The sequence below is a fragment of the Festucalex cinctus genome, chromosome 5 (assembly GCF_051991245.1).
Source record: "Festucalex cinctus isolate MCC-2025b chromosome 5, RoL_Fcin_1.0, whole genome shotgun sequence".
In the NCBI taxonomy this organism is placed as follows: domain Eukaryota; kingdom Metazoa; phylum Chordata; class Actinopteri; order Syngnathiformes; family Syngnathidae; genus Festucalex; species Festucalex cinctus.
Window position 1 is genome coordinate 20,347,694 of NC_135415.1, and position 210,097 is coordinate 20,557,790.

Sequence of the window (210,097 nt, forward strand, 5' to 3'; positions counted from 1 at the left end):
TTAAATATGCCATAAGATACTTTTTTTTTTAACTAATTTTACTAATTAGTTATTACTAATTAGTAATATTCAGTAAATATTCACTCGACTTATTTTCACATTGTAGAGATGGCGTGTGGAACAGTTTACTAACAATGAACATACATACAAGTACATAAAAACAAACTTGCATATGTGTCAAAAATGTATGACAAATATAAAAAATGAAGTACATAGATACAAATAAATGTTTTTTTTCATAAATATTATCTATGGTTATTAAATTAGATATTTTAAACGTATGTTCTCTATGAAAACTGTTACTCAATTGTTCAAATAATTATTATACGTTTTCAAGACGCCAATAGTTCAAAGAATTAAAACAGACGCTCCAAAATTCGTGACAAAAACAATCATTTTAAACTAATCTTTGATGTCACTGTGAAATGCTAGCAGCACCTTTGATGTGGCTTGATTTTTGCTGTCTAGGGGCGGGTAGGGGAATCACAGCTCCGCCTTCGATTAGCTAGCCTGGCCGACTTGCTGTTGCTGAGCAGCACCAGGCAGCAGGCAGCGTCCGAAGGGGATAGAAGGCAGTCCGGAGGTGAGGAGCAGGAGACCAAAACGTTCATTTGACAGTTTTTGAGGCTAAAGGGAATACATGCTGATTTAAGAAGCGTGAATACGGACTTGTACGTAGTTAGTGTCGGGCTGGGAGGGACAGCTAGCTGGATCTGCCCGCCGCGCTGTTCTCTAACCTCCCCCCGGCCCCGGTCAGCGGGTCGGAACTTAGCCCGCCGCCCCCTTCTGCTCGTTCCCCCGCTTCATTCCGAGCATGGCGGCGCTCCTCCGGGCCAGGGCCATTTACGACTTCAACTCGGAGAACCCCGGCGAGGTGTCGGTGCGCGAGAACGAGATAGTAAGTTTGTACAGCGAGAAGGACATCGAGGGATGGCTGGAGGGAACGAATAGTAAAGGCGAGAGGGGGCTGTTCCCCGCGTCCTACGTGGAGATTCTGCGGGGGGACAACAACAAGACGTCCGGGGACACGCAAACCGAGTCCCGCTACGCTAACGTGCCATCCACGGAGAGGGCGGATAATGCCTTCCCGCCCCCTTCGCAGCAACAGATCAACCAGCAGCCCAGCCAGGGTAGCGACGATGACTGGGACGACGACTGGGATGACAGCTCCACTGCGGCGGACGAGCCGGGCACCACGGGAGGCCGGTACCGGGACTTTGAGGGCAACGGGGCGTCCACCTACAGGGTGTCCACATCCTCCATGGCGAGAGGACAGCACCCCAAGAGCTCGGCGACAGTCAGCCGAAACCTGAACCGGTTCTCCACTTTTGTCAAATCCGGAGGTGAGGCCTTCGTTCTGGGCGAGGCGGCGGGTTTCGTGAAGGACGGGGATAAGATCTGCGTGGTGATGGGCCAGCACGGTCCAGAGTGGCAGGAGAACCCGTACCCGTTCACCTGCGCCATCGACGACCCCACCAAGCAGACCAAGTTCAAAGGGATGAAGAGCTACATGTCGTATAAACTGACGCCCACGCACACCCAGGAGCAGGTGAACCGGCGCTACAAGCACTTCGACTGGCTGTACGCCCGCCTGGTGGAGAAGTTCCCCGTCATCTCGGTGCCCCACATCCCCGAGAAGCAGGCCACGGGTCGCTTCGAGGAGGACTTCATCAGCAAGAGGCGGAAGGGCCTCATCTGGTGGATGAACCACATGACCAGCCACCCGGTGCTGGCGCGCTGCGACGTCTTCCAGCACTTCCTCACCTGCAGCACGGACGAGAAAGCCTGGAAGATGGGCAAGAGGAAGGCGGAGAAGGACGAGATGGTCGGCGCCAACTTCTTCCTCACCATCAGCACGCCGGCGGCGCCGCTCGACTTCCAGGAGGTGGAGAGCAAGATCGACGGCTTCAAGGCCTTCACCAAGAGGATGGACGACAGCGCCCTGCAGCTCAACGCCACCGCCGGCGAATTTGCACGCAAGCAGATGAGCGGTTTCCGGAAGGAGTACCACAAGATGGGCGTGTCCTTCAAGGTCCTCAGCCAGGCCTTCGAGATGGACCAGCAGGTCTACTCGGCCGGACTCAACCAAGCCATCTCCTTCACGGGCGACGCCTTTGAATCCATCGGGGATTACTTCGCTGAGCAACCCAACAAGGATCTGGACCCTATCATGGACCTGTTAGCTCTTTATCAGGGACACCTGGCCAACTACCCGGACATCATCCACGTCCAGAAAGGTAACACATCACATTAGCTGCCCATCCATTTTCTATACAGCTCATCTGCTTAAAAGCTGCACTTTGTAACAATTTGCCCAAAATACCTTGACAATAGCCTTTTTATTTGACCATTTATGACTGAAGCATTTTTTTATTAGTAGACTAAAACCTTAGCTATTCATAATGGGAACTCCTGCAAGCCTGTGACCAATAGCTTTCAGACCGGATTCGGGTTCAATTTCCTGCCCTCTGTCTGCGGATGTGACGTCATGTGCTCCTTGTGTACGTGAAGAAGGGAAAAAGTGCAGTTTCATTTTTCGGCCACAGGTGGCAGTTGAAATTCAATTTTCTGCCTTTAGTAGCTTTATGGTGGAGCTGAAGATGACAAAACATAGTAACATTCACAAATATAAATACTGGCTCCTGCTGCTGTGCATGCTTTGGCCTCATGGGGCAGCGTAGTGCAGTGGCACATTAAAATAAAAACGGTAGAAGAAAGTCGACTCGAGATTGAATTTCATTAATATTTACTCATTTGTCTCATAGTGAAGAATATCTACTATTGCTATAAGTGTAATGCTAAAGCGTTTGTGTGAGTTTCACTCCATAACATTGTACTTTATGAAAACATACAATTATGAAATTTAAGATGTCTCAACTCTTCTTAGATCTTCAGTATGGCACTATATAAATCATTTTTCGCAGAGGATAAAGAATATATGACTAATGTCCATATTTATTGGTGCGCTGTTCATACTGCAACATGGATACTATTTAGCGTTAGCATTAAGGTAGCAGGCTGAATGGCTAAGTTATGCCCCCCCCCCCCAAAAAAAAAAAATGTAAATTGTAATTCTCTTAATTGGGTCTTTAGTTTTACTGTAAACATCAGACGGGAGTGACATTAAATAGATAAAGCCTCTTTTTGAAGAATTGTTCACTATTTGCCAAAGTTTGTAAGTTCCCAGCAACACATGTTAATGTAACTTAATGCGTTCCAATTAGGGATAGACCGATAATCGGCCCCGGCCGATATTTGGCATTTTGACAAATATCGGCATCGGCCATGTTTTGAATCTGAAGGCCGATAAAGCTCACTGAGCAGGGGATACTTGCGAACGTAGCGAATTTGGGGTTTTCATCAGGATTTGTAAGATGTTCGCAGTCAGTTTTTATTTGTCGTAAACACATTTGGAACATATTCACACAATTTTTCACCGCAAAAATCTTTTTGAAACGTTTTTACGAACCCTAACAAAAACCCCAAATGAGCTACATTCACATGAATTTGTTACTCAGTGAGAAATTATATATAGTTTGAAAGAATTCCCCCCCCCTCCCCATTTTACTGCAAATGAATATCGGCTTGAAATATCGGTTATCGGCCAACTTGACTACAAATAATCTGTATCGGTATCGGCCTTGAAAAAACCATATCGGTCTATCACTAGTTCCAATCATTGCCACAGAAAGTCGGTCGAGGTCAACATCCCACAAGAAGCGAACCCCCGATTGTTCTCACGATGCGGTCGTCTCCTGAGAGGCAACATTGTTCGGCGGTGACACAATGACACACAGTTGACGCATTTGTCGAGCAGGATGTAAGCGGCGCTTCTTGCAATAAAGCCACAATTGCTTCCTTCTGAGAGGATAGGAAGGCTTTACTTATAAACACCCTCCAATCAAGTACATGGCCGGCGTGGTTAATGTGCTGCAGCATATTTACTTCTTGCAGCGTTCGCTGCTGAGGACCATGGAGAAAGCACCGTGTCGAACACGGAAACCAAGACGAGATAAGAGGATAATGCGAATTAATCCTTGTGATGCCATGTTGCATCCAGGCCTCACTAAATATAAATACCACCACTGGATGAGCCATTAATAATTCATGCCCGAAGCTCCGACGGTGTCCACGTTCAATACCTTGAGCTTTCAACAGCTGCTACAATTCTGGTCTTGGAATGCCATCTTTGTCGAACACTCCAACTTGTAAACAGGATTACATAGAGCTCAGACCTTCAACAACGTAACTACATAAAAACTCAAGTTTTTGGCATCTGGTATCTATATTTGTTAAGTGGTCGAGATGATGATGAATATAGTGGGGAAGCTATGCAAAAAAAAAAAAAGTTAAGAATTTGAGAAGAAGGTAAACACTTTTTCACGTCATGTAAGTTTACCAAAAATGGTCATGCACGAACCTCCAACATTCCAAAGTAAGATTGTTGACTGTCCGATTTGACACTGGGCCCATTGACTCCATAATAAACAGCTCTAAGTGCCTTTCATTCACGAGTCAGCTGACCTGAACAGGTGACTCAGTCCTCCGTGTTGACTGCTGTGACATCATGTCCAATATCCTCGAGCTCATCATGACTCGATAGCTAGCAAATAAAAGTGACAGCCACAGGATATAACCAAAATGATCTTTGCTGCTTCTTGCTTATAAGCTAATGTTTTTCCAGCATGTTTATTCATCTTAAGTGCTATTTATTCTACGAGCACATGAGCTTCCTGGCAGTGATCCGTGCAGTTTTTTTTTTGTTTTTGTTTTTTAATACATAGAATAACATTGACATTTACCACACACGTAGTCACAAACGGAAATGAAAGCCACACCAGACATTAGTGTTTGGCAACCTTTGTAGCAAAAAAAAACAAAAAAACAAAAAAAACACACACACAGTCGAGTGAGTTGACCCATTGGACATCACTATTGATCTCGACATCTGCAGGGACTCCATTAGCCATTAGCCTGAGCATAGTTGGCTTGCTCATGATGCGAGTCAATATTCAGCTTTTGGAAACCTGTTGAGTGTTATGTCATTTATTTTCAACACCCTACCATTTGTTTAGAAATAAAATTAGAATTGGGTCCTCCTTGGACCTTGCATGTGTAAATCCAGCTCAAATTTAAATCCTGCAAACTGTTATGAATCTACTTTAAAGTTAGTTAAAGCTACTGAACACAGACAATTGAATCTTGAATCACCACTGCCACCTGTGCCCGAAAAATGCATTTTCCCTTCTTCATGTACACAATGCACATGTCACATCACATCCATTATGAACAGCTAAGGTGTTAATCTACCAATTAAAAAAAATGTTTCAGTCATAAATGGTCAAATAAAAAGGCTATTGTAAAGATATTTTTGGGAAAATTGTTACAGAGTGCATCATTACACAAAAAATAACGCTTTGCCTATTTATAAACCTCAAAAGTGATAATGAGATTGAAGGTCGGAATTATAGTAGACCAACCTGAAACAACATTAAAATGGGGTCAGATAGAATGTCCTCACTTACATTTGGTTATTTTACTGATGAGCAAAATCACACAAGTGAGAAACAATCTGGTCGGCAACCGTCAATGGATAAGCGTGGCGACGAGATAGGGATTGTTGCTCACGTCGCACGCTCGACTCGCTGAGTATTATGTAAGCAGGGATTACGTAAAATCGGCCCGGCGGGGCTCGGTGCCACCTGCGCCTAACCACCCTCTGGGGAGGGATCTCCTCGGAGGCATTTGGTGGGCCATACAGTCAAATTCAAAATCGATTTTCCATAACATGTCCACTTGAAGTTGTGATTGTTTGATATATTGTCAAAGCTTTTTCCTTGCAAACAGTTCTTCCTGTTTAGAGCATTAGAGGACTTTGAAAGCACGGGAGGTAAAGTGCGCACCTTTGAGGTTTGAAGTATTTCAGGCTGTGGACAGCTGTGTTTGTTTACGCTCTTATTGTTGCTCCTCTCGGACTTCAGTTCACTTCAGTCGGAGATGGTTAATCAATAGCACTTTTTGTCTTGGTGCTCTGTCCAGTGTGAAAACAGTCCACATTGATGTAATGGCTTAGTAAATTAGTAATGTTCCGTTTATGTGTGTGGCTTATTATTGGCCAGTTTGGATACATTTTCTCATGCTATTCAAGGAGAATGTTTCAACAGTGAGCGTCCCCTGGGAGACCATGTAATGGCTGGGGTCTTATCAGCAAACTCATTTAAGCAAGAAGCCCGACTAAAAATGGCCATTTAAACAATCACTTCAGATTTTTTTGTAGTCAACACTATGTTGACAGATGAATTTATGACATCATTTTTTTAACCTGCTATTTGCATAAATATTTGCCTTTAAACTCTTCCTATAAGGTTACTACAGTATGAATAGCTGCTGGGGGAAAAAAAATTGAATCTTTCTACATTCACCAGTTCTAAAAATAAAGAAGGAACATCTTAATTTGCTTTCTGTGACTTCTATTTTTATTTTTATTTTTTTTTCGGGACATCTTCCTGTATTGACTGCTAAGTTGGGCCAACAGGATGGCTTACATACAGCAATGTGTGTGTTTTAAAGGAAGTGGCTCCACTTTGGTTTCAGTGTGAAAATGTGGGGTTGCGAAGCATCATCATGTCTCAATCTGCTCGTCATGCATGTGCAAATGCTCCCACTAGTGTGGAAAAAGTTTTCTTTGCGTTTGATTTCGTAGTGATTGAGCGCATTATTCAAAATGAAGCATGTTGCAGGGGCGGTGCTAATGTTTTTCCCTCGAAATAGCCACTGACCTTAGCAGGCGGAGATTTCCTTAAATGGCGCTTTTGCAATCCTTAATCGTGTCTGTGTACATAAAGTTGGACGCTAACTTGTAGACTCTAGCAGCAAAGAAAAGAAAGTGCATGTTAGGTTAGTGAGGAACACTGGTTAAAAAGTAAGAATCTGCGAGCTGTTTTCCCCTCATGACTTCCTCTCTCAGACCGCAACAATAAATACCACATTTTGCCATCCCTCTAATAAACGCAATGCATCAATTAGTTATCCATTCAAGACAAATAAATGCCATCTTATTTAAAACCTGTTGCTAACCAAAACAGCAGCACCCACCAAAGCATGTAAACACTCCCTTAGATAATTCAAAGCCTCTGTCACACACATCCAGCTGTTTTCTAGAGAGCCCATCTGCAGTTGAGTAAATAAATGAAGACCTCCCCCATCTGTAGTATATAAATACTGTTTGCAATTTGTAATCAAGTAAATAAATCCTATTTTTGTACAGACACCTCCTGATGGATACCTCCTCATTTGTAGTTGACAAAAAACAAAGTGATTTTCTAAAAAATAAAGACCTCCTCCATTTTTAGTTAATGAAATATATGCTTGTTTTAGTACAAATAAAGGCCACCCACATCTGCAGTTGAGTAAATAAATGCTTTGTACAAGTACAGACATTGCATTTGCAGTAGTAAATAAATGTCATTCAGTAAAAATAAAAGCCTCCCTCAATTACAATTGAATGAATGTTGTTTTGTACAAATAACATTCTGCCATTTACAGTTAAGTAAATAAATATAATTTTGTAAAGATAAAGACCTCCATCATTTACAGTGACATGAATGCAGTTTCTGTACGAATAAAGACCTCCCATCTGCAGTTAAATAAATAAATGCCATTTTGTAAAAATAAATAAATAAATGAATAAATTGTCAAAATAAATACCTCCCTCCTTTTGCCATTGAATAAATAACTGCATTTTTGTACAAATGATGACTTCCCCCAAAGGATGCCTTCCCCCAAAGGATGCCTTCCCCATCTGCAGTTGCCGCATGTACTATAGGTGGAACTATGGTAACACCATGAGTTTAGTCTTGATAGCCATTTTTCTATGTTTTGTTTTTGTGCGAGCAGGCGCCCTGACCAAGGTGAAGGAGAGCCAGCGTCACGTGGAAGAGGGCAAGATGGAGGCGGCGCAGGCGGAGGGCATCACCGAGCGCTGCAACATCATCTCGTGCGCCACGCTGGCCGAGATCCAGCACTTCCACCAGATCCGCGTGCGCGACTTCCGGGCGCAGATGCAACACTTCCTGACGCAGCAGATGGCCTTCTTCCACAAGATCACGGCCACGCTGGAGGAGGCGCTGCGCAAGTACGACGCTGCGTAGGACCCACATGCGCGACGCCGCGACATAAAGTTTTTGACTGAAAAAGCCGGACGGTGGTGCCGCCGCTCGGTGGGACTTCCAAGGGGGGCAAATCCAAGGCTGGGAGGACCAATGTGTTTAGTTCGCACAGGGGTGTCCAAAGTACAGTACAGTAGGACATTTGAGGCCTGTCGTCCATTTTTTGGCAGTATAAACTAACGTGACATTAACAAAAATAACATGGGGATGTTGTTGGGGCTCGAAAAAAGTGAGGGTGCAACAACACCACTGACTACTACTACTACTAAGGATGAACAATTTTTAAATGAATCTCTGGGACACCCCTGATTTAATGCAACTTTTAGGCATTCTGTTGAAATAATCAGCTTCGGTTTGGCCACAGAAGTCATCAGGATGAAATTAGACACTTTTTCCAGCCTTATTTTTTAACAGACTACTGCAGCTAACCCAAACAAACGTGTTTACATGTCCTCTCGCTGTGCCTTCTCCTTTTGTCACTAAAGCTTTATATACTGTACATGTTGAAAGTGTTTGTGAATTTGTTTTTACTGAAGTATTTCGCTGAAAACAGCACAGCCGCGTTTGAATGAATATCAGGATATTTTATTTGCAGGTGTATCGCAATATTAAAAAAAAAAAAAAAGAATATCAGTAGTTCCATTCAAAAAGTGAAACTCATATCAATTCACTACACACGGTGAAATATTTTATAATTTTAAAGGGATACATTGAACCATTTTCAGCAGTGAAAAGTTAATATTTTGTTCAGAATGATTTTGATAACTTCATTATTTTTCATATGCAATTAATACCTTTAAAAGTAGTTTTCTACTTGCTGTCGACTGATGATGGCATCACCTGTGCTGAGGAAGTAGCTAACGACCAATCATGGTTCACCTGTTTTCTGGGGTTGGTCAGCAAACTGAGCCATGATTGGTCGTTACCTACTTCCTCAGCGCAGGTGATGTCATCATCAGTCGACAGCAAGTAGAAAAACTGCTTTTTAAAAGTATTAATTGTACATGAAAAATAATGAAGTTACCACATTAATTATAGACGAAATATTAACTTTTTACTGCTGGAAACAGCTCAATGAGTCAAGTATCCCTTTAAGCTTTTATTATTTTTTTGATGAGTATGGCATAGTTAACGCTAAACCCAAATTTACCGTCTAAAAAAATAGCGTTAAATTAAAAAAAACAAAAACACGATTATTATAGAAAATAGGTAGTAACTGATGTTTCACAAATCTATGATAAATTAGTCACTTTTTTAAAAACTACTGAAATAAACATACTTTTCTATCATATTCTAATTTAGGGATTTTCCATCTTTGAAAAAAAAAAAGAAGTCAAAGGGGTCCAACGAACATTTTCAAGAAATAAATAATTCCTGAACAAAACATGTACTCAGTTTGTTTCTATTATATTTAAGTAACTTGAAATCTATACATCCTACCATTTTCTGAAGTGCGTGTCCTCATTTTGATCATAGGGGAGCCGCAGCCAATCCCAGCAGGGATTGTCCACCCTGGACTGGTGGTCAGCCAATCACAGGGCACCTTTTATACAACAATCATTCACTCTCACACTTGACAATTTGGAGTCTTGACATACATGTTTATGCAAGTTGGGAAGCAAAAGTACTGTTACTTTAAAATAATTATGACTCAGGCAGTAAGTTTGAAGCCTTTTTTTTTTTTTTTGTTCACTATTTGCCAAACTGTTGCCCAAAGTTTGCCCACCACTGGCTTACAGTGTTGTGAATTAGCGGCGTCGACAGCAAAAGCGCTGCAGGGGTGGGACGCTCGCCTCTGTGCAGCGTCAGTGTTTTCTTACCCGACCCTCAGATGTGCTGACGATGGCCGAGTGGGACATGTGGGTCGTGTTATGTGGAGTGGGGGCGGACTGATGACATGTGGCGGACAGGAAGACGTCACTAACAGCTGTGGGGAGATTTTTTTTTCTTCTTCTTTTTTATCAGCTATCGTTGCTATGGCTGTAAATAAACATTCCAGCTATGAAGGGAAACACAGATTATTGATGAATCTCATTATAATTATTGCCAATATAGCCTACAGCTATTTTCACTGAAATGAATTTATCAATCATTGAAATGAATGGAAATGCCAACACTCAAATCATCTTTCTTTATTGAAATAAATGGAAATGCCATTAATATGTTCCAGCTGCCACCCCCAAAAAAATAGCCAACAAAAATGTTTTTGAGAAATAGTACTTTATACTTAAACATACAGTAACATCATAATTAAATAGAATTACAGTAAACAGTTTTTGAATTGAAATGACCATGTGCTGTTATATCGTTTGCCTGTATATGTTGCCGCAACATAGATGCTATTTAGCGTTAGCATTGACATAGCAGTCTGAGACTATGTGGTTGTTAGCGGAAACCAAGGTGAAAATTTTCTTCACACTAATATATTCTATGTGCCCGCACTAGTCGGAATGGTATTTTAATTCATGTTTCCTTTGTGGAATAAGAATTTAGCAGATTAATTACTCCATTTTAATCCATCAGAGAGCTAACATTTTGACATTACACCGCCCTCTGTTGTGGACTGAAATCGATGCCTTCGGGCTTGCATTTCTCACTTGTTAGCTAGATTTCGTCTCGAAAAACAGTGATATTTGTTTACCATTATTCTCTAGCTCATGTGGCTTTTTTTTTTTTCCCCCAAGTTTGTGCTGACCCATTACTTCAACGTTTTTTTGTTTTGTTTTGTTTTTGTTTTTGTTTTTTTAAATAATGAATCATACTTTTTAATTCCCGGTATATCCTGTCAGGTGGAGGCTGGAACTGGCAATCCTTGACTTCCCTTTCCTGCCCCCTTTATTTTCTCCGCAAGTCTTTTCATTGTGTATATAAAGTGAACAAGATGCGTACATGCTGGCCGAGGCCTCTTGTTTCTCCTATGTATGCTGCCAACACCTTAGGAAATGGGTGTTCTTGTTTTGGGGCCTCTCGAGCTCCCGCAGGGCTTGGAGACGTTTGCTTGAGAAACGCAGTGCATGCTGGGACATTTGCTCTCACTTTTGTGACCTGTGTTTTGTGCACAGGTCGTGGTTATTTTGAGTGTTTTATGTAATATATTCTCAGTGAATCATTATTCAAGTACATTTTTTTCATTTGCTGTATTATATTGAAGTGAAGTGTTCATTTTCAAACTACACGTGTTATTTTGGCTTACAATTGTTTAAATCTACTTTGTAGGACTAAATCCTCTACCTCGTTTTTTATTATTCTGATTCTTCTTACCTGTGAATGAGTGTAAATGGTTGTTTTTTTTTTTTGTCTACATGTGCAATTGGCTGGCAATCAATCCAGGGTCCCACCTAAAGTCAATTGGGATAGACTCCAGCTCCTCAGACCTCCACGACCCTAACAAGGATGGATGGAAAAGTCATGATATAAAATGTTGACAGTTTCAACTCCATACAGTGTCATCTACAACCGCACAAATCAGCAGCAGCAGCAAACTTGTGATTCCGAATGAATCAGACATGTGAAGACACCGCCACAAATAGCTGTTACGGCAACACGCGTCACAACACAAGCATACACGTTACAGAAGTACAAAGACCTTTTCAACTTGACTCATCTCTCACTGCTGACTTTTTCCATGTTGTTGCTGTCAGACAATGTTATTTTACAAGTAGTGCTCAGCCGTTGAGGCCAAATGAGGGCTGGCTTATTTGCAGTAGACAAGGCTTCCCCTCAAAAAAAAATTTTTTTTAATTTTTTTATTTTTATTTTTTTGTAAGTAAGACACGAAATAGGATGTTTCATGTGTGTATTATTAACAGAGATATTAAGACACCTTGGAACGCTGTTAGCAGCACAGTGGACAAGTGGCTAGCTGTGGCTAAGTTTTGAGTGGTTGTCATCACCAAGATCCACTGAGAGGAAGAGTGGGCTAACTCAATTTTTGCCATTTTTAGGTTAAGTGCAGAAATGTATAGAGAAAATGCTAAGGTTTAGTTCCAATCTGGGAGAAAGCGGTAGCCTAAATTACTTTTCAGTCACTTTTCTGTATTCATCCCGTGTAACAACTGAGACAAGCCTCTTTTCCAAGATGGCCGTACCTATTAAACCAGATTTCTCATTCAAAAACATGCTAGGTTCAGTTCAGTGGAGAAGAAAATAAGGTAAATGCAGGAATGGTATGTATAAATCAAGGTTTAGTTCCGGTTTTTAAACAGTAGGTGGCATCCTTTACAGTTACTTTCCCCAATTATCATCGAAAGAGTTGGATAACTCTTTTCCAAGATGGCCGCACCCATGGAACCTGGCCTCACTTTCCATAAACACATCCCAAAATGAGGTTCAGAGATTGAGTGAAGAAGAAAGTAATATTTATCATCTTTCATAGTGTTGGTAGATTTGATGGCTGTTATAAATGACCCAGTTTTTATGGCAGCCATAAATCTTGAAATCACCTTCTTGCAAAATGACTAAAATGGAGTTAGCCCACTGTAGTTCTCGGTGGCTCATAAATGCTCTGTGCCAACTGGCAACCAGTCCAGGGTGTAGCCCGTTTCTTGTCCAAAAGTCAACTGGGAAAGTCTCCAGAGCAGACAATATAAGAAATGGATGGATATGGATGTCTGCCATTTCAATGGCTGGCACTCAGAAGCAGAACAGTAGCTAATCAGTGTCACCACATTACTTCCGCGCTCCTTCCCCAAGAAAAACACCAGAATGGCAACAAACGCCCTCGTAATTTCTTCTCTGCGCCTTACTCAATCACAGCCCACTTATCCTGTCACACACTAGCAGGCTGCCACGGCTATATGTCATTATTGACTTCCCCCCTGTGTGCACTCCGGGACACCAGGAAATTCCCTGAGGGTCACCACAAAATATTTCATCCCGCTTATTCCGCCGTGTCATGTTGCTATCCTGCGGCCGGAAGTGACAACACTTTCTCCTGTGTAAGAAATGGTTTGTTTTGGGATGGCCGTGCCACATTTCAAGTGGAGGTGCGATTGTGGGAAAGCACCAAAATATGTTTAGCAAGCTTAGGGAAATGTTTTTCTCCATTTTGTGACCAGGCCCGCAGACATAACAACATATTCTGAGAACTGCAGCTAAGTTAGCTTAGTTTAGCTTAACATACAGTACATGTCCCCACAGACATATGAAAATAAATAAAAACGTACATTATCACCCGGTGCTGCTGTTTTGACAGGAAACAGGCTTCAAATGGGCTCATCAATTTCAGTCTACTAAATTTGGATGAACCATTCTGACGAGATCTGTTTTCAATCAATGGCAGACGACTTGATGTCATGACGTGTCCTGCGATCTAAATAGAAAAAGTAGTTACTTTGCAATGTGTCAACTGCATTGCAGTCAGTAATGATGACAAGCAGTTCATAGAAATGATCACTTTCATTATATGGCTGTAGTGCTGTTTACTGCCTGTAGGGTGCAGCAGTGAGTAAAATTTGACAACACGCATAGATGTAGCAAATTTCTCAATCACTTTTACGTTACATGTATGTGGAACAAACAAAACTAATAAACAAAATACAGTAGGAGACCCTATTTTTTAGATAAAAACAAATAACTGCATTATCTTGTGTTGTTGGCATCCATGGACTTGAAAATAACTAATACTTTAACTTAGTTACTTTGAAAAGCAAGTAATCGGTAATTTGAGTTACTTTTAAAGTCAAGTAATCAGTAGAGTTACTTTTTCAAAGTGTCTGTGGCAACACTGGTAACCAACCCGTCCACAAGAAAACCAAAGATGGTCTTTAGAATTGGTAGTTTCCCAATGCAGGTGTTGATGTCCATTCCTGCAAGTGTAAGCATAGCATCGAGTCACACTAATGCAAGAGTGCAAGTGGCCATTGAGCTTATCTGCTGTTGTTTGATGGCCAGATGACAACCAGCTTGCAATCGGCGGTGGCGAGGCTAGTGTGGGAGGTGTTGGAAACAGACCAAGTATTGTCATTGCTGTCAACATCGGACTATTACTGCCATGAAATGACCTCTTCAAGGACTTGACACTGCATCTTTGCACATCTGCTCTTAAAGCTGATTAAACAATTTTAAAAACAACCACTTTCTTTCTTGTATTACTGTATTTCCCCTTTCCAAGTGTAAATGACCTTATCCTCTCCATCCGTGGCCTCACACAAGCAGGAAGTGAGATTAGACAAACACGTGGGCCTTGGTCAGCGCACTCCCATGAGATCATACACCAACCTCAGCACTACCGCATGTCGCATGATGCAACGACAACACCCTACTCTGAAAACACTTTTATTTTAGCACAGAATGTCTACTGACGCATAAATACAAGACTTATGGTTTGATGAAATTATATAACCAACTTGAAGCCTTTTTTGGAAGAATATTTAATAATTTGCAAGTCACAAAAACGCAAAAAGAACACGTAACTTGGGTCATTCATATCTCAAAGCAACAGTAATTTTATATAAATAGAAATGGAATGAAATAAGATTGTTGCCAAACCTATTGTTTGGGAATACAATTCTGTCTTTGTGCAATGTTTCATGTTTGGATTCCTGTGAGTTGTTTTTGTTTTGGATTACAGGCAATGCATCATGGGAAGGTTGTCCTGTCCTGTACCTGGCAGAAGCTTCAGGAATGTTGGAGCACTGTGCGCTCTGCAGTGCTGCTTTTGTTTTTACAGCCCTCACACAGGAAGCTCTCTCTCTTTCTCTGGTGGGGGCCTCATTCATGTCGTCTAACAAAACGCTGACTGTCCCCCCCACCCAAATAAGCTTCCACCTCTTTGGCTAATCTCCAAGATATACACAACACACAACATTTTCAAGTTGTTTGCTTTCTTTCTTTTATTTTGCATCTTTGTGGGCCACTTTAGCTACATTCTCCCAGGCTATAGTTTCGATCACGAAGCTTCAGAAAATAAATAAAAAAAATAAAAAAATAAAAAAATCACTTTTGGAATGTCAGTCTGGTTCTGTTTTCTATAGAGTTCAGCGAGGGCAAGCGTAAAGCCGAGTCGTTGCCAACTTGCACACAAATGGCATTTGTTTTTAATAATTTAAATTAAAGCCAATCCTTATGGACGAGCAGTACACAACCTACATGGACCTTAACGTTGATTTGTAGCAGTGATGAACTATACGGCAGATCGAAATGAAGCCACTTAGCACTGAATCAGTGCCTTTTTGTCTATGTTTACAGCGCTCCAGGTGCATGCTGCCCTCGGCATTGCCGTGTTACATTCTGTATGCTTCTGCAGTATTTTACGTGCCTTGATTGGCTCTTAGGAGCAAACTTAACAGCTTCTAATGGTGTATTTAAGAGGGCGGTGAGAGAAGGGGGCCTCTTAGGAAGTGAAATGGCACAAGTGTTGAGGTTGAAGAAGTCCAATAACGCATCAGTGTGAAACCTCATTAAAGCTAGTAAGCTAAAAGCACTCCATGTTGTCTTGTGTTGGTGCGCGCCCACAATTACCAAGCCTTAAATTAGAGGTCTTTCGACACTAACAGTACGAACTGCTCCACAGTAGAGCTGTTTTGACTGCTGGATTGTGGCCCTCTCAAATAGGATAGCTACTAAAGCAAACTGGAAGACAGTGTTGGAAATTCATAAGTCATTGTCATGTATACAAAAGGTCAAAAAGTCAGGCTGTTAAAAACTGACATGTAGACGGACAGATTTTCTTCTCTTGCCTCGGTTCGGGACATTTGGTTTTCCAAAAGGAAATGGAATGTGTAGAATAGAATGTGATGAACATCCGGTCAAAGCACATTATTGGATATTTTGGCAACAAAATATGAAGCTTCACTTCACCCTGCCGCCTCGTGGTCCAGCTGGTATGAATAGTTTAAGACTAGCAGCAATCGGAATTGCCAAAGCTAGTGAGCCCAACTGCTGCTCTCATCCACAAGCAGTTTATTTGTGTGCGCTCTGACCTGCATAGACATACGAAATCTGCGTCGTCTTGTTGGCCAGACATTTCGCTGCTCCGCTGTGCATCATACAGGCGAGTTAAAAGTCCTCCGAAAATTGGTCGACTGGAAGACAAAATGCCTAAAAACAAATGATTAGCAGTTAGCCGACGTAAAGCTTTAAACATGGATGTGGATTTTTAATGCTGCTCAAAAATCGAATTGCTTCAATTCCTAGTCGAAACCAAAACAAAAAAACAAAAACATTGAACCCTGAATGAGATAAAACAGGGAGGCAAAAAAAAAAAAAAAAGTATCAAATATTAAAACTGCATTCAGCATTAAAGGCTAATATTATCATTCGTGAGTAGCACTGGGGTGTGCTGAGCAGATGCCATGCAGTGAGTGGCAAATGGGTATAATTAAATTGTCTTTGGTAACAATACTTGGCAAAGTAAAGTGAGACTTAATAACAGTAATTGCAAAGAATCGGTTTCTGACCTTTTGTTGTAATATGTCATTTTAGTACAAAGAGTAGTGATCCCCAGCAGGGTATCAAGTCCTTGTAATAAGAGCGATCCTAAAAGCTACCAAGGCAGAATTATGGGAGACATTAAAACCTGTTGAGGAGACAATACAATAATTTAAAGCGGTTTAATAAAAATTTGATATAAATAAAATATGGCATTTGTACATCATGTAGGTTACATCATTTAGCAATTAGAATACTGTACACTGGGTAAAGGATTCTAATCAATTCAGTATAAAATAATATATTGTTTCCAGTGATTATTCAGTACCTTCCATTGACAGCAGTTTTTCTTTAAAACATCCCAAATCATAAATACTATGATACTTTTCAGTCCATTTTCTTGGACTCGCAATGAGCCCTGATGACAACAAATGTGAATGTGGCATTTCAATCAGAAAAAGAAAGCAAGCACTATAGAATTTAACTTTAAAAATTGCATTTGTGGTTCACACATGCAAGTAGTCGTAACATGATGCAGTAAAATGTGTGTTAAATGAAAAGTCTTGACTTTTTCAGCAATGATCAGGCCTATACATAGAATTTCAGTTCAGAGCACTTGCAACACATAAAATTAAAATAAATGGGGGGGGGGGGGGGGGGGGGGGGGTCACACCTGAGTTTATAAAATAACTAATCACTAGACCATTTGATTTAGAAAATCATGTAGTGAAAATGGACAGCTCCTGCATCATAGTCAGAAATTCCCAGTGTTCAACTGTTCATGCACCAAACTTACTTAACAACAGCACCCTCTGCTGGTCTTAACAGGTGCAGAGGCGGGACCATTAAACAAACAGCAGCAGGATGGACTAATAAAACAATGGTGGTTGGATTTTTCCTAATGGCTGTCTCCAAGTTTCCCAGAGGCAGCCAACACTATCTCATTCTTGTACTACAGACTGCCACGTAATGCGATAAGAGGTGGTCTTTAAAAAAAAAAAAAAAAAAAAAAAGTTCTTACCCAAGGTCAGATTTGACACTCCCCTTAAAAGCACAAACTACACTAGACAATTTTCCACAAGATTTCACATCTTTTGTCTGAGGAGGACATAATCTTTCAGTGTTTAACCAACTTCAAAAATCAGTGTCACTATCTTGACATATTCATAATAGACAAATAGTCTTGGATGATATTGCTTAACTCACTCAGTGGCATTGATGGCTACAGATGTCAGAAATCCATTTAATTGGGCTGGCAGTGAATGAATGAATCAAAACAGGGCTTGTCTGGAACCCCTAGTTTGCTCTCAAATATTCATCTTACCAAAACATTTTGGACAATTCTATGCATCCAACTGTTTGCCCTCAAACCCAATACTGATTCCTCTGAAGAGAGGGAGTTCCAGTGTGGATGGTTTGTGAAAATGCAGTGGGAGAATCCCTGCTCCACGAGCTGACAAGAATATTGGAATCGACGGTGTTATAATTGTACGGTCGCTCGTTCCGTACCAGTAAGTGACTGAGAGCGGGGCTACCTGTGCCGGTGGGGCTCAATGGGGTGACAGTGACAGTAGGAACGGTGGTGCTCCTCTGGGTCTGGCCCTGGTATGATGGGCTGCTGGGAAGACCGGGCTCCTTTGGCGTGTCGGTCCTCTGCTTCCGTCGCCGGTGGTGTCGAAGGTAAACAACGAGCACCACGAAAATGATCACGAGCAGCAGCAGAGCGAGTAGCGGTAAGATAACCAGAAGAGGGTTGGAGCTTTTTTGCGGGTAGGATTCCACACGAACGGGCGTGTTGATGAAGGGAAAATGATCGGTTCCTGTGGTCGGTTTACCAAGAGTTGTGCTGAAAATGCTTGTTCGATTGGACTTCCCCCAGCGGCTGCGTCCTTTGAACCTTTGTTGGTTTTTGCTTGGCTGCTGGGTGTAAATGACAGCTGTGGAGCGCTCTGGGTAAGTGGCTGCATTTCTTGCAGTTTGGATTGTTGTCTGAGAGGGAGATGATGTTGTGGCCACAGGATTTTTTGTGGTTGGAACATCCGCGGGATCATATGGCACAATAGTAAAATGGAACTCCCCTTTAGCAGGTTGGATGTTATCAGCTTTCAGTAAAAACACCAGTGAGTCGCTTAACTCTTGAACTCCTGTCATGTTGGCATTCAACTGCAAGGCGACTTTTTCTTGCATAACATCCTGGAAAGTGAAAGAATCAAGTGGTTCAGATTTCCTCAACCTTTTAGTCTTTGGCCGAACCACTTTTCCGTAATTGGGGTGTGACACAATTTTAAACACAGGGTCGCAGCTACAAATATCAGCCAGTTTAGAAGCATCAAGGGAAGCAGAGTTCAGTTTTACAGCAATCCCGCTGGGTGCCTTAACACTTTTGCCAACTTGGATCAGAGGCGTGACGGTGACATTTAGCACTTGTGCGCTCAGATTGGCCTCAGAAGTGAAGGCTGTGAACTCGAAGCTGTCTTCCGCAGACGTGAGATTGGTCATGTGGTAAGCAAGGCGTCCTGCCTGTACAACTTCCTGATCAAACTGTGATACCTCTTGAGTGTCCAATAGAAGTTTTCCAAACTTTGGTTGCCTTGAAATCTGGTAGTGAATTGTGGCGTTCCTGCCATTCGTCTTGGCCGCAAGCTTGTCTTGTGTTAGAAAAACTGCGGTGCTACCTTGCTCGAGTGTCAGTCCTGTGTGGTTGACCAGAGAGATGGTGATCTTTGTCACATCGAGGTTGAAGAGTTTGTAAATTGGCTTATGGTGGCCATCCGTCACACTGAAGTAAAACACGCCTGAGGTAGGGCTGCCATCTTGGATAAAATAAACACTCCCATTATTGATCTGGGCTTGGGTGAAGGCCCCAATCGATTCATTCAGTTGTCCGTCAAGCGCTAGGTATCCATTGTTGGGCTTGCTAATCACAGAGAAGACAATATCATCAGGGGGATTGTCTAAGTCTTCCACACTGAGGTTGTCTGGCTTAATGGCTACAGCATCTCCTTGTACCACAGTCAGACTGGGTGCTTTAGTTTTCAACACAGGTGGCTGGTCATTCACAGCAGAGATCGTAATGTTGAAAGACTCTTCGATAACATCAATGTCATCGACAGGCCTTTGAGCCGTTTTGCCCTTTGGGTTCACCCATGCGCTGAAGGCGAATGAGTCGTGAGCTGTCTCAGAGTTGTCGTGCTTGTAGGTAATACCGTATTTGTTGATGATGAATTGAGAGAAATTGGGTTTCTCCTTGGTGAGGTTTCGTTCGCCGACGACAATGACGCCGTGCCGTGGCAAAGACGTCACCTGGAACCACACTTCATTGGCGCTCCGCTGAGGCGTTGGCAGCTTAGACATCAGGTTCGTTGCGTCAAGCTTGAACTCGTCAATAATGACGCTTTCTCCTTCCATTACTTGAGCACCTGGTATAAAGGAAACTTGATGTTATTTGAAGGTTTGAAACTTAAATTTGCTGTAAAATGAAAATAAATATGTTGTCTAAATTTGACACACCACAGAGAAGTGTTAACAACTTAGCCAAATTTGAATAGAATTTGCATAGAACATATTATTGTCAAGAATCTTTGGGGGAGTTTAAACATGTAGAATGTATTCACTGAATTCACATTATAGATTAATTCTAAGGGCTATGATGTTGTTACCTGTGTTTGCCAAAAGGACTGTGTTATGTTCCGGTCCTGTATTCTCATAGGAGATATCAATCTTGAAGGTCAGGCTCTCCAGAGACGAAGGCGGTGAAGCCACAGATAAGGTCAATGAGTCCATGGCTTCCCAGCCCACTGACTCAATAGGGGTTTGGATGTACATGACCTCTTTCCGATCCACCTGATGCACAATCACAAAGAATGCATTACAAAGTCTGAATTTGTCTTGCTCAGAAGCTAGCTGCTGTTCTCTACCCACCATATCTTGCGTGAACGTTGAAATGTCAACTGAGACGTTTCCAGACTGCTTCCTCACCAGACGCCCCAGTTTAGGATGTCGGATTACACTGAATGTAATTGTGCGGTTCAAAGCACTGCTGACATCATTGGTTACTACTTGCAATTCCTCGTTTGAAATTGCCGTTGAAGACCCTGAACAAAGGAAAATTATTTGCAGTTACTGCATTGTTTTTCTCACAAATTAATGATCATGAAGCATTTGTTGTGGTGTCCATCACATTCTGCTATGCAGTTCGCCTGTAATGAGAATTCTACTAAAAGCCATTTGTACTTGTAAGACAAAATAATGCAGACAGTCTTTTTTTTTAATAGCATGGTATAAATGCAATGTGAGATTTGATGAAAAACGGACTCACTGAGATCCTTCTACTTGGGAGGGTACTAATGAGACATGCTAATAATATGAATGCTACACCGAAGAGGCAAGAGAATAGATCAATTCTCGTAAGCAGCAGTATCCTCTTCTGTCTTGGTGTTGGTACATACAGACACTTCAATGGAAACATTGTGAAGCCATTATGAGTCCATAATGAGGCATATGCAAACATTTAGTGAAGAGGGAATTTACCCAATTCCAACCCAAGACATTTGAGGAGTGTGAGAAAGATGAAAACACATTGATCGCTCTGCATCGTGAGAAGAATTCCTTGTACCAAATCATCACACCATCAAGCTCCCCTTCAATTGTCTGCTAAATCTCTGATCTTGTTTGCAAAAACTTTGTTTCCTCAGACGAGACACTGTAAAGCTCTTCAAATACCCACTCTGGGAAGAAGCAGCAAGGCGTGCCAACTGGCTATTTGCTACCCTCATCATATCCTTTTCCTCCAAACTCGCAATCCAGACGGCTGGAAATCCCAAGAAAGCTTGCAGACAGTCAGCAGCCTATTTTTAGCTCGACTGTATGAAAATAGCATAGCTACCATTAAACATTATTAATAGCAGCTCTGATTAATTGGGTTTTGACCTCACATCAGTTGGTGATAAATTATTTAGCAGAAGAGAAATCAGTATGAACAGATGATTGCACAGTGAGTAGAATACAGTAGAAGTACTAAAAATTTGTCCTGTCTTGGTTATTAAAGGGCAGATGAATTATATATAGAGGCATGACGATGAAATACAAGCTTAACTCCATGGTTTGATTTACCTGGAAAAACCTTCAGGGGGCGATTTTGCGCCAAATTGAGGACCAAGGCTCTTGCAGTAATACTAAAGATCTGTCTGGGAGTAAAATTTACACCATCATTGACTTGGAAGTTCAATCCTCCAGACATTGCACCTGGAAGAAACCAAATTCCAACATGAAATCATTAAGGAAATTATATGTAGTTCATGCAAATTGTGATGTTTTTTTTTTTTTTTCAATTACACCATTTATTTTCAGAAATAGAGTACCGGTATTATTATCAAGCACTATAAAAGTTGTGTTAATTTACAGGAATATAAACTACATTTGACCTTGAAAACAGTTTAATTTTGACTGCAAATGTATCACATGGGCTGTGTTTACATCAGCAGCGCCCTCTAGGAGATGCAGGAGGAACAACAGCTACTTCTTGCTGCTTCCCAGCCGACTAAGAAATGACTTTTACCTTTATGCACAAACAGCAGCTGTCCCTGGTCTATGTGGGCCTGGGTGAAGTTGAGCACAGCTGTCATTGGGGTACTCTTTAGAGCCAGGTGTCCGTTGCTGGGAGGGGTCACCATGAAGTGGAGCTCCTCCGGGGGAGTGTCAAGGTCCTGCGCCCTCAAGTCTTCCAGGCTGATCTCTGTCACTGAGGACACCCAAACCTTAAAACAAAGACAGACAAAAATGAGTGTAAATAAAAAAAAAAAAAAAAACAGTCAGCTTTCAAAAAGACAGGCTTAAACTGTTTACTATTTTCTCAGTTGAAGTGCTTAAAATCTCCACAAAATACCACAAACCTGTGGATAAGTGCACCTTTGAATGTTAAGTGATTACAATTTTGTAGCTTACAATATGTTAATTTTGATTGTGATACAATACTCTCTTACAGAATAGGATATATAGTAAATACCAATTACCAGTATCACAATATTACAAAACAGCTGCAATAACACAGCTGAAGGCCCATTGGAGGCATCTCATCTGTGCCCTTTACTTCATCATGACGCACAATGGACACGGAATGCTGCGGATGTTCAGCTCCAAGGCTATTTTCCCACACTGTTCTTTTTATCTCCTTTAGCTTTTTTCCACTGCACATCATCCAATGATGCAGAACTGATTAAAAAAAAAAAAAAAAAAAAAAAAAAAAAAAGTCCCCTACACTAAGCACGAAAGGACAGCATGAATGAGCGGTGGAAATGTGTCAACATTTCCAAACATATTAACATGCATATTTTAGATGGGGAGGAATTTACTGTAAAATGTTTATGATAATAATCTGATTAAAAAAATAGTTTAAATGATTTTACTGTTCACAAAAAGTTATCAGATAAAATAAGTCATTTTGATCATGTATGTTTGCTGTCCACCTTGTCGATACTTTAAGAAACATTCTTTTTAGCGACAAAGCATCATTTAGTCTTTCTTCAGTAGAGAATGAAATGGTGGTGTTTCAGAAAAATACACTTATATTTACCAAATTTCATCATGTTATGTGTCAAGATTTACATGTCCATTGTGTCATAATGAAACATTAATTGATTTTAAAAAAACAACAACAAAAAAACACTTCCAGAAATTTGAAATAGCCAACTTGCTCAGTAAATCATATTCAAGGTCCAGCATCCTGTGCTGTTTAAATACTGCCATTAGACAAAAATGTCCACGCCGTCTACAAGCTTACATATTTGACAGTTTGCATGTGCATTGTCTGCTTTCAGTTAATTTATATTAAGAAAAATCAAATAAATGTCTCAAAGCTACCTTATAGTAATGTTGACTTGAACGTGAATAGTTGTTTGTATATATGTGCCCTGCGATTGGCTGGCGGGTATACCCTGCCCAAAGTCATGTGGGACCCTAATGAGGACTAGCGCTATTGTTAAAAAAAAGAAAGAAAAAAAAAGAGATATACCGGTAGATAGATTAGACAGACAGACAGACAGATAGACAGATAATCAATTGTATTAATAGTAAGTTGTCGGGTTACACCATCTAATAAAGTAAATGCCACCCTTTGAGAGAATAGGATATCCTGTATGAATTCAGACTGTAAGCACACATTCAAGGACAGTGAAAATCCAAAAGCCTCATGAAGATGTGCAAGTTTAATTCCAAGGCAAAACTAGCGAGCTGTGCAAAGAGTTGACAACAAAGAATGAGCTCCTACTTGCTGTGCCAGAGCAGCTATTGCGTAACGCCGCCACGAACACAGGTCGTAATTCCCACAGGCAGTTGTGCAGTGAAGATCCAAACTATGACAGTGCTTCGCTTTTGTTGTTGCCAGTGTCAGTTATGGCTCGGTAGAGCTTACAAGGAGCGATGTACAAAGCACGGAATGGATGTCACCTTGTTCTAAATAAAGGTGAATGTGAGGACTCATCGTGTCATTCTTGCAAATAAGTGGAAGATGACTAAAATGTGTATACAGTATTTTCTTTGTTATTGTTTCCCCAATCCCTACCCCTCTCTCTATTCCAAAGACTCGGAAGAAATGGTGTTCATCTACAGGCTTTGACTTAGTGGAGAAGAAATTATAGGCTTTGCGCCCATGTGTCACTTGGCTCTGTGAGTAAACTGCTTTTACTGGAACAAAAGCACGGGGTCCTTTATCAGTTAGCACCTGTAAGCCACCCACATGGGACCCTCACACTTCCCATCAGCACCACCACAGAACGCCCCCTCCATATGTGCATCACTCCGGAGGGAATGGCAAGCACCTCGAGCACTCCCCCCGCTTAGCAGCCAGTCTCAGCGGGGATCAGTCTGACGAGCGGCATCAGCGCTGAGTCACCAAATTCAAAGACACACAAGATCAATTTGCACAGTTTCCTATAGACCTCACGTCAAATCTCAGGATCTCGATGGGGTTCCAAAAGATCACCAGGCTTTAGCGGTGGAGCTGACAGCAGCCCTGTCAACGCTTTCTTAACAATTTTCATCCGCTTATATAGAATACATGACGAGATTACACTTGTTCAGGTTTCGAAGCAGTACTGTACATCCTGAGTCACAGCCAAACGCAGACATCTTTTATTGTTCTACTGTAAAGTACAATTAGCTCCCCCACAGTGTTTAAAGGATGTAATGATGTATACAGGCTAAAGACTTGCTCCCAGCTAACTTTTAACGAGTTAAAAATGCAACGTAATAAATGTGATATAGAACTACATACCCTAAAACACACAAAGTATAGAGATGCATCTTAATAGATTACAGGGAACTATAGAAGATAAACGAAAATAGAAAGGAAAAGTTCAATAATTAAAAAAATCCTTTTTACCTTGTTCGTAGTGAATCCATAATAATTTCTCTTATCGAATTTTGCACGTTTTTCAAAAGCAAATTCATTCAGATACCCCCTGTGTATAACTACTAGCTCGACGTGTTTATTGCTGTGAATGACATGGTTGGAAACCAAGTGTTTATTTTCAGTTTGGGCAAATATATATTAGATTGTAATTTTAAACCAAACCTCTCTATTTTTAAAATATTTTATTTCTACAACACTATTTCATTGTCCAAACTAATACTATGAACAATTCACATTAAAGTACAAGACAGCCACCTTGTGGACAGCAAACTGTTAAGCACATCTGTTCACACTGCAGAGTATGCAATGATCCATCACTTCTATAGTGCTTTCCCGAATTAGGGTCATAGGTGAGCTGGAACCTATCCCAGCGGACCTTGGGCGACAGACAAGCTACACGTTGTACTGGTCACCAGCCAATCACAGGATGGATAAACGACCATTCATATTTACATTGTCACCTACAGACAATTCAGTCTTCAATTACTCTAAGAAACAATTATTATTATTTTTTTGGAATGTGGGAGGAAGCCAGGGTACACGGAGGAGAAACTACATAAGCAAGGTGAGAACAAAAGGAAGGCCTGAGCCAAGATTTGAACCCAGGACATCTTAATTTAGATTGGTCACTTCTCAATACAGAATGTTTAGAATCTCTTTAAAAAAAAAAACAACAACACATTTTTAAAAATTGGTACCATTACAACCACTTCTTCTTTTTTCTCTTTTTTTTTTTTTACTGTGTGAGCACACCTCAGCATCCTTCTTGCAACAATACACACATGAAAAGTCAAGTCAAGTCATGTTTAAAACGTTTAAAATATAGAGCAGCAGTGTAGACTCACCCTGAGGACCCTGTTGGCGGTGATAACAGGGGGCTCATCGTTGACAGCTGTAACTTGGACGAACAGCGTGCGAGCCTCACTCTGCTTCCTCAGGCCTGTGTCGTTGGCAACCACTGTGAAGTTGTCTGCTAACGTTTCGCTGCTGTCGTGGACGTAGTAGATGAATTCATGCTCCACCTGGTAAAAATGTGGAAATCATTAAGATGAATGTTTAGCAGATACAGAAGAAATACATTAAAATAATTAGTCATGTTACGAGAGTAAATGGAACTCGAAAATATTATGTTTGGTTTCTTACAATGTACAACATATCTTGGAACCTTAGCCGACCTCCAATTTGTTCAGATTTAAAATATTTATTCTCCCACAGGAAATAATGAACATTTAATTAATAATTCTTCACTCTAATGCTGGCGATGGGATAACTGCGAGAATCTAGAAATCTTCCATAGCTACAGTCATATTTAGTCACTCCTTTAGATGTTGACCGAGCTCAATTCTAACAGTTTTCATGTGACTTTAATGAAGTGTTTTCCCAGAAATGTAAACTTTTTATCCCATTAAAATTTGCAGTAAATTTGCAGTAGTCTGCGATTGGCTGGCAACCAGTCCAGGGTGTACCCCGCCTACTGGCCAGAGCCAACTGAGATAGGCGCCAGCACCCCCGTGACCCTTGTGTGGAATAAGCGGTCAAGAAAATGGATGGATGGATGGATGGATTTGCAGTAGTTGCTTGAGTGTCTGTGAAGTATCATACCTGCCTCCTGCTGAAAGTTGTCAAGGGCACACCGGGGTGTCGGGAGTGCTCGATGTGGCCGTGACGTGGGGGCTCGGTCACATTAAACAGGAAGTTAATTCCAGAAAAGTGTCGGTTATTGACTTCAAGTATGTCCTTTGTCAGGGCCTTATAGCCACCCTCTTCCACGGTGAAGTTGGAGACTTGAAGTGGGATGAGGCGGGGTATGACATCGACTGACACGCTAATGTTACCTACGTCGGTGACGCCATTGGTGGCCTCCAGGGTGAAGGTGTCGTTGACTTTGTCAGGCTCTACCTGCACGTACTGGATGTTTCCGCTGTTAATGTCCTTTTGGGTAAACGTCTTGACAGGAGACTCCTTGCTTCCGACGTGACGTTCGTCGGCTTCCACAAAATGTCGGAGAAAGCCATGATAGGGACCCATCTTGACTGTGAACACAATCTCAGATGGCACACTGTCCTCATGTGTGACCTGTGTATCAGTTAGAAACACTGTGTGGTTATATTTTCGACAACAAAGACAACAACAAAAGACAAACCTGGCAACGTCTCTCCCACTAACCTCAAGTTTAGTATCGTCAATCTTGACAGTTTTTCCTTCCTCCACCAGTAGATTGTTGTGATGCTGCACAATGGGTGGCCTTTGATGACTTTCCAGGTAAACCTTCACGTTGATCTTCGCTATAAGGTGGATGTCGTTAGCCGTTACTGTCAAGTTGAAATGGTCTGCCAGATGTTTGCTGTCATCATGTCGATAAGAGATTAATCCGTTCTTGAGCTCAGACAGTGTGAATGATTCCACCACTATTTCATCTCGATAAAGTCCTCCATACTTGGGTTTTTCACGCAACTTGAATGCAACTTCTTGGTCATCTCTAATATCCAGATTTGATGTGATGGTAAAATTATTGGTGGTAAATGTAACTGACTGTCCCTTCTGAACCAGTAAACCAGTGTTATGAACAACTTTCAAAAAAGGGTCCTGTGCACTGATGTCTAAAAGACTTGACACAAAGTTTTTTCCATCAGAAACAAAGAGCACAAACCTGCCGACGCTTGCGCCTTTGTGAATGAATAAAACTTTCTTTTCTTCTAAATCCCTTTGCCGAAACTCAAATAGTCGATGATTCGTGTCATTCGCCAGCACCAAATCTCCCATGGGAATTCCACGACGGATGTAAATCAATTGGCCGTCATCAAAATCAGAGTCTGGATCATGGTAACGCAAATCTTCAACGGTGAGCAGCCTCTGTCCCTCTCTTACTACATGGAAAACTTTATCAATGACACGTACTGGTTTTTGATCATTGATCAGTTGAATGGATATGTTGAACGTTCCTTCTTCTGACCCAATTTCATCATCCGCGATGAAAGCTTTGAAACCTTGAGTGGTAGAGACAATGAAAGTGAACTCATCCTGACTTGTTTCACCATCATCATGAACATACATGATCCGGTCCTCTGCGAGATCTTGATTGCTGAAGGTTAAGATGTTTTTATAGCTCGAGTTTGAATTAGACTGAGTAATACGAGCAAGGCTTCCATGTTTGGGACTACTTATCACAGTGTAGTACATATCCTGAGTAAGCAACGTTTCTGCAAAGAGCTCGTTTTTTGTTATCAGCTTACTTTCCCCCTCCTGAAGAACCAGTCCAGCATTCCTGATGAAAACATTATTAACATCAGCTTTAATTGAAAACTGAAAATCATAGTTCTGGGACTGAGCATGTTTGGAGAACAGGTGAAACTTGAATCTGTCATGTGTGTCCTCATGAGGCCGGTCAACGAGTTCATAGCGTACTTTTAGATCGGTGACATCTCTTTGGCTAAAGGTTGAGTTCTTTGTCAAAACTGTAGTTTCCAGTAGCAGTTTTCCTTTCTTTGGTGTGGTAAGAACCCTAAAATAAAGATCCTCCTCAGAAACAATCACACCCTTGGCTGCAGCAAACAGATACTCTGAGTTAAGTGTCATTTTCCTAACCTTATCCAAATTCATAATTACATTCCTCACCAAGTTGTACCTCACCCAATTCACGGTGATTGGGAAAACTAATTCTGCGGTTGCCCTTGCAGCCACAATGACTTTACACTTAATGTAATCAGTGGCATTGTATGTCTGAATCTCGCGGTATGTGCTAACATACCTCAAGCGTCCCCCTTTTTCAAGAAGCCTTTGGGAAAACGAGTCAGTGGGCCTCCATTCACCACTTGAGTGAAGTCTCTGGAGCTCTCCATACTGCGGCTGTTCAATGACATCATAGCGGATGTCAATCACTTGTTTGACAGCGTTGGTTTCTACAGACAATTGTTGTGAACCAATTGCAGCTATTTCTCCTTGATTGACATTCAGACCTGTGTTGTTAGCAATTTTATACTCAAGTGCTACAGCCATCAACCTTAAAACTACCGTGTTACTAACCTTCTCCCCATCACTGACTCTAAGCACTATCCTTGAGTTTCTAATCCCTGTGTGAACATAATACACTCTCAATTCTTGCAAGTCTGAGTGAGAGAATGAGGTCACCGCTGTTCCAGGATTGTTTTCAATTTCCAAATACCCTGCATCTGCATTCAGGTTCCCGAGCACAGTAAAAACAAGATTGTTATAGTTGCTGTCAATGTCTGTGGCCTTCAGAACATCTGCATTGAGTCGTTTTTTGGAGTTTTCCACCAAGACAAACAGATTGCCTTCAGGGAGACTCAATTCAGGCGCATCATTAGTGGGTGTTACTGTAATGTTGAAGCGGTACAATTTGCTAGCCCTGAGATAATCCGGAACTTCTTTCCGACTGCTGGATGCTATTGAAAACATAAAGAAGTCATCTGGCTCTTCAGAGCCTCCATGGATATACATTACTCGTTCATGCCAAAGGTCCAACATGCTGAAGGTATTCTGAGGTTGGTCCTGATCAACATCAAGCCTGATCTGACCACGCACTGGTTGATCTTGAATTTGGAACACAATTTGAGACTGACGAATACCAAGCGTCTTGAAATCCAAGAGCACCTTGATGTGTTTGGCCTCAAGAGATGCTCGGCCACCTTCTTCAACTATCAGGGGTTTTACTTGCACGAAATTAGAGCCATACCGTCTGTCCAAACCCCTTGCAAGTGTTGACATGTGCAGTGATGGTGTTGGGGTCACCAAGAAAAACAGTGATTCCGGGGCACTTGTTGGACTGGTAGTGGCCAATGGCACTTGTTCTTTCTCAGGTTCACAGCCAACTGAGATATCCTTTGTGACGACTGCGTTGGCAAGCCCCATCTTCCCTCCGCTCACTTGAATATTCTTCATACATCCTTTGAAGGAGCCTCCACGCATTCGTTTTCCTGACACGGACATCAACTCAGCCTTTCTGACTTCCGATCTAGTGCTGTCATCGATGCCGCCAATAAAAACGTAGCCTTTAAACTGCAGCCCCTTGGAGCGAGAGCTAATACTACTTTTCACCATTTCCCCATCAACAGTTAATTCAAGCGTTTTAGAATTTAAGCGCATCTTCATGTCATGCCATTTCCTGTCATTGATAATTGTGAGTGAACGTAGCTCCGTTTTGCTACCACCTTTTCCAACGATAGCCACGAGCAAGCCTTCTTGAATCTCCAGTGCCACAAAGTCCCCCTCTTTGGCAGAGCTGTACAGGATTATGCCTTCTCTGGCTGAAGTATGCACAACACACTCGAACGTTGCTTCTTGTTGGACATTCCAAGAGGGAAGCGAAACGTAGGCCCTGGAGCTAAAGAAGCTAATGGGGTCATCTTCTGTGGCAAAAAACTGGGGACTACAACCTAGCGACACCTCATGGACAGTCTTGAATCCAGTGTACGGCCTCAGCGATGACAGCAAGTCATGTTCATTGAAGACGACATCCTCCATGCAGCCTCGAAAGCCAATTAGGTCTCTGGGGAGGTAAAGTCTGTCAAGGCCAACTGAACCTCCTACATAGATACCATCCAGGATGTTGAGAACATGATGGGGGCCAGGGATCTTTGCACTTGTGTGAGAGTTTTTGTTTACTGTCAGAGTGACATTGTGCTTGAAATGGTTGACCTCCACCGAATGCCAGGCAAGGTCATTAAGCTGTGTGCCTTTCTCGGATCGCAGTAGTTGCTCCCCAGATCCCAAGTCTAGTTTCAGCTGGGGAAAAGAAAGACATATTTTGTTACGAGACAGTCAGACACACATTATTTGAGGTCTCATGTTAAAGGGTGGCAACTGTTGTTATACGGGTGGAATTTGTCTGAGATTCCAAACAGGAAAAGCATAATTACCCCCTTGCCTTGAGCCATACCCCGAGTGCATCATGTCACCTTCTCAAACTAATTCTGATGACATGCTTGTCAAGGCTTGCTGCTGAGTCCCTGCTAATCGAGCGCAGGCTTCCAGGGAGAGACGCTCAAGCCTGACTCACAATTGTTCACTTGTGCCACTGAACACAACAATTATTTGGTGGCCTTAGCCTGTTGAAGGAAGAAGGGATGAGCAGGCCATCCCCATGCTCACTAAACAAGAGTCATGAAACAGTGTGATTCACTTTGTGCTCTTAACACAATTGGAAGATTGGTCACAGCAGTTGCTTGAGTATACGACAATGAATTTCTCAGGACTTTTAACTTGGAATATGTAAATTAAATGTTTCCTTCAGCACATACTGTGCAGTATGTTCACCCTGCATGCAGATTTAACCTGGCAGAGCTGCTTAGAGTGAGCATAGGAAGAATTAGAAATTTCCAAACGTATTTGACTCCTAAATCCTTCCAGCAATACGCACAGGTTCTAAAAATAGACCATTTTATGTCACACTTTACAATTAATTTTCTTAGCATGGAATTCACTTCCATCCAAATTCAATTGAAATCGTACAAATCGTAATATATCCAGAATTACTGGGCGAAATAGCAGGTAAAATTCAAATAACCACGTGTGAAACCGGTAGTGGTTTCTAGAATGTGTAATATGTGTGGCCCAACTGGGTGGCATTGCTGTGATGCCCCAAAATTGTTTGTGCTATTGGAGGGGTCTCAAACAGGGCGCCATTCATGCTAGGACGGCCACTGTGTGGAAACAAAAAATAAAAAATAAACTGGAATGGATTACTTTTATTTAAAAAAAGAAAAGAAAAAAAAAAGCTTTCCTACAGTGATTTTTAAATCCTAACAAAGTTGTTAAATCCCAATGTTCATTATGATTATAACAAACACCGTAGAAACACAGACCAGACAGCCTTCAGAATGCGCAGCTGTGACATGAAGGGACTGGTATGGGGCTGGCACTCAGCCCACATCACGCAGACTTGTCTGCTTGTGTTACCGGGTCGAGAGACTGACACTGTCAGTAGAGCTGGAGTCATCGCTTCGGGTCAGTCAGCGATCATGCGAGCACGACTTTTTGTAGGCATGCATGTGTGTGCTCATGTAATGTATGCTTGAGCACATGTGCTCATGGATGGGGGGCCATGGATGTACCCACCTGCAGGCGACCGGCATTGAGCTCTAGTAGAATATAGTCGCTCTGGCCGGTGGCAAGAAACAGCAGGCCATTGGTACTGGAAGTTCGGAAGCGAATGCGGAGCTTGTTATGGTCGGACGACTCTGTTGCCTTCAGCTGGACAAAGCCATCGCCATAAAAGGACGCTGGGAAAAATAGCAGAAAGGGCAGTGAAGCACATTTGTTTAAAAAAAAAAAAAAAAAAAGAAAAAGAAATGGACAAAATATTTCTCACATATAACTCATCTATTTTGCTGAATTTCACAATAACCAATCATGGTCATAACATGTCATTGTGAAGAAAAAACAAGGGCGTAAATACAGAAAACCAACAGTAAGTAAAAGTATTGTGTCCTAAATATAGCACACATCTGACATTTAGATATAAAAGCACCAGGCTAATTAGCATTCTGGTTGTCCTTACAAGAGTAACGTGCACGCACGTGCGCACAAACATTTCAGAGCACATTACATTTCTTTCCAGAGGGTCTTAAAGTAACCTTAACTTTCCTTGACCTTAAGCAAGTTTTTGCCTGAAAATATGTAACATTATATAGAGTTGCTTTTCATGCACAAAAGGAAAGCATGCTGACAGTGTACATCATAAATTTGCTTTACTATGCATCTCTGTTGGACCAGCTGTAATTTTTGTACCATAATAATTCACACTCAAGTGCAATAACAGCACAGTCGTGAATTCAAATGAAATATTGCATTTAAAAAGAAACACACTTAGTTTGAAAGAAAGTGGCTTTTAAATTTCAGCATGCCTTGTGAATTTAGAAGGTATTTCATTCACATGTACAAATGGAAGGTTCTGAATGAGCCAGGCAAGTTCAGACACATCTCTCCCTGATGGAGACCTTCAACCTGAACATGAAAGGTTCCCACATCCTCACATTTTCTGAGGTCACAAGTTCTTGCAACGGCATACAAACAAGGACAGATCCATCTGTTTCTTCTAGCTCACTTCCCTGCCATTTCACATCAGCCTATAATCTGGACTAATGTGCTCTCAAGCTGTCCCATCCAAGCCTTCATGTCCAGGCACCAGGAGCATGCTTTGCAATCAACTCCCACACACATAGTTCGAAGATCCACAAACAAATTATTTGCTTCTGTAGTCATATATCCCGTTTCTTCTTCCCACTGATGCAATGGTAAAGATAGAGTAGAAATTAATGGCAGTTAACGGTTTCTTATCTTTTTGTCCTTCAAGGCAAATTAGCACAACAAACCACTAAACCGTGTTAATTAAACCTACAGCCATCACAGTATACAGTGGAGGATTCTAGGATTTATAATGGGAGTTTTAACACAGTGGTTCTCAATCTTTTTACACCAAACACCAGCGGGAAAAAACAAACAAAAAAAAACTACTTGCCGGAGTGCTCCAAGTTCTGCCATAATGAACAACATTAAAATACAGTTGCGTCGTGTGTAGGGGTGTGAATTGCCTAGTACCTGACGATTCGATTCGTATCACGATTCACAGGTCACGATTCGATTCGATACCGATTAATCCCGATACGAATGGTCACGATTCGATACCGATTAATCCCGATACGAATTTATAAGTCGATTGTTGCGATTTTTTTTCATTCATATTTAGAAAATACTAATCAGTAAGCTTTTAGAGTGTAAGATTTATATGAAAATGTATTATTTATTTATCTGAAATTTCAGTCTTATAGAGGTTGTAATCTGTTTCATGTTTGAACAGCATTAAAATAAAAATATTAAGGCTTAATGTGCCGTTCATATAACATTCTTCCATGCTCAAGGTGTGAATCCTAAAAATAAAAAAATTAAAAAAATAAAAAATAAAAAAAAAAATCGATTCTGCCGATTATTGAATCGATTCGAGAATCGCGCGATGTAGTATCGCGATATATCGCCGAATCGATTTTTTTTTTTTTGACACCCCTAGTCGTGTGTATGTACGTAATCGTCTTTTTTTCTAGTTTTGTATTATTTGTGTCAAATGAAGACAGACATAACAGATGGACAGACAGGTTAAGTGGCTGGGTTTCCTCGTAAGATCCATGAAGAAGCAAGAAAAACCTCACAGTGTAAATGTGGGCTGCTTGACATTATGGGTACTAGCTTAGTTTGCTCATGCAAACTAGGTTAGACTGTTCAGCCTTGGTGGAAGTGTTTGCTCCACTGAGTGCATTCTAGTTTCTTCGGTATTGTTCCCATTTGTGGTGACGTTTAATTAGCAGTTATTACCTGACTGTCCTAGATTTAAACTCTGTCAGTCAGATGCAAATGACATAGTGTCCATTAGGGAATCATTAAACGAAGCCAAATATAAACAGAATTATTTGGCATAGACAGAAAGTGCACTTACTGTTCATCCCTTTCAGTGGATAGAATGGAAAAAACTGTGTGACATTTTGCCCTTTTACTGTACTGACAAGGATGGACATGCACGTTCAGATGCATTTTGGTGTGACTACGATGACGTTTAATATGTCTGACTGAATGTCAGGCTCGCTTAAAAACACAGGTCTGCCCTCAAAATGCACTTGAATGTGCAGAGCTGCGTTCTTAGAGAGTGGTGGCAACTTGCAAGACACCAATAATGGTTGTTTCTGTTGGAAGAGACTGGTGTCAGCCGTTTTGTGACAAAAACTATTGAATCATGGACATTTTGGGAACAATGGCAATAAGAGAGAAGGAAATTGCTACTACAAGTAAAAAGAAGGATGTTCTGTCAGCACAGCACACAACAAACCCTATCTAATTAGAGAGGCAAGATCAGAGCTTGTCACTGCTTGTGTGCCAAAGTTTATCCAACAAATCGGCAATGCAACTTGACTCAAGTGTCTCTTTTTGTTTGTCAAAGCCTTACATGGGGAACTGGCTTCTTACAGAATACTCTCGTAATCTGTATGGGCATAAAGGGAAGCAATGGGGATTATCAGGAACAAAAAGCTCGCAAGATTTGGAGATGTATCAAAACAAAATGGTGCCGATATTTTGGGCATGATGTGTGACATCAGCATATCACGTGAATCATCGTGTGAGGGCTATATAAATAAATTTGACTTGATTTGTTTTACATTGTTATTTTATATTTACAGCCCACAAATAATTTTCATTCATATACAGTATTTACATATTTATGAATTAAGTAGTCCATTACAGTAGGTACACTAGGGTGCCTTTCAAGTAAACAAAGGATTCAGAAAAATGTTAGGAAAAAAAAATGTCAGTTGCCCATTGCCAATTTGTCACATAAATTGTGTCCACTATTGTTGCTATTTTCAATGCATGATGGAGTGAGTGAGTCACAGTGAAATGATTCCTGATTATCCCCAATGGCAGAGCCAGGATGAGTGAAGCTCACTGAATTTGAATGACAAATGCCCAGCTCAAGCAGATGAGGCTAATGAATTCATATGAGCGTAACAATGTATATCGCCATAAAAATAACACACATGCACAGCCTTTTCCCTTGGGAAAGGAGGCTGGAATAACTACTTGAGTGTGTTATTGTCGTCACCAGACTGTTCTTCATGTGCAATCAAGTGTGCTTTGCTGCACTGCATAAAAGTTTCATACCAATCACTGACACGTGATGCTGTTAATACACAGTTGAAAAAATAATAATTAAAAAAGAAGACCGCAATGCCCAATTTACACGGACGTGTCCATGATATAAAAAGAAAGTATTATTTTTGATGCAGCTTTTTATTTGGATGTCAATAGGCAGTATTGCACAGGTGTCCTAATGAAATGGTCGGTTGGACAGTATGAGAAATCGCATTGCGCTGTAATATTAGTGACTTAAAACTACACTACTGTAATAAAATAATTTTCAGCATTATTATTAGGAATATGTCACTTGAAATAACAGCTAGCAACAGCTAACGCCACTTTTGACCTTTTTAGGTATTTGTTGGTAGTGTAGCCTTACCTCTACTTTCGAACACTGAATGAATGTAAACAAAACGTTGAACCAAAAGAGCACTGTACAGTAAATATGCAGCAAGAGAAATTATCCTGGTTTGTGATTAGTTTTAAAGCCCAGTTACCTCCCGACGCTAACTCGACCAGGAGCGACCACCAAAGCAGCCCGCAGAGCCACAGCAGTAACTTCTTCGGGGCTCTTTTCCCAAAGGAGAACATCTTCCTTCGCTAAGTCGACATTTCACAAACTCGCACAAGGCGGTTCTCTGTCTTCTTTGGATGTGTAGTCCGACACGGCTTAACAGTTTGGCTGGGTTCTGTGCGAGAAAACAGCAGCAAAGTGTGGACCACCGAGCCCACCAAGCACTGGCTCGAGACAGACGAGAGAAACTCCGCCTCGTGAGCGCGCGGCGAGTGCTCTCGCGAACGCGCTTTCCAAAATAACAGCACAAAAAGACACGCGTGGCGAGGGGGTGATTTATTTTTGTATTTTATTTTACGATTTTAAATAACAAGCCGTGGGTTTTATATAACATTAGTAATAAAAGTACAGCGGAATTACTTGAATTCTTTGGTTGTTGAGGCACGTTTTGCCGGCTGGCCACCTGTTGCCAGGCGGAGTTCACTGGGCTCAATCACATGTGCCCCTTAGCCAATGAAAAAATGGTATATGTAACCACGCCCATTTTGCTATTTGAACGTAAAGACTGAAGAAAACAAACAAACAAACAAAATAAACAAGAAGTCACACAAGCGCTAATGAAATTTCCCACTGAGGCAAAACATTAACTTAATAATACATACATACACACACACATATATATATATATATATATATATATATATATATATATATATATATATAAAATAAAATTAATACATTATTACATTATATATTAGTATTGTTTATTTATATATGCAAAATTCACAATTTATATGAAAAATAAACACTGCAGCACTTGTCAATGATCATCCAGCCATCAATTTTACGGCCCACATAGTCATGATTAGCCTACTTCATACAAAAATAATAACCATTACATCATTTTTATTCCATCATTACACAAACTTTGATGTAATATCCAGACATGATAATTATTGTATTTTGCAGACTAAATTAAACTCCACAAGCTCGCCCGAATTAGAAGCATATAAAAATGTTTCAAAGCTTTACAAGCCTAGGTGGAAGGATTTTTGGTTTTCATTCAATGTTTCAACTTCTGGCTCAATAAATATTGAAAATAAAGTACGTCCATCCATCATCGGAACCGCTTATCCTTAAAAGGGTCATAATAGAACAATATTTGAACCAGCCTGTAATAGTAAGGCACAGATAGACAAACTACTGATATGTATAAGTAAAAGAGTAACACAAGCATATTTACCGTAATTACATTTAAAATTAGACCATAATGTACTTTTATCGACAGTATTTTAATTAAAACAAACTCATAATTCAACACGAATAAATTATTTGAAATGTATTGAAATCATGATTGGTGAAATATGAAGCCACACATGTTGAGCTGTCATATAAATATTTTAAAAAATATTTGAAAAGCCAGGGAAATTATTATCATTATTTTTTTAAAGGAGAGGTCATCTGACTCCTATAAGTTTCGTGTACTCGTGTTTAATACAACTGTAGATGGTGTGATAGAAGCGTCGCTCGGCCTCCATGAGTTCAGTGACCATCTCCATGTGGTCGATAGCGGGCAACAAGTAGAGCGACGCCTTCACGGATAGAGAGGTGAGGAGCTCAGAGAACTTGGCGGAAGCTTCCGCTGGAGTCATGATGTCCCTGATACCGTGGATCAAAGTAAATGGTGGCACTCTGGAAAAGGGAGAAAGAAGCTTTACAAAAAGTGCTGTCACCACAATGCGATACGACATATTAGCTGCTGCTCAGCATCACCTGCTCAGTTTTTCCTGGTCGAACGTCCCCAACAAGTGCGTGGGTGAGTAGTACGGGAAGTTCTGCACTCCATTCATGGCTTTATGCATGGATGAGACATATTCCACTCCTCGCTTCTGCTCGTGCTCGTAGTGTTCCATGATGTCATACACGCCACTAAGACCTGTTGAAAAATGTCAGCCATAATTTGCATAAATGACATATTTTTCTACATTGGAAATAATGGTAAATACTTAAGTGACGATCTCACCTTTCCTAACTTCAAGTGTAAAAAGAGATATTACACATATTATATGAATAACTTACCTAACGGTCAAATATGTATTCTTGCAAGGGACATTTTATCATTAAATAAGTTTTTAATGGCTTGTTTACTAGGGTTGAACTGAAAGTTCAAGCGGTAAGGAAAACTAATGGATGTTGACATTGGTTCTTTCAGTAAATTTTGTTTGTAACAGAAACACGATTCTGTTAGGAAATATATACTTACCGATGACTCCTTTAATCATCGATGCAAGATGCTGCTGTTTGCTCGCTTCGATGAAAAGCTCTTCCTTTGCATCGATGAGAAACAGCGTGGTCAGTGCACAAAGATGTGCACCCGCCGAATGGCCGATTAAAACAATGTTGTCCTGCGAAAGACAAACAGTTAAAAGTGGCTTATACTTCTCCACTGCGTGAATGTAATGTAGATTATATACAAGACACGATAAAAGCTTCTTTTTTTTTCCAACAGAATTAATAAGGCTCCTGCTTTTAAAAGCAAAGTTTAGAGACATTAATTATGCTAAAAGCCACTGAAAAGTACCATTCCAATTTGCAGGCACAAGTTGATTTGCTTTGACAGTGGATGGGTGAGTCACAACTGTATAACTAATAGAGTTTGATGAGACCACAAATGGGGAGTCCCTTGAGACATCATTAAACAACCACGATGGCTGCTGATGCGAATAAGCAATAAATTTTGTATTGCTGCATTGTAGTCCGTCTTGTAGTTTGTCTGCAGAGCACATGATGCCATTTCCTTTGGAACATTTTGTGGAAGCTTGTAAAAGATTGATGAAACAGTCATTTACCAACTTCAGCACTGGGTGGCGCAAAAGTGCTTATTGTGCTTTCATCCAATGATGTATGAGAAAATCCAGTATTCGTTCCTACAGATACATTATGGCGGTCTGACTATTCATATCCATAGAAGAAGGAAGTACTAATACTGTAGCTGCTTTTCGTGAAGATTAAAATCATTGACCTCAATTTTCTTACTTGGTCAAAGTTGAACTGTGAGCCACTCTCCTGAGCCCAAATCAGGCAGTCTGCAATATCCTGTACCATCCCTAAAACATTCATCTGGCAATTAGAAGAAATCTGCGGTCAGTAACATTGATTCAGTCTTAGAGAGTGGAGAAAGGTTTAGGGTCCTGACCTTTGGATAAGTAGTGTAATCAGGACAGATGACAGTTGCATTGAGTTTTTTGGTCAGCTGTCGGGCCAGCAGACAATAAGTGTATCGTTCTCCGGAGCACCAAGCACCGCCATAGACAAATACCACCAGGGGCGGTGGCGCTGCCTTATCTTCAGACAACCGGGGAGGGTGGTACAGGTCAAGCTTGTTCCCACGGCGACCGAATGTGATACCCTTTAAAGTAAGATTAATAAAGAAGCATTTCCTAGTTACCAAAAAAGGTCAAGAAGAATATTTATAAATATTTTACAAAAATATATTCCATCACAAGACCTATGCTCACAATATGTTGGTCTTTTAGTGACTCTGCAGACTAAAAAGAAGTCAGCAGGTTCTGGAGCATCCTCCATTTGGGCTCCAGTATTCAGGAAAGCCCTACCCGTAGATATTAGGGCAGCAACCTCTGTAGAAAGGCTGTGATGGATGTTTTTCCTTCATCGTCACCCAGAGGAAGTGTGCCTCATACCGTTAGCATTACAGTAATTTTTTAAAAGAATGTTTTCAAAAACAACACAAAGTATAGAAAACACACCTTTTCATAATACATTCTGTTCTTGTCATTCTCGTACCATGACTTCAGCTCTAAGTAAAGTCTCCCATATTGCAAGCATTTTAGTGACTCCAACACAGCTCTTGCAATACGGTAAATTCGCCTGGTGGAGACACAAAGTGTCAGGTAAGAAGTAATCAAACTTTGTGTTTCTTCAGAGCAAAGATACCCGTTTTAAAGTTACCTCGGTTTTACAGCTTCTAGGTATTTTTTATAGCCTGGTGTGGTGGGCCAGCCAAACATCAACTGGACGGCCAGAGAGATGGAATACGGAAGACCCACGAACATGGCGCCCACAGCCACTGGCAACCACAAGTGGTAATTGAACCCTGACCTTGAAAAGAAAACGTAATTTTAAGTCATCATAATGTCTGATACAACAAGAACAAAACTTTTTTTTTTCTTTTTTCTTTTTTTTTTTAACTGTCAATCTCCACATACGTACAGCATCATATTTGATTGGACTCTGAAGCATGGCACACACTAATCGAACCAATTTTGGCAATTTTTTCGTCTCTTCTGGCCAGTGGTATCAAGTTCAACCTGACTGGAATATAATATAAATTCAAATAACAGTACGAGTCTGCTTGTCTCGGTATTCTTACATTTAACCACTTGCTAAAGTAGCAACACAACTTCCCTGCTTCCCATGATATAAATATATTATAATTAAATGCGTCGTATCACATTATTTTAAGAAGAGGAAGTGTATGCTAAAGTAGGTCAACAATCCTGTATCGAGGCGTAACGTTGCGAATTTCCCCTTATTCTCACATCACCGGCAAATGGTCAAAAGTACAGTGAAACAAAACAAAACGACAACGTACATTGATAGTTACAAGAGGAGTCCCAGTCGACTTCTGAATGAACGTGAAAGTGACGGATTTTGTATAATTATCGCTATCTTTGTCGGTCAAAGGACATCCAGGTACTGTACGGCACTGACATAAACAAAGATAATATTACACGACGATAGTACAACACTTCCGGGTTTAACAATAAATATACCATCCCGAATTTCTAAAAACTGACGGCACCGTTCGTGTCATGTAGTTTTAGCTATCTGTTAATTACCGTTTAGTTATTAAAAGCCAATGAACTCATATTTGTGATTGAAAATTAATAATCATTATTCTCGTTTCAGTGTGAGGGGATTATTATCTTGTTCCCAATGTATTTGATTCGGTAATAACCCGGAAGTTCCGGACATTTCTATAAGGTAGCCTTACGTTTGCCATATTTGAAACGCTACGGTTTTGTTTTCTGTCAAATTACACGCGGTTCCTGGCAATTGACACAAAAAAATAAATAAAATAAAATAAAATAAAAATACTGTTGACGTCGTTATAAATTTAAAACAAAAAAAGGCTGCAGGGGAGCACTTTGTCCAGCAGAGGGCGAGAGAAGACGGTAGTTTACCTGGCCCGCAATAATTTAGCAAGTTATGGCCTTCCCCTAACACTGTACATTTGGCATAACAAAAGGAAAATAAATAGGGGTTCAAGGTGTGAAAATAAAGAATGTTGACTTCAGAATGGGGTTCGCACTTTGTTTAATGTGTGTTGAGAACATGCTGGCAAGTTGTCATTCAAAAGTCAATGTACCTGGGTCACATTTCTTTGACCCCCTCAAATTAGATTAACAAATTACTCTCTATAACTCCAGCATTCATAATGTGTTTCTGGTCTGCTTTCATTGGCCTTGTAACATGGAACCTCTCCGTGCAAATTCACAAAACACTGTACCAATACAAAGGTTATTATGTTTGGCCCCTTGGAGCGAAGCCTCCAAACCTGAGTGGGTGTGTGGTTGCTCCTCCATCTGCCACGATGTGGGGAGTCCCAGGTGCTTTTTTTCAAATGCCACAATAGAAATGAAGCCGCCATGTATACATATTGTGCAAAGTCAGGCTTTCGACTGACAGCCTAGAAGCCGAGTCAGCCCCTTTTCAATTCAGCGGTAAGATTTCACAACAGTTGCCCCGTGCTTGTTTAGGAATGGTATGATCCTTAGCGGAATTATTGTATTCACAGTGGTGCTAAGATAATAACCGTGAACAAACCTACATTGTGTGTCAGTACACGGGGAGCCCTTGAAACATGTAATGGTGGAAAACATGGGCTCAATTAAATAACAGTTCACTGAAGTGAGGAATAATAATAATTGGGGTGATGGTGGCATAAATTAGTCACTGACGGGAAATCTTGGCCTCCTTACACTTAAAATTGACATTCTCAAGGAATCTAAGAACTTAATTTGACATAACTAGAAATGCTAGTAGTACTGGTTGTGACTGTATAAATATTGTATATATACATGTGAATGTGAATGGTTCTTTGTCTACAAAGCATAGCTATGTGCCCTGTGATTGGCTGGCGACCAGTCCAGGGTGTACCCCATCCTCTTGTCCAAAATCAGGCTCCAGCTCACCTGTGACCCTAATGAAGTGATTACGAAAATGAATGAACAGATTAAACAGTTTTATTAGTCAGCTTCTGCCGTTTCTTGGGGAATCCTGTCAGGATGTCGGCCGGCGTGACCTCCCCCTCACCAGCTGGTGAGTCACCGTGGGCGTTGAACAGAAGCTTCCAATGAAGGTGTGTAAAAGATTGTTCAGATGCGGATCAAGACATCATAAGGAGTGCCAATAGCAAAGAGTTGAGTCATGTATAAATATTTGCAGTAGAAATGTAATTCGAATTTATTTGTGAGTAATACAGCTCCTAATATCATATCAGGCCTTCCTATGTGGCGCACTCCTGCACGGTCAGTGAGAACAGGATAAGTGGCAGAGAAAATGACATGTAGAAATGTGGCTTAAATACAATTGTTTTCCAACTCATCCTGATGATGCCTGATCATGTGTGGTTACAATTTGTGCACATTGGTCTGTTTACTTCCTCCTGTAAACCCCTACTCTGACCCACTCCCCCAAGTAGTTAACTGACGCATGGCACCTAGCCAAGACTTAGAAATGAACCAACTCGAGCAGGGTAGCAGTGTAAAGCGGCTGTCAGTGGGCCCAGGAGCTCCAGGATACAGAGCCATCTTTTCACGCGAGCTTCACAAACACACGCCAGGCCCAGAGAGGACCTCCCTTTGATTCTGCCGGGGATACCATGGAAACTGGCAATGACCGCAAAGCCCAGTTTCTAGGCATCCCAATGCCCAGAATCACACCCAGATGGGGGAGTTCTGAGGGTAGTGCGGTTTTTTGCCCCCCTCCCCCCCATGGGGGCCCTGTGATTGATTCCAGTGATAAAGTGATGCCATTGAGATGACATGTACTGCATGAATACCAACAAGCCAGTGAGGATGTTCAAGCATGTGGGAGAGGAGGGAATAATGCAGATAAGCGAGTTGGTGGGAAAACGGAGCAAGCAAATACTGTAAATAATGGCTAGCACACGTGCACGGTGTCTCTCGCTGCAACACTTATACGCCAGTGACTTTTAATTGTGGCTCAGTGGATGAGTTTATTTCTGTGTGTGTGCATGTATTTAATATGTAGATTTAATATTTATAGATATGTTTTTGTATAAATATGAAATTGATTAGTTAGCAAGTCCGCCTCTCAGTTCTGAGGACTCGGGTTCGAGTCCAGGCTCCGGTCTTCCTGGGTGGAGTTTGCATGTTCTCCCCGTGCCTGCGTGGGTCTTCTCCGGGTACTCCGGTCTCCTCCCACATTCCAACGACCTGCATGGCAGGTTAATTGGGCGCTCCGAATTGTCCCTAGGTGTGCTTGTGAGTGTAGATGGTTGTTCGTCTCTGTGTGCCCTGCGATTGGCTGGCAACCGGTCCAGGGTGTACCCCGCCTACTACCCAGAGCCAGCTGAGATAGGCTCCAGCACCCCCCGCGACCCTTCTGAGGAAAAAGTCGTTAAGAAAATGGATGGATCGATGGATGAAATTAATCATATTGATTTATGAGGTTTTGATCCCTGCGATTGGCTGACAACCAGTCCAGGGTGTCCCTCGCCTACTGCCCAAAGCCAGCTGAGATAGGCTCCAGCACCTCCTGCAACCCTTGTGAGGAATAAGCGGTCAAGAAAATTGATGGATGGAAGGTTTTGACCCGACGCCAGCGAAGTTGTACTTTATTTATTTATTTTGTCTTCAAAGAACGTAATGTGGTGGCGACCTATTGCACCCTCTACTGACCAGCCGCCACTGACGTCTTTATTTAGTCCGAGCGTCAAGTTGCAGTGCGTCATGTTTGTTTCTAGTGAGTCAACAGAAACTTCAGTCCAATGGATTGCCCTCTTTCAAAATAAAAAGACATTTACTGATGCATGATGAGCAGCTGTATCACAATGTAAACATACTCTCCATGCATAAAAACCTTATTTACCACCAAGAGAGCTCAAAGGTGAAGGTGCACTTGTCATCAGCTTGTTGCATCTTTTGCTCGGACCCCCTACCCCATTGGAAGAGGCTAATGTGACAGTGTATTAATAGAATAAAAGTGACGCTTCTTCTTTGGGTATTACGTGTCCACGATCACAATCATGACCCCTTACCTAAGCAGACCATGTTTCTTGGCGCTTTCTTTCCTTACTGACTCTGACATAAAGGAACAAGTTGGTATTCCTGGGACAACTATAAATATTCAACACAAGGGGCCTCCCTGTAGGGGAGCCACGCTGGAAATATTCTTGAATCATGGCATGCAATGTTTCGCCAGTTCGTCCATGAAAATACATAATGAGAAAGGACACCTCACCTTGGACTTTCTTTCTCTCTTTGTTCATTCACTTTGAGGCCAAGGCTGACCACATGCATTATAAGCAGACTTTTACAGACATGAGACTTTTCTAACATCTTTTCGCTATCTCTGTGCAGCAGCTGCAAACCATCCCACAACAAATGTTTGGACCCAACTTGTCTCTCTACTTCGTTTAATATCCGTCTGGAAATCAGGTCCTGCAGCACTGAATCGTACGTAACATTAACATCTAACTAATGGCAGATAAGGGAAACATCTGATTTATGTCACTCTTTGCTGAGGCAGCAGGATTGGTAATCTCATAAATCCATCAAAGTGATAGAAATGTGGTGAGTCAGGAATATTGTTTATTTGGTTGTTACTAACATAACTATGATCTTCATTTTTCAAAAATCATTTCCAGTTCAATACATTTTGTAGAAACTTTATTTAGACATACATTGTTATTTATGTCGCAACGCATTCAGTGCGTAGTGACGTAGAATGCCGTTGTTTCTCTGCCGAGCAATGTGAAACTGTCAAGAAAGCAAGGTGAAAGCCTCCGTTACGTTCCTAAAGGGACGATCAAAATTATTGAATGAGTCTGTTGAATGACGAGAGCACTGCGTGGGGGAGCGTGACTCTCCGGATCGCACGGTTTCTTTTGGAACGTGACGAGGTTTACCTTGCTTTCTTGTTCAGCGTTTCACATTGCTCGGCAGAGAACCGCCCCCATTCTACGTCACTACGCACTGAATGCGTTGCGACGTAAATAACAATGGCGGAATACGCGCAAATAATGTTTCTACAAAATGTATTAAAATGTAAATTATGTTTGAAAAATGAATCTCGTAGTTATGTTAGGAACAAACAAATAATACAGAGCAAACTTGTCCTGACAGCTGGGGTTCCTTTTAAATCTGAAGGGATGTAGCTAGTAATGCTAAAAGTCTCTAGGAAAATGGCAAGCTTCTTTAAAAAAAAATGTAGGCCTCAATTGGGAGTTAAATTATTGAATTTAGTTTATGTTATTATTATAATTATGTTTTATGTAATATAATTATGTTTTATGTAATTAATTATTTATGTTCAAGAACTCACTTTTTCTTTGGATGGAGTTTTGAAACCTACATTGTAAAAAAAACAGCAAAAAAAAAAAATCGCTATTCTCAGCATTAGGAACAATACCGCCCTTTCAGGTTTTTTATTCTTCCATTTTGAAGCATTTTGGTACAGCCGCACCAATGAGGTCACGTGAAAACTGAGCACATTGTGCAGAAAGTTGGAGGTACAGGGACCATTGTTTAGTTTTCTGTGACGGTCTAGCACAACTTGGTAATTAAGAGCTTGTTTTGCTAATGTACGTTGTCTCAGATGATCACATGTTGTGTGACCAGTACGTTTTGTGACATACCTTAACAACAACACAATCCATTGGGTTGAGAAAAGGAATTCAAACACCACATGCACACATCTGTCCCTCACATGGCTCTGTAAAACAAACTGAATCTATTTTTTTAAGGCATGGCACGCTCCCCACCACTGCTGCAGTAAAATGGCATCGGCATAGCCTGCAAATTCAGCACCTTTTGTTTTCTTTGCAGCTCTGAGCGTGCAGTGTTAACAGCTAACATTCTTTCCACAGTTTAGCCGTATCAAATGCTCTCTATCTAGCATACATAAAGGTTCTTTCTTTCTTTTTTTAATTGTGGCAAGCTAATGTATTTGTAGATTTTCACAGGAAAATGTGTGTATAATTCCAGCACAAATAATGGTTAAACCTTCACCTAACTATTCTGGCTCGGCCTGTGTGCTGACTGGGGCTGGACCCAACTCTGCCTTTGTCCACTGCCTGGATTCTTAACAACACACCATGGCAACAAACACCTTTGTGAAGAGAACATGAGTGATCACGACTCCTGCACTGTACACTTTGATATACACTGTGAAGGCAAACAATGGGAGACACTTCGGTTATGGCTCCTATGACATTTACCAGTAGGTGCAAGGTGCAGTTTTGTTCTTATTTTCAAGGAGCTGGTGGAACTGGTTTGACAAAAAGTCATTGGGGGTGAGAAAGAGGCGTGGCCAAGCGTGAACAGGTGTGCCATTGGGTGTAAAGCTCAGGTGACATGCGGGAAGTCTATCGGTATCTGGTTGACATAACAGTAAAGTAGTAGTAGTAGTGGCTAGTTCAGTGATGGGCAACTTAGTAAATGCTCAAGGGGGGGTCCTCAATTTTGTTTTTTGTTTTTTTAGTATTTTTTTTTTTCCTGTTTTTCTGAATATTTTTTTTCTGTTTTACTGAATATTTTTTTTCTGTCATAAAAAATAAATAAATAATCCGAAAAACAGGAAAAAAATAAAAAATATTATTCCAAAAAACAGGGGGAAAAAATTATTCCAAAAAACAGTAAACAATTTTTTTTCCAAAAAAACAGTAAGCAAAAATGTTTCCAAAAAAACAGAGCACCAACTTCTGTTTGTCAGAGTAAATTTTTTTTGGACCTCTGAACTCCAAATGACTTGTTACAGACCACTAACCTGTATATATGACTGGATGGCCGATTTTCATACACGCCAGTGCAAGCCGTTTATACTAACTGCCTACGAGCTGCATATGTCTCATCTGTATGTAAACCATATAGATTATACAGTAGTCTGCTTGCGAAGTGGGACTAACAAGATGGCTGCCCTGTGACTTTAACGGCTTGCACCAGCGTGTATAGGCTACCGGCTACCCAGTTATATATACAGCTCAGTGGTCTGAAACATGTCACAATTTCTATTTTTTTTTTTTTTAATAATGTTTTCCCCCTGTTTTTCAGAGTCCCGTGCCCGTGCTTTGCCCCCAAACTCAGCCATCTTGCGTTTATAAATAATCTTTAAACTATTATGACACATGCCTCGAATTATCTGTCTGCATCTGAACGGAGATTAACACAATACCGCATAAGAATGTTGCAAAACCTTTAAAAACACAGATAACTACTTGATCCAGCTCATTATGACACATGTTCTGGAGTTTTCCTCACAGCTTTGGAATGTCATCCAGGGAAATAAACACGTTTACACAAGACCACACAGAGGACCATTGTACAGTAATATCATAATCCCGCCACACCTCATCCGACTGTATACTAATCTTACTTGTAAATATTGCTACCTTATTTAACAACATGACCAGATCAAAATAATAGAAATATATATATTTTTTTGTTAGTGTGTGATGGCAGTGCACAAAAAAGTGTCAGTGATGGTTTGGAGGAAAGGTGTTATGATAACCATAGAGAGTATTGCGATATAGTGCTCGTCTTCTAAAAGGAGTTGAGATACAAGCATATAAATGATACAGATACGCAAGTTGAGTACAAAAAAGGTCAAATGGCTCAATCAGTTATGAGTGTCTCATAGTGGTCATTTTGTGTGTGAGAGAGAATAATCAGGCTCGGTTTAATTCACATTTGATAGGTATGAGATCAAATGCTTCTAATTACCTTGCCGCCTACCAGTTCAGTGTGACCTCCTTCCCCTTCATCGCATCCATCTCTTGTCACCCTGGTCCCCCGCCTTCTTTTCATCCCATCTAAATCAATGGCATAAAAATGTCTTGCATCCTCTTTATTTTCTAGTTTCCGTTTGGAGGTCGTGATGGGCTTGGTGTGACAGCACATCTGAGGTCACATACCTGATCCCAGAAGGTTGAGTAGCATCATGAACCATGCGGAGAGCAGGGCTGGACTGGCGATCTGGCATAGAGGGCAGATGCCCGGTGGGTAGACATATTTTGGGGCTAATACTGTGCTATTTAATTAGTATTTTCCTTTATTTGACCCCAAGAGAGGGAGAAGACCATTAATCAATTTACAATATAAACAGCAAACTGAACCAGTCTAAGTCAAAATGCCAGGGCTGATTTTTTGGTGCCAGTCCAACGGAGAGCATGCGAGAGAGTGCCGTGGTCTTAAAAAACAACAACAACAACAATAGCTATGCAGGCTTAATTGAGGCGAGAATTGTTACATTTACAAAAGAAAGAAAGAAAAAAAAATTACAAGGGAGAAAATAATGGAACACTGCAAAACTCGTTAGTACAGTATAACATCCCAGAGGTGTTGTTTTTTCCCCCGCAGGAATTTGCACTCAGGGGACTGACACAGAGTGTATTTTATTTGAAAGACTTCAATCCATTTTCTAAAAGCCTCATGGGAAGTGAGAACTGGCGGCGTGTCATGTCACAGGTGTCAAATGCAGGGACATTCAGAGGAAATGCAGATCAGATAGCGAGTAAGGGGCTGGACAAACCGCTGTCGTTTCACATTATGAGCAAGGCAGGAAATGAAACATGCACTCACAACATCCGAACATTAGGTACACTTGCACAAAAAAAAAAAAAAAAAGGTACACCTGCACAATCTAATGATCATGCATAATTGATATGTTTTATATATTTTTTTATGCCTAACTGGAGATTTTATGCTCAATCCTGACACATGTAAAGCCAGAATTTGAATTTGGGATTCTTGTTAGGATTGCACATTAGTGATTAGTACATCTGCCTTACAGTTCTGAGGTTCAAGGTTCAAATCTGGTCTTTACTTGGGGGCTTTCTCAGGGTACTGTGGCTACCACATTCCAAAAAATGTGCTTGCTTGATTGAAGAAAAAAACAAAAAAAAATTGCAGGGTTGTTTCATGAAAAAGATCTTCCAATGAAAAATGTGCTTTGTTCAATCACCTCACTGAACTCAGGGAGTCACTAAAAAAGGATTCTGATGGTAATCTTGTTATTTCCTCTGCTGAAACTACTTGGCGTGCTTTTTGTGTACCGTATTCCTCGTCGAGCGTGTTCCTCGCTGCACACCTGTCTCTTGTCAGGGAAGACACATCTGTTTCCCCGCCATAGTCCCTCATTACATGAATACCCCCGAGGTCACGTAACATACTTTGTAATAGGATACAAATCAACATTACACATACCGCTCCATGGTCCGATTTTTTTTTTCTTTTTTGTTTTGTTTTGTGTTGTTATGTTTTGTGGGCCTGTATTGTGGCGGGCGGGGGGCTGGTGATTTGTTTTTAAACTATGTAAAGGACTTTGAGTTGCATTTTTTGTACGATAAGCGCTACATAAATAAAGATTGATTGATTCATTGATTCATTGATTGATTTGAGTCTCATAAAATGTACTTCCTTCATTTTGTGTCATTTTTTTCCCCGTTGAATTTAGTGTGCAGTACTGTATGTGATTTTGGCGTATGTGTGTAAAATATGTTTACATGTTTTCATCCACATCACATTGAAGTACAGTATTTGATAAAACAATTCATTGATCATGTATATTCTATTCGTCATCATAAGAATTTTTTTTTACGTGTTTCTAAAATTTCTGTCCACCCTCTCATTATGGGGTAATGGCTCATTTAAATAATAATAATAATGTAAAAAAAAAAGAAAAAAAGATATTATGTTTACCAGTATTTGTCTTTCTTCAGTGGATACTGAAACAGTGGCTTGCAGAATAGATATGAAAACGTATGTTTACGAAATTTTCATGTCCACTATGTCCTATTGTAACATGAATTGATATTGAAAAAATAAAAACTTTCAGAGATTCAAGTTGAACAGTGCACAATCAGCTTGCAGAATGACTCGCATTCCAAAAACATGCATACTAAGTTGAAGGTTCATTAAATAATTTTCTATCAGTGTAAATGTGAGTGTAAACGGATGTTTTATTCATACCGGGTTTTTTTTGCAACCAGTCCAATCCAAAATCATTCAGGATACGCTCCAACTCACCCACAACAAGGGCTACAGTATATAAAATTGATGGGTAGCAATATCATGTATGTGGTCTCTCCAGAGAACACAATACTTTTTCATTTGACACAATTCTACAAGTCGACAAAGTGAGCCATAATTACAACCTGGATTCATTTATAAAACTATTTTAAATATGTGTAATTGTATCCTAAAGGCACAAGAGGCATTTTCACCCCCACGTGTGTTGAATTAGTCAAAGAGTGATCCAGTTTCTTAAAACAAAACATTGCGGAGGCAGTTAAATATACTTCTGTCCGCCATGACCTTACATTATATTTACCCTGGCCACTCATTGTTAATTATATGTCCACTGTAAGCATAACAGTTCTCAGAGTTTGGACTTCATGTCATTCCAGCATTTTTCTTTAAATGACGCAGGCATGGCATTCCGTTATCCACTTTCTGTCAGTCCGCCAAAATTACACTCAGTCGCTTGTGTGTGTGTGTGTGTGTGTGTGTGTGTGTGTGTGTGTGTGTGTGCTCAACATTGACTCAAGCAATGTAAACGGTTCACTCGGACCGTTGATATTTGTGGACGAGATCCACTGACTTAAACTTGAGTCCAAAGAGATTAAAGTGGTGCCATGGTGGAGATTCAAGTCCTTAATGATTTAAATGTCACATAGATGGAAGTGATGACTCGTATCAGGGTCCATTTATTGTAAAGTCTCCTGGAGGGCAAAAAGTCACTTCATGAAAAAAAGAATGCAACCATCACATTTTTAAAAGGTAATATATTGCTAGCATTTGTCGGTTCAGCAATAAGGGCCTTTTTTATGACATACTGTAATGTATACAATATTTTTAGAACATCCATTGATTAGCCCCTAAAACCAGGAAGCTGTTGTTCACCAAACTGAATATAATATTCAAATTCCTGCTTACATAATGTGTCAAAGAAGGGTGCCAATGGCTGACAGTGATAGGTGACATGTGCATACACATGGCCTAGGATCACCTTCAACATCTATCTATCTATCTATCTATCTATCTATCTATCTATCTATCTATCTATCTATCTATCTATCTATCTATCTATCTATCTATCTATCTATCTATCTATCTATCTATCTATCTATCTATCTATCTATCTATCTAGCCATGCATGTTGATTCACATCTGAATACTGTAAACAGAGTTACTGCAGACTCACTGACATCTGATTGGTGAGAAATGGTGGGATGTGTAAGAGGTGACTTGAGTTTGTGTCACTCTGTTTGTGTTAGTGTGTGCATGCAATGGCAAGGGCACTTTGACTTTGTGTGGACTAGCTCGCTCCCTCTTCCCTTAACCTTATGTAATATTCTAATTAATTTAGATGGTGAACTTTGGGCTTTTGTTCTCCGTAAGATTTTTTTTTGTTTTGTTTTTCTCCTTTAAGATATAATCATAAAAATATAATGAATCTATATACAGTGTTCCCTCCAATTTTGCTGGTCATACATTCCCTAAGCACCACCCCCACCCCTCTACACGATAAATGAATTTCCAAGAAGTAAAGGTGGACTTCTTGACTTTTTTTTTCTCATTTTAGTTTTGCAGGGAAGTTAAAAGTCTATTAAGCAAAACAAAAAAAAACAAAAACAAAAAAAAAGTGTGATTGGGGGTTTTTCAAAATGATGTGACGGAGCGGATGATGCGAGTGTGTCTTGCAGATGGCTGAACACGTTAACGAGTGATGGGAACTTCCTTCTGCAGCCAAACCTTTTGGTCCCGCGGCAAATTCTGGGGTGCTGGGATGAGAACATTCCCTTCCGCTGCCGATATTCCCTTCATTATTATATAAGCATGAAAATAATGCCACGTGTGTTGGGAAGGCAGCACAACTTGTTACTGCTGCACTCAGCATAATTAAGTCGATGGAAGCAAACTGTACGGGCATTTATCAAGTGTATCCTTATTATCACTTTTTTTTTCTTTTTCTTTTTTTTAAATAAACCACTCATGTGCTTGTGAGCGTGGATGGTTGTTCGTCTCTGTGTGCCCTGCGATTGGCTGGCGACCAGTCCAGGGTGTCCCCTGCCTACCGCCCAGAGCTAGTTGAGATAGGCGTCAGCACCCCCTGCGACCCTTGTGAGGTATAAGCGGTCAAGAAAATGGATGGATGATGGATGGATAGTTTTATTGCTTCATAGTGAGCCAGGTTCTACAAAATACGGTTTCTTGCCCTGCCAATAATTGGCTACTACAAAATACAAATATAAATTCAATATTTGACATGAAATGCCAAACAAACAAACACCACCGACTTTTCTGGGGCCAAGCTCATTTAAGATAGACACATGCAAAGTGTGCTGTGGTCTGAGGAGTCCACATTTCTATTTGAATTTAGAAATCACAACGTCCATGATTTCCCAGAGCCCAAAAAAGAACAGGACCATTCTGGATTGTTACCAGCACTAAGTTCTAAAATTCAGTATCTGTAACCTGTAGAACCAACCCCTGTTTTTCAGGGGAAATGCATATTGGATGTTTATCAGCTTTTTTTTTATTTTTTTTATTTTTTAAACAATTTACTTTCTTTGGGAAAAATCACATGGTCACACTGCCTTATAGTGAGACGTGCCACCCATTTTAAACCAATCACCAAACATGATCCCTAATACTTGCACAGTAGTTTAATGCATATGAAGACATTTGTAGGTTGATAAAATGAGTTAAAAATGTTTGTAAGGCAGTCTCAGCAGGAAAAGACAAGAAAATTTGATGTCTGAGCTGTATTTAAACCCAAAGGGAGTGTATGTAGTATATTTCTTCCATCAAACACTTATTATCCAACGCTTTTGAGGTTGCTCCTTTACGAGCATAAGATGGATCCTATGTAATTACTGTTAAATGTGTCTCTGACTCATTACGGCGCTGCCGTTCAGTGGCATGAGTGTGAGTTGCACAAAGAGGAAGGACATAAATCATGGGAAAACCAAAAAAGGCCACCAAAATACCAAGGATAAAAGGTTGGCATATTGTGCAAAAAAAGCAAAACAAAACCTCAAAGAGCAAAGACAACAATACAAAAAGTGATGGATGATGGAAATGACACCAGAAATCACAAATCTAGTCAAAAATACCAAATTGGACCTACAAAGATAGATAGAAAGATCTGTAGAACAGAGAAAAGCAAAAAAAATAATAAAATAAAAAATAAAATAAAAAAAGTACGCACACTCATGGATACACGTGAAAACTACTCGGAATCGTCAGACATCTCCTTTCTGCCACAGCTGCACCATACTATAAACCAGCTGATTGGTAAATTGAAGGCAGGTGCGCGCATCAGGGACACTCCGCCCACTTACGCTCTCCAAGTTGAAGGAAACACAAAATACAAACTCAATTCATCTAGTGTCTGTGTGTATGCCTTGGCCAACAGAGGGCGGTATAATGTTTACACAAGGAAGACTCTCTTCTATGAGAAGCGTCAGTAATATTAGTCGTTCTTCCCAGAGGATAAAGAATATATGCCTATACGCGTTATTGTATCTTCTATGTGTATTGCTTCACTGTCAAAGTGTTATTTATGTTATTTCATTTTGTGCTAGCATTACGCTAGCTCACTGTTTTTATTTTAAGTTTTGTGGTTTGCTTAACACAACATGTAGTTCTCTTAAGCCGTTTAGTTTTAAAATAAACTTCACCTGGGATAAACAATAAACAGCTTGAAGCAAGAATTTGACTTCTTTTTGAAGAATTGTTCACCTGCTAAACTGCTGCTTGTTGTGAAGCTCTTAACTAAAATTTTTGCTCATAACCCAAGGCAAAAAATATATATATGGCTGAGCAACGCTTGTAAATCAAATTGCAACTGTATATGGAGTTTTGGCATAACATAAACGTTTCAAATACATTTCCATTGAAATGGCTCGCTGTTTGTGCAGGTTGTGGTTGCTCTTTCAAGTTTCTCATGTGCACTACAACCAAGGAATGTTTATAACCTTTACTTGACATTGTTGCCGTGGTGCCGGTACGCCATTTTGACTCGCCGTGAAGGCGGTAACTCCACATGTGGCGTAAAAAGTTGCGGTTATTTTCACAACAGAACAAAAATGGATCAAAATATAGCACACTTTTTGCGATGAAAACATTTTCACTTACATGATATCACTTCTATTCAACATGAGTATTTAATGGCATCATTTAGCCTATTGTTAATTGTTAAATTGTTATAACAATGTACGTGAACTAAGGGGGACACTATGAGGGAAACCAGCAGTCTAGACAACAGTTTCAATCTTGCAACAGTTACGTTTCAACATCACGTAGTTTTGAAATGGCTCATTTTTCTTTTTCAACATCTTGATGAGAATCAGGGCACGGTTTAAAACACTGAGTCATAAAAGTAGAACTATAAAGGAGTACTCAGGCGTTGCAAACAGAATAAAGTCAGAGTTTTGCGGGTATACAGTCGGAATGTTGTGAAAATGAAGTTGTAAAAATCACAAGAACAAATGTATTTTTTCAAGAGTTAAGTGTAAGGAAAATGTCTTACTCTTACCAAAAAAAAAAAAAAAAAGTCAGAACATTATAAGGAAGTAGTTATGATTTTTTTTTGGTGGAAAAAGTTGTAATATCACAAGACCAAAGATACTATGTGATTAAAATTGTAAGATTGTGATTAAAACCCTCATAACTTCACAAGAGTAAAATTGTAATATTACAAGAACAGTCATGATTTTTCACAATACAAAATTGTGATGAAAGAAAAAGTCCTTTTATGAGAATAAAGTCATGATATGATGACAAAAATCTGAAAAAGTTAAAACAAGGATTAAAATACGTGAGAATTAAATCATACAAATCACTAAAAAAAAAAAAAAAAAAAAAAAATCACTTGGGGAGAATACCTGTATAAAATAGGACGGTGTGGCTCAGTGGTAGAGTGGTTGTCTCCCAACACCGAAGTTGCCACTGTGACAATGTCGAAGTATCCTTGAGCAAGGCACTGAACCGCCAGTTTCTCCTGATGTTGCATCATCAGTAGGTGAATGAGTAATCCAACGTAAATTTTTTTTTTTTTTTGTTGATTTTTCAAAAACAAACAAAAAAAACAAAAAAAAAAAAAAAAAAAAATCAAAAAAAAAAAAAAAAAAAAAAAAAAAAAAAAAAAAAAAAAAAAAAAAAAAAAAAAAAAAAAAGAGTAATCCAACGTAAAGTGCTTTGAGGGGAAAAAGGTGCAAAAGCGAAGCGCTATATAAATCAAGTACCATTTACCATAATATGATCCATCTCAGTCAGCTTCTTTTCTTCATAATTTCGGCATTTACTAAATTGAATTCTCACTTAATTCTCGTAACATTGCAACTTTATCTCCTTATGACACGAGGAAACTGCAGCACAAGTTCATATTTTATGGTCATGTCATCTCACTAAAAAAGTCATTAAGAATAAGGTCATACAAAATCTCCCTAAAGCCACTTGAGTTGTGCCAACGGTCTACAATCCACTCTGTAGTATGTGCGTGGTTATGTGCGTGCGAGTGTGTGTATGTGTGTGTTGGCATCGCAGACAGAGGTGGCAGCTGCAGGCTCATGTGTTCCCCAGCTGTCCTTTGGCGGCCTTACAGCTCAGAGTGTCCAAAACGTACATGTTGCCACTCCTCTGCCCTGTCTCTATATGGCCTCATCCTCACACTGGGGTGCATTTGATGCGCAAGTGCAACGTATTTATTGGATTCTAGATGCTATATGATAGATGCTATTAGATGCTACAAACATCACTTTACATATTTATACTTGTGTATATCAAACGAACGCCCAATCAGGAAGTAACTCATCATGAGCACTTTCCCACCGACGTGACACAAAGTGCCTTTTGTTTGGCCCGGTGTCACACATTCATTGGCTAATATTCAAAGAGAGCTTGGGGTCACGGTACAGGAATTAGGGTCATCCCTAAAGGCATGTTGGGGGAAATTGAGGAGGAAGGGGGTCAGGGTTGAGGTTGGCAAGGGGCTGATGGGAGGTTGCCCACAGCGAGGTGAGTCAATGTGTACATGGCAGAAAATTGTTTGAATGCTGGTACGGAAGCGTAGAGCTGCCAATGTGGAGACATTTTTGGCTGGTCAGGCTGTTCGAAAATACTCGCAAATATGTTCGAACGTATTGAAATATGTTCAAACATATTCGCAAATATGTTCGAACATACTCGCAAATATGTTCGAACGTATTGAAATATGTGCGAACATACTCGCGAATATGCTCGAACATACTCGTAAATATGTTCGAATATAGTCGCAAATACATTCGAACGTACTTGCAAATACATTCGAACATACTCGCAAATACATTTGACATGCTCGCAAATATGTTTGAACATACTCGCAAATATGTTCGAACGTACATGTAGGCTACATGCTACAAAGTTAGCATACCGTCCCATAATGCCACGGGGTATTTGCAAGCGTAATACCCCATTGCATTATGGGGCAAAAAATGATGAACATGTGCAGCAGACATAATAAATCGTAAAAGTTACGAATAAACACTTTTTTGTGTACTTAATTTTCTAATGAATTGGTAATGTGGCCCAAATGTCTAAAAAATTTGGTTTTGTTTTCACTCGTGCATGCGCAAATAATACCCCGTGGCATTATGGGAAGGTATGCTAACTTTGTAGCATGTAGGCTACATGTACGTTCGAACATATTTGTGAGTATGTTCAAACATATTTGCGAGTATGTTCGAGCATATTTGCGAATATGTTCGAACGTATTTGCGACTATTCCAACATATTTGCGAGTATGTTCAAACATATTTCAATATTATTCAATATTATATCAATTAAAATTGTGACTGACACAGGACAGCAATCTTGGGTGGGGGTGGGTCAGTGGTGGTTGGCCTCTCCTAATGTGGGTTAAAGCACGCTTAGCACACAACATGTAGCATGGCTTGGCAGAGTAAAAGTCACCTGGATGTTTACTGTCCAGGTTAGGGACCGACCACAATTTACATTTTCAGAATGAACAATGTCAATGGTGACTTGACTGTTAATTTGAGCCTCTGAAACACGCAAATTGCAGTTGGTCCCTAACTTCTACTTGCTACGGGCTGGCTGAATACATCCTCCTTATCGAGCCACACTTTCATCTTCACTGTAGGATGGAAACTAATCTTTGGCAAATCCTCCGTGGCTGTACTGCTTTTGAAGAAGTGCTTCTTTGCTGTAAGCCATAATTCCACTTTAGATGTCCGCCGTGGGACGCAATAATTCCTCGTGAGTTCTTTGTTGTCACTGGCAGCCATTTTATTCTATGCGTGGTTATAAGCACGTGATACGTCACGATGATCACACAACTGTCCAAACATGGCCGATACTGTATTTAATGTAAAAGTATTCATAAAAAGTACTATTAAATCATAATCACTCAACATCATTAGACATTTTATTCTGGGAAGTGTTGAAATTAAGCATTTCACAGAAAAGCTGGTCAGTTTGCAATAAACCTTACGTTGCTTTAAACCGAGCTACTGTAACCATGAGTCATTATTCCTAGAAGTTCCGCCAAGATTGCTGAAGAATTGCTAGAGAGCACTGACATATAACCCTATGGTGACGACAACAGAGATATGTTTCATATTTTATTTCCACATTCCGGATATTTGTCAACCATAATCCCGCCAGAATCAACACGTTCTTGTCAACGGAGCGTTGACAAATCAATTGTAGCCATGCGACAGTGAGGGAAGTGACTGAAAGATGTGGAATGCGGAGAATGTCTGAACACGCTGACATGCCTGTCGCTGATTTGAATAACACGCACTAGTAACCAACACGCACGCACACAGAAGGAAATCTCCATGTCACTGAACCGTAGTAACCCTCAGTTAAGGTGAGGCCACATCTCGCAGCCAATCACAATGGCCCAAAAATCAGGCAGCATGTTCTGAGCCAATCACGTCCTTTGTGATTTTTTTCCCCTCTCCGTCTTCCTCCTCTGCTCTCTTTCAGGTTTTGCGGCTCCTTTTCATTCTTTATGAAATACGCTTTCACAAGCCCCGCGGGCGGAAGTTAGGTTACCGTTGGTGGTGTGTGTCGCTCACTCGTCTTTTGTTCTTGTATCTCTTCTAAGCTGCGCTGCCACGCCCTTATGTGGCGCTCATTCATTTGCTCAGTGCACAATAGTCTGGGGCAGATCCCCGTGTCAACCATCCCATGTGCTCGACACTGCGTCACCAGTGGCGGCCATTTATGACCACCTCAGAACTTGAAAAAAAAGTTGTCCCATGCAGGCGTGCCGGGATGTATACTTAGATGCCGCATGAGTGTAATTTGAGGTGAGAATGCCGACATCTGCGGACGACGGTTGCATAATCCGCGTCAAGCTAAGACGGGACTGTGTCTGTTTGGTGCTCAACTCGCATTCCCACAGAATCCCATAACGCGGCGTCAAGACTCAGGTGGTCCGTTCCCATACATGGGCGAGATGGAAAGGTTGAGAGATCAGCTCCTCAAAACATTCCTTGTTTGATTTGGAGACCGTCTTTTTGCGGGAACGTATCAGAAAACGCTTTATGGAGTGTATGTTTTTCATCCCAAACAAAGGTGGTGATGGGAAAGGGGAGTTTGTTTTGAGTTTGTTTGAATTGACAGCAGGTAGCATGGTGTACTTGTGATTAGCACTTCTGTCTCACAGTTTCAAGGTTCTGGGTCTGAATAAATATTCTCTTGCGTGGGTTTCTCGGGGTAATGTGGCTTTCTCCCTCATTCCTAAAACGTGAATGTTAGGTTCATTGAACACTTTCAAATGCCCATAAGTATGAAGTGTTGTTTGTCTATGTGCCCTGTGATTGGCTGGCGATCACTTAAGCAGCACTGAAGATAGCTAATTGGAAACTTAGTTGAAAAAAAGGACTAGTGGCTAACTGACCCAAGATTCTTTTTCAGAGCCAAAGTCAATTATTGTCGCTATAGTCCCATGCTAAATGCTTTGCTAAATGATACGTCAAGTAGAACATTTCCGATTGTTCTAGGACACAGGAAAGCGCCTGCTGACTGTAGCCATGAAGTAAAAACTGTAAATAATAAAACAGTTGCAGCTTTTCCCGTATCTCATCAAGATAAGTGGGAGAAGCAGTCCAAATGCAACACCCTAAACATCTGTTCCACTTCTCCGCCTGTCGCTTATCTCACGTTTGGTTGTTGTTCTTTTGTATCACGGGAAATTGATGCGTCTTCCTCATGAAACGTTTTCTACAGCTTTAATCAGAAACAAAGAACAATGTGTATAATGTCAATGAAGCCGAACTACGTAAGATCAGGAGACAATTTCCGTGTTTTTCATTGGTGGCTAATCTAATGACTCATAGCTAATTTCTTCTTCTTTTTTTTTGGTTGTGTTTCACAAACCTTTGTTGGACACCTGCTTGTTGCTGCATGCTCCAAATCAGCCGACTGCTAGGCATGTTTTCACAGATGTTTTGCGGGCATTATGTCACTTATAGGATGTCTTTGCCAACTATGAACACTGAATCATGAAAACTAATGAAACCACACGGTATGATTTATTGATGATAAGTGCAATTAAACCATTTTAAAAAGTTTTCGAAGTAAATAGCCTGACTGCAAATGAGGCGTATTGAGTGGTGGCTTCTAGTAGTCAGGCCTTAATTCGTACAATTTTCTATTTGTAAGATGCTTCTCGTCATTAGCATTGTGGTATGCTAGCGAGAGCATATCGCAGTTGACTTCAACACCTATGGACAATTTATTTAGTGTCTTTTGGAATGTAGTAGGAAGAAACGTAAGAAATGTAAACAACTGAGAGTTTACTGGTCATCGACATTAAATATTCCGACGCCACTTAAAATCAGATAATCTTTAACACAATACAGAGCACGTATTTTGCTAGTACACAGTGGCGCCCGATTCATCACGCCATAAGTCGCATGACTTACATACGTTACATGACTTACAGACATCACGACTTATGTACATGGGTGACATACATTGCATGATGTGACATCTAAGGACTTCTGCATATGTCACTTTGTAACTCATGCAACATATTTAAGTCTTACATATGTAAGTCATGATGTGTGAATGTCATGTGACATATGTCACATGACGTATGTTTGTGTCATGCGACATGTGTCATGGGACATTTAATTTATGTCACACAAGCAACGTTAGGTAGGCAATGTTAAATCATGTAAAATCCAATCCAATTTATTTCTATAGCACATTTTATAAACAAGTGTTTCCAAAGTGGTGCACATTGAGAGCCGCACACTAATATACACATAACATCTAGTAAAACCAGCTATGAAATATAAAAAAACAGTCAATAAAATATTACAATACAATAAGTAAAATAAAAAATAAATGCATTAAAAATAAACAAACACATGTATAAATAGATCGATAAATAAAAAAATACAAATAAATAAATAAATAAATAAATAAATAAATAAATAAATAAATAAATAAATAAACACTGAAAAGACCACAAGGACCACACAATTCATGTAAAATATGTAGGTCATGTATATATTATTCATGATATACCGGTGCATAAGTGACATATGCAAGTCATGGAACATATATCAGTCAGGTCACATGAGCTTGTAGAATCACTTTCCCCCCCACCGCTTATTTTATGATGGTGATGCTGTTTCCATTATATCCCGCAGGAAAATTTGTTTCCAAATATGAACAAATTGGCATTTGTCCATTGCTGCTGTCCCTATAAAAGTCATCATCAGTCATTCATCCACCTCGCTGTCTTGCTCATGCACAACCGCAGAACATGTGTTGGCATTAAAAGATTAACAGTAAATCCTCCACTGTACTCCTGATGAGGGATGACGTTTGCTTTGAGGTGGGATCTGCCCTCCGCTGACACGCCACTCTGTTTTTGATCTCCACATCTTATGAATCCGCTCATGTGACTTTGCAGGTCAAATCCCTTCTACTGTATAGATCCGATGGGAAAGCCGCACAGCACAGCGCTCGCTCGCTTGACCTGAATTCACATCATTCAAATGCCGCTCGGCCATGTTTACAAAAACATCGGCAGTTTCGCGCCGGCGTAAGTTTAATTTACCGTATTTGGTGACAGAAAGTAGACTAGTCTTTAGACCAGGTGACACCAGGTCAAAGTTGTTCAATTCATTAAGCTACAAAAACAACTACATTCATTTATCCTAATGTTCTTATTTCTAACTGTGACTTTAAGCTAATTTTAAGCCGCGTGGCCGCCGAAACACGCGGCTTATTCAAATTGAAGTAAGAATTACTGTAAATGAATGCGACAGCTTTTTTTCTCCCTCTTCCCAGCTTTCTTTGCATTCCTCATGTTTGTTCCCATGAGAAAGTACCAGCCTTCTCTTCAGCGACCCCCCACCCAAAAAAGCAGCGAGAGAGCAAAATGATAATGCTGCAGCCAGCATCTTTTAGTGTCCCTGCATGTGTGTGTGAGTATGGTATCCACAGTTGCGTGTATGTGTGTGTGTGTGTGTGTGCCTCTTTGAATAAAGCATTGTTTCATTTACCGAGGTGGTGGTCAAATATCTTTCTTTGAGTGGTAATCTTATCTTTCATAATTGACTTATTTCGGAAAGTCAACCGGAAGTGACACAGCAGGTAAACCCTAGTTCAATTATGTATTTTTTAAATTATGTAATTATTATAGAATTAAGGTAAAGTTCAGGAAGTTTACTGTTTAGTTTGATCTGATTGTGAAGAACGGAAGCATTGGAGAATTATACAACTTTTGTTGTGTGCAATGTTCCCTCTAATTTTCCGTGTGACTGTGCATTCACCTAAACTTCTTGAGCATTCCATGGATTACGGTGAGCGACATCCACGGACTTACATACAGACTCACAAGGCCACTCATATCACCATAGCGAGAAGTGAAGCCACCGGTAGCCATCTTACGTTGCCACCCACTCAGCCGACCAAACTTGAAAATATCTGTTTTCCGCAGCGTTTTCATGTTAATTTACTGTCTCCGCAGTGAAATGTCGCCGTGCGTGGCGTATGGTTGTACCAATAAGACTGCAAGAAGCGCTACATGCACATTTCATTGTTATCAAATTAATGCATATATACATTTTCTCTTATAAGCTATATCTGTGAGGGCTATTCAAAGATTTGTCCGCATCCTGTTGTCAGAACCATGAACAATGAAATGAACGCAAAGGTCATCATGACAAAATTGGCTGTAAAATGTAAACCCAACTGAGTCCATTTATATACAGTAAGCTCTTGACAACATCAGAAATGCACATGGCAGCCAAACCAGTATTACACCTGTCCAAAACCTGAGATCAGAAATTACATGATGTATGAATGTTACAAAAAAAATTCAAACCACTTGTTGTACATCATGTGTCAGACGATTAGATTCAGCCCTAGTTTGTTACTTGTTTTTAATCACGTTATTTTAAGCATAATTAAGTCTCAAAACAATTTTTATAAATGTGCGCCCACATTGTCCACTCAAAAATTTTTCTGAAACGTTTCTGAAACGTGTGAAAGGCCTCATTGAAGAGGCTCGTAAACTCGATCAATCAATCAATCAATCAATCAATCAATCAATCAATCAATCAATCAATCAATCAATCAATCAATCAATCACTCAACGACACCCATATTTGGACTTCCTGAATGGCGCTGTTGCGTATCGCTGCAGTCTCGTCAGTGCTGAGTGTGAGTGTTTGTATCATGTATGCATGCTTCAAACTGCCGTAGAACAACTGTGAGTGCACCCAAACTGCTATTAAAACTGTAAGTGAAGTGGGAATGGTGTCCTGTTGTGTGCGTGGTGCGCGCGCCGGCTGGCGTCACCGTAGTGACGTAATGCTCACAGCACGACATGGCTGTTCCCCTTGCATTTAAGCTTTTTTGTCACATTTTACTTTCCCACTCCATTAACCACACGTACTATATCAAGTTTGAAATTTGTTTATAGGAAGATAATTTTAAAAATACAAACAGTAAATACAGCTGCAGGTTAGGATTATTTTTTCTACTGCGCTGCAAGACATTTGCTGAGCGCTGAGGTGGTGAGAGCACTGCGCAATTGCGCACGCGCGCAGCTTCGAGGGAACATTGGTTGTGTGGTCCATAATTTGTCAAACTGATGCTGTGTGAGAATCGTATGAATGGATTGATTATAGGATATTTCATTCAACTCTCCAACAAACAGATTGCATTGACACAAGTGATTCAGCATGGGAAATTGAGATGGAGCTGAATCTGAAAATGTCCCCATATCCGTCCTACAAATAAAAAGCTGAGATTGTAGGACTGGTGTCCCTTTATGCCAAAACGACATTTCTCACCAAACGAATGGGTGTTGTCCACATGACTGGATAGTTGGCACAATCCAAGAGAACCGAGCAGGCTGCTTGGAACCACTGAGCGGTCCGGATGAGTAGGAGTCCAAGCATTCACCAAACTTGACCTTTTGCTTTCCTTTGTGTGCAGATAAAGCGGCTGTGTTTACATGCTGGGAGAGTCACCTTTAATTCTATTGTAATAACTCAGATCGAATTAACAGATTTGTACGTCGTTAAGAGGCAAATTGTATTCATGATGAGCAAGAGGGAGGCATGAAAAGGGCTACTGCAGTTTAGTGGAGTCTGTGGAGTAATATACTTGAGTGTCCACAATTAAAGTGCGACAAGAGGGAGATTTAACATTCTCATTGGCAGCATTCCATACTTAAATGTTACAAAGACCCTGCAGAGATAAATCCCCAGTGAATAAGGAAATTCATTTCAACTTCATTCTGAGTCTATATACATCATATATAATAACAGATTTTAAATTACTGTGCTCAGCCGCAGATTCGTGTTGTAAAAGTAGGCCATCGCATTAATATTTTAATCTTTAAAGCAGCACAAACCTAATATTTGTTCAATCAAACGTAAACCTCTTAAAAATATTATGATTTGTAATCTGTTGTCGTGTGCATTGTTATGGCTAGTGCTGAAAATTTTAATTTTTGTATTGTTGAAATGAACAGTTCAAAGACAGTAATTCTAAAATAATACGTTTTAAATAGCGGTGACTACAAACTAAGTATTTTGAAAGTAACTTGCCTAACACTTTATTTCCATAGGGGGTCTAAAAATCAACATGTTGGTTGCCTACTGACTGCCTATAGGACCTGTTTGAGTTCAAGTGGCATCCATGAAAACAAAAGGAATGTTACACGACAACATTGACGTCAAGTTGTGTTTGAATGTCACTCACAGTCACGCGTGTAACATAAGCCCGTCACCCCCACCCCCCAAAAAACAAACAAGCCTTTAAACGCAAGGCCGGACCTCCTGGCATGCGCTCCACTCAATTATTGCTTCATAATAATAGTCACACGTGGTGCTGTTCTGTGCTCCCGTTGCGTCACAGCGTCACCGTGAGACATTACTGTCACAGTGAGCAAGGATATTACATTGGATATGATGATGAGGTGTCACAAGAACACTGTTTCCAGTAAACAGTATGAGTGAGGGGTGACTTTGTACATTATGGCACAATTTTTCATTTGCGCCTGGTGTTGGAGTTACGCAAGAGCTGTCTCCATTTTTTGTGAATCGAGTAAAATTATCATTATTATTATCATTATTGGCGGCACAGTGGATGACTGGTTAGCACGTCGCCTCCCAGTTCTGAGGACTCCGGTTCGAGTCCAGGCTTCGGCCATTCCTGGGTGGAGTTTGCATGTTCTCCCCGTGCCTGCGTGGGTCTTCTCCGGGTACTCCGGTCTCCTCCCACATTCCACAGACATGCATGGCAGGTTAATTGGGCGCTCCAAAATTGTCCCTAGGTGTGCTTGTGAGTGTGGATGGTTGTTCGTCTCTGTGTGCCCTGCGATTGGCTGGCAACCAGTTCAGGGTGTCCCCCGCCTACTGCCCAGAGCCAGCTGAGATAGGCGCCAGCACCCCCCGCGACCCTTGTGAGGAATAAGCGGTCAACAAAATGGATGGATGGATTATCATTATTATTATTATTATTATTATTATTATTATTATTATTATTACTATTATTATTATTATTATTATTATTACTATTATTATCATTATTATAATTCTAATAATAATAATAATAATTATTATTATTATTACTATTATTATTATTATTATTATTATTATTATTATTATTATTATTATTATTATTATTATATTATTATTATTATATTATTATTATTATTAGCATTTCTTTTTCTAAATTAAAGCTAAAAATGTAACGTTTACTGACTTTTACCTTATTTTCCTTTCAATGTTATAGAGTTATGTAGCTCGTAACTGAGTGATAATACACATAAAAATATGGAAGAGGATTAGGGCCCAGTAAAGAGGGAAAAAAAAGTTTGGCAGGATTCTCACTTTATTTTCAGAATTCTCCCTTTAAAGTCAGAATTTTGATTTGAATCTCAGAGTTCTGACTTTATTCTGAGAATAAAATCGGAATTCTGAGATTCAAGTCAGAACTCTGACTTTAAAGTGAGAATAATAGTAGCACTAATAAAGTGAGAATTGTGACTTTAAAGTGAGAATTCTGAGAATAAAGTGAGAATTCTGACTTTAAATCTCAGAATTCTGACTTTAAAGTCAGAATTCTCATTTTAGAATTCTAACTTTAAAGTGAGAATTCTCACTTTAAAGTCAGAATTCTGACTTTATTCCTAGAATTCTGCCTTTAAAGTGTGAATTCTGACTTTATTTTCAGAATTCTCACTTTAAAGTCAGAATACTGACTTTATTCTCAGAATTCTGACAAACATTCAACATATTAATTGAGTGATAGGGACGGATCTTTGACTAATTTTCCCAGGGTTGGAACTCTGTCGTAAATCAAGGACCTGCTGTAATTTTTGGCCTTGAGGAAAGCTGAGTAGATATTGCTATCAATGTGTTGTTGACTGCCAAGCTCCCTCAAGACATCATTATCAGCATTGTAGACTTACTGGTATGTCTTTCCTCATGCCAAGCCAGTCAGCCTACGCACATGTAAATAAAAACAATGCATCAGCCTGCTAAAACTTGACTAGTGCAAAACCTGACATCTTCAGTTTTTTACATCATAACTCGATTTGGTGGTGTATTTTCTCAAATAAAAGCTTTCCCCTTTCTCACCTTGAGTTTCCTAGAAAATCTGCTGGAGCCTTTTACTTGGAAAGCCAGACAATCCATGTGACCTGAGCGCTTTCAACTCTGGCCAGGATCGGCCCTTTTGGCATACCAGAAGCGCTCAGGTCGGTGCTGGGAGGTTGTCGCGACAGAGCGGAGTTTCCACTGCGTCTGTTGTCACGTTATTAACTATTTGGGGACGCTGCTCCGAGTGGCTTCTCACCGACATGGACGACTTCCATCAATGTGTGCATCACTGTTGACATCATGTGACCCAGGCGGGAGCTTGTGAGATACTCGGGCAAATGTGTCAATATCTGCCTAGCATGTGCAGCTACTATGCTAACAGCTAATAGGCCTAAAAGGAAGTCTATTGAAATAATATTAATCATATAACTTAACAAAAATATAAATACAACACTTTTGTTTTCGCTCCCATTTTTATGAGATGAACTCAAAGATCTAAAACATCACATACATATCACAATTTCTCTCAATTATTGTTCACAACCAGTCTAAATCTGATAGTGAGCACTTCTCCTTTCCCAAGATAATCAATCCCACCACACAGGTGTGAAATATCAAGGTGCTGTTTAGACACCATGATTAGTGCACAGGTGTGCCTTCAGACTGCCCACAATAAAAGGCCATTCTGCAGTTTTGTTTTATTTGGGGGAGGGGGGGGGTTGTTCTGGGGATTCAGAAAAACAGTCACTACTGCACTTTCAGAGTGGCCCTTTATTGTGGTAGTCTAAGGCACACCTGTGCACTAATCATGGTGTCTAACCCGCATCTTGGTATGGCACACCTGTGAGGTAGGATGGATTATCTCGGCAAAGGAGAAGTGCTCACTATCACAGATTTAGACTTGTTTGTGAACACTAATTGAGAAAACTGGTGATAGTGTGTATGTGGAAGAAATTTGAGGTCATCTCATAAAAAATTGAGCAAAAACAGAAGTGTTGCGTTTATATTTTTTGTTGAGTATACATTTTCTGTGCAATACTGTATATGAGATCATAAGCAAGACGTTGCTCAAGAAAAACGCCTTTATGAATCACACTGGATTTCTGAAATTATTCTACTCCCATATACTCTTCTCAGAAAGTAAAAAATGGGACAGTACTGCGCATTTGGTAGACGTAATCGAAGGTGTGCCCAGTTGGTAAATCAGCCTCAACATACAAATTTGTAAATTTGCGCCCCATTTTGCACATAAATAAATTGGTTCTATGTGAATTTGTGAGTCAATTATTTCAGTATAAATACTTTTTTTCTCCTTCGGTGAGATTTTTGGAATATACAGTACAATATGTACTTTGGCTCAGTTGGGAATACTAGTTCAGTGATTGAACTTTTAGCACTGTAGTTTGTTTCTAGTCTGCTATCTTTGTAAAGACGTGTTTGGATACATCTTATCTCTTCCACTTCTTCTAAATAGATAGTGCAGGTGTACCTTACATTATATCCAGTAAGTGTTGTTCTAAAAACTACATTATCTCATTTCAGTTACGCAAAAGAACTGCAGGATCTGTGATACTTGGCCCAAAATCCCTTCGGATCATCTGCTTTTCCGCTTGAGGTGATTTGTGGTAACAGTATGGATGCACCTCCTCTTTCCCGGTTGAGTGGGAAAATAATCAAGAGAACTGTAACATGATATCAGGAATACTTGGTTCCCAAAATTGGGGCATTGACGGTACAGGAGTTGTGGCCGAGCCTTCATGTTCCGTTCTTGAGGTGACTGACGTGTCTGTGTACACTTCCACCATGTCCAAGCCGACATTCTCATACATGTGCGCCAGTGTCACCAAAAACAACCCACAAACCAAATTGATTATACTGTATTTGCTGTCTGCAGGGTTTAGACTAGAAACACACTCGTGCATGGGGTCACTAGAGTAGTAGAACAAAAGTCGGCCAAACACAGCTGCATGGCAATAACGTTGAAGATCATAGAAAATAGAATTTATTTCAGTAGTTCAATTCAAAAACGTAAATTTGTATATTAGATTCCTAAAACACACAATCGTCGCTGTCCTTTTTTTTTTTTTTTTTCAAATACATTTTTATGATTATTGGATTTTCGGAATGCATACATCCTAAAAACGTAAAAAAAATAAAAATAAATAGACGTGTTTTTCGCAGGATAGTGACTAGATGGTAATTTCCGACAATTATGATGATTATACTTTAGAGCTAATAAGAAATTTACGGTATTGCTCAATAAATTACAATAACAAACAATCAACATGGGTCCGACATATTTAATGAATCCCTTTATTGAATATGAGTTTACTGGAATAAATGCACTTTTTGACAATATTGAAATTTATTGTGTGGATTCTCGTACTCCAAATGTTGCACTCTTGTATGTAACTTTGACATACTAGCACTATATGGGGGCAGTGAACTCAACATAACTCACTTCACAATACAAATATTTTGGCAAATAGAAAAAAAAAAATCTTCAAAAAAAGGCTTCACGCTGTTTAATGCCATTCCCAGGTTTACTATTCTTTCGCCTTTATTTCACTAGCTTAATAATAACGCTAAAAAATAATGTGAAACGCATAATGGTGCGGACATTCAATACACTCCCAGTCATCTATTCTTTATCCTCTGAGAGGAGCTGAGATATCCATTTGTCTGTTTTTTACTGCCCCAGGTGGCCAAAGCGGGTTACAGCACAAGGGCAACTGAACTGATACAAAGTCTAACAAAAACGGTTTCATTATTTTATAACAATAATAAAGAGTGCTATCTTTTGCATTAAAAAAAAATCAAAATTGCTAATTTTCTTGTTTTTGGGGGAAACTCGAACAGATTATTTGCATTCCTGTTCATTTCAATGGGGAACGATGATTTGAGATGCATGTTATTTAAGGTACGAGCATGGTTACAGAACGATTTGAACTCGTGTCACAAGGCATGAAGAGACTGAGGAAGTGAAGAGAGTTTGAAATAAATAAATAAATAAATAAATAAACAGTGTATGTTGACCTAGCTTGACACAGTGAAACTGCTTCAGAAAATCACAACAAGACGCATGCCACGTTGCAACGGACATACATCCAAGTGGGTCAAAATGTCTGTCCGAAAAAGAAAAAAAAAAAGTGTGAGGCATATGAAAGTTCCATTTAAAATGCAGTCAGTGACTCAAGAGTCTGTGCGGTGTGGCGCACGCGAGAGAGGCAGATGGGACTATGAAATCACCAAAGCAACGAGGCACAACATCAAACCTCCTTGTCCTCGCTCACACGGTTTGAGGTTGCTCCAGCTTGTGCCGCTTGGTGAAAATGGGTCACATTGCTGCAGTGAGTGGTGAGGATAAAGACAGCCTTAATAATAGCAATTGCGGTCTATGTGCAGGGTATCCCTAAATTCTGGACACGAAGGGCAGCAGTGTGGAGTCGGTGCATTGAGTTCATGTAAATCTTGCAAAATGCATCACAAATGCATCACAAATTGAAGTTATATTTCATTTGAATAAACTGGTTTTCCCCCTTCAAAATAGTGGTAGCGGACCCACACTATTCATATAACGACTGGCTCGCAAATTGTGAAAATATTTGTATAATTGACAGCCATTATAAATGCACTAGCAATAAACTATGCCTTTTTTTTTTTTTTTTTAGCTCTAACCCCAAAAATGCTTGGGAAAAAAACAACAACACAAGGATAAAGCTCAAATAAGTTTTCTACGAACAATGAAAAAAGAAAACAAAAACAAATGAAAAAAATACTTAAAATATTTTGAAAAATGTTGAAAAAAATCTGCTAATAGGTGAATCCAAGGGTGCAAAACTCTGAATATAAATAAAATAAATAAATAAATAAAAATTACAATTCCATTTAACACTCATCCTTACTAACATTACAACTTTTCATGTTTTAATAAAGCAAAAATAGTATTGTCTTGTTTATTTTAATATAATAATAACTATCAATAACAATCAAAGAGTATAGAAAGACTTGCATTTTATAAAGTGTAATTACTGTACGGTCCTTGAGTTAACATTATCGTGCTCATAGCTCAAAACACTCGGATCTCAAATCATCTTTCCTTATTGAAATGAATGGAAATGTCATTCATCTGTTCCAGCCCGCAGCAAATAAAACAAGAAATTTGTGGGGGGTTTTAATGATCAAAATATCTTCATACTTCATTAAAAATCAAGAGTAATAACATGATAAAATGCAGGGTTCAAATTCGTCATAACCATGACTTGCATGTGCTTATCATCAAAATAATAGCAATTAGGGGGTGTTAAAAAAAATCGATTCGGCAATATATCGCGATAGTACATCGCACAATTCTCGAATCGATTCAATAGGCGGCCGAATCGATTTTTAAATTTTATTAATTTTTAAATCCATTTTTGATGGGAAAATATTCACCAAAACGTCTTAGGGTTCACACCTTAAACATGGAAGAATGTTATATTAATGAAACATTATGCCTAAATATTTTATTTTAATGCTGTTCAAACATGAAATAGATTGCAACCTTTATAAGATTGAAGTTTCAGATAAATAAATGATACATTTTCATACAAATCTTACACTGTACAAATTTACTGATTAGGATTTTCTAAACTTAAAAAAAAAAAAAAATCGCAACAATCGACCTATAAATTTGTATCGGGATTAATCGGTATCGAATCGAATCGTGACCTATGAATCGTGATACGAATCGAATCGTCGGGTACAAGGCAATTCACACCCCTAATAGCAATTATTATTATTGTACTAGTGCTGCTGTAATATTTCCCCACACATTCAAATCTGTCCAGAACAGAGAAAGAATAGCACAAATAAAGCAATTTTTGGTAACCTAATATATTAAATATTTGCACAAGGTAAATAGAAGCAGAAATGGACATCTGTTGACACACATAGTGTTGCACAATGTAAAACAGGTCACCGGACAGTGTTGTTAAAGCGGCGGGGGAAAAAAGAATTTTCATGATCTTGTTATTCTGAAAGATGTTACAAGCATGCAGGAATGTTGTTAATTACCATGCAAACACTGACAAGTCCATCACAGTGCTCTCTCTGTATATGGATATGTATGTTTGTGTGTGCGTGTGTGTGCTGAATTACTGTCGTGGCTACACAAGAGCAAACTTGCAAGCCAACAAAAATCACTTCAAAGTAAAGACGGTGGGAGTTGGTTTGTAAGTACAAAGCTGATTTTGATTTCAGTCCGGACATGTTGGAACTTGGGATGTTTGATAACACTCAACCAAGCACAGATACCAAGTACAGATACCACTAGTACTTTTGATACATAAAATTTCACCCCCAAAAACAATGAAGATAATTTTAATCCAATATAGCATTGTTACTTAAAAAAAAAATCATGGCAATGTTCTTCTGTGCTGTGTTTTCTTCTTTCAGCTTAATATGCATGTTGGATTTGTTGAATACTAAATTGTCCATAGATGTGAAGTGTCAACTGGTGTGTGCTCTGTGATTGATTGACAACTACTCAAGTGCCTGTGCCTGTGCCCCCCCATCCAACAACTGGGATAGGCTCCAGTACATCTACAACCATGTCAGATGTTTGTCATCATTAAAAACAGCAGCTGGCTAAATATTGCTTTACCTTGCTTGGCCACTTTTGTGTAAAAAGATGTAAATAGATGGAACATGTCAGGTAAATTTACATTAGAGGTCATTTCCTTTGATTTGGCATTGAGGATAATTTAATGGAAAAATATATTCAACTGTAAATGTAATCATAAGCAGACATTCATGCAAAATGTATATAGCTCTCCTTGTCCACATGCAAGGCCAAGATTGACGGTTCTATTTTTTATTTTTTTTTCCTTCTTTGGAGCAGCTGCATTTCTGAAGCTTGCGCTCATTCATCTGATTTTGACTCAACTGAAACAAACTTTTGAAGTTCCATAACATATATATATATATATATATATATATATAATAAAAAAAAATACTGACAAACATCCAAAACTGCAACTCCCCCCCCCCCCCCAAAAAAAAAAATTAAAAAATAAAAAATGATATTTTTCCAACCGTAATCATACAAAAAGAAGCTCAAGAGGAGGCAAACTAATAGAAATAACAGGCAAATTTGTTTTATTTCCAAAAGGTTATTTACATTATGTACATCAACACACCCCACAGAACATACAGTAACACTCTGCACAAAACAGTCATGTGCAATGAGATTGGGATCTCTTCCAAATGTACAGTGTATCAGTAATCTCATTCAGCAGCAGGAAGGCACACTTGTTGGTCACAAACACTCCACGCATACAATTACTGCATCTAGGAAGCCATTCAACACTAATACGGGATGTGCTATGATAAATAACATTGGTCTTGCAGTGCTTCAATTTTGTTTTCCATAAATTAAAAAAAAACGCATTTAAAATATACAGTACAGAGACTACAATAGCTGGTCTATTTCCACTGACAGATATTCTATCTCACTTAAAAGGAACATTCCGTAACTCGAGTGATCTTTTAAAGACCGCCTTGACCTCAGTCCAGCCTGGCTTCTCAACTTTCCAGGAACCAACCATTCAGGTGCACTTTAAAATGTCCGACACCTCAAACCCCTCCCACTGTGCGCTGATCTTTCCTCCTTCCTCCTCCGTTTGAAAAAAGTGCTCAGGTAAAGCGAAGGCTGTGCTTCACGCTTTAGCCATGTTGGGTCCCCGTGGTCGTGGTGCATCAAATTGTCAGGGCTTTACATGGGCACCCTGGAGATGTAGAAAAATAAATAAATAAAATAAAATGAGTTGAGTGCAATAGGCCAATGTATTTCAGGGTTATTCACGATGCGATGAAAAAGAGTAGCTAAAATGCACTTAAACGTTTTGCATAATAAATGTACAGTAAAAGCTAGCAAACCAAGTGAAATTATAAGCTATGATGGTACAATGAAAAGCTAAGCTAAAAACTATGGTGGTAGAGCCATCCATCAATTTTCTGTATGCTAGCAAAGGAGCAAAAAATAAAAAAGGTTAATGCCCAGGTGACAAAAGAACGTAAATATGCTGACAAAGAAAAAAAAAACATATACAAGTAATACCGGCAAAATAAGAGGAAGAAGCAGGAGCTAAGCTATAAAACCTGGTTTTAAAAGTTCGGGAAGGCGCCTCATTGGTTTCTTACCTTTTTCTTGGTTTGTCACGACACTTGACAAACGTTAGCGATTCACCGGGAGAGATTTCTGTTTTCAACGGGTCTTGGACACAGAAGGTAAACCTGACAAACAAGAATTCATTAGCAAACATTTAACATCAATTGTGTGTTCACCACTTATCTATCACCACTCACTTCTTCTGCGTTTCTCCTGCTTTCACGCGAATCCGTCGGATTTCCAGCACAGGCTTGGAAGGTTTGGCATTCCAGGCAAAGAAGCTCTTCCTGATGTTCTTCCACACAGAGTACAAGGACTCGCCGTCCGCTTCCCAGCTCAGGTGGATCCTCAGCAAGTCGCCGATGTCGTGCTCGGTGAACACCAAGAAGGTGTTGGTCATGTTCAGGCCGATGGAGTCGTCGTGCCTATACGAGGAAAAACACAATTAGACCAGGTCGGCTACAGAGCATCGCGGTTTTGAGGTACTTTAAACGTGCTACTCACACGGCAACAAAGATGTCTTCCGTGTCACTGTGTGCACCGATCAACTTGACGTGGAAGGTTGGGTCTGCGTTGTCCGCCTGCTTTCTGTTGAACACGTGCATCTTCATCTGGTAGTGGTAACCTTTAAGATATTGCAAGTGGGTTAATGATTCAACAAGCCATTCATGTGCAATCACGAGACTTTAGGTTAATAATAACAAGACGCAATAAAGTGGGGGTGCGGTTTCTCTCTCTCAGGGTTTTGATGGAAACTTTTTGAGAAAGATTCTACTCCTTAAATCAGTCGATTTGGGTAAAAACGGGAAGCAGAAGCTGTACTGGTAAAAGAAAAATAATCTTGGAAAAAGAAGAAGCTAGGAAAATGGAGGCAAATTTAACGTGGCAAAACAAGCCGAAGCAAATCTGGTAATTGAATTAAAAGGAATGCTGGCAAAAGAAGTAAAAGCCAAGTTGTCATAAGAAAAACAAAAATTGAAACAATGATGACAAAGGAAGATGATGCCAAGCTGGCAAAAAAATAAATAAAAAATAAAAACTAGGCTAACCTGGCTATAGAAGGATTAGAAGTAATGCTAAGTTGCCAAAAGGGATAGATAGATAAATAAATACATTACATTAATTTATTAAATAAATAAAAATCTATACTTAAGAAAAAAACATTTGAAGCAATGGCGGCAAAACACGTGTCCTGGGAAAAGTGCTAGCTAAAATGTTAAATGCAAGCCAAAGAAGTAAAAGTTGAAAAATTAAGCAATCGCTGGCAAATTAGTCAAATCAATGCTGACAAAAGTAGAAGTATATAAGGGGGGGGGGGGGGGGGGGGTTGGAATTAGAAGCAATACTGGTGAAAGAAGTCAAAGCTAATTTGCAAAAGAAAATAAAGTGGAAGCAACGCTGGCAAAAGTCCTTGGAAAAGTGCTAGCCAAAATGCTAAGTTGAAATGCTAGCCAAAGAAGTAAGGCTAAGTTGAAAAAAGAAAATGAAAGCACTGCTGGCAAAATTAGTCAATGCTGGCAACAGAAGTATAAGATATGACAAAAAATGAAGACAAAGAAAATAAAACAAAAACAAAAAACATAACTTAAGCTATGCTGGCAAAATGAGCCCAATCTATGCTGGCAGAAAAACAAGTTGAAGCAATGGTGACAAAATATGTGGAAGTACAAGTAAACTGGGAATAGTAGAAGAATGCTAGCAAAGCCAAGTTGACAAAAGAAAGTTGAAACAATGCTGGCAGAAGAATTAATTTGCAAGTATGCTTTTACCTTTTTGCCAGGAAATTTGTACTTCTATTTATTTACAGCTTTACAGCCAATAGAAGTCAAAGTAATGCTGGCTTTCTGTTTGAACCAGATGCAATAAGGTTACAAGTGTAATATCCAAAGTTGGCGACTCACCTCCAAAGGGAGTGTCCGCACGCGTCTTCAGGTACATTTTGCTGTTTCGTCTCTTGCGCATCTTACGGGCCTCGTATCCGATGTTGTTGCAGCGGTTCTTGCGGCAGCTCAGGCAGATGCCCTTCTTGAAGCGGGCCGGGTCGGTGCACTGGTACGCGAAGCTCACGTGGTCCCGGTTCATCAGCGAGTCCACAAAAAGGTGCACTGCTCGCTCGTGTTCGCATTTCATCACCTCCATGAAGTCTGGAGGAGGGCGGAGTTATTGAAAGCGAATCCCCGAGGGAGTCGAGATGGTCGAGTCGGACGACTTACTTCCGGCCACGGCCAGCACGTCGCCCAGTGAGCACCCGGGTTGGACTTCGCCTCCGTTAGGGTAGATGTCCACGTCCCCGATTGGCTGCTGGATCCCGATGCTCACGCCTAAGGCTTCCCGGTTGTACGTGTGGAGGACGTCCACAAAGTCGGCGTCGTCCGGAGAAAGCCGCTTCTCCTCTTCTACACCCTCAAACATCGGCCCTGCTGGGTCTAAACCTAATCAAAACAACACATTAAACTGATTAGTTTGTCACTCACGTTTGACAAATGCGTCGGGAAAACATCGATGGATAACATACCCGTGATTCTCCCGACGGTTCCTCGCACATGCGTTCCCGCGTAGCCCGCTACATGAGCCCCTAAGCTGTAGCCAATCAGGTGCACCTTCTCCAAAGGTAAATGCAGCTCATCCTGTTAAGAATTTTTTTTTAAAAATGACATCAGCAGCTGCTCCAACGAACAAATGCTGGTTGTTAGCCAGCCACGCTCAGTTCACTTGGACAAGGCCTTCTTCCACGCTACGCCGCCTTTGCCATCTGTCTCAGCGGAAGACTCTTTGTCCGGCTTTACAGCATGGAAGCTGCCCAAAATCTCTTTCTGGCTTGGCATTTTGGGGACTGATCCTATTTTAATATGGTACCAGAGAAGCATTTTACTCAGCCAGTATGAGCTCTAATTTCAGAGTGGTGATGTGATGGAACTTCAATACAGAATACAGCCATCTGTCTGTTTTCTATACATTTCCTTCATTAGTGACACCTGAAGCTGATTTTAGACGAGAGACAGGCTCGTGGTTAAGCAACTTTACTGTCAAAAAAAAAATATTTTAGGTCAAATTAACAAAATAACGCCTGGAGCTGAAAAACATTTTATTTTGAGCATTGTGATAAATAAAAACAAGTGTCTTTGTGTTAGTCTAATGTGCTGAGGGCCAAAGAGCTAATTGTTAAAGGTTTCTTTCCAACCCAAATACATTTTTAGATTTTTCGGCTTTTCTGTTAAATTTCTGACATTTTTGGCAATTGTATAGACATATGGTAATTTATCTGCCGCTCCCTCCTTTTTGGGATATTTTTCCCTGCCTTTTTGACAGCAATTTTATAACTTTCTTGGCAATTTTGTGGACATTTCATGGTAATTTTCAGGACATTTTACAGTTACTTTTTGAATATTTTTTTAAAATAACTTTACTCACTTTTTGCATATATTTTATGGTAATGTTCAGGTTTTCTTTTTTTTTTGTTGACATTTTACAGTTACTTTTTAAACATTAAAAAATAACTACTCGCTTTCTGCAATTTTGCGTACATTTTATGGTAATTTTCAGGGTTTCTATTTTATGCCTTTTTTGTTCAATTTTTTGTCATTTTCGGCAATTTCATGGAAATTTTATGCTTTTCCTCTTAAAATTTTTTAACATTTTATGGTCACTTTTTGGACATTTTTAGGCATTCTACAAAAAAAAAAAACTTTCATCTACCTTTCCTTTTTTTTAATGACAACTTAAAAATTCGGACTGACATTTTTTTGAATACTTAATGATTCATTTAATCTAAATCATTAATTCATTTGAAGATGTTTTTTTTTTTTTTTTATTTTATTTTTTTTATAAAAGCGATCCACAGGGGAGGGATTAAAGGGCCAGATGTGGTTCCAGAGCTGCAGGTTGCAGACCCCTGCTCTACACTGGTCACCATCTTATTTCAGTTTCAGATCATCAGGTGACTTTTAGCCAGCTTTCAGATCCACGTATTTGGTGTTTCATTAATTTCCAAGCCTCACACAGATCTGTGTGAGGCCTTCAGGGGCATTCCAGTTTCAGTTCATCGGGTGAGATTTTGCAAGCTTCCAGTTCCACATATTTGGGAGTTTCTCTAAGGAAAAAATACCTGAAGCCAGTCGAGCATGACGGCAATGTCCCTGCCGACACCGTGCGTGTAGTTGACGGCGTCTGGGTACAGCTGCTGGGCCATGGAGATCCAGTCCACCACGACCACATTGGCCTCGCTCTCCCGCTTCATGACAGCGGCCACGAGCTTGTGCATCCAGCTCTCGAACATACCACTCATCTAGACGAGAAAATGCACACCGTCGTTAATTCACCGCTATTTAAAATCAGTCAGACAAAAAATAAATACATGTTTAACGTACTGTCCAGCCGTGGATGATGAAGATTGTTTTGGCTGTGGCGTTGAAACCACACCGCTGCAGACATTCCTTGTTTCCGGCATTCAGGTAGCAGCCCTCCTGGTCCAGATCCAAACTCTTCCTCATGTTGTACTTGACGGTGATGTCCATGGGGACATCCTCGGTTGCTGACTCATCGCCACCTAAGAGGGAGCTCAAAGTTAATGCGTGCACAGCCTCTCAAAACTCAGCCGGTCACACTCCTTGGAAAGTTACCGACACCCTAATAGCAAATACACTAAATACACACAAAATGTGGACATCTTGTACATTGGGAAAATTGCAAGACAATTTTAAAGGACTGTAAGAAAGCCTCAAGCACCAGTTTCAACAATGGACATGAAAAAATGGTGGACATCTCCATTATGACAAGATGTATGAAACGCCTCACATGCTTGAAATTGAACAGAAAGTCAGCCATTTGGGTCAAAATTTCCACAACTCCTACAAGGGAAATCACCCAAATGAGCCCCAATTGGAATTTGGTGTAATGGACTGAAAGGTGACAAGCATGATGTCCAAAAGTTGAATAATCATTTCAAGGATTCTCAGAAACAAGTTCACAAAATTTGCTACACATACTGTATCTGTCATCACAGGACACACACAAAAGAAATTCTCCAGGATCTGCTCTAATTCACCAAATCTGAAACTAACACCATCAGATAAGTTTGCAGTCAAACGGTGAAAACTATGTTCAAAAACTGTGCCCTATTCTATGTGGCACCAACTTGAAAGAAGTTCCTAATAAATATGTGGTGTTCACAATCTCTATACCTGTATACCAAATTGAACATAAAGTAAATCCGGTAGAATTTAATCTTATTTGGGTGGAAAGAAGTTGAAAGTTGGATGGTCATATAAAAGATTAGCCACAAAAAAAAAAAAAAGGGGGTGCAAGGGCCCATTTTCTTGTAGCATTCATTTGGCCGTCTGGATCAGCTATGTCGTGTATGTTTCTCACGCATTGCTCTAAAGCCACTTGGATGACATAAAATCATATTTCTTGGAGTTCATGCCTTCCACACAGCTGCAGCAGCAGCACAGCCATATTTTTGCATAATTACACATCATTATGCCCCTCACATTTCTATGGAAATACAAAAACTCTGACTATCCATGCAAATGCATTGAAATAACTGTGGTGCAACTATCACAGCATTAGCTTGACTATAAAATTGTATGTGTATTTGTTGGATAAACTGCTTTGAATTGGAGTTTGGACCAATGAACTCGACAGCCCTGCCGCTGGAAACGGGCCACAAAAAGAGCCGAATGAGTTCGGCGTAAAACGTGGATTCAGCAGGACATCTTTATTTCCTCCTCAGTGTGTCAAACGTGGCGTGTCCTCATTGCACTTGTCCCGAAAAGGACACGTCGCTTTTTAAGCAATGAGAATTAATCAATTCTCGTTTTTTTTCTCTTTCACTCAATCCGCTACACTTGCTACGTTTCTAATTAACTATTCGTCCTAGCTTAGAATAACACAAAGGCGGAACGAGCCGTTTGAAACACTTACTGGTCATATTTGTAAATATACAATACTCGCACAAATTGATAAATGAATGGGGGGTGATAGAAAAAGTGCATTTCTTACCATTTTGTCCGTGCGTAAAGGCAGCAGCGCACAGCAGAAGCATCCACAGCAAATGAATTTTAGTATTCATTTGGAAATAGCTTATTTTGGTTTGTTTAATTAAAAAGCGTCTTTGTATGGTGGCGGCGTGACAAAAGAGCACGTAAAGCCGGCCGTGCTGCGTCTTGGTGGGTCAGTCGGTGGTGGTTCGGTACGGTTCGGTGCACCCTCACTCCCGTGACCAGCACAAAAATTGGATGAACTGGCATAAGGGCGCTCATTAGAGTTTTAAATAGTTTCCTCCAGGCTTCAGTCATCTGATCATGGGCTGATATCCCGTGCATCTGATTGGTCAAGCCCCCGTTTGGTTACGTCTGGGGCGTGGCTTACGTGAATGAAGACGTCGTAGTAAGACGTGTTTCTCAGAGGTAGGCGTGTGCAACCATAAAAACACACAAACACACACGCAGAAAGAGAAAACGTGCTGTGCTACAATGAAGGTCATCTATTTGTTGCCTAATTCAAACACTGTGTACTGTAAAATGAACACATATCTGGGGTAAAAGGAGGTGTAGTATCATGCTTTTAACATGAAACCCTAATGGTAACTACTACAATAGCAGCCTGCACTTTCACTGCAATCTCTTAAATGGTTCATATGGAGGGAAGGAGACTGGGTGGTGGTGGTGGTAGTGCTGGGGGCACCCTGGGGCACCATCCCCCATGAAAGCGCCCCCCCATCCACCATCCTTCTTCTTTCTTTGCTTGGCTCTCCTCCAAACCACCAGCTTAGTTCACTCTCAATTGATGAGAGCTACAATAACAATAGAACTGTGTGTGTGTGGGGGGGGGGGGGGGGGGGGGGTGCGTGTGTGTGTATGTGTATGTAGGCATGATCGGTCACCAGCAGGCAAGTGTCACCTGCCACCATGGCGGTCCACTGCTCTTAATACAGCCTAATTGTTAGTCCAATTGTAGTGGGCCAATTGAAAATGATCATTTTGGCTACATGATTTGGTCCAAAATCATTGAACAATTATCTCTACATCATTGTGTAGTGGTTGACTTTAATGCAGCTGGTATGAAGTCATTTCACCCTCATTGCCCAATTTGCCCCGTTTGTAGAAATTGGATAGTTGTGATGTTCAAGTTTGAATATTCATGTAATCCTACTGTAATTTGAATGAATAAAGAAAAAAGGTAAACAACTGTGTGTGATAATGTTTATATTAACATCCCATATTGTTGTTCCTGCACCTCACTTCTTTTCCAGACCTAGTTCCAAAATCGTGTTTGTGGTTGTGATGAGATTATTATCTTTTTTTTAATTGGGATACATTTTGATCAACATAAGAGAGAAAATAGTGCCACTTGCTGCATAAAGGAGTATAGCGATTTCTGTAGGCAAAAGAAGAGGCTTGTAAAAGTGATGCTGATAAAAGAAGAGGTCGCAGCTATGCTGCTAGGAAAAGAAGAGGGAGTCAAAAATGAAGAACACATACTGTAGAGGTTATGCTGGCGAAAGAAGTGGTAAAAGTTGACAAAATAAGCAGAAGATATGGTATAGGCAAATAAGGAAGAAAACTGGCAAAAAAAAAGTGTGAGAAATTAAGCTGGATGAAAAAGAAAGTAGTAAAAGCCATGCTGGTAAAACAGAAGAAGGGATGCTGGCAAAAGAAAAAGTAGAAGCTGTGCTAGCAAAAGAAGCAATGGATGGATGATGGCAAAAGAAGTAGAAGCTATACTGGCGAAAGAAGTACAATTTGACACTATGCTGGCAAAAGACGAGGAAATTGAGATCCTTTGCTGGCAAAAGACACAAGTGATCCTGGCTGAGAAGAAGTACTGTAGAAGTGATGCTGGCAAAAGAAGTGGAAGAGGAAGTTGTGCTGGCAAAAGAAGGAGAAGAAAACAATCCATCGTTTTGTCAGTTGACATCGTTCTGTTTATCAACTTTGCTCATTTGTAAAACTTGATAGGATGCATTGTAATGAGATTAAACGTCTTCTTTCCAGACAGTGGATTCCAAAATAATATGCCCTATTTACACATGGGTCAAGTGTGAGTATATTAATAGAACTTACAGCTTGTGAAATGATAGCAGAGTGAACACGCTACTGTATCTCTGCAGAAGGTTGACATGAGGATGAGGTTATGCAATGTAATTCGGCGTGACATTAGAGCCACTCAACACTCTTACAGTGAAAACAAATGGAAGAAGCACATGTGTAGACATTCTCTTCCCCTTGTACGTCATGTCACTCAATTGGAAACGTCTCACAATGTTCTATAGAAAACTCCTTTGGGGTCCGATGAACTGATGATGTCAGACTTGCATTTGCATCAAGTTGAAATGCTTTTGTTATTTTTTCCGTCCGCCAACTGGCTATTCTGAGTCCTTACTGTGTTCAGTGTCGAGGTCTGGTAAGACGTTAAGATTCAGGCTCAGAAGGGGAAAAGTGAATCAAAGCATAATTAAAGCACCTGTCTCCACTTGTGCATGCTACGAGAAATATGACAAAAAGCCATAGACATACAGTAAATGAAGTGCATTTACATATATAGAAAGGATACTTCAACAGCATTCAGTCAGAGCCAGGATTTGAACCATTGACCCTTCAGTCACTGAAAGATATGTTTATGCACAGTTAGCATTTTACTGTGTAATACGTATTTCATTTTCTTGTTACCAACCACCTGTATGCAGTAACCTGAACAATAGGTAAACAAGCTATTATCCTTACCTTCTGATTTCAAAAGTAGTTATCCATCAATTTGTTGTGTATTGTATATGCAACAATCTGACGAGGTGATTAAACATTTCTATGGCTTTACAGTCATAACATTCATAACAGCTGTCTGAGTGAAACCACAACAACGTGGCTTGACTGTGACAAAAAATAGTTTGCGCTACAGATCAGTGATTCTTAAATTGTGGGACACTGGCTCCCTCTAGTGGTATAGGAAAGAATTGCTGCCTAATTACAGTTCAGTTGTATTTCACTTTTAAACTTTTACCGTACTAGTCATCCATCCATTTTTGAATGAGCTAGAGCATTATTCAGCTGATGTTAGGTAAAAGGCAAGGATATTATATTATATATTATATTATGTCATGCTCTTTTATATTAAATTATTATTAACTTATTTTAAAATGCTGCGAGTGGGTGGCAACCAGTTAAGGGTGAACCCCGACTACTGCCCGAAGCCAGCTGGGATAGGCTCCAGCACCCCCGCGAACCTTGTGAGGACCAAGCGGTTAAGAAAATGGATGGATGGATATTTTAAAATGACTATTCTTCTCCTCCTTTTTATTTTAACTTTCTTTTAGTGTATTCTGTGATTTTTATGAAAAATACATCTACTGAATAAAGTACATTATTATATTATATTATATTATATTATATTATATTATATTATATTATATTATATTATATTATATTATATTATATTATATTATATTATAATGTTCAGAAAATTGATGTATTACATTACATTACATTACATTACATTACATTACAGTAGGCTTTTACAATATGTCCTGTTTGTCCCATCTCATGTTGACGACGGCCGGCTGCTTGTGGCTTCATTGCAATGACAACACCGCCATCCTGTGTCCAGATGAGCGATAAGCCGAGCGGTGACACAGCAGGAGGCGGACGGAGGGAGGGCAGCAGCAGCAGCAGCAGCAGCAGCACCCACCGGATCCTTCATGAGGGAAGAGGCCAGGGACAGGCAGGCAGCCCCGGCTTCTCCTTCTCTTCACTAATATATTTCCCGTTTCGCGTTTGCGAGTCAGGCCCGAGCTTGGGGCTGCATTCGGCTTCGTAGGATGTCGCGTCATGAAGGTATGAAACACGGCGCCGAATGAGCGAGCAAGGTCGGCGTTTGTCAGAAACGTTGACGGGAGGCGGGGGGGAAGCACCACCGGCTAAGCGAAGCTAACCAAGAATGTCTTACTAGTCGTCGTTGGGGCTAATATTAGCATCGTGGACGCGTGATGACTAACCAGTAAACATGACTGTTGACGAGTTTGATGGTTAAATAATGGCGGAAGTGCGTGTTTTAATCATAACTGCAGCCGTAGACGACGCTGTCAAATAGGCGGAAGAAGCCCAGAGAACGTCTGCTAAGTAGGGCTAACGCGCTATAGTTAGCATGGCGGCTAACAGAAGCCAGGCTGCGGGTTGGTTATGGTTACCAAACTGGGCAGAGGTGGGGGGGAGAGTGCCGAGCACAAGCAGCTGCGAGTGGGGACGAGTCTGCTCCGCTTTGCCGCTTTCGCTTTAGAGCTGAGCCGCCTTCCTACTCTTAAAGTTGGCCATTAATATTAACCTTCAGCTTGAAGAGCTAACGTGTGACAAAATAATCAGCAGAAGCATGTCCTTGCGGCCAACCTTGCCCGGGCTTCAAAAAGTCCGCCTTTAATATTTAGACCAGGCCGCCAAACACGATGAAGGGGACTCGGTTTAGATGATAAAAAGTTGAATTGAAAATCATGACTTGGTTAATAGCAACCCGTTCAAGTCGTTAAAAGGCTGCTTAATCGGGCCCTAACGACGTGTACACTGTTTTCATTCATTCTAGGACATTGACAGTTCAGGTAAACTTAAGTTACAAACATAGTAATGTGCGTTATTTTAACTACTGTCAACCAGTCCAGGGTGTCCCCCGCCTACTGCCCAAAGCCAGGTGAGATAGGCTCCAGCACCCCCCCCCCCGTGACCCTTGTGAGGAATAAGCGGTCAAGAAGATGGATGGATGGATGAAGTAGTATACTGTAGCAATGGTTCATTCAAGACTGAAAGTGCATGACAGCCCATAATCACGCCCTTGATTTAAGACTGTTTCTCTGCTTTCATCATCAGAGTTATTTTATTTATCTCATAAATAAACAATAAAAAGTACATGAATAGAAAGCAGGCTTTTGTCTCGGAGTCTATGAATGATTTGCTCTGGAAAAACTGACCCTGTTTTCCTTCCACGTTTGTGTCCTCAGGCGTGAGCTGCGATGCGTGTTTGAAAGGCAACTTCCGAGGCCGACGCTACAAATGTTTAATCTGCTACGACTACGACCTGTGCGCGTCGTGCTACGAGAGCGGCGCCACCACCACCAGACACACCACTGAGCACCCCATGCAGTGTATATTGACACGGGTCGACTTTGGTGAGTACTGCTGGCGCGCCGCTCAAAAACTAATAAGCCAGTTGGTCCTGAATTTAGTGATTATTTATTCACAAGCTTATGGATGATGCGACAGTATCGTGAGTGTGTCTTGTTGGACTAGATTGATGTCTCTAAGCGGTCCTTTCATGTCTTCTGCCTGGTTTGGTGTCTTTTCAGAAAATCAAAGCTCTTTTTGAACACAAATAGGGTACTCGAGTACACTTTAAATGAGAAGTGTTTTTTTTTTTTTTTTCCTCTCACAGGTTACTGTAGTGTCTTAATAAAAGGACTCTGTGGTCTCAAAAGTAACAATTATGTCACACTTAACATTTACTTGTAAACCCGTGTTACTTAGTTTTGGCAGGGGTATTCTGTCTAATGCAAATAAGCCACTGCTCACCACGTCTATTGTAGAGCTAGGTTGGGCTTTGGGGTAGGTTTCGTTACCATGACAACCGGCTTAGTGCTAAAGAGTTGAGACAAATTGCCTAACAAGCCTACGAGCAGCCAAGATTCAATTGTGTTTTCATGGGCAAAGGCAGCACTTCATTTCCTAGCCACCATATTGTTAGCCTAAATAGCTCAATTGGCCATGTCATTTTTAACCTACTGTCACAATTTGAATTTAAAAATATACTGATATGCTTAACATTTTGTTTCTACATTCTTTATGAAAATTCTCAGTCATGCAGGCCTTTGTAATCCACAAGGGTCCAATCCAGGCCATTGAACTGTTTTCTTCTTCTTTTTTCCTAACCTGGAATAGCAAAATGGAAACAAATACATACTAACAAATTGAGTCAATTCAATCACACATAAACAATGAAAATAATTAGGTAAGTATATTAAAAAAAATACACTACAACAGCCAGACTTTCATGTTAACTTCAAAGAGAATGTTCTGGAGGTATGAAGCAATTCCAAGAGTTTGAATTCCAAGCTGATATGTTACCTTTTAGTTATGCCACCATTCTGCTTTTCAGGGACAAATGCTTCATTTGTCATTGAGGTCAGATCAATTTTATAACAGCAAGCCATGACAAAATTCAGTTTGGAACGGTACTAAGCCCACTTTGGTAGATTTAGTCTGCAATCAAGTTTGGTGATTTTGTTCGCATCTGAATGAATAAACAAACGATTCTAGTATTTCATTCACTGAAAACAGAGCAAAACCTGCATGTGTGAACGCTCCTAAATGTGTTACCTTCATTTTTATCTAGATTACGGCTGCTTGATTATGGAAAATAATAATAATAATAATCACAATTATTTTTTAGCAATATTGAAGTCATTGCTTGTTCGATTGTTAAACGTTTATTTTTTGGTACAAAACAAAAACATGAAGCATTTAAAAATGTTAAGAATAATTAAAAAAAATAGAAACACCAGAATTATAGAAGTTCCTTTTGGATCTAACGGAATTTATTTATTTACTTATTTATTCACTTATTGACTTACTTGTTTGTATGTATAATGATATACATTTATAATACTTTATTTATTTATTTATTTATGTTGGCAAAAACTTGCAGCTTGTGCACTCTGCAGTAGGACAATCATTTATTTTTGGTACAAAACAAGAATGTCTTTACACATTTAAAAATATTAAGACAAATAAAAAAAATAGAAACATATTTATGTCAGTTCCTTTTGGACCAAACAAATGTATAATGATATACATTTATAATAATATGTATGTATTTATTTATTTATTTATTTATTTATTTATTTATGTTGGCAAAACCGGAAGTTGGAGTACAGCATGGGCAACGCGCAGTAGGACAATCATTTATTTTTTTGGTACAAAACAAGAAAATGTATAGACGTAAAAAACAAATTAAAAATATTAAGACAAATATAATTATTTGAAACACTATAATTATGCAAGTTCTTTTTGGATGAAACAATTTTTAAAAATGAAATAAAAGGTGAACATGTATACATTTAAACTACTCAAAAATTAGTGTGTGTGTGTGTGTGTGTGTGTATATATATATATATATATATACAGTACGATTATGCTGGTTTTGTAATTGTGGCGTGTAATCATTGAAATTGTAATTGAATTTTGATTAATTCTACAGCCCTAATGCAGATAGGAAGGCACTGCAGTGATGGATTTTTCCCAGATTAGTTCAACAACATACAATAAAAAGTTAGCAATTTTGCGTTTTGTAAATGGAGTTAAATGAGACTCTGCCCAAAAATTGTCTGGAATAGACTCCAGCACACCTGCCAATGAATGTCTAATAAATGTTTAATAACTCTCTCCTTTCTCACCTGTTTAATAATCAACACTTGGCTTTGCAGTTCACCCCACTGAACGGACACTTGCTCCAGCCCCGTAACGTGTCGTCCTGTCTTCTCTGCCTGCAGACTTGTATTACGGCGGAGAAGCGTTCTCGGTGGAGCAGCCGCAGGCCTTCACGTGCCCCTACTGCGGCCGGATGGGCTACACCGAGATGTCCCTGCAGGAGCACGTGGCCGCCGAACACACGGAGACCTCCACAGAAGTGGTACGTGGCTCTCCGGATGCCTTTCGCGGAGTGTAACCAACGTCGTTTGGCAAACGTGGCTTTTCGTCGTCTTGCAGATCTGCCCCATATGCGCAGCGCTGCCCGGCGGAGACCCCAATCATGTGACGGACGATTTTGCTGCTCATCTCACACTTGAACACAGAGCACCCAGGGACTTGATATCCTTTGTTTCCCCCTCACCATTAGGGGTGGAACCTCTGTGTATCTCACGATACGATACGTTATGCTATACAAGGCTCGCAATAACGATTAACGTTATGACAATACCGCAATTATCGATGTATTGGTCAGGTAATAAATCCACGATCATCTACGATAAAACTACTCAAGACATAAACTGATGTTTTTGTCAATGATAATATACTTTCTTTTTGTACCATCACTGAAACATAATATTAAAACTGGTGGCTTCTTCACAGTGAGTACATTAGTGTATACAATGTTTTGTGTAATATTGCAAAAGTAGATAAGTAATAAAAATACTTAAATATGAAATCTATTTAAATCAATATTAATATTCCTCAGAAATTGTGTGCTTCAAAAAGTCGAAACATAAAATATGTTTTGAAATACTAAAATTGAACATATACACATTTTTCATAGAAACATGCAAAGCTGAATCATTTGCTGGACAGAAAAAATGTCTTACACAAGTAAAAGTAAGCACATGAGTCTTCTTCGCCTTAAGACTTTCGTACATTTCCCCGCCACTCTTATGAGGCGCTCCCCCTAGTGGCCTGTCAAGTAATTGCTCAATAAGTGATGAACAATAGGGCCGTTATAGTGGCTGTATATTAACTACAAAAGTCGCGATACTTGGCAAGGTTATTAATAGTCTATAGGGAGAAAAAGTATCACGATTCATCGCGATATCGATATATTGTCACACTCCTACTCACCATCGTGTGCCTCTTTGCTTTATTTATGTGTCATGCTACAGCTGTTGTAGGGTCTAAACGATGTATCAAACAGCTTGAATAATTTGATTCTAAAAAAACAACAACAACAAAAATCATTAAATCGTTTCACGCTTGGACAATATAATACCTGCAACTCACATGGACTTATTGTTGTTTAACAGTGCCAAATGAATTGAGAAAATGGCATCTGTTTCTCATGATTGAAATTCAGCGTTGCTCACTTGCTATTATCCTCATTGGCTCGAATGAGACATGGCTGCGTATCAGTTTGAAGGCTCGGCTCGTCTGCATCTGCTTTGCGTGTGGCGGCTCCACCCTGGGGACCGCATCCTGGCGGTCTGTTTATAGAAGCACTTTGAATTCGACGCGGCGGCGGAGCGGAGGGGAAAAACGCTGTTGTGGAGAAGCGTCCAAAAGAACAAGCCGAGCGACTGTGTTGCTCTGTGCAAATAAGCATGCAAGTTTGTGTTTGACTGAATCTGATGCACACGTTAAAGTGTATCGTTAAGACTGGAGGTTCACTGCATTGTTCAAGTCAAACATTTCGATATTTAATGAGTGGCTTAGTTTGGATATGCATCATTGCAGCATAACGAGAAAAAAACTGCATGAATTTGGACAGTGCCTGGATGGGTTAAAAAAAAAAGAAAGTTCATTTGATTTTATTAGAGGATGGAGCTGCATTTATCACACCACCTGAAAACAACGATTTAAATGTTTTAAAGGTGTCACATTGGGGTAGCTTTGTTAAAAGAAAAAAAAAAAAAGTCAATTTGCTTGCACTGTTTTTCCCTCCTATATATATTGCCGAGGTATTGGATCGGGACTGCATTTTGCAGTAGATTTTCAAAAACCCGGATGACTTCGTCTCGGACTCGGGTGCCAAACAAAGTGATTGGGACATCGCTAAATATCATATATGAGCTTTCAGGCTTCATTTTTAATGTATTCATTTTGGTATTGCTGTACATCTGGAACCACAGAAGAAGGAAGGTCAGTTGTTTGAAAATGTAGTTTACCTCATTACAAAATACCTGGTGGCTTTTTTTTTTGTCTTGCACTTGACAAATACACCACATATTTAAAAAAAAAAAAAAAGACTGATAAAAACTAAAATAAAACGAAGCATTTAAAAAAAAAAAAAATACAAACTAACAAACCCACTCTAAAAACTATTAATTAGGGCTGAGTGATATGGTCAAAAAATAAAATCTAAATTTTTTTCGGTCACCCAGGATGATTACGATTTTAATCTTTTAAATCTAATAAACACAACAAATGTTTATTTAAAGGTGTCATTTATTTTAAAAATAATTCCTATGCAAAATGTTCAGACAATAATAATGTATACTGATTGTAAACCAGTTTTAACATAAACTTATTAACATTCATAGTTTGTGCTTAATTGGCGCACGTCATGTAAAGCAGCCATCCAGCAAAAACTCACAATAACATCTGGATGTAACAGAACATAAGAACAACAGCTTTTATTAATTCATAAGACAAAATTCAATTTCACAATTTAGCAAATTTTTGCTGATTCGATTTTAAAAATAATTGAATTCATTTGATTTATTGCCAGCCCTATTTAAAACTAAGTAAATTTAAAAAACAAAAGTCAAAATTGGAAAAAAAAGAAGAAAAAAAACTTATTAAAAATCCCAAACTTGTATAACCCTGCTCTTCATTGACATTGAACGCTTACTCAACTAATCGCTAATCACGATTTCTCATCTCCCAATCAACCAACTTAGAGGACTTTTGATTTTCATTTGTTTCTTCTGATGCCTAATCAACATTTTACACTTTGCAGCATCCCCTCTGGTAATTGATAAAAATCCGTTTCCACGCTTCCTTAACTGCGCCATTCACGACGAGTCGAGTGGCGTGCGGCACGTGAGGCGGATGTTCCATCCCGGGCGCGGTTTGGGTGGCCCCCGCGCCCGCAGGTCCAACATGCACTTCACCAGCAACACCACCGGGGCGCTCTCCACCAGTCAGAACTCCTCTCAAATCTCCAATTACAGCCGAGAGGCCATGGACCCCATCGCAGGTGAGTCACCAACCGAATCACCGTGTCGTTTATTGCGACGCTAGCGGGGACCATTTTGAGCCCCGTTGGCTCCAGCTGCGCCGTAATGAGGATGATGGGACTCTTCGCCACCCGCTGGGTATTGTGGAGCTGCCACTTCAAATGCAGTAGCGGAGGGACACGATGTTTGTACGTCCTTCAACTCGTTCGCGGGCAGCCATTTTAGAACATTTTGACATTTGCATGAGTCACAGGATATTTTCGTCAATAATTATATATACAGCAAATCTAGCAAATAAAAGAATAGACTCTCCTTCCACTAGGGCTCTGCAATTCATAAAAACAATTTTGTTTCAATTATTACACTCCACAATTACAAAATCAGCATAATTGTTAAAAACAGATTATTAATACTTATTTTTGAGTTGTTTAGATTTATACATTTCACTTTTTTTATTTTAAGATGACTAATTTAATAATTTTTCTTTCATCCGAAAGGAACTTGCATAATTAGTGTTTCAAATAATTTTATTTTCACTGTTTTTTTTTTTTAATTTTAAGATAACTAATTTGATATTTTTTCTTTCATCCAAAAAGCACTTGCATAATTATAGTGTTTCAAATAATTTTATTTTCACTTTTTTTAATTTTTTTTATTTTAAGATAATTTAATATTTTTTCTTTTATCTAAAAGGAACTTGTATAATTACAGTGTTTCAAATAATTTTATTTTCACTTTTTTTTTTTAAGATAACTAATTTGTTAATTTTTCTTTCATCTAAAAGGCACTCGCATAATTAGTGTTTCAAATAATTTTATTTTCACTTTTTTTTTTTTAAGATAACTAATTTGATAATTTTTCTTTCATCTAAAAGGCACTCGCATAATTAGTGTTTCAAATAATTTTATTTTCACTTTTTTATTATTTTAAGATAACTAATTGAATGATTTTTCTTTCATCCAAAAATAACTTGCATAATTATGTTTCAAATAATTTTATTTTCACTTTTTTTTTTAAAGATAACTAATTTAATATTTTTCCCCATCAATTGTTGTCCATTTCAACGAAATGATTGCGGTTCCCAGCAGAGCTCTTATCGCAGCTGTCGGGCGTGCGGCGCTCGGCGGGCGGCCAGCTGAGCTCGGGCCCGTCGGCCTCGCAGCTCCAGCAGCTTCAGATGCAGCTCCAGCTGGAGCGGCAGCAGGCGCAGGCGGCGCGCCAGCAGCTGGAGACGGCGCGCAACGCCACGCGCGGCGGGCGCGCCAACGCCATCCTCAACGCCAACTCGGCCGCCGCCAACAACCCCAACCTGAGCGCCAACCACAACAGCAACCCCGCGACCAACGCCGGCCCTTCGGAGAGCCCCGCCCAGCACACGGCGCACAGCTCGCACTTTCTTCTCAGCAGGTCAGATTCGCTTTTAACAAATGTGGAGTTGGGACGGTGGGTTTAAAAAAAATAAAATAAAATCCGCTGGCGGAAATGGACTTCTTTTGTATTAAAAAAAAAACAATGGGAAAAAAACTAACTAAAGTTGCTTTTTTTTTTTTTTTTTTTTTTTTTTTTTTGTGGGGGGAAGTGACTCCGGCCAATTTTCTTGGTATTTTGTTTTAAATGTTTTTTTTTTTTTTGTTGTTGTTGTTGTTTTTTTCTTAAACTTCTTTTTTTTTCATCCATCCATCCATTTTCTGAACCTTTTGCTCCTCACACGGGTCGCTGACTTTTTTTCAACTAGTTTTTATTTATTTTTGCTAAAAATTTTCGACTGATGGGGGAAAAAAAATGTGTTCAACCCCATGTGTTTATCTTTTTTTTTCTTTTAAACTAATAAACTTCTTTTTTTTTTTTACTAGTTTTTTTAAACTTGTGGGAAAATGTTCATCCCGAAATTTATTATTTTTATTTTACTAAAGAACTTTTTTTTTTTTTTTTATTAACTGGTGTTATATGTGCTTCTGTAAAATTCATTCACTGTGTAAACCCATCCAAATGACAAGAATTTTTGTATGTATTTATTTATTTTATTTCCCCCCCGACACTATCCGCCAGCAGGCTGAGCGAAGCGCGCATATCGGAGGCGGAGCGTCAGGCATGCGAGGCGCAGTGGGCGGACAGGAGCCTGTTCGTGACGGAGCTGCTGCTGTCCACGCTTCTGGCCGACCACCACCACCTCCACGACGACGACGTCGCCGACCACCGCCGCCGCCGCCGCCGTCCCGGCTCGCTGCGCAACTCGACCGACTTCCAGTCCATGGGCTGCGTGGAGGTGATGACGCTGGACGTGGCGCTGGAGAACCTCAACCTCAAAGAGAGCAGCGCCGCCCCCGCCCCCCCTGCCAAGAAAGAGCCCCCCGCCCCGTCCCTTTGATGGATTATCCCCCCCCCCCCTTTTTTTTTGGTTCTTTTTACTGATTTTGTCATTTCAGCCCCCCTCCCTCCCATGTCCGTGTGTACGTGAAACACGAGTTAAGACGAGTGAATGTGAGAGAGAACTCTATAAATCTATTGTTTAAAAAAAAAAAAAAAAAAAAAGCAAAACAAATCTATATGAAAGCTGATAATCACTTAACTCACATGCTGGCCTCGAAAAGGTCAAAAAAAAACAACTGCTGTTACAAAGCTAATACGCATGATCAAGCTTCGTGTGCACACTGATTGACAGCCGCACCCGTGTCCCCGTCTTCAACGTGTCACCTGACTTTCTAATGACTGGACACACTACAAGACTTTCTATGAAACACAACCATTCACTCGGACCTTTTTTTTGTGTGTGTGCGTGCGGTCTCCACGCATCGTAAATGCAAAGAGGACGTGGAAGGAAGTGAAGGGAAAAGTATACACTGTTTAATTCCCCCACCCCCGCTAATTTCTCTCCCAGCTCAGACGGATGCGTGTCAGGCCTCATGAAGAAGACGTGCAATGTATGAACTTGCAGGCTCAGTCGACCTTTCGGTGTGGACCACAATAAACATGTTTTGGATGGAAATCAACTAACAAAATACTTCTGCTGTCGCACTCTCACTCTCTGGATGTGTGTACATAACATGGTGGTGTATCTCAGCGCAACATGTAACGGAATCTTCAAGTTCCACTTACGATGACTCAATTTCCCAGAAGGCTTTGCACTTTAATGGCTCACATGTGATGCAAATAGGTCTTACATAAGCAAAATGGTGGTGGACAGACTGGACACAAACAATATGAGCTCCAAAAGTTAGGATAGTGTATTAAAAGAAAAGAAAAGAAAAAAAAAAGATGTGTGGGCAGATGCTATAAATCATCGCCTGCGTCCAAGTTTCATTTCCCACATGAATTCTGACTCATGAAAACACAACTTTAGAGATAAAAAAAGAAAGAAAATGCAAGGAAAAAGTAAGCGTATCGTATATATCTGTCATATAACTTCCAGTGCAATTTGTCATAAGTGACATTCAAATCCGTTGTGAGCTTCCTTCCATGAAAAATCCATTAACGGGTTGATTCAAGTTCAGTTTCAGGAGAAACTTTTGAGAAATGGCTGAATAAGTCATTACATTATATGGAATTTTTTTTTTTTTTTTACTTTTGCTCGTTTTACATTGAGTTTCTACGTTTTTTTAGTACAAGTTTTTCAGAAAATTCAGACTTATTAAATTACTTCTCTATTAAAATATTCACATTACTTTGATCTATTATGGCGTTATTGTCATAAAGTTACAACTTGTCGCACCATTCTTGTCAAGTTGATTTTGTTAGTGATATTGCAACTGATAATTGGTAAAATTACAACTACTAAATTAAAAAAAAAAAACACATTACAATTTTGTACTAAAAAGAAATTGGGTTTTATTATTTTTACAAGATTTCTTCACAATATTGTATTACGACTATTTCTGTAATACTGCATGCATTTATGCCCACGTTATGACTTATTCCTCCATTTGCAATTTTTGTCCCATAACGACTTTTTTTTTTTTTTTTTACATCTTGTAAAAGTTGCGTAGGACGTTTCCCACTAAATTATTACATTTCTCTCAATTTTACTATTTATTTCCTTTTAAGACTTCCGCTTAATCCCACCTCCCATGTAAGAAAAAAAAATATATATATATATCCTACTTTTTTTTTTCTTTTTTTTTTGAGGGGGCGAACTACCTTGGCACAAACCTCCAAAATTATGAACCGTCTTCAAGCAAGATGCCAGAGCCCTCATTAAAATACACAAAAAATAAATCAATAAATACTGATCAAATGCTCAATCTAAGGACTCGAAAATTGTCCAGGGTGTACTGTGATGTGTAACAAAATGGAAGCGTTGCTTGAAGTCACGAAAAAAAGACAACACAGTAAAATGTAAGTGTTCTTTGTAATTTTAATTCCCATAATTTAGTTTAAATGCAGACATTGTTTTTCCTCACTAAAATCTTAAATAAGGACATTACAGTACGACAGAAGCAAATCAGAGTAAGATTTTGTTGAAGCAGGCTACAGTTTCCTTTTTTGTTTGTTTGTTAAATCCATACATTAGACGTGATGCAGCGAGCAGACAGGAAGTAGCGCTAAACATTCAAAAAACGACACTGAGCTGGAAAAGCCCACAGGCCGGCCGAAGGTTGGGACCACCACGTTCTACCACGAGAATGCACACACACGTCAAATCACGCTCAAACTGGCAGCTCCACGCACAGACACTAGGGGGGAGGGGCTACCACGGCGGGGTGGGCGGGGCAACGCAGCGACGTCGACGTTTTCGAGCAGGCAGAAGAAGAAAGAAAGAAATGGCACATTCCGCTCTCTGCTAGATGCTCGACTACGACAGTACGGTGTGAGGTCAACAGACGCTTCCTGTAATCACACCGGGGAAATGTCGCCTTCTACTGGCGATGTGCAGACAGTACATCATACGAGATGACCACTGATTTATTTGTACCGAGCAAAGTTATCACTTTGATTCGTAAGTTAATGCGGTTACTTGCTTGGGCAGTGAACACTCGGACCTGAATACTAGAAATTTTGAAAGCGAACAGATTTGTGTGTAAAACATGACTCGAAATATTGGAGAAAATAAAAGTTTTTGCAAAAAAAATCCAGAACACACGCCAAAAAAAAGAAAGAAAAAAAAAGTGGCACGATGAAACCAAGTTTCGTCACGTCATACACATTCGTTGTAAATATTGGTGAACTTGGACTTTGAAATAGTGAGAATAAAATCAGAGAAAAATAGACTCCAAAGATCCACATGCCGCTGAACTGTATTTTTGGCAAGGTGAGACAAAACCACTCAGTATACAAAATATTCGAAATCGAAATTTTCATTTTTGAAAAACTATTCTGAACGCAGGAAAAAACAAACAAACAAACGTTTGAAATCAATCGCTTCCACGATCCAGTCTCAATTATTATTATTTTTTGCCATTTTTAAAAATGATCAACTGTTCAAGTTTACCAATAAGAATGAAAAAAAATCCACAAATAAAAACAAAAACGCAGAAACAATTCATCACCGTCACTACATAATCCATTTTTTTCTGTTTAGCTGATTACATAACAAAATATTGCAATACAGTATTTGAATCCTAAAATTTCATGAAAAATACAAATTATGGTGCAATGAGATGACACAGTTGGGCATCAGTGGATCCCTAAGTTGTCAGTACCTTGCAGTAGCTTATTATTTTTTTTCACATTTTGTATTTGATTTTGTGTGTATATCCTGGAATTAGAATTAAAACAAAATAATTTATTGCTTAAAATGTATCCGTTACAGATGGGGGCCACTTTTTTTCTTTTTTTTTTCAGATAATGGAGAAAATTAAGAGACCATTCGAAAAAAAAATATTGGTTGTTCTGATTTTGCTATTTGTAAATAAATGTTTGACTAAAATTATTATTTTTTTGTTTGACTCTATAAACTACTCAAAACACAATTCACAAATTCCAAATACAAATGTAGTCATTTAGAGCATTTTAATTAAGGGAAACAAAATGAAATATATCACAAAAGGTCGGGTGTTTTTGCTATTCAGTCTTTGCATTTATGACTTTTACAGCATCTTTTTTTGCACTAAATATGTTATACTTATTTTCAGTATAATTTGTACAGCCTTTTAATGTTTACAATGGCAAATGTTCAATTTTAAGGACGAACAATCTAAAAATCAACGTGAAGTGTATTCTATCCGAGTGTTCACTGTAACAGACTTTCTCGCAAGATGCGTTTCACGAGTCACCATTTATCGGAACGCACACACTGCCACTAGGGGCCGATGTTTACTGTCACTTTTTTAAGACTTTTGAGGGCTGACATTGCTTGGACAAAGACAACATGATGCTGATGGGAGTCACCAACAAAAAACGAAAAAAAGAGGGGGTGGGGTTACTAGCATGTTATCAGCCCACGCTAGCTGGTGGCTTACAATCACCCTTTTACAGATGCTAACCAATTCCGACCACGCGTCTCTGACAATTCATTGTTCCATTATTGCTGTATTTGAGCCCCCCACGCTCCCTCGCGCGCGCACACATACACACGAACATGAGCTACCCCCAGCAAAATGTGTCATACACACTGTACAGTTAAACTTCTACCCATATCGTGTAATTTTGCCAAATCGCCTCGCCATTTAGTTCTATTATTGCTGTATTTTGAGCCCCTACACCCACCAAATGAGTAACCCCCGGTCAAAAATATTCCACCCACTGTCCAGTTGCTCTTTTATCGTCATGTACACATTCTTACTCTCTATATTTGGCCCACCGGCTACGCGGCTATGCTAACAAAATGGCCGCGGGCCTGCGCAATTTCCCCAAGTAGGAGGGAAACAAAATTACAAAGCATGTCGTCGTCGTCCACAAAATCCGAACACAAACATGGGAAGTTCCGTTTGAAACTATCGACAGCCGACGCACGTTCCCAGTTAAAATATTGTAGAAAAATATATCGTTTTGATGAAAGCTCTCTAGTTAAAACTCTTTTAGTTTGTAGTGGCGCGGGGATGGTTAGCGCTCGCTGCTGCAGCTACAAAAATAACACACAAACATTTCTTCTTTCTCGTTAGACACTTCTGGTTCGTGTGAAAACGCTCATTGGCATTGTGAGGCAAGTTGACTTTTTCTTCTTTTTTTTCCCCAGTCATGATATGGATACTAACAAAGAGTGTTAGGGCCAAATGGACAAAATCAAAACAAAATAAAGCAAAACAAACCATGACGAAATTAGGATTAAATCTGTATGCTATGCTGTATTTTCAAGGTAAAATAAGAGTTACAATTAAAATCTCTGATTTTCGATATAAAAAAAAAAGAAAGTATATTTTCGAAATGACAGTAATAAAATCACAAGAATAAAGTTGTATATTTTGAGGAAAAAGTAGTGTATTGAGATTGAAGTTGTATTACAAAAGAAATTAATGTGGATATTTGAGATAAAAAGCTACTGGACAAAGGGTTTTCAAATGGTTCAATTCAAGTTGTATTATTTTCAATATTAGTCAAATAAAAAACATGAAAAAAAGTTGTACTATATAGTTTTTAGATTAGATGGAATATTACAAGCACCAAGTTGTGTATTTTTATATTTAAAAACAATTGTAATATAACGACAATAAAATTGAATATTTAAGATAAAATATGTTCAAAATTTTGGGATTTATACTATCACAATAAACTTTTTTTCCCTAAAAAATAGGACACATAAAGTATATATACAAGTATATAACTTTACTTTCAAAGTCTTATATTTTTTAGACTAATGTTGCTTATTAACAATGCTTTTAAGTCATAATTATACAAAAGTAAAGTTGTGTACTTTTATTTGTCGTAGTTCTCTAAATTATGTATATCATATTCTATTTTCCCTTTTAGACTAGTGTCTATATATTACAAAAATATCCAACTCTATTCTTGTAAAATTATGACTTTAATCTTATGGCGTGATGATGTTTTTCATTTTGGTATGGGCCTAACACTCGTTGCTAGTTTACAATGTAAACACCACAGGACGTAATTCTTGAGCACGAAGGAAACACAGCGTGTTACAAAAGGCAAGTGGCTAACACATAAGCATATAGATTTGTTCATGTTTAGACATAAAATAGGAAAAGAGAAGAAGAAAATAAACACCACAAGCAACTTGATTTTGTTCAGATAAATTCAAACAAAATAAGATGAATGCTTTTGTTCATCTGCAGGTCACATGACCCAGTCGAAAAGCTGGTGATGATCAGTACTGGTGACGTCATTCTACTTGTCATAACAGCAGGTTTTGGAGGAGCTACACACGTGATAAGATACAGTAAGCTCTGCATATTAATATTCCTATGAATAATAATACTGTACTATCGTTTTGATATGACACGTTGAGGCTTCTCTTTTGAGCACATTTGTCACGTGACACCAAACAAAGAAAACAAAAAAAACAAAAAAACGAGAGAAAAAGGCAGATATGAGCATTTCTGTAGTGTTTTGGCTTCTGGCTGCACCTTCCACCTTTTGAAAAGTCGACATGGTGATGAAAATAGTTGACTTTGGCACGGTGAATCTCAAAAGAATCACCTTTTTTTCTCTATTCTTCAAATACAGCCGCCTAGCAGCTAACAGGTCCTCTTCTTCTTTTGATTCGATTGGAAGTTGGCAACCAGCGAAGTGGCGCACTACAGCCACCTATCAAGCTGCCCTGATATTACGCCAAGGAGCCAATTTTCTCCTTGTTTCTGATAAGATAGATTTCTCATAAAAATAGCGTGATGAAACATACTCTGAATATGACATGATGAAAAGGTGCGGAGAATAACCCATTTCCCGAACATTTTAAAAAAATACAACAAAACATGATTCAAACTCCCGCCCACCTCTTTCCCCTTCAAACTCTTGAAGGTCAGTATTTACAGTACAGATTTACGGTAGAGTACATCAATTAAAAATCCATACAAACAGACACACGCAAAAAAAAAATCAACTCTGCAGTGAATCATGTTTTTTTTTTTTTGTATGGTATCGTGATCAAAAATAAAGAAGCAGTCTGATCAGCCCTCCACCGTCATCATCATAACCTCCACTTGTAGCTGGCTAACATGAGATGGGTTGGTTGAGCACACAAAATCCCGTTTACTGATATGATTAATATGTACAGTTGTTTTGTTGGAGTAATAATTGCTTCAACCCCGTTTTGTATTTTTTTGGGGGATGCGCAAATTTGAGCTTGTTATGTACAGTACTGTAGATTGCGAACCAACCCTCCTCAAAGCCTTTTTTTTTCTCTCCCCTGCTTCCTTTACCTCCACCAAACCAGCAAGCGAGCAACACTCTGGCCATTCCTCTCGGACCCTCGGGTCCTCCTCCGCGGCGGCGACGGCGTCTCTCCGCTCACACGTAGGGCAGGATGCCGTACACGAAGACGGCCATGACGGCGGCGCTGAACAGGCCGGCCACCGGCACGGTGACGAACCACGCCAGGAAGATGTTCCTGAAGAGGCGCCAGTCCACCGCCTTCTTGGAGCGGATCCAGCCCACGGCCACCACCGAGCCCACCTGCGGGACGGGACGAGGTGAGAGAAAACGCGGTCAGCCGTCACGGTATGGAACGAGCAAAGACACTGCAGAGGATTGCAGGCCGCTTTTTACTCTCATAGTTATCTAGTCAACTTTAATTATACATGCATTTAATTTTATACTTAAAGAATTTTAGATTACAGTATATTTGATTAAATTACATATAATTAGAATATTCCTTTATTATTTATATATTAATTATTCCCTCTTAATTCAAATATTTAATGAGATTTTTTAGACTGAATGAAAGTCAATTTCATGCTCCAATTTAAATACTGTATATGCCAAAATTGTATTAACATTTTTCTTTATATAAAAGTACAGTGTATATTAGGTATGGAAATGTATCAATACATTTTGAATTATTTATAGATTTTTTTTTTAAAATCCGGATTACTCTGGAAGCCTGTTTCCACCAGTATTAAAAAAGAAAGTTAAAAAAAAAAAAAAAAAAATGAATGGTGACTTTTACAAAATACTAAGTTGTAATTATTATTATAGCCGGACCGAGTAATTGATTTCTTTTAAAAAAAAAAAAAAAAAAAAAAAGACACTGACATTCAAACAATCCATACTTCAATTAAAATTGGCCCATTCTCCCCCCAATTTTTATACCCGTTGTAAAGTTAAACATACTAAAAGGGCAAATTTTTGTAAAACAAATAGTCAAATGTGTCTGCAATACATATCTGTATTGTTATAACCATTAGGAGAACAAAGGACATTTTAATCGTCAATAGGGGTGTTAAAAAAAAATCGATTCGGCGATATATCGCGATACTACATTCTCGATTCTCGAATCGATTCAATAATCGGCAGAATCGATTTTTTTTTATTTTTTTATTTTTTTTTTAGGATTCACACCTTGAGCATGGAAGAATGTTATATGAACGGAACATTAAGCCTTAATATTTTATTTTAATGCTGTTCAAACATGAAACAGATTACAACCTCTATAAGACTGAAATTTCAGATAAATAAATAATACATTTTCATATAAATCTTACACTCTACAAGCTTACTGATTAGTATTTTCTAAATTTGAATGAAAAAAAATCGCAACAATCGACTTATAAATTCGTATCGGGATTAATCGGCATCGAATCGAATCGTGACCTGTGAATCGTGATACGAATCGAATCTTCAGGTACTAGGCAATTCACACCCCTAATCGTCAATATATGTTTTTTGTTTTTTTTAATTAATCATCTGATTAACTGGTTATCAGAATTATATTCTACCAACTATCAAAATCCGCAACTGCCTAAAAAAATAATCCACGTTAGTCTTGCCCTCATCATAAGATGCAAAGCAGTTATGATTTGGCATCTCATTATGATAACACGTTTTTTTTGTGTGTGTGTGTTAGGAAAGGCATCCAGTTATTTATTAAAAAAACGAAAAAACAAAAGGGGCCGTTTCTTCTTCTACATGTTAAAAAAAAAATAGTATTTTGTTAATTGAATTGCCTCTAAAATTGAATATCGTTCAATTATGATTTATTTCCTGCAAATATATTTATATAATATCATGACAATTTTATTAAATAAGTTCTCTTGTTTTTTTCTATATGTTGAATAAGATGTAATAAACAGAATTAAAAATGCAAATGAACTCTCTTATTTCACTCTCAGATTTAATACATCTCTATTATTTTAATCTATAATAATTGAAATGATTTTTAATTTAATTACCAATTGACCTCATGAAATCAATATCTATGTATGCAAATATTTTATGAAATGTATTTTCAACAACAAATATTTGTACTTTTCTTTGTAAATTCATTAATTATTAGATTAAAACAAAAGTACAAAAACAGCCTGCATCCAAACTTCAATTTTCATCCATATGCTTGTTAGTTTGGGCAAGCTGGTTAAATCATTTGTCAACATGTTGTAAAAATGTAAACGTGGAAGCCTGAAATCAGCATTTCTGTTGTATCAAATTCAATGATTTCTTCCTTTTTTATTAATATTTTTATTATGAAGTTGAATTGTGTAAACACCAAGCAGCTCATGTCAGACTTCCATTGAGACAACCTCCACTCACCTTTTTTTCCCCGCCGTCACACAACCAAAGGAGTCAAATTTACAATTGAAAGAGGTCATGTGACCAGAATGTGCAATGACCGCGCGTGTGATCACAAGACAAGTAGGGTGTGTTTTTGTTTCCTGGCACGCCGTTTCTGCGTTTCAGATCAACGCGTGCTGTCAGTGCGTGTTGATGCAATCACAGAGGCCAAACAAGATGTGTTTTCATTTGAAGCACGCGGCGACGGAGCGTCAACTCTCCGTGACCTCGGCGCCGCTGACAGCCTGCCGGCGGTCATTGCACATCATCACAGCGCCGAGCAGCTCGGGGCCTCTCATCAATCTTGGGCCACCTGGGGAACGGCCACTCAAGCTGTCAACACTGCGCGGAACTATTCCTTAAATAACGTTTAATTGCATGACAAAGAAATGAGTCAGTATATCCGTCCCTCTTTTCAGTCCGACAACTTGAGTGGGTTCCCCACACACAATCATTGATTCAATCAAATCACAGTAATACAACTCTAAACATCAGAAGAGTGAAGCATTTTGCCAGAAGTGTGTAAGGAGTGAGACAGGAATGTTAATGTGAGGCAGGTGGTGATGTTGATGAATCGTCATATTAGTGCTCAATTAAATACCAGATTTGACGTTTGTGCAGTTTCCACCGCCCATCTAAATTTTTACAAAAACGTCCACTTTTAACAATGTAGCTCAGCAAGAATTTGAAAAACATGCAAGCTTTCACCCCGGTTGGTATTTGTCACATTGTTTTTCATGTATTTGATGTGTTATATCAATGAAACTTTTTTTAACACTAGGAAGCTAAAATCTTCAGTAGATTGTCATAACATGTAGATGTTCAAAATGGCACCATGTGGTAATTTATAAATTATTGCAGTTGGGAGTGGGAGATTTATACCATGTTTCTTTATAAAATGCCCATTTTTGTCCCATTGACTCCCATTATAATTCATCCTTTTTGATATACTGTAAACTATTGTCATACTTCAAAGGCAGAGCTAATTTTGGGCTCAAATGTAAATAAATGTAAATGTAAAAAAATATATATATCAGCTCCATATAACATGGCTGACTATTTTTTGCTGCAGTTCACATTTACTACTGCATGTTTAGCACAATCTGTCTTTATCCACATCACAAGGAAAAACTGCACAAAGGAGCAAAACGGTAACTGTGGAGCTATGATTGGCGACTGTCATCTACGTGCGACGCCGAGCTCTGTTTCAGCGCAGCTTCACGACCAGAGGCTGGGATACCTTGCAGTGGGTGGAGCTTATTGGGATGCCCACATTTGATGCAACAAGCACTGTTAGCGCACTCATTACTTCAATGCAAAATCCGCTGTGAAGACAGATGAGGAGAGAGAGAGCGAGAGGGAGAGACAAAAATGGAGAGAGAAGGGAGAAGTAAAAAAAAAAGTGGAAAACAAGTTGTGACAGGTGGGCAGGGTGGGGTATGCAAAGGGAAAGGGGGGGGGGGGGGGGGGGGTGCTTTTTGGTGGTAGGGGGAGGGTCTGCTTCGCAGCCAAGCACGGGAGGGTGGAGGGCCCACACGCCAAACCATGCGAGTGCTGACAAGGAGAAATGGAAAAGAGGAATGAGACAGGATGAGGAACCATGCTGTTTGGGAAGGGGGCGGAGGGGTCATCAAGGATGACCCGAGGTGTCCTGTATGCTCCGGTCTGGATCAGACATTCCTGTAAAGAGGCGGAGGAGAGGGGCCGCACGCACTTCTTTAAGGGGGCTGCCAGAATCCAGCTGCACACACTCCTGAATCTGAATCAATACTGAATCTGACAAGAGTTCAGCAAATGACTCTTAAAATGGTTCAAGCCCAATTTAGATTTATTTTTATTTTTTTTAAACCTCACAAACATAAATTCCATAATCCGATTACAGGGAGTCATTTTGAACCTCTTGTGCTCAAAAATTCATCATATGATCAAGAAATTGGATCATAAGTTGCATTTTTTGAATTCTAACCATTGTTATTTATGATGTCAAGTAAGCACAACTCGCAAGAACTACATTCTGAGACTCAAAGGATTACGTTTGTGATTTGTATGTTTTGCTACATGGATCATCATCAGATGTATTTTATGTTCTTTCTTTATCTCTGGGTGACAGTTACTGTATTCCGAAACCCCGTATCTCACTGGGCGGCAAAGGCTTACGGTTGCGCACTGAGTGAATGTTGTTGTTGTTTTTTTTTTGGGGTTCGTTCAAGGTTCTAAAGAAATTCCCAAACAGTTAAAAAATTGACAGTGAAAATGGAAGTTTTTGTGAATGTTAAAATGTTAAAAAAAAAGAAAAAAAGTGACGAGTACTGGTTAGCCCCTTTGACAACATGAGTAGCAAACGTGTCTCTTCTAAAAATAGCTCAGAATCAAAACAGAAAAGAATTAACATTTATTTAAACTTAACATGGTACATGTTTCTTCTGTACCAAATATTTTACATTTTATTTAAAAATAAAATCTTCAATGGAAAAATGCTGTTTTTATTGACTTTTATTTTCAAAAAAGATCATTGAGAATGTTGAAATAATATTAGATGCATTCTGGGATGTGAATCACATTTTGGAATGGATTGCGTTCAACCTTGGGAGCTTCCACCTCCGCTGAGGTATTTTGGCCTGATCTTGTGTGCTTTTGAGCCGAATGACCGCTGGCCCAAGAGGAAGTGCGTGCGTGCCCTCAGCCCCCCCGGACAAATCCTGCAGAAGGACAAAGGGTTGAGTCAAGGGGCCGGCGAGGGGGGCCCGCCGGGTTGCCATACCTTGCAGTGTGTGGTACTGACAGGGATTCCGATATTGGAAGCCAACACGACTGTGAGTGCGGACGCCAGTTCAATAGTGAATCCACTGTGGAGGGGGGAGGGAGGAGGAGGAGCAAAGAAACATTTTTCATTGAAATGCCCACAGCGCCTGGGGTAGCGCTGGTGTTGAGGGGGGGGCTGCCGATGGCACCGTCTGACCACATTCCAAACAAGCACACTTAACACAGCAAGTCACGCAGTTGCTATTTAAATGATACTCAGCACGTACACAGGCAATAACAGAAAATGTGATTTGTTTAGCTCGCCCTCTCTCATGCGCACATCTACGGTTACATGAGGTGGGACTCATGTGTTTCCATTCTGTGCTGTGTGAAACGTGGAAAAAAAAAAAATCCGGACATCCAATTTCACTTGATTAGTCTGAAAATGAACATTTCCAACAAATAATGTAACTGTTCATCAATGCTGTATCTACTAGTTTCCATCCATAGAATGGAATAATAGCGTTGTGTTAAAATAAACAGGCCCAGATTTTACTCTCAATACATACGAATAACTGTGATTGGCTGGCAACCAGTCCAGGGTGCCCCCCGCCTACTGCCCAGAGCCAGCTGAGATAGGCTCCAGCACCCCCCTTGTGAGGAATCAAGAAAATGGATGGATGGATGGATGGACATACGAATAAATGCAGAAGAGACCATCATTTGTTAAATAGCTGTACATTTTACGACATTTTTGATATTTTTCTAATCGCTCTCTCATCCAGTCAGCTGGTATAGATTCCAGTTTACCCGTAACGTAAGTGCTTCACAAAATGACAGTGATGGATGAGCTTATGTCACTTCTGTTCAAAACATGATTTCGCTTCCACACAAACTCGGAACTTTCTGGACTGCGCTAACTATTGTCCGAATCTAGTTCTGGAGTGATATATCAAGGTTGAAAGATGATTATGATTTGGTAATATTTCTTTTGGGAGGTCCTGAATCCTTTGGGAAAGGGTCTACATAAAGCAATACTTTTTAATTAGAACACTTGACTTCCACAGAAGTAGAATTGGAGGTAGAACTCGAAGGTCCCGGAAATTGAGGCGAAAACGTGGCTTTCGTAAACTATTCCAAAGAGTGCCTCAGTCTGAAGACAATCACGTCTCTGTGGCTTTCACACTTGGACATCAAATATGCTGTCTTCAATGGAAGAAGAGGACCATGACAAATCCCGTGACATCTTCCTTAGTTATCTATCCTCTCACGTCTTCTCGATACTCACAGCAAACAAACAGTCATTGGGCCAAACACAAACAGCTCATATTGAGCCTGCTGTGAACCCGAGGCGACTATTTAGGATGTAGTTCAAGTTTCTCCAGATGTTCCACCGCTGCACGGCATTGACACACTGACCTTCTGAAGGGAAAGAGACAGCCCGCTGTACTACAAAGTAAATAAATAAAATAAAGGCGATACATGTTTTGCTTTATTTATGGCCAAGGTTATTTAATTTTAGTTAACTAAAACTAACGAAAAAGCTAAAACTAAAAAAAAAAAAAAAAAAAAAAGTAAATGAAATAAAATAAAAACAAAAATGCTTTTTAAAAAACCAAAAACTAACTGATACTATATTTTATGTTTACAAAACTAACTAAAACTAACAAATTATCGCAAAAATGTCCTTCATTTTCGTCTTTGGTAATTATTTTAATGCATGAGCCTTTGGGGATTATTTTAAATGTGATATTAAGTAGATTTATTTTTATATTAACCGGAATAAAGAGGTTTGAAGATGTGTCACATGGAAGTGACATCATCTAGCAGCAAAAAAAAAAAAAACTACAACTAATACTGAAACTAACTACAACTAAACCAAAACTAAGCATTTATTAAATAACTAAAACTAATAAATACTAACAGAACCACCCTGAAAACGAATTAAAACCAACTACATTTAAAAAACAAAACTCAAAACAAAAACAAAATAACTAAAATGAAAAATTCCAAAACTATAATAACCCTGTTTATGGCACAGCAAAATCGTTCCACCGCTTGTCGTCCAACTGTAAGAGTGCGCGTTCTCACTGCCGTGCGTTTGTTTCTCCCAGTGGCTGGCTGGCAAAGCCACGTGGGAGCGGCAACAGTTGCTGACAAGGAAGAAAATAAATGTTTCCGTCTATTAAACTCTTTATAAAGCCGCAATGTGCATCTCCAGTGTCGGCGCAAACAAATGTGAAACCGCATAATGGAGGCACAACCAGTCAAGCACATTAACACACTGGCCTGCGCTGGCTCCCACACAGCCAGGCATGGAAACAGACAGAGGAGGAAGGAGCTCCTTTTGAACAACCGACCAGAGCAAATTTGTCTTTGAGCGCTGGCAAGAGGCTGTGACGGTGATGGAAAAGAGGGGGGGAGATTAGCGGAAGAAAAGGAAGGAAGGAAAGAAGGTGCCAAAGAAAGAGGAGATGTGGAGGAAGAGGAGAAAACGATGAGGCCGTGAGAATGACGGGGAAGGATCGAGATTTAGACGCGAGACACGAGGGAAACAAAGCAAGACAAACCGATGAGGATGGGAAGGGGGAACCGGGAAGAAGGGAAGAAGAAAGGAAGAACAATTAAGAGGTTTAATGGACGGGGCATGATGGAATGAAGAAAAGTGGGAAGCACAAAAGGACGAGTCAGACTGGCGTCCCCTCGTCTGGTACGTGGATTGACGCCAGCGTTCCCACTGCGGCGACCCCCTCCACCTCCACTTGTACACCTCACTTCACCCAGAAGGCCAAACTACTTTCTGCAGCCTCTCGTGATGCTCCGGCACACGTCAAAGAAGAATCCTTGAACATTGATTGCTATTACTCGAAAAATCTGTCTGTTCAAAGAAATGTCCTTCATGGATAAAAGGGGGAAATCAAGTGACTCATTCATTTTAAAATGAATTTATAAAGGCAGAAAGAACATTTTTCACAGCAAAACCGAAATTTAGCATTAGATTAGGCCTCAAAGGTGACTTGAGTTACGCCATTGTGTTGCTGTGACCTGTCCTGGCTCGCCATCTTCCTATCTGAACTCTGTATCATATCTAGTTGAAATGTTAAGACCATTGGGTCACACATTGACACAAGTGCTAGACTAAGAAAGCTCCCCCTTGGCCAAGACAGTATAAGAGCAGAAACCATTTTGGATGGATTAGACCTTCTTCCGCACCCAACAGATCTTAATGGCATTCAGTAAATACATCAACTGGCAATGTGCCTTCTTGTGGTTGTTGTTATTAGTCTAACGAGCAGAGAAGAAGAAAAAGTCCACAAGAGAAGATTCCAAAAGGTGTGTACCAGATCATGCGCAAGTTTTCAGATAAAGTCATGTGTTCGAGGAAATATTTGGCCGGATCCAAACTGTCAGATAAGCTACAGTATTTGTGCAGATTGTATCTGTTCACGTAAGTGGTGTGCTCTGATAAGTTTGCTTGGATTCTGTTAAAAACAAAAACAGGGTGTGTGAGAATTGTCAGATACGTTGAAAGAAATATGTGGGTTCATCCGAACTGTTTAGATGAGCTGGACTATGTGTACAAATAAATATTTGCGCAGTCCGTATCTGTTCCGGTGAACAGTGTGCTTCAGTATGTATTTTGTATTTGTTCGGATTCGTATCTGCTAACCCACACCCCAAAGTAGGGTGCAAATGCATTCAAAAAGATAATTGACGTGAGCATGACTGGACCACTAGAGGCACCACTATCTTGAAAAATGGAAAATTACGGGCATATATCTTAAAAGCCGTCTAAAAAGTAGCAAAGTGAAGTATATGCTTATGTAAAAGCTGACATGAGGAAGTTAAATTTGTGCTGGGCCACAATTAGTGATCACAAAATGGTGGACCATCTTAAAATGGTGGGAGATAATGCCCAATGTATCCCTAGAAGAAAAAAATAGAGTAATAAAGGAGGGGAGGGCAAGAAAACAACATGGACCTGAATTAGCTGCATCCATTGCTGGTTTCTGCCAAGTGGTTGAAATCTTCCACAATGTTTGTCCCCATTTGCGTCACGGGTGAACTGGCACCGATTCCAACTGACTTTGGAGCGAAAGGTACATCCTGGACTGTTCGCCAGCCAATCATAGGGCACCCATAGACAAACCATTTAGACTCATATATACACCAAATGAAAAATTAGAGTTGTCAATGAAACTAATAGGAATGCTGTACTTTGTTTTCAGATTGATACAGTATAAGTTACTCACTCTTGAACACTCACCAATATGGATACCAAGTACTGATACCACTAGTACTTATTTTGCTAGAATAGGTGGCTGGTATCAGCATCCTTCATGAGTACCAATGCCTTGAAATACCTGGCATCGTACTCACCCATGCGTAGAAACCAACATGCTTGCTTTCAGAATGTGGGAAGAAGCCCAAAAAACAAAAAACAAAACATGCACGAGAAGGTCGAAGCTGAGATTTGGAATCGCAAACCTCACAACCTCATCTACTATACTTAATAGTGAGTTAGCGACTGACTACACAGCAGTCCATCAAATCACACGACACATATTTCTCAAGTGTACAACAATAAATCAATATTAGTTTCATGTATTAAAAAAACAATGAAAGACAAAATATTAATCTCTCACAAAAGCACAGGCATGAGAAGAATTCTCAACATTTACGATACAGGAGACTCAAAGCTACTGGACAGGAATGTTCCTGGGGCAGGCGCGCATAATTTACACACAAGCACAAACATGAACAACAATGAGGAAAATGGCGAAGCAGGCATCGATCGGGAGGCCGCAGGAACACACGGTCAAGGGTGCGCGCCGACCACTGTTTAGGTCTCAGGACTGAGGACAGATTGAGCCCTTGGGCTTTATGTGTTGCAGCCTTCTGATATATTCATGATGGTTATGTAACAAGTGGAAGAACCGAAGAACAAGAGGCATGTCGCTCCCGCTTCGTTCTCTGTTTGAAGGCCAAACTAATATTGCAGACTTTAGAGTCCATTCAGAAAATTAGTGCAGCTTCATTAGTAGACACTTGGAAATGCACTCAGTGGAAATTAGTCATCCCATTGAAAAAAGGCTAAAGGTGTTTTTAAATTAAAATCTTGAAGGTAAAATGGAGTCATTTCCTTTCCAGCGGCAGCAATTAGTGTCTATTTAGTGATTACTCATACTGAATTCAACTTTCATCTTATAATGAAGACTTTTACATGGTCATAGTCATGGTTCTCTTTGACCAGAAGGACTCTTGATGTAATGATCTCAAAAGCCAAAACTAAAGCCTGCAGTAGTTTCCACAAAGCATTCAATAAAAGGGTCCTCTGTTTAGGACATCACACAAATCTGTGCACCGTCGTCTAACATTAATCTACGTCAATGCAGTCACAATGTTAGGAAATATGCAATTGCCATAATTAAATGAAAAACAGCATATATGTATTTTACCACTAACAGCAGTAAAGTCATGTAAATAATCTTCATGGAAAAATATCCTAGGCCATACATAAATAAATAAAACAATCAAATGACAAACAGTAAGTTCAGCCATCCAACATGTCTTCCCACACATGCTGACCAACTCCTCCCCCACGTGCGTCCTCTCTCACCTTGAAGGTGTGATGGGAGTCAGGTCCTTCCCCATGGTTTGGATGACCCGGCGGCCCCACACCCACAGGCCAGCGCAGATGCCCACGCCGCCGTAAAACAGCAACCAGATGGGAGTGGTGGCGTCCTGCATCACACCACCCTGGTCGTAGATCATCCACAGCGCCACCAACGGTCCGATGGCGTTACTGCACAGGGGGGAGGTTTAGAAGAGTGACGACTTTGGAGTTATAATGTGACAACAAAAATAAAATATATATTTATTTATTTATGCATGTATATATATTTTGTTTATTTTTTGTATTTAATTTTTTAATTATGTTTTTTTTATATCCATTTAATTTTCACTTTTAGTCATTTATTTATTTTTAATTTTGGCAGTTTCGGTCTTCCACATATTGGTACCTGACGTCGTTGCCCCCATGGGCGAAGGAGCCGAAACAGGCGGTGAGAATCTGCAGGAAGTGGAAAAGCAGAAACACCTCCGACTTGTCCTTCTCCTCGTGATCCTCCTCGGCCAGGTCGTCTAGAGGCATCGGTGCGGATCCCCCTTCCTCCTCCACCCCCTCGAGCTCGGTAGCTAGCTTCATCTCCACGCCGCCCTCTTCCGCCTCGATCTCCGCCTCGGCCACGGCGTTGCAGTAGGACGAGTAGCTGTCGTAGCGTATACGCTTCTTGGAGTAGGACACGCTGTTGCTGCGGCCGCCGCCGCCCTCCCCGACCAGCTTCTCGCTGTCGTCGCGAGACTCCGTGCGCATGAGGGGCTGCACGGGCATCCCGCAGATGGCCGCCGTGTAGCAGGTGTAGCTGTTGTTGCGACGCAGCAGGCGGTAGTTGTTGTCGGGAGGGCCGGCGCCGGCGGCAGGGCGCTCGTTGTCGTCCATCCGGCCCAGGTGGATTTTGTGCAGCAGGTCTTTATACAGACCCGAGTCCTTGTGCACCGTGTGGTACACTTGGCCGTCACTGCGCATGTGGCCGTCGAAGCTAAAGCTGCCATTAGAGACCGGCGATTTGAGGCAGCCGTTGGTCATTGAGTGGGTGCGGCCTGCACGATAAAACAGGAAGTGGTACCACATTTATTTCATGCAGTTCGAAACGGCCACATACAGAAAAAGAGAAGGATACAAGGGCTACTTGGGCCTACAATGCAGGTCAACAGCCCTGACCGTGTCAATTATCAAAACTTCCAACTTCAATGATCAAATTATCAACACATACTCAAGGCATGACAAAAAGGTTCAGGGTGACAAGACAAAAAAGGTTTGGAACCACTAATGGTGCACATTATTTAAAGAGGAAGTCAACCTTAAACATTTCTTGACAATATGTTATATGTGACATGACTAGCCTAAACATGACATTCTGATTAATATTACATTTTTGGAATTTTTATCCATCTTAGGAGGCGGCCATTTTGCCACTTGCTGTCGACTGAAGATGACGTCACAGTTGCCTGTTTTCTGAAGCGGAGCTGTGATTGGTTGTTACCTGAGACCTGAGCAACTGTTATGTCATTTTCAGTCAACAGCAAGTGGCAAAATGGCCGACTTCTGTCAGACTGTGATATCATTTTCACTCGACAGCAAATGGCAAAATGGCCGCCTTCTGTTAGACTGTGATGTCATTTTCGCCCGACAGCAAGTCAAATCAAGTCATCAATATTTGTATAGCGCTTTCAAACAGCCTTAGCTGTCACAAAGCGCTTTGCAGAAACACAAGTGGCAAAATGGCCGCCTTCTGTTTTGCTAATTCCTGTCGAGTGAAAATGACATCACAGTTGCTCTGGTCTCAGGTAACAACCAACCACAGCTGAGTGTCAGAAAAAAGGTGAGCTATGATTGGTCGTTGCCTGAGCCCTGAGCAACTGTGATGTCATCTTCAGCCGACAGCAAGTGACAAAATGGCCACCCCCTGAGATGGATAAGCTGGATTTTGCTGCTTAGCTCATATTCCGCCAACGCAAAATTAACCAGAATACTGTATTTAGACTAGTGGGGCTACATAAACCATATTATTATGATAATGAACATAAAGGCTGTACCATAATATCTGCCGTTTGGCATGACAGTGCCTCCGTTGGTCAAGTTGGTGAGTTCGCTGTTGGACGTGCGTGCGTTCCTCTCGCTGCTGCCCCCAGTCAGCGGCAGCACAGCCTCGTCTGTGCCCTTGGCCCCGGGCAGCTCCTTAAAGACAGGACTCTCCTCCTCCTCCTCAGGGATCTTGTCCAGGCTCTCGTCGGAGATCCTGGACAAAGCCTGCTCCTTCTTTAGACGACCTGGAGAAAGAGATGTGATGGACGCTTCATGTAAAGGAGAGCACCCTGGACAGAACAATAGTTAAACCCTAGTAGTGATTTAAGGCCATTCCCCAGTCTGGTGTGTGACATTCTCAAAAAAAATGATTGCTTAGGCAATAATTGAGACCTTATACGTCAAAACGTGACGCAGCACATTTGCCTCCGTTTCTTTGGGAAGCGAAGTGAAAAAGCTAAAACCTAAGACACAATACATATCCTATAATTTAATAAGGTCTCACTTACAGCATAGAATTGTTGTGAGAGTCACACACGTGACGAGAGAATGGCCCCAATAACAACCAGAAAGGGAATTGAAAAACATATGGAGCGTGCTTCCCGCTGAAAAAAAAGAACAGTACACAAGTTGAGCCATCAGCTGGTTCCAAGCCAACTAATTCCAGCAAACCACCCCGTCGAGTTCAAAAACAACACTCAATCCAAACACAACCTGGTTCCAGCCTTTCCCCACTTCATTTTAGGCGGATGTAGTAATGACCCGATTAACGTCACCTATAATCCTTACAGGCATTCAGGTCGCAATGTGTTTGGATGCTTGGCCTCGTGTGCAGGGTTAAAGGTGAGTCGTTAATTCTGAATTGGGTGAAATATTCACTTGATGTGCAAGTTCTGCTCTGTGGCTCAATTACAGACGCGTCTGAATAAATTAGAATGTTGTACAAAAGTTTATTTACTGTATTTCAGTAGCTCAATCCCAATAAGTGAAGCCTATGTTAATCATTTTGATTGTGAAATACTGCTCTGTGTGTGTTGAAGACATACTGTATAAGCAAAATAAACACTTTCAGGAGGCTTTGGCAAGTATCCGACGAGTCGACGGCGTGTTCTGTACACCTACTTGCTATTTTCCTCTTCATCCAGGGACAGACGAAGATCCAGACTAGACCTGCGCACACCAGCGCTCCTGCCAAGGTGATGAGAAAGATGGCCCACACTGGCAGCATCTCTATGCCCAGCACTGTAACCAGTGAGCACACGCCACAGTCATGAGGTAAAAACACGGTGTCAACATACGACTACCTTCGTCTACCAATGCTTTCGTCACACCCGCAGTTGGAATTTTGAGCGAGCGGATTAAGCGTCGTATGCCTGACGTGATAATTTGATCGTACGATGGTGTCAGTCTACACGCAGATCTTACGTGGCGCTCCAGTGTACATGATGGAGAAGGTGTTGATCCCAATGGTGGTGGCGTAAAAGAGCGGCAGCGCTCGCAAGCCATTGGGGACAGAATCTTCCTGAAGAGATAAAGACAAGCACATTTTCAGATAAGAGGATATGATTTGTGTCATGTGGTCATAGATTATAGATGGAAGACAAAGTGGAAGGAATTTGAGGAAACATGACGTAGGGAGTCATATGCTGCATTTCTACAGTACAGTACTGACTCAACATGCGTGGTGGGTTTTTTACTTCCACATACAGTAGTACCGTGGCAAAATGCTAACAAACAACCAGTGATGAGAATGAGGGTCTCCTCTATATAATGTACTTCTCAACATGTGCCTGTTGGCTGAGGTAAGGAGGCAACTCATTCAACAAGAAAAAGGGCAGATTGTGGAGTCTAATAAGACTGCAGTGTTAAGAATTAAGGCATAGTAAAAAGACTTAGGTAACTTGATTTGTGAGTTTATTGTTGCCATAGATTAAGGAACGGATAGCAACACAGGAAGATACAATATGACAATATTCACAGGCATACATTCTATTAGCAAATCAATTATACCAGGAGTCTGCAACCTGCCGCTCTGGAGCCAGATGTGGCTCTTTAGTCTCTCTCCTGTGGCTCCCTGTGAATCTCTCAAAAAAAAAATTGTAGAAACTAATTTATTTTTTACATTTTTATTTTTTACAATACGTTTAATATTCTTTAAGTTAATTAATGATCAAATATAATTAATTATTCAAAAAATGTCAGTCCTAATTTCAAGTCAGAAAAAGAGAGCCGAAGTTTGACAAAAAAACTAAAAAAAAAAAAAAATTAAAAATATATAAATAAAAAAAACTAACAATAGCCATAAAATAATCTCAAAAAGAAGAAGAGTAAAAGCAGAAAATTGATTGCAAAAACAGCAGAAAAATTAAAAAAAAATAGCCATAAAATGTACAAAAAAAGAGGCAGAAAACTACCTAACTATGCCCATAAAATTGCTAAAAATTTCAGACATTTGAAAAGTCTAAAAAAAAAAATATAAATAAATAAAGAAAAAAGTATGAAAAATTATATATGAAGAATTACACACAAAAAATAAATAATAATTCAAAAACAGAAGACAAACGGTAGAAGAAAATGTTTCTGTTATGGTGCAGCTCTAATTAGCTCTTTGTCCCTCAGTACATTAGACTAACACTAACACACTGTATTGTTCATCACAATGTTCAAATGTTGTGCAGCTCCAGATAGATTTTTGGTTACTTATTTGGCCTAAAATGGTTCTTTTTGACAGTAAAGGTTGTTGACCCCTATATTATACCATACCATTGGCATTGACATCTCACAACCCTCATGATATCAAAACAGAGCCGAGTGACGAGCCCCAATCCCTGTCAACTACGCCGTTGGCACCACCATAGCAACACCAGCGGAATGCCCCCCACCCCCTCCCCACCCCGCCTCTGCTGACTCAGATCAGCTGATGAGAAGCTTCTCCGATGTCAGACTTGTTTAGCAAATAGTTGTCTGATATCGCTGCCAGTCTGACCCTTTCAGCCTCCTGCTATTGTAACACAGAGCCGCTGTTCTGCTGCCAGCCTGCCTGTCACACCACGTGAGTCGGGCGTCGCGTGTACATTCAATTTCTGACCTCTAATTTAATGATCAAAGGAGATACAAGAGGCTGTATCATAATGTCGATCCATGTTTCCGCCAAATGATAAAATCAGATCGCCCGGTAAAGTTAGGAATGTCATCACATCATACTGGTGTGACACGTTAAATCTGACAGTAAATTCAATGAAGCAAAGGAAAGCAAAGCAGTACAGGTGGAATTCAGGCTCCCTACGCAACAAACAAACTGGTTTAGAAATTGTGATAACAGGCCATGACGTCAAACATGCACTGACGACTTTTGCAAAACATGTTTGCTCTTATAATCAGAGAAAGGATGACGCTCAACAAGTTAAATATCAGCATTAAATATTAACACTCAAATAATCCCTTCTACCATGCTGAAACACAGACGAGCTCATCCTGCGTTTGACCCGCCGATGCAGTCAGTCTGATTGAACCAATCGCCATGTGAGTCATTCATCGTTGCGATCACGCAGTCGTGACCTTACAATGAGCCGCCACACGTTTTCCTTCCTCGCCTGCCAGAGATTGCCTGTTACATAATGCGAGATGCGCTGGTGTTGCCAAAGCAAATGGATTTTTATCTGCAAGTTTGTGTTTGTGGCGGTGAACGTGAGTGCCTGTATGTCTACATTTATATATTTAGACACTAAGTCGGGGTGACAGTTAAAAAAAGATCTTAAACCACACACGTTCCGATTTGATTGGCCACACTTTTCTAGAAATAATAGCTTCTCACCAAAGACGATTTCACGAAACTGTCAAAAACGATTTCTCAAATTGTTGGTGACAAACCCAATTTAAAAGCTAATATGTTGAAATTGGTTTTGTTAAAATATGATTCCTTATGTTTTGTGTTTCGGTTGTTGAAACTGCTGTTTTAGCACACTTGAAAACCACAATGCTCTCCAGTGGGAGAACTGTTTGTAGCATTGTCTCTAGATGTACAATAAAAGTTGTACAACACAACAACCAGATTCCAATAATAACATTAGTTTTTATGAAAATGTTCCTAGAACAGCTGAGAGAGATTTACAATCCATGTTGTAGATCAAGCCAAAATGTATTAATAGGGTTGAGATCAGAGCTTTTTATGTTCTTCCACAGCAAACTCATCCAAGAATGCCTTTGTGGACCTTCAATTGTGCACTGGCACCATCATACTGGAACCTCCCCAAACTGTTCCCACAAAGTCAAAAGCACATAAAGGACCTTACTAAGGTAAAACAAAGGGAAACAGACCAACCCCATGATTGCTTCTTTAGTTGATTAAGAGGTGTGTATTAATTCCAACAACCCACCTTGTTGAGGATGGTATTTCTGATAAGGAGGAAGAGGATTCCAGACATGAGTCCAGACAGTAAGGGAGAGATGAACCACGACGACACTGCACACAGAAGGAAGTGATCAGAATAGAAACGCGTATCCAAAAGTAGCAATTGAAACATGCTTTTTACATCAAATGGACTTGTATTCATCGTTCTGTTCAGCCCACATGAACTCGGGTCAACTCATTATGCATGTTCCCCACGCCTAAACCACGTGGGGGAGGTAACTCTAGCAACTCGCTTGGCTGATAGTCAATAGAAAGAAAAAACAACTTTGCAGTGGAGCATTTCACAACAACTAAGATAATTCTAAGAGGCTTTATATTACCAATCTTCACCAACTGAATCCACTGGACGCCTTTGGTGCCTATGGCAACCATGGAGAAGCCGATAGTAGCGCCCACAATGCAGTGGGTTCCGGAAATGGGCAGTTTGAGGAAGGAGGCGATGAGCTGCCACACTGCCGAGCCTGTAAAGAATTAAATGAAATGTAAAGCATTAAAAAAAAGGGATGAGGTGAGCAGATTCAATGAAAACAGCAGGGGGCCCAGAATTTAACCCTGCGGAACACCATACGTTCATTATATATGTAAATTCATATTCATCCGAACGCTTTCTTTTTTGCTAGGCATAGTATGGAAGAATTAAAATTAGGGCTGTGCAATTAATCAAAATTCAATTACAATTTCAATTATTACACTCCACAATTACAAAATCAACATAATTGTAAAAAACAAAAACTAAAAAAAGATTTATAATAATTTTCAGTTGTTTAAATTTATACATTTGCACCTTTTTAAAATAACTAATTTAATAAATTTTGTTTCATCCAAAAGGAACTTGCATAATTATAGTGTTTCAAAGAGTTTTATTTGCATTAAATATTTGTTTGTTTTTTACGTTTACATGTTTTGTACCAACAAATAAATGATTGTCCTACTGCACAATGCACATGCTGCTCTCCGACTTCAAGTTTTTGCCAACATTAATAAATAAATAAATATATATTATTATAAATTCTGTCCAAAAGAAACGTAACATAAATATAGTGTTTCTATTTTATTTTATTTTATTTATTTTTTTTAAATCGGTCTTAATATTTTCAAATGCTTAAACAAAATGATTATTTTATTGGTACAAAACAATAAAATAATCATTTGAATAATCGTGATTTCAATTACTGTCAAAATAATCGTGATTATTATTTCTTCCATAATCGAGCAGCCCTAATTACAATGATAAAGAGATCACACGACGTACCATCACAAAAGTCGCAACTCAGTCAACTACTGAGCGCACCAAATTCCCTGCAGCACAGATATGCCAAGCAATGTAACGCGATGATGACCTGCAGCCAATGATGGCCAAGCGGGATCATCACCAATCATGTGATCATGAGTCATCCTGAGTGTGGGTGTCTTCACCTCTGCCGAACCACTGAGACTGACTCACCGAACCACTGGGCTTTGATCGAACCCTGGTTAAGAAGCACTGCTCAAGCCGTTTCCTGATTTGTGGCCACAAATATGTTCCTTGTGGTCTAGCGACTTAGCTCAGTCATTCTGGGTCGGCTATACAGTACAGTTAAAAGGTTTTTGTTTTGTTTTTTGGGTGTGGTGGAGGTTGCTTTCTGTCATAAAAATAAGCTAATTTCTTCAGTCATTGACCCCAAATTCTTGAATGGTGAAGTCCGTTCAACTCATTTCTGATAATGTCATCAAAAGTAACTTACCGACCATGGCGCTGACCTCGCCCGCCATGAGCACCGGCACCGTGTCGTTGTACAGGTTGACGTCGATGATGCCTTTACGGATGGTCTCGCCCACTTTGGCCCCCAGCAACATGGAGCCCAGTGTCTCAAAAATGGAGGCGAGGATGCAGGCCTGCTTCAGCGTGACCACGCCGGACCCAACCGCCGTCCCGAACGAGTTGGCCACGTCGTTGGCGCCCACCGAAAAGGCCAAAATGAAGGCGATGATGAAGCCGAAAATGACCATCCACAGATACGAATCCAGATCCATTTTGATTTGCTTTCACCCGTACACAAGAAGAGAACCAAATCTTAAATACTCTAAAAAGTGAAAGTGCTCCGCACGTGTTATCGGGTGCTTGATAGGCCCGCTCCTTTTCTTCGTCCCCTGGTCGGAAAGAGGTGGAGGGGTGGAGCACAACTGTTAACTAAGCTTTTGGAGGTGAGTCCAAAGATTGGAGACTAGTGATGGTGGGTGCAGAAAGCATTCCATAGTTTAATGTGAGACAGCCTGTCCGCACGTTCCCTCACCTGCAAGAGAAAGGAGAGACAGATGAGAGGAATGAACCAGGACTTACTTTTTAACAGCTTCAACTGCTTCTGACAGCAATCCCTTATGACTGATTTAGAAATGTCTGGATGGTACGGATAATGGCTGGATGGACTGTTGGGTTGATTACTATGTCAGAAGATTCAGACTAGAGCTTGTTATGATCCTGTTTACATTGATCAGTTTAATGGACATTTACTTCAACAGGTATGAGTTAATCTGGCTGCCTTTAAAATGGGTGCCTTCTCTCAGACCTTGATGTCATTTTCGCTCGACACCAAGTGGCAAAATGGCCGCCTTCTCTTTTGCCACTTGCTGTCGAGTGAAAATGACATCGCAGTTGCTCAGATATTACATTTTTGGAATAGGAGATATGTAGCAAAAATCCAGCCATTTTTGTCCATCTCAGGGGGCGGCCATTTTGCCACTTGCTGGCGACTGAAGATGACATCACAGTTGCCTGTTTTCTGAAGATGAGCTGTGGTTGGTTGTTGGTGAGCAACTGTGATGTCATTTTCACTCGACAGCAAGTGGCAAAATGGCCGCCTTCTGTTGGACTGTGATGTCATTTTCACTCGACAGCAAGTGGCAAAATGGCCGCCTTCTGCTTTGCCACTTACTGTCGAGTAAAAATGACATCACAATCGCTCAGGTCTCACGTAACAACCAATCACAGCTCAGCTGAAAACAGGCAACTGTGATGTCATCTTCATACGACAGCAAGTGGCAAAATGGCCGCCCTGAGATGGATATAAACAGCTGGATTTTGCTGCATAAACTCATATTCCACAAATGTAATATTAATCAGTGTCATGTTTAGACTAGTGAGGTCACATTAGTCAAGAAATGTTTAACGGTGACTGTCACTTTAAAATTCTCTATTCAAAACCTAGTGAATTACAATGCCAATCCTAGTATCGAAATAGCAGATGCTGATAATGATTCTGAAGCTGATGTAAAATTAGAAGCATAAACATAATGTTGCTTTAATGAGGAGGCCAATGCACCATTGCCTTCTACGGTTGTGTCAATTGTTCACAGGGTGCGTTCCATGTAAACAAGTCGATTAGCTCAGCACGCGCTGTGCTCATTGCGAGTGGGGGGCAAGCAGTTACCCTCTTCCTCACAGGAGAGCTCCATCTGGAAAGACTGAGGTCACACACTATTCTCTATCCCCCATTGGACCACTGCGCACACACATAAAAGCCTAAGTGGCTTTGATTGGGTCCGGGTGAAAACCACATTGGATCAATATGTGCCATCTTATTCTTGACGGCTATTTAATTCCTGAGTTAAATCAAAATCTGAAGCGTTTAATTCCTCCTTCTGTGCATAGGATTGTATAAAGCGTACTCAGGGTTGGCTGTCAAATGTCTAAAAAGGCTGTAAATTAAACTGACGGCTATTATTATTACCTTTCCCACACAAATGGATCAACAGAAAGGACTTGTCAACACACCGGGCTGTAAGATGCGATAAACGACAATCTTGTCCGCCAAGATGATTACCACTAAAGCACATCAGGTTAATAATTTACAACCAGGTAAATTCAGCTCCCTTGAGAAGGTTACAACACTTCCTGTTAAATTAGGGTGAAGGACGGAATGCTGTTGCTCCCACCGGGCAAGGAAATGCCAGACTTATGCAGCATTGCAATCTTTATTGGATCATGCCGACCTGTGCATTCTGACTACACCTGACCACTTGAACATGACTGCTTTTTATGCTTCCTGTCTCCATGTGCCTGAAGCTCCTGGGGCACATTTCTTTGTATCTATCTGTTTGACCTTGTTTTTCATGCTAGCAGCTACATTCTGCAGCTTATCATTGCTGGAAATTGCATTAGGGTGGTGTGAAGGCCTCTGAAGCCGATGTGATTGATTTTTGGAAATTATATCATTTACATTGATGAAGGTTTGTGCTTGACCATGCATTGTGACCATTTTGAAGAACAGTAACACAAAAACATCAACCAGTAAACATTACGACACATAAATCAGAGAAAATAGAATTATCGTAGCAACATGACAAGTGGTCACCATCTTTGTGAAATTTATCAAAAGCATGGAATGAGCACATCAAAGGCCTCTAAAATCCTCCATAACAAACAAATTCATGAAAAAATTAACAATTGATGACTGACGTAAACAACCTATTCAAGTCATCAATATTCGATTGGTGCCATTTAACTCAAGTTTTAAGGGCAATTTTGACGTGTGGATTAGGAGAACCCCTCAGAATTTCAATCAGATGACCTTGTTGGCTGATCATTTCAACGAAACTTGTCAAATTAGAGAAGGGCTTTTCCCAAGTAGCAGATGGAACAAAGGAGTCAAGGAGATACTGTATATTGAGGTAAAAAAAAAAATCAGGTTATACTGCTTCACTCTAATTTGAAGAGGTTTTCCAGCCAGATGTCACACAAAAACTTTCCACAAAAAAGCCTCTCATAAAATACTCCATTTCTACAAAACAAGTCATCTGATTTTCAAAATTCTTCAGATTGAAGGAGCATACAGATCATACGTGTGAGTGATTTCATATCACGTTGTGCGTCAAAGAAATATTTGTGCAGATCCAAACTGTTCCGATAAGCTGCAGTATTTCTGTGGCTCTGTATCTGTTCAGGTAAGATGTGTGCTCAGAAATGTACAGTATTTGTTCGGATCTGATAAGAGTAGAAACTATTTAGGACAAATTTGATCTGCCAAGACTTTTACAATGTGCCGACAAACTCTATTCATTGTTCACACACTAAATGCTGCGTTATATTAATATTCTCCTCTTATTAATAAACCCACTTTGACTGAGATTCAACATTTCCTCGCTTCTGCATAATCAGAGGAAATAAGTATGAGGCCCATCTTCTAACCGCCTGTATCAGGGTTACAGGATAAAGTCAATATATTCAGCAAAATCCAAATAACTTGCCTTGAGCGCAGTAAGTGGCACATTTGCCAACTTAATTTGTGGAGTGTGTGGTTAAAAATGTGTTTATGCTTCTAAACACCTGAAATATTGAACTAAATGGTATAATGGGCCTCTCACATGCTTAAAAAGCAACTAGAATGAGCACAATTTGGTGAAGGTTGTAATTATGTAAGCTTGTGTCACTCAAAATTAGTTGAACATACAAAGTAACTTGAAGATTAATACATTTCTTACCTCTGTAGACATTATTAAGCCTATGAAAAAGATGTGCTCCGTGTCTATGTTTGTTCGATTAACTTAATATTACATATAATACTTAATATTTGAATATCTTGAGCCGAATTTGGGATATGGGCAGCTGTACATTTAATAATACAACTTATTAAAAAAGTAAAATATAAAAAAATCATGAATACTTGACTGTTTAGTGATTCCATGTTGCACAGTATGTTTCTGAATCTTGAAGACTTTCAAGGTACTTAAATGTATTGAGTTGCACTTGTAAATACACATTGAACCTTCATCATATTCAAAGAAACTTCAGAAAACTCAAGGTCAAGTTGCGTGACTTGATAACTCATTGGAAACTCAAAGCTGTTTGAATGCAATTTAATTAAAAATATAATCCAATCTTATGCTAGCAGAATCAAGGCCATTCTTTTATTTAGCGGGGACCTTATAACGAGTCTTGTCATAAAATGCTTGAAAAGTATCATCGGCCAGAGCAAAATAACACAAACAGAAATTCAAAGTCACCAGCATGGATAACTGTGACGTGTGTATTAAGAATGAACTGAAATATGAAATACGAACTTTGACAGTTAAATTCTAATAATATGCACTCACTGGCAAAATCATAGAGCACAGATTTATAGTAATACATAAATACATGCATGGTGGTATTTAAACAGATCTCAGTATGATGCAGTACAGTGCTGTATACTACAACCACAATAAGAAAGATCCTGTTAAATGAATATGTCTCCAACAATGTCCGTCAACACTCAATATCATTTCCTGCACAACCACTGTCCGAGGTGCTGATGCTGACAAAATTCATGTTTACCCAACACAAACTTCCCTATTAGGGTGCGGCAGCTGTTCAAAAACGCAAAGCTGATTATCCTACCATCATTGGCCACTGCCTGGTGTTGCTAAAATATCCGCCGTGCATCATTTAATCATGTGCAGACTTCATAGTCAGTTGCCGAAAATCCACTTCTGTTTGTGAGTCAATGTTTGTATATTGCAAGACATGAGGAACAACAAGCCAGCGGTGCAATTTGTTGACGAGACGTTCCGTCCTGAAAACCTGAATAAAAACCACTTGAAAGTGAGCTCTTGAGAATTATTTTTAGCAGAGACAATTTCGTCCTAGAGGTCAAAGGAGACACAGTCACATAAATAAACCCGTCAAAAGATGATTTGAGCTTGCTGTTCATCCACTTTCTACAGAAGCAGAGATGGGAAAAGGCTCAAAGTTTGAAAAATCAAGCTGCAACTCTGCTTTCAGATGACAGCCGGTTAGGAACTGCCAAGACTCGCAACAAGACTCCAAAAAGGCTCCAAACCAGCTTCATTTGCACAGTGCGTGTAGCATTACCGAAAATAATGTCCTGACCCCAGACCAGCACATCGAGCTACAACGTCAGCCTCTGGAATCGCGCGCTGTGCGAACAATGCCGTCCCTCCTCTCACTGTTTGCAGCACAATACTCATTAATCTGCCTGAGATGCCACTGCAGCACCGCCACTACGGCTGGCGCGAAACACCCGTGTCACGAGCTCGGGCCCGCATTGACGCGCGGCGGCATAGTCCACGCGGGCATCGACTCCCCTTCCTCAACTATGGCCGGACGCTGAAAGGACCAGAAGTGCACGAGATAATGACTCACGGCATCGCTGTGATACACCCGACATCCGAGGGCACCGCAACAGATGGCTGACTGAGTTACGACAGGGATGCGGTGCAACGAGAATGAGAGGAATCCTGAAAGTCAACTCCACTCACCTTCATGTGTACTCATATCTGTGGAGAAAGTGGGTGAAGACAGTTCAGCGACAGTGGGTGGAGGTTGGTAGGGAGTAAGCTGATAAAACAAACCCCAAAAAGGAGGCAGAGCGTGTGACTGACAGCGGAGGAGATGTGGTGAGAGAGCAGCTGATGACAGGACTGAATGGAGGCAGGATAGATCGGAAGAGGCAGAGTGAGACTTGAGCAGGTTGTGGCGTTGTTGCAGGAGAGAGAGTGAGAGAGAATCAGAAGCGAGGCGAGTCTAGACAGCCTTTCCGAAGGATAATCTCCACGTTAGGAACACACGCCGGCCAATGAGTGGCTGTCGGTGTGCAGAGAGGGTGGACGTGAGAGGAGGAGCTAGCCAATGAGGGTGGAATAGTGCAAACATGCCAGGTGATTTTCTATCTGGATGGCGAGAAGCGCTTGCTTGATCAAGGACATTGAAAGCCACAACTTGTCATTCTAAAAATAAAAAGTGGATCACTATGATGGCAGCAACATTGCGGATCCGTTAAATTCTGCAACTGAACTGGGAATAATAATAGTCCATTTGATTGTGCAGAACTGAGTGTTCATGAACTAATTCACTGCCAGCCCAGGAAAAATGGATCTTTGACGTCTATAGCCGTCAATGGCAGTGAATGAGATTATAATCATGCATTATTCAGCTTGAATTGAAGGAAATTGTTGAAAAATGTTACCAAAACACCTTTAACCAAAATGCAATAGTCTTCTTTGAAACATCACAATGTACCGTCTTTCCACAGATTAAATATGTTATTCTGTTTAATACTGCGTTAGTGGAATATGAGTTAAGCAGCAAAATACAGCTGTTTTACCCATCTCTGGAGACAGCCATTTTACCAATTGTTGTCGACCGAGCTGTGATTGGTCATTGCCTGAGCCCTGAGCAACTGTGATGTCATCTTCAGTCGACAGCAAGTGGCAAAATGGCCGCCCCCCGGAGATGGATAAAAACTGTTGCATTTTGCTTCACAACTCGTATTTCACAATGTAATAATAATCAGAATGTCATGTTTAGACTGGTGAGGTCACATACAGGACTGTCTCAGAAAATTAGAATATTGTGATAAAGTCCTTTATTTTCTGTAATAATGTAATTTAAAAAACAAAAACAAAAATGTCATACATTCTGGATTCGTTACAAATCAACTGAAATATTGCAAGCCTTTTATTATTTTAATATTGCTGATTATGGCATACAGCTCAAAATATTATTGTCAAGATATGTTTAAGGTTGAATTCCAATTTAAATCACGAAACTCGAATAATTTGATTGCCAAAACGAAACAAAAAAAGTCGAAGCTAAATCTCTGCCTTGAAGCTTTGCAGTGAACACAGATGGCAATGTGTCTAATGCAGACCAGAAAGTGTGTCTATGATTTTAACAGCACAAGTTATCTATGTTCGCAAATGTATTCTAATACCACCATCCACTGGTCAAGAATAGCCACAGCCCCCTTTAAGTTGCTTTATTTAACAAAAGGTTTAGTTCTTTTTTTTTTTTTTTTACAGTAATTTTAACAACAAACATCATCATTAAAACAAAAGCTCCTTGAAGGAGGTGATGATGTTGACGTTGCGCCATGTGGTGACATTGTCTTGGTTACACGGCCTCATTGCGCACGACCGCACGCCATCTCAACCACAATTGTTCCTTTCAATCACACATTGGGAACACACATTGGGAACAGTGTGCCTCTATGTCGCTCCGTCTTGTCGACCCAGCGGGACCTGAGTCACAGCAGGGTCGTCATTCTCCAGACAAAAAGCAGAGTCCGGTTCGCTAATGCTTAACAATAATGTGAGAGGAATACTTCACTGCCTCTGCAAGAGCCTGGGCATGATTAACTAAGCAGTCAAAGGTGTTTGTTTTTTTCCCCTTTCCAGACCACAACTCTGTAATATTTTATAATGCATGACAGATTTAAATCCATCTAATCAAATGATTTATCCCTCACTGATCCTTCCGCAACTTCCACATAACGTCATCCCAATTCATCCATATAATCAAACCCAAATGTTACTTACATACATGACTGATGCAAAGGTATTTGTATGAGGTCCAGTCTCCTCCTGCTTCTCTCATTGATTTTGTGCAGTATGTCTGAGAGTTGTGAGCCGGCGTTCCCGTGGCTCCTCTCCCTCTCGGTGCCCCAACTGGCCCTGCCTGCTCCAAAGCCTTTCTGCGTCAGATGCACCTGCTGACTGACTCTGTGCTCCGCAGCGGGGGGGCGCTGTCGCCTACAAGCCAAGTGTACGCACGCAAACACACATTCTGTGCAGTGTTATGATCAGTCAGGCTCCCTGTGCAGGAGGAGGGGTGGTGGTGTTCAAGAATGACAACAACAGCATGCATGACTGCAATGAGCATGTCTGTTTCAACACCACCTCCAAAACCTCCACAGACAAACACACACAAAAATGCACACTAACTCTCATTTGGTCTCACCACAGCCACTTGACTTTGCCCAAACATTTTATTGACAACTCCTGTTTTTCCTCTGTATAAAAGTGCAACAACGGGATTTTGTGCCTGGTAGCGTGCTAACATAAGCAAGCACAAGGATGCAATTGACCAACTGAAAGTTTCACATAGAGATGACAACATTTTCAAATATGTGTTCAAACAGACTTCAAAGAATGTTGCAATATGCATACCTTGATATAAATAAAGTTCACTGTTGCATATAGGTGACGTGAATGAGTTTTTGGCAAGTAATGCGGGTGAAGAATACTGTAGTAGTGCAGTAAATGTACAATTTGCTGAAGAGGCAGTTACGCAATTGCTGTTTTGACTGTGACCTACTCATAAGTGCCCGTACTTAACATTTTGCACGCTAAGATTAGATCGAAATGATAACACCAATTTATTTTTTTTTAAATCCTCGAACTCCAAGAATTCCTTTGTCAGGTAAACGAATGGTCAAAACAACATTGATTTCAGCTACAAGACAGTAGGCTTCTTTATGGAGGTGAAATGCTCAACAGTACCACTATCAAGTCCATTAAGAAACGCATAAGAAAGCTATCCCGTCTCCTACATTAAACCAGAGTTTGGTTCATGGCAGACTATTATCTCGCTGCTACCTTGTCATCACTCTGCAGCACAACCCTTCATTTTATTTGACACTTCTAACTAGACTAAGTGCAATTTCTGGAGAAATTGCGTGGGAATGTTGAATGCTAATTGCTGATTGCTAAGATTTGAATGCATGTGGAATGCTTATGAAGTAAATTGGGAGAATAATTATGTAATTATAACCTTTGCCAACGAGCAGTATCAGACACCTGGTAAATTAAATTGTGCAAATACTGTAAGTAATGTGGAATCACACGATATATACCCCAGGAGGTGTGAGTTTTTGGAGCTAGTTGAAATTTGAACAACGTAAATTGTATTATGTGGGATTTGTTACGCGGCAAAAAAGTGTGGAGGATAAAAATCACAATAACATACGTGGGAATGCTTCAGCATTCCCACAACTAGACTAAGTGCAATTTCTGGAGAAATTGTGTGGGAATGCTGAAAGCCAATAGCTGAATGCTTATGAGGTAAATTCAAAGATAAATTATGTGAAAATTACAGTTTTAATTGAAGTTGAAAGACAAATGAATAAAAAGAACTGAGCATTATCACAGAGCTGGTAATGATGATCAGTTGTATGTATGGACGTGGGCGTTGAAAGTGTGAATTGGAAAAAGTTCAATGTCAGTACCATTGAATATGAATGGGGAAAAGTTGATATTTAACGTCAAATTGTGCGAGTACTGTAAGTAATGTGGAATCAGATGATATATATATACCCGTATATATATATGCGTGAATTTTTGAAGCAAGTTGAAATTTGAACGGTGTAAATCGGAAAGTATTATGTGAGAGTTGTTTTTTGGCAAAAAAGTGAGGAGAATAAAATCTGAATAACATATGTGGGATGCTTTCAGCATTCCCACAACAAGGGATTTAACATTAACGGCAATATTGTGATATCACAATATTAAAATTGTCAAATTATCGTCATCAGCATCACAATATTAAAAACAGCATGTTAATTAAAAAAGTGAGGTTGTATTCCATTTGTGAAATTCTAGCACCCGCTGGTGGTTAGTTTATTAGTGCAGTTCAATTTTTAATTGGGAATGTTTTGGCCTTTTCAGAATTTATGAGGACTGATAGCATTTTGTAAGTGTCTATTTGAAGAAAGGGTCAATGTGTTGCATCAGTTACAAACACAAATGGAAGACAAACATAAAAAAAAGTGAAAGTTTGGACTGATTTCTATGTGGCCCATAGTAAGTGTCACGTTCTAAACAATGGAACAGCGCCGGCAGCCTTAGCAACCAACAGGGTCGCCAACCACGTTACAACAGCAAACAATCAACTCGGCTCCACAGTGCTGAGTAAGTTATGTTAAAATAGTGTTTTAAGGTCAGCTCTCTTTGGTTTCACTCGCCTGTTCCCAAATGGCAAAGTGACTTCTCACTTTGGACTCTTTTACGTAACACCACTGTGTGTTTGTTTGTTTGTTTGTTTGTTTGTTTGTTTTGAGAGGAGGCTTCAAAGAGCATCCAAAATAAGATGATGCACAAGGTAGGCTACAGTGTAACCTCGAAAGTGGAACACATTAATCTATTGTAGGGGAAATGATTTGTCCAACTGTTTGGATTTTGAATAGGGTGACCACTGACCAGACATCTTGGTGTAAAGCAGTGTTTCTCAATTCCGGTCCTTGGGCCCCCCTAGCCAGCCTGTTTTCCATGCCTCCCAATTCCCAATGCAGCTGATTCCAATGACAGCTAATCAGCCAGCTCTGGAGAAGGCTGATAACGATCCTCACCTGCGTTGCAATTGGGAGACATGGAAAACAGGCTGGCTAGGGGGGCCTGAGGACCGGAATTGAGAAACACTGGTGTAAAGTGAGACAATCCCGTTTTGAACTTTGTGTCCCGAGTTCCGGGCATATTTTGTCCCATGTTTATGCATGTTTTTTTTTCAGGGTTAGGGTTCAAGTTTATTTAAGGCACTAAAATCAGAATAGCCGCATGTTAACTGAAGTTGCAGGGGCAAGGGGATACAATATTTTTTTTCTGTGTGTGTGTGTGTGTGTGTGTGTGTGTGTGTTAACTATAGTAAGTTCCTCAACACCTGGATCGAGCAAAGAAAGGTTGGATAATGGTGAGTTCATTGACCTGTCTAGTGCTGTTGAACTGTCAACCAAGATAGCGAAAGTAATAACACAACCACCAGCCACCACATTGGCAAGCAATTAAATTTGTTCCACGTAGTTCCTGGTGAGAATTACTGTCCCAGTTTTTAATTTTGAAAATATGGTCACCCTCATTTAAAATCATTTTTCTACTGGATATAATGAAGAAGAAGAAAAAAGGATAAAAACTTTGGGTCAAACTGTTGCCATCATAACACCTGAAAGGCAGGGTTTAAATACATACTATTCTGAGTTTTAGTTTTGATGACAAATGAACAACGTGCCATCCAGATGGGAAGATTACTGTTTGGATATGAAGCTGCCTCACACAACACAGACGAACACAAAGTAAAAATAATAAACGTGGAGTCAAGTTTGTTGACATACAAAACATGCTGAGGACAATTGCTTGCGAGATATGTAAAGGCCATGCTAGATCATCATTTCAAACTCTGGATTTTTGAGCAGCTTTAGAGACATATTTTTCCTAAATATTTAGCTTAGATTTGGGTCTGAATTGTGAATCCAGTGCAGCCTTTGGCTTAGTTTGACGTACATTTTGTTAAAGCATCAACACAGACACACATTCATAAAAACAGTTCTGTAGACTAATTCTTATCCTCTGACAACAATCTTCAGGTATTGACCAACACTGCAGGCCCCTTCTTTCCATAAAACAACTGGCACAATTCATACCATACCTCCCAATAATTCAGTCTTCTTGAAAAAGTCCAGTTTTTAATCTTGTTCTCTCTCCTGCCTCCATGTTCTCGTATGTCGGCGTCATCTTACCCTGCAAGTTCTTTTCTGCTTTCCTCGCCTCTATCGCCACAGTCCAGTAACGCTTCTCTTCCAAGAATCGGCAGCGGTACCAACTGGAAAGCTTCACGCCTTCACCCCCCTATCCTCCTTGCTACCCCCTGAGTAGGTTGTGTGTGCAACAGAGAAATGTTAATCTGGCTCTAGGCTCACAAGTACAGCAGCGCCTTGGAAGTTCAACATACCAACGTGGTTCTGCAGAGCCGAGACCGGTAATCTAGGATCGACAAGGCTGGGCATGAGCATGTGTTAGTGGGGAAAAGTGGCCTGTATATCGAGTGGGTCATCAAAGACGAGGTGCAACGTTGAAAAATGACATTTCATAGCAAAGCTCTGGGGATTGAGTGAGTCCCTTCCAGCTTGTTCCTCCTTCCACACAACTGCCAAATGACTTCATGAGATGTGATTCCGAAATACCTTTAACAAATGTTAACGTATGACTGTCATGTTACAAAACCCAAGCAACTGAAATGTGATTCGTGTGAGCAGAGAGTCTCGCTGGTGACTTTGAAATAAACATGGCAAAGTTAGAGCGATTCTTCCAAGAATAAGTCAAACATACAAAGCATTACTAGGTGTCTTGGTTCTAATTTTCCTTAGAATGCCGACCATATTTTAGGTACAAAGAACCTTGCAGTCACCTCATCCATGGATAGTATCTGTTATGTCAATAATACAAATGTCACCTACAAACAATTACATAAAAATCGTCCTGTGATTGTTCCTTTCAGTAATGTAAATTGTAGGAGTATTTAAAAGACAGTTGATTTGCGTGGATTTGCATATTAGTGGGATTTTTTTTCTCTTTTTTCCTCACAACATGCTTTTAAATATTTTGTATGTTCGTTCCCCCCCCCAATTTCCCCCATTTTTTTGTGGAAGGCATATACATTGAATGTTTGTCACAATTTTTTGAGGATTGTTTTGGCATTGAAAAAAGTAATGTTTTCAATGCATTTCAAACACCATCAATTATACACAGAACTTTGCAATTGAGCTATATACATATATATAAATAACTTAATCAATCATAAAATAAAACTGTTCCCAGGTTTCTAATTAAAACAAACCCAAGTATGTTTTCAACTCCTACTGCAGCATGGTGCAATGTGAATAAAGCTTCCCATTACCACATTGAGCAGCAGTGGAGCTGTTTTGAGACAAGGACTAGAATATTACTTTGGATGTAAAAAAAATAAAAAATAAATAAAAAATAAAAATAAAATTTAAAAAAAAAAAACAATTGCAAAGCACCCTAAGACCCCATTAAGACTGTATTTTCTCTTGTGGATGCAGCACTTCATCATGTGGCTGCTGAATTACACTTGTCAATTGTTGTACATATATATACATGCACCACATGGAAAGAATCCACAATACCCCCAGGGGACGTCACAAACGGGCCAAAACTTTATTTACTTAGAAATTTACTTGGTCTGCATGCACTTCATTGCCGCAAATATTTGTATTCAAAAAGTAAAAAATAAATAAATATATATATATATATATATATATATATGATTTGTATTTATTTGCTATGTTATAATGACTAGTGATAAAGTATATATGCTTTGCCAGATCTGAGAGGAAACGCATACTTACATACACTGCCACATGTAGCATATTCTTAGTACCTTCGAGAGGCATTCGTGACATCTGATGTCTGCATCTACATAGTAGACAGACAGTCATAAGAGTAAGTGAGAGAGAGAGAGAGAGAGAGAGAGAGAGAGAGAGAGATAGAGAGAGAGAAGGTTCCCTGCTAAGCCGGATCTATTGGCCTGTGCCCTCCTGCTCCTAATCCTGGCTTTCAGCACATGACCCAGCTAACAGTATTAGGGGGGCGCTTTGATTAGGCCTGCTGCCGTGAGCACAGAGTGGCAGAAAAGGCTGGGAGAGGGCACCCGAGGTCCTGCACAATGCAGCAATGGCTTCCTTCTGCTCAGACGTGGACGCACTGCCCGTATTAACTGCATTTAAATTTGCCGCGCAAGGGCTTCTCACGGCCGTTTAAGCACGAGGCCGGCCGGATTAGGCCCGCCAGTCAGTCAGTCAGCGGATTAGCGGCACACTGTTATTTTAAGGTAGAAACGAATTGTAATGCTCAGAAACGTGCAGCTAGCATTAGCCAAACTGAACATTTTGAGCCACACATTTTACGATGGTTCACACTGGCATTTTTTCTTATTGAAAAGCATTGTTTAATTTCAAGCAGCAGCATTTACGCAAGATATAATTTCTTGTGATATAAAAAATTGGGACCAAGATAATAATTTCAAACATTTTTTTCACCATCAAAGGTATGGTTAAAAGGATTTGTTTTGGTCTGTCCGGGCAGAGACTGAATGTTTTCCTTCCAGCAAAGCTACAGAGGCAAGCAACAATCAATGGCATATGCAAATTTTGCTGTGCGAACCCACACTGCTGATTGGTGGGCTGGTTTCACGCTCATTTCTGGTTGGCTGCTTCCTCGGGCCACGGAGGCAAGCTATTATCAGTGGCATATGCAAAATTCGCTGCGCGAACGCCCACTCCTGATTGGTGGACTGTTAACGCAGATATTTTAAAGAGTTTGCGTCCTGTGTCTTGTCTGTATATGCAAATTTGGCTGTGCGAACGCGCGTTCCTGATTGGTGGGTTGCTTTCACGCTCGTTCATGGTTGGCTGATACCTCGAGCGTCAATTTTGAATGTTGTGTTTACAAACAGGAACGGAAAAACTTCGGACCATGTCTTTAAAGTAGTGATAGACCGATATGGTTTTTTCAAGGCCGATACCGATACAGATTATTTGTAGTCAAGTCGGCCGATAACCGATATTTCAAGCCGATATTCATTTGCAGTAAAATGGGGAGGGGGGGAATTCTTTCAAACTATATATAATTTCTCACTGAGTAACAAATTCATGTGAATGCAGCTCATTTGGGGTTTTTGTTAGGGTTCGTAAAAACGTTTCAAAAAGATTTTTGCGGTGAAAAATTGTGTGAATATGTTCCAAATGTGTTTACGACAAATAAAAACTGACTGCGAACATCTTACAAATCCTGATGAAAGCCCCAAATTCGCTACGTTCGCAAGTATCCCCTGCTCAGTGAGCTTTATCGGCCTTCAGATTCAAAACATGGCCGATGCCGATATTTGTCAAAATGCCAAATAGGGGCCGATTATCGGTCTATCCCTACTTTAAAGTGACCTATAAATTGTACAACTCAATTGAAACAGCTTTTATTTGTCCTTTCTAGCGTAAGCCCTTAAGCTTTTATGCTTTTGACTGCTATTTTGAAACCGTTCATAATTGCCTCCACCTTGCCAAAGGCCTAACCGAGTTCTGACTGAAGAACAGCAGCTCCAAAGCACGATGCTGCCATCATACTTTACTCTAAAGGTGTTTGGTGATAAGCAGTGTTGGGTTTGTTCCAAACACACCTTTTGGAATTAAAACCAAATTGTGCAACATTGGATTCTTCAGACCATAACACATTTTCCCATGTGTTTGGGAAACTTGATTCCTGTCCAATGAAACAAAGGATGACATTTTGGAACACTGCCATATCCTAGTTATAAGAGGGTGTTCCCACAATATTTCAGTTGTTTATTTTTACTTCTCGAAAATTATTTCTCTTAAGTCCATTTTTTGATACTGGTATATAAATGTTTTTGTTTTTTTTATGGGATCAGTGGTTTGAAGATTTTATAACCACTATACATTGAGCTGAAATGAATTAAACCATACCAAAGTCCATTTGCTCTTGAACATGGTCTGGCTGATGGTCTGTACTAATACTGGCTTCAAATCACATGTGAGTGCGACATGGACCAAAGACACAGACCAGTGTTAAAATGACAGCAGGGTGTGGATGACAAAATAAGACCAGTTCTTGTCAAGAAGATCCTACAGTTTCTCACATGACATCTTAAAACCTGGACATGTTCAGACTTGTATAAAATTTGTTGTTGAATCTGGATGAAACATGGTTGAATGGAGCAGATGCTGACCAGGGTAGACAAAGAATACTCTTTAAATTGATGTATAACTATAACTATCTATAACTGCTTCAAACATCAAAGCGTATGTAGGAATGGAATAATGTTTATTTGTTGTGATTGTATTGTATTGTATTGGTGTTAATGTTTTATGTTATGTTATGGTTGTTTTTTTGTGTTTCTGTAAAGCGCTATGTGACAGCTCAGGCTGTAAAGCGCTATATAAATAAACTTGAGTTGAGTTAAGTTGAGTTGATTTGAGAGGCTTGCATGCTGATATCTCATTTATATTCACTATGATTTCAAATCGGAGACTTTCTCCCGCTCTAATGTGTATTAAAAACTGTGGCCAGGAAGTTGGCCATGAAACTCAACAATTAGTCTTTCATAGTGACACTATCAGTGTTGCACAATCACGCACGAATCCTCCAAAGAATGCACTCATAATCCTCACAGGAAACAAAACAAACAACAAGCAACCAAATCCTCAGTTGTTGCCATCTCGACACATCCGCACATTGACAGGAAAATAACAGTATTTGATTTCATTTAGTGCTAATGTGTAAACATTTTGTCGACGGGCTTGAAGCTGAAGCCTCCTCAGCATTAGCGGTTGCGGTCGTTTACCCTAAAGCAGTGGCACCATAATAATAACGTGTGAAACATTATGAAGATGTCATCAGCTGTTCAGCACGGAGGGAATCCTGGAGAACTTGCACGACATTCAATCCTGCTCCCTCACTTCGCCCGAGAATAGCCCCGTCACATTTGAAGAAAACCGGTTTGCTCTTGCATGTTCTGTTACATCTCGGCTTCTAACAGAAAACAACTTGGCTAGAAGTGTATTTTCTGGGCTGTGTTCTAAATTGATTCTGATATCTATATTTAGAGTATCATCAAATATAAAAAGGTCAAATTAGGTAAATTAACTGCATTATTTGAGCAGAATGAGCATGAGGAAACAGTTAATAGTCTACTAATCATACTCATAGCTCAGTATGAATATTCTTATTAATTCTTTAGTAATAGAGAATTGGCCAATAATAGAATCAGCTACAGTATTTAGAGCTTAATCACATGATTCAGCACTGGCATATGATCACAAGCTTTCTCAGCATGGCACCAGTAAGCAGACAAAAACAAAGTTTACTTGCAAGCTGGGTGCTTTTCTAACTGTATTTTCTATCAACAACAATACGAACCCAAAGAAGAATCACTAAGACACGACAGACAGACAGTGTAAGATCAACGGATGTGTTTTATGGTCCCTTGTGCCTCGTAAAACAGCATCTTGCTTGAATTTGATCATATCTTTATGGCACTATTACAAGTTGCAGAATTGCGTACCAAAACAGAAGTTAACAGTTTAACGATTGTTCTTCGGTGTTTCAATCACTTCGTGTGTACCTTTACGGCGTTTAGGAGAAAATGCAAGTTGTACTCCATGTTGCATGAGAAATGGATATGATTAAGTACAGATCATGTAGGGACATAATATGACGCTATATGTAACAGATATTCTGTAACATGCGTGTGATGGGATTATGAGGATGTGTGGTCAGTTTAACTGTTTAAATCAGGGGATGACTGAAGTGAGCTCAAATTCTGATTTGTTTGCTGAGCTTATGTTAAAATTCAACTTGTGTGCATACGACATATCTTCATTCCTCCCTTATCTTGAGCCATGTGCAATAAATTGACTAGTGAAGCCATTGGTCTACCATGCTAATCCCCATCCTCCAAGGTTGCCTCTTGCTGAATTTTACCAGACAAACTGCCCCACCTTCCAACCCCGCCACTGCCTGAGGTGTCGCATGTCTGTCGCTTGCGTTCGTTGCTAAAGACGTCGGCGGCAGGAATGATTTGGCTGGAAATAGCAGCGTGACATGAGCACTGACCAGCGATCCAGCTGCTCATCCTTACATGGAGCCCTGTCCTGGCCCTACAGTCAAATTCGGTTTGGACCAGTACCGACGTGACAGTGTGAACCAAAGGAGGCAGGCAACACAACACAACACAACGGCACATTTGTTTTGCGCAAGAGCAGCTAGTTCAAAATGGACGCGACAAACCTGAGTTATTGACTCGAGAGTGATCACACAAGCCCAGTTAAGAAACAATGAAAAGAAAATACATTTTTAGGCACCCAATGGAAAACTGGTCTACTCTGCAAATTAAGACTAGCATACTCCCAGATTCTGAGTTTTGACGGGGAACAATTTTCCGAATTTGTTTGACATTGTTTTTTCTGTATGCACTCACAGAAATATTTAAGCCGAACTTTTAAGATGTATGATTTACGGTAATTTTTTTAACATAACCAATTCATCAGCCTAATCGAGCCTATTTATTTGAAATGCATAATCCTCAGGGTAATGTATTTAGTATTAATAAAGTATTACTTTTTTTTTTTATGTTTTTGGGATGTCTGCATTCAGTTGCATCCCAAAAACATGAAAAATGAAAATATAAAAAATTGAAAAAAAAAAAAAAAGAACGTGTTTTGCAGCGACGATGTGCTATTTATCGTGTATAGGTAACCTGATTATTATACAATTTAAACAATATAGGTTATGCATTTTAAATAAATACTCATTATTATTAATTTTTACTATACTTTATTAATACTAAATACATAAACCTGAGGATTAGATATTTAAAATAAATTTGTTTTATTAGACTAATGAAGATGTATTATATAAGATTTATTTGGTTAGTTTGTGTTAAAATTCTCTAAAAAGAAAGAAAGCAAGAAAGAAAAGTAAATGGGAATTTGTTGTGTAAAAAAAATTCCATAAACCTTAAGTTAGGCTTAAATATTTCTGTGTGGTGTGAACGCAATCGTGAAGACTTTCCAAAAAAAGACAACTCATAAAGTGGAAAATGGTAGTACATTACTTATCTGACTGTACACCAAGAATAATGGTTCCCATCTTAGACTTGCTACTTTTTTCCCCCCAAACACTCAAAATGACCCGAGGCCCAAGCGGTGAAATCATGACTCATTTGTGTCAACCAAGCCCTGGGCGCTCCCGAACAAATATATTTTAGAGGAAAGAGTTTTTTGGGGGGGGTCCTCACTGTATTCCACACATGAAAGTGACTCACAGTTTAGCAGTGGGGCTTGTCATTAGCATGGCTAACACCACATCGGCAAACAAATGAGATGCTCTATGTGAGTGTGCTTTATGCGGACCGTGCAACTCCCAGAAGGTCAACACTAAACAATGCAAACGCCCTCCAGGACCCAGTCAAGAGGGTGAAACTGAGCCAAAGACACAACGGGAAAATATTCTTTACTGTCTACTTTTTAGTAGAAGACATTTTCTATCTAAATGAATACAATATAACAAGAAAGGAACACAAACAGGAAGCCTACCGTCGCCAGCATGACAACACACATACTTAAATGATTATTACCGTATTGTATTATGTATCCAGAGAGAAAGAGACTCACACATTTGAATCAACAAGCAAGAAAAATGACAGCGGTAGTAGAAACAACAGTGGTAATAATTGTAAACTGGCCACTTAAAAGGTTTACTGGAAGCAACAGCATGCAAAAACCACAAATATTTAACAGACTTAGAAGCCCATTGGATCCAATTTAAGGCTGAGGCAAAGATAAACATGGGCTTTTAAACAACTGATTTGCTAAAATGGTTTTTGATTAAATTTGACTCTGGCCCTGAAGTCACTGAAATGAAAAATCACCAAAGCTGCGAGTTATCACTATTTGTTTTCAGCCTCTTTCTGTCACCAGTCACAGCTTGCGCCTTTTTTGATGCGCCGGCAAGCATCTCAAGATGGTCTAGTGGTCTACCATATGAAAACGTGACTTTTCCAAACGTCTGCATAGCGGAGTTCGTCAAAAGCGCTCTCACCACATATTAAGGGCAAGAAAGGTTTATGGCAGCCAGAACAAAGGAACGCTGTAGTACATATGCACAGGCATACATTATATCAACATACACATAGCATGACCTTTCCACCAACGCTGTCATGTGATGTTGTCATCGCGATGACAGTCAACGACATAACAGCGTGATTGTGCTCCGAGGACGAGGTGGGACGACCAGTGAAGCAGACTGTTCTGTGACACTGCCAGACACGAGCAACAAGAAGCCCGCCAGCATCCCGCAGTATTGTCATGGAAACCAAAACAGAAATCCACTGCCTTTTCTATAGATCTCCTTTCTTTCCTGTTCTAAATGTGTCAGCCTGTAAGACGAAGGTCATCCATATTTGCCTCGCGGTAAGAACAGCAAAAGCTCGACATATACAGCAACTGGTCCAAAAAAAAACACCAATACACAAGGTCATACCATAACCTTTTCTAGCTAGAAGATGTTGCTTAAAAATGAATACAAATGTCTGATCCTTAAGTGCCCTTCGTGACGTCCCCATGAGAATCACTCAGTCATCATGAAAATTTTGGGTAAAATTTGGATAAAACGAGTCATTCTGATCATGTATATTCTACTGTCACAATCCTAATGAATGTTTTGCATGTACCTGAAACTGCTGTTTACACTGTCATCACAAGGAAATTGTGCCTTCAAAAAAACTGACGTTTTCAGTGATATTACGACCAGCATTTTGTCTTTCTTCAATGAAAACAGTGGATCGAATAAATATTCAAACTTATGTTTCATAACTGTCATCATATGATGTGTGTAATGAAGCTTGATATTGTCAAGCTTAACATGTCTACTCAGCCTTGTTAAATGTCAATAGCTATAAAAACGATTCAGCAACTGGAAAAACAGGTACACGTCAAACTGTACGCGCTCAGCTTGCTAACTAAATCGCCTACTTTGTACAACAAAGAATTTTAATGGAAAATCTCAACTTTTGGGAGTTGTAATGGGGATGTAAAGGGATCATATTTTGATATTGACTACTGGAAAATATTCACTGCAGAGAAGTCAGAAAGCAACAAATCAGGGCAAGGCGAAAGTATCCGTTTCACGATTAGAGGAAAGGAGTTACAGGTCTGACAGGACAAACAAGATTTATCAGAGCAAGAAATAAACAGAAGACAACCATTTTCAAGTGCAGAAGTTGAAATGTCTGACACTTGTCATTTCAAGTTCAGTTGCTCTGTTCGTGACATGGTTTGTTTGGTCAAGTCAAGTGTGAATGCATCAAACAAAAAGTGGATTTTGGTCCACTTGCAAGTCAAGTTAAGTATGAACAGCTTAGAGGCATTTTGTGACATCCCAGTCGGACTGCTGCTATCAAATATTTTCAGACCAGAGTGCCCATTATCCCATTGATTAATCTCATCATCATCAGCCCCGCAGTGAGGCATTTTGTCTCCTTTTTCGTTGGTGCTACTGCTAGTATAAATGGCAATTGTTTTTCTTTGTTCAGTACAGAGCGAGCAGCCATTAGTCTATAGGCTATGTTACGACACAGAACGCTTTGCAAAGTAAACAACAATGGTGGTGATTGTACAAATAAAGTTCCTACAAAATGTATTACACTGGAAATTATTTATGAAAACTGACTCGACAAATAAATCACATGGTGCAAACTTGTCATTACAGTGTGCGTACGAAATTGTCGTTGGCTTTTTGTTAGCTGACGTTAGCAGCAGGCTATTAACCAGCTAAACACATTAACCAGTCTGCGTGTTGAATGAGCCATAGTAAATCATTCATGAATGTTTTTGTTTTGTGTTTATTTTTGTTCAATAAAGTGATTGAAAGTGCACGGGTTGGCTTAACCACTTTTGGGGATGCTATGACACTAATTAGTGGTGGTTGGCTATTTCAAATTACCATGTTTACAGTACCTTGTGTCTGTAATCATTGTTTTGCTATCATGTAAGCCAGCTCTGCTTTTTAGTGGACATATTTAAACTTTAACTTCATTTTAAGTGCAAAATAATCCTGAACTTTGGACATTCTCGGTCTTTTACGGTTCCCATCTGGCTTTCTGGTTCTGAGAAACCTAAGAAATCCATTATTACGTTCAGTACTTTAAGTGAACAGACAATGAGCCGCAACGTTGGAAAGTTCCTCTAATGTTTTAGTATGCAAGTGTACTTGAGAAAGCTCACCTCCATGAAAACTGGTCTGACTCTGCATTCTCAGTGTTGCGTTGAACATGAAAACATTACACAATGTACTCTCTGCACCCGACCGCCCCTAATGCAAATTAATTCTTTGTCAACACTCCATTAACAGCCCTAACACATAACTACCAAAAATGAAAAAACTGCTAATTGCTCTCTGTTGTGTTGCTGGGTCCAATGGTGAAACTCATTGACGTGTTCTCAGCTGAAGCTTAGCGAGAAAGTTTCAAGCTTTTTTTTTGTCTTCACAAAAAGGTCACAGAAGATTCACGTACAAATCAAATCAGTCTAATACCTCTATGTGAACCATGTGATCCCACTCGATTGCTATTTTGAATAAGGCTCATCAAAAAGGAGGGCAACATGCACTTCTATTTAGTTTTAGTCGAAGGGTCCGAAAAAAGGAATTGCTTCAACATTACTACATATCTCGTCATGCATGAAATGCTGCAATGACCGCGTGTGAAGTCATCTACATGTATTGCAAAGATAATTATACTCATGTTGCGTGTAAAACTGGTTCTGACCACTCTAATAATAAATTCAGGATTCCAAATAGACTATTTTAGATTCACAACGGAGGGTGCTGCATGCAAAGTACTGATACAGAGGAACTTAGCTCATACATACTATCTACATTTATTTATGTATTAGCTTTAACATATGCAGGATTTCTATACTTGAGCACATGTACATACATTTTGTATGCGCAATGAATGACTCATTGCAGTGGCATATTTGGTAGATGAGTGGTCGGGTCGGCTCATATGGAAACAACACTAATGATTAATTGCCTTGTCCACCAGTAGGCCACAAGTTTGCTTGTTACAAATAAAATCACATACGTTAGACTTATTCGAAGGAATGTTGTTTAAATGTGTCACATTTTGCTAACCTGTTGCTATATGAAGTCTTTGACGATGCTATTCAGCGAGCTGTTAGGCCACATTATATATCACACCAGGCCTTACAGACTTTTTTTTTTTTTTTGGCTTGACATGACTGGAAGCAAAATGTGTCCTTATCTCACTCTAACTCTTTCGTCCTAATGAGCTGCGAAGGAGTGTGAAAGCTTGTGTCCGTTTTTTTCTCCTTCCCAAGTTCCCAGTCTGAACACACGTTCAGGACTCGGGAGTCATGCTTTTTGGGAGGCGCCGCCCACTATACAGAACACTGTGGCTCAGACTACTGCCTTTGTTACGGTCACTCTTAAAATATTGCTTGAAAAAAATTAAAATAAAAACACAAAATTAAAAAAAAAAAAACATTACATTGTGTCATGAAAAAGTTTCTGTTCCTTTGTTCTTTGTCCTTGTGACCATTAAAGCTACTGAACGCAGAAAATTTAATTGTGAATCATTACTGCCACTCGTGGCCAAAAAATGAAACTGCATTTTCCCTTCTTCACATACACAATGCACACATGACATCACAAGTCGAAAGTAAAAAATGTATAAACCAAACCAAACATCGACAGACAGAATGCGGGAAATTCAAACCCGAATCCTGTCTGAAAACGATTGGTCAGAGGATTGCAGGAATTCCCATTATGAACAGCTAAGGTGTTAATCTACTAATTAAAAAAATTTCCGGTTGGTTAAATTGTTAAATAAAAAGGCTATTGTAAATATATTTTAGGGTAAATTGTTACAAGATGCAACAACAATAGCCAGTCTTTTTCAGTTGATACTGATCAACTTAAAAAGTTGTGACCTGCCCCGATTTCTGATCACTAAAGTGTCTCTAAAGGGATACTTTACTTACTTAGCCATTTTGGGCAGTCAAAAATTAATATTTTGCCTATAATAAATTTGATATTTTCATTATTTTTCATGTACAATTATTACCTTTAAAAACACATTTAACAACTTGCTGTCGACTGAAAATGACATCACAAGGGCTCACGTAACCAATCACAGCTCAGCTTGAGAATGTCACATGACCAAACCTAGAAAACAGGGGAGCTGTGATTGGTTATCTGAGCCCTTGTGATGTCATTTTCAGTCGACAACAAGTTGCAAAATGTGTTTTTAAAGGTACCATTTCTACGTGAAAAATAATTAAAGTATCAAATTAATTATAGACAAAATAGTAACATTTTATTGCTATAATGGGCTAAATAAGTGAAGTATCTCTTTAAGTTCTTACCAACTGTAAATTGTTAAAATCAAGGTGCTTACAATGCCTGAAGTTGAATGTGTCTAAACTCACAATTCATAATTGACCAAAAAAGAGAAACATACGACTGTAATGTTCTACTTCAATCCAAAGCTCCGGCGAAATCACCATCACTTGTTACCAAAGAATACATATTTTAACATTTGACAGCAAACAACTTACACTTATAATGCTTCGATTTATAAGTTATAGATTGAGTTCTATACTGTATTTACATACCAAGAGTTTAACTCCATATGGATTTACGTCACACAGATACTTCACTAAATGGCCTGCAGTTAATAAAGGCTATTTGATGGCTGTAACATATTGTGTTGTAGCTGAAGAGTAACAGAAAAATCCATGCATGAGCGCACACAGGCTTAGAAAGCATCTGGGCAACGACAAACTCGTCACCTGTGCGCACAAAAAGAGGATCTGCTCAACAAACATGGCTGAAAAGGTGCGGGGAGATGTAAATACATTCATTATGACTTAACTGCTGTTGAAGAGATTGATGTTTTGCAGGAAATAAAATGGAAGGGGGAGCAGCATATTCCTCATCTTCATCATATCAAACTCACTCACACCGCTCTTTGCATCGCATAAAGCAGGTGTGTTTATGTGTGTGTCCACATAAGTGTTTATAAAGACAGAAGTCATTCATCTACCTATCTTATCAGAACATGATTTCATGCCGTTTTAAAACATTTATGGCTTGGCAAGAAACAACAATCTGTGTCTTGCAGTTCTGTAAAAGTTTCTGAGTGGCCTAAAATATTTCTTTCTTTTCAGACACACCTTTTTCGATAGGTACAAACAACAGAAAACCCATTGGTGCCCTTTCTTGCGCTCTTATCATTAGGTGATGATTAATTATTAACTCACAAACTCCATACTGACCACGACTTCCCCCTTCTGTTGCAAAACTGTTTTTTTGTTTGCGTGCGTATTACAAATAATATGATTTCACTCCATTTCATTTGATCAAAACATCATTATGAAGTGTTCAGTTGTGTTTGAAATTATGCAAATAAAGAAAAATCTTATTGATGACCAACATAAGGTGTACCTGGAAATGTTCAATTTCATTTCAGTCAGTAGCCAGCTAAATACAGTACGTGACTACTTTGATTGTTCATCACAATAAGATCTAGCGCCATACAATAGTCCTGCTATAAATAGACTATAATATTTCTGCATTTTGTGATTTTCATGCTGCTGTACGACGGATTGTGATGCAGGGTGTTCCTGCTATTCTTTCCACCTCCTGAATACTCACTCCTTTTGTGTGGTGGAAAATCTATCATGTTGACAATGGGATTGGCTCCCTCTTTGGTAGGAGGAACATAATGAGTGTCTGGCTTCTCACAGCAACAGGGACTCCATTAAAAAAAAATAGGGAACACACTCACAGAGGTGCGTGATGTGTACACATATTTTTAACGAGTGGAATTTAGATGTAACACGTTTTGCTCTGACAAACTAACCAATCAAATGAAGAACATCTAGAGGCAGCATCAGAAACTGTACACTCAAGCAAATATGATGTGCGATAATAACTTCAACATGTGCTATGTATCAGTCATGATCTCACTCTTATGCTGCCCACCTGTGGTGCTGTTAGAAAACTAACAGGGATTTTTAAATGTTGATGATAATGTGGTCTGGTCCTCTGAAGCAAATTTGAAAAGCGTACACGAAATGCTAATAATATGCCAAACTTGTCTGGTACAATTTAGTGAGGTAGGAATGATGAATGCTTAAAAGACTCCAAGTCAATGTTAACAACTTTAATTTAAGTAGATCAGTACACTAACTTTCAGATTGCCTTAATTTTAGTAAGCCTAACCTATAAGACTAAAACATTTATGTACAGCATAAAACGTGATATTGTTTGTAATATATATATATATATATATATATATATATATATTTCTTTGTTTAAAAAATAATAATGAAAGGGAAGACCACCTTGAAAAAAATAGCATATGAAATCGCAATATTATATTATATTCGCAATGTGATTACTTTTGAGAATTGTTCAGCCATAGTGTTTAAGTGAAAAAGAGGGTGACTATTGGTCTGCCATAGTGCACACTGCGCCTGCGCAATGTCGACTCTCCCCATCGCCGAACACTCGTGCGGCTCCAATAGAGTGAAATTAATTCGCGTGATTAACAGTAAAACGAACAGGCGTTCCCCGAAAAAATCAAAGCAGCCGAGCGTTCGCCCTCGCTTGGAGCGTCCAATTCCCACATTAGTCCCAACCAGCAGCCGGTCCAAGTCCCCGCAGCCGGCGTTTGTGTCTAAAATGTGCGGTATTGTGGGCGCACACTGGGTTTGGGAAGTCCCGCACGTGCAGCGGTGGCGTGCTTGACTTGCTACGGGACGAGCGTACAAATACGAGATAGAACATCTCGAAATGCAACGCGAACGTGTCATAGCGTGGAGGAAAAAAAGCTGCGTGACTTGGAGCCACGGCTACTGATTTGTACTACACGCGTACACACACAGCCCAGGGCCCCGTTCCTCCTTGAACGCAACGCGGACACACAACAAGCTAGCTCCTAATAAAAGAAACAGCCCTCCTAGCAACAATGGAGGGTTAAAGGTAAACTCGGACAAGGTACTTACCAACAGAACAGCACAAAACCTCGAAGCTTGAGGAATTCAACGCCGCGTCTGGCCTCTCTACGCCGTCCTTATGTTTACCCCTATGGAGGTTCCGGTGAAAAAAAACGTCACAAGATTCCAGCGGTCGGCCTGTCGGGTCGGTCGCCCAATACCCCCGCCCCGCTCCTGTCTCGGGTGAGTGATGTCTGTTTGCCCCTTTCACTCGGAGTCTCTCTCACGCCACCATGTTGCCAACGCCGCGTATGTCTCCTGGCTCCGTGCTTCGTCTCTCATCCGGGCGTTCAGAGGATTTGAGCCGAGCACACTCGGGATGACAGCTTTGGGATGGATGGAGGAAGGGGGGGGGGGGTGGGGGGGGGGGTCGAGCTACAGAGGTGGAGAGCGAGTGAGTGGTCATTCTGCTCTAGTGCACAACAATTACGAACAAAATGACTGTTATACCTTTTTATAAATGCACATTCAAATTATAGTGGTGAGTTGAATCAGATTCGCGGGGGAAAGAGAGAGAGAAAAAAAACTGTTTTTATTTTCTAGCAATGCGGAGGCTGCAGCATATTGCCACCCAGTTGGTCAATAATGATAATGATAATAATGATGGTGTTTCATCCTGCTAAATTTGCCGCGCAGCCATTATAGTAGCAGACGTGCGCAGGGGCTTCTTGCGTTATGTAACAAGTGCAAGCGTCCAACAACAGTGCGTGTGCGAGGGGAGGGGGCTGCTTATGGTTAGCAGGCAGTTAAAGATAACTTGATAACAAGACGGATTCAACATGTGCTTATGAAATTTAAAATGCATGAGAGGACAATTTAGAGTTGCACTATACATATTTGACATATTTGAATTTATGAGGGTAACAAGGCATAAAATAATTTGAAAATCTAATACTGTCAATTTTATTTATTTAATTTAATATTACTTTTTCAGCCAGTCACATTAATGACCCTGTACAATTATTTCAACAATTTGTTTCTGACATGTAGCTCACACTGTAGACATTTGAGCACATACTTCCAGGTCAAGTGAAACTGAATGGGAGAAGGACAAGCACATTAAAAAAACAAAAAAACAAAAACAATTGATGAACGTAAGACAGTATGGTTTATAAGGGGGTAAAACACAAAGTGATTTTAAAAATACATTTTAACGTGTCCAATTCCCAATCAACCCTTGTGAGGAATAAGCGGTCAAGAAAATGGATGGATGGATGGAATTCCCAATCAATTCAACTGAAGAATTAACTCCCACCCTTCAACTGTATAAAGACAGTGTCTTGTTGAGACATGCATGACTTTGTTCCATTCAGAAGTTGGGTGGAACAAATTACTGGCTGAGTATTCACCCACGCCTGTTGGGTCGGCGTGTTCCACACTGGATTTAAAGAGACATCTAATTTGTCCAACGTGCCGGGGCTATGGCCAAAACATGTGGCCCAAAACAGATCCTAATGTTGAATTGTACTGAATATAAAATTAGTACGATTAGTTAAAAGACTAGGATTTGAATTAAGCCATTACAGTATGTAACATTTCTATTTTTAACAGATATCGTGGAAATAAACTTTGATCTGTTTGTATTCAAATATATACAATAAGCATTAAATACATAAACTATCTGAATATTTAAAATAATACTGAATGTTCATGTTCTGATTTTTAAAATAATAATAATAATAAACTGCTATGTTTTTTATCAGTAGCTTGGTATTCTGTCCAACTCTGCCCTCTAATAACACAAAATGTCACAAAGAAGCAAACAGCTGGAATTGTGTATCCATTTGAATCATAACACTCCATTATTTTGACATGTTCTTTGTTGTTGTTGTTCTTTCTTCTCAGCACTACAAGTTACTTTCAGATGAGAGTTCATTGATGGATTCAGTCTGGTGGTAAGAAAAAAACAGTGACAAGTTGAGTTCATACGGCGTACTGTACTTATAATAGTATGAACGTGGTGCTGAAATGAAGAAGATGTGTCATGATGTCACGTTTCTCCCACCCAACTTTAGAAAACAAGCTCGCACTGCTCTGTACCGTCTTGTCAAAAGGCAAAATTGAGTCACGTTTTGAGTGAATAAAGCGCTTTCCAAATGTAAACAGTATGGGTTTTTTTCTATTCAAGCAAACCTCAAACTTTCCCTGTTTACTTGAATTGTTGAAAGGGAATGGCTTCCCCTTTCTTAAAGTGACCCTGACATCAACTAGTGAAGAATACTATGGTGAGGTCAATGCAATGTCTACATGAAATAATACAGTAGAACACTTTTTTTATGTGACTTAAAAGGAGCAGTCTCAATATGGGGCGTTAGAGAAAGAGAGGAACAGATAGCATGCTAATATTAGCTCCTACTTTTAGCCACTTGTTGGCTGCTCTTAATGTCACCACTGAGGAAAATTAGCTTTTTAAAAATAATGTATTGATTGATTGATTTTATATTGCATCCAAAAAATTATTTTATTGGTTATCTGACTTACACATCAGAGATGAGATGCATTTGCTGTTTTTATATATATTTTTTATTTTTAAATGTATCGTTATTAAAAGTGAATAACTTAAATTTACAATTCCACGACTGTTAAGAATCTTAAAAGCATTGCCTGTTTAGTTAATAAATGTTTCATGGCGGCAACAGTTTTACCCTGGAAGTAATTATTTCTATTTCCATAATTTCCCATGGGAAAAATACCCCAAGCTACAGGAAATTGCCTTGCTTTTTTTTGTTAAGTCTTTTTCACAGTTTTTGAAGGCATATTGAGTTCTTTCTGCCAACTTTCTCACTTGTTATAATGAATACCCTCGCTGGCGTGTATCAGCAGCAGCAACATTGCAACACGGCCTTTGAAAGAGAAATATGAATGCTTTTGTAATCATGACTGCGTTGGTGTACTTGAGCGCACAAGGACAAATGCCGCCAGCATCCTTTATTATCTCTTGTCTAGGCAAGCCTTTGGGGTGTGGTGTTTACCACGTTTTATCAAAACAACCCAAAGCCTCAAACAAACCTCACAATGGACCACAGTCTTCAAAACGTGCTTTCCCTCTCAAGTCAAACTAACATTTTAAAGAACATTTTATGGATTGGGGTAGCATGGTAGACTTGTCATCATGTCTGCCTCACATTGTAGAGGTTCTGGGATTGAACCTTTGTGGAGCACCTCTTGCCTAAAATCAACTGGCATAGGCTCCATCTCACCTGCTATCCTCATGACAACAAGCCATTTAAAAAATGGATGGCTTTTATGAATCCAAATGCAGTATATGTGAGCAATGTAAGATTTGAGATTTTATGACTGTGTTACCTTTGTGCCAATTGGCAAAGTTTACTCTGAAAAGGTTTGCTTGTTGTTGTAATCAAATCAATAAATCTTCCTGGATTGTTTCACCCGGATAATTGAATTGTCACTTTGTTGTTCTCCCAGGGAATGAAAGACAACGTTAAAATGTCCTCTGGGCCATTTAAACTGATGGTGTTGGCAAAATTGTGTTCAGAGGGGACACCTGATGCTCCAGGGAGGACTTGTAAGCACTCCTTGGAGGCAACATATTTGTTGCCATCTAGTGGTGAAAATATGACTTGTCCAGTATCTACTGCAAAATGTAACAGTATTATGTTTGATGATCAGCAAAAATACAATCATTTATCTACAGAGAAAAAGCAAGACTAAATTAAAGGCATGTGTGAAAAAAAATTGCTTTTCAAAAATTATTTTCATAGTAGCTATATCAACATTGCATATTAATGATATTGGACTATTTTAAAAGGAAATTATTTATTTTTTTAAATCTCAGGATAGTAAGTCACAAAGGATGTGTAACGATGAGACATTGTTTAAAATGGGAATTAGCAGTATAATAATTTGAATGTGCCGCTATTACAAAATGGAATGGCTCATTATTGCCCTTACGTCGTTTACAAACCATTATGGTGCAAAGGCATGTACAGTGTCTTGCATTGGAAAAATGTGACACAAAGTATAGTACTGTATATTAAAATAATCTCTTCTCACCCCCCACCACGCTTTGCATATTGTGGATAGGCCTACACAGATTATTTGTACCTTCTCCCATCAGCTGGAAAAACATTTCATTGTTTTGCTTCACTTCATGCCACTGCCCAATATTAAACCAGTTCACTGGAATTAGATAATTTGCCGTGGCACACCTGATGATCTGTTGTGGCAAATTAGTGATTGAGAGTAATTAGTATGGTAAAACAAACATTCAGCTCTGGCTTTAAAATACAGTGTACACTGAATATTCTTTTTTTTATTTTATTTTGACAGTCTTTCATTTTATTCAAATAAATGTTCTGAATGTTGCTATTTGAATTTGGGAATTGTCACGTGTGAGTCATTTATAAAATCACATTAAAAAAAAGATAATTTTGCAGTGGTGTGGCAAATGAAACCCAAGCTAATTAACATCACATATTTCAATATAGCTTACATTTATGACTTGCTAAAGGCTAAAGCAAAGAGGCGTCTTTTAAATTAAACAAACTTAAAGGCTTTATTATAATTTGACATTTATTATTTATTGACTCGTGTATAATAAGAATGTTACCTGTAATTATAATTGCTGAATAAAACGAATGTGTGTTAAAGGTTGTAGAACTTGAACTACAGCATGGTTGTAAGCTAGCACCTAGCATGCGTTAGCTTCCCGGTAGTATGTCACTATGACAACGCTCACGCGCACACTCGCGTGCGCGCAAACATGGCCGCCTCTGTATCGCCGCTACGCTCCTACTGGGCGCTTTGTAGCAGGTTGGCAGACCCCCACCGCTCCTGCCGGGCCAAGCTGCGGATACACAGAAAATGGGAGAGTCAACGGAGACACCTGCACCAGTCGGCGACGAGGTAAAACGACCGTGTCAGCCGCAGTCAAGCCTTTTTTCCCCCTTTTTTTTTTTAAATCGCATGCGGTCACGGAGGTTGTAATGATGGGAGTGTGGTTGGGGGATGGACCTGTGAATGACATGCGGCTTAAACGCGTTCACTGCAGGTGCTGTCTGTTTGTGTGTTTTCTGGCGAGTCGTAACATAATCACATTTGACAACAAAACATTACATAAGAGCAGCAAGTCTGACCGCTTGACGCGTGAGAACACACTGGCCGCATTCACTAAGCCGCATGGATGCAACTACTGTCAGAAATGATTCATGAATGATTCCTGCTGCAGGGGCTTGGATCAAAGAAGAAACCATTCACCGCTGCAGGCTAACCTAGGCTAAGTCAAGTCTTCACGCTAATGTCATCCTGCCTTGCTAAAAGGTTATATTATTGTTTTTACCCCCTCATTATAAACATCTGCCCAATTTAACATAATCCTAAAGCATGTACAATACAGAAAACTGATGCGACTATGACAATGATGACTGTAATGTTTTCATTATTAGCTTTATAACTAATATAGGGTACCTTTACAGTACTTATAGTGCCGTACGCGTTTTGCGAGTTACAAGCCGTCACATGGTCCAATTTTTGTCCTAGTTGCAAGCAAAAAAAAAAAAAAAAATGATTTGCGCGTGAGCTTGAGGCACTCAGCCACTAGATGCCAGCAGCAAACTTCACACCATCTGGCCACCATCACTTCACATCGTTAACTCTGTGAAATACAGGTACAGTTGTGTTTCATGTCAGCATTTTCGATTTTTATGTGCAGGTTTTTTTTTTCATACTTTCATTCATTCATTTCATTCATTAGTTTGCTCATGACTCATGAGTTTGAGAGTTCAGTTTTTATTAGGGTGTGGTGTGGTAAAAACCAAAGTTGAAGTTTGGGGCCATTACCAAAAGAACACCAAATACACCGTGAAACATGGTGGGTGGGGACAGTAATATGCTTTGGGGCTGGACTGGGGCCTTAGCTAAAGGGAATTGTGAACAGTTCCAAATACCAGTCAATCAAGCAAAAAAGCTTCAGGCTTCGGCTAGAATGGCCAACATGGTCAAGAAAAGCCAACTAGAACATCTGAACTTTATTTTGGATTAATAAGAGGCACATGAAATTAGGGCTAGGTATTGCCGCCAACCTCACGATACGATACGTATTGCGATACATATGTATCCCACATGAGACACGTGCCATGTTAAGTTTATAAGTAAATAAATGTTGATTGATGTGTATGTATATATGTATATATATATATATATATATATATATATATATATATATATATATATATATATATATATATATATTTATATATTAGGGGTGTGAATTGCCTAGTACCTGACGATTCGATTCGTATCACGATTCACAGGTCACGATTCGATTCGATACCGATTAATCCCGATACGAATGGTCACGATTCGATACCGATTAATCCCGATACGAATTTATAAGTCGATTGTTGCGATTTTTTTCATTCAAATTTAGAAAATACTAATCAGTAAGCTTGTAGAGTGTAAGATTTATATGAAAATGTATTATTTATTTATCTGAAATAAACTTATAGACTTATAGAGGTTGTAATCTGTTTCATGTTTGAACAGCATTAAAATAAAATATTAAGGCTTAATGTTCCTTTCATATAACATTCTTCCATGCTCAAGGTGTGAATCCTAAAAAAAATAAATAAATAAAAAAACTAAAAAATAAAACATAAATTAAAAAAAATCGATTTTTCGATTCTGCCGATTATTGAATCGATTCGAGAATCGCGCGATGTAGTATTGCGATATATCGCCGAATCGATTTTTTTTAACACCCCTAATATATATATATATATATATATATATATATATATATATATATATACACACACACACACACACACACTGTGTGGTGAAATGTTTCTTATTAAAAACCATGTCGTGAGCAAATCAAGGTACTACTACATTCATAAATAATAGTGCAAACAAATGACATTTCATGTCCATCCAGGCATGCCGCCGTGGTGATTTCGGGGACGGCCTTGGCTCGTCAGCTCCACAGAGAGATCCAACGTGACGTGGAAGAGCTCGTCGCTCAGGGTAATATGAGACCTCATCTAGGAGTGGTCTTCGTGGGGGATGACCCGGCCAGCAGGACTTACGTTCGGAACAAAACGCGCGCTGCCAGCACTTTGGGTCAGATGTCACACCTTTTTAAACACTGCATGACTAACGTACAACAACAATGAGTTGGAAAAGTAACTGTTGGTAGCATGCTTGGACACGACAGATCCTCGTAGATAAGCAACAAAGCTAACCTAATACCATTTTTTTGCAATCCAGGTATTTCCAGTGACACAGTATTGCGGCCGAGCTCGGTCTCTCAGGAGGAGTTGCTGGATCTAATAGACAAGATGAACCGTGACTGGCGGGTCAGCGGACTGTTGGTGCAGCTGCCACTTCCCGGTAAACACGGACGCAAACGTGCACCCACTCTCAGCTCATCACTTGTGTGGACTATAGTTCCTTTTTATAACAGTGATTTCCCACTGGGTTTGCAAAGGTCGAATATTTCTGTAAAGTTTCTGATAAATTTCCATGGGGAGTTAAGTTGGGGGATTTTGGAAATAATAAGCACAAATAGAAATGGTCTGTTATGTCATAAGAAGGCATCCATGTTCTTGGCTCAATAAAGTTTTGAAAACACTCTCTGAAATCAAACCTCGAGACTAGAAAAATACTAATTGCAGACATGCCTCTCTTTTCTTAGAGCACATCAATGAAAGAGCGGTATGTAACGCCATCGCTCCAGAGAAGGACGTGGACGGCTTCCATATCGTGAATATCGGCAAGTTGTGTCTTGACCAGAGATCCATGGTGCCCGCCACACCTGCAGCTGTCTGGGAGATCATCAAAAGATCAGGTAAACGCACATCCTATTCATTTAACTCTTAATTTCCATTCTTTCAAAACCTTATCCCATAATTGCACAAGGTACCAATGAAATATTACACAATAGACCTACAATAAGTACAGTAATTGAATGGCAACAAGTCTACGGTGTACCCCCGTCTGTTGTCCAATATCTTTCATCCAGGCCCTTATACATACAATTGCTATACAGTAAAAGATACATTGATTAATATACAGTAGTAGAGGAAGCTGAGAATCTTATGACATTAAGTCCACTAGATGGCGCCTAATTATAATTGTTCATCCTGACAGTTGACTCACTTTCTGGATTCTTGTAGAGTAAATGTATCACATCCTACAACTTTTTTTAGGCACATTATTTTATTTTTCAAAACCTTTGTAGTAATGTAGAGTTCCGTGTTTTGAAAGATGATTTCAGATAAATGCATTTTAATAACAAGTAGCTGCAGTAGGTACTCCTGGTCGTGATTGCAATTTGAAATGGGTTGTAAGCCACTAAAATCTGCACTTTGAAACCAAAATGTCTCTTTTGGAGTGCCAGGAATTTCTAAAATACCAAAAGTTCCCCAAGATACGCATGATTTCGAGATTTGGTGACTTTTGGGAGGTGTATAAAAAACAACAAAAAAACAAGCCCACCAGTTACCAAAGTAATCATCAGAATTAAAGCTTCAAACAGTATGAAATGGGAACTAGCGCAACCTTTTTCCTAACTAGACTAAGTGCAATTTCTGGAGAAATTGTGTGGGAATTCTGAAAGCTAAATGCTAATAGCTGAATGCTAAGATTTGAATGCATGTGGAATGCTTATGAAGTAAATTGAGAGATAAATTATGGTAAGTTATATGTACGGAAGTGGGCGTGGAAAGTGATACTTAGAAAAAGTTCAGTGTCTGTCCCATTGAAAATGAATGGGGAAAAGTTGATATTAAACGTTAAAGTGTGCAAATACTGTAAGTAATGTGGAATAAGATGATATATACCCTGGTATGTGTCAATTTTTGAAGCTAGTTGAAATTTGAACAGTGTAAATTGGAAGTATTATGGGGGAGTTGTTAGGCGGCAAAAAAGTGTAGAGAATAAAAATCACAAAAAACATATCATCAAACTTCAGTATAGGCAAAAAACCTTTATAATCTAGCGTCTCCCATCTATCTGGGATACCTGCTTTTTCATTGGTGCTCATTTGTCTTAGTAATTTTTCAGTAGGAGTTTGCCAAAATATGAGCCCTGGCATTATATGTTTTGGCAAAAATTAGTGATCTTTTTGGTGACCCTGAACGAGATAAACTGTACAAAATGAATGAATAATGGTACACACCAACAAACCCAACAAGAAACTAAATATAAAATATTTGATAGTTCCCTAACAGTTTTTTTGTAACAATCTGTGTATGTGTATGTAAAATGTGGCATATTAGTCAGCATTTAGTTTTAGCTGCAGTCATTGGATGCTTATCATAGCCTTTTTATTTCATCCTTGAAAAGGAAGGACTAGGACAAATCTAGTAAAAGAAAAAAACGTGAGAGAAATGCATTACTTCATCCGCATACAAGTTTAGAGTTATTTTCTCCCTGAGGTGCCACGCATAATTAATTCTTTCCCAACTATTTCCCCTTGAAAATGTGCCTCGCAGGTATTGAGACGGTGGGGAAGAATGTGCTGGTCGCTGGACGCTCCAAAAATGTCGGGATGCCAATCGCCATGCTTCTGCATACCGATCGCAACCATGAGCGCCCAGGCGGTGAGTGTGTGTGATTGCGGTTTTGGAACATGTTGACAGAGAGCAATTCTGTAATGAGCCAGCATATTACCGGAAAACCTTCACACTTGAACTGCAGGAAGGTCCTAAAAATCAGAAGACTCATTTTTTTTACGCAGTCTGCAGTGTTATAAATTTAATAGGAAGTTAACCTGATGATCACTGGCATGATCTAAAGTGCGTCCATTTGATAAATATTACAAATCCGTGCAAATAGTCTTGGAACACACCGTTTTACACTTTTAGGCCACCAATGTTGCACAATGGAAAATGGTATATGAGAATAAAAATCATCCACAACACCACATCTTTTGTTATTCAGCTGCTAAATAATAAATGAGCACATTTGTCCACTTCCTACTCAGTAGAAGTGTTTACTTAAACACTTGTGTAATTCACCACAATTAATCAGTACATTAAGTGAACTATTTCAACATTGGACATATTTCATAATTGTATGCTTCCACTTGTGCAGCCGGATGGTTACCAGGAAGTAGCACCAGGGAGTGTTCGTGTGTGAGGGGGGTGGGGGATTCAAACGGATTAGGCACCCTTATAAGGTTGCAGGAAGTGGAAAGGGGATTTGAAGAGGCATTTACAGCTTTTGAGGATGAAGCAAGAAGAAGAAGAAGTGATTTTAAGGTATTGCATTGTTGCAGCCTACTGGAATACTGAAACTGGGGAAAAAAGGAGAACATTGCAGCTTACAGGGAGCAGCTTTAGCAACGAAAACTGTCAGCATGGTTGTACATCGGAATTTGAGTTGGATTTCAATCATGTTCATCAAAACAGCGGAGAGCCGCAACGCAGGACACTGCTTCAACAGTTCAGAATGCAACCTATGCATAAAATGGAATAAATGCCAGAATAAAAAAAAAAAACTGCCACAGTTTGGCTTTAGCCCCAGGTACTGGCTAACAAGCTCCCTAGCTAGCTCCCTGGGTGCTTGGTTACCTGCTAGGGAGAAAGCTAGCTAGCACAAGGGGCTAATGGTAAACTGCGGCAGGGTTTTTACTTTCTGGACCTGGATTTGCCTCCTCTGCGGCCGAGCCACTGTTTTTCTCCTTCACTAAACAAGTAAATATACATTTACCAGGTCTGCTAACTTCCTCTGTCCCCATACTGATAGTTGGCCATGTTGTAGAGCTCGAGTGATTACATACCATGATGGTAATGTTTTCCTCCTGTTGTAAATTCTTTGTTATTGCTACGTTAAGGCAAGCAGTTAATTAAGTTTACATCAGGCACCTTGTTAGACAGCTCAGGTGTCCTTCGGTGCACCATTTTGCATCAGGTGACATAACATAAACAATGTCAAGTAGAAAATAGTGGTGACAAAATGTAATTTAGCTCAATGGAAGCGTGGTTAAAATAACGTTGATGGACTGCGTCCATAAAGTTTACTGTTGGCCCTACAACAGTGGCTGTTATTTACCAATGATGGAAGCCCGGCGAAAATTAACGTTAATGGACTGACAATTACAGTTTGGTTCGGTTTGAAATATTGCTGATTGCTGAATGACGGACGCCCAAAAAAATCATTGATGTGCCCCGTGCCCACCTCCGGTTTTATGTTTGTAACAGCTTGACACCGGGAACAGCTTGCCTCCATTATTTCTGAAAGGGAACAAATTCTTAGTCGTCTTCTCTGTGGAATTCGGTCATTTTTGCAAAATATGTATGTCACTTAATGGTTTATATATCAAGCAAATGCTATGAGAAAGGTATGGTTTACCTCTTTATTCACTCACACATGCAAACATGCACAGGTATGTGATGTGGTGGTGGAGATGTGCTCTGACTTGCCTTCCTTTCCCGACACATTCTTCTTATCTGCCTTGAAATTCACTTTGTGTGATCGTGTTCCTATCTATGGCTGCAGGCCTAAAGTCCCGGTCATTGCTCAGCTATGACATGCATAGCATTGAAGAAAAAACACACACATCACTTTCATCGCAATCATTGTGTAATTGTGTAAACGTTTCTTGAGCCGTGTGTATTTAAGGATGGATCAGTGCTTTGAGAATAATGAGAAGAGTGACAGACAAGAATATGTGTGTTTATTTGCTGGTGAGAGTTTTTTTTTTTTTTCCATCATACTCCTTGCTGGGTCTTCTGACTCAATGGTCGAGTTGTGCGGTTGACACAGTAGCGCCAATCAGGAATACGCACAGCAGGAACTCAAAATACCTAAGAAAGTATTCCACATGTCATTCAGCGATTTTCTTATAAAAGCAAAGCACTTAAAATGGGAATATTACTGGTACTTGAGGAAGTATAACTGGTATTTACTATACTTGAGTATCATAAGTAATTTTATGGTATAACGCGGACTGTATATGTATTGGAAGTAGTTGTATGTACTGGTCTTGAGAGAGGTGAGGAGTGGAGTGTTGGGGGTGAAGAGCAGGTAGCAGAGGAGGAGACGGGGAATCTACCGTTGCGCCCATATAAAGACTTCCTGTTCATTTATTACAACCTCCTCTTACCGGTATCTCTTCCAAATCAGTACATTCTGTATTGTTCTGCTTTATGTTCTGCATTTCAGGTATTACGTCAATGAACAATCGCTTCTAATTTTATTTTACATGGTGGTAATGAGTCACAAAATGGTTAGGGGAAATGTATCTTCATTTCATTTCGAATATGCAGTAGCGTAAAAGTGAAAGAAATATAAGTTAACAAAGTACAGATACCGAAAAATTCTACTTAAGTAATGTAACAAAGTATTTGTACTCCATCAGGTTTTCATTGTCAATTATTCATTTAAAAATATCTACATTTAGTATTGTTAACTGCGATTGGCTGGCAACCAGTCCAGGGTGTACCCCGCCTACTGCCCAAAGCCAGCTTAGATAGGCTCCAGCACCCCCCGCGACCCTTGTGAGGAATAAGCGGTCAAGAAAATGGATGGATTGTTAGTATTGTTAACTTTATTCCGCTATACAAGACATTTATGAGAGTTGCAACCTATTTGAACCACAGCAAACTACAACCACGATAATATACTCTACATATTGTTAAATTCTCTTTCTGACGGTCGACTTGATCCCATTATATCCTTAATTTCTCCTCACAAGGTTAATAAAATATAACCCACATGAGGTAATATAATAAAATATATCTATTGACTCTTAGTAAGGCAATATGTACGTAATTTGGTTGTATTGATTTCATTTCAGGTGACGCCACAGTGACCATCGCTCACAGATGTACACCGAGGGAGCGCCTCAAGGAGCTAACTAGCCTGGCAGACATCATTGTTACTGCTGCAGGTAACAAGAATACCATTTAGTTAGATTATTTGGAAATATGGTCATCATCCACTTTTAAGGTGGTGCTCATCAATAAGCCTTTAATTGATTTCTCATCTCAAAACAAATCAACCTGAACTTTCCCTGCTCGGTGGAGCGGAGAAAGTTCAGGTGTTGCTGAGTGAGTTGAATGATGTGAATTAAATACGATGCTCAGCAGCTCAGGTCAGGTATGTCAGTGGAGATTCTGCCTCAGTGCATAAGTGATGGGCTGAAGAGATGATGACAGAAAGGAAAACAATCGGCTCTTTCATCACTTCATGCTATTGTGCTGTTGTGCGTGTTTAGGTGTTCCCGGTCTGATCACAGCAGACATGGTGAAAGAAAGTGCCGCAGTGATTGACGTGGGCATCAACCGCATTGTGGACCCCAAAACGGGGAAACTGAGGCTCATCGGTGATGTGGACTTTGAGGGTAAATTACTTGGTTTGAGTTTTGACTCATCAACACTCTCACATACTTGGAAAAGTGAGAAACAAAGAGTGGATCACAAATTGGAAATGAGAATTAATGAGGTATCAGATTACTATAGGGAGCCATTATGTAAATGTTCCTTCTTAAGGATAATTTGAAGTCTATTTAGTTTTGCAGTGTTGTTAAAGAGTTTAATGACTGTTACCTTTTTCTTTGAACTCAGAGCTTTTTTGACGATACAAATTTTATGACAGATAGTGGCTGAATAGACACTATACGAATCCCATAGAGACATCAATTTGGGATTATTTCAGTCCAAATTGCTGTGATTAGTTCAGGCTTAATCAAAATTTACAAACATACTGCTACAGTCGAGGTTGCTTAGCGTCTATGGATTCACCTAAACACCGGTTGGTACACACATAATTTTTTATCCAGTAACCATTTTTTTAAATATGAGAGAGCCAACATATGTCAAGGAAAAATAGGCAAGTGTGTTCTTACTTACAGTGTGAGATGAACAATAGAGCACCAAAAAAAATTTGATCTCATCTCCCAATGTAAGTTGTAGTACCAATACTGACCTGTGGAGGCAGCATGGTCCGACGTTATCCAGACTAAAGAAGAAATACGAGTAGAAGAAATAGATTAAACTTTTCTGGTCACCACATAGCAATTGCACGCTTATTTTCTTGTCATTTTCATTTTGCTGGACGATAACAAATGCTTATAATCATCACTGTTGGTCAGAAACCTCCTACATACAATTTGTGATGGTGATGTGAGGTTTCTGCCTGGTGCCAGTGATATTTAAAATGTGAGATTTTGAGGCCTCCACATGATCAGTGTGGTTATTTATTTATTTATTTTGAAAATCTTGTTGTATTTGAACTGCCCTGTGAGCCCTGTCGAAAAATGGCGAAAATCCTACTTCAGTTGTATAAATATTCCATGAGACGGAAGAACTACTTTTTAATCTTAATGAAGCGCCTACTTCAACAATTCCTCAGCACCAAGATGCCACCAAATTAACACTTGTTATCACATTGACCTGAGAACAAGAGCAGCTGTAGAGGACAGTTTTGCTAGTAATGGAGGATAGATTATTAAATAAAATAAAAAATAAAAAAAAGGGTGAATTTGTGAATACTGAATCTCTATCCATATGATGCAACTGGGCAGGAAAAATCACCACATGATTATCCCTTGATCAGAAGTGGGGAAAATTGTTCTTCGGTTGTCTCATCGTTATGCGTGAAGCTCACTTTAGCGCTACATAATGACATGGAAAGAAATCTGAGTTTAGTTTCTGAAATGTTTTTTTGTCACACGTGTTACAGGCGTAAAAGAGAAGGCCAGCTTCATCACTCCCGTTCCTGGAGGCGTGGGTCCGATGACGGTGGCCATGTTGATGAAGAACACTGTGACCGCCGCCAGAAACGCGCTGATGCATTAGCACCATATACAACCGTGACACACACAAACACTTTTTGGGGACCTTTTCACCATGACGTCACATGTACTTCCGGGTGGCAAAAGTTCTTGTTTTCAGTTCAAGTCAGTGGCAGTCAATGACTTTCTGCCACCCAGAAGTACCCCGGTGCCTATTTACAAACATTCTGAAAAGCTATACAAACACCGAGACTCCATACCTGCTTACTTGAGACATTTATACCATGTTCCATTGAGTTCCTTATTTGTATTTACTTATTTACTTCTTCTTTATAAGAGTTCATATTTTTTCTACCGAGGACGTTTGGCTTCCTTGTGCACGTTTCACGAGAAAGTGAAAATGAAATAAACCGTGCTTGAGATGCTCTCAAAAAGGAGTGTTATGTTTCCAAGAGCGGTCATAAAGCGAACATTGCGTTGAGACAAGCCTCCGGGCGATTTCGCCCCCGCCGCCACTCTCATCACTCGCATCAGCCCGGATGGACCTGTCTGTGCATGCATAGTACGTGAGAATAAGGGAAGTATGATGCTTTTTTTTTTTTTTTTTTTTTTTTTTTTTTTAAAGGAAGTGGTCTCAGTTTCTGTGGAAGCATTTTTTTCATTACTAGGTTATAAAAAAAATTCCTCAGGTTTGGAGTGTGCTCTATATAAAGTTCAGAGGATGTTCAGTAGCACTACATTGAAGCGACCATTTTACAAGCAAGACGAAATGTTAATGCAGAGCCTCAAAGAGGGTAAGTGCTACAGTTGTGGATTTAGTAGATATGAAAGTTAAAATGCTGCAGCTTTTTTGTAATGACATAGATGGAATTCTAATGTTCTCTTCTTTTTGTTTTTCAGGTGTCCTCTCAGCCATCCTTCTTCTCATGGCAGCGGCGGGACTGTCGGCCCAAACTACAACAAATCCCACTCGGCTTCAAAACAGTAAATATCAATTCGTCTACATTTGATTTTGATACAACCACACTCGCATTGTTAAACCATGTCAAAGTTAACATCTTTATTTTGAGGTTCTAATATTGTGACTCATGTAACAACAATAATAATAATAATAAAAAAAAGCATGTTAAACTCATTTATTGGTTCATGTTATCTGAAATGTTTCAATGCCCGTAAATATTTATAAATGAGAACTGACATAACAGAAGCAGAAGTAGTAAAGGATGCTACCCCAGTAGTTATATTTTTTAATTTATTAATTTTTTTTTTATTTGCCATTACTATACTGGTGAAAGAAAAGATGGCTCATCTATTTTATTAATTTCATTGTTGATTACATTTTTAACATTATTTTTGAACTTTTTTTTAATAAGTTAGTCTTTACACACCAAAGCAAACTTATTAGAAATTATACGACAAAATGTATTTTGCAAAGATGTAATTCTTAATTTAATGGTATTATTTTAACAATGTTGAGTTTTCACATGCAATTCTCTCACAACTTATTTATGATTATTTACATAAATACACAATTATAATGAAAACCAAAATAACGGTATCAGTGTTTACTTGATTGAGGTGACCATTTAGCACTGTTAAATTGACATCAAGAGAGAGTCACAATATTAACTCGATAATCTGTCACAATGATGTAATAGTTATATGCCACAGTAAACTACAACCGTTAGAATATATAATTAATACCACAATCGCACCATATCCAGTCATCTTTCACTTAATGAACAAAATATCAGTCCCAAGATCAGGATGAAATATAGCATAAGCATAAAGAAAATCACGTTTTTTTTTTGGCCTGTCAATTGAACTAAAATTGTATCATAATCTAATCTAAAATTCAAGGATTCACCTCTATTTTTCTTTCTTGAGCTTTGGTTTGTCTTAAGATTCAGGACGCAAATGTTGCTACATTCAGAAAGCATTACTTTCTTTCTAGCCCAATTCTATATGACATAAAATTGTTGTAAAAGCTGCGTACATGTCAGCGACACTGCCCATAAATTTTGCCATATCATTTACAGGCTGGCTAACAATATTTTCTCTTTGCAGGCAGCATGGCGAATCCTCTACTTTTGAGCTCCCACCGGCCGTGCGGAAGCCAAGACCAGCACTTTTGTCTAAACGGTGGCGCATGCGTCTACCCACAAGATAACGCCGAACCCTTTTGCATGTGAGATAAACAAACACGCACTTGAACGGACACGTCCGACTCTCCGTCGTGTCGGTTCGTGTTCTCCCTTTCTCTCCTCGGAATGCGCTTACCTGTTTCCCCCCCCCCCGTGTAGCTGCAGATCCGGCTTCAGCGGGAAACGTTGCCACTACGACCGAGAGGTGGACACCATGTTCTCTCAAAGCCGCATAGCTGTGGAGCACCTCATCTCCCTCAGCTGCGGGGCGGCCATCGTCGTCTTCATTGTGGTCTTCATCACTTACTGCGTCGTCCGCACGAGGTGAGTGAGTGGTTTTGTGACCTGTGTGAATCGTACATTGGTTCTATCATTTGGCATGTTATCGATTCTGTGATTTATATGTGGAGAGCGGTTTGCACAGCCACCTCACAGTTTTGAGGTCGGCGGTTTGAACTCTTCCAAGTATTCATATTCACACCGAGTGCCTCTAACAAATGTTTACTCTTGTTTAGTGTGAGCATTTGTTGGGCTTTTTATATCAATTCCTCCGTGGTTTTATGCTGTTTTTTGTTGACTATTTCTGAAACATAATCTTTGGGTTTTTTTCAGGTGTATAAAATCAAATGCAAAAGCGAAACAAGTGGAATCTGCATCATGTGAAGTGACAGTGTGACATCCTCCCGTCATCTCCTTCACATTTTACAACAGACCGAAACAAACGTTTCTTTTCATTTGCACAAAGCTGACAAAGTATAATGTTTTCTACCAATCTCAAATCTGACAAGAGCAACAAAATACTGTGCAATTATACTTTATATGAAAACTATAAGTATTTATTGTTTGTAATTTATTTGATGTTGAATTTATTTAAGTTTTTCTAATAAATTAATGACATTTTGAATGTGTGTCTTTTTTTTTCAAACAGTACAGTATTACATTGCTCAGGATAAATGAGGTGACCACCTATGTTGTGACCTTAATGAAATAAAATTTTGCATTATACAACCACATTTGTCGAGGTATTTTGTTAGACACAGAAAATACTGGATAGAAATTTGGTTTTCTAACAAATGTGTGCAGTGTGCTCATTTATGTTGACCATTGTACAAATTAACAAATCATCCCTTAATCATTAACAAAAAATATTGCCAGTGTTAGAATGAATATGCATACTTTGTCACATTTGAAGGGGGAAAATGTGATTCTTTGTAGCAAAGATCATAATTGAGAACCTGAAGTTTCAGCAACTAAAGTTCTAAAAACATTTTGTTATGATTTAGTCATTTTGAATGAGGTCATGTCTAAAAATATTACAAATATACACTTTTAATTTCCCCTAAATATACACTTCTTAAAGATTAGGGTTTTTTTCTGTTTTTTTTTTTTTAATTATTATTATTATTATTATTATTATTTTTAAGACCAGTAGTTCATAATTTGATGTATGATATTCTTGGGCAGGGTCAAAATTTACCCCAAATATTCCATGTCTATGTAGGGTTATGTTTATTATTGGAGTTTATAATTAATGGTTGATCCAGTATAAATCTACTCGAAGCATAATACTGTAGGCTAATTAAAAATATATATTGTGAAAAAGACTTATCTGACAAAGACGATCATTGTTATCTTTTGTAGTATTAAATTATTTTTAAAATAGAGTATCTATGGGATGTGTGGCTGATGGGTGGACTTATTTCAAGCCGTCAATTACGTTACAGTATCACCCAAAAAAAAAATGGTGATGACGATACTGATACCTTCAGGGGCCGTCTCTAACTGTGGGATCTTTGAAGATTCGTGTCTGTCTTCCTTTCGACCGCACCCACTCAACCACATGAGCTCACCTCATCTCACCGTTAGTTAGTTGGTTAGCGACACCACAACATAACAACTGAAACCAGTCGACGGCATTTTGCACATTTTACCACAGCCGAACTCTTGCACATCATCGTCCCAAATGGCCAAAGTGTCAACTCTCCTCTCAATTTTCGGTAAGTCTGACTTTCTTTATTTAACGTTTTTTGTTGGGGAACGTTTTGCTGGATGCTAACTCGTGATGTGAGTGCAAAAAGTAACTTTAGAAGAAACCGTAGGCTATAAACCTTCAAGACATTTTGATTTCATCTTGTAGGTCATTTACTGATTGAATGTAGTGTTGGTAAATTGCTAAAAGCTGCAATTTTTCTACCTCATTTTAATTTTGCGTTTCTTCATTGTGATCCCTAAGCTCATAATGTTTTACCAACGAAAATAAAAGCTCACTTAGAATGTTCAAATTCATGTAATCACTGAATATGTTACATGTTTAAGTAAGGCTATAAATAATTGAAATATGGAGGCTCAGGTATGATTACTGAACTGACCCATGTCTTAAATTATTTAAAAGATCTTAATGTGAGCTACATGAACATTTACTTGCTTAGAAATATAAGTTTATACTCAAATTTGTGCAATTTCTTACATTTTGCGTATTTAAATGTCTTAGTTTACACATGAAACCAAATGTTGACAAATCAGTTTCGAGCATTTATTTCAGTTTAATTACAAAAGTTAAACCGCCTACAGATTCTTTAAGCACAAAGGAACATACTTTTTAGATGGCCAATTCAATTCCGACCCATTTGTTGTATTGTATTTGTTTTTTTTCTTCATATTGTGATTTAAAAAAAAAAAAGTTTTCTTTACCTTCCACTCTGTACTTATGAATGTAAAATATGACAAACTTTTTTTGAATTGAATGACCAAAATAAAGTCAATTTTTCACCACATTCTAAATAACCGAGACATACCTGTGTCATCTTAAGAGCAATTCAGCATTAGCCATATTGTAGCTGAGCTGAACTTCAGTGTTTCTAATGCTTTCACATTCTGCACTTAATAAGAAAGTGATTATTATTATTTTTTTTTTGTGAAATCCCTCTACACTTTCAAGTTCCTTATCCTTTATTTGAATGTTCTTATCATTATTACAGCACTAAAAATACCAATAGTTTTAATGTGCCTCTTCCACTTTAGAATAATTTGAGCAACTTTTTTCACATCATTAGTTGACAAATATAACAACAAAGTTGTTCAGTTATTACTAGGTCCAAGCCTGTTAGCTTGTAAGCTAGCTAGTGGCTAGCATGTCTCATGGTGATGTAGAATGCCCTATAACGACCTTGCTGGGATATTTTCCATCCATGGGGGGCCTTCAAATTCTGACGGGTTGTTGTCTGCCTCATTTACAAGACATGTATGTTCACTTTAATGGCACTTTAAGGAGGTTGGGCGGATTCACTCACTAATTATCGCAAAGACATATGTACAAATGATATCTAAAGTCAGTAATCAAAAGGATGAGATTATGGTGCAAGTTAAATGAAAACAAAAATACAATACTACCACACAAATCAGAACCAACTGACCATCACATGGAAGCGCCATCTTTCTATACTTTCAATTAGTCTGATTGTCACCAGGTGTAGGAGAAGAACCCAGGTGTTCACAATAGATCCGGAATAGGTTTAAACGTCTTCGTTATTATATTAGGGAGGAGAAAAATTTCTACGTCAGTACAGTGCCTACAATAGGAAAGTAAAACAAGAATGATCTGGATTTTTTTGGCGTTGGCTAATCTTCTGGTTGCACAAATGAGGATCCAGTATTGTCGTCCAACAAGTAAAAACATGAAAACAAGGAAATAGTATATTGCAGAGCAGCAGACGCAAAAAAAAAAAAAAAAAAAGAGCAGGAAACTTAATCCTCAATAAGTCTTTTTCCCTCAAACGTGCCCATGTTTTTTTATTGACTTAAATAAATAAATAAATAAATAAATAAATACTGTTTGACCTATACGCCATTTATTTATTTACTGTCGCGTGAAATTAGTTGCAGTTTATTCACTTCATCACTAAAGGGCGCTAAAACACATGCATTGTTACTGGTTTGACAAGTAATAGAAAGAAGAACTACAAGTACTGTAAGCAGCATTGCAGGTATTTGTATTTGTTGCAGCAAAAAAAAAAAAGAGCAGGAAACTTAATCCTCAATAAGTCTTTTTCCCTCAAACGTGCCCATGTTTTTTTATTGACTTAAATAAATAAATAAATAAATAAATACTGTTTGACCTATACGCCATTTATTTATTTACTGTCACGTGAAATTAGTTGCAGTTTATTCACTTCATCACTAAAGGGCGCTAAAACACATGCATTGTTACTGGTTTGACAAGTAATAGTGAGAAGAACTACAAGTACTGTAAGCAGCATTGCAGGTATTTGTATTTGTTGCAGCAAAGTAATATTTGTGGTTGGATTAATAGTGATACTATTTGTGCTAGGAGAAAAAGTAGTAGTGGTTGCAATTGTAGCAGCAAGCAATAGAAGTTGTACAGACAGCTGTTTCTTTTGTAGCTACGGTGTATTGCCCACATTTGTCTATTGTTGATTTCATGTGTCATTTCCTGTCAACTTGTCATTCCTCAAGTGCCTTCTCTTAAAAAAAATAAATAAAAATAATAATAATAATAATAACCAACGTTCACAAGATTCATTTTGTTTTATAGCACCTCGATGGACTTACACAATGTTCCCTTACAAATGTGACTCATTTGATAATCACATTTTATTATTAGTCATTAAAAAAAAAACTACAGTGCATTCTTCGTCACCACTTCCAGCTCATTTAAAAAGTGAGGAACACCCAACAAACACAGCGTCTTGTCACGTAACTGAAAACGATATTTTATCATTCAGGAATGTGGCCAGTGGAGACATGTGCAATTTATTTATTTTTTTTAATATGCTGTACATATTTTGTGTTCAACAGGTGTCATGCTGTTGTGGCCTTTTGTCCTGACAAAGAGCATCTCATCCAGACTTCAAACTACACATGCTGACTCCTCCGTGTCTGCAGGTACGCTGGTTAGCTGGATAGATAGATATGGTGTTTAAAAAAAATAAAATAAAAAAATAAAATTATAATAATAATAAAAAGTCTACATGCCCATGTTTAAATGATACAAAAAAAAGATACACATATAATTAATTTTAAAATCTTTTCCACTGTTAATGTTAATTACCTATATAACAAAACAAAAAAAAAGTCAAACTTTTAGAAAAGAGAAGTGCATTCAAGGACCTCTGATTAACCCCAAATAAAGTTCAGATGTTCTAGTCGGCCTTTCCTAGAATTATATTTGGCGTAAAACGTATTCTGCGTGTTGCTGCTTCCCCTTCAGGCCATGGAGAAGAGCGCCCCCATGTGGTGAAACGCTCCACCCAGAATTGTGACTCCACTTTTGCCAACTACTGCATGAACGGAGGTCAGTGCATGCTGCTAGTGGACGTCAACGAGCACCATTGCAAGTAAGTGTGCACATATATCTAGTGTTTATTATTCTGTATGTCTACATACACTATATGTATATATGTACACAATGATTGATTTATTTAGTTGTGATAAAGATGAATGCACTCGGCAGGTGTCACAGTGGTTTCTACGGACCCCGCTGTAGCAACCTTGAGCTGGTCTTCAAGCCAATCGGAGAGGAGCAGATAGTCTTCATCATCTTCTGTGTCATTCTGCTCAGCGTGGGCCTGGCCGGATTGCTCTACTGCTGCTTCAAGTGGTCAGTTTACTTGCTAGGATAATCATACAATCATGTTTGTGTCATGTTCTTACTTGAATAATATATTTCAATCATCATAATGTTGTAGCTTAGGTCTAGTCTCAGTGTTTGGTCTTCTTTGTTCAAATTGTCTTACTAAAGGGATACTTATTTAGCCATTTTTGTCAGTCGAACATTAATATTTTGCCTATAATCAATTTTGATATTTTTAAAAAATACATGTCGTAATTGAACTAATGATACCTCGGTGTTGTATGATTTTTGTTCATTGTATTTATTACTAATTGGCTGGGGGAATTCACATACTTCTACTGCCTTGTGGTGACACATGTATTTTGTCTTAAATTTCCCAATTTCTGAATCTGTTGTTTTAAATATTCCGTAGCAAAACATGTTAGTTTCAGCAATTGTTGTGTGTTTGTGCTCCAGGTATAAGAAGAATAAATGCAATCCCCAGAAGAAGCGACATGGCTACAAAGGAGTGCAGACGGCGTAACGTGGCCACGCTAAACCATTTTTGAACTTTTTTTTTTTTTTTTTTTTTTTTTTTTAAGTATGTTTTTAATTTAAATCCTGCACTTTAGCTTTTGGCATGGTGTAGCTTGTATTTATTTATACCTTTCTGCATTTTCTAACCCTGAAAAATCACATCATGCTTGGTCAGAAAGGATGTTGATAATTTATTATTAGAAAGATTGTATGTGTACACTGGAAGTTCTGCCACAAACCAATAAAACACTACATTTAACACTGGCTGATTTGATAAATGTCACGTTTTTACCTTTTGCCACACACAGTTCTATTCTCTTACAGTGAGGCGGGCACTTTGACGTAAAAGAGACGTATTATGCTTTTCAAATCAATCAATAATTTAAATGAATTCGTTTTGTGATCTTTTATGTAACCCAGAACACATGTATCTCAAATCACCTTTCATCACTAAAATGAATAGAACTAACATGAATCATACTAGTCACTTATATTAAAACATCAACCAAAAAAAAGCTTCTTTTTTTTTTCTTTTCTTTTCTTTTTTTTCTTTTTTTTTGAAGAAGAAAAAATAGTCATCGAGACTAGAGTATTACACTTTAACCATACAGGACTGTCTCAGAAAATTAGAGTATTGTGATAAAGTCTTTTATTTTCTGTAATGCAATTAAAACAAACAACAAAAAAAGTCATACATTCTGGATTCATTTGGAAACACTTGCAGGTGTTTTGAGACAGTCGTGTATATAATAATTAACCTTGACCACCAGAGGGCATTATAGTTCATGTCCTCTGTGGCTTTCTGCATGTATTATACTGCCCCCTGGTGGCCAAGGTGCGCACACCAGAAGTAGCAGCACAATGATTTATCGTGATGTAAAACTGCTTAATTCTTTACATTAAATTTAATTACGTTGTCTGTTTTTTATCATTTTTTATTACTGAAAAGTGCTATTTTTCTAAAACTTGAAAACATGCCTTTTTGTTTGTTTGTTTGTTTGTTTGTTTGTTTGTGTGTTTTGTGGGTTGGAAAACATAAAAGGCATTACCATTTATTTTAACCAGGGTTATAATTGTTGTGAAATTTTCATTATATGTACGTAGTTAGTTTTTTTAATTTTAATGTGACTTTTTATTAGTTTAATGTTTTTCAAAAATATTTACTTATTTGTATTAGTATTATTGTGAATAGTTTTAGTTTTTTATTGTTTTTTTGTGAAGTCAAGTCGTGAAGTCAATAATAATAATAATAATAATAATAATAATAATAATAAACTTGATTCCAATTGGAAACGATGATTTGCGATACAAATGTTTTCTTACGAAGGTAGTTTACCAAGATAAAATGCAAAACGGCGCTCGTGTGTCAGGTTAATGTATAAGCACCATGGTGCACTACACACCCTTATTAGTTTGTAAAGCAGACCCAGCGAGCTGTTTCTAACTACAGAATCAGTCATGTCAGCGTGCTCTCTATGCTAATGAGACCGATAATTACACGTAAACATTAACCCGACATTTGCAGCATCGTTCCCGGATTCGAGAGAATTGAGCTATTCTTCGAGTTGTGTGCACGTTGTGGTTATGATCTCATTGTTGCGTGTCAGTAGTCAGTGGAAGCTTATTTGCACTAATCTGCATCTGCATGTGCTCTGACACAATTTCAAAAAACAGTGTACACGTAGCTCACGCACATTTTGAATTAAGTTAATGGCATACGATGATGACAGTTTGCAGTTTGGTCCAGAAGTATTGGGACAACGTTAGTGATACAGTACATTCATGTAAAATAAAAGTCTAACGTGACTGAAGTCGACTTTCAAGGGTTTATCAAATATTTTGAATGGGGGGAAATTTTCAAGGACCTAAATAGTAAATGCCATAGGAATAAAAAAGTTGTCGATTAAAAAAAAGAAAAAAAAAAAGAAAGTCTTCATGTTACATGTATGTCAATGTTGCATTTTCATTTTTGGGGAAGAAAGAAAGTTGTTTTTGTTTTTTTTGGCGGGATCAAAACGTCACAATCTACGAGAATAAATTCGGATTTCCCAAGGTTGCGTCATAATAGTATTGTATTAAAGTTAAAGATTAAAAGGGAAAGAGTCATATTTTACAAGAACATTTCGAAAACAAAACTTCGTCTAGTCTAGTCTTCGTATTACTGTACACCTGTGAAACAATACTTTATTTTCTTTTTAAAAAAAATAGACTATTATTAATTTAAAATGGTACTATTATAAAAATAGACTATTATTAAAATAGACTACTCAAAAAATGAATCTATAAAAATACTGATGAAGGGATTTCAGTTTATTTTTTATTTATTTTTATTTTTTTTAATAAAGCAATGCATCTTAGTTACTACGGTCTTTTTCTGTTTCATTATCACATCTATTTGTAATATGTCGGTATGGATTATACTGTCCCCTGGTGGCCAAGGCGCACACAACAAAAAGAGTAGCAGAAGTACATTATCACTGTATGTTATTATAAAGTATAAAGTGCTATTTTTCGTGTTAAAAATGGTTTACAAAATGTTTGTTTTTTGCATGGTTGTAATGAATGAACGACATTTAATTTTATTTATCTTGAAAGATGATTTGTAACGTGACTGTGAACGTAGCCACAACAAATTAAACTTGAAATTTATTGTCATTTCACATTTATGGCTTGTACAATACAAACTACTTCAGACATGTTCGACACATGATGTGATTTGCTTTGGATCAGGAGCTGTGTTTCTTTCTTTGTGTTTGTTACTTTCTTTGGCTATATGTTTTTAAATGAGGTACAGCTGTGGGCTAATCCTGTACTCAGACACCGAAAGGACACCTGAGTGCTTGTAATGGTTGTGTTTGTGCTATTCCTAATTACATAGAAGCCGCAGGTTCATTGGTGCACTTTGTCCTGAGAAATGAAGCTATTTTTAGATTTTGTGTGATGAGGGCGGCTACTATGCGATGCTTCCCTCTAGGCTTTGTGTCAGACTTTCCACCCACGCTGATATCAACCAGCCCATCCAGCACGAAGGCACGTAACACAAAAAACAAAAGATGCCGAGAACTCCCAGCATTCCACGCAGAGGGATTCCAAGGAGACACCGAGGATGTGCAGACACAACAACAGCGGCAACAGTCACACCCTCCCACACCGCCCAAAATGTACAGAAATAGGACCACGAAGTATTGGTTCATCAAATACAAACACAACACATACGTCATACACAGCCAACTCGGACATATTTACATAAAATCCATTAAATAGTTTAAAATGTCAGTAAGTTTGTCTGTCAAAAAATAATTAGTTATTATAGTTATTAAAATGTGCTACAATGGAGCTATACATTAAATTGGCTATATGTTTTTTTGTTTGTTTGTTCGTCTTTGTTTTTTATTTTGGCACAAACAATCCACCATGTTACAATCCAACAAATGATAGTGCCACACAAATTCTGCCTAGCAACAAGTACAGGCTAAGCTGTCCAGGCCAGCAGATTAAAGGACAAGGAGAAGTGGCAGACAGTGACAAAAATGCATAGTAGCAACTTTCAGAGTGTCCATCCATCCATCCATCCATCCATCCATCCATCCATCCATCCATCCATTTATCCATTATACCACCCACCATCACGCCATCTGTCCCTCCGTCTGTTCGTTCGTTCATTCGTTCATTCATTCATTCATTCATTCATTCATTCATTCATTCATCCTTCTATTCATCCATCCATCCATTCATTCATGAAAACTGAAATGGTGAAATATAGTTTCATGTTATACAGTATCTCCACAATTGAGCACAAAATCAAACATGTATGAATGAATCAATTCACTTTCTAGTGTCGAATGATTCATCTGTGAATAATGTTACAGTGGGCTAATAATATGAAATATACATTTTAGGAATAAAACCTCTCATTCTTGATGAACAGGTGTACTATTCGACTCAACTGCATGTTGTCATTATGTTAGTAGTTGGTTTCAAAAGTTTGAAAATCACTTCATTACAGTATAATTCAGCGTAGTACTCAGTAGACACTTCTTTTTTAAAGTGCCATTTCCCGGATGACGGCGTGTGTTTCAGACAGTTTCACAGACGAATGACCACCGACAAAGTGCTATGTGACCAAATAAGGAAAGAGGAAGTCATAACAATTAAGGCGGGAAGGACAAATGCGGCCGGTGAGTGTTATAATAGCCAAGAAAGGCCATACGGAATATATGAATGGAATATCAACTGCTTCGCTTTCATTATTGCCGCAGGGTGGCACTTTGTCTGGTTTGGGGATGCAAAATGTGTTTGTTGCCGCAAGCTTGTTAATCATTACACACACAGACACGCACACACCCATGTTTCTCCTTGTAGTACGAAGGCAGGCGTATGTCTATAAAAGCTGCCCACAACCCAGCGGAGGATAAGAGAGAACAGCTCAGTCTCCTTCACTCACACTTATCGGACTTGAACACTTCCCCGCACACGCTCTTCCTCCTGGGATATGAACACCTTCATCCTCACCTGCCTCCTCTGCTTCGGTAAGTAAGGAAAAGAAAATTTGGAATCTTGACGCAAGCGAGGACTCGTTTTGCACAATGACGGAGATTTTTTTTACTTTTGAGGGCACAAAATTGAACGACAAATTGGCTTTCCACTGTGTCACATGAGAAAGTATTTTTTTAACAAATTAAATGAATTGTTCTACGCAATTTACTGGTTCAACTAATGTGTGAGAACAGACTGAACTATTTTGAAATGTCTATTTGTTATGTTTTTTAGGAATGATTTTACTGATCTATCTATCTATCTATCTATCTATCTATCTATCTATCTATCTATCATAATAGCACTTTTGAGTTTTGGATTCAAATTAATGGACGTAATATGCAAGGATGTTATGCTCAGATGTGTCCTGACTTACGTCTCACTCCATATTTTCAGTACTTTTCAGTGTTCTGGGCACTCAGGGATCTGAGGCATCGTCCTCCAGTGAGCTCGGCAGCGTGACCGTGGGCTCAGCCTCAGGGGAGGGCCTTCAGGTTCTACAAGGCAATGCAGACGACGACGTGAACTTTGAGGAACTCGCAAGTGCGTTTCTGTGCATTCATTTGAAAGGTTTTGGCACTGAGGATTTGTAGTGCTCTGTACCATTAAAAATGATATATGCAATCTGAGACTACGAGCTGGTTTAAATGACAGAATTCAGAACATAACTTGAAAATATCAATTTCACAGTTGAATTGTTGTTCATGTAGAACACACAAATAACGATTAAAAGAAATTTCATCCTCTGTACTTCTTCTAGGTGCGTTCCTGAGAGATGACAGGAAGAAGAGGAAAGGCAAAAGCAAGAAGAAGAACAAGCAGAAAAGCAGGAGCACAACGGCGTTCAAGCCCGAGCACACTTTCTCCACCCAAGGCAACAACACGTTGGCCATGGAGACCACTCAGGACCCCTGCACCTCCACCCACCTGGGCTACTGCATCCACGGTTCCTGCCAGCGCATAGAGGGCCTGCAGGAGCCCGTGTGCATGTGAGTGCACGGACAATTCTTATTTATGGTGCTGGCATGTAAATGGTGGGAAAGAACAAAGAAGGTATACTTGAAAAGGTGAAATGCACGAGCTGTCATACATAGGAAAATATATGTATGTCTTTAAAAATAGATATCTCTATATTTATATTTCTGATCACCTTTACTCCTCAACCTTGGGTAAAATAACCCAATTTTCTAAAAGTACTTTTGCCACCTCTAATGAATGTCACCTTTTTTGCAGCTGCATGAAGGGCTACGACGGCGAGCGCTGCGGGATCCAAACTTTGGAGACCATCAGGACCAAGTCGGAGCGCAGCAGCGACATCGAGTGGGTCCAGATGACCTTGGTCGTCATCGCCATCGTTCTGTCCTTAATCAGCTGCACCGCCGTCATGCTCATGGCCTGCGCACAGTGAGTACACAAGAACACTGGGGTTTTAAAAAGGGGGGTTGTTCTTTGAAATATGATGCCAGGATTTGAATGGAGATGAATGGCCAAAGTTACTCCCCTAATTGAGACGTGCACTGTAAACAAGCCAATGTTAGCCACGGCGGTAAGTAGAATGGCTTATTCATAAAAGTGTTACTATAACTCCGAATTAGGCTTGTCATGACTAAATCTTTTTAGCATCTTTTAGTCTATCATTTATTCCATCAAATATTCAAATAATCACTCCCGCATCTGCTCTCTAAGTTTTTTTGTTTTATTTTTACCACTAAGGTTGAATTGTATGAAGTAATTACTTTCAGACACCACCAGCAAACCTTGCCTATGCTAAGCAGTTAGCAATCACGATTAGCATTAGCGTGCTAGCTACTCCCTTTTCAGGTCAACAAACCCTAACTTTCATTCAGCTCACATATAAACCGTGTTAAATCTACATTACACATGTGATAGAGTCTAAAATATCACTTACAGATGATGTTTCATCAAGGATAACCCATAAGAGAAGGTAGAGAAAATACTGTCTGCCTGTTGGCTACAAAGAACTTCCTGTGCCAAACGGCACTTATGTGATGAACACTTAGTGTAAGACTATATTTTTTTCGATAATGCAGCCCAATGTTTCCTAGGAAGTACAAAGCTTCTTTTCTTCTCCTAATTATGTCTTTAATGATAATCCACTACAACCTAAACCAGTGGGTGCAACTAAAAGACAGTGATTGGCAGTCTGTGGTTTCTTAAAAAATAAAATTTAAGGTAAAAAAAAAAGAAAAAAGTATATTATTATTATTATTATTATTATTATTTTGTACAACCATTTTGCTAATTTTCAACTGTCAACTCATACTCACAGTTTTAACAAGATAGCAAAAAGTGTTTGTTTGTTTTTTTGTTTTTTTTTAAATTGCAAATTCCCTCTTTAGAATTAGACTTGACTTTATTGATCCCTTTGGGATGGCTCCCTCTGGGAAATTTACATGTCTAGCAGCAATGAGAACAGATAATAAAATAATCATTCAATCAATCAATAAATAAGGTTATTACACCAGAGATTGAATTAATAATAATAATAATAATAATAATAATAATAATAATAATAATGATAATAATAATAATAATAATAAATAAATAAAAAATAACAATTCAATCAATCAATAAATAAGCATCATAGCCCGTGTGTATTTGCGACCAAAATAAAATAAAAAATTCAATATGCTTTTAAAAATTTCTTAGTACATGTATTATATTGGTGCTGTTCAATGAGAAACATATGTTTAAAGACATGCATTTTATTTCTCAAAAACATAACTTTATAGGCTACTGTATCAAATGAATATACTGTATCAAATGAGAGCCAATCCAAAATCTTCTTTTAAAAAAAAAATCTACTTTCTCAAATAGTTCCACCCAACCAGACATCATCATCCATTTTGCTGCGCATAAGTGTTATCTTCACATGGCTGACATGGCTCCTCCTATACCTGATTGAAAGTTAAATAGCAGTCTGTTAATGTGGTGCTGTAGTGTCGGAGCCTTTTTTCAAGTCAATACGATACATTTCTATGTAACCCTATGATGAGGGGGAAAAAAAAGACATATTAATTAACATAAGAAAAAATGACTAAAATTTTACAAAAATGAGCAATGACAAAAATCTGATGAAATATTCATTTATGGTGTTGTACAATTATTATTTTCTAAAGTTTAAAAGTGAAAAAGTATTGTGTAGTATGTGATGAAATTCATACTTTTCACTGTGTAACAAGGATGACGCAATGTAGGGTGACTAGCAGGAAAGCATGCAATGATTATGTTGCGATTACATCAGATAAAAAATAAAAAAAATAAAATAAAAAATCCAAACATCCAAGCCAAACCACTCAAATGGGCACGTATATCCTGTGAGTTGCCATCCAAATACGCTGACACATCAGAAAGCACACAACACACCCTAGCACACCCTCGGTGGGTTGGCGTCATCACAGGAAGGACCTCTTTCATTCTTACTTCATGTTACCCCCTGAAAGTGATTCATGGTGGGCTGGCATGACAGCTCACCTGCAATCCGCTCATCAATATGTAACCAAATATCTTCAAAAGCAGGTCAAAGTCCACAAAGCTGGACTTTATGACTTAATTGGCACTAAATTGATTGTGAGTGGAATTTATTATACCGATGCCGAAAACATCACGAGATGGGCGCCATGTCACAAAAGTAGGTGAAGAAGATCATAAAACTTAATTGGAGCAATCCCTATTTGAAAATTGTAACATTCACCTTAATAGATATGGTATCTATTCTGCGTTGAAGATTCGGGCAAATATTTATGAAAATGTTGACAAATATTGCAACGCTAATAACAACTGTTTAAAAAAAAATCATAAGAAAAAAAAACATGTTTCAGTAGTTTCCTCCAATTGAAATAAAAAAATATACAAATATTTACGAAAATGTTGACAAATATTGCAATGCTAATAACAGCTGTTAAAAAAAAATCATAAGAAAAAAATACGTTTCAGTAGTTTCCTGTAATTGAAAAAAAAAAAAAAATCACAATGTTCCAGAAACACAAATTGAATATCCTAAATTGCTGTGAAGCCTAGCACTACAATGGAAAGAAAAAAATAATAATTATGAATTTAAAAAAGAAGCTATATTTCTCTTTAAAAGAAAGAAAAGTTTGAATCTTAACTCTTTGACTGCCACACGTTATTAAAAAAAAAAAAAAAAACGAAAAAAAAAAAGCCGTTTGCGATCATTTTAACTCATCTTTCAAGAATAAAAATAAAGAATATTGTTTGCCTTTACTACATATCCAACGTGGGTATATGTAGTTGTTGGCAGTAAAAGAGTTATGGGAGAAAAAAATGATTTATCATTTAGAAACCTTATTTAATTAAAAGGGTAGGTCAACCCAAAATTTTTCATGATAATAGTATATTATATGCAGCCCTAAACATATTATTATGATTAATAAATGAATGAAGCTGCAAAATAGCAAAATCCACCCATTTTTGTCATTCTCAGGGGGCGGCCATTTTGACTCTTGCTGTTGTCTTAAAATGACATCACAGTTGCTAAATGTTCAGGTATGGACCAATCACGGGTCAGCTTGCAAACGTCACATGAGCAAACTCAGAAAACAGGTCAGCCGTGATTGGTCGTTATCTGAGCCATGAGCAACTATGATGTCATTTTCAGTCAACAACAGTGGCAAAATGTCCAGCCTATGAGATGACTAAAAATGGGTGGTTCATACTTTCATTTTCATGAAAAATTATGCAATTAAAAACAACAACAACAACTGTGATTTCTATTATCCACTGAATACCTGTCAGGTGTCACTTTTGATCTCTAAATTAACACTTTTGCTTACATGTTGTGTTGTGCAGTTACAGGTCACATAAAAACTTCCTGGCGTCCTACCTGGGCAGCTGGTCGGAGCAGCAGAAGCTGCAGAAACCCGCCGGTGATGTTGTGGTGTGACAGAGAGCGAAGCAAGCACACCAGCATGGAGGAGGTAAATTCTGCCACATCATGCGTATGAAACCCACTTGCAGTTTTTCACATGCAGGAAATGACAAACACGTACACGTCGTCTGCTTGCGTTAGTCCTCCAAATTCCATCTGATAAAGAACAAAACAAAACAAGCCCGCATGTGTGTTGGTGGTGCAAATGTTTTTTGTTGGTGTCATCGTGTGAGCCATAAAGTAAAAAAAAAAAAAAAAAACTCTTTTATGAGCCACATTAAAATAGTTCATCAAAACAAGACTCAGAAAAGCGTGTTGTTCTTTTTTTAATTATTGTATCCACTGTAAAAGGATGGACAGTTCGGACATTACTGCGCTGAAATGTTGGAAAATGAAAAATTGTACTTACATATTTGTAATTTAATTTCCTGTCTCCACAGCCAGCGTCACGAAGTTCCTACAGACGGCCAGAAGCAGAAGATTGAAGAAATGCTTCATTAGATGCAACGTAAACTGTCCATAATTTCTTAGCATTTATTTAATTTATTTAGTGTGATTATTTATCTGTATGAGTGTTTGCATGTTGAATTATTATTATTATTATTATTATTATTATTATTATTATTATTATTATTATTATTATTATTATTACACAAATGTCTGTATGTGGGGATGTTGAGCGTTAAGTTTTATTTATTGCACTGCTCTTGTGATATAGGTCAGAGAAACTGTCGTCATCTCGTTGCAGTGAGCAAAAGAGATGACGTTTAAACAACAATAAATTGTCTCAGTGTTACTTGGGTCTGACTTTTGTGTTTGTTTTAATGCCTTTTGTCACTACATGAATCTACACATTCACATTATGGGGACTGAAAGACAGAATCAAAACAAAATGATTTGTTTTTGAAAAGTTTATTTTGTTTTGTTTTGTTTTTTCAATTTAGCCCTCATTCTCTGCCAGCCATTTTAGAAAATTTCAAAAAAAAATTTTTTTTTTTTTTTCAAAATTTTCAATACCCACGCAATATTACGTTTAATAATTATATATAAACCAAACCTACCAAATCACAGAATAGACTCCCGACTTTTTGCTTCGTCCCGTTCTTTTATAATTTACAGTAGAAAAATGTAGCTTTGCTAAAATACAGCCATTACTCCCATGGACTCTGAAACTGTGTTTATTTCATATAAAATTGGGCAATGATGTCATCTACCGGTGGTTGGGCATCAGTAAAGTTGTTTCCAAGTTTGACATTTACAGTGGCGCATAATCAGATTCTCCCCCATTATCCCCGCTCAAAAAAATATATAATTGACAAGTATACTTGTCGAAGCAGTGGCGAGCGGTGACTTTTTCAATATTAAATATTATTTAATTATTATTTTATACCGCTGTGTAGGCATAAAATTAAAGCGGAAATATTCAGGACTCTGCGATTGTCTGGCGACCAGTCCACGGTGTCCCCTGCCTACTGCCCAGAGCGAGCTGAGATAGGCGCCAGCACCCCCCGCGACCCTTGTGAGGAATAAGTGATCAAGAAAATGGATGGATGGATGGATATTCAGGACTGACGCAGGTTGATACGCACACACTGTAATGTAACCAGCTCCGTGGTGAGTGAAATGACAAAATCTAATTTGCCAATTCATTGGAATTTGCAGTATTCGGAACTGGCTCGTGCCCATGATGTGGGCTCAACCCGGGAGAAGGAAAATGACATCGCAGAAGAGCCGCAAGAGCTTTCAACCACCAATAAAGTTTGCTCACCTCTAACTGCAACTAGCCACTAATGTTTCTCGTACTGCTTTCTTGAAAGTGAGGAACGAAATTCTTCCCCGTTTTCGTGATGATTACTCCAGTAGGGAGACCACTTGAAATGATATTTTCGCTGGACCGAAAATGGAGGACCGCGGAGCCTCCTCGGGCATGAAATCTGGCATTTGAGGGCCCTCTATCTCCGGGACGCAAGGCCACTGACTGCTAGCCAAGTAAGCTAATTATGCACATGCGCGTTGTCAGGCATGCAGCTAGACTGTCAGCCTTTTTGCCATTGAAAAACGCACGTACAGAAACAACCTCTCGGACTAACACAACTTTATTTCTCATTGCGCATGTGCGGAAGCTGTTGGCCTTCCGGTTTACAAAGCGTAGCTTCCTCTCGCGAGAGACCCGTTTATCGCGATGATTCGTGCGTGCCAACTATCCACTGTTGGCACTTCAAAAAAAAAAAAAAAAAAAAAAACTCACTGCTGTCGGCTTTCCACATCTCCTCAAGGAAAACAGGAATTACACAGGAATTTAAGACCAAAGCAGTAGAACTAAGGTATTGTATAACTGGAATTATTTCAATGATTTTATTGAAGGGCTGAAGGGCTTGGGCATGTGGGCATGCACCGCATTAATAGCTTATTATGACCACTCGCCACTGTGTCAAAGGCAGTGAATAAGCGGTAAATCAAGTGACGCAAGTATGCACGTGCGTGTGTGCATGCATGTAAATGTGGGATCCCCGCGGCGTAGGCGGACGTTGAAGTTACTTTCATCCAATGAAATAGGTTTATATGGGTGTGGCGAGATTGGGCCTTTGAATGTTTGTGCGTGTGTCACCATGGCAACCAGGTAAACACATCAGCTCTGGCTGGTCATTCCAAGACCTTTCATTACGAGTTCAAACAGAGGACACCTGGAATTTCCAGGGTGTGGTTCCGTTTTTATCTCTCATTCATTCACCTTTTTATGGGACATTTTTCTCTCGTTAAATCACACATACAAAATATTGTTGTCATATAGGCTGTCAGTTAGTTTGTAGGTAGCTTTGAAGTATATTGGCTTTTTTTTTTTTCAGGACAGATTATAGTTTACACTTACAGCTGATTTGAGAAATATCAGATGAGAGATCCGAACTTCCGACTGCCGCAATTTATTTTCTTCAACTTCCCCATATTGTTATTCAGTTTGAAAAAAGCCCTGAACTGATCATCATTATTTGGCCCATATTATATGTCCTCACTCTGAAGGCTCCGAGATTGGCATTTGGTTAAAATGGGCAGTGGTGACAAAGCATAAGCGTCGTTCATTTGCAGTCTGGATACAGAGGGGTGAACAGCTCATGTCGTGATTAGGTGCCAGATTTTTATGCTCGTCACAAAAAATAAAAAATCTGTCGTGGGGAGTAGGAAGTGTGCTAAATAAAGCCACTATGTTGCTAAGTTTGCAATGGTAATGTAAGCTACAATATTTACAATGCAACAATGAAGTGTCCTATAGCATAATCATGCGTATTCATAAATAAAGTTTGTGTCCGCCTTTATCCATTTGTATTCCCCATCTCATTTGTTTTATCATTGTAGTTGTTTATGTGTTGAAGCATATTTACAGTATACAGGACTGTCTCAGAAAATTTGAATATTGTGATAAATTACTTTATTTTCTGTAATGCAATTTTAAAAAAACAAAAATGTCATACATTCTGGATTCATTACAAGTCAACTGAAATATTGCAAGCCTTTTATTATTTTAATATTGCTGATTATGGCTTCCAGCTGAAACAAAACTCAAATATCCTATCTCAAAATATTAGAATATCATGAAAAAGTATACTAGTCGGCTATTCAACTAATCATTTGAATCGTCTAATTAACACAAAACACCTGCAAGTGTTTCCAAGTGAATCCAGAATGTATGACTTTTTTTTTTTCAATTCCATTACAGAAAATAAAGGACTTTATCACAATATTCAATTTTTCTGAGACAATCCTGTAGTCACATATTAGGGCACTCATACGCAGTATTAAAGTTACAAAATAGTATTTGACTTCATTCATAACATGTAATCGATGCGGTTTTTTCCATGTGCTATACTGCCCCCAGGTGGCCATGGTGCGCACACCAGAAGGAGCAACGAAATGTTGATTGAAGCAAAAAAATGTGACAAATATTGTTTAAGTCTTTAGATTCACTCAATTATGTCCTCAATTGATATTTTTATAAAGTAAATTATTTTAAGGTGCTTTTATCCTCTTAAAAAAACACATTACAAAAAAAAAAAAAAAAAAAATGCCATTGGTTTTATTTGGCAGTAGCGTCATTTCAACTATTTTCAATGGGGATAAAAAATGTGAGATACCAGCATGGTCATGAAACAAATTAAACCGTAACGTCAAGGCACCACTGCATTTGGTTAAAGAGAAAATAAAATGAATCACAATTTAGTCTTTGGGAAACCTATAACATGGACGTTGATGTACAATATTCAAACCCAAACCACAGAGCTGTGAGTCAGATGTACGCACCAGTTTATCATGCTGCTCAAGAATATTACAGTTATCATAAAAAGTTGCCACCCACTCAATATTAGCAGACAGCACGACCTGGTGGTGACACATGCCACAGAGTCCACTATTACAACAATCAAACAGAGTTTTCTAAATAAGCAACCAACTCCATTTGTGAATCAAAATGCATTAAAAAAAATAAATGTATCAACTGTTGTTATCTAAACAAAGGTTGGGTTTTTTTCTTCTCGTCTTTTTGAGACACATTTCCTGTGTGATGTGGTGGTCTCGGAGCCCACCAACCTCAGACCTCCTGTGGGGTGATCTCAGCACAAACCCGACCCTTATTTTTCCTGTGCGGTGTGACCCTCACACATCTTGAGAATGTCAAGCCCTGTGAGTTCTCATGAAATTGAGTTTTGTTGACACATCAGTTTAAGAGCGAGCAAGTCCAAATGATTCGGGTAATGCAAAAATGCTCACAATGCCCAAATAGGAGTGTCTATAGAAGAATACTAGAATATATTTGTATCAATAGCAGTAACTGGTATGAAGCTGGTGTCACTCGGGTACTGTATGAAAAAACTATACATAATAAAAAAAAATAGTGGTACCATGACTTGTGAAATTAATTCATTTAATACCCATGGTTGAAAGTTAGACAACTGGAATTATAAATGAACTTACCCTATTGAAATCAATGGTAATGTCATTAATTTATTCACAATATTGACAAAGAAGATTGTCAATTTTATGTAAAGTGGGGTTGTCAGCATCTCTTGAATGTATAATATAGTTACTTGTAATCTAACTTAATTACTTGCTAAATTAAATAATCAGTAACTTAGTAGTTTAATTACTTTCACAATCAAGTAATCAGTAAAGTAATTCAATTACGGTAGTTTTTTTAAGGTAAATGTAGCAATACTACTTATGAGCAAACAGCACTTTGTGGTGGCAGTGAATGCACCTCACTTCACAACAAGGAGCAAATCTTCCAAAAGCAAAAAACAAAAAGACAGAGAGGCTTCTCGCTGATTATTTCCACTCATACATAAAGTTTACTGTTTAACTAAACCCCCCCAAAAAAACAACAACAACAACAACAACAATTTAACATTGTATAGTTTTAACTTAGGCTTTAAATTAAGTCAGCTAGCTTGATACTAATGCGAAAGCACCATAGATAAGCTAACAAACTGCAGCTATGCAGGGGTGTTAAAACTAGCGCTGTCAAAGTTAAAGCGTTAACTCATTGATTTATCACAAAAAAATATTGCCTTAATCATGTATTAGCGCAGCTTAATCGCACTATTAATTTTGCCTACAGATTATCTTTTATCTTGACAGAGGATGGTTACATTAAGGCTAGCACACGTTGTGTTTGAGACATAAACGTAACTATATGCTTTAAAGTAAGAAATTTAATAACTATTTGCACATGACATTCTGAATATTTATTCATGTCGAACTATCGGGGTCATGTAATTTTCATTTTAAATTATGCAAGTAATTAACTGATTAGAGAAAGAGAGGGATGAGCGTGTGCAGTGGATCAAAAATTGTTGAAGACGTCTTCTTAACATTCAGTGTCGAAAGAATCAACATTTATCAGGTGCTCTTCAAATGTGGCAGGCAAAATTTTTTTTTATAAAAAGCCTATTGAATTAAGTGATTAATCGTGATGAATCAAAATTAAGAAAAAAAATGTAATCGGTTGGCAGCTCTAGTTAAAACCTTTCTGCAAATTAATACTCAAAATCTTAGAATCCTTATTTACAACTAACGTGGCATGCTGAGAAGCTCCATATAGCTATACAGTATGCAGTTAGCTAGCTGTATTAGACTGTGCCTAGATGGCAATGGTGGAAGGAATGTCCACTAAATTGATGCATACAAAATATGTTGTTTTTCTTTTTCAAAAACATATTAGAAAAACTTTTTTTTTTCCCGTGAGGAGGATGGATTGGAGTAATGGCAGTTCCATTCCTTTCAATGGGCTAAAATAGATTAGATTAGATTAGATTAGATTAGATTAGATTAGATTAGATTAGATTAGATTAGATTAGATTAGATTAGATTAGATTAGATTAGATTAGATTAGATTAGATTAGATCAGATCAGATCAGATCAGATCCAATTAGATTAGATTAGATTAGATTAGATTAGATTAGATTAGATTAGATTAGATTAGATTAGATTAGATTAGATTAGATTAGATTAGATTAGAAACCCGTATGCAATATAAATTCAAGGGCATTCAAATCTGTGGAGGTGTGAATAAATTAAATATACTTTTTAATGCTAACTCATGTTGGGAAAACCGTGAAGAAAAAAAAACTGAAATTAAATGATTATTAAACGCCTTCAAATTAGCAAAGGTACATTTCAGTTAAGTTGTGGTAATTGTGGTAAATTGTATAAAATTATTAACATTTCACTTTAAAAAAAAACAACAAAAAACTCAGTACCATGTTCCTTTTCCCTCACATTTTTTTCTGTCTGTTTTATGACATGGCGTTGAGGTACATATGGCCTGCTGTATGACTGCTGTATGAAATTTGAAAATATCCCAGAACTTGCATGCATATGCGAATAAATTAAATGTCCAGATATACTGTAAAACTGTAAACAACACACTTTTTTTTTTTTCAACTTTATTGAAATGGTCAGAAAAGTCGATTATATTTCATTTTCATTCATGGTTGTTCTGATCCATTCAAGTTGCTGTTTTGAGAGAAACGAGTAGACTCCGGGGGGCTTTATAAGGCCACACTTCCATGGTCCGAATGAAGTAATCCCCACGAGAACTCCTTTGCACACTAGCGGACCTCCCGAGTCTCCCTGAAGACAAAACACAATGAGACGACTTAGTGTGGACGTCTGATTAACTCCAGCACATACAACAAATGAACTTACTTTGCAGGTATCTGTCACCTTTTTACCATTAGAACCGGCACATATCATGCCGTCAGTGATGACTGGTTTGTGGTCGTAATACTCGGCAGAGTTGCATGTTTTTCTGTCGATCACCGTCACGTCGACAGACATGAGGACGTTGGACATGATCTTGGTCTCGCTGCTGGTTCTGCCCCATCCAGCCACCGAACAACGGCTGCCAGCCTTTGGGTCTTTGACCTTCCTCGGTAGCGCCAAACGCTTCACTGTCTTGGTCTCCTTCACCGGTTTATCCAGCTAGAATTTGGGGAGTAGAAAAAACTCATTTGCTCCCAAAAACGTATAAATATGTTTTTTTTGTTTTTTTAATATTTTAACTCATTCACTGCCAGTCATTATAGAAAATTTTTAAATTTCCAATACTCACGTGATATTACATTCAATAATTATATATAAACCGAATCTACCAAATAACAGAATAGATTCCCTACTTTTTGCCCCGTCCCGTTCTTTTAAAATTGACAGTAGAAAAATGTAGGTTTGCCAAAACACAGCCATTTCTCCCATGGACTCTGAAACTGTGTTTATTTTGTATAAAATGGGGCAATGATGTCATCTACCGGCGGTCGGGCATCAGTAAAGTTGTTTCCAAGTTTGATATTTACAGTGGAGCATGCTCAGATTCGCCCCCATTTAGCACCGCTCTAAAAAATACAATTGACAAGTATACTTGTCAAAGGCAGTGAATGTGTCCCAAAGACGTATTTATACGTTTTTGTTTGTTTTCTGCTTGATTATACAAAAGGCTTTGAAGCAGCCTCTCAACTACAAAGAACGGTTAAAGAAATGGTTTTTATTACACAGACGTCCAGCAGGTGACAACAGAGCAAAAGAGATCAACCAGGCCATGTTGAAAAAAAGCTCAATTACTCACAATTCTAAATAGTTGTGAAAATGTATTAAGCTATATTCTAATGCTAATTGCTGCAAAACGGAAACAGATATAAATATACTTTTTTTCCTGATGAAAGAAGAGAGTTTAGTTTTTCGTTTGATAGGTTCAATGTTTTTATAGCAAAAGAACACAATATTCTGTGGGCCAAAATCAGTCAAAATCCAGTTAAACAGCCGGGAGTGAACAGGATTGCTTCTGTGAAAATGGCTGGGAGTGAATGAGTTAAATGCGCAAAATCCAGTGAATTGGAATTCATTGAGGAATGGTGACGAGAGGAAAAAATACAAATAGAAATCACATGAGTATAATAGTGAAAGAAAAACCTGTGTGGGGATGCACCTCACCTTGAGCAACATGAGGTCATTGACCAATGTCTTCCTTACATAGCGGGGATGAGGAAATTTGGTTTGGACATTTCTTATCTGGCGGGATTTCTCACTTTTGTCAATGGCGTGTACACCAAGCCACACGCTCCTTGTACTGTATGCACAGGAACCGAATCACATCAGTGTTTGTACAAAATGCTAAAAAAAAAATTTTTAATTAAATTAAATACTCCGGATAGACAATGTTACTGTACATATACAAAAAAGTGACAAAAAAATAAATAAATGTAAAAAAAAAAAAAAAAAAAAAGAGAGAGAAAGAAAATGGCAGTAATAAATAACAAATAATATTTTGGCTACACAATATTACCTCTACAATACAAATATGCTGAAAAAGGTAAAATAATAATAATAATAATAATAATAATAATAATAATAATAATAAATTATAAATAATATTTCTGAATTTTTGTAAATACACCGAAAATGATTGTTCACATAAAAACAGCAATTCATGTCTTACTCATTACAATGGGCGGCAGTGAGAACCCATTGTGGATCGATGAGAACACCCCCACAGTGCGGTTTTTGTCTCACGAGCAGCGCCATGTAAGGCAGCGAATGGGGCTTCACTTCTTTCCCACCGACAATCTCTGCCGCGTCGCCTGCAAAATCAAACGTCGTATCAGAAATCATCACATCAGTAACGAATCGCCAATTAAATTGCAAAGGGTTTTACTCACTTGGCGCGACCACGAGAAGAGCCACGGTCGCCAGGAAGCCACTCACGAACATTTTGCCTTCTTGTATAAGCCCACCTTAGTTCACACCTTTGATACTCTTGGGGGATGCAAAAACATGAGCAGCCACATCCCTCGTTTTTGTGAGAATTGTCGTCATGAAGGTCTTGTGTGTTCAGTGCATGGAAGAATAAAAAACACCTTGAGGCCATGAGACACAATTAATGAGTCACAAAGACTCAAACTGAGAAAGAAAATTTTATTTAAAAAAAAAAATTATAATTCTGACGGAGTGACTGAGGTTGCAAAGATGTATTTATTCACATTTTTTATCATTTTTCTTTTCATAGATTGAGAGCTACTTCTTGGCTACTGATTAGTGTGAAGAGCTACCAGTTTGATGCACAATTCTGAAATAAATTGCCTAAAATTAAAAATGACAATGCTCAAAAGACTTTACTTTTTTTTTTTTTTATTCATGCTGCCTTCTTTTTCAAAAGAAGTCTTCACCACACATTTTTTTTTCATCTTTAAGTAGTTGCAGTTTTGTCACCCACATGTGAGACAATTTCCTCTTGAGGTCAGTAAGTTCAATGAACAGGAAACCGTTCAACTAACATTCAGTGGTTAGCTGGTAATTGGGTAAAATGATGCACAAATATAGGAACATTAATACAGAAATTTCAAAAGTCATGTTTCTCTAATGCAGTGCTTACGCCAACTTGCTCCTCGTCTCCTTTTGGCATGAAGGCTTTTTGCCCAGGGGGGCGCGAGGCTCCATCAAGTGGGGCGCGTTTGACCTCGGGGAACATGCTTTTTTATTTTTTTATTTAGATTATTTTTTTTTTTAACTGTCCTAGAATAAAGTGCAATTGCACCTCCACTACATTAGGGGGCAGTGGCGCTCTCATTATTGGTAGAGTGTGCGCAGGGAGCATTCGTTCGGTGGTGTAGGGGTTTTGTTTGCACTGAGCATGCGCGCATTGCACACAGAAAAAAATTAAAATAAAATAAAAAAAATCATCACAAATTATTTTATATTTTTGTTTTGCAGGTTAAAGGTTTTTTTTGTTTGTTTTTTAATATTGTGCTCCTGAGTTAATGTTGATGATCAGTTTGAATGCATTATTATTTATTGATTTCATGTAATTTTATTTTTCCGTATCATATGGTTTGACATGGTCAGTCAAAAAATGTTTATAGTTTAATTAAGGATTTAATTTTACTTTTGAATTTCAGATGCATTTTAAATCTTTTCTGTTTCAGTTAATAAAGCTATTTTAAGTTGGTCCATATTTCTTTGTTTTTTTTATTCTCTTATACGTTAAATACGGATACAGTGTTATGCAGAGGTGTACTTATAACAATTTTATAGACAAATGATACTATTTATAGTCGTGTGGGGGTGGGGGGCCCGAGATGTTTTCTTTCTTGTTTACTAGGGGGGGCATGACAGAAAATAATTGAGAAGCACTGCTCTAACGGGTACTAAACCAGTACGCTATATGCAGTAGCAATATCTTCATTTCTAATTTTTTATTTTTTTTTTATATACTTTACCCTTTAAATTTACTGTTTCATAAAAAATGCCACATCACATTTGTTTATCAGCATTCCTCAGCAGAAAAACATTTATACAAAACAAATGTTTTAGGCCTATTGTGGTTAGTGGACTGCAACGAGAAGTTTGCATTTGAAGCACTGCAAGCAACACATGTTTTAAGCATGCATTCTTAACAAAGTACAGATATGGGAACAGACATGTTCCACACGTGAAGGCACTGATCCGCTGCTGCAGTGAAGAGCTGGCTAGCGTCGTTGTTTAAGGCCACGTGCAAGACACGACCCGAATGACCTGGAAAAAAAAATCCAAAACAGATTTTTCTGCATTCAAAAGACCAACTCAAGGTGACTTTCAAGGGAAAGTGAGAGCTCCGAATGGCAGACATTTCAAATATGTCATAATTAAAATAACTTGCAGAATTGCTACATCATAGGTCTAGATTCCAAACTTTGAAAAATGTGGCCTCAAATCAAGTGTCACTATTTGCAGAACCTTGGTAATGTGGTGAACAAGTCGTAGTGATTAAATAGTCAGGAGCCGATTTTTATATTTAATTATTACTCACCATTAGCCACCTAATGGAAATCTGGCACCCTCTAGTGGTCTATTAAATAATAATTCAATTAAAGGGATACTTTACTTATTTAGCTCATCATAGCAATAAAAAGTTAATATTTTGTCTATAATGAATTTGATACTTTCATTATTTTTCACATACAATTAGTACATTTTGCAACTTGTCGTCGACTGAAAATGACATCATAGGGCTCAGGTAACCAATCACAGCTCATCTGCTTTCTAGGTTTGGTCATGTGACATTCACAAGCTGAGCTGTGATTGGTTACCTGAGCCCTTGTGATGTCATTTTCAGTCGACGGGCAAGCTACTAAATGTGTTTTTAAAAGTACTAATTGTACATGAAAAATAATGAAAATATTAAATTTATTATAGGCAAAATATTAATGTTTAACTGCCAAAATGGCTAAATAAGTAAAGTATCCCTTTAAATGTTGAAATTCTACATACTATTACAGTGGATTAAACGTTTTTAACCCAATATAGTTCTGTTGGTGTGAATTGTAAGAATGACTATTAGAGCTGTTAGTTTTCAAAGATGTATTTAGGTCAGTGCTTCTCAGATAGTGGGCAGGCCCCCCAGGGGGTTGCGAGGCTCCATCAAGTTTGACCTCGGGGAACGTGCTTTTTTATTATTTTATTTTTATTTATTTTATTTTTGTAACTGTCCTAGAATAATAAGAATGCGAGATGTTTTCTTCTTACTAGGGGGGGCATGACAGAAAATAATTGAGAAGCACTGATTTAAATTTGGTACACTTAATACATTTTAATTGGATCATTATAGTTGAAGTGTTGTGTTGTTTTTCAGCACAACTTAAACTTCAAACTAGGCATAGCTTATATATTGTCTCGTTGTACATATCGAAAAATGTAGTAGCAGTAGTGATAATCCCCACCATGTCAAAAGTTACTTTTAGTATATACGGGCCGCAAAAAAACGTAATGTCCCCTGGGCCATAATTTGGACACCACTGCCCTAGTAGGACAAGAAAATGGATGGCCGAATGAATTCTTCTTTTACCTGCTAGGTGCAAAAAGGGCCTGAGCGACGGGAACTCCCAGGCCCAACAAATGGCGTTGTGATGGGGACGGCCGTGCCCGGTCACCAAGCGCCTGGTGGCCTCCACCCAGTCCAGAGAACAGATCTGCAATCGGGGTGGTGACAAGCGTCACCGCTGGATAACGTCAAGGTGTTAACACTTTTGTGATGTTCGAAGTCTCAAAGCACCTGTGAGTTGGTGTCAGCGGAACCGATACAAGAGGCCGACTCCGTGTCCCAAATTCGAAGCTTTCCGTCATTCAATCCACCACCTGTAGCCATCACATTTCTCTTCCATGGACACCATCCCATCGCCTGAACACATACAAGCTTGTCAATGCTTTAAAAGTGCTACATACAATAAATATGCTAGTTCAGATGTTAAAAATCATTAAGTGCTTTTTTTTCATTGACACCTTGACTGCGCTAGGCTGCTTGATTGTGGTGATCGGTTGATGCGACCCCGTGACATCATGATCCCAAATGTTGAGGAGGCCGTCCGCGGAGCCGCTGGCCAGCCACTCACCACCGGGAGACCACTGAAGGCTGCACAGGCCCTCCTGCTGGACGTTCACGCCCACGAGAGGAAATGGAGTCCGCCAGTCATTGTGATGTATGTGTCCCAGGATGGAGCCACTGCCAAAGAGTCCAGGGGGTGAAAACAAGCTAAATATTCTGCTAACACTATTGCTGCTATTTGATATTTTTGATATTTGATATTTCTGCTATTTGATATTTTTGATATTTTTTCAGCTATTGTTAAAAAAAAAAAAAAAAAAAAAAAAAAAAAAAAAAAAAAGAGTACTTTTTTTTACTTGAATTATATGACTAAAAATTAAAAATTATTTTTTTCACTGTACTATATATATATATATATATAACTTGATTTTTTAAACTATTGGTACACTGTAAAAAAAAAAAAGTACTATTTATTTACTTGAATTATATAACTACAAAAAATTAAAAAATATTTTTTCACTCAAAATTTATACAACTATACTATATATATATATATATATATATATATATATATATATATATATATATATATATATATATATATATATATATATATATATATATATATATATATATATATATATATATTTATTTATTTATTTATTTATTTATTTTTATTTTTTAACTATTGGTACACTGCAAAAAAAAAAAGAGTGTACTCTTTAATTGGAAAATTATATATTAAAAAAAATCACTCAGAAATTCTAGGTAAAATTTACAAGTAGAGTTTTGACGACATTTTATCAGTTTATTAAAAAAACAAAAACAAAAAAAAGTTACTCAAGAGTTGAGGAACGAACCCACAACTTTCAGGTTGCAAGACAGCCACTCTACCACCTGAGCCATGCCCATTCCTGCTGTGTGTTAGTATATTGATGGTGTCAGTCGGAATCCTTGTACCGCCAAGAGACCCGGTTTTGGTCTCAATTTGGACACACCAGTAATGCAGTACAGTTGCAAACAGCAAGAGTGGCATGGCTCAGCTGGTAGAGTGGCTGTCTCCCAAGCTGAAGGTTATGAGTTCGTTCCTCAACGCTTGAGTAACTTTTTTTTTAAATAAACTGGTAAAATGCACTCAAAATTGCCCTTGTATGTACTTGGAATTTCAGAGTGAAAAAAACGTTACTAGTTGTTTTTTTTCAAGTAAATATTACTCCTTTTTTTTTTTTTTTTACAGTGGAAAAGTTAAATGTGGGTTCACTATTTGGCATCACTGTGTTTGTAGCCTCAAAGGAGTTCAATAAGTAACAAAAATAAGAACATTTACTGAGTAATTCTAAACCTTTCAAGAGGTCACTTATTTCCGTTATGAAGTTGCTAAACAAGAATGTGATGCAGCTCTGTATTGAAGTTGAAATTATATCGAAAAGGTTTGGTGTTAAACCGCTGGTGGGCTTCACCTGCTGAGAAGTTGCTGTTTCCAGGAAAGACCTCGAACCACAGACAGTTGTGAAGGCAGTGTCCTCACATTCTGCCTCCGTTCAATGTCCCACAACTGAGGAGTCAACACACAAACAACACACTGATGATTCAACTTGATTTTACACGTCCACCTCACACCTTCAGCCCCCAGAACGTACATACATACCTGCACCTCCCCACGCCTCGTTCCGATACTGAGAACACGTCCGTCCTCACTCCAGCGTACGCACGAAACTGTCTGGCGGCGTTCTCGACCCGGTTCTGGACTCGGGTCCAGATGTCCCAGCAGAGAGCGAGTTTCTGAATTCCAAATGTAGACAGAAGAGTCGAGAGCTAATGCGAGAATGCCGCTACAGCTGCAGTCTAGAAGATGTGCGTCTGTAAGGAAGAAGGTAGAAAGTTAATTGAAATATTGGTCAGTTGGTCAGTAGATATTTTGGTACCTTGGTAGGTAGGAAAGTCGTTGTTTGGTCAATCAGTCAGTACATGGTTAACTCATTTGCTCCCAAAAACGTATAAAAATATTCTATTTTAAATATGGCCATGGTCCCAAAAAACCTATTTATTAGTTGTGTTTTTGTTTGTTTGTTTTTTTATGCTAGAGCATAAAGAAGGCTTTGATGCAGCCTCTGACTTGAAGAGGACGCTAAGCAATGGTAGTTATTAGGGATAGACCGATAATCGGCCGGGGCCGATTATCGGCGCCGATATTTGGCATTTTGACAAATATCGGCATCGGCCATGTTTTGAATCTGAAGGCCGATAAAGCTCACTGAGCAGGGGATACTTGCGAACGTAGCGAATTTGGGGTTTTCATCAGGATTTGTAAGATGTTCGCAGTCAGTTTTTATTTGTCGTAAACACATTTGGAACATATTCACACAATTTTTCACCGCAAAAATCTTTTTGAAACGTTTTTACGAACCCTAACAAAAACCCCAAATGAGCTACATTCACATGAATTTGTTACTCAGTGAGAAATTATATATAGTTTGAAAGAATTCCCCCCCCTCCCCATTTTACTGCAAATGAATATCGGCTTGAAATATCGGTTATCGGCCGACTTGACTACAAATAATCTGTATCGGTATCGGCCTTGAAAAAACCATATCGGTCTATCACTAGTAGTTATTAGGGTTGGGCAAGTACCGATACCAGGTATCGGTATCGGGCCGATATCAGCCTTTTTTCAAGTACTCGAGTACTCGTGACGCAGACGAGTACAAGCGACCGATGGCAGAGGGGGAAGACGTTAAGTGAGTCCTCCTTGCCTGTAACTGGCGCTAGCTTGCAGCAGTTTTTCACCAAAACTTCACCGGTTTGGAAATACTTCAAAATTGTGAATCGTAAACTAAAAGAGGGTTTTGTGTTTTATTTTGAGCGTTAAGACTATTGAACAGTGACTGTGTTGTTGTTTTTTGTCAAAATTAAAGGAAATATATTTGGTTGAAAATATCTTTTAGTGATTTTTTTGTCAAAATGTACTACTGGTATCGGCAGTTGGTATCGGTATCGGTGAGTACTGAGGGTCTGAGTATCGGTATCGGTCTGAAAAAATGTGCTATCGAACATCCCTAGTAGTTATGACAAAAAAACAGCCAGCAGGTGGCAGCAGAGTATAAGAGATCAACCAGGGCCATGTTGCAACAAGCTCTTTTCCCCAGTGTTTTAAACAGATATGTGAATAAATGCTAAATGGACTCTTTTTTTTATATAGTGTTTTAATACACTATATAGTGCCCAAAGCACTTTACAATTAAATGATTAAACTTAGCTATATTCTAATTCTAATTGCTGCAAAAGTGAAAAAGATAGAAACATGATTTTTTTTTTCCTGATGAAAGAAGAGACTCTAACCTTTTTTTTGGTAGGATCCATGTTTTTATAGCAATAGAACACAATATTCTGTGGGCCTTGTAAAATCAGTCAAAATCCAGTAAAGGTTGCTTCGGTGATGGCTGGCAGTGAATGAGTTAAGTTGGGCAGGCCATAGGTAGCCTAAAGTAAGTATTAGTATATCTCTTTTTTTTTTTTTTTTTTTTTTTTTTTTTTTTTTTTTTTTTTTATTATTATTATTTATTATTATTTTTTTAGTATTAGTATATCTCTGGCTTCAGACACAAATCTTGTGCCTCCAAATATGAAATTTACCAAATTGTGACTTATGAATTGAGTTTCGGCCCGGCGCGAGAGGTTAGAGAAAAACTAGATAGATCGTCTTACAGTAGTCGTTTACCAGTGATGGTGCAGCCAACTTGAGTGCTGACTTTCCTCGTGGGCTCGATGAAGATGCGCTCAGAACCGAAAATGGCTTTGGATCACTTCGGATTTCTTCTGAATGTGCATTGAAAAAAGATCTTTATTACAATAGTGTTTTTCGGAAAGTACTCCAATCTTGTTCAGTTATGGTAGGGTGTGTCGTTTCATGCCAAGTAAAAGTATCCTGTACCAGTTGATTGTGCATCTTCACCTTCATGTGCAGTCCAAATCCATCCCTGGAAATAAATCATGAAAGAAATACACCAATTTTGGCAGGTGGTGTTTTTTTTTTTGGTACATTTTATGAACAAACCTGTTCTGGCACATTGAACATGACTGAATATCTTCTGGAGTTTGGGAAGATGCATTTCGTCTTTGGTGTTGCATTGGTGTCACACGCAAACAGTCTTGATTCTGATTTTTAAAAAGAATAAAATAAATATTACACTTTGTACGTGGAGTCTATTAATTTAACTGATATCATAATGAGTATATAAAACAAATGGGTTGGAAGAATCATGTTCCTGTCAAAGTTCGCAAAGCTTCCTTTTGATCAGAATAATGCATGCACTAAGTTATCTATATGTAGCTGTGGCAAACATGTTGCGTATGAGTGTTGAACCCCAAAGGTGTGATCTGCTGCATTGTCGTCTCAACTGCTGCTCACAGCTTTTACGCACCCACAGTTTACCCTGTGTATGTTTGAGATGTTGAGCCAATGCTCTACAACTGCAACGGAAGAGTTAAATTGGGTTTGCATCCTGTTCACCCTAACAGCATAATTGCCTAAGTCATTTGGAATGTTTCGAAAACTAGAAAAATCACAACAAATTCAACAAGCATGAAGAGTCCAGAATAACTGAAATACTAATACTTTAAATTTTTATTACGTTATCAAGGAAAGTTCAAAAGGACAAGTATGCATATGATTAGGCTAATGGCAACTTCACAAATTAATGAGAAATTTAGAAAATATTTCCCCAAAACACATGTTGGCTTTATTAATAATAATAGGGGGGAAAAAAAATACAACTATAATAGTTAAAGCAATTAATGGGTCACGTTTTTCAGACAAAATTCTCGGAATGATCTGAATGAAGCTTCATAATTCAGCATTGCCCATCTGTGATGCCTGCTTACAATTGTGCCTCTTTTGGGTGAACTTCCTCGCAAGTGTTTGTCAAGTAAATGCTGTTGAATTTGCCCCAAGACTGTGTCTTCAAAACAAATGTCTGACTTCCTGTTGCATTTCAAGTTGAACACTAACACATCTTAGTACATCCATAGGCTACCTTGTGCTCTCTGTGATGCTTCCTGATGCCTAAAGGGAGAATCCAGCTCCAGCCTCTGACAGACGCCATCTAACTTAAAGATGTACCTACAGCGCCGCCTAGTGGACAAGGGCGTACTCGCAGCGGGACTCTCTCGACTGCTCCTGTGGATGAGCCGTGTCCTAAAGCGCTTGTATGTCACACTTGCGTCGGTTTCACTCTGCAAAAAGAACAAAAGAAGAAAGTGGATGAAGGTTTAATGCATTCCATTCAATCTCCTGTTAGTTTCCATAAAATCAGTATTGTCAAATTACAAACAATATGACGGAAAATGACCCCAAAAAAATAAATGCTGTACTAGCTCTTATTTTGAAGTGTGTCACCAGATCGCATCAATTTTTGCAGTATTGCCGGCTAGCTTGATTCTACCCGCGCCCCGTCTTCATCACTTTACCCCGCCCCTCGGGTTTCCTTCTTCTTCCCTCCTCCAAGATGGAGGCCTTAGGGGGCTACCCCGTCAGGTCGTCCGGGCCCAAAGTGAAGAAGTTGACGGTTCTGTTGAGCATGACTGTCGGCGTGGGCTGTTTGTTCCTGCTCCAGACGCAGCTGCTGAAGCCCCGAAAACCGGCGGATTTTTATTCTTTTGCGGTAAAAGACGCGAAAGGGAGGACGGTCTCTCTGGAGAAGTACCGAGGAAAAGTAAGTCCACATCATCAACTGGATTTAAGAGAACCCGACCGCGAAATAAACACCCTGGCCCAACTTTTGTTTTCAAATTTGCGTCAGGTTGTGTTTAAAATGTCTTCTTGGAACGGCCCTAAAACTTCTGTCTCCGCGCAGGCTTCCCTGGTTGTCAACGTGGCGAGCCACAGCGAGCAGACGGAGGCAGCTTACGGGTCCCTCCAGGAGCTCCACAGAGAACTGGGCACGTCACACTTCAACGTCCTGGCCTTCCCTTGCGGACAGTTCGGTGACACCGAGACCGGAACTAGCAGTTACATCGAAGCGTTCGCCAAGTCCACCTACGGAGTAACTTTCCCGTTCTTCGGAAAGATCAAAATAATGGGGTCCGAGGCCGAACCGGCCTTCAAATTCCTCACAGGTACGAACGAGCATCTGAAGCTGCGATTTTGGAGTGTCCCTGAAGGCAACACCTCGTATGGATGAATGGCTATAAAACATTTTGAGGTGGACATTTGTATTAAAAAAAATGAAGACTCGTTTTTGTTTTTATTATTATTTTATTGTATAACCTATATTGTATCAACTCAAATGCTCTGCGTGACTATGTATTCTTAGGCCACCCAGTAAAGTAGTTTAGCTATGCCATTCGTATCTTGGAATACATGTCATGAACATTGTAAACTGACCCCCCCCCCCTCCCCCGTATTTTTGTTTGTACAGTTCCTTTTAATTGTATACAAAACCTTTTTATTTTTCAGATTCCGTGCAGAAAATTCCCAAGTGGAACTTTTGGAAGTTTCTAGTGAATCCCGAGGGCAAAGTGGTGCGCTTCTGGCGAGCAGACGAGCCCATGGAGAACGTTCGCCAAGAGGTGGCGGCCATGGTGCGGGAGATCATCGTTAAAAAGCGCACGGAGCTATGATGGCGTTTCTTCTGAGTTACTGATCGGACATGCAGCCTAACCTGTCCTGTGCCATGATGACCAGGACTAACAGGACTGAACTGTTTGGCTACATTGAACGGGGTTGGACCATGACTCCAAACAGCAGGGCTGATCTATCATTTAGTTTTAGCCAATAGAAGCAATGTGTGGCTATTAACAATGTATGTTTGTGTTCGCGGGTGTGGCCATATGATCAGATGGGGAAAAAATGACAATCATGTTTTTTTTTTGTTTTTTTTTACTAATGATGGATGTTAAGCCACAAAAGTGATTTGATGTCCCCTTCTCTTTTTTAAAAACATCTCGATCAAATGTTTTTGTTTTTGACTTACTCAATCACTACCACTTTTGCTATGAGTCACATTTATACAAACATAGATTACAAAATTAACTTGTGCTGTTGTCTCCCTATGACATGAGCTAATTACAGCAACTAACGACGATGATTGTTTGCATTCTCCCTTTATCTTTGCCAATCTTGAGAATTGCTAAAATTTCAATCCAGTTAGCCAACAATACAGACCAGGACACACGCAGTCACAAATACTACCATGGAATGTGAAGATGGTGACCCAAAGTGGGCAAAAATGTACCACACGTGCACGTTATTGCGCTCATCAATACATAACATTTTCTTATTAAATTTTTCAATTTAACAGTGGCTTAATTCGTAGAATCCCCGACTCCTTATAACATTTGATAGCTTACACTGTACTGTTTTTATTTCTTAGTTCTTTACAAAATGTGCATTTTAATGATTAGTGACTCCTTCAAATGTCCTTAAGCCACTTAACAGTCAAAAGCTTGTTGCCATGGTTACAACAAACAGTCACGTATGTGTGTTTTGCAGGTTGCGTGGACAGTCGTTGGGCAGTCGCAGGTAAGCTGGCACGCAACAACAAACCAGCTAACAAGACACTGCCTGACGACCATTCACTTGATAGCAAGAGACGGACGGGAACTGTTTACATAAAAATACAACTTGGCTGCTCACAGTCAAATGTATCACTAAATTTAATTAAAATTGTATCAATTTAATAATTTCTTTCATACATGATTTTGGCGCCCACTTGTGGTATTTTAGGGTGTTTCAGAAAGCGCACAAAAACCCCGCAAATACAGTACTATATGGCTACGTTTACACTGCAGGTTTTAATGCTCAATTCCGAATATTTGGTGAAATCTGATTTTTGTTTTTGTTTTTTTAGTAAGCGTTCACATTACCTATTAATTGCGACCTCAGTCTGTCTGCTGTGTCAACGTTATGCGTCCACAAAGTGACCCGCATGCGCAGAAGAAGATACGTCACTTACTATGCTGTTTACGGAAGTAAATACATATGGTCCAGCGTGTCACGTAATAAATGAGCCGTCTGCATGGCTACAAATGTCATCTTTATGCTTCATGTTTCAGGTGGGATTAAATTAAAGTCAAATATAAACCCACAAGTGTTACTCGAAACAACTTTGCCGATTCACGTAAGTCTCCAGAGTATGTCCCCGCCCGCGCGGACGCAGCGGAGCGCATATTGTGGACTTTTGATTACGTAGTGGTCGGATGCGACTTGGCCGTTCAGATTGCGGTCGCATTGCAAAAATTCGGATACGTATCGGATCTAGGACTACATATGAAAGTGGCCCAGCCGCCCTGGTCGGATATGAAAAAATCGGAATTGAGCCGTTCAGACTGACATTTAAAAAAAAAAAAAAGTCAGATACTAGATTGATACAGATAGATTGCATTTGGGCAAAAAAAATCCGATCTGGGTCGCATTTGTTTGTGAACTAGCCTATAATGTGTCTTCTTTCGCAAAACGTTTGTGACGTGAATTTGACTCTTCCAGCTGACGTCACTGCTTAGCTTCCGCTGCGCCTCTTTTTTTTTTTTTTTTTTTAATTTTTAATTGCATCTTCCGCTGTGCCTCATGGAGCGCAAACATCCCATAACAAATTATTGTACAGAGCTTGATTTTCGGCGAGCGTTTTCGTTAAAAGGTGGAAAATATGTCAAGTGTCACCCAAAAAAAAAAACGTCCCGAGTAGGACACTACATTACTGCGACTCATTGAAACCAGCCGTTTGGAGCCGCTAGCTACAAAAGAGGAGTTTGTTGGAAGTGGAAGCAGAAGCTCAAGGTATGTTTTTGCTTGAAACAATACGTTGATCACTACTTTCATGGTGTAAATTGTCACTCATTAAATCGTTTGTGTCCGACTTGTCTTGCTGTATATCGAAGTTTTCAGGCTATCTTAGCGTGCTAGCTGCTAACAAACAAATCGATGCCCTGCCCTCCACCGCAAGGGGCGCACTTAAACGTGACGTCACACTGGAAGGGTCTATCGTTAACCTCGAAGTCTATCCCAAGTCTAGCTTGCCTAAAGTGTAACTGCGTGTGCAAATAGTAAGTTACTGCCTCCGAGTCCTAACCAGTCACAAGCCGCGTGTGCTTATGTGTTTGTTGGAGCTGCAGCAGTGAGGAGTGCAACTGACAGCTGTCAATCAAACGACACAGCCTGCAGCAGGACACTGCCTCACTGTCACAGCCAGCTCAGGGCAAAAACAGCGGACCAACACTTGATTTATTTGACTGGATGTATTACCTGGAAAGGAGAGTTTCTCTTCTTTCCTACCTCATCTGGCTGCATTCTTCTCCTGTTCTTATCCTGCATGCGCACCAACGCAGAAAATTAGCAGTGAGGAAACTAAAAAGTGGCAGATCATATTTTGTTGCTTAAAAGTACAATACAAGATCCGGAAAGGGACATAATGCTCATTCATTTAAACTTTTTTTTAGCACTTTATATCGATTTAACGAGTAAAATATAGACAAATGGTATTTAATTTTGAGTTGTAAGTTTTAAAGCGTCTCACCAATGTAAATTGTTTCTCTGCCTAGTCGTCTTCTCAGCCCGATCGAGGCGGATGGTCGCCACTCTGCACCCGCTTTGTGTTGTCTGGTCTCTGCTGGACGCCCCTAGCTACTAAATAGTACCCACCAGGCGCTCTCTGCAGCGGGAAGAAACTCTTTCGTCTCTTCTGTGATTGGCCTTTTCCCTCGCTCTTTCGCTCTTTTTTTTTTTTTTCTCCCTCCAATTAAGTGCGCCCTTACTTCTTGGATTCCCTCCGCTTGGTTTCCACTAGTAACAGTGACTCAGCAGTTAAACGAAAAACAATAATTATCAGTTGAAGGCCAATTTGATGTTAGTTTAAAGTTTTAACTGTTTTTTTTGTTTGTTTTTGTTTTTTGTTTTTGTTTTGTTTTTTGTTGGAAGGCGACCTGCAAAGGCTGATAAGGATTCTAGATTATAATTTGAACGATTTTACGCTCTATCCCAATTTCTAAGTATAACCTTTTTTTTTTTTTTTTTTTTTTTTTTTTTTTTTTTTTTTAAATAAGAATACAGATTGTTGTTAAATTGTCACGAACCACAATCTCGTTCCGAAATGTTCAGTAGGCTAAACAGAATATGTATATGTACTCAAGTATTTGGACATTGCATTAAAATCCTGTACTTTGCTTTTTGTTAAGTAAACTGCTTAGCCTATTCATTATAATAGTGTGATATATTTGTACGTATAGGACTACTCATAACATTTCTAATTTCATTTAAATTGTTGCGCATTATTTTCAAATTCTTATTATTGAAATACCCTTCCTGAAAACCAATTCTAACCATTATTTTTCTATCAATATCTCTCAATGTACCTGTATTGTACTTGCATTATGGTCTGCCACGAGTTGAAATCAAGTCACAAGTGTCGAACAATGGAATAGGATTTGAGCCGCCAGGCCGCCTCGCCTCAGGTTGCGCGGGTCTGCGGCGCGAAGTGGGTTGAAAGGCGCGAGTTGGTGCGCACTCCTGCCACCTGCCACTTCCATATGTGTCCATGCGCGGCAGGTTGAAGTTGTGTGTTTTGAGATAACGCGAGCAGCTCAAGTAGGTTTTGGAACGTTACAGCAACTGTGGGACAGCCGTGGTCCAGCACACAACTGACATTCAAATGACCGTTTGGCTCTAATTCAGAAAAAAAAAAAATGCTAATCAGGGGGCGTGTTTAACGGCCACCGATTTATTTATTTATGTATTTATGTATTTATTTATTTTAAGGCTCGGTCAGCTCATTCAGATTAAAGAGAAAAAGGGGTGAAATAAGTATGTGTATAAACTCCATCCATCCAATATCCAAGCCTATATCGCGTTTTGTTTATGATGAATTAACATAACTGTATGATCAAAACCCATTGTGGGATACGTAGGCCCTACGCGAGTACATTTCCCCTCCCGCATGATTTCCCACAGTTTGGCGCTATTTTAATTTAAAGCGGTCAAATGTGTCACAATTAAGCACTCTAAAAATTGGTTAAAACAAAAAAACAAAAAAAACAATCTAAACTAATAGGTTAAGCTCTTCCGGGTGGTTGCACGCACCAATTATTTTGGTTAGCCAAACAACCACATACAATATTATACAATATTATACAATGTATAAGGGGTAGGACTAGATAAGATTTTAACTTCTGCCTACCCCCTTTTGAACATGTAAACTGTGATTGATTGGTGATTTTATGAGGTTCTTTTTTTTAAAAATTTTTTGTTTCTCTGCTGTTTGTATATTTATATGTTCAATAAATCAAATAAAATAAAAACCAATGAAATTGATTACAATAGAAAGTAAGTCAAGATAGATATATGGAAATATATTTATTGTATCAATTTATTGTATTCTAAATGTATTTATAAATTATTATGTGATTACAATATATTCTAATCACACTATATGGGGTATATAAGATGTCACACTAGATTTTGGAACTAATAAAATAAGGACAAAATTATCCTTGTTCTCCTGTTTTTTTGTTTCTGTTTTTTTTTTTTTTTTTTTTTTACAGCCAGAGAAATTGTTTGTCATTGATCTTGAAAATTTACCGTAGTCATTGAGCAAACTTTAACATAAAATATGAAATAGGAGAGTCCTTAGGAACTGCTGGTCATAGCTCTCAATGCCTGTTTTGCTTCCCTTAAACTGGAAATTTGAGATTAAATTGAATTTAAAAAAATAAAGCATTTTGGTTAATGGATTGATGGTTATGAAACTTAAACCAGTCCAGACATGTGGGCATATTGTAGTTCCAACAAATGCAAAATCCATGTTCAAACAATGAAACAAAACATGGCAAACTAATTTCCTCACTTCAGACTCATCACAGGAAGAACATTTCTGGCATATGAAAACAGTTGCCAGAGCCAGGACCCATCATTTGCATATGTGACAACAAACCCCCAAATGACATGAGACAAGTTGCCCCAAATTAGCATTTTGGCTAAAAAATGCTCTAGTTAAAAGTTATAACTTAAAACAGAGCATGCAGTGACGAAGACATGAGGAAATGCCTGAATCTCTCCTCTAATGAGTCCACATTATTTGCTACTAGAATTTGTCTGTGTGCGATGCCTGTTTCAAAATATTTGAAGTTAAAAAATTATTGGGTTGTGCCAAATAGATAACTGGCGCTCATCTCAGCTCACAATGTGCTATTCTCATCTCAAACAGTACACAACTATACGTAGAAAACTACTAAAATAGTCCACTTTTTCGTTGCGCCCCCTGGTGGAGAAGAAAATTGCAACGTGACAACTTACCTGTGATACAATGAGGCCCCGGTCTTCCTACTTTTCAGAATTCTTGCAGTTGATAAAACAGTTGATAAAACAATGAATGTCAACGAGTTTTCTATCATACAGTAAAAGGCAGGAAGAAGTTATAAACCTTCAAACAACCACCGGTCAAACAAATCTGTATGTTTTGGCCTTGATGCACTGTGCTGCCGTCCGGAAGGAAGCAGCTCGAACAGATGATGGCAAGCGTGGGAATTGCCCTCTTGTGAATTTTCCAAGCAAAAGAGGCGCAGAAAAAGCAACAATAAAATTGTGGTGAATGGACAAAGACCTCTACTTGTTTTAACTCAAATAAAAGGTACTAATTGATGACTTTGCCACACAAAAGTGGGCCTTTCTGTAGACCTTTGTGACTACAAAATGTCCAAATATGATGGATATCGAGGCAATATTCTGGGCATGGTGACAAGGTAATCTGAGATTTTTAGATCTTTTTTTCAATAATGTACACAGTAATGTTAAGAGACTTTTTTTTTCCTCTCGATTTTGCTCACTATTTAAACGGAAACAGAAGGTCAAGTGTACCATTCGAGTTGGGTCGATAAATTAAACAGTCTGGGCTGTATTTTTTTGGGAAAATTGTGATCTAAAGAAGAATAAGATATGCAGGAGAATGAGATTATACATCTATATGCGATAGAAAATGGATGTATTAGTGTTGAAAGATGAACAACAACCATGGCATTTTTTTCCATCAGAATCTTAATAATGCCAACATTAATTGTCCCCCAATGACTGTGTTTTCCCCAGTTGTGGTCACATCAATCAAGTGTGGCTTGAGCGCAGCCAATCAGCTACGGAGCTCTCTTCACTGACCTAAAGCAAACGCACTCAGGTTGGGGAAGTTTAAACAGGTGCCTGACCTGCTGATGTCCGACATTGTCGACCGCACGTTGACACATTGCGCCGTGTGTGAAAAACCATCAGAGGAAATGTGCAAAAGGTCAAATTATTTTATTCAAGTTCATCTTTCAAAGATTTTTAATGAGGATTTGGATGATGGAGGATCATTTCAGTTTCTTTTGTATGAGCTATAATCCATCCATCCATCCATCCATCCATCCATCCATCCATCCATCCATCCGAATTCATTTGAACTTTTAATTGAGTAGAGTGAGGGATTCAAAAGAAAAGTGTGACATCACTAGTTTTTCTTTCTTTTTAAATGGAGGCAGACAAGTGCAATATTAACCGCTTGAAAGTAACTTACCCCTTCAGAATCAATTTTTTTTTTTTTTCCTGCTGGGCATTTTTTTTTGTACTGATGTTGACTGTTTTCCCACAAAAGAAAAACATAGGAAAAAAAATTTATCTCATGTTTTTTTTTTTTTTTTATAGTGGACACCAGGATAATATGGCTGTGATGTGTTGTAAACTTACCGAGCTTATACTGTATGTAACATTTTTAAAATGAACATCATGCAAATCATCTCGCGGCTGTGATTGGTTAGCTGGGATCCAATCATGAACCAGAAGTGTTGGCGTCAACCAAATTATGCATTTTATTGGTTTAGACACGCAAATATGTCATGTCCACTGCAATCATCTATGGATCAGAAGGGGTTAATGTATTAACCACTAATATTTTTTAAGCACATGCAATAATAACATAATTAAATAAAATGTAAAAAAAAAAAAAAAAGTAACAGTTTTTGACACATTTGTTTGATTAATATCAATGGACATTGTGCTACTTTCTCTGGTGTGCACACCTTGGCCACCTGGGGGCAGTCACTCCTCATAAATTGCATAAATATTAGTCGTTCTTTGTGGAGGATAAAGGATATGTACAAGTATTGCTATATCTTGGCTTGTAACACCTCAACACTGATACAGTTCATTAGCTTGTCTTAAGATTAAGCTAAACTGACTTTATGAGAGCAGAGTTATGTGGCTGTTTTAAATACACAATGTGTAATTCCCTTTGTTTTATATTTATTTAGACAGGAAACTTCAATTGGGAGTGGCAGTAAAGAGCTTAAAGCCTCTTTTTAAAGAATAATTCACCATGCTGATTGTTGTGAAGTGAGTTGAGTTCACCGCCATCATACAAGGGTTACATCTCAAATTTTTGATCGCGAGCCAAAGCAAAAATCGGCCAAACAACAGATCATTTCTTGAAAAACCTATGTTAGGTCACTCACGCCCCAGTAATTATTTGAGCATTTGATTATTAGAATTTGATAATGGATAGCTAAAATTGTGTTGAGCTTTCAGGTGCCACGTAAAATAATGTGGAGGGCCGGATCTGGGCCGCCGGTCTTGAGTTTGACACCTGTGCTTTAGCACAACAAGACCTGCTGTTTGTGTCCAAAGTTAAAATGTGAAAAACAAGGATCTAAAGAAGGATGTGGAGCACAATGCATCATGCCACAGCGGCCTTTCTCAGACCACACAGTCAATGCAGAAGACAGAGACAAAAGGAAAGGAAGCTCGAGTCGTGCTCCTCAAGAGGTCACCAGGTGACATTTGTTTCACTGCTCAAACAAGCAAAGTTAGCACACAAATCATTTATTGACGTTTCCTCAATCCCTCGTTTCACAATAAAATGCCATCCGGCGCTCAAGTGGACTCTCACAAAATGACAGCGTTTGGCTTGAGATAATTGCAATTGGAGGCATGTAAACAGCAGCGCTAAGCTAACAAATGCTCGCACAGTGTTGTGTCCCCTGATTGATTAGCCTACAAGCTACCTGAGGAAGACATCATGTAATCATTTACCGATATCACTGGAGATTAGAAGTTAAGCATTAACGTTATTTGCCCACCCACACTTCCTTTACAGTATTAGTTTGTTTTTTATGGTGCACTCAGTTGTGGTTAGGAACCCAGCGGAAGCGGTATCCGCCATGTTGTGTGCCCGAGGTGAAGGCCCGGCCGTGAGGGAACACGCGTGTCCTTATTGTGCCGTGTTCTCTGACAGAAGTGCGAAAAGACGACGCGTCCTCTTCCGCCTCGCTGCTGCTGCTGCCGTTGCATACGGAGGTCTGCAGGCCTGAAAACGACCCGTACATGGGGATAGCGTCCGCGTCCCGTCGTAGAGCACTCCCCCCGACGGCGGCGCCTAGCACGGCGTCGCAGCGCGCGCTGACGTCTCTCAAGATCTCCTCCACTGAATCGGAGGACTCGCAGCTGTCGTCCAGTCGCTGTCTCTTGCAGGGGCTTGTGGATTTGCCGCCACAAGGCCTCGCTGGTTCGCTGATATCTGGTTCTCTGTCTGCCGTTAGCTTCTAAAAGAGAACACATGATGATTAGCCACATGATGTACTCCAGAAGTATCAAACACAAGGCTCAAGGGCCAGACATTAATTTTTTTTTGCCTCACTTAAGTAAACACAGCACAATAATTAGTCATGTCACACAGGGGTGTGCAAAATGAGCAAACATTTGTAAAGTGCCACTATGGAATTTTTAGTTAACTGTTTTTTAATTTAATGTCAATAGAGAAGCTATTGGAATGTCTTCTAGTTTTAACATGCATAGTTTGATAGCACATCCCTGAGGGAAGGAGATGTAAGAGGTAGTGACCAGGATGTGCAGGGTCCAAGAGAATTTTGCCCACCCTTGTCTTGGTTCTTGCATGTGCAAATTTTAAAGAGTGACTTTGTTAGTGCTTTGAGATGCAAATTGAATTTGTTCTGTGGCCAAAATAATAATAATAATAATAATAATAATAATAATAATAATAATAATAATGTATTTTATGGGAAAAAAGTGAGTTATAAAGTAATTAAAGAGAGTGAAATGAATTAAATCATTTGTGCATCATAATTTAATGCTGCAATACAAACTGTGTTGCTTCTGGTGTGCCCGCCTTGGCCATAAGGGGGCAGTATGATACAGTAATGCAGACACAAATGAAGAATAGTTCTTCTTCTACTACCACTTTAGGTGATTCAGTAATATGATGTAATATTAGTCATTTGTTTTGTAGATTTTTTTTTTGTAGTTGGCTGTTAACGGATGAATGGCATTTCCATTCATTTCAGTGGGGAAAGATGATTTGAGTCATTTACGTTACAAGCCTGGTCAAGGAATGAATAAAACTCATCTTAGGCACCACTATACAGTATTTTCTAAACATTTTGTGCCTTTAAAAATGTGTTCAATGTATTTAAAAGTGTTTTAAAAAGTTGAATTGTGTTTATGTGGTCGGCCTTACATGTGGTCTCACCTGTTTGGAGCGTATCCCCCTGCAATGAATGAGTGTTCGCTGCAGTGTAATGTGGTTTCTTCTCACTCACCTCCAGCACAGATGCCAGAAGCTTTGCTTGGCAAGCAAGCTGCCTCAGGTGAAGGTGCCGCTCCTCAGATGTGTCATTTCTGTGCAAAGTCTCATGCACCTGCTGGAAAGCACAGTGTGATCAGATACTAGCGGTCAGCTTGCCCAAAGTCCACTTAAGACCGATAGGTAAATGCATTTTTCAGGAAAAATGACTCAACTGATTTCCACAAACTCTGATTTTACCAATTCGGCAACAACTTCTCTATAATCCTCAATAAACACCAACCTGATGACTGAGCTCCATATCTTGCCCCATCCGGGTTTGACACGAGCTGAAGCTATGTGCACCATCCTGAGCATGTGTGCAGGAATAATTAGGAGAGGTGAGGCCTTTCTCTGGAGGGAAGACATGCTGAGGGGTGAGGGGGGGTATGACGCAGCCCTGAAAAGGGACCAGCTCTGCAGGGGACAGGCTGCTCTCTAGAGTGGCTGGAGAATCTGACAGGACAAGTGTAGCAATAGTTATTGCTAGAAAAGGCAACAATAAATTTTGTGGAGGACTATTTATACATAATTTATTTTACACCAAAAAATATAAACATAAACAATAGTGATGTAACGATATCCAAACATCACGATACGATATTATCACGATATGAAGGTCACGATACGATAATTATCCAAATATTTTGGGTTGGCAATATTTTAAAAAGGTCACAATATTGTAAAAAAATAAATAAATAAATAAATATTGAGGCACACAAGCACACATTGATTGCCTCACAAGAAAATTAGGTTCCCCTTCATCTAACAATTAGCATGGATTTTAAACATAGAAGGACAAAATATCCCTAATGAAAATTAAATTGCACTAATAAACTAGCCACTAGAGGGTGCTAGAACTGCACAAATGGAAATCAACATGACTTCTGGAACAGATGTGTTCCTTTTAAATATTGAGAACATGACGACGACGATATTGTGGCAGTCTTAATATCACGATATCATGATATTGCCCTTATCGTTACATCCCTAATAAATAATATAGGACATTTATGTTATTTGCTCTTCTTTCACATTTATCCATTGATTCAAACCATTAGACTTTCAAAATATTATCTCATTCAGGGCATATTGAGTATTACTTTCCACAGTCTCAGAATTCCACATTTTCCACCACAAAAAAAACAACAACAACAACAACACAAACGTGAATGAGGAGAGAAACTCAATTAATTTGACACTTTCTAATAATTCCCCAAATTCTACACATTTTGCAGTAAAGTTCACAAGTTTTCACAGGAAAATACAGAATTTTAAAAGATAGTTTTCAATGTCATTGCCTCTTTACACATTTTTTGGTAAGTTGAAAACAATTCCAACTTCCATGTGGTGGGAACTCTGTTGTTGTTGTTGTTGTTGATGTTGTTTTTAAGCAACATTTTGAGAATTCCACACTTTTTTTGTGTGTGTAGAATTCCTAAATTGTCACAACTTCCAAAATCATTCCAATTTCAAACTAACTCATTCAGGAGACTTTAGAAACTAATCTAATAACCAAAATTACCAAATGTTCCTATTTTAAAAAAAAAAAAAATCTCACGCCTTCTATAATTCTTGAGCCCATTCAAATCATTCCATCTTCAAGTCATAATACAACAATTGAGTTCCACTGCATCAGATTTTACCAATCACATGCAATTATTACATAAATTGCATCGAGTTGTGTTTGTTTTTCTTACCTGCAATAAAGTCCAATGCAAAATCCCCAAAGTCTTGCTCATCTCCATCAGATGCATTCAACTGTTGAGAAAAATCAACTTAATATGAAGAGCACACATATTTAAAATTTGCAAACAGCAAAAAAATTAAAACAAAAGAGGTCATCTACCTGAAGGTCCCACAAAGCAGGGCAATGTGGCTTTATGGATACACAAGCAATCATGCCTCAAGAGAATGAGTGTGATGCGTTCAGGGCAGTAGGACAATTTGGTAGCCTGCCTTAGGAGGATTTTTGTGCAGGATTCCAGCACACCTTGTCAAACATTAACAGACTGGGGGTGATGCGCTCCTGCATATCTGTAAGACTGCCACCTTATATTTGTTTTTCCTCTTTTATGATTATGTGCACAACAGCAAAAAAAAAAAAAGCTATAAAAATTAATGACATTTCCTTCTTACCTGTGAGCTGAGTGAGTCGCTCTCTTTTCTGGTGCAGTCTTCTAAATCATCCCATGCAATTGTTGGAAAGGCTAGAGAGAGAGAGAGAGAGAGAGAGAGAGAGAGAGAGAGAGAGAGAGAGAGAGAGAGAGAGAGAGAGAGAGAGAGAGAGAGAGAGAGAGAGAGAGAGAGAGAAATTACAAGTCATTAATTGTTTATTTGAACGCATAAATAGCAAAGTGGTGCCTATAAAGAACCTTGCTCAATGTTGCAGGGCAGCTCCACATAAACAGTGACTGGGCTGCTGCTTCTGGGCACTTTATCCTGCACCACATGGGAATATTTTAGAGTTCGTATCTGCATTATTTGCCTCACATTTCGGCACCGTATTCCATACCTTGTCAACATGGCGTGGGACCCTCCTCTCCCTGTGGTACACGGCACCAAACACCATTCTTTCACCGTGCATCTTCATCCCTCCACCTCTGTTTGCACGATTCCCGGCTCATTTAAGGACAAATTCTCCCGGTTCATGGCGCGGATTCATTTTGTGGCCCAATCAAATCTAGGTATTAGGATCGGTCTCCAAGGACCGAAGGCGTCCTCGGAGATTGAGCTGGAGGGGGACTAACGGTCTTTTTGGGCTGGAGTGGGGAGTGGGAGCGCGCGGAAAGGGCGCCTTTGCAGCGGTTGAGGCAGACCGGCCCACCTGCACTCTTTGTTCCAAGCACAACACCTGAGGCGCACCAGTCTGTTATGAATTTACGGTCATTTTTACACTTAAATAGCCATAATATCCCGTGCATGATTTTGCGCACCTTTAATTGCAAGTAGAGTTAAAAAAAAAAAAAAAAAAAAAAAAAGAGAGACATTTTAGAATTATTACCCCTTAGGGCATCGAAATGCAAGTTATGTCCCTTGCATTTTTTTTAACGTGCGTAGAGAAGAGGAGTTCAAGGCCAATAGAAGTGGAAAAGGAAAAGGGCAATTAAAGGCGAAAGCTCGGCAAACACACTGTTGACAAATGCCTGCACGAGCAAACAAGTAAGAGGAGAAGTTGTGGGTCCTTCACGCTGAATGCACATGTGTGGTCGACACTGTGTCAGCAGGTCGAACTGCCACGCGTAATGGATTGGCGAGATTAAAAAAAAAAAAAAAAAAAACTCCGTGGGTGCTTAGGTCACTGCGGAAGAATACAACACGAAATGTTTATCACTATGATAATTTAATTAAAGTATTTAAGTCCAAATCACGGAGATTTTATGATTTTTAAAACACTTCAGGGTCCCAAATGTCCCTTAAAAGTGTTCTGTTTTAGGTGACATTGATGGCAATAAATAAATATTAAAAGTACAATTCCTTTGATAAATTTTGTTCAGTCAC

The 210,097-nt window shown here is 39.1% G+C and overlaps 13 protein-coding genes and 2 long non-coding RNA genes across 41 annotated transcripts; 6 read left to right on the forward strand and 9 right to left on the reverse strand.

Annotated features, from left to right (window-relative positions):
- The first annotated feature begins 457 nt into the window (after positions 1 to 457).
- Positions 458 to 8,667, forward strand: snx18a (sorting nexin 18a). Its single transcript, XM_077522409.1, has 2 exons — positions 458 to 2,237; positions 7,897 to 8,667. Exons 1-2 carry the CDS (start codon positions 815 to 817, stop codon positions 8,148 to 8,150), a joined length of 1,677 nt encoding a protein of 558 aa, XP_077378535.1. The 5' UTR covers positions 458 to 814; the 3' UTR covers positions 8,151 to 8,667.
- A 2,784-nt stretch (positions 8,668 to 11,451) lies between these two features.
- On the reverse strand, positions 11,452 to 36,336 carry cspg4ba (chondroitin sulfate proteoglycan 4ba). 4 transcript variants are annotated; one of them, XM_077522613.1, is made up of 12 exons: positions 36,081 to 36,336; positions 32,020 to 32,183; positions 27,112 to 30,687; positions 26,548 to 27,021; positions 25,791 to 25,967; positions 22,096 to 22,294; positions 21,651 to 21,782; positions 20,460 to 20,632; positions 20,198 to 20,381; positions 18,074 to 19,957; positions 16,091 to 16,208; positions 11,452 to 11,552 (listed from the first exon to the last, which is right to left on the reverse strand). In XM_077522613.1, the coding sequence occupies exons 1-12, from the start codon at positions 36,172 to 36,174 to the stop codon at positions 11,537 to 11,539; spliced, it is 7,191 nt and encodes a 2,396-aa protein (XP_077378739.1). In that variant the 5' UTR covers positions 36,175 to 36,336; the 3' UTR covers positions 11,452 to 11,536. The 4 variants fall into 4 exon arrangements, with proteins under 4 accessions (XP_077378739.1, XP_077378737.1, XP_077378741.1 ...); XM_077522611.1 differs by lacking the exon at positions 11,452 to 11,552 and having other exon boundaries at positions 14,994 to 16,208; XM_077522615.1 differs by lacking the exons at positions 11,452 to 11,552; positions 16,091 to 16,208 and adding an exon at positions 16,295 to 16,686.
- Positions 36,337 to 36,844: 508 nt separating this feature from the next.
- Positions 36,845 to 41,022, reverse strand: LOC144019727 (uncharacterized). 2 transcript variants are annotated; one of them, XM_077522974.1, is made up of 9 exons: positions 40,710 to 41,022; positions 40,328 to 40,429; positions 40,067 to 40,216; positions 39,865 to 39,985; positions 39,294 to 39,506; positions 39,134 to 39,217; positions 38,361 to 38,502; positions 37,871 to 38,033; positions 36,845 to 37,789 (listed from the first exon to the last, which is right to left on the reverse strand). In XM_077522974.1, the coding sequence occupies exons 2-9, from the start codon at positions 40,333 to 40,335 to the stop codon at positions 37,555 to 37,557; spliced, it is 1,116 nt and encodes a 371-aa protein (XP_077379100.1). In that variant the 5' UTR covers positions 40,336 to 40,429; positions 40,710 to 41,022; the 3' UTR covers positions 36,845 to 37,554. The 2 variants fall into 2 exon arrangements, with proteins under 2 accessions (XP_077379100.1, XP_077379101.1); XM_077522975.1 differs by lacking the exon at positions 40,328 to 40,429 and having other exon boundaries at positions 40,710 to 41,017.
- Positions 41,023 to 73,636: 32,614 nt separating this feature from the next.
- lipg (lipase, endothelial) lies at positions 73,637 to 79,881 on the reverse strand. Its single transcript, XM_077522063.1, has 9 exons — positions 79,609 to 79,881; positions 77,976 to 78,154; positions 77,714 to 77,893; positions 76,124 to 76,235; positions 75,822 to 76,040; positions 75,510 to 75,752; positions 74,113 to 74,233; positions 73,806 to 74,033; positions 73,637 to 73,733 (listed from the first exon to the last, which is right to left on the reverse strand). Exons 1-9 carry the CDS (start codon positions 79,676 to 79,678, stop codon positions 73,637 to 73,639), a joined length of 1,449 nt encoding a protein of 482 aa, XP_077378189.1. The 5' UTR covers positions 79,679 to 79,881.
- A 1,737-nt stretch (positions 79,882 to 81,618) lies between these two features.
- LOC144019435 (uncharacterized) lies at positions 81,619 to 83,827 on the reverse strand. Its single transcript, XR_013283666.1, has 3 exons — positions 83,121 to 83,827; positions 82,162 to 82,212; positions 81,619 to 82,008 (listed from the first exon to the last, which is right to left on the reverse strand). It is a non-coding gene; the product is annotated as an uncharacterized LOC144019435 (long non-coding RNA).
- On the forward strand, positions 83,195 to 93,243 carry LOC144019433 (E3 ubiquitin-protein ligase KCMF1-like). Of its 7 annotated transcripts, none has more exons than XM_077522493.1 (7): positions 83,195 to 83,322; positions 84,587 to 84,754; positions 87,131 to 87,270; positions 87,348 to 87,449; positions 90,084 to 90,264; positions 91,330 to 91,651; positions 92,294 to 93,243. In XM_077522493.1, exons 2-7 carry the CDS (start codon positions 84,724 to 84,726, stop codon positions 92,610 to 92,612), a joined length of 1,095 nt encoding a protein of 364 aa, XP_077378619.1. In that variant the 5' UTR covers positions 83,195 to 83,322; positions 84,587 to 84,723; the 3' UTR covers positions 92,613 to 93,243. The 7 variants fall into 7 exon arrangements, with proteins under 7 accessions (XP_077378619.1, XP_077378616.1, XP_077378617.1 ...); XM_077522490.1 differs by having other exon boundaries at positions 83,201 to 83,435; XM_077522491.1 differs by having other exon boundaries at positions 83,202 to 83,435; positions 91,333 to 91,651.
- Positions 93,244 to 94,577: 1,334 nt separating this feature from the next.
- Positions 94,578 to 145,117, reverse strand: slc20a2 (solute carrier family 20 member 2). 8 transcript variants are annotated; one of them, XR_013283437.1, is made up of 12 exons: positions 144,792 to 145,117; positions 118,371 to 118,919; positions 116,967 to 117,107; positions 116,612 to 116,697; positions 113,661 to 113,757; positions 113,358 to 113,477; positions 112,247 to 112,480; positions 110,611 to 111,250; positions 110,208 to 110,393; positions 104,607 to 104,691; positions 103,086 to 103,170; positions 99,610 to 99,751 (listed from the first exon to the last, which is right to left on the reverse strand). XR_013283437.1 is itself a non-coding variant. In XM_077520598.1 (11 exons), exons 2-11 carry the CDS (start codon positions 118,657 to 118,659, stop codon positions 99,587 to 99,589), a joined length of 2,043 nt encoding a protein of 680 aa, XP_077376724.1. In that variant the 5' UTR covers positions 118,660 to 118,919; positions 144,792 to 145,117; the 3' UTR covers positions 94,578 to 99,586. The 8 variants fall into 8 exon arrangements, 7 of the variants coding, with proteins under 7 accessions (XP_077376724.1, XP_077376719.1, XP_077376722.1 ...); XM_077520598.1 differs by lacking the exon at positions 104,607 to 104,691 and having other exon boundaries at positions 94,578 to 99,751; XM_077520593.1 differs by lacking the exon at positions 103,086 to 103,170 and having other exon boundaries at positions 94,578 to 99,751.
- Positions 145,118 to 149,469: 4,352 nt separating this feature from the next.
- LOC144019535 (bifunctional methylenetetrahydrofolate dehydrogenase/cyclohydrolase 2, mitochondrial-like) lies at positions 149,470 to 161,614 on the forward strand. Its single transcript, XM_077522669.1, has 10 exons — positions 149,470 to 149,648; positions 151,678 to 151,862; positions 152,010 to 152,132; positions 152,437 to 152,589; positions 154,238 to 154,345; positions 157,546 to 157,638; positions 157,966 to 158,091; positions 159,432 to 160,277; positions 160,384 to 160,467; positions 161,551 to 161,614. Exons 1-8 carry the CDS (start codon positions 149,506 to 149,508, stop codon positions 159,545 to 159,547), a joined length of 1,047 nt encoding a protein of 348 aa, XP_077378795.1. The 5' UTR covers positions 149,470 to 149,505; the 3' UTR covers positions 159,548 to 160,277; positions 160,384 to 160,467; positions 161,551 to 161,614.
- LOC144019537 (uncharacterized) lies at positions 160,299 to 174,382 on the reverse strand. Its single transcript, XR_013283699.1, has 4 exons — positions 174,179 to 174,382; positions 173,492 to 173,664; positions 172,646 to 172,766; positions 160,299 to 161,972 (listed from the first exon to the last, which is right to left on the reverse strand). It is a non-coding gene; the product is annotated as an uncharacterized LOC144019537 (long non-coding RNA).
- LOC144019410 (proepiregulin-like) lies at positions 163,413 to 167,997 on the forward strand. The gene is made up of 5 exons (XM_077522448.1): positions 163,413 to 163,624; positions 166,443 to 166,529; positions 166,855 to 166,981; positions 167,098 to 167,244; positions 167,674 to 167,997. Exons 1-5 carry the CDS (start codon positions 163,591 to 163,593, stop codon positions 167,738 to 167,740), a joined length of 462 nt encoding a protein of 153 aa, XP_077378574.1. The 5' UTR covers positions 163,413 to 163,590; the 3' UTR covers positions 167,741 to 167,997.
- areg (amphiregulin) lies at positions 172,134 to 177,974 on the forward strand. The gene is made up of 6 exons (XM_077522671.1): positions 172,134 to 172,262; positions 172,666 to 172,812; positions 173,030 to 173,258; positions 173,503 to 173,673; positions 177,100 to 177,227; positions 177,619 to 177,974. Exons 1-5 carry the CDS (start codon positions 172,226 to 172,228, stop codon positions 177,191 to 177,193), a joined length of 678 nt encoding a protein of 225 aa, XP_077378797.1. The 5' UTR covers positions 172,134 to 172,225; the 3' UTR covers positions 177,194 to 177,227; positions 177,619 to 177,974.
- A 6,128-nt stretch (positions 177,975 to 184,102) lies between these two features.
- On the reverse strand, positions 184,103 to 186,524 carry LOC144019110 (granzyme A-like). Its single transcript, XM_077521940.1, has 5 exons — positions 186,376 to 186,524; positions 186,156 to 186,297; positions 185,651 to 185,786; positions 184,373 to 184,648; positions 184,103 to 184,297 (listed from the first exon to the last, which is right to left on the reverse strand). The coding sequence occupies exons 1-5, from the start codon at positions 186,425 to 186,427 to the stop codon at positions 184,136 to 184,138; spliced, it is 768 nt and encodes a 255-aa protein (XP_077378066.1). The 5' UTR covers positions 186,428 to 186,524; the 3' UTR covers positions 184,103 to 184,135.
- A 287-nt stretch (positions 186,525 to 186,811) lies between these two features.
- LOC144019108 (cell division cycle protein 20 homolog B-like) lies at positions 186,812 to 200,812 on the reverse strand. Of its 10 annotated transcripts, none has more exons than XM_077521936.1 (11): positions 199,252 to 200,348; positions 195,047 to 195,245; positions 194,068 to 194,168; positions 193,945 to 193,990; positions 193,719 to 193,829; positions 191,662 to 191,873; positions 191,474 to 191,595; positions 189,971 to 190,190; positions 189,744 to 189,869; positions 189,537 to 189,660; positions 186,812 to 188,227 (listed from the first exon to the last, which is right to left on the reverse strand). In XM_077521936.1, exons 1-11 carry the CDS (start codon positions 199,318 to 199,320, stop codon positions 188,106 to 188,108), a joined length of 1,452 nt encoding a protein of 483 aa, XP_077378062.1. In that variant the 5' UTR covers positions 199,321 to 200,348; the 3' UTR covers positions 186,812 to 188,105. The 10 variants fall into 10 exon arrangements, with proteins under 10 accessions (XP_077378062.1, XP_077378058.1, XP_077378061.1 ...); XM_077521932.1 differs by lacking the exon at positions 186,812 to 188,227 and adding an exon at positions 200,358 to 200,811 and having other exon boundaries at positions 188,346 to 189,660; positions 199,252 to 199,314; XM_077521935.1 differs by lacking the exon at positions 186,812 to 188,227 and having other exon boundaries at positions 188,346 to 189,660; positions 199,282 to 199,314; positions 199,523 to 200,348.
- Positions 195,488 to 198,044, forward strand: gpx8 (glutathione peroxidase 8 (putative)). Its single transcript, XM_077521941.1, has 3 exons — positions 195,488 to 195,724; positions 195,866 to 196,127; positions 196,468 to 198,044. Exons 1-3 carry the CDS (start codon positions 195,518 to 195,520, stop codon positions 196,629 to 196,631), a joined length of 633 nt encoding a protein of 210 aa, XP_077378067.1. The 5' UTR covers positions 195,488 to 195,517; the 3' UTR covers positions 196,632 to 198,044.
- A 4,327-nt stretch (positions 200,813 to 205,139) lies between the features above and the next one.
- Positions 205,140 to 209,168, reverse strand: mcidas (multiciliate differentiation and DNA synthesis associated cell cycle protein). Its single transcript, XM_077522025.1, has 7 exons — positions 209,112 to 209,168; positions 208,972 to 209,038; positions 208,736 to 208,806; positions 208,297 to 208,357; positions 206,841 to 207,052; positions 206,574 to 206,675; positions 205,140 to 205,559 (listed from the first exon to the last, which is right to left on the reverse strand). The coding sequence occupies exons 1-7, from the start codon at positions 209,166 to 209,168 to the stop codon at positions 205,140 to 205,142; spliced, it is 990 nt and encodes a 329-aa protein (XP_077378151.1).
- Between the last annotated feature and the right edge of the window lie 929 nt (positions 209,169 to 210,097).

What these genes read in the sequence shown, in the direction of transcription:
- LOC144019727 (XM_077522974.1), bottom strand. An exon ending in CACAGTTCAACTTTGACCAA is followed by an intron (nt 38,503 to 39,133) that starts GTAAGAAAATTG and finishes TGTCTTTCGCAG; the next exon opens with GACAACATTGTTTTAATCGG. An exon ending in GACCAGGAAAAACTGAGCAG is followed by an intron (nt 37,790 to 37,870) that starts GTGATGCTGAGC and finishes TCCCTTTTCCAG; the next exon opens with AGTGCCACCATTTACTTTGA.
- slc20a2 (XM_077520598.1), bottom strand. Translation starts at nt 118,659, where the DNA reads ATGGATCTGGATTCGTATCTGTGGATGGTCATTTTCGGCTTCATCATC. An exon ending in CGAGGTCAGCGCCATGGTCG is followed by an intron (nt 117,108 to 118,370) that starts GTAAGTTACTTT and finishes AATTCTTTACAG; the next exon opens with GCTCGGCAGTGTGGCAGCTC. An exon ending in GATTCAGTTGGTGAAGATTG is followed by an intron (nt 116,698 to 116,966) that starts GTAATATAAAGC and finishes TTCTGTGTGCAG; the next exon opens with TGTCGTCGTGGTTCATCTCT.
- LOC144019110 (XM_077521940.1), bottom strand. Translation starts at nt 186,427, where the DNA reads ATGTTCGTGAGTGGCTTCCTGGCGACCGTGGCTCTTCTCGTGGTCGCG. An exon ending in TCTTCTCGTGGTCGCGCCAA is followed by an intron (nt 186,298 to 186,375) that starts GTGAGTAAAACC and finishes TTGATTTTGCAG; the next exon opens with GCGACGCGGCAGAGATTGTC. An exon ending in AGGTGACAGATACCTGCAAA is followed by an intron (nt 184,298 to 184,372) that starts GTAAGTTCATTT and finishes TTTTGTCTTCAG; the next exon opens with GGAGACTCGGGAGGTCCGCT.
- LOC144019433 (XM_077522487.1), top strand. Translation starts at nt 84,216, where the DNA reads ATGTGCGTTATTTTAACTACTGTCAACCAGTCCAGGGTGTCCCCCGCC. An exon ending in CGCCTACTGCCCAAAGCCAG is followed by an intron (nt 84,280 to 84,586) that starts GTGAGATAGGCT and finishes TTGTGTCCTCAG; the next exon opens with GCGTGAGCTGCGATGCGTGT. An exon ending in ACAGAGCACCCAGGGACTTG is followed by an intron (nt 87,450 to 90,083) that starts ATATCCTTTGTT and finishes TGCGCCATTCAC; the next exon opens with GACGAGTCGAGTGGCGTGCG.
- areg (XM_077522671.1), top strand. Translation starts at nt 172,226, where the DNA reads ATGAACACCTTCATCCTCACCTGCCTCCTCTGCTTCG. An exon ending in CACCTGCCTCCTCTGCTTCG is followed by an intron (nt 172,263 to 172,665) that starts GTAAGTAAGGAA and finishes CCATATTTTCAG; the next exon opens with TACTTTTCAGTGTTCTGGGC. An exon ending in GAACTTTGAGGAACTCGCAA is followed by an intron (nt 172,813 to 173,029) that starts GTGCGTTTCTGT and finishes TACTTCTTCTAG; the next exon opens with GTGCGTTCCTGAGAGATGAC.
- gpx8 (XM_077521941.1), top strand. Translation starts at nt 195,518, where the DNA reads ATGGAGGCCTTAGGGGGCTACCCCGTCAGGTCGTCCGGGCCCAAAGTG. An exon ending in TGGAGAAGTACCGAGGAAAA is followed by an intron (nt 195,725 to 195,865) that starts GTAAGTCCACAT and finishes GTCTCCGCGCAG; the next exon opens with GCTTCCCTGGTTGTCAACGT. An exon ending in GGCCTTCAAATTCCTCACAG is followed by an intron (nt 196,128 to 196,467) that starts GTACGAACGAGC and finishes TTTATTTTTCAG; the next exon opens with ATTCCGTGCAGAAAATTCCC.
- LOC144019535 (XM_077522669.1), top strand. Translation starts at nt 149,506, where the DNA reads ATGGCCGCCTCTGTATCGCCGCTACGCTCCTACTGGGCGCTTTGTAGC. An exon ending in CAACCATGAGCGCCCAGGCG is followed by an intron (nt 154,346 to 157,545) that starts GTGAGTGTGTGT and finishes ATTTCATTTCAG; the next exon opens with GTGACGCCACAGTGACCATC. An exon ending in CGGTGATGTGGACTTTGAGG is followed by an intron (nt 158,092 to 159,431) that starts GTAAATTACTTG and finishes CACGTGTTACAG; the next exon opens with GCGTAAAAGAGAAGGCCAGC.
- LOC144019410 (XM_077522448.1), top strand. Translation starts at nt 163,591, where the DNA reads ATGGCCAAAGTGTCAACTCTCCTCTCAATTTTCG. An exon ending in AACTCTCCTCTCAATTTTCG is followed by an intron (nt 163,625 to 166,442) that starts GTAAGTCTGACT and finishes TGTGTTCAACAG; the next exon opens with GTGTCATGCTGTTGTGGCCT. An exon ending in CTCTACTGCTGCTTCAAGTG is followed by an intron (nt 167,245 to 167,673) that starts GTCAGTTTACTT and finishes TTTGTGCTCCAG; the next exon opens with GTATAAGAAGAATAAATGCA.
- snx18a (XM_077522409.1), top strand. Translation starts at nt 815, where the DNA reads ATGGCGGCGCTCCTCCGGGCCAGGGCCATTTACGACTTCAACTCGGAG. An exon ending in CATCATCCACGTCCAGAAAG is followed by an intron (nt 2,238 to 7,896) that starts GTAACACATCAC and finishes TTGTGCGAGCAG; the next exon opens with GCGCCCTGACCAAGGTGAAG.
- mcidas (XM_077522025.1), bottom strand. Translation starts at nt 209,168, where the DNA reads ATGGTGTTTGGTGCCGTGTACCACAGGGAGAGGAGGGTCCCACGCCAT. An exon ending in GCCCTGCAACATTGAGCAAG is followed by an intron (nt 208,807 to 208,971) that starts GTTCTTTATAGG and finishes CTCTCTCTCTAG; the next exon opens with CCTTTCCAACAATTGCATGG. An exon ending in TGCATTGGACTTTATTGCAG is followed by an intron (nt 207,053 to 208,296) that starts GTAAGAAAAACA and finishes TTGTCCTGTCAG; the next exon opens with ATTCTCCAGCCACTCTAGAG.
- cspg4ba (XM_077522611.1), bottom strand. Translation starts at nt 36,174, where the DNA reads ATGTTCTCCTTTGGGAAAAGAGCCCCGAAGAAGTTACTGCTGTGGCTC. An exon ending in TTGACGATACTAAACTTGAG is followed by an intron (nt 27,022 to 27,111) that starts GTTAGTGGGAGA and finishes ACTGATACACAG; the next exon opens with GTCACACATGAGGACAGTGT. An exon ending in CAACTTTCAGCAGGAGGCAG is followed by an intron (nt 25,968 to 26,547) that starts GTATGATACTTC and finishes CATTTTTACCAG; the next exon opens with GTGGAGCATGAATTCATCTA.
- LOC144019108 (XM_077521929.1), bottom strand. Translation starts at nt 199,320, where the DNA reads ATGCAGGATAAGAACAGGAGAAGAATGCAGCCAGATGAGGTAGGAAAG. An exon ending in AGAGAAACTCTCCTTTCCAG is followed by an intron (nt 195,246 to 199,251) that starts GTAATACATCCA and finishes TTCTTTTTGCAG; the next exon opens with AGTGAAACCGACGCAAGTGT. An exon ending in TGTTCAATGTGCCAGAACAG is followed by an intron (nt 193,991 to 194,067) that starts GTTTGTTCATAA and finishes ATTTATTTCCAG; the next exon opens with GGATGGATTTGGACTGCACA.
- lipg (XM_077522063.1), bottom strand. Translation starts at nt 79,678, where the DNA reads ATGAATACTAAAATTCATTTGCTGTGGATGCTTCTGCTGTGCGCTGCT. An exon ending in TCATCATCCACGGCTGGACA is followed by an intron (nt 77,894 to 77,975) that starts GTACGTTAAACA and finishes TTTCTCGTCTAG; the next exon opens with ATGAGTGGTATGTTCGAGAG. An exon ending in GAAGACATCTTTGTTGCCGT is followed by an intron (nt 74,034 to 74,112) that starts GTGAGTAGCACG and finishes TTCCTCGTATAG; the next exon opens with GCACGACGACTCCATCGGCC.